The following is a 260859-nucleotide window of genomic DNA, read 5'->3' as shown; positions in this document are numbered from 1 at the left end:
TCCTGATTATTCACTGAGTTGAGGTGTGTGTGTGTGTGTTTAATTTTTTAAGTGTGTGCCTGATATAAGCACATACACACAAGGTACATGCAACACACCCAGGCTTCATGCAATTAACACAAAAGTTGCACAACATACATACACCATCTGTATGTAATTCAAGACAAGTCCACACCTGACACAAAATACACACACACACACACACCACAAAGATATGCACCTAACGTATACATGTAATACAAATTTTATGTGTAACACCTTCAAACATAAAACATGTACATCTAACACACGCACAAAATACACACACACACACGGAACATGCACAAAACACACGTAATGTGTAAAACAAAACACACACACATATGCATAGTGCAAAACATATGCCCAATGTAAATGCATAACACAAATACACAGTGTATAGATGGAACACACACGCACAACATGGCACAGCCTGCTGTAATACAAACACAGTGGAGAACAAAGAGAGAAAATACATTTTCAGCTGAAACTGCAGGGGTATTTTAGGTCAGAAAAATTAAATTTGTTCAGTCAAAAGGTAGCCTGGGATCTTTAAGAGCCATGACTAATGGAGGACCTCCCTTTCACATCTCATGCGAAAGAGGGCACAGAGCCACCCCAAGGATGGTTGTGCACTGACTCACAGGAAAGAGCACCCTCTACTGAATCACTAACACCACTTCCTTCAGCACCAAGATTTTCCTAACAAGTCTCCCAGGCAATCACTGACCCCATTCAGCCCTACTTAGTTTGGGAGAACCTTCCGGAAGATACCCAGGTGCGTACACACCATTTTTGCTCGACTTTTTGGGTTTCTTGCTGTTATGAAAACAAATGAGAACTGGAAGACATTCTCCAGAGTTCAAAGCTTTTCCTAAAGAAATCTGTTTTCAATTAGCAAACAATTTTGGTTGAAATGTGTCTGGTTTTTCAATGAGTTACACAGTCAAAATTTCAAATTTTTCGACAATCAAAACTCTTTTTTTACTGTCTTTTCAACCAACTCTAAATACAAACATAAGAAACAAGTTTCAAAACCAAAAAAGAGAGAAACAAGGATTGTTTCCACCACCTCTCATAAATCAACATTTTATTTAACTCTAATGTGCAGACAAGAAGAGGCTACATGACAAACTTTATCCAGCCTAGGAGCCCCAGTTAGGGACCAGAACCTTGGTGTGCCGGGGGCTGTGAAAACACAAAGCAAAAATATGGTTCCTGCCCCAAAGATCTTACAATCTAAGTATAAAACAGAACACAACAGGTGGCTGCAGACACATCTGGGGGAAAGGGGTGAAGAGATGAATGTCCAGATAGATATGTTAAATTTGAAGGATCTGTGCAGACACAAAAATAAGAGAAAGTCTGGCCAAAATCAATCAATGTGCTAGGGGAACACAATGCCCTTTGGAATTCTATTTAGAATTCTTTGGAATTCTATTAAGATTTTGAATTCACACCCCCCTAGCGTTCAACGACCATCTGATTTGACAATTTCCAGGGCCTAATCCCAGAGGTTTCAGCCACTTGTACATTTTTTTTTTTTTGTTACTTTGGTCCAACCATTTTATTAATTATTATTTTAACATTTGTAATTGTGGGAACGCCTACAAGTTAACCAACTCGGAGCCCCACTGCATGAGCCAATATATAAACAAATTTGAAAATTACAGACTCTGCCTTATATTGTTGTCACTGTTATTCTGGTGGTAGCAAAGTGCAGTATTTGCACAAAAGAAGGCTCTGATTCCGCAATTTGAATTAGCAAGGATGGGCCCAGGGGTCCAGTCACACGCATCCAGTTGAAGCATCTGGGTTTAAAGTATGAAAAGGGAGTGCAAAGAAGGAAAGAACTTCATGTGACTAGCATCTGTCATATCACTTCATGCACTACAGAAGGCAGTCCTGATCTTTGACTGGTGCTCTTAGATGCTACTGCAATACAAATATTAAATAATAATAGGACCTACAAGTACTAATCAGCACCCAGGGCCCTAATGTGCTAGGTACTGTACATTTATGCAATTAAAAAAAACCAATCCATCATGCAAAAAAGCTTACAGTTTACTGGCAGAATTCTGGGCTGTGTTGCTAGTGATCTATAAGGGCACTGGTTAAGAATATATTCTTTTAAATACAAAATTCAGTGTTGTATGGTTGAAACTGACTGTGCCTGTTACCTCCTGATAATAGGAAGTATGCATGAGATCTACCCACTCACATGTTCTTTTGCTTCCAAATCGTAAAGTGTTTTGTATTTGAAGAATAAAGAAAGACCCTTTCCCCAAGCAGAGTTTTGACCCCAAAAAGGGAGAAGTGCTAGGGACATTGCTCGTGAATTGATTTTATATGGAAGGTACTCAGCTGATACACTGATGAGACACAGAATAATACCCTAAAACAGATTTAATTGCAATTTAAAGCTGGTTTTAGATACATTAAAATCTAAGAGAAAAATCCAGATGTATTCAAACACCAACTATAGAATCCCTGATCCTTTTAAAGAGAAAAAAATATATACTTAGAAGGACACTCACTCATTAACGGATAAGCCACTTTGCTCTGGAAGCTGGTTTGTTAGTGTACGTTTTAAAAACAAAAAACCCAACAACTAAGGTTCATTTTAAGAGAGGTGGCTCCTCCAATCAAGATGGTGTCTGCTACTCAGATATCCACTGGATCCTGTAAGGAGCTGTTTGTGGGCAGGCTGACACTAACTGTCATTCCTAGAAGAGAGAGGACCATTCAAAGGAAAGGGAGGATGGCCTGGTGGTTGAGGCACAGGACATCTGGGTTCTATTTCTAGATCTCCCGGGGATTTCATGTTGCCTTGGGCAAGTCATTTAATCTCTTTGTGCCTCATTTCCCCCATCTGTAAAATGGGGGTAATGCCAGCTCCCTGAGGGCAGGCAGGCCTGGATTTACCAGGGTGCCCTCGCTGCGTGTGCACAGGGCCCCTGACTTCCAGGAAAAACAAACAAACAAACAAAACAAAAACCACAGTGGCACAGTGCAACCTCATGTGCCAGGTCATAACAACACTCGTGCCAGTTAGGCCCGGCCACCTCCCTGTCTCAAAGGAGGAGTGATCGGGCAGCGCAGGACTGTGAGTACAAGGCAGGCAATGGGAGAGAGTGGAGGTGCTGGACAGTGGGGGAATCAGGAAGAGCTGCCGTAGCCTGGAACATGAGCAGTGTGCTGGGCCAGGGGGCACCAATGAGTGGCCAGGAAGATCCTGAGGTGGGGGTGAGGGGCTGGGGTGAGTTGTTGGTGGGCTATGGGGTGAAAGGGCAGTGTTGGGGGGGGGTGAGTTTAAATTGAGTGGGATGTACGTCAGGGCTGCTGGGATGAGTTGGGGGGGCTGTCAGGATAAGTGGGAGCTGATGGAGGGTTGTTGCGGTGGATGTGGGGTGGGAGGAGCATTCTGAGCTTTGTGTGGGGTATGGTGCGGATTGCTACCTAGTTTAGGAAAGGCGGGGAGGCCGCTTAATTTCCATAGTGCACAGGGCCCCAAAATTCTTTAGTCTGGGCCTGGCCAGGGAGGATAAAATTAATTCCCATTAAGGTCACCAAAAACTCAGATTGACTCTAATGGAAGCAAGATCAGGCCCTAAATCAGAATCAATTCCATTGTGGCCAATGGAGACGCAATGATGTAAAAACAGCATCAGGGACCTGATCCAGAGCCCAGCGAAGTAATGGAAAGGTTCCCTCTGACCTCAGCAGGCTATAAACTTGGGTCGTTCAGCTGAGGAGAGGGGAAATATTGACTGCAAGGGAGCAGTTGTGTTGTGGGAGGAGCATGGGGTAGAAGAAAACCAAGTATTTGAACACCGTCCTCCTATGAGCTGTAGGTGACCCTGGGCAAGTCCCTTCCTCATTCTTTGCCTCGGTTTCTCTATCTGCAAGTGTGGATAGTGACCCTGCCCTGTCTCAGAAGGAGGATTAGTTTATGAATGGGTGTAAGACACACTCTGAGATCCTCAGACAAGCAGCTTTGGAGAAGGGGAAAGGATTAGTATCAAATTGCTCAATGCTGTGGTTTTTCCTAACAGGTTTAGGCATTAAAAGGCTGGCGTTCGCGCCACTCACAATACAGTAAAACTTCCGTTTGTCTGTCTCCCAGGGGCTGTGCAGAGTTAAAGAGCAGTGGGGAGGTAGTGTGGGGGAGACTGGCCTGGGGAGTAGAGAGATCTCTCACTTTGGAGTAAGGTGACAGCAGGTTTTGAAGCCTCTTGCCTTCCTGATGGAGGTCTGTGAACAGGACGTGTGTTCAATAACAACAACAACTACACACTCATCTTACACACACATCCCCCTGACACACACCCCCAGTGCCTCTCCAGCCAATTCAGATCTCTCATGCTTGACAACCTTCTAGCTGGAGAAAGCAGAAATGGGGGGGGGGGAGGGAATCTCAGAGGAAGGGCCCTGACACCACAGAGTTTTTTTCTCTCTCTCTTTTTTTTTTTCCTATTGGCTTCAAGGCCAGCAGCTCCTGGAACACAAATGCTCTTGTAAACTTCTGAACCACACAACCCTATGGTGGGTGGGTGTTTGCTCCCTGCCTGCCAGTTCCAATCCACCCACAGATTCCAAAGGCCCAGAACGAAAAGCAGACTCCATTTTCCATATTTAAACAGGCAATTCATTCCATCCACCCCTCCACTTTTGGTTCACTTGCAAATCTGTGAGTGGGGAGCATCTTCCCTCATCACCGCCCCAACCCCTTCCATCTCCCCAAGCGGGAAGAGGGATGTGTTTGTGCCTGAAACATTCCACACACACACACACACATAAAAATACGCTCCAGTCCTCTCTGCTGCCAGATGTGAAGCTCATCAGGAAGCCAGAGAGGTTATCAGGGACAGGACTGCATCTTGCAACTATTTCATAAAACATCTGGGGAGGGTTAGCCTCTGGAGTGGGGGTGGAAGACAGGTGACATCTGAAAGCACAAAGGCAAAAGGGACATGTAGAGATGCCACTCAGAGCAGCTAAAGAGCATAATGTATCTTGGTTTAGACTGTACATTCTTGTGGGGCAGGGACTGGCCTGCGCCGTACAAAGCACAGTGAGGCCCCAATCCTGACTGGGGTTTTGCGGCACTACAAGTAACAAACAAATAAAAATAAAGTGAAATGCAAGGAGATGCAGTTTCCTACCCAGCCTGCCCTTTGGGAGCCTCTGCTGGAGCAGATTTGATTATCAATGATTTGTAGCTAGAAGCCCCAACCAAGACTGTACAGTACCCAGCACAATGGAGCCTAACTGCTCTCTCAAAAGAGCTGAGCGATCCCCAGGCACCTAAAAGAAGAGGCCAGATCTTCAGGAGTGATCAGTGCTCCTGGACGCTGAATGGGTTTGAAAAAGCTGGTCAGTTATATGACACTTCATGAGGATTATTTAGTTCTCTAATTTGCATATTTGCAACTCATTAGCATGTGGCCATAATTTGAGCTTAGGGTCAACACGTCCTGCCCCAAGCCGTGGTAGGGCTGGACAGGATGTGGAGCAGCACAAAAGTTGCCAGCTCTGAGGTTGGGGCAGGTGGGGAGGTATCTGGGGACGTTCTGGCAGGGGTCTGGGATTACTGGGCTAGCAGGGGGGCCGTGCTATGGTGTCTGAGGTAGCTGGAGGGCTGGATGCTGTCAGAGTAGGTGGGGGGGTGCAGGTAACTGGGGTTCTAGGCTCCATCTGGGAGGCAGGGGGTTGGGTTCTCTCTGTGGGACAAGGTGTCAGGCAGGGGCTGGAGTCTCTCTGGAGGGCAGGGGGTTTAGGGGAGCGTGGAGCTCGTATTGAGTCCCCCTTCCCTTCTATCCCTGCCTGCCTGCCTGTCAGCCACTCACTGCTGCCTCCTTCGGATTCAGCAGGGGCAGCAACCAGAAGGGAAGATATACAGGCAGGGGGCTGCCTGCTTCTGAGGGACTCAACAGCAACTTCTATATGTGGCAGGAGGAATGACGGCTTCTGCCAGCAGCTCAGCCATGTGTGCAACATGGAGTCTGAGCTGCGAGCTCAGGGCTGCCCAACACAGGAGCATCTCGCAAAATGCCCAGCCTGTGGCAGCCCTGTCCATAAGTGCTGATGGGTGCCAAGCACTTTGGAAAGTCCAGCCCGATCCAAAACCCACTGAACTCAACGGAAAGACTCTGACTGACTTCCCTAGGCTTTGGATCAGGCTCATAGCAAGGGACTGTCTTTGCCCCAAAGAGTTTATACCTCGATGGGCAAAAAGCAGCAGCCCCAGTCCAGTGCTTTATCTCAGGACCATCCCACCTCTCCGTTTTGCTCCCTTCCTTCCTGTTGCTTGTGGACTCTGCCTGATGGATCTAGCAGGCGAAGGCCCTGATTTAGCAAAGAACTGAGATCAAAAGTGACTTGAGCAGATTCCATAGATGCATCGATTCCAAGGCCAGAAGGGACCATTGTGATCCTCTTTTCTGACCTCCTGTATAACAGACCATAGAGCTTTCCTTAAATAATTCCTAAAGCTGATCTTTAGAAAAGCACCCAATCTTGATTTTAAAATGGCCAGTGACACCACAACCCTGGATACTTCAGTGCCTTGCCTAATTGGGGCTTTAGTTTTCACTGGGTACAATCAAAATGGGAAACCAACCACCACCTGAAAGGAGAGTCATTCAGCCATGTGCATTAACTCCAATATTAAAACTGGACCCTAAAAAATGCTTCATTGAGACACTTTGGCCCAGCTCTCCGAGGTATTTAGACTAGGCTTTTGTTTTTTAATACACTGATTGTTACCAGGCTAAAAATGTAACTTTAGCAAAAATACACTAATCCTATTTTTTTTCTTTAACTGCAGCCACCTGCTGTTCTCATTTTGTCAGGAAGAACACGAGACAGTTTTTACAATCACCAGCCAATTACTCAAAGAGCGCACCTGATCCCAGACATGGACTCTCAGCCCGCGGCATACTCTGGTGACCTGTTCTGATCGCTGGCAGTTTCATTCCTGCTGCACAGTGAGAGGAGTTCGTGGGAAGTGCAGCAGGAACTGCATCTAGGTTCCCCTTCTGCCATTCCTGGGGCATCTTCTAACACACACGCTGCAACAGGCCGGCTGTAGGGGAAGTCAGCTGGTATTGCAGTAGGGATCAATAACCTACTGAGCTCAGAGATTAATGAAGATTTTTGTGTATACAGCCCTCCAGCATTTAGGAAGTTAGAAAAGCAACCACACCCATATCCAAAGCTAAGAGTCCCCTACATTTTAGTTAGTTTCATGTCACTTCACTCAAACAGCTGCAGAGGCAAACCAGCATCTTTAATTTTAGTGCAATCCAGCAAACAAGTAGTTTGTACAATGCAAAAACTCCCTGAGGACACAGAGTCCCCCCCCTTCCCCAAATACAGATTTAGTCCCCACTTACTTTGTGCAATTAGAACATTGAGGGGGAAGAAGATAAATCACTTTTCCCCAATAAGGCTTACTTTTTTTGCACCTTCACTGGGCTCCACTGGTGAAACTAAGTTAATCAATTACACTAAGTGCCTCCTTCTAGTGCTGGTATACAGGGACAATCCAGTCGTGCTGTGCTTCAGAAAAATGCAAAGGAAAGTTTAATTTTATTTATTTAAAGGCAGCTTTAATTGAAATTTAAAACAAAAATACATGCAAGTATTTCTAGCCATATACAGTTTTTTAATTATAATGTATTTATTTAAAGAACATAACCTAAATCTAAGGCCTTACCGCAAAAGCGTCGACCCTGAGTTCTAAAGTTACGCCCCTAAATTTATAATCAGACACTTGAAAAACGGGCTTGACTTTCAGATAGGGCAAGGGACCACAATTCCTGCTGATTTTAAAAGAAGTGACTCCGGATTTATATCGGAGATCAGATGCTGGCCCAGAAACATAACAGTAAATAGAGGAATACAGCGAAGCTCTAAGAACTCAGTGTTTCTCTCATCTTTGAGCCAACCCTGAGCAGCAGTGGTTGAAAGGGATTCACGATGAGATAATAAAGCATATCATCTCCCAGCTGAGCCAGTGGCTTGCATGCCTGGCAGGGCTCAAACTGAGGGAAGATGCAGTTCCACTTGCTAAAATACAAAATAAAGACAGTGACTGAATAAATGCGGAGAGAGGCCCGGAAGGCAGGGGAGTTCCCTCTGGTAGGCTAGTCCCACTGGAGCCCCGCTGTGTGGTTTCAGTGAAGAAACCCAAGTTGGACGGGGACCTCTGAGGCTGTGTACTCTGAACCGCAGAGGCTGGGGAGCTGCAGAGCTGAGCTGGTGAGTCCCGGGAAGGCAGAGCCACAGACGCAGCTCTGTAGAGTGGGAGGAAAGGTCAAGGCCAGGGAACCAGACAGAGAGGATTGCCAAGCCAGAATGAGGGCGTAGCAAAAACACCATGCCCTGGGGCACCAGCACAAGGCAGACATGTGGTAAGCAGGGGAGACCACACGCAGTTCTAGGATCACCCTCTCCTTGCCTGATTATTATTATGCAGACCCAGGCTGGAGATGACAAAGTAGTTTTCCTCCAGCAGACTGCTCCTTCATGTGGCCTTGTCTTTCACTTCTCCTTTCTAGTTTAGTCTCTGCTCAGCACTGTGACAGCAGCATGCTGGGTTGCATCTTTTGGACTCAGCTCTGCTAGCTGTTTTGTATTACAGGGCTGGACTCGGCTTCTGCTGCTCCCAAGCCATGTTCCATGGCATCAGAGATGGGGGAGTTGGCCCCTTATGAGCATCTCATCTCCACAGTTGCCCCATCCCTCTACAGCCAATCCTGCTTCCCACCCTATCTATCTATCTCCATGCCTGTTACCCTGTTGTGGATGCACACAAGCTAATGTAGCACAATGGTCAGTGTGCATCATACCTCCTTCTCTGTGCTAAATACACAGAGGATACAAGTATATTACAGCCCCCACTGCAGAGTCCCACGCTTTAGTTCAGAAGCTCATGCTTTTAGCTCTGGAGATCCCCAGTTCAATTGCCAGTGCGTCAACCAAGATGTGGCAACACTTAAGCGAAGGCTTGCAGTGATTTCTACTACTGTTGGACCTGGATGCTGGGGATGAGCTTCCTCCATCCAGGGGGAGTAGGTAACCCACTCGCCAGTGTGTGTTATATATCCCTGCTCTGCACATGGTCCACAGGACCTAGCTCTTAAGCTCAGGCTGTAGACATTCATGCTTTCTGCTCTAGAGGGCCCCAATGCTATTCAGCAGCCTGTTCAAAAGCCAAAGCTGAGATTTGTAAACTGCCTGTGGGAACTGGATGCCCAAACCCCATTAACTGTAATGGAAACTGGGCGTCCAAATCCCTTAGGCATCTTTTAAAGCCTCAGTCTAAATCTTTACAGACCCTGCCACAGTTGGCCCTTTTGCGAACAGGCATGTGTGGGTAGCTAGCAGGGCTATGCTGTCCCTTCACTCTCACTCCTGATTTTAGCATTTACAGGGCAAGAGCCCATCAGAGGTTGTGGGGGGAGCCTCCCTGTAGTGGGTGGTGCTTTATTGCTCCCTACCCTTGCAGGAGTCTTTTCCAGGTGGCTGGTATGCTGCCCAGGGGCCTCCCCCACCCCACCGTACATGCCCCAGCAGATGCCGCCACACACCTCATTAAAAAGCCAGGCGTGCCTGCCATTGCCAATTAAAAAAAAAAAGTTAATTTACTGGGAGAATTCCAAGGAAGGCGTACGAGCTGGAACCCCCAGGATTCCCCAGGGAACTAGCAGAACAGCCCTGCTAGGTTGTCAGGACAGCAAAGACCTTAGGACTTTTTACTTTTATTCAGCAACTTTCCTCCCCAAGCATGTATGTAAACCGCCCCCGGGAGCGGCTAGTGGCCACGGCACAGCATTGTGGAGGAGGCTAAGGACTGCCAGCCAAAGCCCTGCTCTTACAAAAGGGTTCATGGGACTGTTCCTCCTAGCCACGTATAGCACAGCAGAGCAGCTCCCAGGCTGGAAGAGCCCCCAGGCAGGACACTGTCTGCCACTCGCTGTCAACACCGCAGCCGGCGGATGCTGAATCAAATGATGCACCAGAGACTCAAACCGAGGCTTCCATGCAAGTTGGGCATTTGAAACCTGAAGATTCAGGCTACTAGGGTCTCCCCTTTGGGTTAGAGTCTGCAGCCAGCGGTTCCACACTGAAGTGACTGCTAAAGAGGAGTGTCTCAATCCTGCACCCAGAGGAGTTAGTGGAGTTCTCTCATTGGCTTCAATGGGAACAGGATTGGGCCCTTTGCCTCCCCAGCTCACTCAGTTTTGGGCTTCATCAGAACATGGGCTTCCCATTGTTCAAAGTCCCCACACCATAGGGACCAAGCAAGCAGTCCTTCCACATGCTGCTGGCTTCAGCGGCACCACCCCAGAAAAAAGGATCTTCAGGGCTGGGCCCCAAAGCTGGCATGTTTTGACCTGCAGAAACTTATCCTTAGTGGAAATATTTCCTCCCATTCATTTCATATACAGGCCATGCACGAACTGGGGACCAAACCCTGCGTTCCACATGAACACATTAGAGATCCCTCCCTCCCTTCTCCTCCTCGTAGACCTGTAGATCTATTCTAATTTCTTACTTACCTGCGTCTGCCTCTCTGACACATGGGCCAGAAAAAAAGAAAAGAAATTAAGGCCTGGAGCCACCAGGTGATCGCTGTGAGGGTAACACAAGTGCTTATGTCAGCCCTCGAGTCATTCAGAACATGCTGTCCTCAAACCTTCTCCCCTTCTCCCCAGGAGCTCCAGGGGTCCAATCTCATTTTATGTATAGGCTTTTTTGTGGTTCCCATCACCATCGCATCTGGGCACCTTGCTAGCATTAATGACTTTATTGTCGCAACCACCTCATGAGGTAGGGAAGAATAAGCATCCCCATCTTATAGATGGGAAACTGAGGCACAGAGAGGGGAAGCAATGTGCTTGAGGTCAGTAGGGGGAGTCTGTGGCGGAGCCCCACTCTTCTGCCAAGTCCCAATCCAAGGCCACCCTTCCTGTTCCCTACTGAAATTCCAGTAAAAATCCCTGGAATTCCTCCCAACTTACACCAAAGCAAGAGAAGAATCTGGTGCTAAATGGCCGGTGGTTCAAGTGTTCCACTGCCCTGTTCCCTGGCCCTGCCGATCAAGCCAAGCCACCCCTGGAATCAGCCCCACCATTTGTTATTGTAGCACCAGACTGTGAAAACATTTTGCAAGACTGCAGCGTTCACCAGAACATCTGCAGCCCTTCCCCTTCCACAACCTCCTCCTCTTCCTCAGGAAAAGAAGCCATAGTTTGGCATCGAGACAGAAAGCTGCCTGCTTTGAAGAAGTTATCACACTAAGTTTTTATGTGAAACTTTTTTTTTTAAAATAGCCACAGGGGGACAGAATGGCTCTGGGGCTGTGAATGGGCAGAGGGCTGAAATCTACCCCGAGCAGAACAGCCGCCTCTGAATGTTTCTGTGGCGGTCAGTCACAGCAGGCACCTGTCTCTGGAGCCAAGGCGTACTCACTCTGTAATGGCCTGAGGCTCCAGCAGACCCAGCCAGGTCCCTCCTGCACCACAGCACCAGGCTGCTCAGAGCTGTCCACGACTTTTCTTCTCTAGATCGGGGTGTGAGCTCCGAGTTGATGAAAGGTGCCAGATCCTCACCAGCTCTGGGAATAGCTCCCAGCAGGAGGCAGAGATGAGAAAGTAGCAGCCGGGTGCCTTGTGAGTCTGAAGTTACAGGCAAAGCTCCCCAGCTCTAAAATGCCTTTCTCCTCCCATCACCCCCGGCCCGTACTGCTTCAGGTCACCTTAGCGACTCAACAGCCATCAGATGGCAGCAGCTTTCGGTCACAGTTTCCCTAAGCTGAATTGGAACCTGAAAGCTAGAGGCCAAATGTTACTAATCCCCTGAGTCAGCCAGTCCCTGCAACGATTGCACCATTAAAGAGATATTACCTACAAAATATCTGCATGCTCCTATTCAGGGCAGAGTTTGCTCTGCCACATGGTCACCCCATGTACCCTTATTTCTGTGCAGCTGTTCCATACAGGATCATCCACTGGTCTTGATGGGATGTTGCAAGTGATCATGAGTAATCATCACGCCACATCGTTCATATCTGGGTTTCTCAGGCTTATCGGAAGGTGCCAGATTTTGTAAGATCTAGAATGAGCTGTCCTCGTGCCGTTTTTGTTTCTGTTTCACAAGATGGAAGCAAAAAGCAGAGATTTATTTTAGTTGTTCCAGCAACGTCAGTATTTTTGGATTGGGTTAGGAGAGATTTCATTTTCACTGCACACTATCTGCACACCAGGTCTGGACTATATAGCCATGATTTTGAAGGGGATGCGGACAGAGACCCCTTGTCCCCCATCATGCCATATTTCAGAGGGTTTTTTTTTTTTAAATAAACATTCAAACAGGCGAGGTGCACAGTTGCATCAGCCATATGCACATAACTGAAAGACTAATTTACATGGACATTTACCGTGACAGCACATGTAAATCAGGAAACTGCAGACATATGTATGTGCAGCTGACTGGTGTATGGAAAGACACAGAAATGACACAAACAACTGTGCCCTTAACTGGTTTGAAAATCTGGCCTACTAATCTTGATAAGTCCGATGACCAAATGTCCAAACCTCTGAACAGCTCATCATGGTTACTGTCGTTGTTTATTATTTGTATTCCAGTAGTGCTTCAGGGACCCAACTGAGATCAGGGCCGCACTGTGCTGGGGAGCGTATAGTCACATACACTACCACTAATATCTTACAGTCTAAACAGACAAGAGGTGGGAGGGGAAAAAGAAGCACAGAGAAGTAAAGTGACTTGCCCAAGGTCCTACAGTATGTCAGTGGCAGAGCAGAACTGGAATACAGGTCCCCAGAGACCCAATAAACCTGTTTGTTAAATCATTTCCCTCCCCTAACCAGTATTAAAAGGTTTCCCCTCCTGCACTCTTCAAATAAGGCTGTGGTTTCCCAATACTCTACTGATTTGCTTCTCATCCAGGCCACCTGTTCAAATATAGCCCAGGTCAGTAATGACTGACAGTTTCTGGTTTACTGGCTGTTCTTAGCCCATGTAGCATGAGTTCAGTGGGTTTCAGTTCAGTATCCAATGGACAATTCTCCACATTATCCCAAAACACTACCCTGGTGGTCATTAGCTGTGCCCCATATGGGTAGTCGCTGTGGAGGCCAAGGCTAACCGTCCGTGCGGGCTGACACACCTCCACACACACTTCTGTCTTCACATCGCCCTCCTGGACTGAGGACGCGGTATGCACTGCTCTCTGAACGGTCACTCCCTCCCCATCCACGAGCCCAGCACTCACATCCAAGAAGGCACAGAGGTGTATGGAGCGTTATCAACACATCACAATTGTCCAGCCCTCAGAGCTGGCTGAGCCTCGTCTCGCTTTGCCTCTTCTTTTTCACAAGTTTCTGCTTGATTTCTTTGGTGCACGTAGCAGGCCTGGGAATGGGACTCCCTCCCTCCTGCCCCATTTCCCACGTGTAATCCAAAACCCATCCTGATGCAATGACCACAATCTGTACTGTGCATACTCCAGTCATTGCCGCTAAGACCCGAGATGCATTGGGTGCTAAGCCAGCTGGCACCTTTCTCTCCCCCCTGCCTTCTCTCCGCAACCATTCTAGGGCTCCTGCTGGACTCACTGCTTTCTGGGGCTCACACTGGACTCAAGCTGTTCCTGGTAATTAATGCAACCTGTTCTAACCAACGTGAGGCATATTTGTGAGTTCGGAGCAACAATCAACTGCCTGATATTTCACATTTCTCACTATAAATCTGGGTAACACTTTATTTTAATTACTGGGACATTTTCTAACTTTTATTGTTTCTGGCAAAGGCATGTGAAATGAGCTCATTCATTATATAAGGCATGTGAGCTATTTCTTCAGGGGAAATGGTGTTCTATATAATTCCTACTGTCCGACGGGATGCCATTCACCCCACTGCTTAGTGTCATGAAGCATCATGCAGGCTGGGAGCAGTGATCTAACCTGCTTCTGAATGACAGTGGCCTTGGCAATAATTTATCTATCTATCCACCTCGCTACATTTCTAATGCACCCAACACCATGGGGTCTAGGAAGCAATACATCACATGTTTCTTTCATGTCTCTTCCTGCAGTTCTGGGAATGTTGCCTTGAGACATTACTCGGATAGCACAGATGGGTCCAAGCTGCAAAGTCTGGATCTGAATTTTCCCAGAGTTCAGGGGTATTTGGGACTTGCAGTTTTGATAAAGGCCCATCCTGGTAAGTCAGCTTGCAGGAAGGGGTGAGTAGTGAAGCAATCCAAAGGATGAATGCCACATCCAGACCAGGATTTAGGAATACAGTGGGTAGAGACAGTAGGCAGGGCAGGCTGCAGTCAGTCGGTCTGGGAGCTAGAGAAAACCACAAGGTTTGTTCTTGTCCTGTAGCCTTAATGAAGAATCCCCTTTATATCATTACAGCCAAGTCCTGTCGCTTCTCTACTGTGAAGGATGGATAGACTGGGACTGACTCTCCAGTTCCAACCCAGGGAGTTACACGGCAGCAATCAGGCTCAGCATCCCTCGGCACACTGCTGCTCCCACAGCGGTCACTGGCCATGGACTTCAGAGAGAGATTAAGTCGGCCCTCTGTGTTCAAAAGGAGGAAGAAAAAGCGCATTGAGGGCCCAGATCCAGCAGGTGCTGAGCACTCAGCGGGAGTTAAGAGCACTCATTATCTTGTAGGATCAGGCCCTAGCTTCTCAGCCAATGATTTGAGGATAGACAGAAGGGGTCATAACTCATGCTACCTCTTTTGACAATTTGGGCTTTAGGAATTGACTCCTGCCCTTTATGCTGTGGAGCAATGCATCTCTCCTTGTCTGTGCATTCCAGCTCCTCCTCGCTCAGATGATACCTTTCTTGTTCATATTGCTGAGTTTAAGATGATGGAATTGGCCACTTGCCCAAGCTGGGGAGGGAAGAAAAAGCAGTTAGAGTAATGGAATGGCTTTCTGACTTTCTGAATAAAGTAAGTGAAAATCCCATGCAGATAGCACATGGTGTGTATAATGACTCACGCTCCACATTTGCACCAGGGGAAAATTTAAGGCCCGCGTTCAAAGTTAAAAGATGGAAATTTTTATAAAGACTTCTATGGTGATATGTTACCATCTGTTCTGACATAAAACAACCTAATGGAGTAAACTGGCTGATTTTTTTTCTCTTTCTGTCATAAGAGCTTTCTGTTTTATAGATGAGGTGTGAATTTCTGGACTGGAGAGATACTAGCATATACAGTCCAGCCCAAAGAGACTGGAGGTTTGGTCTAACTGCCTACTAGCTAGCATATGAATTTAAGCTCTGAAAAAATATGAGAAAAGAGCCTTAACTTATAGAATGCAAAATTAAACTGTGATCAACATTGGGGCTCTTCTGTGTGCACCTCGGTCCGAAAAAGAACTTTCACTTGAACAGCCTCCATATCTTCTGATGGGAGGATTTTACTAAAGAAGTATTTTCCGTCCCTTGTGAACCAAGCCACTGAGCAGTCAGATAAAACGTATGTAATAATAATAAAAATGTCCATGTTTTGGTTGGAGAAACCAGAAATCCTTTTCAACAGCCTTCCTGTTCCTCCCCCACCTCCTTCATTCTTTCAAACAGATTCATAACAACACATAACTTTTTCCTTCTGCTTTTAAGCAAGAACATACATTTCTTTATTTTCAGAGAGTTGAATTCTTGGAACTCATACTATATGCATTTTGCTATTTTTACCCACCCTGCTCCTTCCTGTATCCATGGAGTTTCAGCAAAACATTGGATTCCAGTCTCTAATGACATAACCTTCCCCTTTCCTTCCTGCTCTCCAGTCGCCTCTCATTTTCTCACTAGGTCCACTGGCTTCTCTGATTTTTGGAGGGTTTTTTTTTTCCCTTTCAAATTTCTTGTTTTCTTTTCTTTCTCTGCAGTCTGATGGGGCACCACCACTTTCCATCTTCTTTACAGAGGGAAAAGGAATGTTATGTACACATCATCAATTAGTTTTTTAGAACTAAACTTGAGGGACAGATTCTCTTCTTACACGAGGGTGAGTAATTCCTCTGACTTTAAAGAAGCAATGGACCAGATTCTGCTCTTGCATCATCGTAAAATTGGAGTAATTCCACAGCAGTCCGTGGGCCCCATTCTTATCTTCCATTGCTCTGGTGTAAACAGAGAACACAAGCAGGAAGTCAGTGGAGCTGCTGTGGTGTAAAACTGGCATACGAGAGCTCAGAATCAGGCCTAACCACTTCACTGGTTCCATTTGAGTTTGCATATTAACAGTGGGATATAGGCCAGATATTATTTGTAAATCTGTAGTGACTTCATGGGCTTTACTGGAATTACTCCAGATTTACAGGGATGTAATAGATCAGAAATCTGGCCTTCCATATGCAAAATATACTTTGTTAGGGCCGTACCTCCCTGCAGGAAATGGAGGCATTTATGATGCTAGAAAGTTACAAGGGGTCTAGGGCAGGTTTCAGCAGGTTTTACTTGTACATGGGGTTTCTAATTAATTAAAAATAAAACATCGCTGATTTAGCTGTTATCACAACGTACGGGATTCAAGGCACTTCTGACAATCTGCATGCGCTTCGTCCACTTCGCAGCTCCAGCGCAACCCACACGTTATTAACAGGATGTTAATTCAAGTGAGTGGGAACACAGACAAACCTATGCCATGGGGAGCGTCTTTCCCAGGCGCACCTAGCATTGTATGCACCCCAGCATGTCACTGCAAGCTCTGCTCCCATCCTCAGCTGGCAATCTCGCGGAGGGTGCTTGATGCTGCGAGTCAAGGCTGTCCCCTGTGACTTTGTCCTCAAGCTGGAAGCTGTCAGGGGTTGTCATTCCTGATGGCATCACTCAGAGGCTCCTTGTCAGATTTGCTTTCAGTGACACATTCTCAAGGAGACAGCATCTCCGGTTTCAGGGGCACTAAGGTTTGGCCATCTGAGCTCTGCAGTGACAACCTGCCAGGAGCCCCAAGCCCACAGCCCACACATGGAACCTGATCCCAGCAGGGGCTAAGTGCTCTCGATTCCAATGAAGTCTATGGCTCAGCACCTCACACGATCAGACTCCTTCATCTGCACAGCTGTACGTGCAGCACAAACATGCTGTCCACGGAGGTTACACATCCTAGCCAGCAATGCTCTGCCTAGGCTACACGGCTCCAAGGCAGAGCACCTCCTCGTTAAGGGTGAGGGTGGCTGTGTAGGCTGTACCGTAGAACTCCCTCGGCTGCTTCTGACTCTTGGGTCATGCTTTGAGCAGCCCTGTGAACACGTAATGCTGTTCACAAGAGCTCATTCACCAGGAAGTTCATATCTGGGTCTGGAGTTTCCCCAGAGTTTGGGATTGTTCAGATCTGGGGGCTGGATTTGGGCTCATCCATACCTTCCACAAATTAATGTTTTCATGCTGTTATCCTTCCCTTTCCTCTTGTAGCCACGTTATTGAATTTCTAAATCCCCACAAGCAGACAATTCATATATCACGTGGCTTAGTGGAAAAGGCCACTGGACTAGAACTCAGGGGACCCGAGTTCCATTCCTAACTCTGCCACTGGTTTGCTGAGTGATCTGAGGTGAGTCATCTTTCCTACCTGTGCCTCACTTTCCCAATCTATACCATGGAGATTCTGAAACTGACCTCCTTGGTAAAGCACCTTGAGATGCATGGATGAAGAGTGGTATGGAAGAACAAGGTATTGTTATGAGGGGAAGCATGGTCTGGAACCAGGAGACCTGGATTCTATTCCCACCTCTACCACACACCTGCTGCGTGACATTGGGCAGGTCTCTTCCTTTGACTGTGCCTCCTATTCCACCCCCCTTAATTTCCCTTGTCAATTTACACTGTGAGCTCTTTGGGGCAGAGACTTTGCTCAGGCCTGGTCTACGCTTAAAACATAGGGTGATGTAGTTACGGCATTCAGCAGTATAAAAAACAATATCCACATCCCCCGCCCCCTCCCCCCGCCATCGACCTAACCCTGTTGTAGATGCAGCTAGGTTGAAAGAAAAATTGCTCAGGGAGGTGGAGTTCCTATAGCAATGGGAAAACACCTTCCATAGCTGTAGGCTGCGTCCCCACTACAGTGTAGCTATGCCGCTATTGTCCCCATAGTGTAGGTACGGGACTCAGTGCGCCTGTAGAATGGCCCTGATTTTGGTCAAGGTGTCTAGGCACTGCTGTAACGCACCCACCACAAGCAGCTGTAGGGACCTCACCGTGCTGCTGGCCAGAATGTCCTGGAACTCTCATTCCAGTGCCCACGTTCCCGAGAGTCTGAACTCGCCTGACTCTGCCTGAGCACACACGCACATGCCAGGACAAGATGGACCTTTTGTGCGGAGTCTGACACAGGTACCGTACACAAGCGAGCCGCAGAAGGAATGTAACCTGAGAAACCGGGCCTCAGGAGGGGACTTTTTATGAATCAGTTCTTGGTATGCAGCACCTCATCATGTTTTGGGGTGGGGATTGTACAGAGTTCAGAAGCTGTATAAACTATTTCTCTAGCAGTGATATGTATTATTTCTTTACTGGCCCCCTACCCCACTCCCAAGTGCTTTGCTGCTCAGCCAGATGAGTGCATGAGGCAGGGGCCTGGTGGTGGATGTTGCTTTTGCAGAATCTTCTGAGTGTTGCTAATCCAGCTTTACAGGCTAGATTCTGTGCTCAGTGTAAATTGGGATGACTCACATCTGAGTAGCTCAGTGGGGTCATTCTGATTTATAGCGGCATACTGAGCACAGGATCTGGCGCACTGTAGAGCAAGTGTGGAAATGCTATAAAAAATGATGTGCACGTCACATTGAAAGCCTGGTTTGGATCTCACTCCTGATTTACACTGATGTAAGTAATTTCACTATAGCCAAGAGGTTCATTAATATAAATCCAGCTTAAGTGCAATCAGTGTACATTGGTTAAAAATGGGTGTAAGTGGCAAAGTAGTGTAACTTGTATCAATTTGGTTGCAATATCCATTTTGTATTCAGTGGGGATTATATTTAACCCCGGTATCAAGAGACAACTCTGTTAACATCAATCCAAGTTGCGTTTGCCTATACCAGAGGCTAAATTTGGCCCTGGTATCATAAGGTGTGATGTAAGTGAAGTAGCTGGGACTGATTCTACTCTCATAGAAGTGTAAATCAGGAGTAACTCACTAACATCCCTGGAGCAACACTGGTGTAGCAGAGATCAGACTGAGGACCACTTTCTTACCTTCAATGCTGTCCCTACTGCCCCTTTCAGCTACCTTGACATGTAATTCACGTTAACTGTCCTTGCCCACTGGTGCAAGTTACACCACTTTGCTGTTAACAACTGTTTACCAAGGTCACTGCTGAATGTGGCCCATAGAGCACCTTGCAGGGCTGAACTTGGCCCTGATACATCAAGTCACAGACACAGATTTTGTTTTCATTCAAGGAAGAGCGAACCCCGGAGAAGAGATATTGATTCGGGGCCACAAAGCTACAATTCCGGACACTTTGTTCCCAGCAACCTCCACCAATAACTGAGTAACCAAGAGGTTCCACCTGACTCATTTCCAGAGGCAGATGGTGAACTGAGATTGTTTGCATTGTTCTCCATCACCTGAGTGAACAGCCATCTAGATTTTTTTTTTTTTTTTTAAAAAGGGATTTGGCTGCTATAGGGTTTAATCAAATAGAAACATCCACTGTTTGTGCAACTTCAAAGTGTTATCTGAAAGCACTTCATGTACATCACAAACGTTTCCTCATACTTCCACATCCGTCTTGTTTGCCAATACTATTGCAGCACTGGCTTCCAAAGGAATCTATCTAAACAAATACACAGGCCGAATGGAGCATTCCTGTCTGCTGGATCTCTCCAGAGCTGACATTTGGTTGTGACCATCACCTCCTAATGTGCAAATTTCACCTCCAACAGAAGACGGTGCCAAGCATGTTCTAATATCCATGTGTAATATTTAACTTGGAAAGGCTCAGTGACAACTGCAGAGTAGAAGTTAACAACCAGTTTGAATTGCTGTTAGTATGCCAGAAGGAGGAGGCGCAGGGGGCGGAGGGAGAATACAAGACCCCGTGAGCTGTGGACTGTGAGTGAGAGAGGTCATCTCTGGAAAAAGAACACGATCCCAGTGAGATAAGTGGTACAAGAATAACCAGGAGACAGGCTAGTTGTGAAGGACAGAAGTTACAAATATTCCACGTCAGCACCTAACTGGGAAAGACTAAACCCGCTATAGGAATTCCAATTAAAGAAAGAACTCTGGCGGCTGGTGCTACGTCACATACTCAAAGAGAGAGAATCATTTATAGTAGCACAACATAGTTGCAGCATTCTGGTGGTAAACTGGCTCTGAGGTATTATTAGCTGGAGCACTGGTCAGCCAATGGGAGCTAGTTCTGATGAAATGCTCATGATTTGTGTTTTCATTGGCTGAGTGCATTGGCCCTCAGTCACCTCTTGAATGGGGAGCTGTGTAGATGGAGCTCGGGAATGAGTCAGAACTTCCCGAGGGAAGGGGGAGGGATAGCTCAGTGGTTTGAGCATTGGCCTGCTAAACCCAGGGTTGTGAGTTCAATCCTTGAGGGGGCCATTTAGGGATCTGGGGCAAAAATTGGGGATTGGTCCTGCTTTGAGCAGGGGGTTGGACTAGATGACCTCCTGAGGTCCCTTCCAACCCTGATATTCTGTGATTCTGTGGACTTCCTTGCGCCATCTTACTCCTGAGGGTGACTTTAGCACTCAAGGGGGAAAAACAACTGCTTTTTTATTCGCCTCTGGACTTTAAAATATTGTGTCTCTTGGCTGGTGAGTTAGGAGTGACAGTTCTATTAGCAAGATACAAGGACCTGCTCTGGACACTATCAGAAGTGGATCACCTCACTCAGCACCTCCATGCTCTGCTAGGAAGGCAACTAGAGGACAGATGGGGCCATGCCAATGAACATTCACAATGTGCTCCCCAGAAGAGAGAGAACCTTGGTGGAAAACAAACAGACAAATACTTAAAGGATTTATTTTGGCATTATTGTAGACTGTGTTAAAGGTGCAACGGTCTTTCAGCAAAGTGAACGGGCTGAGGAAGAAGGAAAACTTGGTCGTGCTTCTACCTTTAAAGACAAAATTGCTCTCTGGTTTACATTCCGGCAGCTCCACTGAAGTCAATCGGGGTGCAGATGAGGGGAGAATTTAGTCCTAGGATCTTGGAAGGAACTCTATACATTAAGAAGGTGGTGACCCAGTTTAGTGCAAATAAAATTCTGGGCAAGATGATCTAGAAATTTGTAGAACAGCAAGGCCGTTAATTAGGGGATTGATGTCAATGGAACTACACTAAATATCTGGTCCCTATATTCCCACCATGGCAACTTCCTTCTGCTCTGCCTGTGGAGGGAGTCGTGGGCTGGGTGTGGGGGTGTGGATAGGTTGGAGCCAATGATGCAAATATACAGATTCATTGGCCACTTCCCAACCATATGCCAGAGGTCGGGAGAAGGGGAAAACATCTGTAGACACTACTGTAACCTGCAGGCTACCATGACACAGCCTGGGAAGAGTGTTCTCTCTCTAACTGCTTCCCCAGGAAACTTCCCAATGCCACTGTCAATTTGGTGGGGCACAGATCAAAGGGAAGAATTGGACCTAAAGTGTCTGAGACATTTTAGGACTTTCCAGAAGCTCTGGAAAGGAATGTAGAAAAGAGGAAGAGACTTCAGTTTGCTTGAAGAACAATGAAGCAGATTCTGAGACTGAAGGGAATGGGAGAACATTCCCCTTTCCAACTAACGGAGGTTGCCAGCCCAGCAAAGAAGCCTCTGGTGGAAAATAAATTGGAAGTGTCCTCCATCTAAGGGCTGCAAAGCACTTTTCAGAATTTAGCTAGGCAAAGCGAAGCAGAGAGAGGCATAAAGCAACCAACCCTACCCAAGGACACAGAGCAAATCTGGAAGAGAGCACAGATTTCCAGTCGCCAGTGCACCTCCGTCAAGCCCACACATGAAATGGAAACTCACCACTAAATGAGAATCAAGGATCATAATGCAAGAAAGAGGATATAGGAAAGACAAGTTAGATTCATCCAGCAACTCACTTAAGCCACAACTTAGAACAGGAAATTTCAGTCATAAACTTTCTATTCCCACACCAGGTTAAACCAATCTAAATCAAATACATATAAAAGCAAGAGCCTTGAATGGAAAAAACAGTCTCTCTGTGCCACCCACTACCAGAGAGATCATTGTTTGTTCTTGAAGACTATTTCCCTTTGAAATGTGATTTGTATTTACTGTCCTAGGCGCTGGCTTCTGCAAATCCCAGCATACCCCTGCAAACCTAGCAGTTTGTGCAGCTAGCAGAGGCCAAAGGATGGGGAGCCAAACATGTTTTGCTCTAAATAAATTTATGGGGGCATCTCAAGATTGCTGTTGACCCCAGGGGATTAGGTAGGGTTCTAAGTCATTCCCAAAATGAATCACATACTCCAAATTTTTTACTACTTCTTAGAAATTCACTTCTCCAGTTTCCAACAAGCAATAACATCGGGGCCACAAACATTGCCGTTGATTTTTCAGATTCTAGCTGTATCTTTAAAGGGACACTGTCAACATCAGAATTACTAGACCGGTCCAGTGGTCCATCTAGTCCAGTATCTCATTTCTGATAGTGGCTGGTGTCAGCTGGTTCAGAGGAAGGTGTAAAAAGTACGGTAGGAGGCAGTTACGGAATAACCTGCCCACTGGGAAAGTCTCTTCCCAGCCTCCAGAAAATAGAGATTGGTTTATTCCTTGAAGCACAAAGGTTTATTGCCCTTCCAAAACTCTTGCTTTAATAATTGTTACTCTAACTCTGGATATTCTTATTACCATATGAAAGTCCAATTCTTTTCTGAATCCTGCTAAACTCCTGGCCTCGATAATACCTTGTGGCAGAGTTCCACAGGCTAACTGTGACTTCTGCTATCTAGTTATAGGCCCAATTTTTGACTTTGCTCCCAAAAAGGGGGGTGGGGATGAGACGGATACAAGTTTTAATTTCTTTCCATTTTTCCTGTGACTTTATTGCCAGTGAAGGGAGTCAGATTGAAAGCCCTAGAGATCGGAGTCTTTTGTTTATCTACAGAACAGGTTCAACAGAGGTTGTGGCAGGGTAAACTTCACCCAGGGCCTGTTCCATCTATGTGCTTCAATCCACGATGACTTAGGGTACGTCTACACGTATAGCCTTGGCTGGCCTGAATCAGCTGATTCAGGCTACGGGGCTAACAATTGCTGTGTAGACATTCGGGCTCAGGCTGGGCCCCTTGCAGGATCGCAGAGCTTGGGCTCCAGGCCAAGGCTGAATGTCTACACAGTGATTTTTCAGCCCCACAGCCTGAGTCCTGCAAACCTGAGTCAGCTGATCCAGGTCATCCGCATTTTTTTTTAAATCCTTGCGTAGACATATGCTTAGACTGAGAGACCAGCTCTAAAGGCAAAAGCGTCATTGCGTCCAAGACCATACAATCCACAGCCCTGGGCTGAGATAGCTATCAAAGGTGCCAATTAGGGACCAACTGTGTTTGTGGTTTCATTGAGGTGGATGCTTGAGAAGTGAACTGAGACCATCAAATTCATTTCACATGGGTCACTAAAGAGCAAGCAGAGTGTAGCACCTTTTGATTGCTACCTAACACAGACTGGATTTGAAACTGCAACCTACCAATTAAAGTCTCTCATTCAATTATCAATGCACTGAGCAGTTTTACAAGATCCCAGTAAGAACAGAAATGCTTACATACATTTTAAAAATGTCAATGAAAAGGTGTTTTAATCCCTGTTCCCCTGGGAGTTTTGTATTATTCCCCTGCCCACCACATAAGCAACATCCAAAAAGTGCATAAGAACCAGAAAAAAAAGAAAAGAAAAGCAGAATAGGAGACACAAGACGGTCATTTTTACATCATCCACATAGAGCAAAATGCTAAAGAGGAACAAGCAATACGCATTGGGAAAACTAATATTTTTTAACATGTAAGTTTTATGCAGCCACTGTTCCTTTAAAGCTGGATTGACCCTTCCTTTCTTGCCTCAAGGAAAAGTGCAGTTTCCCAGCTTCTTACAGTAAAGTTTTCTTGGGAAAATCCTCATTTCGAAAGTGTTGTTTTTATGCTTTTGATTCACTGGTCATGTGATTCTGCTGATGTTTTATAATATTTTTATTCCAGGCATGTTTATAATAATCCAGCCATCCTATTTCCTACAGTATCTTCTTCTAAGAATAATTATATCAATATGCCTTTGACATTTTATAATCTGAGTGGTTCCTTTTTGCTTGGCTTTGTTCTCACTTGGGAGATTCAAAACAAGATTTAATTGTACATTCATGGCCCTTGCAAATTTGTGCAAAGGCTGCTGCATAACACAATAAATAACCTAATAAATGTTGGTAGCCTGGGATTATTTTGCAGAGCACTATTTTTAAAGCTTCCAGCTTTTGTCTTTAAAAAAGCTAGAATAAAAAAGTAGACATCGGTCACATTTTGCAAGGGAAAAAAGATCATGTATGTATTTTGTCTAGTGTCACTTTCGCACCAAGAAGTGATGCAAAAGAAGCTGTAATTGGATGTTGTATCAAGAGCTGCTGATACATATCCAGGAATAGTTGATATATTGCATTTAATAAAGACCCTGACAAGTGCCTGAAATATTTAGGTGCAAAGAGAAAATTTTTTCCAAACTTTGCCCAAACGTGGCTTCTTATTAAATTGTTTATGGACACTATTGAAATCTTATTTTATTGGTAAGACTGACCAGGCAAATTACAGGGTCTTGCTACTACAACCAAGAAATATTATATAAAACAAGGCCTCATTCTCTCTCCTAGCTGATGTTCTATTTATAATATAATCTGACTACCTACCTGGCTGTTTCTAATGTGCCTGTCATCACTTGGTCCATATTTAGCTCATTGAGGCTGTAAATTCTATCCTTTCTGTTCCTTTTCTATTATTACAGTAGCACCTAGAGGCCCCTGATGAGATCAGGGACTCATTGTGGTAGGCATGATACTACCAATGGATAATTCCTGCCCTAATGATTTACAAATCAACAGTGGGAGGGGAAACTGAGGCAACGAGTGGTACCACGACTTGCCCAAGGTCACCCGGCAGGTGATCGGCGGAGCCTGGAATAGAACCCGGACCTTCTGAAGTTCAGCCCAGTGATCTAACCATTAGACAGCCTGCATCTCGCCCTCATTTTTCAATCTTAAAAGAGATGTAGTGGCTCAGAATAATAGAACACCTTGCATTTAATGCAGGGCAAATTTCTGCTGATGTTTAAGTAATCTGCATGCTCCATGCCTCACTGTCCCCCCACACAGAGGCTATCCGTTGGAGCGTCGGCTAGTCTCCTCAGAATGGCTTGTTGCTTCAAAATCAAGTTAGGGGAAGTGTAGAGCTGTTTATAAAGGAAACCAGAAGAGTCTTTGTTGAGATACAGTCTCCCTCCCTTCCTTTCTCACAGTGCTCACTCTAGTCTGCAGCAAAGGATTTTTGGTCCGATCCCCCGGTGCTATATGCTGGTCACAGGCTTTCTAAGGGGCTCCACCCAGGGCATGATATGCAACTAGCAACAAATTCCCTTCTCCCTCCCCCATCATAGATACATTTAGCAGGCATACAAGGTACACATGGCTTGAGTGCTTGCGAAAGTGCTCGTCTGTCTGTAAATAATTAATAGATAACACACCAGTAGGTGGTGCTCAAGAGTACTTACGACAGTGCCTGGGTTTTCCAGGGCGATAAAGCTGCTGCTTGCACATGGTGAATGGCTTTTGTGCAGCTCATCACAAGGAGCTCTTCGCTGAGGGACAAGCCCCTTCTACAATGACACCGTGAGAGCACACAAAGGCTGGTGATAATCAGAGGGACTCTATTACCAGCAGGAGAGTGAGTTTGTGTGTGTGTGGGGGGGGGGGGCGGAGGGTGAGAAAACCTGGATTTGTGCTGGAAATGGCCCAACTTGATTATCATACACATTGTAAGGAGAGTGATCACTTTAGATAAGCCATTACCAGCAGGAGAGTGGGGTGGGAGGAGGTATTGTTTCATGGTCTCTGTGTATATAATGTCTTCTGCAGTTTCCACAGTATGCATCCGATGAAGTGAGCTGTAGCTCACGAAAGCTTATGTTCAAATAAATTGGTTAGTCTCTAAGGTGCCACAAGTACTCCGTTTCTTTCTGAGTTACCAGCCATCCTGCCCAGCTCACTTATAAAACTGAGCGGAGCTGGAGCTGGCTTCCCCATCCACTTCAATCAACTGCAGAGGTCAATAATCCTCAGGGAAGCCAGTCTCCGCTAAGGGGTCAATAATCCTCAGGGAAGCCAGTCTCCGCTAACCAGTTCTCCCCTAAGTGCAACGGCAAAAACAACTCACTGAGCAACTGCAGGACTCCTGTGGAAGTGGCGTGTCCGCAGGCTCCTGCCTTATTCAAGAAGGAAACAGCAATTTGTTGGTCTCTAAGGTGCCACAAGTACTCCTGTTCTTTTTGTGGATACAGACTAACACGGCTGCTACCCCGAAACCAGGCAGTGTAATGGTGTCTCTCTTCAAGACCACCCTACTGTTGAATCCTGAGACACCGAGCATCACTGACCAGTCTGGTGCAATACAAAACAGGCTGCCGGAGTTCTGCTAGTATTAAACCTACAGCTTTGTGTAAGACTGGATTTACCTCCCACCAGACAACAGAAGGATCTGTTAAGAGGTGGATAACAATATTTAGAAGCCTGATGTCAGGCTTCATTGGCCCACAATCAAATACCTAAGATGGATTAGATGAGCTGCCCTTTCATTCCATTATGACTCCAGGAGAAACAGACAATCTGAGGTGTGAGCATGTGGCAGGGATGTCTACTGCTGTCTCATCCTTGTACCAAATGGGTTTATTGTTTCTGTGGGGATGGCTGGTAGGCTGAAGCCAGAAGTTCTGATAACCTATTAATAGACAATCTAACCACACTTTGATACTATATTCTGCAGAAATTAATATACTGAGTTGAAAAATAATACACACCCACACTGTCTAAAAATAAGCACCAAAATTTCCCCTCCTAGTTTCCTTTCTTAGTCTCGTTTCCTCTGAGCTGATGGCAAGATTCTTCTTTTTCCTTCAGCTTCTTTTTTTCTCTTAAGCTTCTCTCCTATAAGAATTCATCTGCTCTGGGTCATTGACTGCACTGGGGAGCCTGGCTTAAGCAGGACTCTAGCTTTGGGAAGTTATGATGCCTTCTGCTAGACCAGCTTGAAAGTTGAGATGACATTGGCCGAAGTAAGGAACTGACTCTTGTGAGCAAACAAGATATACAGAGTGCTACAGTTACAGTGGATGTAGAATTCATTGTGTTGCCCCAGACAAAAATGAGTGAATCCTGGAGTATTTTCTGCACTGCACATGCTGTGTTTAGCTTAGATCATTTTAAATCCCCTCAATCCAGTCCATTTAAAATTCCTACAAAAAACAAGAAGCCAATTTAAATATTAGAAGCTCATTGACTATGGATTGCTTTAGACACTCAGATTTAATGTAGTCCGGTTTTCTGCGAACACGTTAAGAGCACATAGTACTTACAAGCTATAAAGATGGGGCCATAATTTAGCAAGAGCACTGAAAAAACTATTTGCAGCCTTTGCCAAGCAGATCAGCCTTTAAAATTTTTTTTTTAAAAAGGATGAATGGGGAGGAATCCAGAAGGAACAGTCTGGCACAGCAAGGTAGCAACCCCATAAGACTTTGGGGCGAGTTCTGTACATTCCTCTATTGTACTGAAACAGTCAGACCTAACACACAGCATCTTCAAAACATTTTATGAACATTCACTTGTCTCTCTGAACCAGGTGTTACAGGTCCCCATTTTACAGATGGGGTAAGTGAGGCAGGCAGGTAAGCATCTTGATTGTGGTGACCAGCGGACTCAGTTCCAGAGCCTGGATTAGCACTCTGGAGTTCCAGGCTCCTATGCTCCAGCAGCACCAATTCAGATATTTCTCAGGGGGCGGGGAGGGATGAACAAATTCTGGTTTCTCTCCTCCCCCCAGCAGGGACCCCATTCCCCTGTGTGGGGAGTCAACCTTCTCTCTACCACACAGTGCATGAGCCGGTACTGCCAGGAGTCAAGTTCTTCGTGCGCTCCCCTGCGCCCCACCCCACCGTACAGGAACAAACAATTTGACCCAGCCACCCTCAGATGGAGGGGCAGCCAGGCCAAATTTGAATGACATTCAAATGGCATTATGACCCCGTGCATCAGACCCCTGTACAGAGGGGCGTTGGGGTCAAATTTCAATGGTGTTGTGACCATGCAGCTGGAGCAATGCTCCAGGCCACTCCAGCAGCATCCACACTAATTTAGTACCACTGCTTAAAAACGGTCAGGCCATGGCCCCACTCACAAGATTGCTACGCTCACACTGCTACGGGATATGTAATTTAGAGACGTTTGTCAGGGCAGGGACCATCTTTTCACTGTGTGTGTGTTAACGGCACCTAGCACAATGGGGCCCCAATGCTGATTTAGGCGCTGCCGCAAAACAAGCAAGAAAATGCCTCATGTTAGGAGGTCTTAGGCAGGACTCCTCTGGTGCATGGGCCTCGTGCTGACCCTTGGCAGAAGGGGTGAATTTCACACTCAGGGAGGAAAGTCACACTGCCCAGATGTACCTCTTAACCACCAAAAGCATAACAACCACTATAGAAACACACTTTAGCAGGACTATTATATATACTGTATTTAAAGTGAGTCAGGAGACCAGCAACATGCTAGCTGCTAGCATGGCCAAGAGGGTGAAAAAAGCAGGAGGAGGAGAAATATGAAACAAGGTGGTCGTGGTCTCCCAATCTGAATCTGAGGATAGGACAGCCCAGGCTGATTTATGAGTACAGTATTTATCACTATCACACATGAAATACATTACAGTCAGAAATAACTCTCCCAACACGCAGAGGCTCCGTTAAGATAAAAGGATGCCTATGGTAAACGAGGTGGATGCTTGCAGTTAGAAGAATCATACCAAAGCCAGAATGTGTCTTTTGGACTACAGAGACCGTTTATTCACACAACTGTTCGGCACCCAGCAATACCCTGGAAGCAATGAGATCCAGGATAGCACGCTCCTGGAGGAGGTTCCTCCCATTCCTTTTAAGTGAATTTAGTGCTGCTGAAAGGTTCTGGACTGAGAGCCCTTGGGAGTGAGACACTAACTGAGAGGAAGGCGGCCCTTGTCGTTAAGCCAGAGACCCGGGTTCAGGTCACAGGCCTGCCACAGGTTCCCTGAATGATCTCTGGTGATTTACTTAATCTCTCTGTGTTACCTGTTTAATAGGCTAATACAGTGGTTCTCAACCTTTCCAGTCTACTGTATCCCTTTCAGGAATCTGATTTGTCTTGCGTACCGCAAGTTTCAACTCACTTAAAAACTACTTGCTTACAAAATCAGACAAAAATACAAAAGTGTCATGGCACACTATCATTGAAAAATTGCTTACTTTCTCATTTTGTCTGTATGAAATTTTAGTTTGTACTGACTTTGTTAGTGCTTTTTATGTAGCCTTTTGTAAAACTAGGCAAATATCTAGATGAGTTGATGTACCTCCTGGAAGACCTCTATATACCCCTGGTTAAGAACCACTGCACTTCCTCTACCTAGTTCCTAGATTATAAAGCCAGAAGGGACCATTGTGATCAGCCAGTCTGACTTCCTGGTCAAAACACAGGCCAGAGAACTTCCCTGAATTAATTCCTAAATATGAACATTATTTAGAATGCAAAATCTTAAGAGCAGGTACTGTCCCTTTTGCAGTTTCTGTGCAATGACTAGCACAATGTGGCTCTGATTTTGGGTGTAGATTCTAATTAATACTGCAGTATAAGTGAATAACAGTCATCCATAGGTCTTGTACGCCATGAGCAAGCCTCTCCACTGCTCCACTAATACCCTTCAAGCCTCACCTGGTTTGAGAGGGTATCTCAGCTTCCACTGTTGATTCCATCCTTGGCTTAAACGTGCCAATTTTTATAATTCTCAATGATGTGGATTCTTGCCCACTAGAATCCAGACTGAGACTCATCAGCTTATTTTATACAAGTCATAAGTGAGCCATCCTCTAAGCCATCCAGTCCTACAGGGCATATTACTAAATAGGCAAATGTATCAATGATTGGTTTTGAACCCTGGAAAGTTATTTTCTGCCTAAGTTTTCCATTTGAGTTGGACAGTCCTCTTTACTTCCTGTCCTAAACTGCTGTATGACATCATGGCACACTGTTCTTGCAGCTACATTCCACCTCACAGGTGGCTGTGATTCAGTGATGCATTGATGACTGTTCCATTGACTGCAATGGAACTATACCACTTTCCATCAGCTGAGGATCTAGCTAGGGGAATTGAAGGGGCAGGCAATGGGTTCAGGGAGAGAATCTCTCAGAGGCCAGTTGGAGCAAATCTGTGAAAGGCTTTAGAAAGAAGAAGGGCAATTTTTAAATAGATAGGGAGTCAGAGGAGATATTTCAGTGGTCGCACTGCTTCATGTGTGACACGGTGGCATACAAGCTGGAATATGAAAAGTTTAGATTCAGGAAAGTTCCAGAGATGGGAGTTGCAAGGTGGGAGGAGATGAAGGTAACATGTTCTATAAGACCTCCAGCCAGGTGCCACTACTTATAGATGCTGGTATTAAGGGTGCTGTTACACCCCCTGATTTGAAGTCATTTCCATTATATACAGGGTTTACAGTTTGGTTCAATGGTTCTCAGCACCCCCCACTATACACATTGTTCCAGCAACACTGCCATTACTGCAGTAGTGAGCTGTATCCTAAGTACAGGAACCGCTTGATCTCAGTTCAGTGGACTTAAGCCAATGTAAATAAGGCAGACTCAGGGCAATATGTGTCTAATACAGTGAAGTATCCATTCATTTTTTCCAGATCACATCTGGTTAATCACATGTAAATATCAGTTCTCCTGAGTCAGTCACAGTTTTGGCTTTCTCTTCCCAAGGGCAAAGCCAATGATGGGAGATGGGGAGGTTGAATGTAGAAGGAAGAGTATTTAGAAAGAGAGACATATGTTTTGCATATATGTTATTGAGATTTGCATTAGTGCAATATAAACATTACAATATTCGGGTCCACTCAAATCCCACTGAATTCAGTGAAGAGACTCCCATGTACTTCAATAGGCTTTGGATCAAACCCTGATAATGGAGCTTGCTGTAATTTAGCACTCCAGCAGGTACTCCATCCAAAGCACAAAACCCTAACTGAGGCTCTTAACCACACTCAGCAATGCACTAAACAGACATTCTTCTATTTTCAGCTAATTTTATTACATACTGCCCCAGATAACTCATTATTTGTGTTATGGATGGGATAATAGCACATGAATAGGGAGGTGGGTGTTTGTCTGTCCGCATTTTTGTCCATCAGTTTAGAGTTTTTACACCTGTGGAACAAGTCAAGTGGGTTTTAGCAATGACTCAAGCCATTACTTAACATTGTACTAAGGCAGTTGTAAACTGAAGAGCAGCACAAAGCAAAGGAGGAAGAGCCCAAGCTGCTGTGGCCCATAATACTCCACAACACAGTATTAAAAAAACCAAAACAATACTGCAACAAACCAAAACTCACAGGCAAGCTCAGAAAGCCTAGGGAGAGTAATAAGTGCATATCCCCCACAGAAGAATCATGGGTTGGTCCACAGAACCCAGGGTTTCACGGCCTGCCAGCCCCTGAACCTAGTCTTTGTTTAGGATCCAGACTGATCTCGCCAGGAGAGTTTGGATCCTAGCCCTCAGCAGCACCCCAAGATTATAGTGGAAGTTGACAGTTCAATTTTCCCTGCCTCACTCACACATACTCATCCTACACATGTATCAGGATGTGACATAACTAAACATGTACTTGCGGTGAGGGTACTGGACTGGGACTCAGGAGACCTGTGTTCAATTCATAGCTCTGGGTGTCCTTGAGCATCTGGCACACAAAATAAGTAGCCAGCCAAAAGGTACCCCCTTCCCCCCGACTGCCCACCCTTCACTGGCCAAAGTCTCCCATTCCCCCAAAGACAGCAGTCACTCAGATCCTCTCCTCAGCCAAAATGTCACTTCACGAGGCAGAGCCCTCAAAGTCAGCCTTTTCCTCACAAAGGCAACTCCATCAGATCGCATGGCCCCCCACCAAGGAAAGACACCCCTGCTGGGCAGCACAGCCCTCTGGGACCCCTCCCTACAGGCAGCAGCTCCCTGCAGATTCCTCCCCTTGCTCCATCAGACTCCTGACCAGGCTGCAGAGCCCCACAGCTTCCCCCTGCCCTGAGCTCCAGCCCCCTTTCCTACCAGGCCAACTCCAACTTGCTGCCTCTGTTCTTCATAGTCAAAGGCTGGAGCTGGGTAGTTTGGCTCTCTCCAAAGCAGGCCCCTGCTGCAGGACCAGAGCCAGTGGTGGGTACTGCACTAAGGCTGCCAACACTTTTTTTTAAAAAAAGACTCCCACAAGGCCTGAGAAAGTGGCTTGTGAGCATGCCCAGTCTCAGCCCTGCCCCTTTTGTTCCAGTGGAGGCAGGAGTTCTCATAGAGTCTGGAAATCACTAGTTGATGAGTTTTTCTCCTCCCAGGCACTGCTGGAGGGGTGAAAGTTGTCTGCTTCTCCCTCCCTGGACTTCACTGGCGGAGAAAGGGGTTTTTGTTTGTTTGTTTTTAGAGAAACGGAGAAGGGGATCTGAGGATTTAATTGGTGTGGTTTAGCCCCAATTAGCTTCTAGTGACCAGCTGCCACTACTTGGGCCAGATTTTCACAAGAATTTAGTACTGTTCTGAGCTCTTTTGTAAATATGGTCCTGGATCTCTGTGTGTCTTGGTTGCCCAGCTGTAAAATGCTCCCGTTCTCCCACCCTTTGTCTTTCTTGTCTACTTTGATTGAAATTTCTTTGTGGGAGGGATTGTCCCTTACTATGTGTAGCTATTCCCCTGGCACAATGGAGCCACCATCTCAGGCAGGGATGAAATAGAATATTAATGTACTGAGAGAACCAATATATCCAACAACCCCACTGTGGAGATTATCTCTAAGGGGAAACACATAGGTTTGTTGTCAATTTAGATTGGACCTGTCTGATGTAAACTGTGACGCCAGGGTACTCTTCAGAGCCACCTCCAGCCATCGGAAGTTGATGTTGACTGAATGCACCAGGCTCTTGCCACTCCATCCGCCACAGGTAAAGTGATCTCTTCTGTGCACGTCCTGCCAGCGTGGCGTAGGCAGGGGGTGCTCATAAACTAACAGCATGTGCAGAATCTTTTCACGTAATAGTAACAGTCCCCTTGTGCCATCATCTGCCATGGCATTTCATTCAGACAGAACACGTGTGGGCACATCGCATATGCTGCGCCACTCGATGTATTTTTAAATGTTTCCCAGGCACCTGTTTCAATACAATATGTCTCCTTGGCAACCTTGGCGTGCCCGCAAATGCCATGCCAGTCTCCCTGATCCTCTCTTTAGGTTTTTCCATCTTGGCATACAAATGTCAGCAAGTGTGATTGTGTGTAAAGAGCCACACGGCTCTGAACTTTCATTATGCTCTGAAAGGGTGGACTTCCTGAACGGGAGATGATACACGTATCATAGACTAACCATCTATGACCATCTACTCTGAAACTGGCATCCCACCTTCAAAGTGGATGGAATACCATAGTAACACATGGTCATGGGAGTAAGTAGGCAAGCACTCAAGCCTGAGCAACAGCTGGTTTTATGTTGGGGTCATACGGCTTTCTCTGATTCAGAATTTAGCCTTCTATCTCTCAGCATTAGACAGCAACCCCTATCTACCATATTGGTATGATAAAATTCCCTCCAGATGCTCAATGGACACCACTCCCTCGATGGCACCATTACTGGTGGATGGATGTGTCATATAGCGCGAGCAGAACAAGCACAGAAGGGGAGTGTGGAGCAGAATAGCCAAATATGGCATCCCTGAGGCATCTGGATACCTCAGACACAGACAATCAATCAGAAGAGCGTAGAAGAAAGGGACTAGGCAGTCTTTAGCGCCAACAAAGTGCTGGCTGCTCAGTGCTGGATTTCACCTACCAGTTGCATGTCCGGTGTGCCACAATTCGGAGGCAAGCGCTGTTGGTGCTTCAGCAGTGAGGCCTTGTAGGCACTCGTCCCCGTTGGTCCCCTTAACCACTCAGAGACGTGGTTAAGTGAAAGGGTATTTTACTAGGGCAGGCAGGAAAGGGAAAACACAGCCGATACCGTAGATACAGAGGTTTAAACAGTTGTATTTCAAAGTGAGCATCAGTGATCCTTGTTTGAGACCTTAGGGTCAGGCCACTTGAGAGACAGGGTTCTTGAGGCCTACTGCCTGGGGCGCCTTCTCCAGTCCAGTTTCTATTCAAGCAAACAGGAGCTTTTCAGGCCAGGATCACTTGGTGGTGTCTCTCTCACTGGGGCCCTGCTGCTGCTTCCTCATAGTACCACCCAGACCTGCACTCAGCTGTAACCTCCAACATTCATAGAACGTCCCTCACACAGTTCTGTCCACAGTTCCTAGGGGTTCCTCTCTGCAGCTCCTGGCTCACCAGGTGGCTGCTGCTTCCCCTGGTCTTGTTCAGGATCCTTCTCCTTAACTGGCCAGGGAAAAGGGAAGGGCAGCAGGAAGGGGGATGAGGGGAGTTTTAATTTCCTGCTTCATAGCTCCATCACGAAAGAAAAGACTGGGCTGAAAAAATGAGCCTCACGCTGGGCTCAGAAGACCAACTTTGGTTCTGGTCAGTCACCAGCGCAAGCAGGGTCCAAACTAACTGATGCGTCACCGAAGACATACGACTCTACCCCTAACACTAGGGCAGGTCAGCAAAAATGCCTCCACTGATCTTATAATAATTTTTAATCAGGAAATGGCAATGGGCTTGCGTTTCTCAAAAATGAGATTCCACATCAAATTCTTTCACCTGACTTTGCTAAAGACAGATTTGACCAGCTTTGATAATTTAATGGCTCTGAATTGTGCTGCACCCTTCCTGGTGCAAAATGACATTCTCTCCCATTCTACTGGAGCTGGGAAACTAGCCCCCTGGACCACTGTGACTCTCCAGCACTAGATCTAGTCCCTCCAGATCATGCTTCAGGCACTTTGGCCAGGGAAGCTTACCCTGATGCTGCCTGTTCTGTAAATGTTCTGGCAACAAAGTCAGAACTTCAGTCTCGAGGGGTGTTTTTGTAGCCCTTGTAAGTACAACACCTAGCACAATGGGACCCTTATCCTTGATTGGAGTTGAATAACTTTTCATACACACTAAAACTCACCATTTTATTTTTTCTAAACAAACTGCAAATCAGTGTCTTGATAAACCATAGCTCAGTTTCAAAAACTTTAGTTCTCTATCTTATATAACAACCATCATTATAGAATTTACAGTTTCTAAGCTTCTAGCATCAACTATTAGCATATGTCCTCACCTAAAAAGGTTTTGCAATAAACCTACATTTCCTGTCACCCTCACAGTATCAACAGTGGGCTATGCAAAAGCATACCATGTACATGTGATTATATCAGCATCAGTGGGAATCCTAGCACAAATGACAGTGTCTTTTCTTCATTGATAATTCTAGAACAGCTGAAACATGACAATTTTTCCAGGCTGTAAAATGCCTAATGCTCCAGGTTCTACACTGGAAGCACAACCCCCCTCCTGTCTGTGAGTCGTTGTGTCTCCAACAGAGACCCCCTCCGTTACTTCAAGCTTTCTAATTCTTCCCAAATGCAGGAGCTCTCATTTAATGCTGCAGCTGTTGGGGAGGAAATCAGAAATAGCAGAAGGCGGATTAGTTGATAATGTACCAGTTCTTCCCCAGCAAATGCTGGCACCTGCGTTTCACATCCTCCTCTCTCCCCCACCCCATGAAAAGATCACTTGGTGTGTTTGGCTGGCGATTTATAGGCTTTAATATTTGTGGAAATTTGTTGGAGCATTAGAATTTGTTATAGTAGACCCTTCCTCTGCCCACACCCCCATTTCATGGGAGCAAAAGTTAAAACAGAGGCCTAATTTATGTCAGGAATCAGGAACTATGGAAATCACGATTAAGCATGTGCAGCCTGGGAGTAGATAAATGGCACTCCATTGACAAGCATTGACAAGCATTCCCGCAGCTATACGGAAAGATACTCTAGCTTCCAAACTCTCAGCCACTGGCTCAAATCCAACTGAAGATGGTGGCTAATGATAATTCTTTGCATTTCTAGAGCACCTTTCATGTGAAGATCTCCAAACATCACCATTATCACAGTTAAGTATGCCTCACCACCCAGGCAAGTTCCATGAGGATTATTATCCCTCTTGTACAGCTGGAAGAACTAAGGCACAGAAGTAACCTTGTCCAAGGTCGCAGCACCAAGGCTAGAAGCTGTCCTGTTGGTCAGTTCTTTGCGCTAACCAGTAGACAACACTTCCTCTTCACAGACCAAAAATCACGACGACAGTTCATCCAGGGGCTGTGTGAAATAATGTGAGATTTCTCTGTGCAGGTCCTGGTGGATAGATGCCTGTATCACAAAAACAATTTGGAGTAGAGCCCTTGAATCTGGCTCCTGCAAGTGGGAGAAGTTAAGTTTAGATTGAACTAATTCCAGAAAAAGGCAGATTCAAACATGTTGAATATGTGTAGGAGATAAATGGGGATGAAGTTCCCAAAAGGGTAGAATCAACTCTGTGAGTACTCATGGAAACAGACAGGCCAAGAGTGTAAAGCTTCACTACAGGTATAAGGGGCAGGGGGGGTTGAAGTGTTACCCTAGGAACAGTACATTTGATACACATTAAATGCAAGAAAATTGTAGCACCGAGTTTATACAGTTTAATTCCCCAAAAAGTCAGAAAATGCTAGGGCTAGGATTGCAACAGCAATTAATGCTTTTTACTTTGATTTTACAGTTAGCACTGAAACAATTTCTCCTGATTCTTTGGGTTTTCTTTAATGAGTGCTTCATTTTTGAACCCCTGCCGTGCTGTAAGTTTGATTTTCCCCTTCACGTATCCTCAGCTACATTACACCTACTGCAAATGTTATGGTATACAATATGACAAAAATAGTATCATATTAAGATACACATTTAACAAGAAAATTAAGAATAGCTGCTGATTTATTGTTTCTGACAATTCATATCTAGCACTGGGGGCATTTTACAATATTGCAAAAATACCACCTTTTTGAGATGAGGATTGTCGTCCAGGGCAACACAAAGAGAAACGCAGAGACATTAACACAAGCAGACATGGTCACACAGAGGCACTACCATACAAGCGCAGACATTAACACAAATATGCCCATGCATGCATGCACATGCCCAGACATTTAGCACAGTTGCACATAAAGCTACCAGGGCTGGGCTGCCACTCACTCATATTGAAAAGGAGAGCTTTTGGTTTTCCTAAAGCATGAGATGTTTGTCTGCTGCCACCACGTGGAGAATACTGGTAGTACTAATTCGAATGCTCACTCAGCACAGTTGCCAGGGCTAAAAAATAAATGGATAAAAGAAACACTTTTTACTTTGATTTTACAAACATTTTCCGATTCTTTTTATGCTCCCTTCTTTAATGAGCCATTGCATTGCAGTATGTTTTCCCCCTCCTTGCTCCTCTTCTCCTTTTCCTTGCTGTCCCAGGTCTACTTCACCTCATCTGTCTCTTCTATCCCCATCGCCATCGTCCACCCTACATCGATTATAAAATGATTTGCCTTTGTCATCAGCCCACCTGGTTCTGGCTCTGCAGAGTCAGAATGGACCTAAGGCCAGAAGGAATCACTGTGATCATCCAGCCTGACCTGTTGTATAACAAGCCACAGAATCCCTCCAAAATAACTCCTAGAGCAGATCCTTTACAAAAACATAAAATCTTGATTTCAAAATAGTCAGTGACAGAGAATCAGTCACAATCCTTGGTAAATTGTTCAGATGGTTACTCGCACTGTTAAAAATGTACACCTTATTTCCAACCTGAATCAGCCTAGCTTCAATTTCCAGCCATTGGATTGTGTTAGACCTTTCTCCATGAGAGTGAAGAGCTCATTATTAAATATTTTGTTTCCCATGTAAGTATTTACAGACCATAATCAAGTCAACCCTGAACCTTCTCTTTGTTAAACTAAATTGAGCTCCTTGACTCTGTCACTATAAGACACGTTTTCTAATCCTTTATCATTGACAGGACAGGTGGCTTGCAGGAATGCCATATCAGCTGACTGGGGAGCAGCTTTCAAATGCCAGCAGCACAGACTACAGGTGAATTCTAAGACAACAGGCTTTTTTAGTATTTTATGAGTGTGCTGGTGCCAGGAACCAAACACAAGGGTCCAGGGAAACTGTCAGTCTAGTAGGTGCCCATTAGTATTTCTAGAACAAACTCAGGCTGTTTCTTTCTAGAGGCAAAGTTCATTTTCATTTAGCCTGACCACTAAGCACAAGAAATGCCAGAATTCAGGCTTGGTGAGTCCTAGTATTTTCCCGTGTATGGCCTATTTAACGGCCCCCCCATTGCTGTAATATCGGAGCACCTCAAAATCTTTAATGTATATTTATCCTCACAACACCACTGTGAGGTAGGGAACCACTTCTTATCACCAGTTTACAGATGGGTGATCACCCTAAGTAAAGTGATCGCCCCAAGATCATATAATGAAGCTGTGGAATCAAACCCCAATCTTTCAAGTCTCAGGTTAGCACCCTCACCAGTCAACCATTCTTCCTCTGTTTTTAATTATAGCTCAGTAGGACTGGGTGGCTGGCAATATGATATGGTGCTATCACCTGTCGGTTATAGCTATCTAGGTGTTTCTGATGTCCACCAATCACCGTGGGATCTGAACGCCATTTTGCTGGTTCAAATCTGGCCCAGGGATGCAGTGACTGAAGGTGGCTGTTCTGTAATTGCTATTTGGTGGCCTATGTGAAAAGTTGTAGAGGGGGGCGGGGAGGGAGAGCTCAGCCCAGTAACTTGGGGACATACCTAAAAAACCAACAACACTGCAGTTAGCACTAATTGACACCTACTTGGCAACCTCAGCACAGACACTAAGGAGTAAATAGAAAAGGAGTACTTATGGCATAGAATCATAGAATATCAGGGTTGGAAGGGACCCCAGAAGGTCATCTAGTCCAACCCCCTGCTCAAAGCAGGACCAATTCCCAGTTAAATCACAACACCACTAAGCATCTTAGAGACTAACCAATTTAAATAATGTAAATGGGTCACAGAAACAAATATCCCCTCAGCCCTATAGGTCAGTGCGGAAGTAAAGTGTGGAGATGAAATGAGAGAGTGGGCACCAATGCTGTTCATAGTGCAGGAAGAAACAGGTTTCCAGTCCCCAGGGCAGTCAGGCACCATTGACAAATAGTAAATTCACCCTATAAACATACCTGATTCCCTTCTGCAGTTCACAGGCACCTAGTGTCAGGTGGGTATGGGGATGGTGGACTTTTATTTTCTAGTACAATTCTTCTTGTGGTGACTGGGAGGCATTTGGTCACCCCCCCCCCCCCCCCCGTCTCTCTGTATGATCCTCTTCTGTTATGGCATTTCTAATAGCATATCTATTTTTGAAAGGGCTGCAGCCTAGCCAGTGTATTTGTACATGTCAATCTGCCAGCTATGCCCTGGCTCTAGGAACCACTTCATTTTACGTCATACACACAGGTTCTTCCCAGAAAAGACAAATGGCCTCGCTTCACTGCTGTTCTTTCTTAAAAGAGGAGCTAAGCCAGAGATGCACTCATGATACCTTTGTTATTTGAATGAGCAACTGAGTTGCTGGCTGCCAAGGTAAACAGATCCCCGGCATGGGCACAAAATCAATAAACTAAGGATGAATGCAGCTGAGGTTCTAGTCCTCTTGGCCATTTGCAGAAAACTCTGGTTACATGTTCCATCCTCCTGTAGTCTGGATGCCCCAGTGTCATGAAGCAATGTGTTAGACTAACTCAGTGTCGGAGTCTGACCAAATAGAGCCTAACAAAACCCCCAAGGGGCCACCTACCTGGCAAATATTGCCTTTTCACAAATCAGTTGCACAGCAGTGCACCCAGGATTACATTCAGGCATGTTAAAAAGTATCAGACACATGCTGTTTAAGCAATGAAATTATGAAACTTCTGTAGTCCACTGCAGAGGAGCCAATTCTCAGAAGCAGAGCAGGCTCCCTTGGCCTGGCTGACCCTGGGGAGAGAACCGACAAACTGCACCTCATCCATAGCCTGATACTCGCCCAACTGGGCCTCTTCCCTGTGCCCCTTACCAGAGGGGGTGGGGGAAATCTGTGAGACAATAAGATGGGCAACAAGGAGGGGTACTGGTGGGCTCAGAACAGCCACGTTACCTACAACTGTGTACTTGGCCTAAGCTCCCCATCCCAACCTCAGTGAGGGGCCTCTCTGGGCACCCACCACGGTCCCCTCCTAGCCACACCGCGTCTGGGCTACTGCAACCTCCCCATCCCCGTCATGGAGCCCCAGCCCCACTGCACCCAGAGGAGCACAGAGCCTGCCCCCATTACAAAGCCAACGCCAGGCGGAACTGAGCTCTTCCCCCTTCACAGCGCCCCCGCCCCACAGCAGCCCCGAGCTCTGCCCCGCCCCCGCACACCGGGCACATCCGCGCTCTCCCGCCGGGCAGGCCCGAGCTCTCCCCGCCCGCCCCGGGCCCCGTAGCGCTGCGGCCGCCCCGCCCCGCGCAGGCGGAGCCGGGCGGGCCCCACAGGGGAGGCCGGGGCGGCGCGGCGCAGGCCCCTCGGCCCGGCCATGTCCGAGGAGGGAGGCGGCAAACTGCGCCTCAAGCCCAGGAAGGCGCCACCGGGCCGCAGCCGGGAGCCCAGCCCGGGTCGGGAGCCCCCCGCGCGGCGCCAGTGAGTCCCGGCCGAGCAGGGACGGAGCCAAGGCCCCGGGCTGGAGGGGGCGGGCTCTGGTACTGCTCCCGGCGGGAAGGACGGTCTCGGTCCGCCCCACACCGGGCCGGCGGTGCGCTGGCAGCGGGCCCGGGCCCAGCCCCTGCCCTGCTGGGTGGGCAGCGGGGGGCCTGGGCCGGCCGGGGCCGCACGCGGGGAACCCCTTCCCCCTCCCGCCGGATTCGGGCCCGGGGCTTCTCCGTTCGCGGCTCAGCTCGGGACTGGGGCCCGGCTGCTGCCCCAGAAGCGGCGGGCGCGTTTTCGACTCGCCGCCGGTGCCGGGGAGCGGCTGAACCCCGCGAGCCCTTTGCAGCCTCCCCGTCGGGGCGTCGCCAGCCCCTGTTCTGGCGGTTCCTCTCTCGCGGCCGGTTCGAGGGGTTGGGTGAAACGGCCCTCCCGCCCTCACAGACCCGGCTTCTTCCCCCAGGCGAGGGCTTGTGAAAGCTGCGTCTCTGCCCCGCGGGACGGGTGCCCTGGAAGGTGCTTCAGAAAGGAGGAGGAAGTCGGGGCCTAATATGATGTTGTTTTTGGAGGCTGGCTTCATACACCACCGTGTTTTTTCGTGGTGCTTCTTTATTTCCTGTGCAATCAACCTTTTTAAACAGCTTCCTAGCAGAAATATTTAAATACTGTCCTCTGAAAGGATACCAGTAGTTTCAAATACCATTTCTAAATCGAGAGCAGTAGTTTCAAATGAGGTAGTATTTTTTTATTTGACCAACTTGTGTTAGTGAAAGAGACAAGCTTGCCAGCTACACAGCCCTTCCTCAGTTTCATCTATCAGTGTGGAGAGGGCCTCCCACAATGTTATGGAAACTGATGCAACTGTTGGTATTTTCCATGCAATCATGTGTCACTTCCCCAACTCACACTTTTTACCAGTTGTATTGTTTGTGGTGAAATCCCATATTGATTGATTGATGATCTGTTATTTAGAACTGAATTTCTTCTCCCTATAGGTCATTAAGTCCTACCTCAGAGAACTTGTGTGAACTTGCAATTTACAAGTTCACCCATGGTAGAGGTTTTTGGTGGATACTGAAATGATTCAAGTTCGGTTCCTGAAAAGTGTTTTAGTTACATGCAGTTTTTCTAGCTTGTAGCGTGGGCTGGGCCAGCAAATATTATAGGAGATGAGATTCCTACTCCTGGTTGTTAATAGTGAGAGGGGCAGACCTTTAAACACATTTTCATGCAGTCCAATATACAAGCCCTTTGTTAAGAAAACCAAATATTTTTCCAGACACAGCAGAAAATGCTCACCTATTGAGCATTACATTTACAGTAAATGCTAAAGAATTAAAGATATTCTCATCATATGTGGCCTTTATCAGATTGTCATGAGGATAGCCTGTATGTAGGGTTGTAGGTGTGTTGGTCCCAGGATATTAGAGACACAAAGTAAATGAGGTACTATTTTTTTTTTTTTTTTTTGGACCAACTTTTGTTGGAGAGAGAGAGAAGCTTTCAAGCTTACACGGAGCTTTTCTTCAGGTCTGGGAAACTAACTCAGTATTTCTTGGTTAACATAAGTAGTTAACACACATTTCAAGGGATCATTCAAATTGAAGTGACCTGTTAACAGCCTCCAAGCGTGGGGAGGAAAGTAGCTGTGTGTGTGTGTGAGAGTGGGTTACAGATTGTTGTAATAAACCATAAATCCAGTCTCTCTTCAGTTTCCAAAAACCAGACCTGTTAAATGCAAGAGTTCAGAGTGACTGTCATGGTAATGCTCCATTGCTGGGGGTTTTAGAAAGAGCTTGCTCTAGTGATATGGAGGTCATCTTGATAACTGAGTATGTAAGCATGCAGTACAGTAAAATCCCTTTTTCCTCCATCCCCATGCAGTTGGCACTCTCCCAGTTATAGGAGGCAAAATCTGCATTTGCAGACTTGCCTCCTATGACAAGACATGCCTCCTATGTAACATGTGTGTTTTAAGATGGTTTGCCAGATGCTTTATGGAAGACATTTGTAAATTAGAAGTTGAAAAAGTGGTAGTGTAAAGGATGGAGTTTTTGTTTGTTTTCTTTAAGAACCAAACCAGTTGTCTTCTTGCTTCAGTGGTAGCCGGGTTAGTTTGTATCAGCAAAAACAACGAGGAGTACTTATGGCACCTTAGAGATTAACATTTATTTAGGCGTAAGCTTTGGGGGACTAGAACCCACTTCATCAGATGTATGAAGTAAAAGATACAGGAGCAGGTATATATACATGAAAGGATGTGGGTTGTTTCACCAAGACTGACCTAACACTTGGTAAAGCAACCCACATCCTTTCATGTATTTATACCTGCTCCTGTATCTTTTACTTCATACATCTGATGAAGTGGGTTCTAGCCCCCAAAAGCTTATGCCCAAATAAATTGGTTGGTCTCTAAGGTGCCACAAGGACTCCTCATTTTTTAGTTGTCTTCTTGGTTTCCTATCTCCCACCACCATAAAAATGAGATTTAGTAAAGCAATTTGAGACATTTTAGGAAGTATGAACTGTGTGTAATCTTGAACACCTCTCTTGGGAGTCTATTTGCTGTAAAAAATCCAACTCAGCTGGAGGGAAGGGGGGTTTGGTACAGTATGCTTGCAGGGCCATCGTTACCCATGTGCAAAGTACGCAGCTGTATGGGGCACCAAATTTCCTGGTGCCTTGTGCAGCTGTGTGCTGCTCCAGCCCTTCCCCTGCCCCACCCTGCCTCTTCCCTAACCCCACCCCCCTGAGCTCTGCAGCAGGGCCAGGGCTGCACTCAGTACAGCAACCCAGCCCCAGCCATGCCACCAGTGAGTGCTGGGGGATGGTTTCCCCCTACCCCCAAGCCAGCCCCGCTCCCCCCTGCAGAGGCCTACTTAGAGCCCCAGAATAGCTAGGGACAGCCCTGTTTGCTTGGTTTAATTTTGGGGTCTCATCTCATTATTGTTGAGAGGTAGTCTCAAAACTATACTGTAACATAGGGTTACAATGGAAAAGATTAACAACTATTGCTCAGGGGTGCATTGTCCAATACTTGGTTACAGCAGATAATTTATGCACCAGAGGTTTTTAATAGTATTGTAGAGTGCATTTTTTTCTACACTTATTTTTTGCACATATTTATTTTATTTTTTTTACAGAACATTGGCCAACAGAGACTCCTGGTTTGAACGACAAGGATTAAGTGAGTCTGAAAATATGTGGATGCTGATACTGAAGACTGTCAATCCAGATCTAAAACGCACAAGCTGGGAAACAGTGCCCAGTTTACCAGAATTTTTTGGACAGGTAATGTGTGAATTTTAGTAGGTGAAACTATTATTTTTTTTTTAACCCATTGTTTACATTCCTAGTAGGAACATCTTCAGCTGGTTAATCCTTTAACAGGAAACTAGGGCACTGCAGCCCCCAACCCACGCCCAGGGTCCTGGCTGCCCCTCTACCTGCCCCATGCCCAGGGCGCTGTGGGACCTCCGGCTGCGTGTGGGGCTGGCAGCAGAGTTTAATTGTTAACTGGAACTATAAGCATCAACCTTATTGGTTAACCAGTTAAACTTTTACGTCCCTAGTTTCTACATTGTCTGTTAGAAGTTCTCTCTCAGGACAAATAGAGCGTTGTTCTTCACAAACTTTGGCAGAATCTGAATTAGATGTCAACTGTTACCACAGACAATCTAAAAGTTGAGGCATGATAAATTCCACTTTAAAACCCACCATGTATCTATATCTTTTGCCTAATTAGACCTTTCACAGAAAGCCCTTTGTTTAAAATTCTGGATTACTAACCAGTTCCAAAGAAAAGCTTACTCATGTTCAGTCATCTTAACATTTAAGTGAGCTGTAGCTCACGAAAACTTGTGCTCAAATAAACTAGTTGGTCTCTAAGGTGCCACAAGTACTCCTTTTCTTTTTGCAAATACAGACTAACACGGCTGCTATTCTGAAACCTGATAGTAAGTAGGGATTCCCTTCCCATTTATAAATGGAAGTAGACACTTCTCAGAGATTAGCCATGGAAGAGACCTGACCATTCCCCTAGTGCAGTATTGGCTTCTATAATATACTTGTAAGTGCTGTGTCTAGACTTTTTGATGGAAGAAATTGCAATTGTTTTGAAGGAGAGAAATTTTTGCTGTTTTATAGAATTCTGAAAATGAGAAGAACCCACCAAAACCAGAAGTCTTTAAGGTTGGAATGAAAGATTTTCCATGGATACCTCTCCCATCTTTCTACAAAGAAAAAGCTCTTAATAGAAGGGATCCAAGCTGCTTTCACATATCAAAAAGTCTCACTGAGCATCTAATGGAAAGGGAGGACCAGGCAGACCAAAACCAGCTAAATATTGCTCCTGTAGTTGAGAAAATATCCCTTGCAGTCAATGACGATCCAGATGAGAACCTAAGAATGAAACACAGCAAAAAAAGTTCAAAACTGAAAGAAAAAGAAAGGACTGAAAGGTATGAATGTAATCTACGTACAGATTCAACACTGCATTTTGTACCAGCATCTACCCAAAGTCTTGCAAAAGATTTTTGCCTTCAACAGCTCTGTAAAGGGACTGTGCTGAGTGAAGAGAAAAACAGAAAAGAAAATAAAAGCAAAGGACAACAGTCACTTTCACAAATGCACCAACATAATGTTTTATTAGGTGAGACCAGATCTACATCTGCAGAAATAAAGTCTCCTGTTGACATCTGCAAAATGGAAGGTCTTGAGGAAAAGGCTGAGGATCAGAGAGCAGAAACTTTAACTCTTGACAGTTGTCCGATGTGTCTAATCCAGTTTACTGGAACGTAAGTTTCATTTTACTACTCTGGAATATGTTTGTTTTTTTACAGTATACAAACACAAAACATGTCACTTTGGTTGGGACTTCCCTATAAACAAAGCTGTGCAAATTGGGACAAAGGTTCTACTGTTAAAGTGCTTGGACAATCTATTTTAAATCCAAAACAAAGGTGGAATAAGGTTCACATGTTTTCTATATTATACTGCTCTAAAAAGAAAGTTAAATTTGAGCCCTGCTTTGACTTTGTATATTCCAAATTGGCACATTGTTTTTTGGTGAAGTAGATGTATTTTTAGATCAGTATATTTCAATCATCCAAAATTGGTACCCTTGCTAGCTAAAGCCTAGTCTCCATACCCATTCAGATTTCTCTGATACCTATCAGTGTTCCCTCTGAGGTAGGTACACACTTGTGGCAGTGAGAGAAACTTGCACTGGTGCTTTCCATCATGTCCCTCTTCTGCTGATTGACGCAGGAGTTGAGTGCCCAGCACCTCTAAGGCCAAGTCTGCACTTAAAACTTCGGTCAATATAACTACAGCACTCTCAGGGTGTGAAAAATCTATGCAAACCTAGTCTCTGTTGTAGATGCAGTTAGGTTAATGGAAGAATGCTTCCATTTACCTTTCCACTGTTGCTCAGGGAAGTGGTGTTGCTACGGTGATAGAAAAACATTTTCCACTCCTACAGGCTGCATCTACACAAGGAGTTATGCCAGCCTTCCTACACCACTCTATGGTGCAGAATAGCTCTAGGTGACAACCTTGTTTTAACAGATCTTTCACAGCTAATACACACTCACTCAGTTTGAGTAAAGGATCATGCAGTGATAATAGTCAGTCTATACTGGGAAATTTACCAGTATAATTATACCACTGACTCCTTAGATGGACACTCATTTAAAATAAGAGGCCTTTTTTCAGTTTCCATGGTTGTGCATAAGAACGTTAACGCATAGGGGAAGTTATACTGGTATAAACATATTGGTATAGTAATGCTAATAAATATCCTTGAGTGGACAAAACCACAGAAGAATCATTACGCTTTCAGGATGAGAAACCTGCCATTTATCTGAATGCTGGCTGTTGGTAGAAGTGGAAGAAATTTTTCTTCTCAGATCAATTGAAGCTGCTGTTTTGGCGAGTGGGTTGGGGCTTAAATTTGTGGAAATCCTCCTTTTGGCATATTTTTATAGAAAATGCAAAATGTCAAAGTTACTGGTATGTTTAGAAATAATTTTGCTGATCTCAGTTAAAAAATATAATTGTGGCTCCTGGACATTTACTTTTTGCCTTTTGCTCTTAAGGCTCAATATGCTGGCTGCTATTTAGCGGCACAGAGTAACGCTAACACATGGAGTTGGGATAGGGAATTACAGTAATCTCATCCTGATGCATTCTGAGTTCCACTCAGCTCTCCATGATGGTTAAATGATTGAGTATGGAAATCCCTGTATATCAAAGATAAGAAAAATCTCTCTTAATACTTGATCCTGCACTCTTATTGCAGCCTGTGAGGAGGTTTTACCCTGAATAAAAACTCCCAGGGGTAACCTTTGTGACCCAAACAAAAATAGTGTAGGACATAATTAGCAGTCAGTTTGGCCTGAGCACTGAGCTACAGCATAGTATATGTTACATACTTTGAGACTGTGCCTGTCTGTTACAGATTGTGGGCCTCATGTTTTAATTTTATTTTTCTGGTAGGCTGACTAGTTTTTAATCTGTAAAAGAGGAGTCTCCACTTCTAAGGTCACTGATCTAAATTGAGTGAGTTAATGACAAATTGTCAGCTATTTGGTGGGTCATATTTGTGAGCAGGTGGGGTTCAAATCACAAAAAACAGGCCCAAAGACTGAATATGCATAGATGACAAACTACCCTTTCATGAAAAAGAGTACTTGTGGCACCTTAGAGACTAACCAATTTATTTGAGCATGAGCTTTCGTGAGCTACAGCTCACTTCATCAGATGGATACATCTGATGAAGTGAGCTGTAGCTCACGAAAGCTCATGCTCAAATAAATTGGTTAGTCTCTAAGGTGCCACAAGTACTCCTTTTCTTTTTGCGAATACAGATTAACACGGCTGTTACTCTGAAACCTACCCTTTCATGTTTAGAAGTGGCCTTTCCAGGTCAGAGCTCGGGGGTTGGGGGGGGGGGGGGAGAGAGACGGAAGAGGGGAAGCTGCCACTGTCTTTGCTGTTCCCATGTTTGGTGGTTAAACATGATTTCAGTCTCCCTTATTGTTGAGGTGGCTTTTCACAGGAACTAAATTCATAATAAAAATATTTTCCTAAACCAGACACCTGCTATAAGAAATGAACTAAATGGCGTATTCATACCATACCACTTACCAGCATTCATGCGGTCTCCTCGCCAGCTGCTGAAAAGTAACGTTAGTAATATGCTTGTAGGTGTTCTGCAAAGCATCTTATGGCCTTAGGCCATACAGCATAATAATCCTGCAGCTTCGTTCTCCCTCCTGGAGACTGTACAAGGGGACAAACGAAAGGATCGCTTCAATGCAACTAATAAAAATGTCTGTTTTGCCAGTGATGTGACAGAAGACTACTCTTCTGTGGCATCACACCTACCTTTCCACTAGTGATTTGGATTGTATTGCTTTGGAGAAGATTTTTTTTTTTAACCAAGGGCTATGAAGGGTGCTGTACAGAGAATTCATTTTACCTTTTTCTCTCCAAGTGGAAGAATGAGCATACCCAAAAGCCTTTTTGAAAGGCTTCAGAATATTCCCCACACTACTCATTGTTATTGATCTAGGTCAGGGGTTCTCAAACTTCATGGCACCGTGAACTCTTCTGACAACAAAAATTACCACAACCCCAGGAGGGGGGACCGAAGCCTGGGCCTGCCCAAGCCCCGCCACTCCAGGCAGGGGGGCCAAAACCTGAGCCCCACCGCCTTGGGCAGGGGAGACCAAATCTGAAGCTTAAGGGCTTCAGCCCCAGGCAAGGAGTCTGTAACCTGAGCCCTGCCATCCAGGGCTGAAGCCCGTGGGCTTCGAAGCCCTGGGCAGTGGGGCTTGGTTATCTGCTTTGGCCTCAGGCCCCAGCAAGTCTAAGCCAGCCCTGGTGACCTCATTAAAACAGGGTCGTGACCCACAGTTTGAGAACTGCTGATATAGTTAACTGGAAATTCTGCAAGTCTCCATGCAGTTCCCATATTAAATGGGCTTGTAAATTTAAGTTACTATTTTGGAAACAGGTTCAGAGTGTGGGGGAGTGCGAGTAAATGAAGGAAACAGATTTGATTAGTAGTTCTGATAAAATGAAAGAATTCTCTCTTAATTTGCAGATTGTCACAGTTGGATATTGATAGCCATCTTGCTAAATGTTTGTCTGAAAGTGCAGATGATGTGATCTGGTAAAACAACAAGAATGAAGATCCAAGAAGTCAGATGCTAAAATATGAATCTCTCTACAAGAAAAAAGGAAAGTATATCAAGCAAACGTGTCCTGATGTGTATTAAACTTGTGTAATTAAAAAACAAAGGAAGTTCAGAAATATCATCAGCCTACTCAGTTCCTCTGAACCTCTCTGTGTTTACACTGTATCCCCGATTCTGCAAAGAGAACTGTGCTGGCATACTTTGGATGCTGTGGAGCCCCACCGAATGCATATCAAGAAAGTACTATTGTGACTCCTTGAAGTACAGTATCTGTTCTCTTTTACCATATATTTAAATTGTTATGCTTTTGAAAGGTATAGCAAGAAGAGGTTGATGCAAGAAATTTTCTTGTAGACTTAATTTGCCTAATCCAAATGTCATTGAATCCAGTGACTTCAATAGGCTTTGTACAGGTTCTAAATGGTTAACTCTTTGGAAAATAAATTGCCTGATACTTTAAAAAAGTGCTATAGTACCAAATGTCTCTTTGGGCTTTTAAATTTCAGTTCATGCTTTATTTGAAAACAGTTTAAATAAAAATCTAGTTGGAATTTTGCACTGTTCTGTATTGTCTGTGTGTGTGTGTGTGTGTGTATATATATATATATAATGGTATATCCCAGACTAGGGAAGGAAAACTGCACCCTTCATACAAATGACATTCCTGGATTCATATCACTGCTCCCTGATTCTCCCCCATAAGTCAAGGTCTGCTTCATTATAACCTTTCATTTAAAATAACTAAGATAGCAAGCCTCATAAATTATGCCCGATAAATGCATAGCTAGATGTTCTCATAGCAGCCAAATGCAGAACAGTTTAATGTAATTATGCTAGTAGAACAAGGCTCAAATATCCACGTTGCTGCCCCCAGACATGTGAAAATGTAAAGCAGCACAGCTTCTTTGTTCAGTAAATCACACTTTTTTTTATGCTCTTTCATTTTCAAGATCAGATTTTGTGCTTTAAAATTATACACAACATCAATTTCCAGCTGGTTACCAAGACAGTTGCAGTTAAATATGTTGTAAATTTTTAAATTTCATTACTGATTGCAGATCATTACATTCGGTAATCGCTTATAAACAATTTGTGGGGAAGGAGGGAAGATACTGATATACAATAGGTGCTTCATTTCCTCAAGGGACAGACACCTGTTTTCACCAAACAGGGTAATTCATTCATGCATTACATGATATTTGGATTCACAATCCCTGAGTGTGAACTCATTTCTACACATATGAAGATTATGAATAAAAAAGACTGGTCTGCATTTTCTTTTCATTATTTTGGCCTTGGCTACACATGTGCTGTGAAAGAATGCACCTTAGATTAACACTGACGTAAAAGTTCAATATTTGAACAAAAATGTTTTGCCACAGAGAAACTGTTGGACCAGTCTCAATGACTTAGGCATTGGTTATGGTCCAAAAATACAGAATAAAAATAATACAGTATCAAAATATAAACCTTGTTGAATATTTTAATTTACAATAACCATCAGGCTCTCAGTTAAAAAAAAATTAACTATTTTGGTCATTTCTCAACATGGTGATAAATAATAAATCTGTTGGCTTTTTCATTAAAGTCTTTAATAGCTGTGCAAGAATATAAATGATCTTAGCTGTTATGGATTAGAATACCATCTTCTGCACAATTAAAACTGGCCAGCAAAGATCTCAACTAATTAATTATACAAAACTACAAGAACATATTTACTGTTTTACAATCATTAAATTAACTAGAGTTTTCATTTACTATTTCAAATAAGACAACTATATATCATAACCAGATCCATTTGTAATATATTAGGATTTTTTTTTCAAACCACACATTTAATTACATCCTTCATTTTCTTTAATTTATAAAACAAGTACTTTATATAAAAAATTTCCCCCTTCATCATGAACAGAAGAACATTGTTCATACACTTGCACGTGAGCAACCAAACTTATAACCAGCAAACTATTTGGCAACACAGAAACATTGTAAATGCCTTGAATTGTAAATAAATCAAGGATTTTTTTTTTTTTAATGTTTGTTGAGCAAATGTGTCTGTCTGTCCCTTTCTCTTCCCCTCCCCCCCACTCCCCCCAAATAAAATGTTCCAATGTCTCAGAAATTTGAGGTAAAAAACCTTCATGTTTCCACTTCTAAGCCCCTTGCCCAGATCCATCTAAGGGCAGCTTTGTCATATCTCCATGCAAGAACTGCCAGAGTCCCTGTTTTAAGTAATGATCAGTTGTAAAAGGAAGGGCATTGATTAAATACTGAAACAGAAAATGTTCAGGGTACACTAAATTGCCAAGGAGGGAAAAAAAGGGGGAATTAAAACAAAACAGTTCATATCACATTTAAAAAGTAAACTCCTCCTTTACTAGATACCAAATTATCTAAACTCCAGGCATTTGAGGCAAGTACTTTTTTCTGATTAAATAATTTAGTGCTGGTTAGAACACATCTTGCTTAATATAAAAAGCTACAATCCAACACAAAGAAATCCAAAACTCAAATCTGGATGGGATTAATAAAACTGAATTACCACAGGTTTGCATAATTGTGGCCAATAAAGGGATACAAAATGTAGTTTGTTAACCAATGGTTAATTGAAAAATTTAAACACAATGTTTTGGCAGTCTCATCCTAGCACCTCATGACTTGGATGTGAATCCGAAAGATGTCATGTTCAGCACCTAATGCAATGCTGTACCCTGAGAAACCTATATGTTAATGTAAAGAAAGTGAAAAAATGTTGCAATTTATCCTGCATTTTACACCAAATTAGATGAGATGTCATGGCACAGGGTTTCTTGGTTTTTTCTAAATTCCCACATCAATTTTCCCCCAAAACCACAAGCCACACAATGTAGTTAAAAACCTAGCACAAAGTACTGCCTCTGTTGTTGTCATCTGCAATGAGACAGGTAAATCTTTACAAGCATCTGAAAGGTTTTAGATTGCAGTGCACATTTAGTCATCAAATATAGTGACAGGAGTTTTTCCACAGCTGACAACGAATTCTTAACCTTTGTGATACAACATCCCCTTTTTCCCAGTTTTCAAGAGAAGGGACTGAACATCTATCACCTCACCCAAATTTATCGTGTATTCATTTTCCCCCTCCATTGAAAAAGTTACTGCTTTGAAGCAAGCCATTTTTATCAAAGCATCCCGTTCTCCTATGTAGAGCAATGAATTAGTAATATACACTGAGTATTTCTAAGCAGACAGTTAATTAGTAGGAGGTGTGCTTTATCAGGAAAATGTAGCATGTGTATGGATAATCTAGATTTGCTATTTAAACTTTAAGGCTACGATCCATTACACTTTTGTTGTTCTATTTCTGAATATTGTATTATTGATAAAAATATTTTTCAAAAATCTAATACACAAGACATCATTGTAGGCACTGCTTACGTATTTTCAGAAATCCACTCTGTGCAAATTTAGGTTGGTTTTTTTTAAACTAAAATTGAGGTTTAAACAATCCAGATTTTTGATTTGACACGGGATGTTCTAATTTGGAATTGGTATTGCTGAATCACTCTGCTCCTCTATAAAGATGTACCTCAGTATTAGGTTGCAGCTTTTATTTGTATTTTCCTTATTTAATGTTAACAAGCATAACTTACCAGGGTTAAGAATGTTGAAAATATGTAGTAAGTCTTCAATGCAGTTTATCCATTTAGGCACTTAAAACCTGTACCCAAATTTATGTTTTGATTGCTAATAAAACACAACTCCTTTTACATACCGTATCTGAGACATTTAGACAGGTACCACTTGTGAAAAAGGCATAAAAATAAGCTTCACCACCACTAACGTTTTATTCTTCAGGATGTTACACTCTAATATTCTTCAATTAGTAGCTCACTGCATCAAGTGTTTCTGGAAAGTACGTAGCTTTCAAAGTTGTTGATGGAATCTCTCTTTTTCTAGAGGATGCAATGAACACTTTGATCCTTCATGAGACAGGCACAAATGCAAATTCCTTCATTAACGAAGCCAGTTGTGTCAGTGCCCAAAACTTTTTAAATCCAGTATTTAGAGGAAGACACCCACCAAAATCATATTCTCATCTTTGATTTTCAGCAGCAATAATTTTTATCATTGGTCTCCTTCCAAACCCTTACAGTTCCCCAGCCTTGCATGCATATACTGTAGTTAAGGATAAATTTAAAGTTCATTCACATTATTTGTCCACAATGGAGAAGTCATTCCTTCATACTGTTTCCTCTGTTGACAGCAACAATGGATTAATGTATTCAAATCCTTCAAATTCCGACTGATCTATTCTTTTTATTACATCTCTGAAAAATGAGAAATATTTTTTTAGGTTACTACTTGGAACTCTCAATTGTGTTGCTAAACATTTTGTTCAAGAGATTTCTCTTTGTATAGCATATGTATAGAACTTGTATGTTATAATACTAAGTATTAGTGATATAGAACCAATAAGATTAGAATGAACAACTAACCAACCAGCTTTGAATACACAAATACTTTTAATAAATCTTTCATTCCAAAATCTCAAGCAGTATTGCTAGAGATCATGAGATGAGAACAACAGAGGGTTTGTTTCTGCCCCTCTATAGAGTAATATACTCATTTATGTGCATCACAGAGGAATAGTAATGAGAGGTTGGTAGTTTGGAAAACTGGGATGGAACAGCAATTTACACAGAGAAAGAAATGCACAAGGCATAGAGGCTGATATCACTGGCAGTGGTGATGGCCAGGGGAAAGTAACGTAAGTTCTGAGATGTAGGAGAGGATGCTATGGAGTTGTTGAGACAGAAAGCTGAGGAAAACAAATTTAAACTGAACCTTGTGCACAAGGGAGAGCCAATGGAAGGTTTTAGAAACTGATGCACAGAGAAAACCAACTTGCCAAGGACAGTGTGTTAGGTCTTCAACTGTGATTTTATAGCCAGTCGGCAACAGAGTCATCTTAATTGTTACATGTAACATGGTTCACAAGTAACATGGTTCAGTTTTCATTTGCACAGCAGCTTTATTGCCATATGATTGTTTGACTCTGCATGTACCATGATGCCTAACTTGTTTTTATCTATGCCTTCTGAGAAAATCATAGCAACTGTCCCATAGTGCTTCTGCAGAAGCACTGTGTGACTGAAGGTCATACGCACAGAGCACCCATCAGCAAAGGCAAAGAACTCAAATCTCCTCCTGCACTGACAGCTAGAAGAACTGGCCGGGAGTACTTTCTTCACCGAACAAACCCCAGTGCATTTAATCTGTTACAAAAGACAACAGCCAGGTGCCAGCCTAGGCTGCTGTTAGCCGTCACAACTACTAACTTCTATCCGTGACCTGCGCAGACACAAACTATCATTTACAGTCATCCCCACCACTAACATACACACACACACACAGTTAAAAGTTGTTGTGTGGACAAGGCCTTCATAGCAGAGTCAGGAACAGAACCCAGCAATCCTAATTTTATTTAAAACACGAACCATTACTGCCTTTCTCTCCATCTTTAATCTGCTAAAACCCATTTCAAAAAAAGGGTCTGGTTCCTGTAGCACGCTGCACAAATTTACACATGAGCAGCATTATCTTTATTGGGAATTTCCTGTGTAAATCCTCACAAACTGACAGAAGGGTGGATTGTGTCCTACAGCTTGTCAAATGTCAACCGGAATTCTTTTTCTCCAGAGCCTAACAGAATTTTTTGAAATTGCCATTTTCTTTAATTCTGTAAAACCCCTTCTCACTAAAAAATCTAGGAGACACACAATTCATTTTTCATGTTTCTTTCCTCCCCCCACAAAAAAAATTTTTGCAAGCTGATTTGTAATCCTCTAATGCAGAGAGCCTGTATTTCCCATTAAAGTAACCTAATAACAAACTGTTGTCATGCCTTATGCATCTGGAGCCAAAGAATTAGTATAGGAGTAGACAGACTAGGAAGAAAAACAGATTGGAAAGGAAAAAGAGCTGAACTGTTGTTTAGAAGCAGTTTGCAAATTTCAGCACAAAGGTGTCTAGCTGTCAGTTTAGAGCAGTAGTTCTCAACCCGTGGGCCACGTGTGGCTCAATCAGCACGCAACTGTGGCCCAGCTGTGTGCTAAAGGGCCGCCAGCTTGGCAAGGTCTGGGGCCAAGGGTCCTGGCTCCCCTGCCCCCACGCATAGGGGTCTGGAAGGGCATTTGGGGGGCATGCGGCACTGTGGTTCTCAACCTGCAGCCCAGGTAACACATTATGGGCCGCACAGGCAGCCCACAATGATAAATAGCTTGAGAACCATTGGTTTAGAGTTTAAATTAATTTAAAGAAATACCAACTTTAAAAGTGTTTAGAAACAGGCATGTTTTTCGGTTCATGAAACAGAGCAGAAGCCTCAGTCCATTATTTATTATGATATCGTTTGAAATTAAGAGATGGATAAAAACAGAAAAATCAAAAATATTTTAATCCAACATCCATTTGTAATTTGCTGTATTGTTTGTGATCAAGCTGGTCCCGAACACAGTCTACACATTCCTCCTCTGAATGTAGTTATAGTAGTCTTTACCCCTCGAAAAACAAGCTAATCTTCCTATGGATGTCACTTGGAGACTGGATAATAGGTTGTTCCCTAGGTTACTAGTGAGCATTCTGCTACAGAGGAAGTGCAATGAGTCCTGACTGTCTCCTGCTTTCCATGCCGGCAACTCAGGTTAGGCTAGGAAGCAGCAAGAGAGGGAGGCAGCCCACTTAAGTTTAGGTTACTACTGAGTCCAGCGTGGCTCTAGGCTGAGAGGCCATTTGATGGTGAGTATGAAGTGTGATAGTCTTTGCTTGCTTGGGGCGAAGGCATCTTGCCTCGCTGTTTGTTTGACAAAAGAGTAAGGAGTACTTCAGCACTGAATAATAGGGATGGTCAGAGTTTATGGACTGTGGCCCTAACTCTGGAAGATACTTCATCACTGGCTTAACTTTATGCACATGAGTAGTCCCAACATCTTCAGTAGCTTTTGCTTAAGTACTTTCCTGAATTAGAACCTGTAAAAGTTCAGATGAAATTGCAAGTTAAGACTTCAAAACTGTGCACTTCTACCTAAACTAGACTTCCTTAAGGGAACAGGCCCAGTCAGGAAGATCACAGGCAGGAACCATTCAGAAGAAATCACTTCACAGCATAGTGAAGAAATTCACAGTACTTCCACTTTAATAAGGGAAAGGGAAAGAAACCCAGCTACCAAAAAGGTGCATGTGTAAGCAAGCTCATCTGAAATCAAACTTTGGGGATGGAAAGCCACAGCTTACTTGCCTGCTCTCTCGGAGTAGAACTGGCCTAGCAATTCCTAGTCTGAGTCTAATTTCATCAACTCCAAGGTAACAGCCTTGTTTAATTTCAAATAAACCCAAAGTCTCCATTGACATGGACACTTGGTTTATTTTCCATTTTAAAATTCTGGATTTGAATAATGAAAGTCTTGCTTCTTTTGACTCTCTCTCACCCCAACGGTATGAGAATGCCAAATGTATAAAAAAATGTCAGTGTATAAACAGTCCTGCTGAGTATGTAACATAGGTTCTATTGTGCCATTTCCTCAAGTAGCAGAGCCAGTAAATTGAGTCCTTAAAAAGGTAAAACTCTAACAAACATTTAACAGTAGTGCCATATGTAATAGTCTTGAAAGAGAAACTGTGCACCTGGAAAAAGGGATGAATCAATTCACTTTGCATTGCTTCCCAATTGGACAACATGCAGAAAAATACAAGGAGGTGACCTATGCTTATCAAAAACACACTGTAGTGGGCTGGCCAGCAAAATCAATCCAGCAACAAAACAAAACAAAACAAAAATAAAAGAGGCTGGGGAGGCCATCCAACCTTGTCACAAGCAACATGGTAGGGACATCCTCCCCTCCCGTATTATTCATTCAGCATGAGACATATGTCTGTCAAGTGCCTAACAAGATGACAAGATTCATGTGTCTCACTGAAATTTTCCTCCCGTTGCATACTTAGCTTCCCCTTGTTTTTCTAAAAGGGGTTCAAGCTTCTGAGGCTGACCTTCAACGCCTACCATACCCTGAACCTGTTCATATGATCTTGGCTCTCATTCTGTAACTGCTTCCAAGTTTTCCTCCTAAGCACCACATCTGCATCTTGCCTTCATCTTTGCCTTATACGCGGAACAGTGTCCTTCTCCTCTTGCACCAAGCAACGGGCCTCTTGACCTTCAAATCCCTTCTCATTCCACGCTTTCTTTTCCAGCCAAGACTTTCAATAATGCCCTCTGCAAGAGTCCTCTATCATGTCAAACTCATACTGGTTCTTGATGCAGTGTCTCTAAATTGTTTGTCTCCATACAAAACTAAGTCTCGTGGGGCAGACATCATATGTTCTTAGCTGTTTGTACAGCACCAAGCACGTTGCTGACAGTCAACAACAGCAATACACATAGTTTTGATTATTCATTAGTCTGTTAGATGTATTCTGAAATATACAGTATGTATTATGTGGATGTCTAAATGTCACCATGAGAATGTTAACTTATACATTTCTTGAATTTACATTAGTATCTTTAACTTCAAAATGTTGGTTCCATTTTTAGATATTAACTCTCTCAGTAACGTTACAACAACTTCATATTCATTATACATTTCTGGATGCATATTTGTTTAATTATATTAAAAAACATACTCATCATCTGGGGTGAGCTGCACGGGTTCGCTGGTGAACTGTGTATCAAAGTTATCCAAACCATAATCGTCTGTGATCTGAGGCTGAAATGGAGGGATCGCTTGCTTCTTTTCCAGCTGAGAATAATAAGGTGGGGAAAGGGGGGGGGGGGAATCAAAGATTGAATATTTACTAAATCTTCTCAGAAAGCTTACACCTGCTCTATGTATATATACACTATGAAACACTACAGCCATACTTTACACGTCCAATATTGATGAAAGAGACAAACACTAAATATTATGCATTTAAAGGATTTTCACATTAAATGATGTTCATTCTGTTTATTCATCTTTTGTGGTTTCAAAAACAAATATTTGAGAAAAATCAGCAAAACATACTGAACTTTAAGTTTAAAAGGAGAGAGAAAGCAATTTCCAAATATTTCTCAGCATACCTCTTCTAAGAGCAAACATTGTCTCTAAATAAAGCCAGAGTGCAACACAAACTAATGTAACATTTAATTACGTATTCTTGGTATCAAAACTGTTTATAAACTGGACATATGTCTCAAGAGGCCTTCAATCTATTTTAAGTTCAAGCCAAGACGCTTCCCTAAACACTCACTTTTTCCTCTTAAATGCTTCTGTAAAGTGCCTTTGTCATGTTTCAAATATGAGCATTTAGAAGATGTGAGCTGCATCTAGATCACACACACCAACAGTCAAGTCAATTTAACCAGATCTGTTTGTCTCCCAACCTAATTCCAGAGCAAAATCATAAGCTGTTTCTGCTAATGCTCGCATCAATAGCCAGCTGTGATGGAGGAGACGCTGCTACTGTAATAGTTCGCATTCACTGAAAGCAAGGAGACGCTGCTACTGTAATAGTTCGCATTCACTGAAAGCAATTGCATCTAAGCACTAAAATGTCAAAAGCAGCCAACGTCTTTACTATGTAAAGAAATATCACTCTACGTTAATTAAGCAACCCACACGTATCTTCTGCACCAGCGTTCACTAAACCATAGACAAACAAGCAGTTTTACTTCACAAGGGTGGTTCACACTAATGTTCACTTTTGGTCATTGTGGGATCAAGGCCCCATCACACAAGTTTCACTTTGGCTTTCAAGTACAAACTAAAAAGTTCAAAATGAAATTCTGCTGAAATTGCCAAGGTTCACCTATGTTTCAAGCAGATAACATTAGAATCTGGGCCCACGCTTATGACCTGTAGCAACCTTTTAACTAACACTGCCAGAGTTTTGAGTCTTATGAAATCCAGGGCCAAGCAAACTTTTGCATGGTTTTGAGTAGCATTCTGCATGACTTAAGTGCTCATCTTGTCTAAACACTCTGCATAGGTGCACAAGGATAGAAACAGAAAGGTATATTTTTTTTCCAGGACATATTAAAAATAGTTAAAAAGTCTTCCTTTAAAAAAAACTGATATCTCCTCTGATGTTTCCAAGCCTACGTTTTTCTTTTATTATTTAGGGGTGAAATTTATTATTGTGTAAATCAAGATAACATTTACAACAGTCAGAAGCTATGTTAGCTGACAATGCTTAGTTCTGTCAAGCCTGTCTCTCTCAATCAAAGATTAATTACCTCACCCACCTTCTCTCTCCAATTCTGCCAAGACATTTCGGTCCTTACTTGTAAATAATGCCTTTCTAAGTGATTAAGACCCTCTTCTGACTTGGAACTACTAGTTGTGTTAAAACCACAAAATTATGACAGAGTTTAAGACACATCTTTGCTAGGCCCCAGAGTTACCAGATTCTCTAGTTTATCACATACTCGGGTGAGAAAGGAGCTACCGACAGGTATAATGAGGCAATCCATTTAAATCCCTACCGGTGACAGTTCAAAAAGATTTATAACAGGGCCAGATTTTCAGTTTGGGAGCAATCAATGGGAAACCACAGGGATGAGTTCAAAGCTCTGGAAGCTAATGAAAGGATTCAACTGATCCAAGCACTCATTGGTTGCTGGAGTAATATATTTAGTCAACCAATGCCCACTTATTTTGGGCTCTGTTCTTGCCAGTTAAGTCACATTTTAACATTGGTCACAAGTAGTATTATTGTAATTGCCTTTATGCCTCCACCATGTTACAGAGCTCCATGGTTAACAAGATCATGAAGTATATTATGCTATAGTAAAGTGACAGAACTCTGTTAGGGCTGACAAGAAATCACTAGCATTTGATTGGTTAGTATTCTATTGGACTTGGACTTTCATGGCTTTTCAAGATAATTATACACTGCTTACATTTTTTATCTGAACTCTCCTGATCATGACTTGGAATTTCACATTGCATCCTAATGCAAAAAGTGTTCTGACAGTACCAGGAAAGCTTTCCTCTGCTTCATGAGAGAAAAGACAAACAAAGAAACCCGAGTGCAATGTTATTTTGGTGGATGCTTACATGCACTAGACTAGAGGCAAAGCGGCACTGGCTGCCTCTTTCCAACCTTTGTTTATCTTACTGTGGATATTTAATCTAATTCTTGTACCAATCATATTGTGCAACAACCGAATCATAATCTCTCTCCTCTACCCCTTGTTTCCTCCCACAAACTACCAGAAAACACTATTATGAAAGAATGAGCAGGAGAGAACAACATTGCTTATCAATCTCACAGGCAGGAATTTAAATACAGAAAAACTCTGTGTGTAGTAGAATTGTACCAAACACAAGTGGAACAGCTAACGTATAAAACATCTTCAGGAAAGTACAAAAATTCAGAGCACTTTCTTCCAACAAGGTTATAACACTTAAGTACTGAGCATGCTGTTTGTTAGGTCTCTTCTGTGCGCTTGTTCATGCTCTATAGAAAGATGCTTGACCTTGTACTAATGAGCACAGTTCTCAACATGCTATGGGTCTTAATGTGTAATAAAACCCCACAATCAAGGCACAACATGAAATAGCAAAGGAAGACATGAAATTATGTAAGACTCCCTTTTCTTGAATGTGGATAAAATTGACTTTATAGTATTTATGATGCTAGGAGTCTGATGCTACAGTAAGTATCCTACGGAAACAGAAGGATAACAGGTTTGCATGTGATAGGAAGTAAATTGGGAGCCTAAGACAAGTGATGTAGCTAACAATAAGGCACATTTTTTCCCAATGTCTGACTTGTGACTACAGTATCTGGGTGCAAATGAGAAGTATGCTCATAACCACAACAAAGGAAATTAGAAAAGTAACCGTGTTTACGGGCAGGCTGGGAGACAACGTAGGGAACAAAAGGCATTTTAAACATATTTAAAGGCAAGAAATCTTATTGGTTCACTGAATAGGGAGTATCTGAATCTCTCTGTACTCACTAAGATAACAAGAAAGTGCTATACATTCAAATATAGAAGGAATTAGCTTGAGAATGTGACTGATATGATAAAAAGTTGCAAGCTACTGAGAATTAGATTTTGTGATCAGATTTAGATTTAGAAGAACAGCACAGACGTGCCAGACACTACCATCTCAATGCATAAACTCTCATTTAGCTTAATATAAGATTTTTAAAAATACCTATAGAAAATGGCTAATGTGAAATTCCCAACAGGAAAGATAATTTGACTTCTCTGTACTGTTTTTTCCCCAGTGGGTTATTTTCTAATGTTTACAGCTAGTATTCATTAGATAACAAGTAGGACTGAGCAGACAAAAATCTAATTTAAACCAGGATATCATTTTCCCTCTGTCTTGAACTCACAAGATAGCTTTTTCATACTGGTAAATAAATCAGCTGAGAAACATCTTGATGAACTCCACTGGAAATACATCCATCATCATAGGGGGAAAGGATTGTAACATAGAAATGGTAATTTTGTTTGTAGTGTTCATGAAAAGTGTCAGATTTGCAGCACTGGTAACTAAAGTCCTCTCCCCACTCAACAAGTACAGCACAGGAAGCGTTAGCACAATCTTCTTCCCGCACCACATTGCCCATATATGCCCCAGTCCCAATGTGGAGAGACAATTCAAAGCAAAGGAAGAGTTAAGTTTCTTCTCTGCAGAGCCTATGAATCAAGTTGCCAGGTGTCAAAGATGCTCTGGACTCCTGTCCATTAGGGATTGGTCTGAGTCTACCCATTCTATTACAGATCCCAAATATGGTAATTTTGATACTGGGGCTGGATTCAAAGATGTGAGCAACTCTGAATTCCAATAACAAGGCCTGTGCTATTGACTTCAATTCTAGATGTATTTTTTAAATGATTTTTACAAAAAAAATCTGTAGGCTGCTCTGATAAAAGATTCAAAATAAAAGCACGCCTTCAAATGCAGTCTTCACCGGATTCAACAGAATCACAACTAGCTCCAGCCAATATTAAAGAATTTATTTGGTTGCCTTCCCAACTTCAAATAAGTCTTTGTTTTATATCCCAATAGACAAAACTCAGAAAATACAACAGCAAAAATTAATTTAAGTACAACTTGGCAGGCACAGTCCCAAAACAAATATCCACAAACCAAACACTAGGTATATTTATTATAAAGGTGCTTTTTCAGAAAAATAAGCCCAATACACCCTGGGTGAACGATGAGTCAATGTTCAGTTTAGTAATTAATAGCTCTGGATATCAGCTCTTTAAATTAGTAAGGCTTCAAATTATACAGGAGTTTACATTAATTTTAACTCATTTTTCAAGAAAAATACTATTCGACTTACTAGTAACAAACTTGTTCATACTTGCAAACTCAATTATATACATCACAAGACACCATAAAAGAATAGGAGTACTTGTGGCACCTTAGAGACTAACCAATTTATTTGAGCATAAGCTTTCTAAAACCCATAAAAGAATACCAGCTTGTTACATTCCTTCATATAACCTTGACATTTTTTTCTGAAGCATAGTTCTAGAGTTCACAGGACTATCAGTACAAGTGAGAGAATCACAAAAAAGATAAATGGAAACAGCTTTGCAAGAACAATACAAACCAATACAGTAAAAGACACCAAGTAGGTTTGACCCAGTTTAAATAGCAGGTCTTTTCTAACCATGAACAAAAGTAATTCAAACATTTCCCCACTGTCCATGGTTCAGTTAAAAGAATTATAAAAAGGCCCAATCCTACAAACTAACTACTGGGAGTAGTCCCATTTATATCAGTGGGACTAACTCCCAATTGCAAGCACCCTACGCAATGGGGTTTGAAGGACTGGGTTCAAATGCTACAGTGATGCACATTACAGTTGTTGGGGGAGGGGGATTCCTGTAGAAAATTTTAGCTTGTTGGTGGAAAACTGAAAATATTTTACCAAGCCTTCAATATTTTCTATTCCAGAGGTTTTCAAACTGTGGTCCGCAGACCACCAGTGGCCTGCGAGCTCCATTCAGGTGGTCCACGGATAGTTTCCTCTAAGGTCAGCGCCTGGGTGGCCGCACACAAGAGAATGAAGGGCCACCTACATGCAAGGTGAGGTGGTGGCCTTGGGGAGAACAGGGGATAGGTATGAGGGGACAGTGGTGTAAGAAGAAGGGGTGGGGAGGAATTTGGGACATGCAAGGCAGCGGCAGCCAGAGAAAGAGGCGACTTTCTCCAACTTCAGGGCTGCGCCTGCCAGGGAGAGACAGCCCTCAGCTCTGTGGTGGAGGAGAGAGGGAGTGACTCCCCTCCTTCCCAGCCCCAGCTCGGAAGCTGCCATGGCGGGAAAGAGAGAGGGCACATCCATCGCATTAGAAAGGTAAGACTACTGATGTTAAAATATGAGTTGTGTCCTTTTATTTGCAGAACAAATTTTGTTATCAAGGTTTTTTATATATCACTTTTATCCAGAGCGCTTTACAATAGTTAGTTAACAGTACAAACATTTGGAAAAATCATTAAGTGGTCCACCGAGACCCTCAGCAATTTTCAAGTGGTCTGAGAAAAAAAAGTTTGAGATCCACTGTTCTATTCAGATATCCTGTTGTGGTGCCTCAAGGGAATTGTAAGCTCAGGTCCCTCAAGCCCCTATTCTACTCTACAGGCAGGGCTCCTTAGACTAATTCCCATGATCTCCCCGCTTGCCGAGTTGCCATGATGCAGGAGTCTGACTGGAGTCCATTTTGGAGATGTAGTTCAGCTGGAAAAACCCAACCCAGAGAGGAGAATGATAGAGAGAGACAGACCCCCAAGGAGGCAACACTTTAAATCAAAATTTTTCAAATAAAATTTTTTTCCGGTTTTGCGCCGTTGTATTTTTGACAAAAAGTTACAATTTTCTGTGGAATGTAGATACTTTTCAAAAACAAAACAAAACTAAAAAGAATCATTGTCAAAAACCGCATTTTTCATCAAAAACAGTGTTGACAGTAAAGCAGCCTTAATGAACATCTTAGAAAGGTATATAACAAATACGTTTTTGCTACTGGAACCCTTGTGCCTATATGACATAATAAATAAAGTCTACAAGTCTAGAGGCCTTGTGAAGGTTGGTAGTATATACAGAAAGGTCTTGCTAATTTACAGTAGGGGCACAGACACTGCAAATGACTCAATTAGCAAGTTAAGTGCACTATCACAATGGAAATGCTGGTCTATACTGCTTCACCAAAAGTATTTTCATTTATTTTATCAATTGTACCTCGATGTTTATTTTAGAAAGTAATTCTTTACAACATGTTAGTAAGTTTACTGTAGTATATTATGTAAAACAACAAAATCCTAGAAACCCAAGGCTCATTACAGCATCTGCTATTCAATCTTTGCTGAGGGTCAGGGGAGACATGGACTTCCAATTTTTGTGCAGATTATAAACTGCAGATCTGACGTGTTGGTTGCATGTTTTTAGTGCTCTTCTACTTATGACAAATTACAAGCTAACATCTCACCTCCATAATATGTTTGCACAGGTGGTCCCTGGCATCCGCATGAAGCTCCACTGATCTACCAGGACTCTGCCTGTGTAGACTTAACAGAAGAACTGGGGTCTAAACATGCATCCAAATTCATTACCTGGCCAATTGTGGAAAAGGGCAGGAAAGCCACTGAAATATGGTAAGGCAACACACACAAATACATGAGAACTCTACTTATGGGAACTGGTCCCCCAGTACACTCCCCAACATCCTTTTTTCAGTAAAGTTTGTAACAGTTTTGTCAGCATCTCTACTTTCAGCATGTTGCTTAGAAGCGGCTCTCTCTGCTTCAATGCTTGTTTGAAATGGTCTTTCATCTCAAAAACAAATCCATAGTATTTTGCATGCCAAGGTTTAAAAAAAAAGTTTTCCTTATTTAACATGTCAATTAAAATCCTGCCCTCTTCTTGGAAGCACAAAAGAAAAGAGGGTGGATGAAGCAAGGGTTCTGATGCTCAGATAACATGATGAGGAGATAAGAATATTTACAAAAATATCATTCAAAAAATTTATTTATACATACTAGGGTAACACCCATCACCTTAAACAAGATCAGCCCCACTGTGCCAGGCTCTGTAAAGATATACAGGAAGAGAGGGTGAGATTCTCTCAGCGCCTGTATGCTGGGTCAAGGGGTTGGGAAGACAAAGCCCTGGATCTGGCCTAAGGAGAATCCCTATGGTATGCCCGCTCCATCAATACTGCGTGCAGGTCTGGGTCGCCCAATCTCAAAACAAGACACATTAGAATTGGAAAAGGTACAGAAAGGGGTAACATATGATTAGGGATATGGAACAGCTTCCATATGAGGAGCCATTTTAAAAAAAATGGGACTGTTCAGCTTAGAAAAGAGACGGCTGAAGGGGGAGATCAGAGGTCTGTAAAATCAAGAATGGTGTGGAGATTTCTGTACCTCTTCACAACATAACACATGAACCAGGGGCCACCTAATGAAATTAAATAGGCAGCATGTTTAAAACAAACGTAAGGAAGTACTTCTTCACACAACACACAGTCAACTTGTGGAACTCGTTGCCAAGGGATTTTGGCCAAAAGTATAACTGGATTCAAAAAATAATTAGATAAGCTCATGGAGGTTAGGTCCCTCAATGGCTATTAGCCAAGATGGTCATGGATGCAAATGCATACTCTGACTGCCAGGAGCTGGGACTGGACAACAGGGGATGGATCACTCGATAACTACCCTGTTCTATTCATTCCCTCTGACGTATCCAGCACCTGCTTCTGTCAGAAGATAGGATACTGGCTATATGGACCATTAGTCTGACCCAGTATGACCATTCTTATGTTCTTAACTGAGGAACACAGCTGCTGTCTGTTTTCCAAGAACTCCCTTGCAAATTTCAGTACAGGGGACATACTAGGGGCAGGGCTGGGGCTGGAAGGGTGTTAGTTGGAGAGAGTCTAGTTGCAGTTTCTGGGCAGCACTGTTGGCCCATTGGCAGCAGTGGAAAAGTTGCCTAACTTATGCCAGGGACTGCTCCAGCCCTGGAGGAGCCAAGAATTGAGAAGGCGCAAAGGTGGTTAAAGCCACCATTGTCCCCCTACTTGTCCCTTGAACTCTGTGCCGTGTTCTTGCCTTGAAGAGCTTACAATCTTAATATTGCTGATGTTCAGAACTTCTATGTAAGCCATTTACCATTTCACAAAATAGATCCCTTGTGTGTGTCAGGAGTCCAGCTTCACTGGATAGTCCATGAGAAATTAGGATTACTATAATAATTAATTAAATTTTAATTAAAATAAATTTATTAAATTTATAATCAATTGCCTATAAGAAATTCTTTGCCAATTCCATCGGAAAGTGACAATTCTTTTAATGTAAAATCAACTCTTTGAGTGGACAAGAAAGCCTAGCTACAAACATTTTGGGGAACAGGAGCTCCTTTATTCAAAATGCTTGAGAAGCCACTTGAGAATAATAATTTACAAAAGATTCATGCTTCAGGGCATAAAGCTGATCACCACAGGGGTCTGGAAGGAATTCCTCTATCCCTACGAGCAACACTGCATAGCATTTGGAACTACTTTTACCAGCGGCTCAAGCTTCTGAAAGTGGCTTTGCCGGAAACAGACTACCAGGTATGATCATTGTTCTGTGCTGTTATTGCCTATGTGGGATACACACTTTGGAGTAGCCTGGCTGGCCACCAGAGGTCACCGTTTCTCTAGAGAAATATCAGCCAGAAAATCAAGACTCAAAACTCCTTTTGGAAGAGACCTGATGACAGTACCTGGAAAACTCTGGAAAAATCACATCATTTTGTTTTCATGAAAAACATCCACAGAGGAGATAAATAATATTAATTAAATGACAGATTGGCAGAATTGTTTCTAAACTTGTAGTTTTCCAAGGAAGATTCAGAGCAACTCTCTAAGAAGTTGCATTTTTATACTGATGACATATCACTTGATACAAACTGATAAGTTATATAGCTGTCTATGCTTCAGGTGATTAGTCAGCAAGCACCTGCTGAACTTAGGAAGACACTAGCAGGCTCTCTCATATAGTCCATTTCACACTAATCTAAACTGGGCACTATTGAATACAGGCTACTAGAGTGGATGGATCACTGGTCTGATCCAGCACGATTCCTGTGTTTCTAAAAGGGGCTTGAGATCAGAAATGGTAGTTTCAATGGTCTGCTTAAACAAAGGCAAAGCCTTCTCTTCCTTTGTCACTTACCTGGCATATGAAACTTCCAGCAACCTCTATTAACTTGCAAGCAGTTCAGTTCAGTTCTAGAAGAGTTGCAGTTTTCTGCAGAGTATATCTGTTTGTTGTTGCCTTCCCGCTTTTCTTTTGTGGCTCAACTGTCCTGCATGTTTATTTGCCTGTCGTTCATTAATGGCTCAGTTCTACAGAATTAGCTAATTATCATGTGATAGCCTGTAGTATATTAATGGGTTGGTTCCGAGATCTGTAGAGGCAGGTACACATAGGCGTACTTCTAACTCTGACCTCTACACTGTCGTAATTACTATCCCTTACATTATCACACAATTACTGCTCAAAAGAAAAAACGCACCATATACAGTGATTAATCTGTCTTGGCCCCTTTTACGTGTTTGGCATGCATTTCATTATTCAATATCCTTAGGAAAATAATCTAATCTTTGATGGATACAACCAGTTTTTAGCATGCAAAGAGAGAAGGTAGAGAGTTTGCAGGATAAACTTCAGAAAAAGGCTAAATAATTTCTGTGTAATTGGTTTTTGAAGGTTATACTTTGGATTGGCAGAATGTGATTTTTATTTTTTCTAATTAATCATTTATCAATATTTGTATTTTTACAGCTGTGGTGAGTAGGGTTGGGATCAGGGCAACCTGAGAGCAGGGTGCAGCCGAGTAGCCCAATGGACTATGGTGCAAAGGAGGCTGTGGTTGATGTGCCCCCGGGGACGGGGAAGCCACCCTGCTGCTGAACAGTTTCTGCCTCAGGACGGCTCTCACACTCCTGGCACATCAGTAGCATGAGTGGGTCTGTGACACTGGAGCTCCAGAGGACTCCTTGCACAGCCATGGGGCTGGTGACAGCTGATCCCTGAAGGCACAAGGAAGGCTGAGGGACAGGTGTGGCACAGCAGAATCCCCCTGGCAGGGCTGCAAGGAGGACAACAAGTCCCTGCTGGGGGGGAGGCCACTCTGCTGCTGAAGGGCTCCTGCTTGGGAACAGAGCTATTCAGCAGCAGGGACCACTCCCTCCTCACAGTCCTGGCCAAGGATCTCTGCTTTCCAGAACCAGGACTACAGTCTTCCCAGCACCTTGTGCCTGCAGAGCTGTCACTAGCCCCATTTACTCCCCAGCCAGTAATGTGGGAGCCAGCCTGGGCAGGAACTCCCATCACAACGGATTTGCAGGGGGTTCCCTGCATGGCTGTAGGGCCAGTGGCATCCAACCCCTGCATGCGCAAGGGGTGGGAAAGGCTGTGGTTCTGGTGAGGCAGAGCACAGATCACCAGTACTCCCAGCTGGGGAAAGAGACAATGGTTCTGTGACAGTGAGGCTGCAGAGTGCTCCCTGCACTGCTGTCCTCTTCTTCCTTGCAGTCCTGGCCAAGGGTCTCTGCTCTGCCCCACTAGGACCTGCAGGGATCAGGTGTCACCACAATCATGGGCCTGCTCTCTCACTCCTGTGACAGCAGGGCTCTTGAGGGCTCCCTACACAGCTGCAGAACTAGTGAAATGCAATCCCTGCAGGCATGCCCACTGTTGTGATGGGGAAAAAACACCAATCTAGTTCAGCCATCAGCTGAAATTGATATTTACTGATAGTTATTGATGAAATTGAATCCTGCCAAGCCAAGTTACACTTGCTACAGCTCCAAGCCCACAAAAGCCTGCCTGCCTCCTCTCAGTGGTGTCAGTCTTCAATGTGGCTAAAGGCATTTTGCACCTTGGGTCAACAAGTAGTTTAAGACTGATAACCATGAAATGAGGTGGGGCAGATATAAGGGAGTGGGGGAGGAAATGATGGAGTGTGTCTATACCCCTTGAGAGATCATGTTTTCCAAATACTTTGGGAATCTATGTAAGAGCCCATTAATTAAAAATATTACTGTAGGTGTCTCGTTTACTTGACTCCCATGTTTTATAAGTCACCAGAAAATAAATTCAGTAAAAACGGATAGTACAAATAAGGACATGAATTGCATACCCTTTAACAATAATTAAATGAAAAATAATTCCAGTACCTTTTGACAAACCCCCTCAATTAGGGACCTACCTTTCTGTTATACTTCACACCTAGTGTAAAATTCCTTCTTTACAGTGTTCACATCTGGATCCAATACATCACCTACTACTTGCAATTACAAAATTTTTTATACATAAATTTTTTCAAGGATTGATGTTAGTTAAAATTTAGCCATCTGCTTTGCTGCAATTTAACATTTTATTGTCTATTAAACCAAGACATATGAGGATTAAAATGATGGATGTTACTTAACGTCGGTAAGATGACGAGCTGATGTGTGACTCAATTCGCTAACACAATATTATACGGCAACAATTCTAGCCCTCAAAAGTTACATCTAAATCTAAAGATTCTGAATCTTGTTTAATGTTCTGACACAAGGTTACATGTGCTCAAAAATGGGATGTAGGATTTTAAGATGAGAAGTCTGGCTCAGACATCCTAAGGATCCCCCTGAACTTTTACCCAGTTTTAGAAGCTGATCTGAACCTACATCTTTTGTGGTTCTGAAATGCTCAGAAGAGGGTTTTCTCCCACTTCGGGTTTCTGACACTAGACACAGAAGTCTTAAGCTACAAGACCCTAGTCAAACCATTCTCCACCAATCTTCCATCCCCCAAGACACCTGTTATATATGCACAACAAATAAAATGTTGGTTTAACTACTTAAATCAGAATTTTGTTCAAACTGAAAGGCTCAAGACTTCATTTTAAGATTCTTTTAAAATCACTTTTAGGACAACAATTGTGGGGATTTGTGTGTGTTTATTTTATGATGAAAAATAGAGCAATTCAGTTTTCTAACCTTTCACAGCTAAATTTACTTCTGTTATAAAACAAAAGTCAGCTACTGACTTGTAATGGACAGTGTAAAATAACTCTATAAATTCAAGTTGAAAACATTCTTTTGAGATTAATGTCAAAATACCCAGATAAAACATCTTGTTTAGCCAGGCAATGGAAACCATTACAATGAATATGCAGCATTTAACGATAGAGATCAACAAGGAATACACACATTTTATGTTGTATTTTTCCTAATTTAGTTCAGTGTTCTTTCAAGGCTGACAGATTCTCTCACAGCACTTGAATGCTCCCCCCTTCACCCTCCAAAAAGTTAATGGGGAATCCTTTCTTCTCTTACTGATTTTAATAGCACTTCTCTGCTCTTTGAGGAGGCTATATCCTAACATATCAATGTACTTAATTGTATTATACCCCATAAACTCTGCTGCAGTAATAACTACGATTTTCATACCCAATTAAATTTTTCAGGGCTTTGCCTATATATTGTAGTCCTTTGAAAGAGCTGCAAAAGTCTTGATGCAGTTACTACAGTAAGGACTAAACCTGCAATAAAAAGACATGATTCTGAAATCAATATACAGACTAAGACTGCTCACAAGACAATACTTGGGAATTGTGGGAGGGTATTATTATTTAGCAGTAAGGGACGTGTTACATGAAAGTCTGTAATTATGCCAACTGGAATGCAACATTTGTACAGTACTTGAGATTTTGGGTGCACCGATCTGTAGCTTAAAAGAATTGCTGTCACGCAGTTTGGCCCAAAATTTGACCTATTTAAAACAGTTATAAACCAGTTCCTGACTTTTAGATTCTAAATAAATAGCTTTTATTTTCTTTTAAATTTACCAAAGAAGGACCCATACTCTGTGTGTGCATGCACACGTCCATCCGCCCATCACTGGTTTGATAGTAACAATTGAATATACTGCTAGAGCTAAGCAGATCATCACTGAGCATGATTATTTATTATTTGTATTACCATAACCTCAGAGCCCTGGGCTTGGACCAGGACACCGCTGTGCTAGGCGCTGTACAAACGAGAAGAAAAAGATGGTCCCTACCTCAGAGTTTACAATTTAAGTATAAAACAAGAGACAACAGACGGAGTGCAAGGAAACAGAGACAATATCAGTCGGTATGATAGGGCGTGATCTCAGCACACCAGCAGCCTAACTGTTAAGCTTTTTGTAGACATCACAGAAAAAGAAAGTTTTAAGGAGGGTTTGGAAGGAGGAAAGCCTGTTAGTTTTGTGGATGTTTATGGGGCGCTCCACCCAAGAGTGAGAGGCAGGCCCAGGAGACAACACAAAGATGCTTGTTTGGAAATTTAACATGTGGATGACAGAGATGGGCATCAACAGGCCACAAACGTGAGGGCAGTTAGTTTAGGCTTATACAGCGGAGGGATGCAAAGAGAGGAGAGACATGGTAAAAGTGATGGGCTAGGAAAATAATTTTTGCAGCAGCATTCTGAATGGATATAAGATGGTGTTCAAAGAGTAGAAAGAGTAAAAACTGGACTCTATCTTTAGGATGATATTACATCCATTGGAATATGAAAGTAAAAGTCTATTTTGACAAGTAGGTGGCAGTGTTGTAGCCTTTAATTTGAGGAACTGAGGAATCAGTTGCCACAAAATGCATTCGAATCAGTTTTATCAGCCCCCTTAAGAATCTCAGGGAGGGGTATATCTAATTCACTGAGCTAATTTAAGGCTGAAATCAGCTTGCTTTCTGAAAATTACAATCTTTTCTGACATTCTGAGTCCCATGTGTGTCTTTTCCGATCTATCTTTTTATGCCTCTCTATTTATGGCCACAGAGGCAAAGATTTAATTTATTAAAGACAACATTTCTGTAGGTTTGCTGCTTTACACCTCCATGAAATCCCTCTAGGTATTTCCTGACTCCATCCTTAACCAGCTTTGTCGCACTTCCTGCTTTCATATATGTATTCTCCAGACTGCTAAGGTAATTTTTCTTTTTAGTTTTATTTCTTTGTAACTTCTGGGAAGTAAGCTCATAACACATAGCAAGAGAAAGCCTTGAAGTACAATCTTCCCAGCAATGACTTTCACAAATAGTTATGCTCTGTGTTAGGCAGATCACAGCTCTATGCTCCCTCTCTGCTGTCTTAGTCTTCTTTTTAAAGATACAAATATTCGATATATTGTTTTGTCAACATCTTCCAAAAAGGTTTTGCTTATTCTTTTAAGTGAAAGGTTAGTTACTTCTTCATCCACTCAACACTATTCAAACTGCTCTATTTAAAAATGTTTAACCACCTTTGTATGTACTTCACACATAAATATGAGGTTTCTTCTCACTGCTTATCAGTGTCATTTTCACCTTACTACCAAAGAACTTTCTGTAATTTTTTTCTCCTTCTTATCCAATTACATTGTTTACTTTGGGCCAGATTTTCAAAGGTATTTAGTTTCAGACAGGTGCCTGGTGAGTGGGATGCTAAAAGGCACTTAAGCAGGTTAAGGGCCTAACTCCTATTGAAATCAGTGGCCTTTTGTTCAAAATGCAAGTGCTCTTTTCCTTTGAGGTGGACATTCCTAAGAATTCTTAACCTGTCTGGAAGCAATCTTTCCACGTTACCTGGAACTGCTCTTGATGTACTCTATTTTCCAAGACTATATTTTTCGCTTCCTTCCAGTTTCATTCCCACAATAACTTTGCTTCTCACTGAATCACTGATCATTGTTTAGGTTGAACTTATTGACAGTCTCCGTATCTTAGATTATGTAGGGTTAGTATGTTTACTTCTCAAACCACGTATCAAACTATCAGCCAACTTGGTCTGATCATCTGGAAGTCATCACAACCATAAATGGGCCAAGTTCAGATCTAGCTGTGAATGGACAAAACTCCACCGAGTGTATTAATAAAATATTCTTATACAGGTCTCCATTACAATTCCCCCCAAAATGCATTTTGTAGGCAATTAATTTTGTCAGACATATCACTCTTTATCTGCATCTTTATTCTAGGTCCACCTCCATTGTATCTCTGCACACCTAAGCAGTGACATCAACCACAATTTTGTAGTATTGCTTTTATTATGTAAGGCATAGTCAAGAAACACAGAGATTTGGAATATAAATGGATTTTGTCTTATATAGTAGAAAACATTTGGTAAGTGTTCTAAAAGAATTAGGAAAGCTGTCTTACTAGGTTCCAGAATGTTACTGCCTCATTTCATGCAGAGCAACGTCCCAATACTCAAGTTATAATAGACCCCTATTGTATAACATATCCCTCATGCAAAAAATCATCAAAATTAAGAGGTACTGAGCACCTTGCTTCCAATTACGTGGTTGGAGGAATCTCAGTACCTTTCAAAATCAGGCCATTAAGTTTAAAATTCACTGAAAAATGTCTTTACCTTTACTACTTACACCTTAGATTGCTAACACTGAAAAGATATTTAGAATCTGTCTCCTTTCACTATCTATACATTTTGTTTATTTTTTGCACTTCACTCAGGCTGGACCCTGGCAATAGTTTGTCAATTTTACCCTCTGGTTTTGTTGTGTAAGGCACTGTATTTCAAGGTAAATGATACTGAGAAATGTTTAATGAAAATCTCCCCCTCACCACTTGTAATCCAGAAGAAGATTCACTAACTTAAAAAGTAATAAAAATATTTATATGAGGCTTCTATTTATTCACTTTACAAAACTGAAATATTTTGGCCTACACTGAAAGGATAGTGACACCTAAAACAACTACACGCAGCATCATCTTCTAAATAGAACACAGAATACGACAGGGACCCAAAGTAAACATGATTTTCCTGTAATCGTATCAAAATGTTAAACGATGCATAATTTACATCTCAAGATAGTAATTTACATGACACAGCTCTGTTGAAAAGAAGCCAGGATTACATAATCACTCTGTTTCAGTTTGGGGTGGTCTTCCCAAGTGATCACCATGAAATATAAAGTAAGCGAAGCAGGGTAAAAGTCTCTTTTACAAATATAAAATGAATCCAACAAAATCTTCTCTCATAAAGCTACAGTATGTGAAGTTTGATGTTGATGTTCCTATTAATTAGCATCATAGTGCCTGAAGGTGCATGCCGTAAAACAACAACATCACACACCAGATTAAGGGAGCTATTTAAAACCTATATCTTCACAAATTATTAATAGCTTAATCAGATCCTCTGTGTTATATGAACAGCTATAGAAATGCCAGACATTCTGCCTCTGTAGAAAGCTTCTTCTATGAAGAACTTCAATAAGGATGGTCTGAACGACGAGCCTCAAAGTAAAAATTTAATCATTCTGTTTTCTCCCTTTCTCTGAAAACTTCTCTCATGATGCTCGAGTCATTACCTCCTGTTTCTACGGTATTTCCTATAGAGTTCACAGTACTGCAAAAAATAATAATGCATACTTGCATCTCCATCATTAAACTAGCTATTAAAAATTTACATAGCTAACTAAAATAATGTTCCTGATATAGTTGGCACCTTAGCCATAAAGTAGTTAGTGTAGCAGATAAGAGTTTTTAATGATGATTTCGTGATGATAGCAGTGGACATAATCAAGAAGTGACTGGTATTCTTCTAGATCAACTGACGCTTAAACTGATCATAACTTTTAAACACTGCATGCACCTTCTTGCAAATCCCACTGAAACAGAAGTACATCTTATCCCACATTATAGACCAAAAACATCCCTAAGAGCAAGGAGTAACAAAACAAAATGTAAAGCTTGAAAGTAACCAGCAAGCAAGCAAAACACAACTACTCAATCATACTGCATTCAAGTCGCATCTCTTCCTTAGGTCATTTTGTCTTTTAAGGGCCCGATTCTACAAATATTAACAGCCCAATTTAAATCAATGGGACTATTCAGGTAAGGAAGGATCACATATGTAAGGTTTTGTATGACTGGGGCCTTATATTGTAAACTGTAAGGAAACTGCCTTCTTATGTGTCTGTCTGATGCCATGTATATAAATGGATCACTTGATGATTACTTGTTCTGTTCATTCCCTCTAAAACACCTGGCATTGGCTACTGTTGGACAGGATACTGAGCTAGATGGACATTTGGTCCGACCCAGTATGGCCATTCTTATTCTACATACAGCATACACTAATAACAGCTTCACTCTAGTATTTTCCCCCCCCGGAACAGAATACCAGGCTGCTACTTCTTCCAAAGTCCCCGTTACATTTACCACTACTCAAGACTTGCTTAGGATATTTTGCCTCCCTGGAATCAGACCTGCCTAAAACAATTAAATATAAGATTTAGACAAATGTTAGAGAGGGCTTGCTTCAGACCATCAAGAACAATAGGTTGCAATCTATACATGTTGCCACTTCCTCTATTGGAAACTGTCAGGTAGCAGCAGCTTTAAATTAAAAGCAGGGCTCCACAAGAACTCCACCAACGGAAGATCTCTGCTGAATCAGCATATGTTTTCTTCCCCGCCCTCCCTTCCCCCCCACCCTCAATCTTGTCATACCTTACCCATTTTGTGGCTCTCCCAGACAAATTCTAACCCCAGCTCTTCTGGGAGAGAGAGGGTTGGTGTGAAAAGTCCACCTGGTGCATTACAAGGACCAACGCTAGGGGCTGCAGCACAAGTTCTGCAGCACCTACCAATAGAATTCAGGGAATTAATTGGCCCCCAAGACTTTATTATGGTTTAAATAATGTGTTTTTGTTATTTTCTACCTAATATCACAATTGTCTTTTTACTAAAAATTTAACCTCACATTTTTAAAGTAAAGACCATGAGTGAAACTACACTTAATATTTGGTAACAAGTCACATTTTTGACCATGAAATAAATCTAGTTTCCAACATTTTTACATTAATGAAAAGCCTAAACTGAAGTTAATTTTATATGAATACTTTGAGGTTTGATGTATTCTTTCAGTTATGAGCAACTGTATTTTTGAAGAGAGTATTCATTAACAGAGTGTTTACCATGATAGGTTCATGCACACAGTAATTAAAACATTGAAGGAACATGTCTCTATTTAACATACTTAAGTAGAATAAATTTTTACCAGATCCCAGTCTATGCTGCGGAAAAATGTGTGAGACTTGATATCAGAAAACCCTGTCTGTGGCTGGCAGCCAAGCCTTTCTTTGGGATCCTGTGGAAGACAAGAGAAAACACAATCAATATCGTGTTTGTCTTTACACTTCTTTTTCTTTGTTCTATCATGACAGAGTCTCCAGTTTTTCACTGGCGCAGGTAGATCATACAGGGACAGGCAGTAGTACATACACTGTTGGTAAAATAAATCAAGGCAATCTAGTTTTCAAAACTTCATGGGTTTGAAAATTCATTTTAGACTTTTTATTTTACAGCATTTCTCGTGATATCAACACTCTGAATTTACTTAATAAATGTGCTGTTTTCCCTATTGATGCAGATAATAGTTCCACTGATTTCACTTGGTCTGCTTGTATTAGTAAGGACTACTCATTTAATAATTGTTTGCAAACACAGACCAATAATTATCTTAGGTTTTGTACTCAGTTTCATTATAAAAGACCATTTTACTAACTTGCCAACTTGCTAGTACATTTTCAAATGAAGTTCCATGCTATAAAATTTTCACATGAAAAATCAGCAATTTAAAAGATTCTTTTTGGAAGCTATATGTCCTGATTTTATAAAATTTCTTTACAGAAAGTAGATACACCTCTAAGTTTTTAATTAATTTATGTTTTATAACATGAAGCTCTGAGCTATTGAACTTATATAAACAACAGTGTTGTAAAACTTACCTTGTTTAAAAATCCTTTTAAGACATGAGAGGCCTTGACAGAGAGAAATCTTGGAATCCGGATTGGCTTTTCAAGGATAACTGTTACAAGTTTAAAAAAAAACAAAACCCCAATATGTTTTGCACTCTGTTATATGACATCCACTATGATTTTAATAAAAACTTTATTTGTATTACTGCGGGGACAATGTACTAATATAGCAACTATTTAAGTTATTTCTGCTAAATTTGCCAGGCTATACAATTTTATTTTATTTTTTCTTAATATAAAAAGTCACTCCACACTCTCTCTGGTTAATATCTTTTCTAAATGTACTATAAAATGGACTTTTAAGGACATAACTCAGAAGAGAAAGCCAGCATACTCATTTTTGTTTTCAAAAAGCTGGGGGCAATGAATCCAGTGGTTAGAGCAGGGGATTAGGAGTCAAGGCTCCTGAGTGCAATTCCTTTTTTTGTGTGACTGACACATTAACGACTATGGGGGCAAGTCACTTCAACATTTAGTTCCTGCTTCCACAACCATCAAATGAGCATTTACTTTTCTCTAACTTTGCAAGGCTTACCCAGTTAATGTTTGTATCTTGGGATCTTCACATGAAAAGTGCTATGGTAGCAGTGACATTTAAAGACTTTCTGAAAATTCTTAATCTCATGCATCATTTCTTTCATCCTGTCATACTGATAAACACATTGTATAAAGGCTTTTCATCTCCTTAAAGTCCTGATCAAGGGGTTATATAAATGTGATCTCACATTTTTTAACAATTGAGGAAATATTACACTGGACCAGAGGTTGTGGGGATTCCCCATTGTGTCATTACAAGCAACTTTCTTCCTTCATTATACAGTATTCCCACTCAAGGAGTATTTTGGAGACTAGTTATGCACTTTAAAAAGAGTACACAGTGGTGCTTGAGACTGCTCACACCGGCAGTCAGATTGGTCACTAGGAAGTATTTCAGAATGAGTCAGAGTTTAAGGCCACAAGCACTAACTAGCATCTGCACACTAAATCCAACACCCAAAGTATTACAGCCCACAGGAGACTAAACTATTATATGCCTCAGGCATAGAATGGGAGGGATCTTGGTGCACCAATGCCTGAGGTCTCCGCAATGGCAGGGAATTTTATTAAGTGAGATATACCCATAGAATTCTGGAGAGTGACCCAGGCCCCATGTTGCAGAGGAATACAAAAACCCTAAGGTCACCACCAGTCTGACCTGGGGAAAAATTCCTTCCAATCCTCTCTTCCTTCTCTGAGACTATGCACATACACCTTTGCAATTCACTCTTTACCAATCAAGCACTTTCAGCATTGCTCCTGTACTTGACATGGTTGTGCACGCTACCACCTTTGATTAGAATAATGGGCACACTGCTACCCATGCAAACCAGTTGCTATTAAAGTAACTTATGACACTGCTACCAAGAAATCACCATAGGGAAACAGAAAAAGTTAGCTGGAGCAAAACTACAGGTAGATATGGTTGGTGCCCAGAAAGTTCCCTCAATGCCTTCTTATAATACAGTTTTCAAGAACCTTTCCATACTCTGGACACAACCTAGCAGACACACTGTCTAATGCATGGTCTCCCATTCCTTTCATTGGCACGTTCTGTCCCTACTGATGATAACTTAACATCCTTGTGGCAATTACAGCAGTTGGTTTAATGGAAAAGAAATATCACTGAAGTATTAATAGCCTTTGGTTCAATGAGTGTTTTGCCCTTTCTGAAGAAAGTCAGTCAGGCGGTCTACTGTGTCTTCATTTCATTTCATCTCTCCCTCCCACCTGTTCTGTTTCTCTTGACTGGCATCAAGGCAAGCCAGCTGCATGTGACCAGTCAGGTGTCTGGAGACCACCATCAAGTCTAATACTATTAACAACGCTTACATTGTATTTATCAGATTAACTGTTTTAAGTTGGGGATAAATGTATAGGTCAGTATTCTCGGGGTGTAACACGTTGTGGGAAGCAACTAGCAAGTTCTAGAAGCACATCATCTGCCATTGTGCTCAATTCATTTTGTTACATTCAAAGTAAGTTATAAAATATAAGACATACAAGGAATATAAACATATGTACCAAAGAACTAGGGTGAAAGAGAAAAATATCCCAGAGTATAAGAGTAATATGAATGATAATGTCTTTGTTGAACATAACAATGGATTTATGGTCTTGAACTGCAATTCAAAGAGGGCACACACAGATTCAACCCAAGATTTCTGAACCTTGTTTTCAATGGCTACTTCTGAACTCACTGGGTAAGTCTACACGGTAGCTGGAAGCATGTCTCCCAGCCCAGGAAGACCAACACATAGTAAGCAGCTCCTCTCAAATTAGCCTGCTAATAATAGCGGTGTGGATGCTGTGGCAGGGGTGATGCCGCAGGCTAGGCACCTGAACCTGGACTCACCTGCCTACCTGGGTCTGAGCTCAGGTGGCTCATCTGAGCTGCCGTCCATGCCGCAACATGCACACTGCTATTTTTAGCAGAGCGAGCCTGTGTCTGTCTTCCCAGGCTTGAAGCATGCGGCCAGCTGAAATACCACAGCCCTGTTTACCTATGCTAGTATCACTGGTAGTCATGAGATGATGGGAACTACTGAGACCTCTCTTACATCTTTGCTGTGTAGGAAATTAAAAGGAAGAGAGAAGGCACCCACAGTATGTAAAAGGTGGTTGCTAATTTTCATTATTTAGTGTTTTGTTCTTCCTTCAAAGGGATTCAAGAAAAAAAAAAACACAAACTCAAAACAAAAACAAAACAAATCTTAAATATACCTTGGAAGAGGTAATCTTCAGTGTTCATGTCTGGATTGTCAGTTATTATATCAAATGGAGATCTTCCTGCCATCATTTCAAACATCAGGACACCAAGAGCCCACCAGTCCACACTGAACCCTATAAGCATTAAAGAACACATTTTCAGGTAATAATTCCTGGTTCTAGGATAATGGTACAATGACATTTATTGCATCACCGATGGAGATTAAGGACCTGATTCTGCAGAGAGCTGAGAATCCTCAACTCCCACTGAAACTGCTAGCAGCAGGGCTCAGTGCCTCACAGGAATAGCCTTTAATAGAGCACTTTGGAGAAAAATTAGTAACGGTAATTTGTTCAGGAACTTGTAGCTGGGCCATAACAGTCCACAAGAGAGTGAGACTTCAATTAACAGTGCCAAGATAAAGGTCAATATACTTCTTAAAGCTGGAAGATACTGGAGGATTTTTGAAAGTTGTGAATGCTATGTTACCATATAGGAAAATGACAGTACTCAGGTATTTTACCAACTAGATAGGCCACTTTTTAAATTCACAACAGTAGTTAGTGTGCTCCTATAAACTACTACTGTTTCGAATTCTATGTTTTCTGTTGTCCGACACCCTGATCCAAACAGCTGAAAGCTCAAACCAGCATAAAAGGATTGGGTTGTGGTATCTGCTCTGTAGCACAAAGCAGGAGTTCTCTTTCAGGAAAAAGCTCACCCTTTCTAGAAATATCTTTTAATAGAAGCTGTACATCCATGACTATGAGGGTCAAAAAACACAAACTGTCTGAAGTACATCTGAGAAAATTAAACTAAAAATTCAGAAAACAGAGTAAAAACATGTAAGCTTAATTAAAACTGTACTCTTAGTGTCCTGCAAATTGGAACTTAAATTAGTGATTCACTGTAATTAAACTTACAAGTTTATGCACCAACTCACCATATTCTTCCCCTCTTAGGATCTCTGGTGCAATGTAATTTGGCGTTCCACAGAAAGTGCTTGTCGTGTCACCAGGACCCAATCCTTCCTATTGGAATAGACCAATTCATCTTTTGAAAGTTAAATTCTACCTGCAGCAATTTACCTTCAACCAAGCTTTTATAAGTATTTAAAACCAGGAGTCTAAGATGCCTCCATTCACCAACGAGATTCCAGGGGTCAAGGTAGTGATAAGACTCCTCCCAAAAACTCCTACCAGTCAAAACAAACTTTTAAATTTTTTTTTACAGCCCTTCATCATGGTAAGTGTGTGTGACATTACCAGGGTGGAACTGATTTAAATAAAATTGATTTAAATCATGATTTAAATCACTGGTCAGGAAGATTATTTAATCATGGACTTCTACATAAAAGTACATTCTTGTTGGTTATTATAAACCTTAATACATATTCTTTACAACTCAGAGACAGATGTAGGTTTCATTTTTAGAAGGTACACACAATACATTTAAGTGATTTATTTTGAAAACTTTTCAGATTAATTTTACAGCTATATCAGAAAATTAATGATTGTTTGGTTATTTCATTTACCAAAGGTAACTGAAGCAGATATTTATGAAGTCACTGGGAGGTGAACTATCACCAATTCAACAGGTTAATCATTAATATTTGGAGGATTTTCTTGCCTTGCTGTATTAGGAGGAGACCACCACCAGACAGACATTTAAATTGTTTTATTTAACTGAAACAACAACATTATGTATTCTGGATTTTTTTTCTTCAGTAGCAGATGCATAATATTTTAACAAAACAAGCATATGAATTTTTGAATTTAGTTAAACATTCAAGTTTTTTAAAACCAGGTTTGTTTTTGTTAAAATTGTTTTTAACTAAAATAATTAAATGAAATATAAAAAAACCCAAAATATTAAATAGACTGTCAGCCAGGTCAATAAGAGAAACTTAAAATATTGGCTTCTGCAGCTAACTCAGTCGTCTTCACCTTCATTTTCCCGTTTGTTCATAATCTGGAAAAGAAAAACAAGCTTTCCTGCTTTTTCAGGTCCTAAACGATTTCTCAATTTGGAATGAATTAGTCCAAAGGAAGAAAATATTCTTTCTACCCCGGCAGAAGAAGCTACTGCTGTTAAAAGTGAGATCATTACTTCAACAGTCGCTGAATCCAAGTGCTTAAGTGACTTCCACCAGTTCACTGGTGTGACTTTCTTTAAAGTATCAGCAGCAAACATATTTCCTGAATGGTTCTTATTCCCAAACTGGGTCTCTTTTACAGCCTGCTGCCATTATAGGTTTTCCCTTCTAGTGAGAGAATGGTATGGTAGATCTGAAATCAATGAAGGCTACACTCAGAAAGACCTCAAGATTTCTGGAATATGATGCTCCGTTTCACTTTTGTTTCTTTCTACTGCCTGTCCCTCCCTTTTCACATTTATCTCCAGACTTCTTCTCCTTGTCCAGATCTATTCCGCCCTCAGCAATCTTCTATTTATTGAACTTTTTGAAATTTTGCACTTTTAGAGAGATGTAAGGGTTTGACTCTGTGTACACAAATTTACAGGGGACAATAGGGTTGAGGTCTGTTATTTCTCACCTCTATACATTAAATTTATTTATTTAAAACATTTTTGCTGTTAACAAGCATGTTATCTCCACAGACAATTCCACAGTTTGAGAACTGCAAAATTAAGCATCTCTGATGGTATCTTCTAGACTGAGCACTGAGTCCCACTGGGTAGATAGAAAGATTAACCTAAATAATCTATACAGAAGCCCCCGGAACCCCGTAAGATTGGGTCCCTAATCCATGAACTATTGGAAATCATTTACAAAACTTTTCTTAAACATTACATGAATATATTGTCTCATACTGTGGAATTAGAATTTATAATCCCTATTCCATGATGAGCTCTCTTTGAGCTATAATGTAACTTAATTAAAACTATCTTTAGATTGCATTTTGAGGAAAAAACCTTTTTAAATAAAAAAATCTGATTTAAATTTAAAAAATATCAGATTTTTTTGATTAAAAGAAAAATAATTGATTTTTATCCACCCTGGATGTTACTAATCTTGACATTTATAACGTTTAATTTGTTTAGTTTAGACAAAGAAAAAAGTCTCATTTCTGGGGAATTGTTTATTTGTTATTTTTAAAGATGAAACCAATTCATCATTTTTTGCAATTGCTGCCGTTTAACTCCAGGTTATGAATATTAGTGCTGATGCAACACGTCAGATAAGAGTCCTTGAAAACTGGAGTCCTATTTATTCCTTGAAGAGGTATATCACAAGCAGTGACAATGCAAGCTCCCCCACAGTGCCCCACTGCTAATGTGCATAATGAACTGTGAAGAACCCCTAATAAGACGGAGAAGGTAGCTCAGTTAACTTGGTCCGTTCAATCCCTGGACCCTCTGAAATTGACAAAAAGGGTGCTACTTGTGGTGCTGGTTTTGGGGACGTGGCGGTCCATCACAAACTAGACTGAGACCCCTCATCTCATTTCACATGGGCCAACAAATAACTTGGAGACAACAACTGCCAGCAAGTATTTGTGCGTGTCAAAGCAGCAACCCAAAGAGGTAATATCCCATTACAAGCCCCCTGAGCAGTCTGACCTCATAGTTCATTAATTTACTTGAGCTTCTTAATATCTGCTTTGACTTTTATTTCAAATACCAGTTCATTTAAATAAGGCTACAAATAACCTTCTGTAGGGCTGTATTTGCCTGCCTCAGTCTCTCTTTAGGTACAGGTTGCATTTGATCAAAATTTATGAAGTGCTATTCAGTGCTAAAAAGTTCCAGTGTCAACAGTAATTTATTAGAGATGGTCTCTCTTGGAGGATTGGCAGTCATTGAAAAGGGCTAACACAATTCAAATATACAGAATCATAAAAATTAGAGATGGAAAAGACCTATTGTATTAATTCATCAAGGCCATCCCCCTAGAAGTGCAGGGTTAGTCTCCTAATAGAGGTCATATCAGATATGAAACAAATTAAAACTTTTATTAGAGAATATTTAAAGTTACAGAACACAAATTGTTGAATACACATTATAAATACCCATGCCATATCAGTTCATGCTTGTCAAAAACATTATAACCATGGATTGCAAATGGAGAGAGAAAAGTGATATGAGCTGACAATTGCCTGTAGCAGAAAAGACAGATGAGGATTAGTGGTTAAGCATAGAACATAGAAAAAGAAAGTACACTAGTTAGTTAAATCAGTTCAAAGAATCGTTCAGTCTTGTCGCTTCTCAGTTAGTGGTCTGAATCTTATCCTCAGATTGGCAGTGTCCAGTAATGTGTTCAATATAGCGGTATCTGAAACTATCAACTACTCCATCAGCCTGGAGTAGTGTCTGGGCACCTCACAGTCCTGAAACAGTCTCATTCTTGCAGTCCCAGGCACCCAATGCTCTGATGATCAGTGTGTGAACGGCAGTGGAGTATCCCCATTCTTTCAAGGTACCAGCCAGGATGTGTGTGTATTTCTCCATTTTCCATTCCTGTGTCTCAATGAAGGCAGCGACCCGATTCTTGAAGGGGATTGTGACACCCTGGCACCCCAATATTCACCACTGTCATGTAATTAGGATATGTTTTGTACAAAGTATGCCTTGTGAGATATTCTAAAAATCTTGATCTGCTAGACATTAATATCTCATTGAATGGTATGTGCTATCATATGTGAAGTTATGAAGTTTGACTGGGTATATGTTACTGAAACATGTCGTAAGGTTGAAATCACCCACAAGCAGCCTTTCAGGTACAACAGTAAAAAGGAATTTGAATGGCTTATGGAGGAAATGCACACAAGCACAAGGATTACCCAGAAAATGTGTACACTAGAAACCTCTCAGATAGCACTACACAATGGGAACTGTTTGACCCAGGTCACAGCAAAAGAGCTTTCCAGCAAGTGGGAAGAATATATAAAAGGGGGACAATGACATCATGATGATACCTCACTCTCCCTACAACAATACACCTGGAAACACTTGAGGGGCAAGGACTGAACTGTGGGAAGTGATGGTCTCAGGCTAGAGGAATTTTTAGCCTGTGTGTGAAAACGTGAGAAAGCCAAGGCAACTTGTGCGTTAAGAATCTGCCAGCCTGTTTTCACTCAGGCTTAGAATTTGCTAATTCATACCCTACCTATCTACTTAAACTCAGGTTTCAGAGTAGCAGCCGTGTTAGTCTGTATTCGCAAAAAGAAAAGGAGTACTTGTGGCACCTTAGGGCTAACAAATTTATTTGAGCATAAGCTTTCGTGAGCTGTACGAAAGCTTATGCTCAAATAAATTTGTTAGTCTCTAAGGTGCCACAAGTACTCCTTTTCTTTTTGCTTAAACTCAGTTTGTGGTTTTGTTTATTTACTAAGGTAATCTGTTTTCATCTGTTTGCTATCACTTAAAATCTATCTTTTGAGATTAATAAACTTGTTTTGTTTTGTCTAAAAGCAGTGTTTGTGGAAATTATAACTTGGGGCAGAAAGCTGTCACATCCATCTCTCCACACTGAGGGAGGGGACGAATTTTATGCGTTTATGCTGTACAGTTCCCTGCGCAGCGCAAGACAGTATAATTTTGGGTTTATGCTCCAGAGGGGATTGCATGTCTTAGCAACTGGGAGGTGCCTTAGCTGAGCCTTCCCATGCAGAGCTGATCTCAGCATGTGTGTGTGAAGCTGCAGCTGGGTGTGTCCTTATCTGTGTGTATGCTGGTGAAGGAGCAAGTGTGGAGAGCTTGGCAACTTATCGCAGCAGCACAGTGTGAAAGGGAGCCCAGGCTGGTGGGCTCACTGGTACCCCAGTTCCAAGTGGCATCCTGGGAGGGTACCCATCACAGGGATAATTCACTTCTGGTTCCTCATCAGTGATCACAACATCCAGTTTTAGCTGAGAGTTGAAGTCCAGAATTGAAGAGTTAACGAAAACAGCTCACAGATGCTGAAATTGCCTTAACAAACCTATTCTGCACATTGCTGTGGTGAAGTGGCCATGCTCTGGAATGGGGTTTACAGCTGCACAGGACGTGAGGCAGGGTTTCATTCTCAAAGTTGCATCGCTGGTTTAACCAGTCCCTACACTTCATCTTAGTCAAAAGGTCAAGAATCAATTACTATAACTATGGAACCCCTTGTGGCTTTGGCTTCTAAAGTATTAGAATTGATTATTCTAAAATAAAGGCAAATTACAATTCATTTTCTTCAATGAAATTATGTGGGTGTAAAAGCAGTTTGGCCATATCTGGTCCTCGGATTGAATTTAGTTAACAGTTCTGTTGGTAACAAATGTGAAGGAACAGAATTCAGCATTCACAGCTGTATTGAATCTGCAGGTCTAACAGCACAAACATAGTAAGAACTTTATTTTTGTCCACAAATTCACCAGTATGACTTGGAATACACCCAAGAAATAGATTTGTTGAGCAAGGTGGTGCCATTTTTCAGAAGTAATTTTTCAGAGCAGAACTGCAGTTTAAGACTAAATTCTAGGCTCAGTTACACTTACATTAATCTAGGCAAACTTCGTATCTCAGATTTACCCTGGTATTGCTGGCTGTAGAATTTCATTCAACAAGACTATTTGACACAACTAGATTAAAATATACAGATTCACAGTAGAATTATAAGGAAAGACAGAAAATCAGAGGAGAAACTTACCTTGCACATGCCATAATCTGTTAACTTGATATGACCCTCTGCATCTAGCAGAACATTGTCTAGTTTTAAATCTCTATAGATTATTCCTCTCTCGTGTAGGAAGTTCAGAGCAATACAAATTTCAGCAGCATAAAATCTTAAATCAGAAAAAAGAGTCATTCACTAGTAGAAGAATTACACAAAAACTGGCATAAATTGAAAAAATCCAATGACAGTTTTTGAAACCAAAGGAACAAAGTAAGAAGGAAAAGCTAACAGAATCTGGCTTCTCACCATGGATAGGATAAAAACAACAAAAACCCCTAAATTCACTCAAAAGTAGTTGTTACAATCAAAATACAAATAATTAAAAAATATAGCCACTGTCTACAAGGCTAAAGACTTATAGCAAGTAATTTTTTTTCAATTTGATATTGAAGAAATTTTTTTCATCATACTATTGAATATTTCTCTGAAGCTGTAAAACTCAAATACTGGGCATCAGAACTGGATTTCTGAGCCAGTAAAATCTACATCAGCTATTCTAATGCAGTGCCAAGACATGTGTCTGTAATGCCAACACTTGCAAGACAGTACTTTTTATTCGTTTCTGTATAAAAACTCCCTTAACTAGGTTCACCAAAACACTTAAACCCTATATCAGCAATGCACTTCAGAGAACTGTTAATCAAATATAAAAGCAATGACAGTTAGTTGTTCCTATTATCAAATGCTTTTTTTTTAAAAACTCGTTTCCTTGTAGAATACAAAGATTATTTATCTTTCAACTGAACTGCTTTCCAAATTTAAGGTTGAGCTTTCTAATTTTTTTAAGCTTTCCAAACCACCTACAGCAATTTCCCTTGAAATTTTTATATTCTCTTGTTGTCATTTAAGATAATTCTTTTGTAGGCTCATTACATAGCACAACATTAAAAAGTTTATTACATTTATCAACGCATTAGTAAAATACCTTGCATGTTCTTCAGGAAGTTTTCTTTGCCGTTGCATATGAAACATGAGATCTCCCCCATTTACATACTCTATGACAAGGAACAATCTGAAAATATACAATACAATAAATGGATTCCAACGCAAGGAAAACTCTTTTTAATTCCATAAGACTGACATTTTTACTAAGGTCACGGCTAATATTTCACTCCAACAACAACAAAATCTAAAGTTAAAAATGTTCCTCTGAGTTGCCCTCTCAAGTAAGGCAATTAAAATTGTAATTACAATAAAAATTAACCATTTAGAAACAAAACAAGAGCATCTATTCAATTTATAATACACCCATGTCTGTGGTATGTAGATGACATATCCATAATTTAAAAGCATGTATAAGAATACTTCAATAGAAAAACACAAATGAAGAAATTGATTTGAGCTTAATGAAGGTATACCTGCTTAATGCTAGGTCTGAGTTTGGCATGAAGCCAACATAACTATCCAAACACATGAAAAGGATAACAGAGGTTGCTGAAAGTAACCAAGTACCATTGTGGGTTGTCAGTGTAAAACATCATTTCTTGAATACAGTATCAAATGTATATTTTAAAAGTTTAACTTTGAGATTGCAACAAAGGAATAAGATATTGTCACAGGAGTATGGCAAGTAGATGATAAATTGCAAAGCCAAAGGCTTTATCAAAAACAAATGCAGGAGCAAAATAGACAATTTTCAAATAACAGGACATTTATACTATAAAAGCATCTCATTTTAATGGCTATGTCTATCATATCAAATGACTGATGCATATTGCAATGGCTGTCTTGTGATAGGGAATAGTATCAAATTTTCTCCGTGTACTGCTACTGAATAGCTGTATTCTGAATGGCTTAGAAAACAGACTGTTAGATAAGTACATTTTAAACAAAATAGTGTAAGTTTAAAAAACACAAAGTTTCTCATTAGATGAAATTTTATTATTTGCCACTAAATAAGGATCAGTCATCTAGGAGTTTGGCACAGATCTACTTTGACAAATATTAGACAAAATACTGAATACTGTTTTAGGCTGAAGGTGGGGGTTTTTTTTAAATCAGGCAAAGACATGAAATCTGAATAGTTTCATATTTGAAAAACAAAGTTCACACACCCAGACTCGTTACATTTTTGATACATGTAAGACATTTTTTAAACCAACCAAAACACAAGTCAAAAGTAAACATATTTTAAGAAGACTAAGATGACTAGTTTTACTATTAATTTACCAGTATTAAAAAGGTCAGTAAGCACTGTAGAGTTTTGATCATCAATGAACATACAACTATTATGCTGTTATTTGCACTAGCTTCTGAAAAGCCAAAACTGACACACTGAAGAAAGATGTCTGGAGATCTACATTTCTCTGAAGTGTAGAAAAACAAATTTATGTTTGAGCAAAGTAAAAGGGTTCTAATGATTTCAATCACATGATTCACAACAATCCTCTTCCAAATAAAGTTTTAAATTGTATCAGGATCCTTATACGCACCCATAAAAATTAAAATAATTCTGTTTATATGCTGAATACAACAATCTGAGCTCCTAATGCCATGCTGGGAGAAACCTTCTAAATTCGAAGGACACAGAAATGCCTGGCTCCATAAGGCCACCCATAATAAAAATAGGAGTCTGATGAGTTCAGATGTGGCCATTTTTCACTAGAAATGGAAATTAAATTTGGTGCAGCCAACAGGACCATCTGGAATTATTACAGCTCTGTTCTTTGACTAGGACCTTTGCCACTAAAAGAATCTGAATATGAATAATCCCCCAACCCCCCCAAACCCAGTAGCGGAAGCTAACAAATACACTTATTTTTTCAACCCCTTGTCTAGTATAGGATAAAGGTCCACCTTAATATGAAAAGAGTATGATCTCGTAACCTTGGGAAAACCCAATTTACCACCTCATAATTCAACAACTCATCCAAGTTTCATCCATTGGCATCTTAACCTGCATGCAATGATTCTCTACTTCATAGCACAACACAGTGTAATGAGAGAGGACATTGACTCATTTAATATGTAAATTTCTCTCCAAAGCAAGACAACTGGCTGCAGCCTTCTTTGATTTTTGTTGATAAATCTGCATTGCTTATTACTTCGCATTACAGAAAGGCAGTATGTCAAGCAAGGACAGTGTTACAAAGATTTTGCAGGAAACTCCAGAAATGTATGGACATTTTGGAGATGGATGAATAAGCAGCCTGGGGTTTTTTAGTCTGATACATATCTTCAAAGACATTGCAATAACCATTATGGGTCCAATTCTGTAATATTCTACATAGTATACCCCCTGAAGTTAATGGCTGCATTATCAGGGCCTATTAGTAGCTTTTCAAAACTAGTTTTGCAATGCACTCCTCAAAACACAAGAGAAAATGCAGTAGGGGTAGGGAAAACACAAGTGGAATGACAGGTTTCAGAGTAACAGCCGTGTTAGTCTGTATTCGCAAAAAGAAAAGGAGTACTTGTGGCACCTTAGAGACTAACCAATTTATTTGAGCATGAGCTTTCGTGAGCTACAGCTCACTTCACTGCTATGGGTACCCGCATGGCCCCACAGTATGCCAACATTTTTATGGCTGATTTAGAACAACGCTTCCTCAGCTCTCGTCCCCTAAAGCCCCTACTCTGCTTGCGCTATATTGATGACATCTTCATCATCTGGACCCATGGAAAAGAAGCCCTTGAGGAATTCCACCATGATTTCAACAATTTCCATCCCACCACCAACCTCAGCCTGGTCCAGTCCACACAAGAGATCCACTTCCTGGACACTACAGTGCTAATAAACAATGGTCACATAAACACCACCCTATACCGGAAACCTACTGACCGCTATTGCTACCTGCATGCCTCCAGCTTTCACCCTGATCACACCACACGATCCATCGTCTACAGCCAAGCTCTGCGATACAACCGCATTTGCTCCAACCCCTCAGACAGAGACAAACACCTACAAGATCTCTGTCAAGCTTTCTTACAACTACAATACCCACCTGCAGAAGTAAAGAAACAGATTGATAGAGCCAGAAGAGTTCCCAGAAGTTACCTACTACAGGACAGGCCTAACAAAGAAAATAACAGAACGCCACTAGCCGTCACCTTCAGCCCCAAACTAAAACCCCTCCAACGCATTATTAAGGATCTACAGCCCATCCTAAAGGATGACCCAACACTCTCACAAATCTTGGGAGACAGGCCAGTCCTTGCCTACAGACAGCCCCGCAACCTGAAGCAAATACTCACCAACAACCACATACCACACAACAGAACTTATCTTTGCAACAAAGCCCGTTGCCAATTGTGCCCACATATCTATTCAGGGGACACCATCACAGGGCCTAAACATCAGCCACACTATCAGAGGCTCGTTCACCTGCACATCCACCAATGTGATATATGCCATCATGTGCCAGCAATGCCCCTCTGCCATGTACATTGGTCAAACTGGACAGTCTCTACGTAAAAGAATAAATGGACACAAATCAGATGTCAAGAATTATAACATTCATAAACCAGTCGGAGAACACTTCAATCTCTCTGGTCACGCAATCACAGACATGAAGGTCGCTATCTTAAAACAAAAAAACTTCAAATCCAGACTCCAGCGAGAAACTGCTGAATTGGAATTCATTTGCAAATTGGATACTATTAATTTAGGCTTAAATAGAGACTGGGAGTGGCTAAGTCATTATGCAAGGTAGCCTTTTCCCCTTGTTTTTTCCTACTACCCGCCCCCCCCCCCCCGATGTTCTGGTTTAACTTGGATTTAAACTTGGAGAGTGGTCAGTTTGGATGAGCTATTACCAGCAGGAGAGTGAGTTTGTGTGTGTATGGGGGTGGGGGGTGTGAGAGAAAACCTGGATTTGTGCTGGAAATGGCCCACCTTGATTATCATGCACATTGTAGGGAGAATGGTCACTTTGGATGAGCTATTACCAGCAGGATAGTGAGTTTGTGTGTGTGGTTTTTGGGGAGGAGGGTGAGGGGGTGAGAGAACCTGGATTTGTGCAGGAAATGGCCCAACCTGATGATCACTTTAGATAAGCTATTACCAGCAGGACAGTGGGGTGGGAGGAGGTATTGTTTCATATTCTCTGTGTATATATAAAATCTGCTGCAGTTTCCACGGTATGCATCCGATGAAGTGAGCTATAGCTCACGAAAGCTCATGCTCAAATAAATTGGTTAGTCTCTAAGGTGCCACAAGTACTCCTTTTCTTTTTACAAGTGGAATGATCAGCCATATGAAGAGACTTATTACACACTGGAGAGAAGATACCACTTGTGGGAAAATATGATCCATGCAAGCTGACAAGGTTAAAGAGTCCTACAGAATAGAAATATGCTGAGTGAGTGCTTCTTGTGAAAACTGAAGCTGCCTCAGAAGCAGCTTTTCTTTATGCACCCAATTATTCCAGAATTAAAAATTCTTCTCTCTACACCTTCTTTTCCCCACACACACTTGGCAAATTCTCCTCACTGCTCATCTAATTCTAAAATACATACTTTGTAAAGATTAACCATTATAGAAGAACCTATGAATTCTATCCAGAGAAAGCCCTCTGAAAACAACTCCAAATTAAGTCAAAATCTAAACTAAGTTAAAATCCAAAGCAAAGGACTGACCCCCTTCTTTTTGGAGACACTTAAAAAAAGACACTCAGTTAATTTACTTAAGAGGCAAACCAGCTTGTCATGGCCCAATTTCAGGATTCTTTTTCTTGCAACTGCTATTGAAAAACTACAAAAAACTAAATGAAACCAAGACCCACATGCCCCTAACAAACTATCTGAATACATATCAAGAAGCAGAGCTTGTGATCTTTCACTGTTGCAACTGCTGACCTCTTATGCCCCCCGCCCCTTCCCAATATCTTGGTTATTGTGATCACAATGTTATCTAATTTAGACTGTGATTGTGCAAAGACTTACACATGTTTAACTATATGTATGTGATTACATATAATCTGGTAATTACAGCAGGACAGTGGGGTGGGAGGAGGTATTGTTTCATATTCTCTGTGTATATATGAAGTCTGCTGCAGTTTCCACGGTATGCATCCGATGAAGTGAGCTGTAGCTCACGAAAGCTTATGCTCAAATAAATTGGTTAGTCTCTAAGGTGCCACAAGTACTCCTTTTCTTTTTATAAATCACTTCAGTTTTTGCAGATGAGAAAAAACAATTCACTGATACTTGCAAGTAGATAAGAATTTATTAAGTATTTTCTCAAATGAATCAAAGTACTTTCTCAATCTGTGCTATGTATTTAAATGCCACAGTGATGAAAGCATAAAATAATGAACAGCTATATATAAAAATATTACTTCTCGATATATATGTAGGAACGGCATTTAAGTTGTCCAAATTAATTGCCCCAATAAATACTGTGAGAAGAGACAGTTCTTAGTGTGTGCTTTTTAAGACTGCTTGATTTTGTGTGTCCAGAAAGGTATAAGAGAGACACAGCTAACTTACTACCCTAAAAGTTTGTCCATTTACATGTCTATATCTGAATGTTACTATACTATTAAATAGGCCACGCCGTTATCTTGTGTTATTTCTACAAAGGGCTGTTATAGTAATACTTCGATCCAAAGGTCTCAAAACACTAAGATTATACTCTCTAACCGCCATGGTTGCTTTATGAAAAAAGCAGTTAGTACAAAGATCAAGATTTTCAAAATAAAGTAACTTCAAAACTTTCTTACCGACTTGTTGTTTGAAAGCACGAATGTAAACCAACTAGGAATGGATTACTGGATGCCTGTTCAAACACATGTTTCTCTGTCTGTACCCAATCAATATCCTGAAATAGAGTATTTGGAGAATCAGAACTACTGCTGGATACCCTGCTGTGGGTAAAGCCAGAAAATAAACCGTCAACATTTATAGTCCCATATATATTTTTTTTTTAATATATATAGTGTGTCACTGTTACAAACATTCCCTAAAAAAAAGATAGCCCAGAGAAAGTAATATTTTTTTGCTTCAACTGCTTGTCAGAGGTTTTCTGAACAAAATTTACTCATCATGAAATTTAAAAAAGACCACCACCTATGTGAAGTATTAATGATGTATTGGTTCAAAGTGTACTGAAGCAAGTGGATATCACATTGTAACCATTTGTGTCAGCTGGAGCTGCCACAATTTCCTTTGGTTTGGGTACAAGTCACGGAGTTTCACATGGTTTCTGTGATCAGCTAAACTATGCACGTGAAATACTGAGAAAGGAGACCACAAGCTACTGGTATTTCCCAAATTTAATAGATGCTAGGACAGCACTGCAAAACCAAGACCTATGGTAAAAAATATCCCAAATCTGTTCATAAATGCAAAAACTAAAGTCTGTGTACTATAATTGTTCTCAGCATAGGTAAGCATTCCCCATGCCTGTTATAGCATATATTCCACAATACTTCACCCCCTCCATGAATACCTATCAAGGAGTGACTGGCAGGAAACCTTGGGCATTGGTAGGCTTGAATTCCCCAGTTTCTAGCTGACCAACACTATGTCAACTCTCCAGTCAATCTGAAGACAACTAGGGGATATATACTCAGGTGCCCTGACGTGAGGTCCAGCAGGTAAAAGCTAGATTGCAACCTCTAGAGAGCAATCTTTAGTGCTATCCTGTCAGGCCAAGCCCAACAACTGAGATCTCCATGGGAGCTGGGAATCCCCATCAAGTGTTAACATGTATTTGGTTCTGTACATAAAGATGTAGCCTTTGAAGAGGCAGAGACAGGTCAATTACAGGCAAAAAATTATGTATATACAAAAATTAGTATAAACAAGCAATAGAAGTGTTTCCATGTCTTTTTTTAAGCACCAAGTAAACTTTTCTTACAATGACTGTAAACCAAGCTTTGTGCATTGTGCTATTTCCATTGGAACAGGAGAGTGACACTGGCTAGTAACGATCAAAAAAGGGGGGCATTATTCTCACTTCCTAGGCTAAGAAAAAAATCAAAAGGAACAGCATGAACAGCGTAAAGCAAATTAGATTTTAAAAATTCTTTCAGCTTTAACAACTGGTGCTTTGTGATAGGTATTTCTAAGTTGTCTTTCACATGGGTATAATAAGGTAACTTGGTAAAAAGACAGTTAATAAATTTTTTTTTTGAAACTTATTACTTTTAGTCTGACAACATACTCTGAATAAGCATTCAACAGGATATTTCCTTTCGGTTCCTTTAACTTCAGTTCTCATTAAATCAGGGCCGGGGGAGGGGGGAGAGAAATCTGCCTCAACTCCGTTTTGGTGAAGATAGCCTTTGAATATTACTGTTACTACAACACTAACAAAGCACCAGCAGGTTCGATGCATTCTAAATTCACTGATATTTGAAAGACGAAAACATTACTAAGTAATGCATTTTCTCTACCATTGAAACACAATCAAATGGAATTTCCATCACTTTAGCTGTGTATTCATAAAATTCCATTTCTCATAGATGCTAGCTTGTAGCAAACAGCAGCAATTAGATCAAGTTTCTATGTTATGATGTGTGAGGACACAATCCAAAATAACTGAGAATTTTCTCAACTGTTTCTAGTTCTCAAAGACAACCACAAAGCTGACTAAATATTTCTCCTCACCTTTCACTGTCACCGAAAGAAACAATTGAAGAAACAAGAAATGTAATTACGGAGCAACTTTTTCTTATCCCCTTTTCTTGGTCATGAAAAAAAGATTGCAACACTTAGGCAAGCAAGTCTAAAGATAAAGAATCTAAGCAGCCATATTCTTTGAATATCAGCCTCTGGAACGTAACAAGTACAGCAACTAGTGAAATTGGTTACTACCACCACAGATTTTTTTTTTTTTTTTAGTTCTTTGCAACAAAATATTGCCTTCCACTGCATGCATCTGATGAAGTGAGCTGTAGCTCACGAAAGCTTATGCTCAAATAAATGTGTTAGTCTCTAAGGTGCCACAAGTCCTCCTTTTCTTTTTGTAAACTAGTTTTCCAGTGGCCATGGAATTAACAGAGACTGCCAACTTAAAAAAAAAAAAATCACAATTGTGTCTGAAAAATGTGCATCTGTTATAGCCAAAAGTTCGACTGCTAATATGGAAAGAAGCTACTGAAAAATATTTTCTTTATTTTTCCAGTTCATTTACTCAATGCATTTATCATTCAAATTCATGGTTCCCTCTCAATCTGTCACTCCCTACCTTACCGAAGAAACTATTATAGCACATTTTTAAAGCAATTAAAAACAAAAACAAAAACCAGGACATGCCGTTCATCCAGACCGAATTTTTTTTAAATTGACTCATGAAAAAAAAAAATCATGTTGATGTAGCCCCTTTTAAAAGCCAGTGATTTACTAAATGTGAAAAACAATCTGTAGTTTTACATTACATGTACTGTGTATGCGCACATGTATTTTATATACACACCCAAAATGCACTCAGATGATATATTTCTATAAAAATAAAAAAACATTATAAAAATGTAAGTTCAGCTCCCGTTACGAAGTTCAGAATTTGTTCATTAGTTTCTTCTGACACCCTACAAGCTGAAATTGGGAGGGAGGTAACATTTTGCTATCCTTTTAGTCGCAGATGAACAGACTATTTAATACCCAATGCTCTATTTAACCAGTAAACAAAAGGCTAGACTTTGAATAACATCCAGGTTTATTATAAATAATTCATTTGTGTTTTTCTAAAACTGCTAACCAATTAGTCTGTATTAGTTACTTCGGAGGTAGTGGACATTTCTCCCAGAACCAATCTGTGCCATACTTCATGTAGGCAGTTGATGCCACCAACCAACTTACCAGTCAGTGAAGCTTCCACTACATGACAAAATATTTGTTCAAAATTTCAGTCACATTTTTAACACTTTTTCCTTCATTCACCAGTTAGAACCAATGGCAATACTGAACTATGATTCAATTCAGCATTTTAAAATTTTAAACAGACTTACCTCATCATCATGGACCAATTCTTTTTTCACTACTTTCATGGCATAAATTTGATCATTCTTTTTTAACCGTACTAAAAGAACTTTGGCATAACTTCCACGTCCAATAACTCTGATTAAGTCAAAGTCCTGTAGTCCAAGCCCCTGAGAAATCTTAATTCCATCCATTCCATCAATAACTGGCTTGATATCCTGTATAAAGACAAACAGATACATATTCAGAAACAGCTGAAGTCTTCTTAACTAAGAACTGTTAGAGCAAACAAGTTTAACCTCTTAACAGAGTCAGGATTTGCTCAATGTGCACACTAGTCAAACACCGATTTGTCAAATAATACAAGAATGACAGCCCTAAAACAAGTAGGTTTTTTTTTCAAAAACCTTCCTTGGTATAATTTTTCTACTTGCTATTATGGGTGCCAATTATTTTTCCTCTAAGGGAATAGCTTGCTGAACATTTCATCTTAAGTAACATGTTTTTAATAAGAATAAATTCTGAATGTTCCCATATTCTGCAGGTGAACTGCTGTAGGACCATACATATCTATGCAATTATCCTCAGCAGCTCACCACACCATGTAAAGCACCATTATACTAAAGTTCTATTTTGGCCAATGGTGGCTGGTTTGCCAGTGTCTGACATGCTGGTTGTTCAGAACAACCAGCCAGGAAGTCTAGCATGTGACTGAGTCAACAGTTCGTGGCAGACCTATCACCTAAGGTTATTAGATGCTATTTTTTTTACTGGTGTAACTTGCTTTTTAACATGCAAACCAGTTTCTACTTTTGTACAGTGTGCCTGTAGAACCCACTGCCTTGGAATCAGCTTTTATTTTATACAGATCAGAGCAGAAATTTACATTAATGGCCTAGAGGTGACAGGGTCTGTATTACATTACCAAATATTGATCCAGTCAGGTTCCCCACCTGGGAGTTTTTGTCTTGAAAAAGTGGTCAAGTTCAGGTCATGCTTACTTTATATGTTAAACTAAACGCAACCACTTTTCCTAGTCAAGACAGACCCTCAGAGACTTAAATCCCAAGGTGATAAGAGTCCAAAGTCAGACAAACATATTTAAAATAAAAGTCCTACAGCCAGGTTCCTTTTCTGGTAGTAAATCAGGACAAGGGAAATAGTATGCAACTCTATTATTCACACAGTGGAAAAAAGTTGTGGGTCACTTATCACTCATTTCTAAGCATCAAGCATTTCCACTTCAGGTTTTCTGTCTAACTAAGCCCTAGAAATCCCAAGTATATATATTTTTAAATACTCATTCACAGGATTTTGGTTACAGCTATGTAGTATTCATCCATCATGGAAACTCTTGGATTCCCTACTCTGGAAAATGAAAGACTCTGACCAAGCAAAGAGGGTCTGAATTCAATTCTTGGATTGTTAGCCCTTCCGAGCTAGAGCTCTGTGTGAGAGTGAACAGTGTCTTGCACATTCTGAAAGATATGGAGCTACATATTAATAAAGAAGATCTACGGAGAAAAAAAGATACAGAAACCATACTCTGCTAATTGAGTACATCTGCCTTGGCATGAGGTTAAGCAGTTTCAGGGTATGTCAAACGCACTACAGCTGTAGTGAAATTCAAGTTGCTGGTCAGGACCATGCTGATTTCCCAAGAGTGAATATTTGTGGAAGAGATTTCAAAATGGAAAATATATTATTTTGATTGAAGCTTTATTAAAGAAGATAGAAATAACTATTTTGTCCCTTGGGGAGGTGTCTTGATATTAAATAAAACCAAACTATTTTGGTGACTGTAAATGACAGATTTAGAGACATTCAAAATCAAGCAGTCGGAAAGAGTTAAGCAAAGTACAGCATCTGTCTCACTTATACCCCATTACCAATGTTTACAATGCTTCAACACATTTTTATTTCTATTTTTATTTGACCTCATACTACTGTACTTGTAGCCAGATCAAGGTTCTGCCGATCTATGGGAAGTGTTTATATAAGGAGTCTTGATCTAGGATTGACTGTTATTAAAAGAGATTGCACTGAGCTTAAAGATTCTAGCCAGCAAGGTTCCAGCATGCCACATCCTCTCTGTGCAGGATATGCGATTTCAGTTTAATAGCACTCATCTACAAGGTGGAAAAAATGGGAACAGCTGATTAGGGTAGGGGCCAGGTGTCTTCCTATACATTAGTACAGCACCTAGCACAAGAGGACCTAAATTTTGATTGGACCTTTTGGTACTACTGCAATACAAATAACTATCCATTTCAGGTGCCACAAGTACTCCTTTTCTCATTTCAGAAAATGAGACTAAATTTTCTGTAGTCATCCTAATGTACACATTTTAGTCTCTTTGTGTTTACTTAAGATGATTCTTAAAAACATATATGATTGAAAGCATGGCAATCTATGCAATAACCAGAACCACTCATGTGTGAATTACTGGCAGTGGCAGTGAGTGTAGTGGAGAATAGATGGTGCAGTTTTGTTGAAAGGGAGAAACCAACCTGGTAATGCTTTGTAAAGTGCTTCTTATTTATTTTAAATATGCCGAAGCATTTTTGAAGCTATTGTTTTGAAGCCCGTTAGGCTTATTTAAAGTGCACTGGGATTTGTCAAAGTGCTCCAAGGGAATAACATTCGTAGTCTGCAGAGATGCTGCTAGACCCTCTACAAAAGAGCTAAAATATAAAACGTACGCATACATTTTTCTACTTTTATTTCTTCAGGGCCCTTTATAATTGGGTGTGTATTATTTATCTGCAAAATTTCAGAGCAAACCGGATAGTTAATGACTTACATTGTCAGTGACACTGGACCAAGATTCATAATTTTAGTCTGTGGAGGGGTGGCCTGAGGGTGATAAGCAGTGTACATGCATTAGAGAGGATAACAGCAAAGAACTGAAATAATGTTAAACCACTGTAAGCTGCTAATTCAGAGGCAAGGACCAATAAATTGCAACCCTCAGATAAATCATAGTTGTTCCCCAATATGAATGGGGAAATAAAGTCTTTCACACTTTGTGATCGAGACAATATAAACAGAAAACAAAAAGAAAGTCTGAGAAATCCATTAAATCACTAAATACTTGATTTTGGGAGACCCAGATTTCCTGTACTGGAAAAAAAGGATATACACAGTAAGAAGAAAACACTGCCTATAAACTATAGCTACATTATGCAGAAAACGTAAATATTAATTTAAAAATAATTTTTAAAATACCTCAGAGTCATCTTTAATGTTGTCATGTTTCCGGGTTGAAGGAATATAAGGTACTGCAAGACAAAGTGGATAAACAGAACAAGTAGATTGCCAAAACTATCCTGCACATAGTGGACAAATCATAAAATCAGTTTACTTTGCCCCATGGGACATGTAGGTAGGATTTTTTCCCTTAGTTGTCATAATCTTGATAGCACATACTAAAGGTGCTGAAGAGGGGTCAACATTGGAATAGGGGAAGAGGAGCCTTTTGGCACTTAACAGTGAACCCTTTAACTTGCTGAACCATGTGTGACAGGCCCAGACTGTCCTATCCAGTCCTCTTCAGTAGAGGAGCCTTGAGGTAGGCGTGGTTACAGACATCTTAATATATAAATAAATAGTCAGACACCCTAACCTGAAGGCTAAAGATCTCACTTTCTGTAACATACTCAGCTGCCTCTATACTCCTTGCAAATGTTACCAAGTTCACTAGCAATGTATATTTATAACAAATTTACAAGTTGTAGGCTCTAAAATTTGTGAAAAAAACCTACCCCAACCCACCCCCAAACCTTAAACACCTTTATACAGCACCCTCAACTGTGATCCTTAAAATGCTCTACAAACAGTAACTGATTCAGCCTTACAACCCACATTTTACATATAGGTCAACTGAGGCAGAGTGCATGGCAAGATTTTTGGGACAAGGACTCTATTACATGTGTATATAATATACCTAGCATGATGGAGTCCTGATCCATGAGGCACTACTGTATTACAAATTATTAGAGACACAAGGTAGGTGAGGTTATATCTTTTATTGGACCAATTTACACTCCATCAGAGAAGTAGATTGCATCATGGAAAGGGCCCCCAAATACCCGAGGAGAATCTGCTTCAGTACAGAAAAAACCCACTAACTACACACATCTAGTTGTCACCTATCAAACCACACTGGAACCCATACAGGGTATCAAATAACTACAACTCATATTTGATGGGGATCACTTACTGAAAGAAAACTTTCCTAAACCCCCTCTTCTGGCCTTCAAACAACTCCCTAATCATGCCAATCTCACCATCAGACGCAAGCTCCCCACAGACCAGGACACACCAACTCAAAGTGGCATCAGACCCTGCCATAAAAAACAGATGCAAAACCTGCAGATATACTTCACTGCTACAATCATCAATGCCCCTCACAACACACCTTGCAAGAATCATATATCCTATACTTGCCTATCACAACATGGTGTATTTCATCAGTACATCAAATGCCTCAGCAACTAAGTGGGTGAAACCAAACAATCAGAATGCTCTCAAATGAACTCTCAGAAAAATGATGAAAACACTCACCTGTTGGCAAGCACTTTTCACAAAGCTATCACTCCATAATTGATCTTCCAATACACTTCCTCAAAGGAAGCTTGCACAGAAACTTCAAAAAGCAAGGCTAGAAACCAGGGTCTCCAGAATAGAGGGGAACCAGGGGCCATGGTCCCATCAATTTTTACCAGTCATAAGGGCAAGGGGGAGGGAGGGAGGGAGGAGCAAGCAGAGGATGGGGCCTTGAGGCAAGAGGCAGCGTGGCCATGGTTGGGGCACTGGTGACCCGCCCACTCACTTTTAGGGAGCTTCCATTCTCCTGCTAGAAACTTAAATTCAGAACACTGCTAGATACTGGTTTCATGGCTCATTACAACAATTTATAATACACATCTGCTTGCTAACCTCTAATGGGCCACTTCAAATCCCTTTTGTATAACATTGTCTAACCTTTATCGCCCACTCCATTTCCAGTGTCCTCCTACAATATGAGTCTTAATGTATCCCAAACTTGTATTTAGTTCAGACACTCCAGTTTCCTTCCCCAGTCCTGAAGAAGAGCTTTGTGTACTCTGAAAGCTTGTACCTTTCACAAACAGAATTTGATCCAATAAAAGATATTACGTCATGTACCTTGTGTCTCTCATATTCTGGAACCAACATGGCAAACGTACTAAAAATTACTATTACTAATAACGGTAGCACTGAGAGTTGGCATCATGGTTCCTATTATGACTATAGTTACAGCCGAAAGTGCAAGTATATCAACTGCACATTAGTGGGGAAAATACCTACTTCCATCAGTTTCTTCAGAGGGGAGGTCAACTTCATCATTTTTATCATCTAATTGAGGTTCCTGGGAAGGCATGACCGAATCCTGGCAAAATACACAATTTAGAGAAAAAATATCCATCAATTAATGTAATCTGTTTATGCCATCTGAATATGGCTTCCTAAAGGTTTTAAACAAGTTTGCCTTGTTATATAAATAATTTATAGCTAGAAATTTACACTTGAAGCTTCCAGGACAGGTAGTGGGTTAATACAGATACTTATCAGAACATGAATGGTTTGTAATGAATTCTAAAAAGCCTCTACAGAAAGTCCATCTTCTCCCTGCACAGTGCAGTGTAAACAAATCTCATATTTAAATAATTCTTTTAAAACGAAATCCAGCATATTTTACTGTAAAATACACAAACAGAATTAAAGATTTGAGACTATCATTTGAAACTGCAGCCATTCCTTATAAAAAGTATCCATGTTTAGTGTGAATTTATATAGGCAGTCTAAAGCATCAGCATATTCCCTGCCCTGGCTAAAAATAAGAAATACTGTCACTGTTCCAAAAGGTCTTGCATTCATTAATAAAAGGACATAAAAGTTTTAGTTTTCTTTTTGTAATGAGTTCTCAACCATTAACATAAGACATGCAGAACTGTTAGAGCAGATATAGCAACAAGTATGTTAGACTCAAATACCGTCTCCACATACGCAGCAATTAATAGGATGGCAAAGAATCAAGTAATCAAGGCAAGATATGCAAAAAGCGTTTCAGCAGCTGGACTGGTGAGGAAAAGATGGATCTGGTTGATATTAAAGAGGAAGAAACCAAAGTAACTAGTAATACTGATTACAGGACAGATTTGGAGGCGGCTGGGAATTGGACGAAGGGGACACCAAAGTTTTGAGTCTACGATTGAAAGAATACTGGAGTTGTCAATACAAATAGATAAGGGAGATGGGTAGACAGATCAGGAGAAGGTGAGTATTTAATAGATTGAGTTTAAAATGGCAGCAGGACCCAGGGGAGATGTTGAGTGACAAATGGAGACGTAAAAACAAAAAAGTGAGCTTCTTAGTACTGCAGAACTTCCCATGAGACAGAGGATGCAAATGAAAACGTTTTTTCAAACTATGTTCTTCATATATCTGAAATAAATACTTTTTTGTGAACTAAGAAGAACTTCAAATCCAAGTCTGTATTTTTTCACAGCACAAAGGTCTCCGTTCCTCACTTTGTTTTCATTGATCACAAAACACTCCCTCCCCTTCTCCATTTACTAAACTGATAGCTCACGAACCGTGTTCACGATACCAGCATGCGTTACAAACCTGGTGACCTGCCTACATGAACAACATTTTGTCAGTTAGGAAATACTCTTTGGAAATAACGCACATGGAGGTGGTGTAAAACACATTAGCTTTATACAGAATACAAACTTACCATATGCCTTTTGCAGGTCAGTGGAACAAGTATGTGACAGCGTTTATGGACCAGCAATTTGCAGTTGATACACTTGTAGCCTTGCCTTCCGAGACCCCATATCCTTTCACTGCACTGGCCACAATATGCTCTCTAAAAAGCAAGTAGTATAATTATCTTCAAGTTTTAGACCTCTAACAATTCTTCTTTATATATTCATAGCTACCGGCCAAAAAAAACTATTTCACAATGCTTCAAGAATTTACGTTCATCAGAAACATGTCTTTTATTGACATGACTCACCTGAGGGTACATCTTCAAAACTTTTCAAACACTGCTTCTGATTTTAGGCACTGTACCCAATACTTCAAAAACAAAGTTGACTGTGTCCATAAAAGTAGTACACCTATTGTGCATTGCTACACCAGCAATTTGCATGCAAAACTTGGGCTGTTAGTAGTATTCTTTTATCGCCGTTAGTGTGCACGACATTTTAAAGGCATGTATTAAGACTAGGTTTCTGGGAAGAAGAGCTTAATACCTAAATTAGAAAACTTAATGTATTTTCTGTTTGTCAATTACATTGTGAAATAACAAAACATGAGCTAAATTAAGTGATTACGAGGTGAGGCATAAGAGCAAAGGCAGATGGCATTTGGTGGAAGATACTGAAAAATGTATTTCTAGGAGAGTTTGAGGTTGTAGAGCAAGATTGCTTGTCACACTTCAGGAAAAGAGTATCTTAAGTGTATGGAGCATCATAACAGAAGGCACAATAGTCCATAGGCACATTTAGTTTGAGGAGAGAATACTGCAAGTCTGTAGAACAAAATAAGTAAGGTTTAATTGACATTGACCAAGTCTCTTGGGGCATGGATTGTATTTCATATTTGTCCCTAAGACATTATGCTTAGCTACGGCCCTGTATGAATAAGACGGTTTGTGGACAGCAGGTGCACAAGGCTGAGACAGCATTACCTTTCCAATAGCCAAATAAATTTTCACTTCCCCACAAATTGTTAAAAATTCACTCCTTGGACTGATGTGTGAAAAATTTCAGCCTATAGACAATTTCATGGTTAAGAAATAAGCCTGTGAAAACAGAGGTTAATGAATTCCTGGGATAGCACTGTATTAATATTCTCCCATATTTAATTCAGAGTTTTTGTTTTATCCAGATGCTGGAGTACAACTGTTCAACAAGCAGCACTGAGGCTCAACAAGTTACAATTAACATTTTGATTCTTATTGCACTTCAGATAAGAAAGAAAAATTCCCAGAGCTGCTTCATCAAAAATCAAAGGGGATGATCAGAGAATTTCTATACATCAACTTGTTAGGCAAGAGTCCTCAAAGGAGTTTCTTAAGACCAAGGCAGGGGGGCTTTTTTGCACTGCTGAGCTGACATTTGATAAATTTCTACAGCATGTATATAGAGAAATTATAAAGAAGTGAACAAGATTCTAACTGGAGTACTGGACACAGGCTGTTCCTCTTATAAGTTTAATACGTCTCCACCGTCCACATAAACCAACACTAGAGATTTGTCAGTATTTTTCCTAATGCTTGGAAACAAACACAGTAGTTTAGCTGATACTGGAACACATCAGCATGGCTAAATTTTGCCATTTTACCCAGTAGAGAAAAAGGCATGTTTGCAATCGATATATTTACTTTAAATAGCATTCCATTACAAAATAAGCTGTTATATATATTTTCAAAGGGGCAAAGTGCCTAATGGAGGCAGGCTTTAAAATGTATGGTTTACGAGCACTGGGATTACACTCTCTCAGACTTCTTATGCTCCAAGCCAGGCCATTCAATGGAAACGCTTCCGATACAAGAACTGGGGAGGGTATATGGGCTATGACCATACGCACAGAACGGGAGTCAGGACTCCTAGGGTCTGATTGCAGCCTTTGCCATTGCATGACCTTAGAACAGGGGTTCTCAAACTGGGGGTCGTGACCCCTGAAGTTATTACATGGGTGGTCGCGAGCGGTCAGCCTCCACCCCAAACCCCACTTCATCTCCAGCATGTAGAATAGCGTTAAATATTTTTTAAAGTATTTTTAATTTTTTTGGGGGGGGGGAATGTGTGTGTGTGGGGGGGTCACACTCAGAGGCTTGCTACGTGAAAGGGGGCACCAGTACAGAAGTTTGAGAACCACTGCCTTAGAACCTGTGTGTCAGTGGAGCAATGGTGAGAGAGATATAGTGAGAAATAATGACAGGTTTCAGAGTTACAGCCGTGTTAATCTGTATTCGCAAAAAGAAAAGGAGTACTTGTGGCACCTTAGAGACTAACCAATTTATTTGAGCATAAGCTTTTGTGAGCTACAGCTCACTTCATTGGATGCATACTGTGGAAACTGCAGAAGACATTATATACACAGAGACCATGAAACAATATCTCCTCCCACCCCACTCTCCTGCTGGTAATAGCTTATCTAAAGTGATCACTCTCCTTACAATGTGTATGATAATCAAGGTGGGCCATTTCCAGCACAAATCCAGGTTCTCTCACCCTCTGCCCCCCCCCACCCCAAACTCTCTCCTGCTGGTAATAGCCCATCCAAAGTGACCACTCTCTTTACAATGTGTATGATAATTAAGGTGGGCCATTTCCAGCATAAATCCAAGTTTAACCAGAACAATGGGGGGGGTGGGGGGGTTGGAAAAAACAAGCGGAAATAGGCTACCTTGCATAATGACTTAGCCACTCCCAGTCTCTATTTAAGCCTAAATTAATAGTATCCAATTTGCAAATGAATTCCAATTCAGCAGTTTCTCGCTGGAGTCTGGATTTGAAGTATTTTTGTTGTAAGATAGCGACCTTCATGTCTGTGATTGCGTGACCAGAGAGATTGAAGTGTTCTCCGACTGGTTTATGAATGTTATAATTCTTGACATCTAATTTGTGTTTTTACGTAGAGACTCTCCAGTTTGACCAATGTACATGGCAGAGGGGCATTGCTGGCACATGATGGCATATATCACATTGGTAATCAAAAAGGCTGACAAAGGAGGTGCTGTTGTCATCATGAATAAGTCGGAACATGAACAAGAGGCTGCTTGGCAGCTCTCCAACACCACTTTCTACAAGCTATTACCCTCTGATCCCACTGAGAGTTACCAAAAGCAACTTCAGCATTCCTGAAAAAGCACAAGATCAAATCCGCACAGACACACCCCTGGAACCCCGACCTGGGATATTCTGTCTACTACCCAAGATCCATAAACCTGGAAATCCTGGGCGCCCCATCATCTCAGGCATTGGCACCCTGACAGCAGGATTGTCTGGCTATGTAGACTCCCTCCTCAGGCCCTACACTACCAGCACTCCCAGCTACCTTTGAGACACCACTGACTTCCTGAGGAAACTACAATCCATCGGTGATCTTCCTGAAAACACCATCCTGGCCACTATGGATGTAGAAGCCCTCTACACCAACATTCCACACAAAAATGGACTACAAGCCGTCAAGAACACTATCCCCGATAATGTCACGGCTAACCTGGTGGCTGAACTTTGTGACTTTGTCCTTACCCATAACTATTTTACATTGGGGGACAAGGTATACTTTCAGATCAGCGGCACTGCTATGGGTACCTGCATGGCCCCACAGTATGCCAACATTTTTATGGCTGATTTAGAACGCTTCCTCAGCTCTCGTCCCTTAACGCCCCTACTCTACTTATGCTATATTGATGACATCTTCATCATCTGGACCCATGGAAAAGAAGGACCTTTGATAGCGGAGCGTGTGTTGAAATATAGGCTTCCAACAAGTATCTTGCGATGAAATATTTTCTAACGCAAGCAGTTTAAACAATAGACACCTTGTAGTATAACTAACATGTTTTCTAGACCTTTTATCATTTTTGTTGCTCTTCTCTGGACTTTCTCCAGTATGTCCACATCCTTTCTGAAATGTGGCACTCAGAACTGGACACAATACTCTAGTTGAGGCCTAATCAGTGTGGACTAGAGCAGAAGAACTACTATTTGTCAGGCATGGTCTAGAGAATACTCTGTCCTGCCTTGACTGCAGGGGGCTGGACTAGAAGACTTCTTCAGGTTCCCCTTCCAGTCCTATGATTCTGTGGTGTTTTTCCTGTAAGCCACTGAGAAGGGACTTAGGATATAGTTTAATTAAATGCAAAAAAACCAAACCCTGAAACAAAACAAAAATTCTCCTCAAAACCCTTGAATGTTGAGCATTCCCAATTTGCAGCAATGTATCACATCTCTGGGACATAATATATGTACCATTAATGAGAAGGAGTTCATTAATGGCAATGTAGGTTTCATTTAGAGATCATCCTAACCTGGTTTCAAGTCTACAGATTTTATGCCAAGGGGACTATCTGCACCAAGGGTTAGCAGGACTGGGTCACTACCCTACAAGAGAAACATCTCTGAATTGTCTATTTATTGAAAAATAGGAGTTTATGCCTGTTTTCCTGCAATGATTAGAATGCCTCTCAGAAAAGGATACTCTAAATGTACCACCCGTATATTCACAGATAGAAGCTAAACCAAGAAGGTTTCAATTTTCATTTTGTTCTGTTGCTTTTTATTTTGCCTCTTGGCCCAATACCAATTGCCATTTGCTTCTGCAGTTTTTAACAAGAGTCACTATTTCCTGTCACAACTTGATGTATGTGTCAAATCAAGTTATTTTATATCCATATTGTTCCACTGTTTAATATGACTCATTAACATAAGATAAGATACCTGTATTGTGTTCCAATACCTGGCTCTCCAGATACTTAGAAACAGTCTCTTTCAATAGCAACCTATATTCATATTATTATGAGATATAGTGGTGTGATATGTTTTATTGCCAGAATTACAACCTTGGTCTCCATACAAATTAACTCTGGTACAGATCATTCTTTCCAATTTTGATCTCTCACCACCTTTACTTTCCTCCTTCAAAATTCATTTTTTTAAAAAATTTTCATGTGTTAGAGTCTCCCACCACTGATTTTTTTCTTGAAATGTTTCAGATTTAGAGGCCAAGATGTTGGAGAGATGTGAAATAGTAGAAGATTTTCAGTTCTGAAAAAAGGTCCTGTAATATTTTTCAGACATGTCCCAAAAACTGCCCACAGCCACAATAAATGTACAATAACTTGAAATAGCCATTCCATTTAAAAAAAATCCAGTTTCCACATTTCCTTTTGGCCTAAAATTTTTTATGGTTAGTCTCTGTCCAAAGGATTTTGAATAAAATCATTTAAACTGTCTGAGCTATGCAAGCATGACAAGTAATTAAACTACTTTTTTAAAAAAAAAACATGATTTAAACAGGTTTTTTCCCCCATCTTTACAATTTTTTTCAACATTACAATTAGCTCTATTTGAGGCCAGATAGCTTTGCCACATTTGAAAATACCCGATTAAGAAGCTGTAATTGACGCATGCATTTCATTTTCATAATTTCTAATTGATCATTTAATTATATATCAAATTAAGTTGTGCATAAATGTGCTATTATAAAACTGGAGGTGTACATTTAGTCTGTGCATACATTAGGAGATAGACAGCAGATAGAGACAGAGATAGAAATACATACAAGGTTTTCTGGGCCAAAATTTTGTACCATTCTTAGCCTCTATGGAAGCGCTAGTGTGCACAGGTTTCAAGGTTACCACTGGGTGTGTTTTAAGTCCTGGGCCATATGTGGCCTAGATCCTGTAAATACTTACACGCAGCTTATTATGCACGTGATCAGTCCCATCAGCTGCAATTGCAATACACATGCATGTAAAGTTCAGCAGATGCCTAAGTGTTACAGGATCTGAGTCTAATCCAGGTCAGAATACGTAAAGGACAGTAGCAGCTCATATTCGGACTATACTGGTAGCCATGATAAGAATTTTTAGGAAAAACAAAGGCCTAACACTTTCACACTGAGAACACATTTATTTTATATGTAGTAATTCATTTTATTGTAATATTTGTAGCTTGTTTTCCTTTCTTAAATTTCCCTCGCCAATTTTGCGCTCTCACACACACACACGTTTAAACAAACATCTTCATAGCTCATTCTCTCAGTGATCTAAACTCACAATACTGAATTTGTGACAACTAACTATTCCTCTTGCAAAAAACCCCAAAAACCCATACAACAAATACAGGACTATGACAACTTCAGATTCAAACAGAAGGAGAAACTGGTTTGTGAGACAGAGCTTTTATTAAAAAACAATCAATAATAAAGAATAGAATTCAAGAGACTACTTTTTTCAGTTTCCTCTCTCAGGTCTGAGTGTGTTAAGATCTTGTTCAAAATGTAGATAAAGTTGACTGCCCATATTAACCAAATGTAGCATGGGCAAAGGATTAGAGCTGGCTAGATTGTAATAGATTCACTAACATTTGCACATTTTCCCTATCTGCTATATTTATTTTGAACTTCAAGTGTTGCTAGGTGGCACACAGACAAAAAACTGACAGGAATTTGAACCACATTGTTATTTGAAAAAGAAAAAACTCCGAGAACATCACAGTAATTGATCACAAGTATTTCTAATAAAGGGGAATTATAACGTCCTTACAGTCCACCTTACCATACCTACACACTAACATTGGTAGCAGTGCATGTCAGCAGGATTGTTTGGGTAATCAAAATACATAATCAAAAAGCTCATATTAAAAATGTCATCCACTGGTTGGGGGGAAACCCATTAAACGATGAATTAAAAAGGTGTCACTTAACACATGCACCGAAATATGATGAAATTACCTTTTTTAACCCCCAAGTGTACATCCATTACCACTTTAGCTAGGTTCCTTGTTATTTCTTATACACAAAAGTAACTGTCACATTAAGAAGCTGAATACTTCCCACTTGTGATTAATTGTAAGTTTTCTTTAATCAGCGCCATGTATGCAAACAGCATGCATTTTAGCCATTTTGCCCAACAAGCTGACTCTGAAACCAACCTAACTTAGATTCTCAAATGCCGATCATTTAATCATTCCAGTCTCAATTTTCTCCCTTATCCACAGCACCTTTTGACAGCTCAAGAATGTTCTCTACTCCCAACCTACAGGCTGGCGCCGGCAGCCACTGTAACAGTCCCAGACCCTTCCCATTACTCTTGGTCTTCCCATGATTCACTGTATTCTTGAAAGCTGCACATGCAGTCTTGCACTCCTCCCCCACTTCAGGCTTATACCAAACTCTGAAGGCTGTGATGTAACTGTTCCGAGCCCGAAGACAGTGAAAGTCTATCTTGTCTAGCAAACCTGTAAGCTGCAGTTTGGCTTTCAGATCCTCTTCTGTGGAATCAATCGCTTACAGGAACACAGTGCCCATCACAAAATGGTTAAGTCACTTTGAATCCTTACTAGTAGTAGTCGCAGAGTGAATGATCTTTCTTAAGCCCGTCTGCACTATCTAGAAGGATTTGTAGTTCTGCACCAGTGAAGAATGGGGCCTAAGATCACAAGCAACAAATATAGAGTATGGGAAAGGAATAGTTAACTTTTTCCCTTTTTAAAAATATTGACTATACCCGCTGCACCTTTCTATCTTTAACTGGCTAGTTTCTTGCAGACATAATGGAGAAGAGATCCAAGGTTTCCCAGCCATAAATCTAGGAAGGAAAGCCTCATAGTTCTCTCATCCAAAGCCCTGGGTTTCATAAGGGGCCAGAGGAGTCCACTTGCTTAGACTCCAAGTACCAATGGCAAAAAGAGAGCAGATCTACTGGACATTTTATGTAAATGTTGAAGAACAATTTGAATTCAGACCTTCTGGGCTTCTTCTGACAACACAAATAATTTGACATGAATTTCTATTTATTTTGTCACAAACTAAAAATAATGGAGAGTCATACTGGGGTCAGGCTAAATAGCTTACAAAAGGCCTCCAATAATAAGACGTTTAAAGAAAATGTCAGACTGCAAAAATGACAACTTAGTGACTGACATCCTTGAGCGAGGCACTGCAGATCAAGAAACAGGAACTGAGGGTTAGTTGTTAATTACATATACTTATAATCTTAGGAGCGGTCACTGTTGTGTGTGGGCACAAAGGCTTGTGAACATCTAAATTAATCTAATAACTCTTTTACTCCGTTCCTGTTCAAGTGCACTTGAGGTTCACAGTGAAAGAGAAAAGGTTATATAATTGAGGGCACTTTAAGACTGCAACTGAGCTGTATACAGTGTTATAAGTCCACTTAAATAAATATATATATATATAGTACAGAATATATATTTTTTTAACATTATGCTAATAATCAAGGAGGTTAAAATTCAGGATTTACAAGTGCCCATTTCAAATTGCTATTTTTGAGAAGTATGTGTCAGAGTTATGAGTGTTCATAAGTAAATTAACAAGTACAATCTACAGTGCTGTTGAACATAACATTAACAGAGTTGTACACGCAAGCCCTTCCACCTCCTTTCACATGATATACCCTTCATTCGTGCAGTATTTTTAAAAGAAAAGAATTAAAATACAAAGACAAGAAATTAAGTGGACTACAGTGTTCGCCTTATTATAGGTGTATTATAAAGTGATTTTTTTAATGAATTCAGAAGTTTACAGAATTGACTATAAAAACTCATTCAGGGCTGAAGGTAGATATTTAATTTGCATATATATATATATATACATACACACACACACAAATTTTTGTCGTCTATGGTATACTGTTTGCTGCCTTTATTACTAGCTTCAGTTGTATTCTTATGGTGCTGTAGCTCTGAAATGCATTGATTCTCTACACTGAAGTTCAGTGTAAACCAGGCCCATTAGGGATTGTCAACAAAAATAAAATGACCGTGTTAATGTATATCTGTGCTTTTGAAACCTCACTAACTACAGGCCTAATTTTCATAAACATTTTACTAATTACTATAGATTTCTAATTAAAATGTATGTTGTCCAATGGCATATTTTTTGACCATGTAAGTATAATACACAAAAAAAAGGCAAAACACATTCCATAATGTGCATCAAAAACAATACTTTAGTCACTATACTTGTTTAGTATGCGGTGAAAAGGTGCATTATGTATATCTCATTTAAATTTTAATGGTCCACAGATGGAATACTTAACCTTAATGAGTCTTAGATCTCTGTAACACATGTCAAATGGCATTTTTTTTCTAGAGCATTAGAAACAAAAAACTCTATCCAAACAATAGCAAAGATTTGATTCCTTTTACTGCCGTACAATATCATTGTTGGATCTAAAAATTAACCCACCTCTTTGCACTTAGGCTTTTATGAAATTCCAAGATGTGTACCTTATATGTGCTGCAAAATTCTGGCACAATGGGCTAGGTTAAGGAAGGAGGAGTCTCAGCCTTAAAGCTACGTTCTCTTGCTTTTATGGACTAAGTCAGATCCTTTACGTTGTTGTATCTTGGCATATATACTGACTTGCAGCTTAAATACATATACCAGAATTCCCCTCTCCTCCCCCACCAATTACATTATATACTAGTTCAGGTTCCAAGCATGTTTAGTCAGGATATTAAGAGATTAAATAAAAATCATTTATATAGACAATGAAAGGCAAGGAATATTGAGGACAATAACTGTGCTTATAGAAAATCAGAACCATAAGAGAGAGGGAAAGAATCTGATCTAAAATATCTTAAAAAAAAGCTTGTAAGAGCATTTAAAAGAAAACATTTCCATTAATTATGTACTACTGACCTCATCCCAGACTCTAAATAATTCAAAAACTTCTGACTTTTTCTGGTCGTTGTGCAGGGAATAATATTGCATACTGAATTCACATAAACAAGCATCTCACTTTTCCTTTTCTTTCCCCCACGTTCCAAATACAGGAAAAGCAAACACTGAAAAAACAATGACTGCAGAGCATTACCCAAAAAATGGCATTTTTAGCAACAGTACTCACTCTGTTAAAGCGTTTGGCTTGAAACAGATGCCCATTCACTCGGTAGAGCTTCCTCCATCTTCTTGCTCCACGTCGGTAGATTGATTCTAAGAAGGAAATTAAAAAGGTATAAAGCAGCAACATAGTAACATAGCAATACCAGATACACCACGTCACGCAAGTTGTGACTTAAAACATTCTTGCTTTTCTAAACACTAACGCACAGCTAAAATCCCTACTGACAAAAATCAGGATTTTTATTTATTTATTTAAGAAGCCTTAAATGACAGCTTCTGGAGGACGTGCTTTCGCCACTGCCTCTCCCTTTTATCTATCCCTCTCTCTTTTTCTCACATGATTATAATCTTGTTACAGTTCCTTGGCTGCTTGCTGTTTCAAGCTCAGGTGAGATGGATAGATACAGTTAAAGAAACAGTGTTTCTCTATAAACCTCATGCTACTTATTTAACAGTCACCTTAATGGGTAAACATGTAAAGAATGTGTTAGCTGATGATAATGGCATATATTACACAGTATTAAAACATTAATAAAGCTTGTGTGTCCTGTTTTTCAATCTGATTTCCTCTCTCCTGCTTCACAGCATCCTCATGCAAAAGGGCTAACACTTTCCACTAGGAGTCTAATATGCTGGTTGTAAGAGCAATCTCCTAACCAAACCAGCCTGACAATTGGTAACAACTAGGGTTCAGCAAATAATTGATTTTTTCCCCAATTTGGTGATGATGAAACAAAAAATAAATACATCCAGAAACAGTTTAGATTCATTTCAAACCAAAACTAACCCTCACGGAAACAAAAAATTAAAAAAAAAATGTTTGAGTTTATTTGAAACGAAAAGTCAATTTGAAAGAAATGTTGAAATGGTTTGTTTAGAAAAATCTGAAACAAACCATTTTGACTTTTTCAAGAAAAATCAACTAATTTTTTATTTGGCTGAAACTATTTGCTGAGTTCCTCCTGAATTCATGAACAGTTTTGGTCACCGCCAAACTGTATTCTGTTAAGTGAAACAATTTTGCTTAGCCCTAGCGGTGAACAGCACCAGATTCTGATTCCCTAACCTGCTATCCAGCTATCCTCAGAAGATTTCTGTGTGGCTAGATCCCTAACTCAAGTATCTTTAAACCCTGTAAACTTGAGTTACTTACCAACTGATCTACTATAATGTTCTTTGGCACATTATCCAGGGATATTATTTTTAAAAAAGTAATGAATAAAGGTAGTTTAGAAGATTTTTAAAAATAAAAGTGATAAGACCGTGAAACTCAAGCAAATTATTTTAATTAACAAAGGAAAACATTTTATTGCTTCTAAAAGTAAAGTCAGAACAAAAATCCAGATTATATTTAAAGAAATGGATTTATAAAATTTGTTTTCTTATGATATAGTACTGAACTCTGAAGTGGGAAGACAGTCAATGTTTAATTCTTGGCAAATTAATTCAAAATGATGTTCAGGTCATCATCTTTAAACTTTTTGGCTTTCGAGAAGTCAGAAATAAATCCTAAATGTAAACACATTTATGAAGCTTATATTATTAGAAGCTTGACTCACTTTAACAATAGTCAGTTGTATATTTGCCATTGTTATGACTAAAAATAGATGAAATAAAATGATCTTCCAACAAAAGAAAAATGTATTTAAGTCTGCATTAGCGAAAACTACTTCTGATCTTTTCTCCTGTGTGTAATGAGTGCACATTGGTACTACGTCCAGTTTTTAGATTTCTCATAGTTTGTCCTACAAAACTGAGGCAAGTTTTTCTAAAAAGGGGACAATGGATTATTGAGAAGGTTTCTGACCACGCTGGAAATTTCAGCTCCAAATCTGAAAATACGTGCACACACGTATAAATTTACCATGCAAGTAGTCCCATTATAAATTTAAGGATCAGGACCTTAAAAGAGCACGGTACCTTTAAAATTTATTTAAAAAAAAAATTAATTGCTCGAAAGAAAAAAAACTCTCTAAGAAGCTACAAGTCTCTGTATATAAGAGAGGCATCAAATCCAGAGCTGCTAGTCTAGATAGAGCCTAGATGATGGGATTATGTACCCATATGGCTATTCATGATCTACAAAAATCTAAAGCTTTCATTAAAAAGTAGTTTCTATTTTCATTATTGCAAGGGAAATATTCCATATACGAATTTAATGTAACCAGTGCAAGGCTATGTGCCTGAAACTATGGCTCAGAGGTATGAACTTCACGGCCTACTATTAATTCCAATGGTAGCTTTAAAGGCCTAATTGCACTTTAAAAGATAATCTTTAACTATTTCACTGCGCACTTAACTTTCAAATAGGGGAAAGGATTGGACATGAAGTGCACTAGTGGAAATGGGAGTTGGTTCAGAGAAGGGGGAAGAAAAAAAAATACCGAGGAAGAGGAGATGAAGAAGGAAAAAAAGAAATAAAGGCAAAAATAGCATTGGTCCTTAAGATGAGCATGTTTTCCTGTTGTGCGATGCTGAAAGCAACAAATAAAATACTGAACAAAAAAAATACGTAACTGGAAATTTAAAGGTTATATTCTACTCTTGATCTTTGGGCAAACTTTCCTGTGACAGTGGGAGATCAATTGTGGATTGCTGGGTGGGATGGTCTGCTTCCTAAAGAGTTTCAATCTTTTAGCTAACAGAAAGCGCTCTCGGAAACTGCCCTATCCCAGACATCCAGAAGCAACTGTGGATTAACAGGCTGTGAATTTGGGTAATAAATAGCAATATTCACTTTCACCAGTTCCTCAGCTTGATTCCTCTATCTCATCATAATAACCATAGTTTTATCTTGGTTGAGTCTGAGCCAGATCATTCTAATCCAAGCAGACACTGGACAAGACAGTTGACTGCACTGGGTACATGTGACAAAGATGAAAAACGGAGCACCATGTGTATATGGAAAACTCTACAACCCAAGCAACCTTATGATCTCTGACATTGGCCTCACATACAAATTCATCAGCACAGAATCCTGCAGTAACCTGCAGTGAGACTGTCCTCAGGATAGCAGGTCAATTTCACTACGCTATCCCTGTGAGACCTCTCAACAAGCAAAGAACAGTGACTTAAAAAATGACTCCATCCTCAACACAGACAGCAGCCATGTCACCATTGACCACAAAATATTGCTATCAACGGCAGCTGGCAGAGCTAATAAAACTAGTACGGACATAGGATTCTTGGTCATCACCAGAAGCTGGAGATAGTTAAGCAATGAAAACAGTGCAGTCTCCATACCACATGCAGGACAAAAACTGGATTGACCCGGGCAACAAAATCCGAAGAATTTAGCATTGCGAGAGTGGCTTCACCTATTTATTTCCAATCTTTGCCAAAAGGGGGAGATTACACTCTAAAAATAACTAGCTAAACTATCAATGTCAAAAACATTTCTTAGAGCAAGTGCCTAAGTAATTCTTCCTTATATGCATGGATTGCACCATGGGATGCACTGACCATCAGCTAGAACGTTTCTTTTGTAATCCGTCACTAAGAATATGGTCTGTATGGAGTCAGAAAATGGGGAATAGTATAACACAGAATTGACACACACTGCAGATTCTGCCTATCAAAAACAATGGCTGCAACATCTTCGAGAATACTTGGTAAACATTAACTCAAAATGAAAATGGCTGGCTCACATTTTTAGTATTCTTTTATCCACTTTTTTCAATGGTCACATTTCAGAACTACCTGTCATAGCTTTCAAGGACTGTAGAGTGGGAAGATAAGAACTGGAATGGGTGCTCTTGCTTCATTTCCTTCCTGACACCATGTAGCTGAAGACAGAGATGGGAAGCCAAAGCCTCCGACAGCACAATGGGGTGGCAGAAATTTGTAGAGGAGCAGCACTCACAGACTTTACAGTGGTAAAGAATGTTCTGTAATTTTTACCTCTAGAGAAACAACTGTAATGCAAAGTTCCAATTATCTAAATCCTCCTTTTGGTTTACGATTTTAAAAAAGGGAGAGACAGCGTAGCATCCTAGCACAGCCACATTACATTCTCTTTATTGTTTGACTACTGCTCCAGATGGATCAAAAAATGTAACAAAACCATGGAATGAAGAGATAGGAGTGAGCTAAGTAGTATGAAGAGTAGGAGGAAACTGCTGACTTTGAAAATAATGCAATGAGCCCTCAGCTACACTAGCCTTAACAGGTTTTTTTCCTTAGTCCATCAATGAGTTCAATGGTTGGCAAATCCTTTAATAAACTTTTTTCATTTTATCATATTTCACAAAAAATCCTATGTTTAAAGAAACCAGTACCTATTTTGCTACTCAATACAAAATGAAGTTTACCTGACTAAATACTCCCTACCTTCCCGTCTCCTTCCCAATACAAACTAATTTTCACTTGAAAAAGAAACTTATTGCTGTTGGTATTTCTGGTCACTTTTTGTGTACCAATACCACTGCATGCCTCAGTACCAACTGGATAGAGACACTTGTGCTTAGGACTCAAGATAGAGTTACCAACTAGTCCTGGCACATAAAGTTGCCAATAAGCAGCCACAAGGTCTGAAAGCCTCCAACAAAGGAGAATTAGGAAATGTACTTGCTGCATTCTAGGATAATGATGTAAGAATAAGGAATGCCAGTAAGTGACTGGTCTTTATTTTCTGGTTCCATTCAAATGACATTGGTCAGGGTCACAAAAGCTTATATTCCCATCATAAGGTAGAGGTTAGCAACTACTGACTCTGATGGCTGTTGGACGTAATAAAAAAACTCCATAGTACATATCAAAATAACCCTCACAAAACTAATCCAGCTAATTAATCTCTCACTCACACACACATGATGTATCGCATGGAAGTCAGTAGACCTGAATCCCTTAGAGGGACGAGAGGATTATTCTGCCTCTTAAAGGATATCTTTCAAAAATGACTATTCTTGAACTTCAAAGGTCTCTCCTGAAAACAATTTCTTCTCTGGCTCCTCCCATTTAGCTGCTAAGATAAATCAGCCTCCCTCTCCCCCAAAAGACCTAATTAACAAAAGGAGTCTGAGATCTGAGTCAGTCTCAATGTCATTTAGCCCTGATACTTGTTCCTGTTCATTGTCAGGCTCTTTAGCACATTATAATACAGTATGCATTCTCATGTTGCCGTTCCATTTTTGCCCCAGATCAGCAATTACTTTCCCCACATTCAGATCCTCAAAGATTCAGGATATGTTGTTGGATGCTTGACTCAGGTAGAATCCTGAATGAAAATCAAACACATATCTACCAGGAGTAGACTTTTGAATTTTCGTCCCATGTAAGACTTGCCAAAATCATTGGTTTTCATCCAAAACTGAAAATTATTTTGCATTTTGAAATCTATACTTGATCTCAACTGTTCTCAGAGTAGCATTTAATAGCTTTATCCAAATCTTTTGGATGTACACAAATCCTTTACTTGTTTGTTTGTATTATAATGGCCATCCTGTAAACTCAGGCAGTTGGTGTCTGAATTTCTTCTGTAACTTCTAAATAAACCATCAGGTCAAATTCAACTTGAATTTCATTGACAGTGGGACTTTACTTCGTGCATGCATTGTGGCAACACACCGGAACGTATCAATGTAACATATTATAGCCTAATGAACCCGAGACCATAAAAAGCCTGATCAAATTCTTTAAGGTGGTCTTTTGTATTCTGTTTAGTAGGCGAGTTGACCATTTATGTTTGCAAACTGTTTATCAACCCAAGGCTACATAGGACTTTCTGTTGTACTATTTTAAACTGAGCGCTCTCTCAGTCAAACATGCCACTGTGGCTTTCCTACAGGGCTCATTTTGTGCCCACTACATGAAACAAAAGCTTTTTTAACATTGGACAGTTAATCATTTTGTTTATGCTTCCCCGTGATCACACTACATTCAGCGCCATATCTGTTTGTTAAACCTTGCTTCACAAATTTATTAAAGGAGATCCAACAAACAAATCTGCTTCTGCAACATAAGAGCTTTGCCCTCTGGCTGCACGTCCATCAAAGTCTTTCCTATTTTATTTATTATTTAAATTTTATATATAAAAATCACTCTGGGCTTAGAGCAACACGTTCGCAAAATGGTTGCTTTTACTGAACGCATGACACCAGAACCCTTGTATTGGGTACCTTTGTATCATGTTATAATTAATTCCACATTTACGATAAACAAATCAAAAATGGTCTCTTGGTTTATCTTTGCATTCTGTTCTTTATACTCGGATATGATTTTTTTATTGGATGCACTTCAGTTCTTTCACTGTTTCCTCACACTTACATTTTGGAAACAATTTTGCACTAGTCCTGCAAAGATCCACGGTTCTTTGCAAAGTCAAGTACATGGTTGTTTTAACCTGAATACCAGATACATCACAAATAAGTGTGCGTCAGTGTATAGGTTAACTTTTCAAATTCACATGCTTTGTTACATATGTCTATAATCTAATAGTCAGAAGCTCTCCATGGCAGCTCATATCTTTTACATAAAATGTACTTTTCCCCCAGTGACATTATCAATGGGATAAAAATAAATCTTTGACGTTTTAATTATCTACCAGTTCTCCTTCTTTATGCTCCTCTTGGAAGATATTACACAACTCCAGTGCTGTTGGGTCTTCTGCATGTACCAGTATGGAGAATTTTACCATCTCCAATTCCTCTTTGGAAAGAAACAATCTTGTGTGAGCTATGTATAGAGAGGGCAGCCACTAGGTATATGCTTGGGCACAGACTCTTGCAACAGTAAACCAGACTTATTTATATAGTACCCAAAAGTGTGTAAGACAACAGGTCCCTGCCAGAAAGACTTTACAATCTCAGACAAAATCTGGATCAAGGATGGGGTGAGGAGGGAATCGAACATCATGGCAAAATAACCAAGCTGATGTGTGCTATGTGACATTTTGGGTCTGTATTTTATGGCACCACGTTTTCTAGGCACCAACAGCAAAAAAAATAAAATACTAACCATGAGCTTTTAGGTAAAATGCCAAGGTAATACCACCTAAACCATTTCTGACAGTCAATTGTTTATTTTTGAGTATTGAATGTAGACTGACCTATGTAGTCAGTATTAGAAGTGGCCAGGACACCTGTCCAATTCCCTACAAGAAAAGAGTTAGTAAATAATTTACATTAAACAAATCAAGTCATTCTGAATGTTGAAAAACATGTGAAGTATGTCTTCTCAAAACATGGAAAGCAAGGAAAAATGCTTGGGCCTATGAATATACTAGTATATTAAAAGAGCAGGAAATTTAAGTGGAATGTGACTAATGACATGTTCTGAAAAAGCCGAACTGTATATAACCACCCTACTGATTATCCAGATAATCTTTGGTGGAAACCTTGCATCCTTGTTGTACCACCCTAATAGAAACCAACCCTTAAAGCCATTAATATGATTAGAGTCTGCTAATACAATAGCTTAATCTGTAGCTCTTAAAAAGACTGTCCTTGGGCACCGATCTTTTTTTGGTGGGGGGGCGTGTATCTGATGCTGCTTTTGTTTTTGAAAGATGTACAGTTTGATTGCAGGCAATTAAATTTTTTTTAGACAAGTATTCTCATTCTCAGTTTCAGGTTGAAACTACAGCATCTGTGAATGTATTAATTCTGATAGCATTCATCTTTATTTTCAAAGAGAAAATCTATTGAATAAACATGTAATAAATAAAAGCTACACATTTAAACGCTCATTAGAGTTCCCACTCAGTTCAGAGCTTGGTATCAGTTCCAATGATTCAGAACCTCAACAAAAATGATGAAAAACCACGGGGCAAGTTGAATTTTAAACACTGCAATATATTTTAACCAGCTGACTGGAGTGTTCATCTGTGTGTTTGAGCCATAGATTAGCATCAGTACAGTATTGTTGTATGTTGTACATATCTTGAATAGGTGATATTAATGAATGAAAAGAACATGTCCTGGGTGTCAGATTTTATTATTGCAAGTAATATTCTTTCATTATAAATGTTTACACTTCTATACAATTTTTCAGTCTAGAAAAGATAAATCACTTGCAGCAGTACTGGTAAGTAAGTATCAAACAGAAAACCAGAGAGAGGGTTAGCAGCTCAAGCAAACATATTTAGGATCAAGTTGGGCTCAATAGTGGAGATAATAGATGCCTTTGAACTAGATGGGGATCATTAAGTATTTAAAACTTGTGGCCAGATGCTTAGCTTCAGTAACTTGGTATGGTTCCATTACTTTTAATTGATTTAGACAAGTTTTCTTGATTTTAAGGGAAAGGGTTGTTGACAGAAAAAAAAATCAGGTAGGTTTCCTTTTGTTTTCTTAATAACCAAATCCATACGATGGTGAAGATTCTGAGTGAGATCCCAGGCATATAACCTTAACAAGAAATTTAGCATATTTGGGTGTGGGGGACAGACACGCAGAAAGTAAACCAGTGTCTTGTAGAAGAGTAGCCAATGTAACAGCTGTTTTCTGGGTTTCTGAAAATGATGCTGCTCTGTGAATTATATTAATAAATTCAGATAAGCTGCACTTTGTCTCTGTCAAATTAGCCTTAAGATTCTCCATGTCTGTCTATAAATTAGACTAAGAACATAGTATCCAATGTCTATGCCAGACATAGATCTTTGAAGTTTTAAATTATTTTATCTAACAGTTCTTGTTCCTCTTTATGCTCGTCCTGGAACATATTACCCATCTCCAGTGCTATTAGGTCTTATGCTTGTACCAGAATGGAGGATTTTACTCTCTTCAACTCCTTTTTGGAAAGAAGAAATCCTGTCTGAGCAACCTACAGACAGGGCCTCCTTTCTCTCTTCAAACAAAGAAATAATGCAATTCTGTAGCCCAGGGTTTTTTGACCATTCAAAAATTGACATACTATATTTAACGTTGAGGGCCTTGAAATAAGAAGCGAGCTTTCATATGAATGTCTATTAGGATACTCTCAAGGAATTTTAACTAACAGTTTCTATGGTAACCTAGAGTCCTAAAAGCATACAGTGTCTGAGAAAACGCATTTAAAAACTATGTTTAAATAAACAAAGTTGTGACACAAACTATCAATATCTGCAATATTCAAGTTAACACTGACACTCCATCTTTAATACAACCTTCAGGCAACTAATAAAAGTGGGTTGCATTAAGCAGGGAACGAAACCCCAAGCCTCTTTCTGGGGTTCTACGTTTATGCATTTAACAGTTTTTTATTCTGTATCTGTATAGCAACTGGCACAATGGACTCCCCATATTCACGAAGGCCTCTGTGTGCTACTGTAAATACAAACAGTAAAAAACTCAGTGCTGTTCATTTTTCTAACATGCAGGAAATATGAACAGGTTTTCTTCATACTGTCTGAAGCTAAAAACCCTGAATGACACAGTAAGTTTAGAACAGCTCAGATTTTACTATATCTGTGTTGGCAAAAAATAAACCCTACATGTTCCTAGAATCTATAGTAATCAGAATCTAAAAGAATACGTTTATAGAGTTTGCAAAGCCTATTAACTTTTTAGTGCTTAGTTTAGGAAGTCTACAATGAATAAAAAAATGTTTTGACAAAACTAAATTTAAAACCTCTGGCATTAACCTTTGAAAACAAAAGAAATATACAAGCAATTTTGTTCTAAATGATATTGTCACAGCTGAGTTATCTGAAGGTATAAACTGAAAGACCGCAACATGAATGAGGACTACTGAATAACTCCTTTGTGAGCTCCTGATTTTTTTAAACACCAATAGCACGTACATGAAATGTGAAAGAAATCTGAGGAGTCGTGTTTGATTGAGTCTTAGTTTGACTAACATACCAAAAGATTAATTATATTTTTCTAGCAATTTAGGAAAGAAAATTAAAACCACTGTTTGAATTAAGAGAAAGAAGTATAAGAAGCCTTATTGCAGTAATTGTTATGAGATTTTTTTTATCTTGTTATAGCACTAATTAATATTCCAGTTCTTCACCGTGGTGCACCATGACAGATCACATGTGATCCAAAATCACTCGTGTGATGGCATACAAGAAATAATGACATGTGAGAATTAGCAAATGCTACAACTGTGCTAACCTGAGAAAACAGTGACAGAAAACATCAGAATACAAAAAAGATTTCAACAGGGACTAGATAGGATGTGCTTTACCTATAACCTATGCTTCTGTGCAATGACACAATATCTTCTACAAATATCAAAATGAAATAGTTTACCTACCAACTTGGACAAAAATGTTAAAGAAAATTAGCTTCTAATTTCTAGGAGAGCTAGGATTAGAGTAAACTGTCAGTATAATGGGATGTTCCACAGGGATAATGGTAAGGAACACTCCTCCAGGTTTGTAGAATGCCAGCTAAGCAGCTTATCTACTACTACTAGAGCCTCAGGGCTGCAGCAGGCTCAACTGCAGATGCACTGCCTTATATAATGAGGGATATAGATGCAGGGGTGTTAAGCCTTCAGATCCTCATATTTTAACTCATGCCCTCCATGTAAAGATGGATTGAGCCCCACATAGAATATAGCTCTCTTGACCACAAGAATCAGGGGCGGCTCTAGCAATTTTGCCACCCCAAGCAGTCGCTGCTGAATTGCCGCCGTGCCTGGAAGAGTGGCGGAGCTGCTGCCCCAAAGCCATCGCAGGACACAGACTGCTGCCCCAAGCACCTGCTTGGAAAGCTGGTGCCTGGAGCCAGCCCTGACAAGAATATAGAAACTCTTGTTCCCAGCACTCTGCTCTTTACAGCAAGACTGCATTGTTGCCAATGCCTAAGTAGTTTTACATACTAGCAGAGGGTTGGTTTGGCCAGGATTTGTCACCCAAGTAATTTAAAATGATCGTTCTGTAAGAACAAATCCAAAAAGAGCACTGCTTCTGAGAGCCTGAGCTAATAAAAAAGAGGAACACTAATCTAATCATCTGTAACTTTAAGGTTTCTGATAGCCAGTTCGAAAGTCCTATGAGAAGTCACCTTCTGTTCTATTGGGTATAAGAAAATGTACAGATTACAGTGAAGAAACTATTAGCTGGTCCTGTGGGAAGACATAGTAGTGAACTATGCAATAAGCAATTTGCTGTAACAGGTTTAGCCAGTTTGCCAATCTCTCTCACTTTAAAAATGTTGTCGAAAACCCTCACTTTTACAAACAATGGTGTAAAGATGTCTAAAAGTTTTAGACGAGAAGAGCTCATGTCCTACTATTCTAACCTCTTTCAGAAACTGCTGATGCCCACTATTCTCTAGGGATCCTGTGTTCACAATATGTATGTATTTACTGTAACTCTTAGAAGGATGCATATCCTTTTCTTTTATAAATATGCTACCCATGGCATTAATCTCTTTACCATTTACCTCAGATTTCATAGTATAATGGTATACTCCTGGGGGAACCCTGCATCAAAAAATTAAAAATTCTGCAAAATTCAGTACATTTTGTCATAAAACATAATATCATCACACTAGGGCCAGGGCCGTCCCAGCAACTGGCTGCAGAGCCGCTACGGCAGCAGCCGGTGTGGCTATCCCTGGGACCACCTGAGCAGCTGACCCCAGAGCCAGCTGCTTGGGTGGCCCTGGGGTCAGCAACACTGGGCACTGCAGGAATCACGGAGGTTGGGGAAAATTGCACATCCGTTACTTCCATGACCTTCACGACAGACACAGAACCCTAGCAATAATTCATTTAAACTACAATATGGAAACGTATTTCCCGCACCTCTCAGAAGCGGTGCAAAGGCTTTGGGGAGTCAGGGGCAATGGAGGAGCTGAGGGAAAGGGAAGCAATTGCTGGAAGGAACCCGGATGTGAACTTGGAGGGTTGTTGGGTGTGGGTGGAAGAAGTATGGAACAGTTTTCTCTTTCGGGTGGAGGGGGATTGTTAGAGAGCCTCGTCCACGCAGATCATGGCTGAGCCCTAGCCTCTCATTCATTTGGGCACATCTGCCTGTCCCCATATATCCCTGCACCCCCCTCAGTCACCCCTCCTTCCCCATGTGTCCCTGCACCCCCACTCAGCCAGCTCCTCCCTGCACATGAATTGTGTGTGCGTGTGCAATAGCCCAGAATTCCCCCAGGAGTGAATGGTAAGTTTTTATTGACCAAGCCTTTTTGTATTTTAATACACCTTTAGGTATTTATAGCCTTTTCTTGTGACAAAAAAAATTAACAGATTTTAAAAATAGTATTAAAAGGGGAAGACTATTTACAAAAATGGCAAAAAATACTGTAAAATACAAATGAAGGAGGCATTCAAAAAAACACCACTACGGATTTTAACAAGGAAAAACACACTCACTGAAATACATCTTTTTCTTCCTGGGCAAAACATCATACCATCAGTTGAATACAGAGCCCCAGAGAAAAGTAGCAATTAAATATTGTCCTGTTAGCATAATCTGTTAGAAATCCACTGATCAATGTATGATCAGCATTTTTAAAGGGAAACAGTAGGACTTTGCTCTTTCAAAGTCATATTGGCACAGATAACTATGGTATAGTATCAAATTCTTCAGAAACAGGAAAATAAATTAGTTTTCTGAGTGAATAGTACTGTACTATAAGTACTTGGATGTCAATATCAAACGATGCAATAGTGCAAGCCACTAGATCAGTGAAGACAATGTACTAGTACATGGAAAAGTTTAGCAGATTCTAAAGATAAATGACTGTCTTAAATCATCCCTTTTCACTCAGTTCCTTGATGAGAAATAGTTTGACTCAGCAGCAAAAAAAAAAAACAAAACACAAAATGTCACTGTAGTTAGTATTACTGAACCCAAAACAATGTTCACTGAATTTATTCAAACCTATTCTATAAAAAAAAATATGTAGCTATACTTACACTAATTATGAAATACTTTCACAATACATATATCCTTAACTACTGCTTTTCTGATCTAATTGGAATATATACCATAACTAAGTATCAGTGAAAGACTGCTCCCCCACTTGTAGCATGGCTCACCACCAAGAGAAAGAATTAATCACAAGGATTTTTCCCATGTCAGCTAATTGACTCATTAGGCAGTACCATATGGAGGCAACTTACATCATTTGTGTTCTGAACATAAGCTTATCACAGACAGGAGGAATATTAAATAGTTGATAAATTTATAAGCAGCTTGTGTTGCCATGCCTCTTATGTTGAAGAAATTCATAAACAGAGGAGCAACCACTTCCCAGATTAAAAATATTAAACCAAGTCAGAGCTTCATATGATATTATACTGAAGTAGTGTGGTCTAGTGAACAGAGAACAGGCCTGGAAAGCCCAGATTTTCAATGGCTCTGCCACTGACTCGTTGCGTGGCCTTAGGCAAGTCAACCTCTGATTCTATTTCCCTACCTGAAAAATGGGGACACCAGTATGTTTCTCACAGAGGTGTGAGGATGTATGCAAGATGCCAAAAGCTGGGACTGAACAACACAGGATGAATCATTCAATAATTTCCCTGCTTTGTTCATTCCCTCTGAAGCATTTAGCACAGGCAACTATTAAAAGATTGGATTCTGGACTAGATTGACCATTAGTCTGACCCAGATGGCCATTTTTATATTACGTTCTTATGCAAAGTCAAGGAGTACTTGTGGCACCTTAGAGACTAACCAATTTGAGCATGAGCTTTCGTGAGCTACAGCTCATTTCATCGGATGCATACCGTGGAAACTGCAGCAGACTTTATATACACACAGAGATCATAAAACAATACCTCCTCCCACCCCACTGTCCTGCTGGTAATAGCTTATCTAAAGTGATCATCAAGTTGGGCCATTTCCAGCACAAATCCAGGTTTTCTCACCCTCCACCCCCCCCCCCCCCAAACTCACTCTCCTGCTGGTAATAGTCCATTCAAAGTGACAACTCTCCCTACAATGTGCATGATAATCAAGGTGGGCCATTTCCTGCACAAATCCAGGCTCTCATCCCACCCCCCTCCCTTTTTTTTCTTCTTCTTCTTCTTCCTGGGGACACACACACAAACTCACTCTCCTGCTGGCAATAGCTCATCCAAACTGACCACTCTCCAAGTTTAAATCCAAGTTTAACCAGAAAGTCTGGGGGCGGGGGGGTAAGGAAAAAACAAGGGGAAATAGGCTACCTTGCATAATGACTTAGCCACTTCCAGTCTCTATTTAAGCCTAAATTAATAGTGTCCAATTTGCAAATGAATTCCAATTCAGCAGTTTCTCGCTGGAGTCTGGATTTGAAGTTTTTTTGTTTTAAGATAGCAACCTTCATGTCTGTGATTGCGTGACCAGAGAGATTGAAGTCTTCTCCAACTGGTTTATGAATGTTATAATTCTTGACATCTGATTTGTGTCCATTTATTCTTTTACGTAGAGACTGTCCAGTTTGACCAATGTACATGGCAGAGGGGCATTGCTGGCACATGATGGCATATATCACATTGGTGGATGTGCAGGTGAACGAGCCTCTGATAGCGTGGCTGATGTTATTAGGCCCTGTGATGGTGTCCCCTGAATAGATATGTGGGCACAGTTGGCAACGGGCTTTGTTGCAAGGATAAGTTTCTGGTTTAGTGGTTCTGTTGTGTGGTATGTGGTTGTTGGTGAGTATTTGCTTCAGGTTGCAGGGCTGTCTGTAGGCAAGGACTGGCCTGTCTCCCAAGATTTGTGAGAGTGTTGGGTCATCCTTTAGGATAGGTTGTAGATCCTTAATAATGTGTTGGAGGGGAGACAGGCCAGTCCTTGCCTACAGACAGCTGTAGCTCACGAAAGCTCATGCTCAAATAAATTGGTTAGTCTCTAAGGTGCCACAAGTACTCCTTTTCTTTTTGCGAATACAGACTAACACGGCTGTTACTCTGAAACCTGTCATTATGCAAAGTCCTGTCCTGTATGTGCTAAGTACTATTATTTTGTTCTGACACTTTAAAATAAAATTATTTTGTTCTAATGACGCTTTAAAATTTAAGTGTAATTTTCTTATTACAAAAGAAATATGGAACTATGCACTCTGAGTCACCCCATCTGGATTACTAAATGTTTGCAGTCTATGTTAAATGAGGCATGGATCAAATTGGACTTTTGGGCTTCCAAAACAGGATAATTCCTTTGCATTTACTTGGACTATTAAATATAGAAAATCAGATCCAAGAAAGAAAAATACAGCACTCAACCATGTTAACAAAGAGTACATTCTACATGTTAATGAATGACGCTACACTATGTAGTAAAGCCTCAGGAGGCTTTTCCACCAATTTCAAAAATCAGAAGTCTGACCCAATGTCTCTGATTTTCAAAGAGGCAATCTCATGATTTCTTAGAGTAGGCAACATTGAAAACATCCCAAGTAGAGGCAAAGTGACAAGAAGGAAAGGAGGAGGTTCAAGACAGCTGAACATTTTAAATGCCAAAAATGTTTTTGGCATTAAGTCAAAATAAGGGTTGAGAACATCTTTTCATCTTATGAGAAAGGGAAAATTAATTAACAGAGGTTACAATTCACTGACCTTCATACAGGAAGTTAATCATTGTCATTAGAGAACATCTTGAAGGCTAGCTAGTTTTAAAAAACATGGCAGACAGCAAGTTTTCTGGAACAGAGAGCAAGTAGTCTAGTCTCTCGCAGCAGCCTTTTAGATTTCATGGAATGAAAATATGGAAAAATACTTGACTAAAGGCATAAATTAAGTTGCACTGGAACTCTGGCAGTCAACTGAGAGTTTCCATTAGTTCGTAATTGGATAACCTGCACAAACAAAGACCCTCTGGCCAAGCTGCTACCTAAAGTGAAGTAGGATCTAGGCGACTGATTCTTACTTCCCTTTGGGGAAAAAAGATTAAACAATGCAAAGGAATATCTTGGGGTCTACTTTCTGATGGGCAGCATGAGAGATTAGCTGAAGATGACCACATAGATGAAAGAACGCCCATTTACTGAACATCACAATTGCTAGCCCTCTTGCTGCAGGTCCAGCTTCACTGACAAATGTTTTGTCGACAATTTTCATTGCTATCTTCCAATCCACCTGCATTATGGTTATTATTTAAATTACAGTAGTTTCCAGAAACCCCTAATCAGGATTAGGGCCATGCTGTGTTCACTGCTATACAGACACATTAAGAAAAGGCACTGCCTACTCTAAGGCAACCCTAGGGCATACACCCAAGACAAACCTAATGACGGAGAACAAATCTTCCGTCTAATATGGCCATGGAGCCCTCGTGTCTTATAATCCTTACTCAAAATTTGGACTCCAGAGATAATGTATGTCTATTCTCTGATATACTATCTATGCTGCCCACTCTATGATCAATTTTCCCAAGCAAGTCTGAGATGACATTAATTGCTTCAAAAAAAAAATGAGTGGCCCTTTGTGTATCAAGTGAAATGAAGCATCAATATATAGACAGAATGCCTGTAATGCACAAGAGCTGGAAATCATGCACTAATGGCAAAATACAGTCAAATGTATATTGCTGACCCAAATGACCTCCTCGGGGATTATAAATGTGAGTAAAATCACTGGGATTTCACATCCTCATCCATGTTACAGTCCACTCGTCCTAAGGAAAAATCCTTGAGTATAATTCTAAGCACTTCTCCCTGCGTTCATGAACAAATATGCTTTCCAGGGGTGCCATAACGTAAGAATTGTCATACTGGGTCAGACCAAAGGTCCATCTGGCCCAGTATCCTGTCTTCCAATGCCAATGCCAGGTGACTCAGAGGGAATGAACAGGTAATCAGTCATCAAGTGATCCATCCCCTGTCGCCCATCCCCAGACTCTGGCAGACAGAGGCTAGGAACACCATCCCTGCCCATCCTGGCTAAAAGCCATTGATGGACCAATAATCCATGAATTTACCTACATCTTTTTTGAACCATGTTATAGTCTTGGCCTTCACAACATCCTCTGGCAAGGTGTTTCATAGGTTGACTGTGTGTTGGGTGAAGAAATACTTCCTTTTGTTTTAAACCTGCTACCTATTAATTTCATTTGGTGACCCCTAGTTCTTGTGTCACAAGGAGTGAACAACACTTCCTTATTTACTTTCTCCACACCAGTCATTTTATAGACCTCTATCATAACCCCCCTATTCATCTCTTTTCAAAGGAGAAAAGTCCCAGTCATATTAATCTCCCCTCATATGGAGGCCATTCCATACCCCTAATAATTTTATTAGAGAAGCAATATTAAATAGCATAGTGTTACATGAGGAAGAAGAGAGGAGTTATCACAAAGATTTTCCAACATTTTTTATATTTTTCCCCTCATATCTATTTACATAACATCTGCAATATTCATATACTCCTTGAAACATCATTGTCTTCGAAGTAAGTACTCTAATGCTCTTATTAGAGCAGCAAACACACTATGTTATCAGTCTAATACTTATACTTTAAACAGCCCTGGAACAAGACAGTTTGAATGAACAAAGGAGAAGGACAATGCTGATAATGAAACAGATTTTAGTTATCTTTCAAAAAGCTTTTCTGTGGATATCAACCATTTATTAACAATACCTCATCCGTGTTCTATTTATTGTTGGGATCAGTTAAAAATCAAAAATGAAAACTCTCCACCAAACTTTTAGACATCCACCTTGCCACCATTGGAGGCGGGTATGGTGGGGGAGTGGAATCAGCAGGGGAAAGAATCAGTGCCACAAAATGATGACACTAAAGCAGGGGTGGGCAAACTTTTTGGGCCGAGGGCCACATCTGGGTGGGGAAATTGTATGCGGGGCAGGAGGTGCAGTGTGCAGGAACAGGCTCAGGGCAACGGATTGGGGCAGAGGAGGGGTGTGGGATGTATGGGGGCTCAGGGAAGGGGGTTGGGGTGCAGGAGGGATGCAGAGTGTAGGAGGGGTGTGGATTGCGGGATGGAGCTCAGGGCAGGGAACTGGGGTGCAGGGTGCAGCAGGGGGCTCAGGGCAGGGAGTTAGAGGGGCGGGGTGCAGGAGGGATTCGGGCTCCGACCCGGCACCACTTACCTAAAGCAGCTCTGGGGTGGCAGCGGCATACACCGGGGCCAGGGCGGGCTCCCCTGCCTTCCTGCCCTGGCCCCATGTCCCTGCACAGCCCCCTGGGGGGGTGGAGGCACAGGGCTCCACTCACTGCCTTTGCCATGCCTCCAGGTACCTCCCCCAAAGCTCCCATTGGCCATGGTTCCCCGTTCCCGGCCAATGGGAGCTGCGGGGTGGTGCCTGGAGACAACAGCAATACACAGAGCCCTCTTCCCCCCTGGGGCCGCAGGGATGTGGTGATGGCCGCTTCCGAGAGCGGTGCGGGGCCTGCGGCACCATGGTGGGCAGTACTGGGGGCCGGATCCAAAGCCCTGAGGGGCTGGATCCGGCCCATAGTTTACCCACCCCTGCACTAAAGCCTTGACATCCATGACTTCAGATGAACGAATCCATTTTGAAAGGAACTGAATAACAGTCAGAAATCACAAATTAGTTTTGAAGCAACTACTATAAAGGCCTTTATTAGGGAACCAACAGATGGACTCTGTAGAAACTGATGTGGGGCTTCTGGAAATCAAACAAGCTTTACAATTTGTTTAAAAAAAAAATCAAGGCATTAACCCATACCCACCAACTCAATTATTCATAAAATTAAGAGGTTTATTAAAATTGCATGGAACACTGCAATTTCCTTTCCTCCAGACCACCACTAAACCCAACTACCCTATTCAGATGTAGGCACCAAATGGTATAAAAAAATCAGGGGCCAAATTAAACTGTGGCGTAAGTACAATGTCATGTATGTCAATGGACTGTCACATCAAGACTAAATTTAGTCCTCAAATTATAAAGAGGTAACACTTCCTCATAAGAAAAGTAGTAATCATCAGTGCATTAGGTCACGATTTGCCACCTTTTGTTCAATATTGTCCATTTGCCAGTCCCTACGTTTTATTGAACTTCTGTTTCTATAGCTCCAAATCAATTATTTATTTGGCCAAATATAAGAATCATCCTAAAGAGCTGAACTACTATATAGCTTGTTAAGAATTCACAAATATTTCCTTGCTGCTAAAAATTGAACACCGATACTTTTGATTGCTGCACACAAATCACTATCCAAAGAAAAGTTATGCACGTTCTTTCTAGGAAATGTCATTACATCAAGATCAATGTAGATGAAGATCAATCAGATGACATGTAACAATTAGAATCAGACTCTAAGGTCAGAAGGAACCACGACCATTATCTAGTCCAGGAATGGGCAAACTATGGCCCAGGGGCCGCATGTTTTAATCCAGCCCTCGAGCTCCCGCTGGGGAGCAGGTTCCAGGGCTTTACTTGCTCCAGCCAGGGAGCAGGGTTGAGGGCTTGCCTCGCTCCATGCAGCTCCCAAAAGCAGCACCAAATCCCGCTTCTGGCTCCTATGCATAGGGGCAGCCAGGGGGCTCCGCACGCTGCCCCCACCCCAAGTGCTTGCCCCCACAGCTCCCATTGGCTGGGAACCATGGCCAAAGGGAGCTGCAAGGGGGGCACCTGCGGACAGGGCAGCACACAGAGCCATGTGGCTGCGCCTCTGTGTAGGAGCCGGTGAGGGGACATGCCACTGCTTCTGGGAGCTGCTTGAGGTAAGCACACTCCAGAGCCTGCACCTGACCCCCTCCCGTGCCCCAACCCCCTGGCCCACCCCCCGATACCCCTCCCGCCCTCCGAATCCCTCGGTCCCAGCCCAGAGCACACACCTGCACCCCAACCCCAGCCTGAAATCCGCTCCCACACCCTGAACACCTCATTTCTGGCCACACCCTAGAGCCCTCACCCCCTCCTGCATCCCAACCCCCAATTTCGTGAGCATTCATAGCCCACCATACAATTTCCATACCCAAATGTGGCCCTCGGGCCAAAAAGTTTCCCCACCCCGCTCTAGTCTGACTTCTGAACATTTCAGGCCACAGAACGTCACCCACCCACTACTGTAATAGACCAGCCACTTAGCCAGAGGTTAGGGAAGTCCTCAAAGACTTCATGTTACAGAGAATCCACCATTTACACTATTTAAACCTGCAAGTGATCTGTGCCCCATGTTGCAGAGGAAGGCGAAAACAGCCAAGTTCTCTGTCAATCTGACCCAGGGAAAATTCCTTCCCAGACCCAAATACAGTGATCAGTTAGACCCTGAGCATGTGGGCAAGGCCCACCAGACAGACATTCTCCATATTAACTCAGAGCCTCCCCATCTAGTGTCCCATCACCAGCCATTGGGAGTTATTTGCTACTAGCCGCTGCAGATCGGCAACACGTCATTGTAGACAATATCATACAATCCCCTCCATAAACGTACCAAGCTCAGTCTTGCCAGTTAGGGTTTTTCGCCCCCCTCTGCTTCCCTTTGAAGGCTGTTCCAGAACTTCACTCCTCTGATGGTTAGAAACTTTCATCTAATTTAAAACCTAAACTTGTTGATGGCCAATTTGTATCATGTTCTTGTGACCACATGGGTGGTCAACTTAAATAACTCCTCTCCCTCTCTGATATTTATCCCTCTGAACGCTTTCGGAATATTCACCATGAAGAGCTATTTCTTGCTACTCAGAGATCTCACATTTGTACTTCCTACTGTACCTTTAAGACCATCCAGACTGGTCATTCATTCAACAACCTAGGTGATTGCTTTCTAAAGGATTTCTAATCACCACCACATTGATTAGCTAGCAATTTTCAGGTGTGTTACCACAGAATGTCAAATCAGAACTCAGTTGTCCCCAAAACGTAATTTTTTCCCCCCAAACTAGTAGCACTGAGGACAAAGTTTTCCAACATGGTGCCTAAATTTGACACTTCAAATAAGTGAATTGATTTTCAAAGGTCCTGAACACATGTAGCTTCCAAGGACATGAATCAATACTGTCTTTACTAGAGGTGTTTTGTTTTTGACCTTAAATTGTTTAACACATTTGGCCTTGTGTTCACTACCAAAAAGGGCATGTTTTTATAGTAAGCTAACTAATACATTAGTTATCTAGATGTAAAACCCTAGTGGAGATAAGACTCTTTAGGTTTCATTGCTGTAATTGGTGAGGTCGGCTGCAGGTGGGGTAGGGTGAGGCATACCATTGACCTCACCTTGCTATATCACTAACCACAGGAAACCTGATTATATTCAGGTTGATTTCCCACCTCCAATTAAAGGGGGGAAAATTGTAAAGTGTAATTCCAAGATCTCAATCAAGAATGGAATTGCATTTCACCTATTCTTTGTTATACACGAGGCCTTCAATCTTTCTTTATATTTCTGGATTGATAGTAGAAGGTCTCATTTCTCCCTAACACTACTGCAGCAAAACTAAAATACATCTTGTATTAATATAGAAGTGTATTTCAGAAATTCTAAAGAAGATTGTAGAGTTATCAATCATGCAGAGAACACACCTTCTCTAGCACAGTTTTCTACATCATTATCTAGCTGCTTTAAATCTTACATCAAAAATTACTAACAAATTTGTGCTCTGCTGGGGAAGGAAGACAATCTCAAAACTTAACAAAACAAAAAGTGAGACAAATACCCATTTTTTCCCCTACTCCCAGTTTGCTTCTGTCACGTACACATTGTACAAGGTAGCTTGTAGGGCTGCTCCTAGCTGATCAGGCTCTTGTACCAGATATGGAAAGGTTTCAGAGCTCCCTTCCAAGAGATCTGTTCAATTTAAGACTCTCTGATGCACTGCCAGAAATGGCTGTTTTAAGCTTAAGATAAGGTATTAGAGAGACAAGGTAAATAAGGTAATGTTTTATTGGACCAACTTCTGTTGGCAAGAGAGAAGCTTTCAAACCACCCAGCGCTCTTCTTCAGGTCTGGGAAAGGTATTCCGAGCATCACAGCTAAATGCAAGATGGAACAGATTGTTTAGCATAAGTAGTTAGCACATATTCTAAAGGGTCAGTCAAGGTAGATTTCAGAGTAACAGCCGTGTTAGTCTGTATTCGCAAAAAGAAAAGGAGTACCTGTGGCACCTTAGAGACTAACCAATTTATTTGAGCATAAGCTTTCGTGAGCTGCAGCTCACTTCATCCGATGCATACTGTGGAAACTGCAGAAGACATTATATACACAGAGACCAGAGACCATGGTCTCTGTGTATATAATGTCTTCTGCAGTTTCCACAGTATGCATCCGATGAAGTGAGCTGCAGCTCACGAAAGCTTATGCTCAAATAAATTGGTTAGTCAAGGTAGAGTGGCCCATTAAGGTGTGTTACACACACCTACTGAACAGTATACAGTTTAGCATTTCATTACTGTTTCTAGAAGAAAGGGACCTTTGAGGAATGATAAAATGGGGATTTTTTTAAAAAAGTAAACTTTAAAAAGCTCTATTTATCCACAAAACAGAAAAATAGATACTCTATCAGCAGCAGTGCACTGCAAGCACAGGCCTCTATCCTAGCATATACTCACCCCCACATCTCAGTGGTGAAGAGGTAGATTCAAACTCTATGCCAGTTCAACTCCTACAATACAAATCCATTTGGTTTAGCTTCTTTCATTCAAAGCGTGTTCCCAAAATGCTTTACAGAGTTAAAAATAATGAAAGCATTATCCTTGGTTCCTCTGAGACAGACAATTAAAACAAGCTGTAATGACATCTTTATGACGTGGATACCAGCCCACTAAGAACTGAATTGTTCTAATGTTTTTTTAATGGTTCCATTACTGCATTAGTTGAAATCATTAGTTGCACGAAGAGGACTAAGTAATTCCTTCCTTCATCTGTCCCACAACATAGGCACAATTCAATTTTTTGAGGAATTCTGGATTTTGTTGCTTCTAGGCTCAGGCACACTAATTCCAGGTCAAAATCCTACTTTGCTTAATTAGGGGGACAGTTAAGTGAAGTCTTCACTTCCAGGCTCTTCTACAGCAGAAGCATAAGAGAATTTCAAAACATTCCCATTCATAGGTGTCTACAGGTTTGGAGTAGAGTTGAAAAGCAGCTAACAGAGAGAATGGGAAATTTTCTTCCACAAACTCATAAGAGTTCAACCTCCTAGAAAATTCTGCTGAGATTGAAAATTTTGCATATCATTCTTTTAGAGACTCAATAGATTATCCTCCTGCTTTAAGAGCCTGTAGCTTCTTTGAGCCTTCTATATTTCATGCCAAATGCTGGTATCCCTCAGAGGAGGGCAACAAAATAGCATCACTGATCATACAATGGCACTTGTGAGTTCTGTAAAGCTAAGCGAAAGGAGGCTCAATGGGTATTTGACTACCTAATCTCAACCCACAGGAGACAGGTGAATGTTAGAGCTAAATGTAGTAAAGGTACAAAATAAAGTAACAATACATAATTTCCAAGAAGCAGTATCACATATGATGTTACTACATGAAATATTACCCAATATGATATTAGGATGACAGTCTAGGGGAAATATAGCTTTCTCACCCACCAAATATAGTCTATGCATACCTCAGTCACCTGTTTCAGGCAAAAACAGAGAACAAATGGGCCTTACTCTATAGCCTGAAGTTTAAACAGGCAGGCTCTGTTGGACTAGTAAAAGTGGTTATTCCAAAGCCAGAGATCCTCTAATTTAATAGGTAATTTATTAATTTATTTTTGTAATCAGTAAAATGTGTTTAAAAATAAACTTCATGTCCTACTGTATTATAGTTAAATATCACAGTAAATATACTGTCACAAGTCATTCTGGCATGACACAAAATAAGATGGCCAAAACTCCAAATCTATATAACATGTTAAAACAAAAATCCATTAACACTTCCAGTTAAATTACTTCATTATATATCTTTTGTTTCAGAGTGCTTGAAATTCCACTGCAGTTTTGGGTTTTTAAAATGTGGCTTGCAAAAATTCAGAGGACTACCCTCATGGGGGAACTAAACGTATTAGCTAGTAGACACAGAAAGAGCACTGTGTTGCATTCTCCTGCTGCTGGGAAGGGGAACCAGTTTTACAGAATGCTGACCTGGACACTGTTTGGAGGCCTGGCTAGTACAGGTCCGATAAACGTGAATCTCCAACCCCGGCATGGTAGAAAGGAAAATTAGATTTTTGTCTCTTCCCTCTATCTAGAGCCTTTTGGTCACTGCCAGGGCACGGGAGAAAAAAAATACAAGTGGTCTGCTATTTTACCCTTCCCCGGCATCCTTTTTTATGGGTCACCCTCTAGGATTACCTCTGCTCCTGCCACTATTTGGTGCTACCTACAGCTTTCCTAAGCAGCAACAGCAGCATTAAATGGGAAGTATTTCTAACAGTTTCACTGCTACCAACAAGATTCTGATATTCATTTCACCATTCTGTATTTTAATAAAGCTATGAGCAACAAGAAAGTGACTGAAGTAGTCTGTAGAAGCTGAGAGACAACACTGCATTGCTTTACATTCAGGCCACTTTTAGAAGGTTTATCTTTGCAACTATATGAGAAGAATTATTTCTTCCTTTAATCAAAACTTAAATTCTGCAGAAATTGATGTCTTAAGCCCAATACACTTGCCAGAGAAAGCTTCCCAACTCTGAATTAGATGTGCAGGGAATTTTTTCCCATTTTGCGCTAGAAGTTCAACTTGCTTTTGAGAATACAGGGGGGAAAAAAACCCTAGTTAGAATACATTTACTGTAATGTAACTACTTCCATTATTTTCTTAAGAGGTTATGTCCTTCCAGTTTGATTTCCACAGAAATAAAAATACTGAAACTGCATGTAAAGCAGAGATGCTAAATCTAAAGCAGATAGCTGCCTCTACACAATCCATGGAGTGGAACAGTTCTCTGTCTCTGTTGTACAATTCCCCCCTCTGTTGCTAAGTTCTGCAACTGCATCATTAATGGCAATATACAATGCACCTTGAAGTTTAACTAATAATTATGTTTCAAAGGCATTCTAATTGATTCATATTTTACTTTCGCCTTTTAAAATTACTTACAGAAAAAACAAAGTGGTAAGGGGAAAAAATACATGTAGAACAAAAAGTGTGACTAAGGCATACACTATTTTCATAGTGTTTTGAGAAACTGACAGCTCACTGTTCACCCCAAACTATCACATTTACAGAATGGGGTCATGTGTCATTTTGAGGGGTCATACGTTGTACAATATTATGCCTTACTTCTCTATTAAGATACTAGTAAAGAGTATAAAGGACATTAGATAGATACCTTCACTTTAAGTAGAGTCAAAAGTAATCCAGGGTTTTAATTTTTGTCTGAGAGTTACAGGAAATCTCTTCCATATACTCTTTCAAATGAAGTGAGGAAAGGGGAGAATTTCACTATATTTCTGGAGCAGCTATTTCTATAGCATTTCAGCAACAAAAGAATGGAGGGAATCCAAAAGTTTGTTGGAGAGACTCCCCTATCCAGCTACTTGTCCACAGTACCTTACTGATATGGAGTTGAAGTCTTATTTTAAGTAAACAGGGAGATTAAAATCCCAGAAGAAAACAGACTTGCTATTTAAATAAATACTAACATAACTCGTTGGCAATGTAAGTGTGAGGAATATGAAGAAACAGATTAAGTTTACTTTTGACAAAGTTTAGTAAAGCAAAAGCTTTGCGGAAGACAGTACAAGAATTCAGAAGCAGTCTAAAAAAATCTGGTTTACACCAAGTAGCACATAAGTTGTAACAATTTGTCAATAAAAGGTTTTTCCTCCATTTTAATGCTATAAATGCTTTTAGCAATTCAAAAGTATTTTTAAATGAAAAAATTTATGCAAACTCATAATACTAAGCAGAGAAACGCTGTTACAATTGATCACTTCTCAGAGATTAACGCAATGATGTAAGAGCACATTATATTGCCTGCCAACTGCACAATTAGAGTGCTCAGTTGTTTTTTTTTAAAAAAGCGTTTTGCTGAAGAACAAACAAGTGAGCTTTATTTAAAAACCAACACTCACAAACTGTACATGAAAAGAAAATGAATCTTTACATTTCCAGTCAACTCTAATATTATAATTCTAAATGTGTTGAACAGCCCTGCAGAAGGACTTCAGAAAAACGGAGGAAACCATCTCCAGCACTTAACATATTCCAAACAGACCACCTCAAATAAGAAATCATCACATGCTCCCATACACTACAGGGGGAACATGCAGAAAACCTGTTTACCTTCTTGGTTCCAGGAACCACCCCAAACACTCCAAGAAATCTGTTATCTGCAGCCATATTCTGTGTTCCAAGGAGAAAGTTCAGGATAGATACACGTTAAAACACTTAAAACCACCTTCAAACAAGGACACTCCATCAGAGAAGTACATTGCATCACGGAACGGGTCACTCAGATGCTTTGAGGAAAAAATAACCCTCCATCCACACACCCTTAGTTGTCACCCAACACCCCAAACTGGAATCCAAATGGGATTACAACCTACACTTGATTGGGACCACATCCTGAAAGGAATCTCTCTCAAACTCCCTCTTCTGGACTTCAAACAATCTCCCAAACTCAAAATAAGCAGCAAGCTCCCCACAAACCAGGGCATACCAAGTCAAAGCAGCACCAGACCCAGACAGAGCAGATGAAAAACCCACAGACATATCTCCGCTGCTATAAATAATCAACCCCTCAACACCTTTCAAGATTAATTGTCCTACACATGCTTATCACATATGGTGTACCTCATCCAACACACTAAATGCCCCAACAACTATGTGGGTAAAACCAATCACTGTACTGTCAAATGAAACAACTGAAAAGTGAACAACTCAAACTGAAAAGTGAGTATTTTTGTCTTTTATCACCCATGGGAGAACACTTTTCACAAAACAATCATTCCACAGCTAACCTCCCAGTCCTCATCCTCAAAGGAAACTTGAGTATCACCTTCAAAAGACGAACCTCGAAGCCTAAATTCATAACTTTGCTAGACACTAAAAATCATGATTACATTACAACAATCTATTAACCCCCCATTTTTGTTTTATGACTGTAGAGGTGTTAATGGGCAACTTCACCTTGAATGGTCTCTTGGAATATGTGTTAGCTACTTATGCTAAACAATCTGTTCCGCTTTGTACTTAGCTGTGACTCTAAGGGCATGTCTACACTACAGCCCAAAATCAACTTCTGTTAGGTCAACTTACAATCAGTGCAGGAATTACTGTGGAGGCTGATGTCCATATTACTCTCCTTCTGTCAGTAGTGAGCGTCCTCACCAGAAGCGCTTCCACTGACTGAAGGGGGGAGCAGTGTGGGGAGGCTGAGAGCCCTCCATGCAGCTCCCAGCCGGGAGCAGCCACACCGAAGTCTCACCTCCCTGAACAGGGAGCCTCCAGGCAACAGACTTTCTTGTCTAATAGAGCCGTGAAATTGACAAGACAGCAAACAGCTGAAGTAAGTAATGCAGCATCTACACAGACACTGTGTTGCTCTAACTACACCGACGTAAGCCCTGTGCTTCCCATGGAAGTGGAGTTATGATGTTGGTGCAGCAGGGCACTTACATTGGCAGGACAATGTAGTACGTACACTGACATAATTAGGTTGATGTAAGGCCGCTTATGTAGACCAGACCTGAGTATACATCTTTCCCAGACCTGAAAAAGAGTTCTCTAACTTGAACGCTTGTCTTTCATCAACAGAAGTTAGTCCAAAAAAAGACCCTGTCTCTCTAATACTACAAATAAAGATAGGCTGAGTGATTGTTATGTACACATGCCCTGCAGTCTGGAGGAGTTCTCTAAATTATGCTGTATCTCTAAACATTTGTCAATTTCCTGAATAACTACATTCAAATGACATAAAACCTATTCTGCTCACTGCAGTTTGCTACTGGAATCATAATGCTATGATGTGACCTCAACCCTTGTCTTTTATTATGTGTAAGCAAGGATATACAACTGAACCATCATGTTTATGCACTGGAGCCAGCCAGAATGCCTCAGCAGAGATGGAAATACATGTATGACTATTCATAAGTTTTCATCAGTCACAATAACAAACAAGGTCATAAAGGTGGCACATTCATTTGTGAGAGGTTAAACGCTTCAGTTAATTTCTATTCCATTGTAAAGACAGTATCAAGAGACAGCAGAGTATTTGAACTCATCTTTGTATCACTAAATTGTTTGGTCACTGCAAGCATTCCATACAAGTAATCAGCACTCTCTCATCTCCATATCAGAAGACAATGAGTTTATGTCCTAAATATGGAAATTACAGTGCTGCTTTGCGGAATAATAGAATGTGGAGCTAAGAATCCCAAAGCATTGGTCAAAAACAGCTAGAAAGAATTGCAGTATCAGTACAACAGTAGCTCTCTTTTACTCAATGAAACCAGTTCCAAATTCCAAAGCCATCTCTCAATTTGATTACCACAAATCTCTCTTCAGTGGGTAGCCCTTTCCAGGACGTAGCTCTCTAGATTCCAGTCCATAAGCAATGCTGCTGCCTGCTTTCTCAAAATGTACCGACCAGCACAGGTATATCATCTCCCTCCTAAAATACTTATGAACAATCCCAGTGACCCTCCTATTTATCTCATGACGGTTCAAAATGGTCTTCCTGCCAACCTCACAGACCTCCTCTCTGCTCCCTCTCCTTGTCTGACACAAGTACTCTGTTTTGTTTTTTGTTTTTTAAAGTAAACAAACCTAGCTTCTACAGATAAAAAGGCCTTCTGAACTACGGCTCCTGCCAACTGAAACACTTCCAACTCTCAGTTCTTCACTGAAAAACATCTCTTACCTTCTCTTTTCTTATTATATGCCATCTCCCTCTGTAAGTGGTCTCATGAACATACTTTAAACGTAACTATACAATGTGTTTTTGATCATGTATTAGATTTGTTGTCTTGTATTACTGAAATGTTGCAAGGCATTTGACATAATATTTTTAAAAAGATATACACATTTACATTTAATTCTAATTTAGACTACAGTCTTTATGACAGGATGGTTTCTTGCGGATAAATAAAGTGTTTCAGCACATCTATGTAATTCTATAAATACTGACACTTAGAAAGGCTTAGTCTTTCAGTATGTTGTCCTCAATTTGTTTTTTCATTTCCAGCAGACCCTAAAAATCACAGTGAATACACACCATGATAAAAACAATTATATTTATCTTTGTCAGAAATACAGTAAACAATCAAAAACAGTGATGACAAGAAATGTAAAAAATGCAAGGCTACGCAGACTGGCAGAAGTTAACAATGAAAGAGCAATAAAACTGTACCTCACCAGAAAAAGCTAATTCTGACTCAGTGCCAAAAATTAATAGATACAGATTTTTTTTTTAAAATATATCTAATCCAACTCCGGTATAGTAGTGTTTGGATATCCTGTTCCCCACTGGCCTAACTGCTATGAACGGACTACCACTTCAGACCTGCTGGGAGTGAATCCTGTCCTTCACACACATTCTCATGCATGGTCTCTTGGCTACTCATCCTCATGCCCTTCTGTTTAAATGGCTCCATGCCACTACAAGGTGATATGCCAAAGTTATTACAGCACTGCACCAAGCAAAAACAGGAATACCATCTCATCTACAGAAACCCCTCCTACACTGGTGCCATATGTCCCTTTACTCCTGTTGCCATGTTCGGTTGCAACCCCCAGTCTCCAAATAAACATGCTCACTTGAATAGTATCAGAAATGGACGACAATGGGATTTTCAGGAATGTATTGCTGCTAAATATATTAGTCACACTGCAGTTGGTGCATGGGAAACCTAGTAAGACAAAGGATTTCAGAAAACATGTTAAGTAGTATATGTTCCTAGCTTTCAGGCTGTAATTAAGAGTACAGAAAATAAATCAGGTATCTGACAACCACAGTCGGGTCACGGAAGGAATGAAACAAATATCCTAGGTTACAATCAAAGTCTGGAGTCTTTCTAGTCTTCATTCCGTATTAGAGTTATGTGCAGCCAAGACACACACAGGTATCTATCCTTAAAAAAAGGAAAGTCAGTTGCAGCTGAATTGTCAGTATGGCTCAAGAGCACTCCCAATGTATTTCACTTCATTCAGTACGACTGATCTCTAAGCAAAACCTCAACTTAGCCATAATAAATGTGAACCATCTTTCACGCACCAAGATGAAAGGAGGCAAAATGTTCATGAGCTGTGAATATTCAGCCTACACAAGGTTTGATTCCTAAACATATTTAGGATCCACAGCTCCTAAGGAAAATCTAGCCAAAAGCACGGAACTCCAGGTTCCAATTGACTAGAGCCCTAAATAAAGGTTTTGACAAGAAATACTGAAGTAAACAGTCAGGTTTTGTTTCACTGGTGCTACTAAAAATTAGGAAGAGAGTTATAAGACAGTTATTAGTAAATGTGCAGTTGTTGCAACGGTCACAGACAGCACGTTATGCAGAAAGCATAGCCTACTGTAATAAGTGAACACTACATAGTTATGAACACTTGTGGAATTTAAACAGTCAGGTGTATGTGTCTACATTTAAGATAAGTCACTCAGAAGTATGTTACATTAACCAATCCTGACAAGTGGTCAACTATGAAGATTTTTAAATAGAAAAGTGCTCCAACTGTTTTTAATCTCTGTTCATAAAGGAATGGATTACAGTTAATTAATATCAGTACCTTGAGAACTCTAATTTTAGAATCATAGAATATCAGGGTTGGAAGGGACCTCCTGAGGTCATCTAGTCCAACCCCCTGCTCAAAAGCAGGACCCATACCCAATTAAATCATCCCAACCAGGGCTTTGTCAAGCCTGACCTTCAAAACTTCTACGGAAGGAGATTCCACCACCTCCTTAGGCAACGCATTCCAGTGTTTCACCACCCTCCTAGTGAAAAAGTTTTTCCTAATATCCAATCTAAACCTCCCCCACTGCAACTTGAGACCATTACTCCTTGTCTTGTCCTCTTCCACCACTGAGAATAGTCTAGAACCATCCTCTCTGGAACTACCTCTCAGGTAGTTGAAAGCAGCTATCAAATCCCCCCTCATTCTTCTCTTCTGCAGACTAAACAATCCCAGTTCCCTCAGCCTCTCCTCATAACTCATGTGTTCCAGACCCCTAATCATTTTTGTTGCCCTTCGCTGGACTCTCTCCAATTTATCCACATCCTTCTTGTAGTGTGGGGCCCAAAACTGGACACAGTACTCCAGATGAGGCCTCACCAATGTCGAATAGAGGGGGACGATCACGTCCCTCGATCTGCTCGCTATGCCCCTACTTATACATCCCAAAATGCCATTGGCCTTCTTGGCAACAAGGGCACACTGGTGGCTCATATCCAGCTTCTCGTCCACTGTCACCCCTAGGTCCTTTTCCGCAGAACTGCTGCCTAGCCCTTCGGTCCCTAGTCTGTAGCTATGCATTGGGTTCTTCCGTCCTAAGTGCAGGACCCTGCACTTATCCTTATTGAACCTCATCAGATTTCTTTTGGCCCAATCCTCCAATTTGTCTAGGTCCCTCTGTATCCTATCCCTCCCCTCCAGCGTATCTACCACTCCTCCCAGTTTAGTATCACCCGCAAATGTGCTGAGAGTGCAATCCACACCATCCTCCAGATCATTTATGAAGATATTGAACAAAACCGGCCCTAGGACCGACCCCAGGGGCACTCCACTTGACACCGGCTGCCAACTAGACATGGAGCCATTGATCACTACCCGTTGAGCCCGACAATCTAGCCAACTTTCTACCCACCTTATGGTGCATTCATCCAGCCCATACTTCCTTAACTTGCTGACAAGAATACTGTGGGAGACTGTGTCAAAAGCTTTGCTAAAGTCAAGATACAATACATCCACTGCTTTCCCTTCATCCACAGAACCAGTAATCTCATCATAGAAGGCGATTAGATTAGTCAGGCATGACCTTCCCTTGGTGAATCCATGCTGACTGTTCCTGATCACTTTCCTCTCATCTAAGTGCTTCAGGATTGATTCCTTGAGGACCTGCTCCATGATTTTTCCGGGGACTGAAGTGAGGCTGACTGGTCTGTAGTTCCCAGGATCCTCCTCCTTCCCTTTTTTAAAGATTGGCACTACATTAGCCTTTTTCCAGTCATCCGGGACTTCCCCCGTTCGCCACGAGTTTTCAAAGATAATGGCCAGTGGCTCTGCAATCACAACCGCCAACTCCTTTAGCACTCTCGGATGCAACGCATCCGGCCCCATGGACTTGTGCACGTCCAGCTTTTCTAAATAGTCCCAAACCACTTTTCTCCACAGAGGGCTGGTCATCTCCTCCCCATGCTGTGCTGCCCAGTGCAATAGTCTGGGAGCTGACCTCGTTCATGAAGACAGAGGCAAGAGTACATTAGCTTTTTCCACATCCTCTGTCACTAGGTTGCTTCCCTCATTCAGTAAGGGGCCCACACTTCCCTTGACTTTCTTCTTGTTGCCAACATACCTGAAGAAACCCTTCTTGTTACTCTTAACATCTCTGGCTAGCTGCAACTCCAGATGTGATTTGGCCTTCCGGATTTCACTCCTGCATGCCCGAGCAATATTTTTATACTAATCCCTGGTCATTTGTCCAATCTTCCACTTCTTGTAAGCTTCTTTGTGTTTAAGACCAGCAAGGATTTCACTGTTAAGCCAAGCTGGTCGCCTGCCATATTTACTGTTCTTTCGACACATCGGGATGGTTTGTCCCTGTAACCTCAACAGGGATTCCTTGAAATACAGCCAGCTCTCCTGGACTCCTTTCCCCTTCATGTTAGTCCCCCCAGGGGATCCTACCCATCCGTTCCCTGAGGGAGTCGAAGTCTGCTTTCCTGAAGTCCAGGGTCCGTATCCTGCTGCTTACCTTTCTTCCCTGTGTCAGGATCCTGACCTCAACCAACTCATGGTCACTGCCTCCCAGATTCCCATCCACTTTTGCTTCCCCTACTAATTCTTCCTGGTTTGTGAGCAGCAGGTCAAGAAAAGCTCCCCCCCTAGTTGGCTCCTCTAGCACTTGCACCAGGAAATTGTCCCCTACGCTTTCCAAAAACTTCCTGGATTGTCTATGCACCGCTGTATTGCTCTCCCAGCAGATATCAGGAAAATTAAAGTCACCCATGAGAACCAGGGCATGCGATCTAGTAGCTTCCGCGAGCTGCCAGAAGAAAGCCTCATCCACCTCATCCCCCTGGTCCGGTGGTCTATAGCAGACTCCCACCACTACATCACTCCTGTTGCTCAGGCTTCTAAACTTAATCCAGAGACACTCAGGTTTTTCTGCAGTATCGTACCGGAGCTCTGAGCAGTCATACTGCTCCCTTACATACAGTGCTACTCCCCCACCTTTTCTGCCCTGCCTGTCCTTCCTGAACAGTTTATAACCATCCATGACAGTACTCCAGTCATGTGAGTTATCCCACCAAGTCTCTGTTATTCCAATCACGTCAATTCCTAGACATCACCAGGACCTCCAGTTCTCCCTGCTTGTTTCCAAGGCTTTGTGCATTTGTACATAAGCACTTGAGATAACCTGCTGATCGCCCCTCATTCTCAGTATGAGGCAGGAGCCCTCCCCTCACAGACATTCCTGCCTGTGCTTCCTCCCGGTATCCTGCTTTCCCACTTACCTCAAGGCTTTGGTCTCCTTCCCCCGGTGAACCTAGTTTAAAGCCCTCCTCACTAGGTTAGCTAGCCTGCTCGCAAAGATGCTCTTCCCTCTCTTCGTAAGGTGGAGCCCGTCTCTGCCCAGCACTCCTCCTTCATGGAACACCATCCCATGGTCAAAGAATCCAAAGCCTTCTCTCCGACACCACCCACGTAGCCATTCGTTGACTTCCACTATTCGGCGGTCCCTACCCAGGCCTTTTCCTTCCACGGGGAGGATGGATGAGAATGTTATGTAAACATCAATTACTATTAAATCTAGTCACTTCAAATTTAAGTTTAAAGTAATTTCAGACATTACATCTGGCACAAGTCTCCCATTTAATTTTAGTAGTTTTACAATTACATTTGCTTATTTTTAAAAGTTAATTCTTCTCTTGTTGCTATATTAGAGAGCCATACTATTACACAAACAGGAGAGACTAATTTCAGAGTAGCAGCCGTGTTAGTCTGTACCCGCAAAAAGAAAAGAGTACTTGTGGCACCTTCGAGACTAACAAATTTATTTGAGCATAAGCTTTCGTGAGCTACAGCTCACTTCAACGGATGCATTCAGTAGAAACTAAGTGACTATACAGTGGGAACAGCAAATAGGACTACATACAAAGTGCAGTGCAGTGCAAACGCAAAAGGTAAGCATACTGACAAAATAAAAAAGTTTTCCCTCCATCAGTTATAGCAATCATTTAAAAATAAAGTAGAATCTCAAACTTATGAATACCTCAAGAATGGAGGTTCTTCATAACTCTGAGCAAAATGTTATGGTTGTTCTTTCAAAAGTTTACAACTGAACATTTACTTAATACAGCTTTGTAACTTTACTATGCAGAAGAAAAATGCTGCTTTCCCCCCACATTTTTTTTTTAGTAGTTTATGTTTAACAGTACTGTATTTGCTTTTTTTCCCCCGTCTCTGCTGCTGTCTGATTGCATACTTCCAGTTCCAAATGAGGTGTATGGTTGACGGGTCAGTTGGTAACTCTGGTATTTGTAACTGAGGTTCTACTGTAGCTAGTGTACATATATGGCAGATCCTGTGAATCCTAATCCTTGTGCACGCAAGTACTGTAGTCAGTGTGTTTGCAGAGCTGATCCCCTGGTATGTGCGCTTTCTTTTTGAATTTTTTTTTAAAGGACTCCAAGTAGACTTATTTAACTCCTGCTCACATTGTTAAACTCACTGTTACAGAGGTTATGGAGCCCCCTCTGTGGTGACGGGCAGACAACCAGTCATGAAATAAGTAGTGCTACACAGAAAGAGAGTATTTTGACTAACTTCCACTAAAACCTGTCACTATTTCTTGATCCGTAGCTTCTGAATTTATAACTAATGTTCTCTGTCTGCCTATAAAAATGCCATGCTTTTTATGGTACGTTCATGTAACTATTTTCCATGTAAGATGTATTTGTTTAACCAAATTATAATAGCTAGATACTAAATATATGGTAAAAGTTTTTGCATGATAAAGGGTAATGTTCTTTTTGAAAGATCATGTTTATATGTTTCAGACACTCTGAACTGAATTAGTAATTAAATATTATACAACTTGTAATACTAGCTATAGAAAGAGAATAATCGCATCTCTATAGATGTCAGCTCTGAAAAGCATTTGGAAAATGTAGTGTTAGGAATACCACTAACTTCAAAACCACATTATCTGAAAATGTTTTTACCTACTACAGTAGAACCTCTGAGTTACGAACATCAGAGTTATGAACTGACCAGTTAACCACACACCTCATTTGGAACTGGAAGTACACAATCAGGCGGCAGCAGAGACAAAATAAAAAAAGGAAACAGTATAGTGCTGGTTTAAACCAACTACTAAAAAAAAGAAAAGCCGTATTTGTCTTCTGCATAGTAAAGTTTCAAAGCTGTATAAAATCAATATTCAATTGTTAACTTTCGAAAGAACAACATTTTGTTTAGAGTTACAAACATTTCAGAGTTAAGAACAACCTCCATTCCCCAGGTGCGTTTAACTCTGAGGTTCTACAGAACTGCTGAATATATCATACATACAGGACGACATCTCCTCTATAAAGGTTTGATCTTCCCCTTTGAATTATGGAAATTTTGAAATTAAACACTGTGTGCACTTGTGCAGGGATCCATATCTATGCTGATAACTGCAGTGACAATGCACAATTACAGTGTCTAATTTCGGGAAACCAGAGTTCAAGTCCAACTTAGGTCACAAATATCAGTTCTTTGGTCTCCAGTGCAGATTTCTGGACAAAACCACAGAAGTTTGGCATGACTGGCAATCCCAGTTTAGGGGAGGCTTGAGATATGAATAGCAGGGGGAAGCCAGGATGGAGGTGGACTGGCAGAGCTGGGTGCACCTGTGCAACACCTGCTCACATTTTATTTGAATCAAGTCAGTGCTTTTCACACGAGCCTACATGTGCATTAAAACTCACTGAAACTGTTAATTTGACCACCCACCTCACCCCACCCACCATTGTAGCAAAAATGTCCATATTCTCTCAGTCTAAATTCTCATGCAGCATCCTATGGGGTTTGTTTTTAATTGTATTTTGTCTACAAAACAGTGTGTCAAATTTAATGCTTATCGTAAAATATTCAATTTTGCTGTGAATAAGAGCAAAAAACCTCAAAAAGTCTCAGTCTTTAGCTCCTTTAGTGGCTTTGAGTTACAAGGGTTAGGTCTAGGAGCACTAAGCTGGTATTATAACTAACCAACCTGTTTTTGGGCAGACTGATCCCTACTGTCAGTCATTCCAGAGTAATGCCTAAGTAAAGGTCCAACAGACTGCTCTCACACAGATCTCAAACCTTTTGTTTATCTATGAATGAATTTAATGCTCATGAAAGTGAGGACTAGTAGCACTGACCATTTAATTAAATGCATTCTGACACAAAATTTAGTATTTCATAAATGGTTAATCATGTGCAAATGAAGTTGGGTCTCCACAGCCATTTTAGCAGGAAAATTAAAGGTTAGCTTTTTTATATGTAGCACTTTCCAAACAATTTGGAAAATACTTCTATCCCCATTTCACATTTGAGCTCTTTCGTAGGGCACCATGTTTCAAACTGTGCTTTCTAAGCAGTTATAACAATATGGAAGTTCAGGCAGCAAACCACGATTCACAATAAGCACATTCTTCTGGCCAACGTTTTCTCTCAGTAAGTTATAATGCCTAAAGCTATAAGGCAGCAGTTCCCAACCTGGGAGTTCTCATGAGATGGGGAGGGGAACTACAAGTCATTAACAGAGAGGAGTAGAGGGGGACATGGAGGCTGCAATACTTCTTGATAGAAGAAACACTCCCTAGTTGGGGCTAATGCCTTGTGACAGAAAACTTGGTGAGCAGATCCTGTTATACTGGCCGCCTTCTCTTCATAGTCCTGTGGTAGCCCCAAATGTAGCACACTTAGGGAGGCTTCCAGACCTCGTCTTCACGAGTAAACATAGCAAGGAGTTACCAAAAGGCATCACCCACCTCCTACTTCTAAAAGGAACACAGATCCCTGTGGTTGAAGGAACTGGGAGAAAGAGGGAAGAAGCCACCAACAGAGTATTGTGCATATATAATTAAATAGAAGAAAACAACCCAAAGAGGAAGACGGACGAAGAGGGAAAGAATGAGTTGCTAATTAATGTATCTGTGCAGTTACTGAAGTACTCCACTAACGTACCACCATGTTATTGCAAACAGTTCTAAAGAATAGCTTGTCTGGAAGACAACAAGTATGGTATGAAAACCAAACTCTGGAGGACTGGAGCAAGACAATCCAGATCTATAGAAAAACAGTATGTGCACTTTAAGACCTCTCAGTTCAATGAGCTATATGCAATCCGCGTTAGATTCTGATTGCTATTCAGTGGTTTAAGTGAACTAAATGGGTGATATCTGTCCACTGCTGACGGAACAGACAACTACACCACAAAATTATGACCACTACTGACACCTCTGTTCTATTCTGTACAGGTGATTCCTCTAGAACAAAACTGAAGTTCCATATGGGGTAATTTAGGGATGCTTACACTGACCCTGCTGCACTTAACCTGTTCAGTGAATAATTAGAGAACAGTAGTCAATCAGGAACTTTTCACCAGCACTAAAGTCAATAAATAAAATCAAGACAATAGAAATTTTACTCGACTATATTCTGTCATACTACTTCTCCCTCAATTTTCAAATTGAAGTATCAAAAAGTGACAAACTACAAAAGGGATTAATTATACTGATAATTTGAGAGACCATTTAAATTCTTCGTAAATTCATGGTTACCTAATATGCAGAAAGCAATGTCATTATTAAATACAACAATGAATAAGAAAAAGATAAAGCCATCCTTGTGAAACAATTCCCACAGATTACAAGAGTCAATAGGAATTGAGTACAAACATTAATCTTCTCAATTTACTGTCTTAATAATCTCCTTAGAGCAAACGCCAACATTTTCAAACTTGAGTGCCTGTGAAAACAAGACTACCTCAACAACTTTAAAAAACAAAAAAAAACCAAAACAACAAAACAGGCCAGTTAGTTAGCCCCCTTAATAGGAATATAGCAACACATCTTTAGGAACGGATATATGAAAATACTGACCATGGTCATTATAAAAATGAATACAAATGGTTTACAAAACAGAAGAATAGATGTGTACAGTGGAGTTGCATCATATGCGCATTTAACTAACATAGCGAATTCCACTATACGCGCTCAGCCAAAAAAAACCACAACTAACTCACAGTGGTGGAGTACTGTATAGGAGTTGACGGGAGAGTGCTCGGGGGAGGGGGGTGTCATGTCAATTTATCATGTCTAGACTAGACGCAATAAATTAACCCCCGCTGGATCGATTGCTGCCCACTGATCCGGTGAGCATCTCGCCGCACTGTGATTCTAGTGTTTAAAGATACGTATTTTTCATACAACATGGCCCCTAAATGCAAGCCAACTACTTCATCTGGTGCTCAACCGAAGAAACAGCAATCTGTTCCAACGCTGGAGAAAAAAACTGATTGTGTTGGACTTATTGAGAGACGGTATGTTGGTCTCCAATGTGGCGCGTAAATATGGCCACAACAAAACTAGTATCTGTGCCATCAAGATTCGAGAGAGAGAAATTCATCAAGCCATGGCATTAAGTGCTCCAATAACTACTAAGGTGATGAACCAGGTGTGTGAGAAGACAAGACTGAAAAGGCATTAAACTTTTAGCTGAAAGACATGAACCGTAAACATGTGCCTATAGATGGCAACACGTTGCGAGAAAAGACTCTTAGCCTCTACGCACTGTTCAAACCTCCCACTGAAGGCAGACAGCCTTCTGATGAGAAGGAATTCAAAGCCAGCCAAGGTTGGCTTAACAGTTTTAGGAACCGCTTCAACCTCAAAAACGTGCAGACTACTGGTGAATTTGTATCTGCCAATGAAGAGGCAGCAAAAGCCTACCCCAAACAATTAAAGAAAATCACAGAAGAAAATCTGCAACAAGTTTTTAATGCTGACAAGATTGGACTCTTCTGGAAAACAATGCCCAACCACACTTATACTTCGAAATCAGAAAGACAAGCCCCTGGCTTCAAAGCAGCTAAAAACCGGGTGACTGTGTTGTTTTGTGGCAATGCGGCTGGGCATTTAATAAAGCCGGGCTTGCTCTACAGGGCTGCAAACCCCTGTGCCCTAAAAGGCAAGAATAAAAAATTTCCTACCTGCATTCTGGCAATCAAATAAAAAGGCTTGGGTGACGGCAGCATTATTTCTGGATTTGTTCCAGTGTTTCATTGCAGAGGTCAAGTGGTACCTCGAAGAGAAAGGACTTGACTATAAAGTGTTGCTGATAGTAGACAATGCTCCTGGCCATCCTGAGGCACTCCGGTTTGCGCATAACGATGCTGAAGTTGTCTTTCTCCCTTTTTTATTCTTTCATTCTTCCGTCTCTCTTTTTGACTAGATGCGATTTTCGTCTTATGCGCTGACTTTAGAACCTAACCCCGGCGTAAGATGCAACTCCACTGTAATTACATATTTAGTAAAGAATATATAATAGAGGAACAGTAGACTTTTATACCCACTGCAGCAACTAAATCCAAGAGGTTTTATTTTAAAAAATGTGAAGTATTGCTACTGAACTCAATCTATGCGGAAAACGATGGTGTGTTAAATTACTTCAGTTAAGACATGCCTCTTCAAGTCAGACAGTGAGTTGTAAAGGTGGTTGTTTATACTAAAACAAGCTGAACAATACAGCACAAGAAAACTGACTTGAATATTATGAAGGTAACTGACACGAAAATGCCTGATAATTTAAACGTGGACCTCACGGATAGAGATTAGCCAGTGGGAAAATTTTGACAAACCTAGCATAGAAAGGGTTTAAATGTCCCTGTACTAAAAATTTAATGTTAACGGGTGTAATTCCAGTATGCTGCAACACCACAAATTATCAGCAAGTCTTAATTCATTTACACTGCTGAATACACAGCAATCCTGCCCATTCAACTTTTACAGTTAAAAAGCATAAAATCATTATGCAGAGCACCTAAGAAAGCTACCAAGTTATACATTAATATTCTGCATATTTGCATATCTATAAATCAGTTAAAATTTCCTGGGCTCTGATCTATGGAAATCTGCATAAACTAGAAAATTTTGTGAGTGCCTTAATTATGGGTCTTGTCATGGCGCACATGTTTAGACCCTCTGAATTGGCTACTACACAATTAAAGACTTAATATATTTTAGTAATTTGGTAAATGTAAGTGTCTTGTTTAATTTTAAAGTGTTCTTAGTTTAACTTTTTAAAAAATGAGAATGATGCAATGTATCCACAATAAATTATGATTTTATGATGTTCCTTACACCATAAGTCATCCTCTGTATCTGTTATTTTATAGAGAAGACAAAGTAACCTACTGGAGCCCAAAATAAGTGGAATGATGTGCATCCTACAAGTTGTACTATTTGAATCTCTATGGACTTTCTACAAAAGAAAGTTGTACCAACATAAAGTAACTAAATCTCCAAGCTGTCTGGAATGACTTGGTCAGTAACTCACAATGCAAGCAGAAGACAGAAGCACCAATCAAACTGCACCACATAATTTGGTGACAGTTACTCTATATCCAGATTTACTTCAATTTTGCCCAAGTCGATTCCTTAATGACTTAACGCAAATCAATGTGAAGCACTCCTCAATTGAAGTTAGTGTGCCCACTCAAAGGGACTGCACTTATTTAACTAAATCAGCTTTTAAACAGATTTAGTTAAAACGGTACATAAACTGATCACGTAAGCACAGCCAAAGTTGCTCTTTTACTCTGAGAATTACAAGATGGGAACAGGAAGTGAGGACCTGGAGTAACTCTAATCAAACTATTACAATTTCAGTGGTACTTCAGTCAGCCATTTTCACTGTGTGTCTGGCTGACTCAGCAGTTCCAGATTCATGCATCAGGGACTGCAGAACTTTACATTGCCCTTCCAGTGGATTCTTTGGGATACGAAATCACTAATATATTCTCTATTACTTCACACACTTGGCTATAGAAAGATGCCAACTATTATTCCAAAAGAGTTGAGTAAACAAATTAAGACAGAGTAACATTTGTTGTATTACTGTTCAGCAAACTGCCTTGGCAGAGGTTTACTAAATAAAAAGTTATAGTAGCTTAACTGTAACAGTAAAATTCACAAGCACACATTTCAAATGAATCACGGAAAAACACTGTGTGCCAGGCAAAAATATACTTAAGGTGTAGACTTATCTGTCCAGACAAGTGGAAAACTGCCTCGAGATATATCCATCACACAACTGGAGTAGAATACAGAAATGATGCGTCTTTGGTTTGAGAGATTATTTTGCTCACTGAAATGTTGTTACTTGCATTAACATTTATAAATTCATTATAGCCCTGATTCAACACCAAATGTACTCAATGGCAGACTAACGATTTAAGTGGGTACTGGATTGGACTCTTTATGCCTGTTTATACTTTAAAGATAATGCCATGTTAATGGGAACCTTTTTTGTTGGTAATGTGATGTTACCAAAAAAAAAAAAAGAGTAGTGAAATTATGAATTAAATGCAACTCTTTTTTGGGGAATAGGATACAACTAAATATCAGCAAGACAACCCTTCAGTGTTTATCTAGATTTATAATATATACATAAACACAATATTTAATGTAGTGCCATTCAAGTGACATAATTCTGTAAACAGACAGAACAACAACTTCAGATGGTAAAAGTGCATTACTATTTATTGCATTGCTTCATTTTAGTCCAAACATGAAAGTTGGATTTATAAGGTTGTTTCTTTTTATCCCCATTTCTCCTCTCTTACAAAGCCAGGATGTTATGTTTTATTCAAAACTGTAAGGATCAAACTGTCTCTTTTTACCCCTCCATAAACAGCTGGCTCAAATTAATAGTGCAAAGACATTTTATGTCCCCATTCTAGACAGTCTTGCAAGGCAGACACCAATCAGTCATGCCACCAGAACAAGTTAACTGAATGGAGAAGAATGCACATTCTAAGACACACTTTGTCACCTGACGCTAGCACATGGAGTCCAGGCAGTGTGAACACCTTCAACTTTGTGATAGCATCCTTCGATTCAATTTACTAATGCCTTTTGAGCATACACATTGGAAAAAGCCAGAGAGTCTGGTCCTTACATGTTCATTTACAGATGCTGCGGACACCACTTCACAAAGTACCATAGAGGGCAAAATCCTGATTCCCTCTTACTTCAATAGGGCCAAGATATGGTCCACATAGAATAGCTATGCATAGCAGAATGTGTACATGGTTCTCAAGTTAGAATATTCCTAAAATCAGTACTGTCAAGTGACAGAGGTTATACTTATCTAGGATTTTGTTGTTGTTTTAAACCTACATAGCTTTTAGGTTTTCCAAGTGGAAAAAAGTTCTACCAGATATTTGTCCACATATTACAGATCCCACAAAGTAAGGATTTGAATATGAAGTACATATTTCCTCTAGCCCTGCAAACACTTTGCTTCTGGCAGAAAGTGGTTTTTAATCACCATAATCAAAAGAAAAGCTTGCTCGCCTTCTATCATTCAGCGTAAACAAATATTTAAGTACTTGCTATAATACGAACAAAAATTTAGAAGTGATAATTAAAAGTCTTATTAATTTCATTATTTTTTTTCCTCTATTACATACCTTACTGCTTTCTTTTTATGATGTCATTCTCAAATTTGGCAGTGCTTCTCAACAAGTCTCCACAATTTTAACTGTTCCATTTTCATTTGTGCTCACTCTTTCTCGGAGTACTGTGTTTGCTACGGTTATTTCCAGCTATTTTATCCTTGTAATTAACATCCAGCAACAGCTTCTTTCACAAAGAAGATACTCTACAAATGCTACTTAAAGGCTGTTTATTTTTGCCTTTCTTGCTAATCTCAGTAGCTCAAGGTTGGCCTCTTCATTATTTTTGCTGCCCATAAATGTCCACCACTCAGCTTTCTTCACCTTCTTTGTTATTCCTGCAATGCTGAAATTTAATGGTCAATAAAAACTAAAGCAGTGCATCGTGAACTTAATCAAGAGACCTCCAGAATCCATTCTTTGTTGCAACTGCAGATTTACTAGGCTTGTTTTGTGTTTTATTGCTACTATTCAGAGAACTTGAGGGACCTCTCTTTTTTCACTGATAAAAAGGAATGTTTCATTAAAATGTACAAATCAAATTTTAAAATATGCCAGTATTCAAAATAAAGACGACGACTTGTCAAATCACTGTCCAGCCAATATATCACAATCACGTCAGGAAGACACATTTTCTGTGACTGTCTAAACTATTCCTTGCACCTTGCCTCACCCAATTAATCCAGGATTCATTTATCACAGAAAACAAGACAAGTCTGTAGTGAATCAAAACGCAGTTGAAATGCATTTTACAAATCCAATCTAGCAGAAACAATATACTTCAATGCAAGGAATAAGCCTCTCATGACAGAACAATGAGAATGGTTTCCAGTGTTTTATGGGATCATGTTTCAGAACGGTCATCCCCCTCCTGTTTATAAATTGTTCAAAATTAAAAAAAAACAAAAAAAACAGCACTGGAAACATACCTTTTGTATGTGAGGTCATTACATTTATATAGATATAAAAAGAAAAGCATTAACAGAGTAGGATGTGGTCAGGAACATTAAGGGCACAGATAGGAAACAAAATTAGACTGCATTTACTTAATATTAGGAATTAAGAAAAAATCACTTTATAAAGGAATGAAAAACAGTATTTGAAGATATAAAACATTTAGTTATTGAACTGAGTCAACTTGCCATGTGAACTAAGCTTCGAAGAGCTCTTAAAGTGAGAACTCTGCAAACTCCAAGGATGCAGAGTGCAAAGTCAGATGACAAAATTACCTGTAGCCTATATTTGTTAAGTTACTACTTTCAGCAACACCAAAAAAAGAGATAGAATAAAGCAAAGAAACAAGACATTTCACAATCTACTGTATACTTATAAATTGATGTAGAACAAAAAGGTTTTCAGATGAAATTTGCAACTTATTTCCACTTGCTGAACAAAAATGAAGCAATATTATAAGATGTGACCTTGACTTTCCCTTCCCTCCCCATGTTGTATTGAATTTTCTTTACAAAGCAAGCCCAAAGCTGTTCTTGTTATACTCATATACAGGGCAGATTCCTATACCCAGAGAGAGCTTAATTTATATTCACATCAGAGATTAATCTCACGTAAAATGAAAGTAGAGTGAGTTGGAATAATGTGGACATTTTATATGCTATATTTTAAAATATATTTCCAAAGATCCAGGATATTTTTTTCAATGAAATTCATAGACCAAATCCAGTGGAGAAAAAGGCATCTGCAAATTGTTAAAGAAAAGCAAAAGGAATTAGATGAAACAATTTTATATGACTAAACTAATCTAATTACAATGTATGCTTTAAATATTACAGAATCGCAAAGTGAAACATTATATACACTGCACAATTCAGTAAATCCCTGATTGTATGCAAGAAAAACGTGAGTCCTTTTCCATCACATGGAGCCCATCCACTCCTGTATCCCAAGGGTATGCATTCTAGGCAATAAGAGGATAAAGTACCTGCTCCAGCCACTAGACTACTTATAGCAGCCAACTCTATACACAATAGCATCTGCTGTTTTAATCCTAACTAACAGGAGAAAGACCCTTGCAGCTCAAGATATCTGCTCTTTCTGGTATATCTGAACTCCACTTTTCCATCAGTCCTCCGAATACCTTGTTGAAACAAGTCTAGATGTCTTCTGCATTTATTTATACTCTGTGGTTTGGGTCACATCATTAACTCAACTCATAGGTGCGTCACCATTGCCCTGAAGCAATTCTGACAAAGTTCTATATTTACTCCTAAATTCTTAGGCTTTTTTATTTTTGAAATGTTCCTTAGACTTTTTCCAAAACAAATTAAGTCATCTCTTTTCCTACAAAAAATCCAACTTCATGAATCTTTTCCTCTTAATGTAATCTTCCAATAGTCATTTAGCTACTTCTCCAAGACCATGGTATACCCTTCCTACAGTCATGACCAACAGTAACTACAGAATTCCAGATGTAGAAGCAGTTCACAGGCTAATTCTTTGGTGTCTTATAGCACAACCTGTTTTTGAACTACGTCTCTTAACATTGACTCTTATCTAGGCATTTCTCTGGGGTACTTACGAGGACAAGCTTACTTCCCACTTCGCCCATTTTGTTTGTAATTTTGATGAGCATTTTGTATCCATAGACTTGAAAATTCAATAAAGATACCTAAGAAAAAAAATCTAGATTTGGACCAACTGAAATAAAATTAAGAAAAATCAATTCACTCCCCCACTTAGACTTTCTATTGCTGCTTTTTAACTCCGCTATAAATCCTCCTAAAAATATAATGGGAACTGACAAAAACTGAACTATGATGGAACTAGCAGGTGCTGCTGTAATGTAAATTACAATAATGTTGGATCCACACATTTAATTACCCATTGGGAAAACAGATTAACGATTGACTGTAAACACATTGTTTGAAAGATTAGTAGTATCCCACAATGTGTGTACTATCCAGACAGGCATTCTTAAAAGCTATAGCATTATTTTTAAACCTCTGCCAAAGTTGTATAGGTTTGGGGGTTTTCTGGACTCAGACATGTGGGGCAGGAAAGATGAGTATTAGTAAAACTCTGCTTCTGTCAGTATTATCAGTCTGATAGACAAAACAACCCTTTCCTTGATCAATATGAAGCATTTTGAGAATCATTTATATCAGCTATGTACTTTTTTCACATTATACTTGCTTGGTGGTGAAATTCATTTAACAGTTGGCAAAGTCTCTTAACTGGAAAAAAATCACTTTTCTGGAGTGTTTACTGTCAAATCCTAATAATAGTGACTGTCAGACCTAAAATGCTTTTGGGATGATGCTCCAAACACCCTCACCCCTCCCTACACACACTTGAAAATTAGGTCTACACAAGAGGCTTGAAAAAGCAGAATTGTTCATATGTATAATCTTGATTTGTGGAAGCTATCAGCATTCTCAGATGCTGGCTCAGTGGCAAGTGGTCTTATCCTGGAGAAAAGTCTGCCTTTCAAAAGCAAAAAACTCCAAAAGATTGTGGAGTAGATCATCATAAGAATCCCTGCCTCCTGTGCTCCATAACTCCCTATTCTTGGATGTTGCACATTGCTACCCCTTCTCTATGGTGTGATCACTAAGCCCTGATCTACACTAGGAGTTGAGGTTGAATTTAGCAGCGTTAAATCGATTTAACCCTGCACCCGTCCACACGACGAAGCCCTTTTTTCGACTTAAAGGGCTCTTAAAATCTATTTCCTTACTCCACCCCCGATGGGGATTAGCATTGAAATTGGCCTTGCTAGGTCAAATTTGGGGTATTGTGGACACAATTAGACGGTATTAGCCTCCGGGAGCTATCCCAGAGTGCTCCATTGTGACTGCTCTGGACAGCACTCAACTCAGATGCACTGGCCAGGTAGACAGGAAAAGGCCCGTGAACTTTTGAATTTCAATTTCCTCTTTGGCCAGCGTGAAAAGCTGCAGGTGACCATACAGAGCTCATCAGCAGAGGTGACCATGATGGAGTCCCAGAATCGCAAAAGAGCTCCAGCATGGACCGAACGGGAGGTACGGGATCTGATCGCTGTATGGGGAGAGGAATCCGTGCTATCAGAACTCCGTTCCAGTTTTCGAAATGCCAAAACATTTGTCAAAATCTCCCAGGGCATGCAGGACGGAGGCCATAACAGGGACCCGAAACAGTGCTGCGTGAAACTTAAGGAGCTGAGGCAAGCCTACCAGAAAACCAGAGAGGCGAATGGCCGCTCCGGTCAGAGCCCAAAACATGCTGCTTCTATGAGCAGCTGCATGCCATTTTAGGAGGTTCAGCCACCACTAACCCAGCCATGTTGTTTGACTCCTTCAATGGAGATGGAGGCAACATGGATGCAGGTTTTGGAGACGAGGAAGATGAGGATGCTGAGGTTGTAGATAGCTCACAGCAAGCAAGCTGAGAAACCAGTTTTCCCCGACAGCCAGAAACTGTTTCTCACCCTGGACCTGGAGCCAGTACCCCCCGAACCCACCCAAGGCTGCCTCCCAGACCCGCCAGGTGAAGAAGGGACCTCTGGTGAGTGTACCTTTTAAAATACTATACGTGGTTTAAAAGCAAGCATGTTTAATGATTAATTTGCACTGGCATTCGCAGCTCTCCTGGATGAACTCCCAAAGCCTTTGCAACAGGTTTCTGGGGAGGGCAGCCTTATTCCGTCCACCATGGTAGGACACTTTACCACTCCAGGACAGTAGCACATACTCGGGAATCATTGTAGAACAAAACATTGCAGTGTATGTTTGCTGGCGTTCAAACATCCATTCTTTATCTCTCTATGTTATCATTCATGGTCACCTGGTTGAAATAGGGTGCTTTTCTTAAGGGGACATTCAGAGGTGCCCATTCGTAGAATCATAGAATATCAGGGTTGGAAGGGACCTCAAGAGGTCAACTAGTCCAACCCCCTGCTCAAAGCAGGACCGATCCCCAATTAAATCATCCCAGCCAGGGCTTTGTCAAGCTTGACCTTCAAAACTTCTACGGAAGGAGATTCCACCACCTCCCTAGGTAACGCATTCCAGTGTTTCACCACCCTCCTAAGGGGAAAGATTTTCCTAATATCCAACCTAAATCTCCCCCACTGCAACTTGAGACCATTACTTCTTGTCCTGTCATCCACTACCACTGAGAATACTCGAGATCCATCCTCTTTGGAACCACCTTTCAGGTATTTGAAAGCAGCTATCAAATCCCCCCTCATTCTTCTCTTCTGTAGACTATACAATCCCAGTTCCCTCAGCCTCTCCTCATAACTCATGTGTTCCAGTCCCCTAATCATTTTTGTTGCCCTCCGCTGGACTCTCTCCAATTTTTCCACATCCTTCTTGTTGTGTGGGGCCCAAAACTGGACACAGTACTCCAGATGAGGCCTCAGTGTCGAATAAAGGGGAACGATCACGTCCCTCGATCTGCTGGCAATGCCCCTACTTATACATCCCAAAATGCCTTCTTGGCAACAAGGGCACACTGCTGACTCATATCCAGCTTCTCGTCCACTGTCACCCCTAGGTCCTTTTCTGCAGAACTGCTGCCTAGCTGCTTGGTCCCTAGTCTGTAGCGGTGCATGGGATTCTTCCATCTTAAGTGCAGGACTCTGCAAGTGTCCTTGTTGAACTTCATCAGATTTCTTTTGGCCCAATCCTCCAATTTGTCTAGGTCCCTCTGTATCCTATACCTACGCTCCAGCATATCTACCACTCCTCCCAGTTTAGTGTCGTCTGCAAACTTGCTGAGGATGCAATCCACACCATCCTCCAGATCATTTATGAAGATATTGAACAAAACCGGCCCCAAGACCGACCCTTGGGGCACTCGGTTTGATACTGGCTGCCAACTAGACATGGACCCATTGATCACTACCCTTTGAGCCCGACAATCTAGCCAACTTTCTACCCACCTTACAGTGCATTCATCCAGCCCATACTACTTTAACTTGCTGACAAGAATACTGTGGGAGACAGGTTTCAGAGTAACAGCCGTGTTAGTCTGCAGTTTCCACAGTATGCATCTGATGAAGTGAGCTGTAGCTCACGAAAGCTTATGCTCAAATAAATTGGTTAGTCTCTAAGGTGCCACAAGTACTCTTTTTCTTTTTGTAGGAGACAGTGTCAAAAGTTTTGCTAAAGTTAAGGAACACCACGTCCACTGCTTTCCCTTCATCCACAGAACCAGTTATCTCGTCATAGAAGGCAATTAGATTAGTCAGGCATGACTTGCCCTTGGTGAATCCATGCTGACTATTCCTGATCACTTTCCTCTCATTTAAGTGCTTCAGAATTGAATCCTTGAGGACCTGCTCCATGATTTTTCCGGGGACTGAAGTGAGGCTGACTGGTCTGTAGTTCCCAGGATCCTCCTTCTTCCCTTTTTTAAAGATGGGCACTACATTAGCCTTTTTCCAGTCATCTGTGACTTCCCTGGATCGCCACGAGTTTTCAAAGATCATGGACTATGGCTCCGCAATCACATCCGCCAACTCCTTTAGCACTCTCGGATGCAACGCATCCGGCCCCATGGACTTGTGCACGTCCAGCTTTTCTAAATAGTCCCAAACCACTTTTCTCCACAGAGGGCTGGTCATCTCCTCCCCATGTTGTGCTGCCCAGTGCAATAGTCTGGGAGCTGACCTCGTTCGTGAAGACAGAGGCAAGAGTACATTAGCTTTTTCCACATCCTCTGTCACTAGGTTGCTTCCCTCATTCAGTAAGGGGCCCACACTTCCCTTGACTTTCTTCTTGTTGCCAACATACCTGAAGAAACCCTTCTTGTTACTCTTAACATCTCTGGCTAGCTGCAACTCCAGATGTGATTTGGCCTTCCGGATTTCACTCCTGCATGCCCGAGCAATATTTTTATACTAATCCCTGGTCATTTGTCCAATCTTCCACTTCTTGTAAGCTTCTTTTTTGTGTTTAAGATCAGCAAGGATTTCACTGTTAAGCCAAGCTGGTCGCCTGCCATATTTACTGTTCTTTCGACACATCGGGATGGTTTGTTCCTGTAACTTCAATAAGAATTATTTAAAATAAAGCCAGCTCTCCTTGACTCCTTTTCCCTTCATGTTATTCTCCCAGGGGATCTTGCCCATCAGTTCCTTGAGGGAGTCAAAGTCTGCTTTTCTGAAGTCATAGAATCATAGAATATCAGGTTTGGAAGGGACCCCAGAAGGTCACCTAGTCCAACCCCCTGCTCAAAGCAGGACCAATTCCCAGTTAAATCATCCCAGCCAGGGCTTTGTCAAGCCTGACCTTAAAAACCTCTAAGGAAGGAGATTCTACCACCTCCCTAGGTAACGCATTCCAGTGTTTCACCACCCTCTTAGTGAAAAAGTTTTTCCTAATATCCAATCTAAACCTCCCCCACTGCAACTTGAGACCATTACTCCTCGTTCTGTCATCTGCTACCATTGAGAACAGTCTAGAGCCATCCTCTTTGGAACCCCCTTTCAGGTAGTTGAAAGCAGCTATCAAATCCCCCCTCATTCTTCTCTTCTGCAGGCTAAACAATCCCAGCTCCCTCAGCCTCTCCTCATAACTCATGTGTTCCAGTCCCCTAATCATTTTTGTTGCCCTTCGCTGGACTCTCTCCAATTTATCCACAACTCTCTCCAATTTATCCACAGGGTCCAGGGTCTGTATTCTGCTGCTTTCCTTTCCTCCTTGTGTCAAGATCCTAACCTCGACCATCTCATGGTCACTGCCTCCCAGGTTCCCATCCACTTTTGCTTCCCCTACTAATTCTTCCCGGTTTGCGAGCAGCAGGTCAAGAAGAGCTCTGACCCGAGTTGGTTCCTCCAGCACTTGCACCAGGAAATTGTCCCCTACATTTTCCAAAAACTTCCTGGATTGTCTATGCACCGCTGTATTGCTCTCCCAGCAGATATCAGGGTGATTGAAGTCTCCCACAAGAACCAGGGCGTGCGATCTAGTAGCTTCTGCGAGTTGCCAGAAGAAAGCCTCGTCAGCCTCATCCCCCTGGTCCGGTGGTCTATAGCGAACTCCCACCACGACATCACCCTTGGTGCTCACACTTCTAAACTTAATCCAGAGATTCTCAGGTTTTTCTGCAGTTTCATACCGGAGTTCTAAGCAGTCATACTGCTCTCTTATATACAGTGCAACTCCCCCACCTTTTCTGCCCTGGGCTGTTTGCCTGTGGCTGAACAGAAATGTTCCCTGCTGTTAGCCATGGGGGGGGGGGGGAGGCAAAATGCGACCTTGGAACGAAAACACATGTGCTATTTAATGTTAACAGCAAGGTTTACCGTAAAAGAGAGAGTGTACCCATTGTTCTATAAAATGTGTCTTTTTAAATACCACTGTCCCTTTTTTTTCTTCCACCAGCTGCATGTGTTTCAAGGATCACAGGATCTTCTCCTTCCCAGAGGCTAGCAAAGATCAGAAGGAGAAAACATGCACTCACGATGAAATGTTCTGAGCTCATGCTGTCCTCCCACACTGAGAGAGCACAGACGAATGCGTGAAGGCAGACAATGTTGGAGTGCAGGAAAGCACAAAATGACCGGGAGGAGAGGTGGTGGGCTGAAGAGAGTAAGTGACGGGCTGAAGAGAAGGCTGAAGCTGAAAAATGGCAGCAGCGTGACGAGAGGAGGCAGGACTCAATGCTGAGGCTGCTGGAGGATCAAACTAATACGCTCCAGGATATGGTTGAGCTGCAGGAAAGGCAGCAGGAGCAGACTGCTGCTACAGCCCTTGTGTAACCAACCACCCTCCTCCCCAAGTTGCACAGCCTCCTCACCCAGATGCCCAAGAATGCAGTGGGGGGGGCCCCCCTCCGGCCACTCCACCCCAGAGGATTGCCCAAGCAACAGAAGGCTGGCATTCAAAAAGTTTTTAAAAGTTTTAAACTTTTAAAGTGCTGTGTGGCCTTGTCCTTCCCTCCTCCACCACCCTTCCTGGTGCTTCTCTCCTCCACCACCCTTCCTGGGCTACCTTGGTAGTTATCCCCCTATTTGTGTGATGAATGAATAAAGAATGCATCAATGTGAAGCAACAATGACTTTATTGCCTCTGCAAGCGGTGATCGAAGGGAGGAGGGAGGGTGGTTAGCTTACAGGGAAGTAGAGTGAACCAAGGGGCGGGGGGTTTCATCAAGGAGAAACCAACAGAACTTTCACACTGTAGCCTGGCCAGTCATGAAACTGGTTTTCAAAGCTTCTCTGATGTGCACCACGCCCTCCTGTGCTCTTCTAACCAGCCTGGTGTCTGGCTGTGTGTAACCAGCGGCCAGGCGATTTGCCTCAACCTCCCACCCCACCATAAACGTCTCCCCCTTACTCACAGATATTGTGGAGCACACAGCAAGCAGTAATAACAGTGGGAATATTGGTTTTGCTGAGGTCTAAGCGAGTCAGTAAACTGCGCCAGCACGCTTTCAAACATCCAAATGCACATTCTACCACCATTCTGCGCTTGCTCAGCCTGTAGTTGAACAGCTCCTGACTACTGTCCAGGCTGCCTGTGTATGGCTTCATGAGCCATGGCATTAAGGGGTAGGCTAGGTCCCCAAGGATAACTATAGGCATTTCAGCATCCCCAACGGTTATTTTCTGGTCTGGGAATAAAGTCCCTTCCTGAAGCTTTTGAAACAGACCAGAGTTCCTGAAGATGCGAGCGTCATGTACCTTTCCCGGCCATCCCACGTTGATGTTGGTGAAACATCCCTTGTGATCCACCAGTGCTTGCAACACTATTGAAAAGTACCCCTTGCGGTGTATGTACTCGCCGGCTTGGTGCTCCGGTGCCAAGATAGGGATATGGGTTTCATCTATGGCCCACAGTTAGGGAATCCCATTGGAGCAAATCCATCCACTACGACCTGCACATTTCCCAGGGTCACTACCCTTGATATCAGCAGATCTTTGATTGTGTTGGCTACGTGCATCACAGCAGCTCCCACAGTAGATTTGCCCACTCCAAATTGATTCCCGACTGACCGATAGCTGTCTGGCGTTGCAAGCTTCCACAGGCCTGTTGCCACTCGCTTCTCAACTGTGAGGGCTGCTCTCATCTTGGTATTATTGCGCCTCAGAGTAGGGGAAAGCAAGTCAAAGTTCCATGAAAGTGCCCTTACGCATGCGAAAGTTTTGCAGCCACTGGGAATCATCCCAGACCTGCAACACTATGCGGTCTCACCAGTCTGTGCTTGTTTCCCGAGCCCAGAATCGGTGTTCCAGCGCATGAACCTGCCCCATTAGCACCATGATGCCCACATTGCCAGGGCCCGTGCTTTGAGAGAAGTCTGTGTCCATGTCCTCATCACTCTTGTCACCGCGCTGACGTTGCCTACTCACCCGGTTTCACTTTGCCAGGTTCTGGTGCTGCATATACTGCTGGATAATGCATGTGGTGTTTAATGTGCTCCTAATTGCCAAAGTGATCTGAGAAGGCTCCATGCTTGCCATGGTATGGTGTCTGCACAGAAAAAAGGAGTGGAACGATGGTCTGCCATTGCCCTGATGGAGGGAGGAATGACTGACGACATGGCTTACAGGGAATTAAAATCAACAAAGGGGGTGGCTTTGTGAGAAACTGAATGGCCCCCTCAAGGATAGAACTCAAAACTGGGTTTAGCAGGCCGTCGATTTCACAGAGGGAGGGAGGAGAAAATGAATACAAAACAAATCTGGTCCATTTCTTGTTTTGAGCCACTTCATCTATCTTCATACATCTTGCTGGCAGCAGACTGTGCAGTACAACCGCTAGCCATCGTCATCTCCTGGGTGCTCAGCAGAAGACTGTGCAGTATGGACTACTGGCCATCGTCTTCTGTTGGCTGCTGATTAAAAGACTGCGATTGAGTCCTACTGGCAGTGTACTATGAGATGAAACTTAAAAGGGAAATGACCTGGCTGAGTCACTCCCATGTTTGCACAGGCACCCCTGACCTGATCGAGGTCGGTTAAAAGAGTACCCAGGACTACGTTGACGACGGCTACCAGTCATACTGCACTGTCTGCCGCCAAAAGGCAATAAACTGCTGCCGTGTAGCAATGCAGTACCGTGTCTGCCAGCACCCAGGAGACATACGGTGACGGTTAGCTGAGTGGGCTCCATGCTTGCCATGGTATGGCGTCTGCACAGGTAACTCAAGAAAAAAGGCGCAAAACGATTGTCTGCCCTTGCCTTCATGGAAGGAGGGAGGGAAGGGGGGCCTGAATCTGTACCCAGAACCACCCACGACAATGTTTCAGCCCCATCAGGAGCTGGGATTTCTACCCAGAATTCAAATGGGTGGCGGAGACTGCGGGATAGCTACCCACAGTGCAATGCTCTGGAAGACGACGGTTGCCTTGGTACTGTGGACACACTCCGCCGACTACACGCACTTAGAGCATTTGTGTGGGGACACACACAATCGACTGTATAAAAACACTTTCTACAAAACCGACTTCTATAAATTGGACCTAATTTCGTAGTGTAGACATACCCTCAGATATCACTGGGTTTTGTCCCCTCTTAAAAATATTTCCTTTCCTACGTTCAACTAGAAAACAATCAGCCCCACAGTAATATGCAAAGGAAATTAGTGAACATGCTTAGTGTTCTCAAAGAATTGGAAATGTAGGACTGGAAGACATCTCAGTAGGTCATCTAGCCCATTCCCCTGAGGTTCATTATATGATTAGGTCTCAAAAGAAATCACTTTCTTCAGTGGTCTTACATGTTTAAATTAGAATACGCAGAATAACTTTTATACCCTTATAAGTGTGAATTTTAAAAAGTTATGGGCCATATCATGCTATCCATTTTTAAGCAGAACTCCAAGTGAAATCAGTGAGAATACTGCTGAAAAACTGATGGCATAACAACATTCTGAAATACAGTTCTATGACCCTGATCACCTCAGAAGTTTCTACAGAATAAAAATAATAATTTTCCTGCTCTCTGGGGCTGGAAACATATCCAGTTGCAAAACCTAAAAACTGATCAAGGATCCATACTGTAGACCATTAGTCTATATACGGTTTCTAATATGAGCCAATACTTTGTCTAGACAATCAAGTTTGTATTTTTAATTTTTATAGCACCTAGAGCAATGTAAAGAAACACTGAATAATGACTTATTGTGGACTGTTTATGCTTCATTTTCCAGGGTAGGAAGAAAAGTGTAATTTTGTGTTTACTTTGATATTTTAATGATTGTTTGGTAGACTTTTATTTAAAATTGTGTTTTGGTTACTAAACTTCAGCAACCAGCAATGGAGGTTTCTCAAGTTGCATACAGAATTGTATGTTCTCATTACAATTTTGTAAAAAACACTGATATATAATTTAAAAGACTGACTTATATTGTGCATTGCTATTTCCTGCAGGGTTAAAGAGTTTGCTATGGAGCTCAAATATTCTTCTGGAGATGCATCTAATATGATAAAATAAAGAACCAGACAGACAACTGTGCCAAGAAATGGCTTTAGATTACTTGGATGTTGACTTACCAAAAGTAAGTTGCTTATGGGTCTACTGTTGTGTCTAAATGCGCTAGGATTCAGAGATTTTAAATAGACCACTTAAGTATACGAATTACTTATCATACCTTACTCATGCTAAAAACTACGTAAGCAATAGCCAGAGAAAATGTAACTTGTTTTCTGTGCATTATGCTAGTAAGCAAAAATTATTACATTGTGAAGGATTTAAATATAGAAGTCCTCTCTTTCCCACTGCAATAAGCAGAGACACAATTGGTAATGCATCAGCAAAAGGAGAAGCATATCCTTATCATCCAGCCAATTGTTTTAATGATTCTCCTCACACTAGCCCAGCGGTTCTCAAACTGTGGGTCGGGAAGTGGGCCCTGACCGCATTTTAGCAGGGTTGCCAGGGCTGTCAAACTTGCCGGGGCCCAAGGCTGAAGCCAAAGTTCAAGCCCCACTGCCCAGGGCTGAAGCCCTCAAGCTTTGGCACCCTTCCCAGGGCAGGGGGGCTCAGGCTTCAGTCCCTCTTCCTGAGGTCTTTTAGTAATTTTTATTGTCAGAAGGGGGACATGGTGCAATGAAGTTTGGGAAACACTGCTCTAGCCAAAAAAAGGCTAAAATTCTGGAGTCTATTAGCAGGAGTCAAGTATCTCACAAAAGCTTATGCCCAAATAAATGTTAGTCTTTAAGGTGCCACCAGACTCCTTGTTATTACCAGGAATCTTGTATGCTATAGCCTGCATTGGTGAGGCTTCAGCTCGAGTACTGGGTCTAGTTCTGGGCACCATATATTAAGAAAAAAGTGGACAAATTGGAAAGAGTCCAGAGAAGAGCAACTCAAATGATAAAAGGTTTAGAAAACCTGGTCTATACGGAAAGGTTAAAAAATTGACAGGTTTAGTCTTGGAAAAAAAGACTGACAGCATATTTGAAGACTAAGGGCTGCTATAAAGAAGAGAGTGATCACCTGTTCTTCATATCCACAGAAGGCAGGACAAAAAAAGTTATTAGCAAGGAAGATCTAGGTTGCATATTAGGAAAATCTTTCTAATTATAAAGATAGTTATGCATTGGAATAGGCTTCCAAAAGAGGCTGTGGAATTCCCATCATTGGAGGTTTTTAAGAACAGGTTATGGCAGGGGTGGCCAAACTTACTGACCCTCCAAGCTGCATACAATAATCTTCAGAAGCTTGAGAGCCGGGATGCGCCTTCCGGGGCTTGGGACTTCAGCCCTGCGGGACGCACCTTCAGCCCTGAGAGGCCCCAGCAGGCACAGAGACCCCCATCCCTGCTGGGCAAAAGCCAGACATGCTGCATTGAGGGGGGGGGGGCAAGCATGGCCATGTGCAGTCCTGTGCTGCCCTTCCCCCCCCCCCCCCCATTTTTGGCAAGATTTGCTGGCCCCTTTCAGTCAGGCAGAAGGCAGGACTGGGCTCAGCTGCTAGTCCCAGCTGGGCAGGACAGGACTTCCTCTTCCCCTGCACAGCATCCAGGGCTAAGTCAGACCCACCCCCAGCTTTCTCCCCTGGCCCCCCACTTACTGCACCCATTGCTCCTCAGCAGCAGGGGCAGGGATCCCTGTGCAGGGAGCTGCTCTCCCATCCTCCCCCCCCTTGAAGTCAGATGCCCTCATTCCCAGATGCTCCTGCCGAGCCTTACCTCCCCATACATCGAACTCTTCCACCCCCCGATTAGCCCCACTTCACTGTACCTGGCCCACCCCAACAAGCCACCTGCACCCAGACACTCACTCCACCAAGCCCCAACCAGCTGCATATGGACCCCCCACTGATACCCCCATACCCATACTCCCCTGCTGAGCTCTATACCCCCCACACTCAGTTCCCTCTGCTGAACCCCAACCACCTTCACCTGGACTCCCCTGCAGAATCCCATTACCACTGCACCCAGAACACCCTGCCCCCCAAACCGCTATGCATATAGATCCGCCCCACACCCAGATTGCCCCACACAGAACACCTCTCAACCCACACCTGGATCCCCTCCACGCTTGGATTCTATGTTGCTGAGCTTGCCTGCCCACACCTGGTGTACCTGGCACAGAGGGGCAGGCCCAGTCCTTGCACTGTGTCAGGGTTGGATGCAGCCTCACCACTGAGCTTGTGTCCTGGGGGGACCTGCACAGTGATCTCCCACCTCTGTGCTGTCAGGGGCCTGGGCCATGTTGGAGCCCCAGTGCCATGCTGGAGCCTTCTCATTTATTTGGGAAATAAAAGTAGCAGAATTTTAAAATATTGTGCAGAATTTTTAATTTTTTGGTGCAGAATGCCCTCCGGAGTACTCCCTGCAACTCCAAGCTGTTTGCTGCTACCTCTCCCTGCAGAACTAATACCTGGGAGCTGAAGGGAGGGGCAGCTGAGGGTAAGGGGTGGAAATGCCTGTGAAGTGTGTGATTCAAGCTGTTGGGGGGGGGAGGGGGACCTTTAAATTGTGCCCCTCCCCCACTCTCAGTAGGCACCAGTTGTCTCTGAAGCCCCTAGCCCCACCACAGGGCAGAAAATAGGGACTTATGGGGGGGTCCAGGAGCTACACCAACTGTAAGAGAGACTCATGCAGCTCAAAAGCCATGGCTTGGCCACCCCTAGGTTATGCAAATACACATCAGGGATGGTTTGAGGTATACTTGGTCCTGCCTCAGCACTGGGGGGTGGGGAGAAAAGACTACAACTGGACTAGATGACCTCGAGGTCCCTTCCAGCCCTACGTTTCTATGATTATTTTGCTGCTCAAATGGGTGTTATTTTGCCCAGGTACATAAAACTTGCATTGATCTTCTTTGCAGCTATATCACACTGCAAGTTCTTGTCAGGTAACTCATGTAATCTGAATACAGGATGCCTTGCACAACGGAAGAGATTCTATAACAACTCACCTTACTGTTAGTACACCAATAGGCAGGAAAAGCTACTTTTAAAAGGACTTAGTTGAAATTAAAACCAACTTTGTACAGGCATTCATTCAGCTATTATATTTTTATCAGGATTTCTGTTCTCATTTCAGACACTGGACTAGAAACATTCAATCTTTGACCTGCACTCTAACTTAAACTAAACTGCTCACAAGATACCTCAGCATGTAACTGGATTCTGATTTTTTAAAAACAAGGAAAACTTTTAAAAAATATTAAACTGAAATTATGAATTTGTATTGGGCAGAGTTCTAGAAACTGTACATGACTTTCTGAAGTAATATTTGTGTGGAGTCAAGAACTTGAGAGCACTAAAATTTAGCTCTAACAGTCTCCCTCTGTGTCCTCAAACTGTCTCAGTTTCCTCACCTCTGAAAAGGGGACAATATTTATCTACTTCAAAAGTATATCATGAGAATTAGCTAATATTTGTAAAGTGATGTGAAGAGGAAAAACTCTATTAAAGCCCTACATATCCAAATGGCAGTTAAATCTCTTCTGTAACAGCTAAGATATTTTACAAGCTTATTCACATATCCATAGAGTGTTTTGGACGAAGTGGCTGATGTGATGATACATAGGTTCTAATAGCAAATTTAATACCACCACCCGCTTAAGTTTTTATGATATTGGAGGAGTATCAAACCCTAACCTAAGAGAGTGATCTGTCAAGTTGTCTTTCTGATGGTTTCTCAGACTTGCTTACAGTCTAGCTTATGGAATCTTGTGTAACTTTTTTATCCACTTTGTGGAACAGAAGGTGTAGAAATTAGCATGTTTTTCCCCCTCATATTAAAATTTTGAATCACAATCTGAAGATCTAAAATAGTTGTAAATTATGTTTAAGACAGTGTTTCCCATACTTTTGAGAGATGATCCCCCTTCCACCCAAGTTCACAAAAAATGAAACCAGTTGCACCATCCCGGCAACCTCACCATATGCTACTAGAGACCTAGATCTCTTAATCTGCATATATTCTGTGCTCCCTATCCACCTCCCACATACACTTTGGAAACACTCCATAGAGATTCATAATGTGACCCTTCCTCTCCATTAAAGCATTTAAGAAAGAACAGTGAAGTAGTTAACAGTATTTCATTTAAAGTCTCATCACTTGTCCGGGAGCTTGAAATAAATGGGGAAGTTCACACCTCTCAGAGATATTGTTTCAGGCTCCCTGAAAAAATCAACTGGACATCTCTGCAGCACTTGCTTCACATTTTGAAGATTTTCTTCACAACCACAAACAGCTAGTGACTTTTTAAAATGGAAGCTGAAAATCTGGAGAACAAAGATTTGTCTGTACCTGCCCCAATCCCCATTAGTGAAAGGGCATAAATCAATTGTCTCAAAGTGTGGGTCAAGAACACTGCACCATTTATTACATTCTTGTTTATGATTTGCTTAGTGGTGACTATGAGCTCAGCATTTTACAAACACAGATAAAGAGGGCTGTACTAAACTCTTTAGTATTATCATTACACTTCTCTTTATCCCCAGCTAACAATTCAAAAAAACATTTATGGATGTGAAGTATTAGTGCTGGAATCTAAGAGACCTGAATCAGGTACTTCTCTGGTCAAACCCAGGCTTCTCAACTCCCTTCCCTCCCAATAACTAACCAAGAAAAAGGAGTTAAGTCCTAGACTAAAATAAACATTTCTAATCTGTTAAGTCAGGCAAATATACATGTTTAACTACTTTAGAGCAACACCTCCATACTTCAGAATTGCTCACTGATTTAACAAGCCTACAATTAGTTTCCTTCTGAAGGATTAAATGCTATACAAGTCTCAGTCAGCAGCAAATTCTTTAATGGTCAGTCATTTGCAGAAACTCATTTCAGCTTCACTTCTGCAATCGTCTCTATTTCCAATTAGCCAGGCCTAGAATCCCAGTTTTTTTTATACACAGATGCATATATGCACAGAGAGCAATGTAACATTGGCCTTCGTGCTTGGAAGACCCTATTCATCTTATCCAGAGGCCTTTGGATGTTCCTGTGGCTTAATATAAAAAGTTATCAAGATCTAAAACATGTAATGGAGCAGCTGGTTTTAAAAGAAGACCTTCAGACCAACAAGATATCCTTTAACAACTAACCTTGAAATTGTCATTTGGAGGGCTGATTATACAAATCTCGTTATAGACACTAACAAAACAAAAAAAATGCTTTAACAGGTCTAACAGATTAGTAATCATCTGTTGGGGCCAGTGAGTCACCCAACCAATACTCACTACTGTGATCAACTTTGTCAATAACTCCTTCCAGCCAAAATGAACGTCTAGATTTAAGAGACTGCTGCTATCTACCTTTATGGATAGAGTGGTTTTGAAAGATGGGGAAATTGAATTGAGAGAAACTTAGGAGGGAAAAGGTTTTTAAAGCCAAGTGACACTTTGCTATGTAGCTATTGTTTATATCTTAAGTTATTAGAAAGAAACAGAGAAAATGAGAAAGAAGCCAAGTCACCCAGTTGAGCCCTTAAACTAGTTTCACTGAAGCTTCCCTTATTCAAAATACTTTTCTGTTTATAACTTATGGACTGAAATGAACACATCTGGTAAGTATCTAGCATTATAAACTAAAGAAAAGAGCAAAAATCAAAATAAAATATGAGCTTTGAAATCTCACACCTACATAGTCATTAAAAACCCTGAAGCCATTGGGGGTCTTTCAGTTTTAATAAAAATCAAAGCAAATTTTGGAATTAAATAATTCTAACCAAATAAATAATTGACTTAAACCACAATTCTTGTTCTTAAAGTTTACCACCCCTTCGGCAATCTATATTTTAATTTCTCATAATCTACATGAACTGTATGCAATAAAAAGCACGTGGTACACATTAGCAGGATGGAGGCAGAGATTTCAGACATTCTTGAGAAACTATCACACAGCTCTTTTAAAATCTTGAGCAAATTTTCTTTTCGAACAAGAAAAACAGTTTAGTTTTCCCCTTCTGCCATTTCAACCAATAAAGAGCTTTTTTTATTAAATTAGTTTCAAAACAGATGAATTACCCAGTGCAATCCAAGCTATGTCTTCAGAGTTGTCTCTATGGTCGCAATAGTTCCTTTCTTCATTGGGGGATGGGATTGGTTCACGTGCTCTGAATAACCTAATCATTGCTGCTAATACAGTAACAAATGAAGGGAAAAACCTGTCCTTGTGAGCTAGCACAATATTTACAGGCCACACAACTGTCGCAACCAACCTTTTACTGCTATTTTGTTGTGCTAGGCAGAACATACAGCAAAATTATATGTTCAGATCTAAAATAAATTTACAAGCCAAGATACTAATTAGATTAATAAAATACCTCATTTAACCTTAAGACACAATGGGGGGGAGGAGTAACTAAATCAAAAGCCAACACCAAAAAAAATTGAACCCCCCTCCCCCCCAAAAAAACCCACCAAAAACCAAAAACATCCATGACAATCTAGTCGTTTTTAAAAAAAGGGAGGGGGGGGGGGGGAAGTTCAGCAAAGATCACCATCGATATTCAATAACAAACATTATCAATGTGCTATCATGGTAATGCCATAAGCACCAACATACTACTGTATAAAAATGCTATATCATATGAAAAGCTTTAATCAAAGTGAATTGTCCCTTTCATTGCTCTATTGAGAGAAAAAACAATGGCAAGTGAAATCATTAAAATCCATTAGTATTAATTATCCAACATCAAGATACATTTTTTATCATTAAACAGAATATTGATTTATTCAGATGTAGCAATGCAGAACAAAAAAAAAAGTGTACCAGCACATTTCTTCCCGTAACATTAAGCAAAACACTAATTCAAAACAAATATTTCATTATTCAACAATTTAAAGCAATTCACTTCACTGCAAAATGAAAAAAGGCCTTTGCTAATTTAAAGATTTACATCTTCAGAGCATTGTTTTCAGTCTTATAATAAATAGGCCCTAAACACATACCGTCAGGTTTTTTTGGATACATTTCCTTCATTAATCTCCCTTATTTTCAGCGGCATCACTCATTCTACATACTCCTATCGTCTGTTCTCCTAAAATTGATCACCAAAAAAATCCAAGTCTTTTCACTCCAATTTTGTCAACATTTCTCAGAGCTCTTTCAGCCACATCCCTACACACGCAGAGGCACCAGTAATATCTGTATTTGTAACAATCTATGGTTGCAAAGGAGGACTGTAGGAAAAGCAACTACATGATAACCAAAATGCTGACTTCTATTATCTACTGCAACACATGCACACACATACTGCACCAATGGCTTCAATTCATAACAGCAATAGCAATGAAGGTACATAAAATCTATAAAAGACGTGCATTACTCACTGGGTTTTATTCTTTTGCTTCCTCAGCATGTAATTCTTTATGCTTTACAATGCAGTAGGTTTGAAATGAAACAAATTTCCCTTTCCCTTTTTTCCACTGATGCTGCTGTTAGAATACCACTAGACACCAGGACAATAGGCAGGATCAGCCTGAACATTAAGAGCAAATATTTAATGGAAGACTGGTTATCCTGTTCTCTCCCTTTCACATCTCTGCCTCATGTATCCAGGCACGGGTGGTACTGGCTCCCTTGGGAGGCTGTAGCTAGCAGCTGAGGCACAAACTAAAACATGGCATGGACATTAAGGAGCTGATGTCACCAAAAAAAAAAAACAACCCAAAACAAAACCACCACACAAACCACCACCCACACCACACAAAAAAAAACAACAGCCCCATATATTTCTGCAGTACAACTCAACTCTGACAAAGAGCTCTCTGGAAGATACAAATGAATAAGAAAACAGTGGCAGTATAACACAACTGTGTTTTGCAACACAAAGGAATACCAAAAATGAAAACAGTACCAAAAAAAGCCTGACTCAGTGCAGACAAAAAAATGGGACCACAGAGTGATAAGAATGCCACTCAAATCTCATTTTGCATCAAGACAGCAGCACGTCCGTAGCTTGTGGGCAAAAACACCCACAAATTTTATAACAATGTTTAACATCAAATCTGAAAGAAGAGGTGACTTACCAAAAAAATTAAAATACATGTAAAATTTTGAAGACTGGTCTAATATATACAGCTCTGGAATGTTATTAAATATGGGAGGTTTTTTTGAACTAAGGAAATCAGTATCCGAGGCTCCAGGCCAATAGGTGCTAGTAATACCTAGGGAAGGACAGGTTACATTCAGTATCTGGAAAGAGATACAAGCTGTTTTAGACATTCTGCCACCTCACCCATGTAGCAGCACTGCCATTCTGATTCATGTGAAATTGAGTAACTGTCCTGCTGAGGGTAAAAGGTATCATGGTAACAGCAGCAGTACATAGGGAGTAAAGAAGTCAGGTCTGCAGGAAAAATCCCAAAAGACAGTGTAGATGGGTCATTACAAGTTCAGGAGCTAGAGAACTGTGTATCCTATTTTACATTAGGATGCTGCTGCCTGGAAAAAGATGGCTTCTTCAAACACACCCAGAAGAGAAACCTTTGATTAATACTACTCCCCCCCCCCCCCCAAACAAAAAACTGTCTGTTCTTCAAATGCAGGGTAAAATAGAATTCAATAACTTTTCCTGAACACTACTTGAATTGCAGTTTGAAGAAGGGGATGCAAACAGCACTGAGTTTAAGTCACATTCTTTAAAGTTTTGCTCACTGAGACAACCTTTAGTACATCCCATCTTTTCAGGAGTTCCAGGTAGACTGCAATCATACTATTCTATTTCAACATACCGTACACCACCGCAACATGAATACAGAACACTCTAAATAAAAAATATTTTCTGCCATCTTTAGAGGTAGTTGTAGAGGGCAAAAAAAATTTAAACAAAACAAAAGTCACATCATATAAAAAGCCACTTCAGAATATTACAGAACACTATAAATAGGTACTTCATAACCTAATATCAATGACACAGAGCAAAGCACTAAAAGTTAGATTGATTTGGAGATTCAACTGATTGTTCTTCATATGCTCCATTCCAAAGTGTCCATAGTTTTGTACAAATTGTAAAACACACAGTTTGTACTGACAGATTGATAATATAAGTGGGTAGCCTATTTTAATTTAGTGGAGAATTTTTTCACTTGTCCATGCAAATAATTTGAGACAAACCTAAAAAAATCTTTATTTATATAGTTCAATTTAAATAGGATATGCTGTAAATACCAAAAATGTTTTTTAAAATGATTTAATATAAGAGAATACCATAAAGATATATTGTAAGATAAGAATAAAAGATAAAAAATTGAAACAAATCAAATACTTAAAAAACTTGTAACTTTCTACTCCAACATTGCTCATAGCACATTTTGCATGCAGTAAAACTAGTAGGCAAATGTAAACTCATTTTACTATGGATTTTGAGAAGTATATTTTAAGTTTAACTTAAAATACTCTTCAGAGTAACCCACTTTCACCTCATATCCTTTAAATAATCAAAATCACCAATACCATAGCACTTTGAGTATAATTATATAATGACGATTCTAGCTGTATTCATGCAGCTAACAAGCAATACTGAACACATCAATTTATGCTAAATTAATTAGTGTTGATACAATCTAATATCTCAACACCATAACAATATGGAAACAGTCAAAACTAGTTCACAGTACCAGGTGTCCACTCAGGTCCCATAACTGCAAGAGACAATGTGTACAAAATTCATTCATTACATCTTTAGAAACCTGATTGCAAATCCCTTACCAAGCACATCCTACTCAACAGGCTTTTCAAACAAAGTATGATTCAACAAGATTACTAAAACAGCACAAGAATGAGCATTCTACATACCAACAGGGAAACGGGTCAACTGAATTATGTATCTCTACAGATTAATATAGTTTATAATATGGAGCAGTACAATCAGGACAGCTATGAGTTAATGTCCTAAAATATCCAAGTTACTTTAACTGAGATCATGTTAAATTGGAACACATCTCTAACATGCCATTTAATATTTGCACATACTTTGTTCACTTCCACTTTCTCCCTAAAGGTGTTCCAACATTATCAGATTAAACCAATGCTCTTTTTACAGTTTATATTAAATTAACAACCCAGTACTACTGTGATTTAGAAGAACCCCTAGAAACTCAAAGCCTCAAATTACATTTGGGAGGGATTAGGTGAATCAAGGGATGTCACTGGTCTGAGACAAGAGGTGACCAAAAGTTACCATCTATTGGCTGTTCAATGGCCCAACACAATGAGTTGATGGTGTCAAGTCAAATTTAGTAGAAAAAGGTGTCCACATCACAAAAAACATGAACCCAACTGACACTCTCAAAAGTCTACAGTGGAGGCCAAGGACTGAATAGACATGAAAAGTGAACAGTCTTCTCACCTCTAGAGGTCACGCCTCCAAGACAGAGTTAGCTTGCAGGAGGGAAGCTTCAACAACCACACCCACACTCTCACCTGTTCTGTGGACAGAAGATTTTAGTCACCTTTCAGTCACACTCAAGGGCAAAGTGCAGCCCTCCTCTTCCATGATCCAATGAACTCTTTGCCAGCATAAGTGATGTGCCGTTACATACGGCAGAAGAAACAAGGCATGAGCAGCCAAAAGGTATTAGGTAGAAGACAGTCGAGACTGCTCCAGCCCATGGACTCAAGCAGCCTCTGAAGGTCCAGCCGCCTTTGGAGATTGGAAGAATTCTTCTCTCTAGCATTAGCTCAGTGCCCCACCTGGCTTACTCAGGCCAGGGATTGAGCAGCACTGGATTTGAACCTAAATTCATTTACAACAGTAATCTCTTCAGCCTATTCTTCTGAGTCACAACAATGAAGGAATTAAGCTTATGTCATGTTGAAAATAATTTTAAAAAAACAAAGGAAAAAATGGTAGTAGGCAATTCCTCTCTGAAAAGTTAACTGTAGAAATGGAATTGTGATTGCTCATATTTATTGTGTTTCAGTGACTAGGTTAAATTTGCTCAGCTTACAAGTGTATTTTTTTTCCAGCATTGCAAACTTATGTCTATACAGCAGCTGGGAAGAGCAATTCTCAGCTCAAGTAGACATACACTCTAGATGGCGTGCTAAAAACAGTGTGGCCACAACAGCACTTCAGGCAAGACACCCGAGTACAATCCCACCTGACCTCCTGCATACATATCTGGGCAGCTAGCCAGAGACCCATGCTGCTGTAGCCACACTGACTTTCAGAGTGCTAGCTTGCATGAATCTAGCACGTCTGTCTATTAGAGCTAGGAATCCCATCTCACAGCTTCTGTGCAAACATTCTGCCTGGGGTGGGAGGGATAGCTCAGTGGTTTGAGCATTGGCCTGCTAAACCCAGGGTTGTGAGCTCAATCCTTGAAGGGGCCATTTACGGACCTGGGGCCAAAATTGGGGACTGGTCCTGCTTTGAGCAGGGGGTTGGACTAGACGACCTCCTGAGGTCCCTTCCAACCCTGATATTCTATGATACCATTAGTCTAGGATCTGAAAATCAAGCTAGGTTCTTTCAGGTTGACAAAGATTATGTAATCAAAAATTTAGTTAAATTGATGATATGCCAGCAAGAACAGAATCCAGCTCACACACACTCATATTTTAACTGGATCTGCAGTGCTAACAGCAGATAGAAAGTAAAGTGACTGAATAGACACAAGGAACATATCTATTGAGAAAGAAAGTGCGATTTTTAACTTAGTTGTATGTAGTGTAGTTGTAACCATGTCAGTCCCAGGATATTAGAAGAACTCTGAAGAAGAGCTCTGTATGGCTCAATAGCTTGTCTCACCAACAGAAATTGGTCCAATCAAAGGTATTACCTCACCCATCTTCTCTAATTTTTAGATAGTGACTTTTCAGATCAGAATCAGACTTTACATTTGTTTAAAATTCTCCCCTGATGTTTCTCTCTTTAGGTAACTGTCTCTTCTTCAGGTTAGTTAAGGTAACAGCTTACTTTGTGTTATCATACTTTAGGGGCAAACAATCTTATTTGGGATTAGTACTTATCTGGATTGGTACAATTTGGAATTTCTTCTTACCTGTGCTCAACAATTATTTCACAAATAACCTTCATGCTGAATTTGAAAAAACGTAGTGATCTTCTGGAACTATCAAAAAGTCAAAGCAGCTCAGTATGTTCCAGTTGATGGGCTGTACTAATAGAACCATGACTTGTCAGTACTTTAATTTTCAGGACACCTGATGGTACACAAATCAGTGGTCTATGAAAAAGGAAAGCACTTTAGAAATATCTAACTTTGAATTAATCCAGACTGAGTATTGGTTTTCGAGGGCTGATGAGGGGGAACTGAAGCAGAAAAAGGGAAGTGACTTGCTCAAGGTCACAGAGCAGTCCAGTAGCAGAGCTGGGAATCAGCCCCAACATTCCTAAATCCCAGCTCTTAGTCCACGCTGCCCTTGGCTTTTCTGTACTGAGGCTCCGAATGCATATTTTGCAAAAGATTATTAAACAACGATTGCATGAAAAAATTCTTATATCACTTGAAGAGCCCTTCATGTATGTCAGCTGAGGGATTTACTTATTTTGGGGTCTGTTCCAAAACCTAGAGAAGCCAATGGAAGTCTTTCCACGGATTTCAGCTCTGGCCATAATTGGCTTCATAAGTCAATTATATTCCTGTTCCTTGGTTTCTTTACAATAAGATCTATCAAACTACTGGAATTAGTAGTCTTTAATTTCAGTGTCCTCTGTTTGCAGTGAACTGGATTGTTTTTCGGGTAACGTGCAGTACAAATCTCTGCATGGTTCTGTAATTTCAGCCGGCTCTTTATTGGAATTCTTCTATCGCAATGTGTAAATACAAGGGATGTCCATTAGTTCACTATCACATTGTTAATGTCTTCCAATTTTTAATCCTACCCAAGACTAAAAAACATTCTTAGGTGGTGATGAAAGAGCCCTGACTGAATGGTCCAGACAGGTCTGACTTTGCTTGTTTTACCAATAATTGTATAGTAACAAACCAAATAATAAAAATCAACTATTGGCTGCTTGTTCAGAGATGACTGCTTCAACTGGGGATTGATAATGGAAAACAGCAATACTTACCTAAATCTCTGGTGCCAAATTCTGCCCTGGTTGGTAATGGTAGAGTGCCAGAGCCATTCAACAGCTGTCTAATCAGCAAAACAATCCATCCTGGCCCATCGGAACGCAGTCTCCGAGGTCAAGGATTGCATGGACATGGATACTAATCTGCAGACCTTAAATGGTCACTACTAAAATAAGTTGGAGGCAAAGCAGCAAGGAAATGCACACAAGCTTTAACTACCATTACATATGCTGCACTATAGATAACAGATTCAGTTTCCAGCGGTGTATGTAAATGACACCTTTCATGAGCACCAGGTTCAATTTAGGAAAGAACTGCTAAACTCAGATGTCAGAATAAATAGTATTTAAATTATACAACTTGCAGCAAGAATATATCTTGGGCTACAAGCACATTATCTGGAGTGGTCAGATGATGTTTTCACCTAATGAAAATGGGTAACATGACCAGAACTTTTTACAACTGGCAAATCTAAAAGAGACATGACATTAAGTTAAAATGCCCATGGAATTTCAACATACTGTTCAACATGAACACAAATCTAGCACTTCAAGATTAACCTTCAAGGGAAAATGCAGGCCTCATTTTCTTGCACCGCCAGCAGAGTGCATTACATGATACAGTGAAAGACGACTATTGACTATTTCATCAGTGAAACTGGAGAGAAACCAAACAAGAATTAAACCTCCATAGATACACAGGAGAAAAAAATCTTGCACAACTAAGAAAAATAGATCAGGTATGATGTCTTCACTATCTGGGAATGAGTGCCTTATAACTATTGAGATAGAATTCTCCTCACGTAGACCATTCCACTGCATCCCAAAAAGGGACACAAGACCATCTAGCAATCCGGATGTTTTACACATTTAAAGTGATTTAGGTTTTCTGAAACCTAAAGAAAGTGTCTAAAAGAAAACTATTTTTTTGGTACTACCAGAAATTTACAATACGGAAGAAGCTTCAAGTTTTATATATAGGACACGTTTTGTACCTTACCCAAAGTTTCTTATTCTGATTGTTAGAACCTTGTTGTAATTCAGATAGAGCCAATAAAGACAACTCCCAGCCAAATATCTGACTTTTACAAGGCCATCTTTGATGCACTGCAGCTCAACAATTAAGGAATCTACTCTACCTTGCTCCATTTTCTACAGCCCAATAGAAAGTAAGACTAGATCAAGATGGTTCTCAAAAAACAGACCCATATTTTAAATCCTGTATTTATATATGGGAGAACAGAATTGTCCACATTATCTTAATTATATGCAACTGGCAAAAAGTATCACATTTATGTGCACTGCCATGCTTTTTTGCATGAATCAGAATATTGCTTTATATTCCGAGACTGTGAAGCAAGTGAGTCAAAATAGCATAATTTTACCTTCCCAAAAGTTTTTGTTACTTGACTTATTCTGTCAATTTGCCTTTACAAAACAAATGTTTAGGAATATTCTTCTCTAATGTATTAGTTATCTATAATGGTAGTCATTAGTGGTGGTCATTCAACAATAGTTGATTCACAGTGGTACCTGAGAAACAGCATTATGCCTGTATACTTAAAGATTTGAAAGATGACAAATATCCTGTGAATATTTAATTGAAGATAGCTCTGCTTGCTACCCTCCACTCAGTCTTGCACATTTGGTATTTATTAGCAGCACACACACACAAAATATTTCTGAAAAATAATCTATTCAGAATCAATCCCTGCTATCAAAGCTACAAACCTTGCACTTGTAGATAAGACTAAAACTTTGACCTATAATTACCAGTCATTTGTAATTGCCTTTAGATCTTATGAAGATGCACAGTTTGATTGCAAACAGGAGTGCCAACTGTATAGGGTGACCAGACAGCAAGCGTGAAAAATTGGGATGGGGGGGTGGGGGGTAGGGAATAAGAGCCTATATAAGAAAAAGCCCCAAATATCAGGACTGTCCCTATAAAATCGGGACATCTGGTCACCCTAAACTGTACCAGTATGTCAGTCTATTTGATTGTTAAACCACTTGGTTGTATTTATTGTAGTTTTAAACTATGTCAGTTACTGGAAACCAGTATTAACTCTTATTAGCATTAAAAATGCCACCAGATGCTTGCTCCTTATTTTTTATATTCTAAACAATCCTTGCACAGTTATACATTTACCCTTTTCCTAATTATATATCATAAGCTACTTCAAGTAAGCAAACATCTCTTACACATATGAATCAAAAATTAAGACAATAAGATAAAGAGCAAAGCCAAAAGACATAGTACTCACTGTCTTCTCCTGGACATGGCATGCCTGGTTTCTCTGGAATGCTGGGGAAAACTAAAACAAAAACAGACACTTATTATTGAAGTAATAAATTACTTTATCTAAAACAATTTTTGGAAGATTAGATTTTTTTCAGTTCTGCTCTGAGAAACAACTGGTTAAACCAGCTTCTTATGCCACGATCATAGAATCAATTATTCTAGCAACACCACAGTATGCTGTACATAGGGCCTGACTTAAAGCCCACTGAATCACTGGAAAGTCTCCCATTGACTTCAATGGACTCTGCATCAAATCCCTACACAGCATCTTTCATTTACGGATAGCAAAGAAGTATATAAACATGAATTAACCCATTCAACACCTTTATGAGATGAAGACGTATTATCCCTGTTTTATAGTTTGAACATAAACACAGCAAACTAATGATATGCCCCAGGTTGAACAGGAAGCCTGTAGGAGAGCTAGAAACAGAACCCAGATTTCCCAGCTTCCAGCACTGTGCTTTCACCATTGCTCCAAGGTCCTCTTCACTACAATGAAGACCATGAAGCACATACTTAAAGCCCAAAAGAGAGGAGGAAGATAATGTAGCTGACATGAGACTCCTGAAAAAACGGAACATATAAACTGATTTTTTATTGGTACGTTCCTAATGTAAACCATGTATTTTTCTAATAATTTGTTGCATTATTCATTTCCATAACATGTGCATTACCCATTCACATAAGGTGTAGATCTAATTGAAAAACTGAAGTTGTCAAAAGCTTCCATAATTGGTTCTTAAAAATGGAAGCACAAGTATTTTATTAAAAATAAAAGTTGAAATAGAGACCTAATGTCAAAATTATCATTTGCCTAGATAGTCTATTTTAGCATTTATATTATATATGACTATATATATTATAGCTTTGTTATCTTTAATGTGACTGAACTGAGCCCTTTGTACTGGTATCTTCCTCTCCAGCAAGCTTGTAAACAAATATTTCAGGTGGGGTTATGAAGACACAAAAATCAGCAATGCAAACTCGCTAATCCAGAAACAAACTAACTTGCCCAAATACTTTTTTAAAGTGTATCATGAAGCATACTACCCAAGCAGACTCCCTAAACCTGCAATAAGGTCCACACAGGCAGACTCCTGCACCTGTACAGAGTCCCTCCTGCTTCCATGGGGTTCCACAGAGGATAGGAAAACATCTGTGCAGATCTGATTGCAGGTCTGCAGGGATACGAAGCAAATTCAGAAATAAAACCACCAGTTAAATCCCTCTAAATTCCCGCAGCTTCCACTGGCTGGGAACAGTGAACCGCTGCCACAGGGAGCTGATGGGCTCCATGCCTGCAGACTCTCCAGGTAAACAAAACGTCCTGACCCCACCAGCAGCTTACCCTGACGAGCCAGGAGCCAAAGTTTGCCAACCCCAGAAACATAGGGTCGGCTTATGAAAGGGTCATACAGTTTCTACTATTTTTACCTAGCCATCTTGGGGGAGTCTGCTTATAAACGAACGAGTATATACAGTAGATTACAAACTTACAAAGGATACCAGCCAACATGACTCAGTACATAAAACGACTGCAAGAGTGACCAGAAGTCAGCCCAAATATTTAATTTAACACGTCCTTGCAGCGTTGAAGCTCAGCGAGTATTTATATTGCACAGGGCTCCTGAACTGCTTTATTCCTCCTCACAAGAAATTTAGATAAGGTTCTAAAATTGCAGAGTACTTGCCATGAATAATGAGTCCTTCATCTCCATGATGACAATACAAACGGAAGGCTTCTTCCAGTTCCATCTGAGATGAGATGGTACATGGATCACCTAGCAAGGGGAACAAAAATATGCAACCAAATTTATGACTATGGTATATTAAGTTTAGGATTTAAACTGGTTAGCTGAGAAAATTCAAGCAAAGTTATCATATTATCCTAATAATTTTATTAAGGCCAAACATAATACAGTAACATGAAACTTGTCTTTTTTACTTTACATTTTTAACCAAACTGAAAAGATTAAAGACAAAAACATATAAGAGTTAGGAGATGGTTCTCTTAGGTTGGTACACGTGACAGAAAATTAATTTAAGCAAGCTGACTAACTTCCACGGGGCTGGAGATGGGATCCAAGGACCAGGTTCATTATATCTGAAGGTTTGTTATTACAAAGGCTCGTTATAGCGAGGGTGTACTGTAGTAAACATTATGGTAGTATCCAAAAGCCAAAATCAGGACAGGGTATCACTTGTGCTAGACACTGAACGAGTATAGAGAGGTAATCCCTACCCAAAGTGCTTACAATCTAAAGGAAGACAGACAAAGGGTAGAGGAGGGGAATACATATGTGAATACAGTTAAGAATCGGCACAATTAATTACTGTATTGCGGGGGGGGTGAATTTTTTGTAATTAGGATTAGAGATTAGGAATAGAAAAGTGGGGGGGGGGGAAGGGAAGAGTCACACCCGCTTGGCCATGGTCAGCAGACTGGATGTTGCAGGCAACACAACAGAAGAGTGTCTTAGGGAGCAATTTAAGGGAGGTTAAGGTAGTGACTGTTCAGCTTCTATGAGGGAGTTTTTTCCTGTGCATAAAGTTTAAGGGAGAAGCTGTGTGATGGATAGTGAAGGCTGGGAATGCTGACAAAGCAAAAGCAAGAGTCCACTTTAAGAAACGTTACTAGATCAGTCAGGCAGGACAGGAATAAGTTATGAAGAGCTTTAAAAGGGAAAGTCAAGAAGCCATTTGAAGTTCTCTGACCTGCTCTACCAAACTGATTAGAAAAGAATGAAATATTAATGTCAGAGGGGTGGGAAAGAATGGGACAAAATTACAGGGATTACAGTGTATGGAAGAATGGGTCCAAATACTAGACCCAGCCCCTACTTGCATCGTCAGTACTCATGAAGTAGATACTTAGTTCTAAACTGAGACAACCTGCAAGTGGTCAAGGATTCGTTACACTATATATCAGTACCCCAAAAATATTTTGAGGCATGACTGTCCTTGCATTGAGATTAACAAATGGAGAAGTAAGAAAAAGGTCAGGGAGGAAATGTACCTCAATCAGGATAAGTTAGTGGACAATTGGATGAAAATTACCCCCCTCCCCCCCCCCCTTTTTTTTTTTTTTTTGCAACAGCATCACATTGCTGACTCTCATTCAATTTGTGATTCACTACTACCCCAGACCCTTTTCAGCAGTACTACCAACTAGCCAATTATTCCCCATTTTCTAGTGGGCATTTGTTTTTCCTTCCTAAGTGAAGTATTTTGCACTTGTCTTTACTGAATTTCATCCAATTTATTTCAGACCAATTCTCCAAGTTCAATTTGAATTCTAATCCTGTCCTCCAAAATTCTTGCAATCCCTCCCAGATTGATGTCATCTGGAAATTTTTTAGTGTACACACCCACTCTATTATCCATGTCATTAATGAAAATATTGACTAATACCAGTTACAGAAATGACCCCTGTGGTGCACCACTAGATATATTCCTCAGTTTGACAGTGAGCCCTTTGAATAGTTTTGCTAGAGGCAAAGCTCATTATCCACTAAATCACCAAGCAACTGTTTACCTTACTTTAGAAGAGCATCAGTCAGAGGCATTTAAATTACATGTAACAAAAATGTAAATGCACACAGTGTGCAAAAGTTCAATAGCTAATATAATCTGTGAAGACTGAGGCAGCCAAAACAGCAGGCTGGCTGAATCTAAGAAGAAAGTTTACAACTTGAAGCAGACATTTGAAATGAGATTTGTAATCCAATTGAGATACAAATTCAATTCAAGATTACAAGAGGAATATGCTCATTAGTACAGCACCTGAAATAGTAGAAATCCATGCTCTTTTAAATTAAAGTAAACCTCAAAAAACAAAAAAGCCACCAAACATACGAGACAGAAAACCAACACCGTCACTATCTCTCTCTCCCCTCCCCCCCTTCTTAGGGTCCACCAAAACATGCACGAGTTACTTCCTCTAATTAAAAGGATCCTGCTTTTTATTAGTAATTAAAATGTCCAACTTGTAGAGTACATTATTCTCCATACACCTCTCCTGATTGAACTGTTTCATATTAGAGATTATTTACTGAAGTGCAATTGGGAGCAGGGGAAACAAATATCAGTGTAGCTTGCTCCAGCTTCCTCAGGATTAGGAATGAAAAGAAAAACTGAGATTAATTCAAAATATTTTCACTACATCTGCTCAATCTTAAAAAAAGAAGACAAAAACAAGACCAACACACATGCAACTTTGACTTTAGGATGCCCTTCTCCGTAGTAGCAGAATTTGAAAATTCCACTCCGCTACTGGGCCACAGTGAACTTTTCCTGGCAAATGGAAAGACAGAACCACTCATTACTGCAGAAATTGAGGTCTTTTTAAAAAAAAGGTTTCTAGCTCTTAGGATTACAAGGATAACCTTTAAAACATGAACAAATATAATGAAGTTTGCATGCAGTTCTAATGTCCCCGCCACAATTAAAAGTTTGGTGAGCAGCAAAGGTCAACGAGACCACACAGTTACATGGCAGCTATTCAGAAACCAGCGGGCAGCAAAGAAGCTGTCAAGAATTATAGCAATGTTATGTTGCTGGTGCTGTGAAAGGCTGTGAGCTGCAGTGAAGGGAGACACTGAAGTTACTCACAAGGGAACAGAACAAAAATGGAGAGCGGGGGGAAGCACAGGGGAGCGGGAATCTATATAGTCACCCCCTACTCAGGGTGGATTTGATTTAAAATCACTAGTCAGGAAGACTCAATTTAATCATGGCTTTCTACCTAAGTGCATTCTTGTTGGTTGTTATAACCTTAATACATATTCTTCACAACTCAAAGATAGATGTAGGTTTCATTTTTAGAAGCTACACACAATACATTTTTAAAGTGATTTATTTTGAAAACTTTTCAGATTAGTTTTACAGCTATATCAGAAAATTAATGATTGTTTGGTTATTTCATTTACCAAAGGTAATTGAAGCAGATATTTATGAAGTCATTGGGAGGTGAACTATCTCCAATTCAACAGGTTAATCATTAATATTTGGAGGATTTTCTTGCCTTGCTGTATTAGGAGAAGATCCCCAGACAGACATTTAAATGGTTTTATTTAACTAAAAAACAACATTGTGTATTCTGGATTTTTTTCTTCAACAGCAAATGCATAATATTTTAACAAAACAAGCATATGAATTTTTGAATTTAGTTAAACATTCAAGTTTTTTAGAATCAGGTTGGTTTCTGTTAGAATTGTTTTTCACTAAAATAGTTAAATGAAATATTAAAAAAATTAAAATAGACTGTCAGCCAGGTCAACAAGAGAAACTTAAAATATTGGCTTCTGCAGCTAACTGTCATCTTCACCTTCGTTTTGCTGGTTGTTCATATTCTGGAAAAGAAAAACAAGCTTTCCTGCTTTTTCAGGTCCCAAACAATTTCTCAATTTGGAATGAATTAGTCAAAAGGAAGAAAATATTCTTTATATACCAGCAGGAGATACTACTGCTGTTAAAAGTGAGATCAAGTTGCAGTGGGGGAGGTTTAGATTGGATATTAGGAAAAACTCTCTCACTAAGAGGGTGGTGAAACACTGGAATGCGTTACCTAGGGAGGTGGTAGAATCTCCTTCCTTAGAGGTTTTTAAGGTCAGGCTTGACAAAGCCCCGGGTGGGATGATTTAACTGGGAATTGGTCCTGCTTCGAGCAGGGGGTTGGACTAGATGACCTTCTGGGGTCCCTTCCAACCCTGATATTCTATGATCATCACTTCAACTATCTCTGAATCCAAGTGCTTAAGTGACTTCTACCAGTTCACTGGTGTGATTTTCTTTAACACATCATTAGCAAACCTATTTCTTGAATGGTTCTTATTCCCAGACTGGGTCTCTTTCACGGCCTGCTGCCATTATAGGTTCTCTTCTAGTGAGAGAATGGTATGGTAGATCTCAAATCAATCAAGGCTACACTCAGAAAGACCTCAAGATTTCTGGAATATGCTGCTCAGTTTCACTTTTGTTTCTACTGCCTGTCCCTCCCTTTTCACATTTATCTCCAGACTTCTCCTCCTTGTTCAGATCTATTCCGCCCCCAACAATCTTCTGTTCATTGAACTTTTCGAAACTTTGCACTTTTAGAGAGGTATAAGGGATTGACTCTGTGTACGTACATTTGCAGAGGGACAATATGGTTGAAGCCTTATTTCTCACCTCTATATATTTATTTAAAAACATGTGTTAACAAGCATGTTCTCTCTGGAGACACAAATCCACAGTTTGAGAACTGCAAAACTAACCATCTCTGATAGTATCTTCTGGACTGAGCACTGAGTCCCATTGGGTAGATAGAAAGATTAACCTAAATAATCTATACAGAAGCCCCTGGAACCCCATAAAATGGGTCCCTAATCCATGAACTATTGGAACTCATTTACAAAAAATGTTTAACCATTACATGAATATATTGTCCCATACTGTAGAATTAGAGTTTATAATCCCAATTACATAGGGAGATATCTTTGAGCTATAATGTAATTTAATTAAAACTAATCTTTAGATAAAATACTTGGAGGAAAAAAAACTGATTTTTATTTAAAGAAAATTATTTTTATCCACCCTGCCCCTACTCACAGCAACCAGGAGATTGTAGGTGAGTTAGAGTTGTAGAGCACTTTCAGAGGAGGGAGGAGAGGGAACAGACCACACTACACAAACCTCCCTCTCCACAGTTGCTGAGATGAAGAAGAAGAAGAAGAAACTTCCTTCACTTCCAGCAACTTGAGGAGGAAGAAGAGCGTCAGAAGAGCTTTACATTTGTCAGACAACTATTAGCCCATGACAGATATGAAAAATGTAGTTCCAAGATCAGGTAAACCACCCTCATGTTCTGAAAAGGAGTACTTGCGGCACCTTAGAGACTAACCAATTTATTTGAGCATGAGCTTTCGTGAGCTACAGCTCACTTCATCGGATGCATACCGTGGAAACTGTAGCAGACTTTATATATACACAGAGAATATGAAACAATACCTCCTCCCACCCCACTGTCCTGCTGGTAATAGCTTATCTAAAGTGATCATCAGGTTGGGCCATTTCCAGCACAAATCCAGGTTCTCACCCTCCACCCCCCCACACAAATTCACTCTCCTGCTGGTGATAGCCCATCCAAAGTGACAACTCTCTACACAATGTGCATGATAATCAAGGTGGGCCATTTCCTGCACAAATCCAGGTTCTCACATGCCCCCCACCCCCATACACACACAAACTCGAAAACCTGGATTTGTGCAGGAAATGGCCCACCTTGATTATCATGCACATTGTACTGTCTTTTAGTAAAGGGTTCTTTTAAAGGAAGCCAACATCAATGCATCCACTAGCCCCTGAATGGGATACATTAGGCCAATACTACAGTCAAGGTTGCATCCAATGACCTACTGAAGTAGTAAGGTGGCCGCCAGGTAGAATAATCAACAGAAAAAGGAAAATATGCATCACTGCTACAATTCTTGTCATATGTTCTGTGCAAAACATCAAAAATTGTAAGTGACAAAAACATTTAGTTTTTCCATAACACAGCTGTATCCCCACCTTGAAAGCAAGCAGACACTCATTCCAAAGATGAATCAGGACTAGAAGTAAAATTTTCAGCAGCATCTATGTGACTCATGTGCTTAAATTGTATTGAAAGTCAAATAGGACTTACGCACTTTTTCAAAAAAGTTACTTTGCATGCATGCCAAAGAATATGGGAAAGAAGTCTGAACAGCCTTTCATCAACCTGTGTCATTTTGCCATTAAAACGTTCACCTTAAAGTTGTTTTTTTTTTTAACTTGCTATTGAATAATAAAAGCTTTACAGTTCTGAAGTGCCTTTCGCTTCTCTCTCAAACAAACATGTTTGGAAATACATTTAGACCCATTTTATACGAAGGTAAAGCGAGACAAGAGTCCAATCTTGGCACACATGCAGTTTATGCACAAGATTGGGTTATTTTTGAATAGCAGTATGTGTTGTGGCCATGCCTGCAACCCTCATGACCACCACTGACCAGGGCTGCTGGAACAAATTTGTACAGTGGGGGTACTGAGAGCCATTGAACCAAAACTGTGAGCCCTGTATATGATGGAAACCACTTGAAGACAGGGAGTGCAGCAGCACCTAAAGCACCCCTAGTTCCAGCAGCCATGCCACAGGCAAGGGCATAAGAGATGAGGCAGCCTTGACCACCACTCAGTTCCTTTGCCAATAAGAATCCCAGGTGTTGGGATGCTGTTAAATGAGGATGGAGGGCAGAACATGGAATCTGTGTGAACACCACATCTCAAAGAGCCAGTTACTTTGGGATAAGTAACCATTCTTTCTTCAAGTGATTGTTCACATAAATTATACTCTTGGGGATGTCTACACTGCAGTTAGACACCAGTGGCTGGCCCGCATCAGCTGACTCACACTCAGACTAAGAGGCTGTTTAATTGTGGTATACACATGCAGGCATGAGCTCTGTAGTATTTCAGGCGACTTCCCTAAAGGTCAGTTTTTTCCTCTCACCCTTAAACTAAGGGCCCAATCTGATTCCATTTCACTACTGATTTCAAAGGGACTTTGTACAGGTTCAGGAACCTGCTTGCAAGGCTCTCAATGCAGGATAGAGACTTAAGGAACCTTGTTGCATGGGCCTAATCCCTGGAGAACTGATTTTATTTGCTTCTTACACACAATAACCAAATTAAAGTTTTCTGCTGCAAGGCTTTAGTCAGGGAATGAACATATACGTTTGCTCCAGCAGAGCCATGCTTCTGATCCCCTGCCATAATTCTTGAGCAAGCAGCACTCAGGATGACTGACCAGCGAGCTGCTACTATCCACAAGCTTACAATTTATCGCAGCCCACTGCAAGATACAGGTGGGCCCTAGAATACTACAGGCTCAGCTGACAATATCTACTATATTAACCTTTCCAAAACGTGTGGGCAAGGGCCACTACTTTTTACCCCTGCAATATGGTCCTCAGAAGAAAACACTCCGATCAGGATGGCCCAAAGCAATAAAAAAAGAAAAGTTGAGCATTTTGACTAATATTTTTAGATTTAAAAAAAAAAAAAGAAAAATCAGAAAAACAGACTCTTGAGACTTGTAGTCCTGGAGCTCTGTCGGCAAGGAACTCTACCCCTTCTCTTCATGCACTCTACAAATTATTACCTAATTAAGCCATAGCCATTAGTAACTTCATGACTTCCTCATGGAAAATGGGGGCTCTCACCCTGTCAAGGCAGTTCATGGACCTCAACAATCAGAACAGATCCACAATTCTAGTTCTTATGTTTGCATTTTCTCCACTTACAATAAAAAAAAAAAAGAAAAAAGAAAATAAGAGCATCTAGGTAAGGAAAGCAACCACCCTGCCACATTCCTTCCCACCATACATTTCCCTGATCACTCTAGTTAAACTGTGCTTCAGATAATTACACTTTGAAAAAGTTCATTTAAAAGGATTAAAAAGTGAATTCAAGTACAGCACAACCTTGGTTATCTGAGCCTCATTTATCCAAACCTTCCTGTTATGTGAAACAGGGTTATGTCCCATGATATCTATAAATTACAATAAAAAAAATGCCTTGATTATCTGAAACCTAAATTAAGCAAATTTCATCAAGCCCCTTGTCTAATATTTTGAGTCATACTTTGCAATATAGAAAACAAGTAAAGATTTAGAAAAGAATCTCATGTGTTTGTAATACCTTCATCATCAATCCACTTGAGGGTAATTGGCTGTTCCTGTTGTAAACTGCACATCTCCCTCACTTCATCACAAAGTTCACCATAGTTCATTGATGCTTCCAAATTTGTTATTAGGATGTCCCTGCAAGAGATGAATTCACAGATTTAAACCACAAAATATAGTCCCTCATTCAGAAATATGGTATCTGACATAAACTGCTTGCTTCAGTAACTGCATCTGTGGAATTTATCCTGCTGAGCTGTGCTCACACAAGCAGCGCTTACACAAGCGGCACTTACTCACTAAAGTAATCCCATTGAAATCAATGGGACTACTTGGACAAGCAAGTATTATTCTTGTGAAAAAGGGCTAGACTGTTATCCGAGGGGGGGATAGATTGCCTTTACATCTCAACATTAGTTTATTATAATAATATTTTACATTAACAACCCTGGCTTTTCAATATCTGCTTTATTGGATGTCAGTTCCTTTGACATAAATCTTAGTGTTTAAATGGGCATTTTAAAATGCCTAGCTTTTGCCACTCCTAAACTAACCAAAGTGATTTTTTCTTTAGCTATATGGAATCAAAGACTGAAACATGTTGGAGTTTATATAGGACTTCGCAGCAGCTCAGAAGTCCCTGCATTATTAAAGAGATCATTTTGATTATGATTATATTCTGAAAAATAGGTTTTAATTCCACATTTTCCTGTACTGTATTTCATAAATTAATTATCCTGAAAATGTGAACTTTTTAAAAAAAATTCACCACACAAAAGATGTCTCTGACCTCCTGAAACTTTACTTAAGATTAAAGAAACAAATGGTGGAAGGTGAGCGAGACCGGAATAAATTGACAAACCACTGTATATAACAGTTGACCAATAGGATGGTGAAAAGGCTACAACAGATTATTAAATTTTAAATCTGACTTATCACATTTATATGGTTTTAACCAGAAGAATGGCAAAGTTATTTCTGGTGTTAGGTGTGTGTGAAAACTTATATTCAATGCTGTAACTTTGAAATCAAACATTTGTATCACACTTCAGCTAAGAACTGTACTTCTTTTAGAAGAACAGTTGATAATTACAAAGTCTCAAGTCTGACGTCAACATGGAACTGTTGAAAGATGATAAAGACGGACAACTAGAATGGGATGCTAACTTTTAGCTTTTAGCAAGCTGAGTATGCTTTTTTCGGGCGTATTATTTTCCTTGAAGCTGAAGTTTTTAATTCCTTTCTATGAGGTTCAGTGTTTCTAGAATGATGAAACTCACACAGTGTAAACCACTTAGTACCCTAGAGAATGTGTGTGAAACTACATCTTGTCACACTAAGCTGTTGCATGTAAAAACTAAAAAAACATACAAACTAGATCAGGTAAGCAACTGAACATGTGAGGTAGATTTTTCATGTTTTACATTAAAGTTAAAGTACCTCAAGGAAAAGCTACACAAAATAAACATGGGGAGAAAAGCAGGTGTTTGAAGGATGTTCAGAGATACTTTTTTTTTTGGTATAAAGACCCTCTAGTGGATAACTATACAACTGCACTTCTCAGTTAAGAATATGTACTTAGAACCACATGTAAATTATTCACATAATGTACTGAAGTCAACAAGGAGACCAGAAATAAGGAGAATAAACTAAACATGATTTAGTTTTGTTACTGTCACCCTGTATGATAAATTGTTTTAGAAAACAAGCTATCTTACCTACTTCATACATTTGTGTATGTCAGCTGAAAATTGAAACTTTACAAAAGGAAAAGGAGTACTTGTGGCACCTTGGAGACTAACAGATTTATTAGAGCATAAGCTTTCGTGAGCCACAGCATCCGATGAAGTGAGCTGTAGCTCACAAAAGCTTATGCTCTAATAAATTGGTTAGTCTCTAAGGTGCCACAAGTACTCCTTTTCTTTTTACGGATACAGACCAACACAGCTGCTACTCTGAAACTTTACAGTATTCCAGCTTGATTTTCACGGAAACTGTTTAGTCAAAGTGTCAAAAATGTGGAGACTACCTCAAGAAAAATATGCATGCATTATTAGGTCATATTGCTGTAAGTTGTTTGTTTTATGAAGGCAAAAGGAATATTTTTGCAAAACCAATTTTTTAAAATGACTGGAAGTAAAGCTGTGAGCACAATATTTTTTTTAAATAGTTTCAGTTTCAAATGTAGATTAAAAATGGGCTATATAATCTTTCAACATGGAATTTTTTTTCTTTAGCATTTGAAGAGATCTTAAATGACAGTTTATATCTTAACTAATTATTCCTTATGGAAATGAAAACACAAGCAGGTTTTTAAATATCAATCTGGAAAAGCATACTTAATGTGATAAGCTACCACAATTTACTAAGTGAGACTGAGATGCTAATGTTGCTTGCAAAATAAACAAGTGGTCTGGAGTCCACAAGTACTTCTTAGAGCTCTCAATAATTAAAAGCATTTTAACTGCACTAGTTCTCAACACCAAAGCAGAATCTAGAAGCTTCATGGAGACAAAACACCCTATAAAGACACAAAGACAGGGAAACAAAGTGGGTGAGGTAATACCTTTTATTGGACCAACTTCTGTTAGAGAGAGAGACAAGCTTTTGAGCCACACAGCTGAAGAAGAGCTCTGCTTAGCTGGAAAGCTTGTCTCTCCCACCAAAAGAAGCTGGTCCAATAAAAGATTACTACCTCACCCACCTTGCGTCTTTAATGTCCTGGGACCAATGCGGCTACAACACTGCACACAAAGTCACAGTTACTGACCCAGAAAGGTTATCATCTAAGGACCCAGTGCTTCAAGTATAAGCTCAAGTGTTTGTAGGATAGGGAGTATAAACTTTTTAGGCCATTCACCATATCTTCATATATCTTTATATAGTGCTTAACCCAGGTATGTCCTTAATGGAACCATATGCATGTCTGTTTACAGGATTGGGCCCTAGAACTTGGGACATACAAATGGGGATAGGATTCAACATTAACATTTAGAGATTTGAATTTTTTTTTTTTTTTTTTTTTTTTTTTTAATTCTTGCAACATATGAATTGTCTAGTTGGATCAGATCCAAGGTCCATCTAGTCCTGTATGCTGTCTATGGTAGTGGCCAGTACCAGATAATTCACAGGAGGCCTAAGAATCCTAAAAGCAGGCAGATATAGAATAGTGTGCATCCCCCAAATTTTGTCTCAGTCTGATCTCTGAGAGTCAGAGATTGGCTTAAGACCCGAAGAATGATTTTTAATATCCCCCAAAAATATTTACCATAATTGTAACAACTCTAGTTATCCATTTAAATGCCCAATCCCTTTTTCAATTTTGCTAAATTCTTAACCTCAACAACTTCATGTGGCAATCTGTTCCATAATCTAATTACGAACAAATATAATAGATAAAACTGTGTACAGATAACAGTAGTGCATCTATATCTGGTATGAAGCTACAGACAGGTGGATTTGCTGAGCTGTAACCAAATCGTCAAACTGTACACCTGAGCACATGGTGTGTCATTCAGAAACAGTTCTCAGGGAAAATTAGCCCTCTGCAGACTGTGGAAAGTTACTACTGAAATTAGAAAAAATGGAGAGCAATAAATCAATGAAGGGGACCATCCTCTGGATAAAATAAGTAATTCTGAACCGTTTTGAGATTTGATTTACAGAAGTGGTAATGGAGACACTGCGGACACGTTTCATGTCCTCTCCTCAGATATTAATGTTTCTTACTGGTAGAGTTTGTTTTTAAAGAAATATGAGCACAGTGATGAAGAGGAACCAATGGAAAAATACCAAGGCAAACAAATATTGTAACTAAAAACAAAATTTCCAACTGTTATTTCGAGCACCAAGGTATGCTCTTGGAAGAATATGACTGAACACCACATACTATGATGAGACAGACTGACCGATTTCTTTTAACATAAATATTATTTATTGTCCCTAGGGCAATATCTTAGAAAGAACATAAATCTTGATGTGTTCCAAAAAAAAAACAAAAACAAAAAAAAGATGAAGTATTTTCTTTAGATAACTTTGAAATCACTACTATAGCAGGCCTTGCACCAGGAGACAACAGTGTAGAGGCATGTCCCCCAGATGATGGATGGGAGTAGCCTGTCTTGGGGAAATGCAAAGAGTCTTCATCCTATAAGTATGGATGACATTCCTTGTTCCTAGAGGTAAACATTTAGCCATATTAAAAATGCATAGTTTGCCTCAATTTACCAAGCAATCCGGTTCGTTCTGAATCAGTGACCCGTCCTCTTCATTATTTACCACTCCCACAATTTGTGTCAAGTGCAAATTTTATCATTATGATTTTATGTTTTCTTCCAGGTCACTGATAAAAATATTAAATGGCATAGAGCCAAGAACTGATCCCTGTGGGACCTCAATGGAAACACACCCATTCTACGATTCCTCATTTACAGTTACATTTTGAGATCCATCAGTTGGCCAGTTTTTAATCCATTTAATGTATGCCATGGTAATTTTATATCATTCTATCTTTTTAATCAAAATGCTGTGTCTCAAATACCTTACAGAAGTCTAAGTACGTAAGCAAACTTGTTATTTGATAAAAAAAGATATCCAGTTTGTCTAACAAGATCTATTTTCCATAATCCCACGTTGATTTGCATTAACTACATCACCCTCCTTTAATTTATTAACTGAGTCCCCTATCAGCCACTCCATTATCTTCCCTGGGATTGATACTAGAAAAGGGATAACAGATGAAGTGTTGAAATGCAGCAGTGAAATCACAGAACAAGTACAATCTTCAGTACACCTAGGAAGCTTGATTAGTGACTATGGTTCCATCAAGGTTGAGGTTTAAAGGAAATGTGCTTCAGCTACAAGTGCTGCACAGAGCCTGATGAAATTATGGATAAAAACCATTATCTTCAGTACCACTGTGAAAATTTATCATACCGCTGTACTAACAGCATTACTCTATGGTCTGGAAGCAGTTGCATTAAATGAAACAGACATCAGAAATCTGGAGGCAGTAAAGAGGAGAGCTCTTCGCAAGATGGCAATTGAAAAGTAGAATGATATATTCAGATAAATGAAGAAGTTAAAAGGAAAATAAAACGTGATGCCAAGGTAGGGGATTCGCTGCAACTGAAAGATGACACACATGCGGACGCTGTAGAACAAACGAATGACAGTATGCCAAAGAAAATAATAAAGACGCAACAAGGTCAGTCAGACCTAGAGGCTGACCGCTGAATAGATGGCAGGACATTGTACACAGGGACATGACCAGGCTGAGTTTACTGGAGGAACTACCTATGGACAGGAATGAATGGCAACACTCTATGTTTCCCATGTCTCTAAAGGTGCTTTGGGATGAGATTATAGGAGGAGATTAAGAATGTAATTATTTCCTTTTGAAACTCACATTTTAAAGGAGATAAGAAGTTACAGATCCAGAAAAAAAAAGTCAATCTAATTTAACCCTGTCCCATACTTCAGTATTAAGGAAACAAACCTTGCAGAATATCCACATAACTTTTTAGCCAGGATCTCATGTATATAACAAGAGCAGTTATTTACATGTAACAAACACCTCCTGTCCAAAAGTTACAACTAATTTTTAGTATGTCTTGTATGGAGGGCCCTTCATACCTGTATCTCGAGGTACCTTACTACGAATTAGGTGAGCTGTAGCTCACAAAAGCCTATGCTCAAATAAATTTGTTAGTCTCTAAGGTGCCACAAGTACTCCTTTTCTTTTTATGAAATCAATAAGACTATGAAAAATACAGCTCAAGTTACAGGTTGTTTCTACTCAGCATGTAACTAGCTCAGTGAAGACAACACAGGAGAGATTGATAGACTCACATAACTATCAAGTCATGCTGTTTTGTAGGTGAAAACTGATTCAGTTCTTACCATGTGTGTGTACCTGCACTGTGACATCATCCACCTTTGGGTATTCCATCTATGTGCTTTCAGTTAGGTTAGCAGATCAACTTCTGATGTTGCAATTCCACTGAATATGGAATTTACTCCGTGCCAAACATCCATTTCAGGATCTGGCCCAGAATGCATGTTACTACAATAGGATACATACCCTGAACTTCTTCTGAAGTCAATGTGAGTATTAGATGCAAATCCTATGGCAGGATCAAGCCTTAAATTATTGGTTTCAGTGTAGCAGCCGTGTTAGTCTGTATCTGCAAAAAGAACAAGAGTACTTGTGGCACCTTAGAGACTAACAAATTTATTAGAGCATAAGCTTTCATGAGCTACAGCTCACTTCACTGGATGCATAGAATGGAAAATATAGTAAGTATGTGTATACACACACACATTGGAAGTTACCATACAAATTGGTAGAGGCTAATTAGTTAAGATGAGCTATTATCAACAGGAGAAAAAAAAAACTTTTGTAGTGATAATCAAGATCTGTGACAGACCAGTCCTCGCTTAGACAGCCCGAACCTGAAGCAAATGCTCACCAGCAACCACACAACAAAAAACACTAACCCAGGAACCTCTCCTTGCAACAAAGCCCGATGCCAACTCCGTCCACATATTTATTTAATGTGATTAGGACCTATGACGGTGTCACTTGGCCACGCCATCAGGGGCTTGTTCACCTGCACATCTACCAATGTGATATATGCCATCATGTGCCAGCAATGCCCCTCTGCCATGTACATTGGGCAAATTGGACCGTCTCTATGCAAAAGAGTAAATGGACAAATCTGACATCAGAAATCATAATATTCAAAAACCGGTAGGAGACCACTTAAATCTTTTACTGAGTGGCCACAGAGGTTGAAGGGTGGCAATTTTGCAACAGAAAAGCTTCAAAAACAGACTCCAACAAGAAACTGCTAAGCTTGAATTAATATGCAAACTAGATACCATTAACTTGGCTTTGAATAGAGACTGAGTGGCTAGGTCATTACACATTGAATCTATTTCCTTAAGTATCCTCACACCTTCTTGTCAACTGTTTAAATGGGCCATCTTTTGTAGATATTATCCAGTTTTTTTTCCTCCTGCTGCTAATAGCTCACCTTAACTAATTAGCCTCTCACAGTTTGTATGGTAACTTCTAACTGCAAGCAATGCTCCTCTGCCATATACATTGGTCAAACTGGACAGTCTCTACGTAAAAGAATAAACGGACACAAATCATATATCAAGAATTATAACATTCATAACCCAGTCGGAAAACACTTCAATCTCTCTGGTCACGCGATTACAGAGATGAAAGTTGCAATATTACAACAGAAAAACTACAAAAACAGACTCCAGCGAGAGACTGGCTAAGTGGCTAAGTCATTATGCAAGGTAACCTATTTCCCCTTGTTTTTTCCTAACACTCCCCCCGTTCTTCAGACGTTCTTGTTAAATCCTGGATTTGTGCTGGAAATGACCCACCTTGATTATCATACACATTGTAAGGAGAGTGATCACTTTAGATAAGCTATTTCCAGCAGGAGAGTGGGGTGGGGGGAGAGAAAACCTTTGAAGTGATAAACACCCATTTTTTCCATGATCTGTGTATATAAAAACAACCTCACTGCATTTTCCACTTTTATGCATCTGATGAAGTGAGCTGTAGCTCACGAAAGCTTATGCTCAAATAAATTGGATAGTCTCTAAGGTGCCACAAGTACTCCTTTTCTTTTTTCTAATATGTGTGTGTGTTCCATTCTGTATATCTGATGAAGTGAGCTGTAGCTCACAAAAGCTTACGTTCTAATAAATGTTAGTCTCTAAGGTACCACAAGTACTCCTTTTTCCTTAAATTATTAAAGCTTTTAAGTGGGAGGTGAACTGCCATTCTTTGTACTAATTAGAGAAGTACAGATCAGAAAACTTCTACTGTATTTTGCTCAAGCAGCATCTATTTCTGATGCAATTGCATATAGGATTTATCCAAATAATTACTGTCAATTATACATATACTTTTGAGAGCTACTACATTAAATCTGAATGCCAACAACTACATCAGCTGGTCAGAGCACAGCTGAACGAAGACTATTTGTTGCTAAACTTTACTTAAGAATCCCACTAGATATGCACATTTCCCCAGTCAGAGTTAAGAAGTCAGACTCCATCAAACAGCATAAGGGGCCAATGTTGGGCACATACTTGTATTAAGAGCATTTCTCGCATTCCTGGGATGAGGCATTGCAAAGGTTAGAATCATGCTGGCTAGGGCACAGCTAACCAGAGTCAGATAGTTCCTTTGTAGTCAACAGGATTTAATGCAGACGATTTCAGAGGATTATACATAATCTAGACAACAAAATGTTTTTAAAAATGAAATGAGAAATTACACAAATTTGCTCTATACTTCCGTTTCCATATGCTGGTCATTTCTGTTACATAAGGAACTCTGGTATACCAAAGAAATACAAATGCCATAGCTCCTGAGACTCCATGGAGACACAATCACAACATTCATGATTTTTGCAGCTTCCTTGTCCTTACTTAAACAGGTTATTTGTTTAATCACAATTTCAGAAAGGTATATTGTTCTATCAGCTGGAACTGTAAATTATTTAGCAGTTAACTGAATAACTCTAGATACTAATTCTGAAAGAGTATGTTTTACTACATCTGCATATATGGAAGCAGGAATCCAGAACAGATACTGAAACACTTCAAGTTATGCTTTAGCCCATAAACTGTTTTATATAAACCTGTTATTTAACATAGAACTTTGTGTCAACAAAGCAAAGACAAAATTCAGTAATTCTGGGACCCCTACTTTAAGTGGGACAGATGCTTTGCTCTTCTCCAACTGAGAAGAGCATTAAACAAACGATGGCTAGAATGCTGCAGAGGTTCTGAATGAATTATTGGAGAAAAAACCATTTTTATCTACAAATACAATCTGCATGACTCATGAAAATTACAGAATACTTGTTGCAGGAAGTACAAAGAATGTTCAATACTTTTACTAATTCCTTTTATGATATTCACATTCCTTCCAGTGAATTCTAGTAATGAATCAAATGTTATCACAAATTTCCAATATTCAAAGGTCTGCTTCATTCCTGAACAAAGCCTATACATATACCTGCACACCCCTAGACCTTCCTTCCTGTGCCAGCAAGCAGTCTCAAATTGGTTATGCTAATTCCTCTTTCCATCCACTGTTCTTTTCCCCTCATAGAGCCAAGTAGCTCTCCTACCTTTCTTTATTCCTATATCCCCTTGCAAACATTTGGAGAATTACACATTTTTATATTCTGGAAACACTTATTAGGTTTGAATGTTGTGCATATATACACTGGATATAACATTTGTGGACTACAGTTTCAGAGCAGCTTGCACATCTCGAACATGTAGTACCACTCTAGTGCTACTATAATTAAGTTGAGAACATCCTTTCATCATAAACCCAGACTGACATTGTCTTATAAATTTAGGATAAAGATCTCTATTGAACTGAAACTAGGCACACTTAACAGCACTTGTATTGTGCAAGCCTTTCATCCAAAGATCTCAAAGCTGTTTACAAGTACTCATTAAATCTCCCAAACAGCCCTGTCAGGTAGTAAAACCTTGCTAATTAGCACTAATCACTGCTGATGATCAAAATTTCACAAATTACTGAGCAAGAGTAACACGATAACAGCAGTAATAATGCACCACAAAATATGCTGTGCTCATTTATTTTCACATGTATTCACTTACACATCTAATATAGTAAAAACAAATCTATTAAACATATAATAGCTATATAAATGTAATGCAATGTCCTGCAATATATTTTGAAAGGTAGTCTTAACAAGAATCCTCACTATAAATAAGGCCTCAATAAATATTTGAGGACATATTTTTGTGCGCAAATTATCACATCTATAATGAAGTGTGAATTAGAAAGGTTCTGGTGGATTTCCATTTTACAGATGGGTAAATTGACACACAGAGATTAAGTGACTGGCTCCTGGTTAGAATGAAAGTTAATGGTATGGCTAGTTTTACAATCAAGGAGCTATCTTCCAGTCCCCCCGCCCTAACCACAAGATTATGCCACATTTCACTGCAGGAGCAAAAATTTTCCCTATATATCCATGGACCCAGTCATTTTGTTTAAGGCATTATTTGCCAATCCTACTCACACATCAGAACAGAGCATGAGGCTATTGATACACTATAGCTTAATTTGACACAAATTATGTTGCTCAGGGGTGTGAATTAGCCAATTAGACACTGATTTAAGTGCCAGTGTGGACAGCACTGTGTCAGTGGGAGACCTTCTCCTGCCTACACAGCTACTGCTGCTCTCAGGGGCTGGAGTAATGAAGCTGACAGGAGACCTCTCCCCCCCCAGCTTAGAGCAGCTACATTAGAGGGCTTACAGCCATGCAGGGTACCCATAGCCTTAGCAAAGTAATATACGATTAGAATCATAGAATATCAGGGTTGGAAGGGACCTCAGGAGGTCATCTAGTCCAAACCCCTGCTCAAAGCAGGACCGATCCCCAATTAAATCATCCCAGCCAGGGCTTTGTCAAGCCTGACCTTCAAAACTTCTAAGGAAGGAGATTCCACCACCTCCCTAGGTAACGCATTCCAGTGTTTCACCACCCTCCTAGGGGGAAAGATTTTCCTAATATCCAACCTAAATCTCCCCCACTGCAACTTGAGACCATTACTCCTTGTTCTGTCACCTGCTACCACTGAGAACAGTCTAGAGCCATCCTCTTTGAAACCACCTTTCAGGTAGTTGAAAGCAGCTATCAAATCCCCTCTCACTCTTCTCTTCTGTAGACTAAACATCCCCAGTTCCCTCAGCCTCTCCTCATAACTCACATGTTCCAGTCCCCTAATCATTTTTGTTGCCCTCGGCTGGACTCTCTCCAATTTTTCCACATCCTTCTTGTAGTGTGGGGCTCAAAACTGGACACAGTACTCCAGATGAGGCCTCACCAATGTCGAATAGAGGGGGACAATCACGTCCCTCGATCTGCTCGCTATGCCCTTACTTATACATCCCAAAATGCCATTGGCCTTCTTGGCAACAAGGACACACTGCTGACTCATATCCAGCTTCTCGTCCACCGTAACCCCTAGGTCCTTTTCTGCAGAACTGCTGCCTATCTGCTCGGTCCCTAGTCTGTAGCGGTGCATGAGATTCTTCCGTCCTAAGTGCAGGACTCTGCAAGTGTCCTTGTTGAACCTCATCAGATTTCTTTTGGCCCAATCCTCCAATTTGTCTAGGTCCCTCTGTATCCTATCCCTACCCTCCAGCACGTTTACCACTCCTCCCAGTTTAGTGTCATCTCCAAACTTGCTGAGGGTGCAATCCATACCATCCTCCAGATCATTTATGAAGATATTGAACAAAACCGGCCCAGGACCGACCCGTGGGGCACTCCACTTGATACCGGCTGCCAACTAGACATGGAGCCATTGATCACTACCCTTTGAGCCCGACAATCTAGCCAACTTTCTATCCACCTTATAGTCCATTCATCCAGCCCATACTTCTTTAACTTGCTGGCAAGAATACTGTGGGAGACCGTATCAAAAGCTTTGCTAAAGTCAAGGAACAACACGTCCACTGCATTCCCTTCATCCACAGAGCCAGTTATCTTGTCATAGAAGGCAATTAGATTAGTCAGGCATGACTTGCCCTTGGTGAATCCATGCGGACTGTTCCTCATTACTCCCTTTCACAGTCTGTAAAGACTAAGTTCTTCATCCTGGTTTTGTCCTCTTCTTTCCAACTGTTACTAAACAAAGTTTCTTATTGAAAAAAATATATATATCCACACTACACACCAAATTACTGACAATGAATACACTGGGGATCAATATATTTTTAGCTTACAAGGAAAAAGGCCAAAACTCAAGTCTAAGTTTAAAAAGTCACTGTCAATTGCTTTTAAGCTAAGTTATATTTAGTAAAAAGGGAGGGAGCAGGATTCAAAACTAGATAGAAATGCTCTCATGATTGTTTTAAATTAAAAAAAAAAATTTCCCTACAATGTTAGAGGCCAAACAACAAAAGCAACCTGCTGGTGAAGTTGCTAGAAAATGAAAGTGAGTATAAACCAAAGTGAACCTAATAGGTATAACTGCAACTCTGATGTTTGCATTTCACTCAACATGGGCCAACATCATCAATAGTGAAAGGTAAATTGGATTTTTAAGTTCATTTTAAATAACCAAATTTTAAACAGGTAAATATTCTTACTGGATTTACTAATAATTTGTGTAATAAATAAAATAAATAATAAAACACAAACACTTATTTCCCACACCTTCCTAAATATTTCTCTGACAGACAATCCTTTTGAGCTTTCATTAAGATGGTGGTGGTGGAAATCAATAAGCCAAACAATGGCAGTTGCCAACACAGTCTACAATTTTAACCACAGAACTGATTCCACTAATTATGAAAGTATAACACCAGCTATAAATTATCTGCATTACAGTAGCACCCAAAGGTGTTAACTAGTAACAGGACCCTTTTGTGATAGGTTTTGTAGAAGCCCAGACAATTTCTGCCCCAAAGAGCTTACAGTGTACATCCCCAAACTTTCAATGAGAACTATGCAGGTGGACACAAGCACTCAAGCACAGCCCCACTAACTTAAATGGAAATCTGCCAATGCAGAACTCATTGAAGGACTGGGGCCTAAGGAAAACCAATTAAAATATATTAGCTGTGCCTGGGTTTAACAGACTACATTGTTTTATTAATCTTCAGACTGGATCAGCAAATACATCAATACTTCTGTTTCAAAAACAGATTTGATTAGAAACCAAAAACAAGCCAACCAAAAATAAGGCAGACGCATCTCTCACTAGCTTATAAAGATTCAGGGATTTTAAAAAATGAACATTTTAACATCCAAGTAAATTTACAAACATTGTACACAGAATGATTTGTTAGTATCCATTGGAACCATCAACTCTTTGGTTACTGCATTACTAAATGAGTTCATGGACTATTGTTCGCTGTGAACTGAAGTGACAAACCACACATAAAGCAGCACTGAAAGGACTGTATGACTTACCCATTGTAATGAGCTTTTACTCTGATGAAGTCTCTGTTCAGATTCATTTTCGATCCCATTCTGCTAGGCATGGTACTAATACAGAAGTGTAAATGACAAATACGTTCTGGGCATAAAGATTTGACCAGTTTGGAGGATACAAGCAATCACTAATGTTATGCCAAATTCCAGTGAAGTAGTAAGTGAAATTTACATGTTCTTTTTTCCAATGATATCCGGTCCACCTGCACACACAAGAAAAAATAGAGAGTTTAACAAACACCCAGAAAAACTGGAACACATTAAAATACAGATGTGGTGCTAGATCTTACAATGACTAAAACACATTACTAACTTTACCCACAATATACCATCGAAATCAATGAGACTACTCACTGCCATAAGGCCCTGGTCCTGCAAAAATATGTCAGCTTTTAATTACTTTTGTCATGCTCTCATTTTAATTTTATAAAAGCTTTTAAAAGCACTTAACAAGCAGAGGGATAAGCATTAAAGAAAACAGTAATGTCAAAAAATAATAAGGCCTGTTAACCTGAATAATTTTGTAAAATTAAGTTTAAGACAAGATAAATTTCCAACTGTCAGAATATTAATCTGTCCCCTCAGATGACAAAACTAGGATCTGAATGCCTCAAGAACAATTTCTTTTTCAAAGTTTCCAAATAAAACTTCGCATATTTCCACTTCTGGCCAAAAGTATTGCAAGAAAAGCTCTTTTTAAGAGACTGGGGAAAGGAAGGAACACTTTATTTACAGAAAAGTTGTTTACTCCTCCTTCTTCTAGTCCCACAGTTTTCATGCCACACAGAAGTTTTTCCACTTTCCCATAGGGAAGAAACACTGCTGTATCCCAGACCAACGTTAACTAGGTCTCTAAGGAGAAGGTTCCAGCTGCAGGCTGGCCTCCCTTTACAGGGTGGGAAGGCCTAGTTATGAACCTGTTTAATAATCTGAAGCCCCCCCAGTATATACTGAAGCAGGGTTGTAACAGCTGGGGGGGGGGGGGGGAGAAACCACACAACCGACAGGGTTTGTCAGTCTTTTGAGTATTGGGGTCATTCCTCCCCAGGTGGCTCTGGTTCAGAGAAAGCACGGCCACCCCTCTACAGGCTGGGTCCCACTAGCCGCTTGGCAGGTGTTGCTGGTCCTAGGCTCCGAGTCCCAACCCGGGGCGTTGTGGTCTCTGCACTGAGGAGCCGGGCAGTCTCCCTGCCCCACGGCGGAGCGGAGGCGCTCCCCCGCTGGGGGGCCTGCCCCCCGGAGAGCGTTCCGCGCTGGGTCACGGCCGGCGTGTGTGGGTGGGGGGGCTGGCTTAGTGCCCGCAGGCTCCTTGCCCACGCGGGGGTGCCCCAGCTCGGCTCTAGGTCTGGGGTCCCAGCCGAGCGGAACGAGCTACGCCCCCCAGCACAGGGGCGGTGAGGGGGGGGGCGCTATCTCCTACCTGCTGCGGCGCCAGCTGAAGTGGGTCCCCCCCAGGCGTGCGGCCCGCGCCCCCCCCCCCCGCCGCCAGCCCCTCAGCCTAGCCCCGCCCCGGCTTCTCCCGCCCCCGGGCTAGAAGTTGCCCGAAGTCCCGGCAGGAAGTTGGGGTCGGACGCGGTTCCCCCCTCCCCGCGCCTTCGGCCCCCCTCCTGAGGCGGCGACCCAGGGCCCGGCTCCCCCCCGACTTCCCTTCCCACCCCGCGCCCGGCTCAGCGGCGACCCCCGCCCGGCGGCTGCAGCGGCCCCGGCGCCGCCGCGACTCCTCCGAACATGGCGGCCCAAGCCAGCAGGTTAGCGGCCGCAGCAGCCAATGGAGCGCCTCCCACCCTACCTGCCGACCAATCGCAAGCGCCGCCCACCTGAAACCAATCCCCAGAGGGATACCGCCCGGGCCTGGCCAATCAGAGATCGGCACCCGTTACCTGGCGAGCTGAGGCGAGGCAGCCAGTCATAACATAGGAGGGGGCAAGGAGAGCACCTGCAGCCAGCGGGGAGAGGGAGGGACACTAAGCTGCCGAGGTGGGGTGGCAGGGTTCCCACCGGGGGGCTGAGGAGATGGGGGTACGGGGCTTGGTGTCTGGATTCCTGAGTCCTGGTTGTAGGTGGGTCAATGGGAAGTGAGTCCTGGCTCCAAGGGCTCCTGGGTTCTATTCCCCTTGCTACCACCAATTGACCTTAGGCATATCCCTTAACCTCTGTGCCTCGATTTACCCCTCTCTAAAGTACGCTACAGTTGGAAGTGGAAGCTTAACCCATTTGTGTTTCCAAAGGGCTTTGACATTCTCAGCTGGAACACACTGTGGGAGTAGTGTGGTCATAATCGCGTGGGGCATAGGATCCAACTCCACCGAATCAGGGTAGCATAAAAACAATCCTGTTTCTGTAGCATCCTCAGTAAAAGATGGTAAGTCAGTGATGTCAATGGTAGATCATGCCCAGTGTATTCCACTCTTCAGTATAAGTGTTTTCATTCTTAATTTTAGGCCTTTAACAAATACTTTAAATATATATTTTTAAAAGCAAAAATATTACTTAATATTGTTATGTAATCATTTTCAAGGCTCTCTTAGAACAGTAGAGGTCTCCACATCCCTCGGTAAAAGGCATCTGTTGCAAGCCAATTAATAAACTCATTTACAAAGAGAAATCTCAAAGTGGGATCAGAATCTAGGTTCCCAAGTGAGAGATTTTCCAGTTTCAGCTAAAAGAACATCTCTACTATCTCAGGAGGTTTGCAACCTTTTAAAGGGTAAGATACATGATGACAGGATCAAATGTATCTGAGCATAACTGACAAACCAATAGATTAGATACTGATAATATGTTACAACAATTGTTTTTGTTTCAGCTAGGTATTTCACTAACAAAACAGACACAATCCAAAGATTATCTAAATAAACCCATACAAGAGGAAAAAAGCAATCAAAACAAACAAAATGAAGATACAAAGGAAATAACTAAACAAACAATATTAAGAATAACTCCAAAGAGCTAACCCTGATAAAAACCTGAAACAAGTAAATAAAATACTTTTGCCTGAACAGCTTCAAAAACAAGCTGCAGGGAGTCCCTGTCCTACAGAGCCTCCAAAGTGTATCAAAAGAGACATCGATGGCCGACCTGCCCATTGGCTCAACTCAGTGATTTTTCATTATAGGTTATGCATAGATTCTTTTGATCTCTCCATCCTTCTGTTTCTAGGCAGTGAGGCAATGTGGTTAATACCCAGAGCATGAGATTAGGTATTAGAACTACTGGGTTCTGTTCCTTACTCTTCCACTGGAGGCGTCATAATTTGCACTTTGAAGATGAAAAGTATTGCATACATGTTAAGCACTAGTATATGTGACCTGTGTGACTGCTGCTTGTCATGCTGGTTTTAATCTTATTGTTACTTTGTGCTCTCCCTTCAGTCAGTTTCATCCACCCGTTGATTCTCATCCTATATGTAAATTATGCACCCTTCTGGAGAATAGATAGTTTTTTTGATATGTTTGTATAGCACCTAGCACAATGGGCCCTGATCTCTTACTGGAGTTTCTAGGTGCTACAGCAGTACAAATAAAATACTAAGGATATCACTGGAAGGGAGATCTGGGGTTTTTTCTACTGTTTTTGTAGTCTAGTCATTAGAGTAGGAAACTATGAGTCAAGACTCCAAAGTTTTGTTTCTGATGTTGCCACTTATTCACTTTGCAATCCTCAAAGAGCTTGAGTTAGCAACCATTATTCCTGTTGAGTAGTACTTACTTGCACAAGTAGTCCCACTTAAGTAAGAGTCATGGTTTCAAAACTGGCCCTTAAATCTCTCTGTCTCAGTTTCCCTATCTGTAAAATTGAGATAATGATACTTACTTCACATGGCATGGAAATAAATAATTAAACCTGAAAAGCAACAGAAGCTCCTTAAACAACAGGTGCTGTGAATTAATTAGGGATGAGCTTTTGTTCTTTTTTTCAAACACAGTTTAGACAAAAAAAATTCTATGTACATTTACAGCACTTATAACAACACGTTCATAAAATGAACATATTCCATTATGTTTTTTTCCACTGGTCATTCAATACCCTTTAATCATTTTAACAAAAATGTCCTAAGTTTTAATGTCTCTTAATATCACAGTATTTTTTTTTAAAATGTATTCATTTCTAAATTTGATGCTCTCCATTTCAGGGGAGAAAGGTCAGTAGATGGCACTTTTTAGAGATGATGTCAGTTTTCCCTTTATGGATTAGCTCACAAGGTTGTAACTGCATTACAAGCATAACATATTGTAAGATCATTGTCTCTGGCGTATTTTTTTGAAACACAACCAACTTCTGTTGGCATAGAGCTGTAAATCCTGAATATGTTCCTGAGCTCAATTTTTTTTTCAGCTAGCAGAATATTGCATTTTTATCTGACATTAACTTACCCTCAACCTAATAAACTGACAGTTATCAAACCATTACTCACTAGAGCTAAAGTAAAGGACCCGAGAATGTCCCTCCCTATTATAAACCCCATTTTTGAGAGGGTTCTAACTCAGCCATTTTAATTTGTGCCAGATTGAAAGGAAGTATTCAAGCTGAGGCATTATTTAAAAAAACATTGGGGAGAAAAATACCTTTGTGTTATCTTTTTTTCATACTTGAGAGCAGACTCTAAAGTGGACTGTTCAGTTTGTCGTAAGGGAAAAAATTACTCCTTGAAAATATTTGAGTTGGTTGAAGTGTGGCTACTATCAGATCCAGTACAAATAGAGGAGAGCAAGTTTGGTTCTATTCTGCCTCAAGCATCAACAGCAAAACTGGGGACTTTCAATTCTGCATTCCCTTCCTTGGGGGGTGAACTGTGATTGAATACAAATGCAGTAACATCAGCAACCAAAACCCCTTGAACTAAAGGAGCTCTCCTTTCGTATGAGATGGTAGCAGGCTTTTTTGGGGACTGGGGCTAGCCACTAAAGCAAAGTTTGGAGACTAAACACCTTTGTGGCTGTGAGTGTGAACTCCTTATATAAGTAGGGTGAGGACTATCCACACCCACCCAATGAAAGGAACTGTCCTAGAAAACTTAGAATAACAAACACCCAAGAAGTTCAGACATTTTTCAGATTATTCTAATCAGGAATCTGATCCAGCTTCCATTGAAGTTCATTGTAAAGTCTCACTGAGCTGGATTGGGACCCTGTTACCTAAAAGGATGACATGCATTTTGACTGAGAAATCTCTGCAAATGGGGGGTCAAGTTATGTGCCAAATTACATACACCCCAACCAATCCCATTGACTCAGTGGATTTACTTTGGCTTTACACAGGTTTCATCAGAATCTAGCCCTCAATTACACATATTTTATATCCAGATGTGCATTCAAATTCAGGGGGTATCCTGCCCCCTACACATACTGACAGGAGAGCTTTGAGTAGGTAGAGAATGCAGCAATGGGCATTTATTTGCCCTGTGGTACCTAATAAAATATCATGTTAAAGAATCATTTTTTAGCTGTATGCTACCAACATCCAGAGTACTGGTTTCAGGATGTAGTGGCTTCTGAGTTATTTCATGGTGCCTGTAGAAGTTAAAAAGCATGACTTTCTATAGGAATGTATCTTTACATAGTTCCAGTAGGTGGCAAGATGGTCTCAGGGAACTGCTTTGGGGAAAAGTTCAGCTGAATACCTGATGTTCATAGATCATAGCTTCCTTCATTTTAATGTTGTTCACAGGGTACTGAGCACTGTTCTTTCTAAAAAGTAGTTTATTGGGGGAAGAAAATGAGCTTCTTTGGGGTAAATAGTGGCTTTAACCCATAGTCTTGTACTGGGAAGTAGGGAGCGGTCCAAGCATATATGATCATATCTTACTCTGGTGCAGGGCTGTTCCACCCACATTTCCGCAGAAGGCACTGGGTGTCAGATGCACAGCACCTCCGAACGCCTGGGCAGGGAGTTAAGTGCGACTGCTGTGCTACCTCTTTAAGAGGATGCAAGGTGCTTCCCTCTGCCCCCTGGTCCCAGGTCCTCCTTGCCCTTCCTTACCCCCCTCTCTTTAGCAGTGAAAGAAGAGACTGCAATTATACTGGGAAAGGGAGAAGCTGCATGTATTTTCTCTTTTCCATGAGCACCTGGGATGGTATCAGTCCCATCTGGTCTAAAGTGAACTGAAGATTCCCACAGGGATGTTGTTTTCTTCCTGCCCTGAGTCCATAGGTGCTGGAAGTAGAGGTGCTGGGTGTACTGCCACACCCCCTGGCTTGAAGTGGTTTTCATTATACACAAGGTTTTCAGTTTGGTTCAATGGCTCTCAGCACCCCCATTATAAAAATTGTTCCAGCTCCCCTGCCTGAGTCAGAAAGGTACTTTAGCACATCTAACTGCAAGCATGTGAGCAACCCCCTTGACTTTAATAGGACTGTTTATATGCAAGAACTTAATCGCATGTTTAAGCATGTGACTCAATCAGGGTCATAAATTTATCCCTGAATGTTCATTAATATTCCAACTCCCCAAACCACTCTGAAATGGTACATATCTGTCACCATAGGAGGCACAGCTCTCTTTCATAAAAATCTCTTTATTAAAAAATTGTAAAACTCATTTGCTTTTGAGAAGTACTTAAGGGAAATCCAGAAGAAGAAACTAAAAATAGTTTATTTTAGACTCTGTACGGAACAGATGGAATCTGCTGTCCTCCGTGGCAGGAATAATACTCTGAAACCTCTGAGAACGCCCCCGCCACCCTCTAGGATGAGCCATTCAGAGAATCCAGTTGACGACTGGCTAAAATGTGAATTTTACACTAATACCGGGACAAAATGGGAAGGATCCTGTGTTTAAAAAATAATCTACATTAGTGAATAAAGAAAAATGTCACTTGGCATCTTACCTGTAATATTTGCTGCAAGTATCTTTGCACACTTAGCTAAGAAATTAGGGAGTGAACAATGAAAAGATTAATATATTTTAAGGCCAAAAGGAATCATTATGATATCTGGTCTGACGTCCTGCATAACAGATGGGACAGGAATAGATAGACCCAGGTGCCTCCTTAACTTATCCCAGGAAGTTATTCTGGTGGGTGCTTAGGAATCTGTACATAATGTTTATTCTTGGGACAGAACAATTGCTTCTGAAATTACTGAGTGTGTATATAATTATTTCCTCTTTTATTGCATTATAGCACATTATTTCTTCTTTATACGTACACTGTTGTCTCGTTGTGACCTAGCAATAGCCACATTTGCTAACTATCACAACGAAAGCCAGGTAAATACAGAGCTGATAGAACTTCAACTTTTCCAAATGAGTCCAGCCCACCTCTGCAGATCACCCACATCAATTTCTTCTTCATATTTTTGTGCACAAAATATCTATAAAGTGCAAGCAGCTCATGCATTTACCCATTGCTGTTGTGCCAGCTAGACTTGCTGTAAAAAAAAAAAAAGGGAGAGAGAAGATGATCCTAATACTTATTCCTTCACAGCATGTGCTACAGCTTCAGTAGACTGGCTGACGTTTTAAAGATAAGAACAGTCCCAAAAAAGAGGTTTGGGTGTATCCATGATACACAGTACAGCGGGACTGAAAGAGATTTGAAGCCAACAGGAATTTTGCCTATGTAAGGACTGATTTGACCAATTTAAAATCATTATTAAGAAGTACTTTTCACATGGCAGAAAACAACAAACCAAGGTTTCTCTTTGAATATATGAAAACATATGGTGACTTATGGTAGTGAATCATACCATCAGTGAAAACAAGCTGTGAAGGAAGTGGGGCTGCTCTGTGATAATTTATAAATACTGTATGTGACTTGTTTACTGGGATATTTACTGTCTGACTATATTGGTTTAGTTGAATCAGAAATGGGGTATAAAAACAAGCAAGAGGTGAAACAATGGCTCAAGAGAACAGAAAATACTTGAGGATTGTTACAGGACAATGGACGAGCCATTGGCTCTGAGGTCACTAGCTCTCTATTCTGCTGAGCCCATTGGACGGGTTTTTGGCTAGCAGAGCCAGAAGCTACAGGATCTGAGAAGATAAAGGAACTAACTGGATTAAAAAGTGATTCTTTCCCTAGCTCAGGAGAACAGACTGAACTGAGGGCTTGTCTACGCTGGCAATGTTAAAGCACAGCCGCGGCAGCGTTTTAACGTGGCTTGTATAGTCACGGTACAGTGCTGGGAGAGAGCTCTCCCAGCGCTCTACAAAACCCACCTCCACGAGGAACACAGTTCCCAGCACTGTCTACACTGGCGCTTTACAGTGCTGAAACTTGCAGTGCTGAGGGGGGTGTTTTTTCACACCCCTGAGCAAGAAAGCTGCAGCGGTGTAAAGTGCTAGTGTAGACACTCCCTATGGCGACCAGATACTCCATACAATTAAAATACTGGAGGCTTTTAAAATAGGTTGGACAAACATCTGTCAGGGATGGTCTAGGTTTACTTGGCCCTGCCACAGCGCAGGGGGCTGGACCTGATGACTTTTCAGCATCCCTTCCAGCCCAACGTTTCCTTTATTCTATGACACACACACACACACAGGCACCCATTGCGGCATTTGAAGAAGCGAGGCCTGCCTCAGCTACCCTCAGGGGTTGCTAAGCCTTTGGGTAAGACGGACATGCATAAAGACTTTTTAAAATATCAGGGGGTAGCCGTGTTAGTCTGTATCCACAAAAACAACAAGGAGTCCGGTGTCACCTTAAAGACTAACAGATTTATTGAGTATAAGATTTTGTGGATAAAAACCCCACTTCGGTTTTTACCCATGAAAGCTTATGCTCAAATAAATCTGTTAGTCTTTAAGGTGCCACCGGACTCCTTGTTGTTTTAAAATAGTTTCTCTCTAAATGCTTTGTTTCTACTATTAATATTTAACAGTAAAGATGGTTGTCTGCTCACTGTATTCAACAATGCTCACAGATGCCTGAAGGGAAGAGGGATCAGTAAGTGGTTAAAAGACAGAATACAAAGTTTACGAGGAAATGGTCAGTTTTCACAGTGGAAAAAGGTAAATAGTGGGGTCCCCAAGGATCTGTACTGGGACTAGTACTGTTTAACATATTCGTAAGTGATGTGGAAAAAGGGGTAAACAGTGAAGTGGCAAAGTTGGTAGACAATACAAAATTACTCCAGATAGGTAAGCCCAAAGCTGACTGCAAAGAGTTACAAAGGGATCTCACAAAACTAGGTGATGGGTAAGAAAATGGCAGATTAAATTCCATGTTAACCAGTGCAAAGTAATGCACATAGGAAACATAATCCCAGGTATACATATAAAATGATGGGATCTAAATTAGCTGTTACAACTGAAGAAAGATCTCAGAGTCATGGATAGTTCTCTGAAAACATCTGCTCAATGTGCAACAGCAGCAGTCAAAAAAGCTAACAGAATGCAGGAACCATTTGGAAAAGGAGAGGTAATAAGACAGGAAATATCATAATGTCACTATATAAACCCATGGTACGCTCACACATTGAATACTGCATACAGTTCTGGTTGGCCCATCTCAAAAAAGATATATTAGAATCGGACACAGTACAGAGAATAGCAATAAAAATGATTAGGGGTATGAAACAGCTTCCATATGAGGAGAGGTTAAAAAGACAGGGACTGTTCAGATTAGAAAAAAGAGGAACAACAGGGGATATGATAGAGGTCTATAAAATCATGAATGGTGTGAATAGGGAAGTGTTATTTACCCCTTCACATAACACAAGAACCAGGGATCTCCCAAGGAAATTAAAAGGCAGCAGATTTTAAACAAACATAAGGAAGTACTTCTTCACACAACTCACAGTCAACCTGTGGACCTGCTGCCAGGGGATGTTGTGAAGGCCAAAAGTCTAACTGGGTTCAAAAAATGAGAAGTTCATGGAGGATAGGTCCATCAATGGCTATTAGTCAAGATTGTCAGGGACACAACCCCTTGCTCCTGGTGTCCGTAAACTTCTGACTGCCAGAAGCTGGGACTGGACGACAGGGGATGGATCACTTGATAATTGCCCTCTTCTCTTCATTCCCTCTGAAGTATCTGGCACTGGCCACTGTGGAAAGACAGCACACTGGGCTAGATGGACCGTTGGTCTGACCCACTATGGCTGTTGTTGTCCTTAAGAAGTGCAGGTACTGGGACTTAGACCTGCTGGGTAAGTCAGAGGCACCGACTCCATGGGTGCTCCGGGGCTGGAGCACCCATGGGGAAAAAATGGTGGTTGCCAAGCACCCACTGACAGCCCTCTCATCAGCACCTCCCTCTTCCCCCAGTGCCTCCTACCCCCTGGTGGGCTCCACCGATCAGTGCTTCCCCCTCCCTTCCCACACCTCCAGCCCACCGCAATCTGCTGTTTGGCAGCATGCAGGAGGGTGGGCGGGGGAGGAGTGAGGACATGGCACGCTTGGGGGAGGGCGTGGAACGGAGCAGGAAGAGGCAGGGTGGGGTTGGAGTGGGGGTGGGAAGAGGCAGGGTGGGGGTGGAGCCTTGAGGGAAGGGGTGGAGTGGGGGTGGGGCCTTAGGCAGAGCCAGAGTCAAGCACCCCCGGCACAGTGGAAAGTCGGTGCCTGTGTTATAAGTACTGTTGATACACAGGATACCGGGACCTGGGCCTGATCTAAGAGTGGAAGAATTGTGGAGTTTCACCCCAGGATCGGTAAAAAGCATGAGACCTGACCCCTGAGGGGAACACTCAGAGACCAGAAAGCGGACAGAGGTGCACTTAGCTAGCACAGTAACCATGACCCAACCCTTTTTTCTCTACACCTAAGGAGTTTCACCCCCTTTTCCTCTCTCCCCACCACTGACGTTTTCCCCTCCCTCATCCCCAGCTTTGACTGTGATCATTTTTATTTCCCCCCAAGGACTTGCTCCTTGTTTATAAAGAGGCTTTTCCTTTGAAAGAAAAACATCACTTTATGAACACAGACCCCCATTGCCCAGCTTTAAAGAGAAGGGGATGAATCAGCGGATATAAGGTATGTGTCCACTCTTGTAATTTTGAAGTACAAATTTTGTTGCTATATTCAAGGTTTTCATCTCCCCTTTGCAATGGGTATGAGAAGAAGAAAAATAAACATGAAAATCATGAACTGGCATTTTATACAATTTTTAATTATTAAGCTATGCAGTTTGATGTATTCATTAGCAAGCAACTCAGCTAGGATATTCAGATGCATTTGCTTATTCACTTAAATCAGCTAAAGTACTCTACTAATTTTGGTAGCTTAAGAGTCAGTTTAACATTCATTTAGGTCTGGCTTTCTCCATATAAGAGACTGTTACATATCAAGTGGAAAGTTCAGAAAAAAAGGAAAACGAAAGAATGTGTTCAAATGGTTAGCTCTGGGGACTGGGTGGCAGGACTTCTGTGTTCTAGTCCCAGCTGAGTGAAGACTTGCCATATGACCTTGGCAAGTCACATAGGGCCAGGTTTCTAAAGGTATTTAGGTGCCTACCTCCTCTCAATATCAATGGGAGTTAGGTGCCTAAATGCCTTTAAAAAGCTGGCCCTCAGAGCCTCATTCTCCTCTGCATCACCTGGCAGAGTGGTAAGTAACCCACTGCAGTCAGAGTTGCACTGCTATGAGAACAGAGTTAGGCATTTAGCCCCAGATGCTCAAAGGTATTTAGATGCCTAATTCCCATTGATCTGAGATACGTTTGAGGATTTATCTGGGCCTGACTCAGCTCCATTCAACTCAATGAGAGATTTCCATTGGCTTGAGTGGTGATGGAGCAGGCCCTCTGTGCCTTGGTTCACTAACCTGTACCAGGGGTCGGCTAATTTACCTGTTTGTGAAGTGCTTTGAGAAAGTCAGAAGACAGGCACCATAGAAATGTAGAGCATCATTCCTTTGTGATCATGGTAGTGGTGAAGACATGAGAATCAGGAAGGTTTCTAAATAAATGTATACCACCAGGAAACTCATCTCTTCTAATCCTCCCAGCTCTTGTGCACTTCTCCTTTGGTTCCCCTCATGTTTCTCTTTAACTTTCACTGTGCCACTAATGGGTGTTTAATGGGACTGATAAGATTTCCTTGTGGGTGAAAAAAGACTACTACTTGATTTAAGGCATCCTTCTGAATCTTAACTCATAAGGTAAATACAGTTGCTTAGGAAAAGGTCCTTGTAGTAATCATAGTGATTACATAACAGTCTCCATCTATGGAGCAGGAGTACACGTCCTGCTATACTCATGTCACGTGATTTAGAATCTTCAGATGGATTAGGACTAGTCATTTCTCCAAGGATTTGAAGATTTAGTTGGGATTAGAACAAAGTGGGTTCAGAGTGAGATCTAAATAAGGGACAAATGGAGCAAGTTGGCCATTTGTTCTACTACAAAGTTCTACCTCCTGGTCTTCAAATGTCTGAAATGAAGTGTCAGCTAAGAATGAAAATTGATTGACCATATCTTCCTCCTTTAGCAACAAGGCCCCATCACTAGAACAAGCAGCAGGAGCCGCATTTTGATCTGTGCTCCTTACTAACGGTCAAATCCATCCCACTCACCGTACTAAAGCAAGTAATTCCATTACCGAAAAGCATTCAGGGACTACCTGGCTGAGTAAGATGAATGGAATTTGCAGCTCGACCCTGCAAACATTTACTCATGTGAGTATCCCCACTGCATTGCGAATATTTGCATAAAGTTTTGTCACAAGAAAGGGTTCTCCCAGGAAGCGTTGCATGAATAGGGAGTGATCTATACATGCCTGGACTCATTGTCTGAGCCTTCCACCCATGATATGATAGCAAGGGGACATATCCTGCTCCCACTGAAGTCAATAGCAAATTTTCCATTGACTTAACTGGGAACAGAATTGGGCCCAATGCCAATAAGCTAAGATAGATACTGCAAAGAGTTGGTATTTGACTATTGTAGCATAAAATAGAGCCAGGCATATATCATCTATGAGTTAGCAAGATGATATATAAAACCACAAATCACCATGGTAATTCTTTGCAAATCAGTTTGCTGGATTGAATACTAATGTTATTAACCCACATTAAAACAGACCAAATAATGTTTAACAGTTACATTAAGATGACACTTATTTGTTCCTGTCAAAAAACAGGTTAATGTATCAGTAAGTTCCAAGAGCTATGAATACCAATGATATCTTTGGGGACCAAGCTTCATTTCACAGATTACTGTTGAGGAAAGTTAACCTGTTTACATACTAGAGAAACCTATTCTGGTTAATAATGATTTAGGGGGAGATTTTCAAAGGCACAAATGGACACATTAGCCACATTCAAAGTCATGCAGGTGGGCTCTTGTGCCCAACATGATCCCCACTGAAATCAATTGGGCTCCACATGGCACAAGGGTCTGATTGCAGGATTGAGTACATCATGTAGATACCCTGCATGAACACCACAGATGTCTTGTTGCAGTGCAGGACAGAGCAAAGTAACTCATTTCAATCAACATTCTTTCCTAGGAGTTTCACCAAAACAGTATGTAGGGGGGAATCTTTATTAGTTGCAGAGTGAAAAGAATTTACCTGTTTCTATATATACACACCTTTTACTTCACTCCATAAGTTGTGAAGTGTTATTTATTCAGCATAGTTCACCTGGTTTTAGAGTGCATCTGCATTGTACATATGCAGAGTATAAACAATTCACTTTCTTAGAAGGCATAGAATCAGAAATTAAGCACTGCAATAAGCTTCCAAGGGAGGTTGTAGAATCCCTGTCATTGGAGACTTTTAAGAATAGGTTAGACAAACCCCTATCCGGGATGTCTAGGTATACTTGGTCTTGCCTCAGCACAGGTGGCTTCACTAGATGTTTAGTCTTGAGAAAAGAAGACTAAGGGGGGGGACCGGATAACAGTCTTAAAATATACATTAAGAACGGTTATAAAGAGGATAGTGGTCACTTGTTCTCCATATTGTCCACTCAAGGTAGGATAAAAAATAAATGGCTTAATCTGCAGCAAGGGAAATTGGTTACATATTATGAAAAAGCGTTCTAACTATAACATAAATAACTATGGCAGTAGCTCAACAGCAGAAGTCTTGCCAATATTGGCAAGAAATACCTCTGTAAAACCATTTTTGAAGACCTCAGCTTAGGAACAGAGAGAGGAAGAAAACTAAGTAGAGCCAGCAATATTTTTAAATTGGTTGGGAGAGTCAACATTTAGAAAGAGATTACACAAGAAATATGCCCTTCCACCTGCATCTCTGTGTAGAAAGTCCTACCACTCTTGTTTTTCACACCACCACATACATGTTGTTTTCATTATATTCAAAATGGGCCACCTTTTACATGGGGATCTCAAAGCACCTTATAAGCACTGATTAAATCTCACAACCTCCCATTATCTCCATTTTATAGATGAGGAAACACAGGCACACAAAAAGTTAACTCACTTGGCTAAAGTCAATCTGACAGGTCCAGTGGCTGAAAGGAAACATCACAGGAGACCCAGGATAAGCAAAGAAAGCATTTCTGTGCTTTCAGGTTCATTTTTACAGCATCTGTGTACACCAAGAACACCACAACCCCTACCCCATATCCATCATAATCTCTGAGCCCATTCCTTCCATACAGCTTTCATTGTGGACACCAAATAACGTAAGCAAGGGAGTACCTTTCTTTAGCAGTCCCTGACCTGACTCCAAGAAACCAACAATCCTGCTTCTGAACAGATAGATTAGCCCAGTCCCCTTAGAAAAGCTCTGATTCTAACTATGTTCAACTGTGCTCTGCTCAGGGACGCCCTCTCAGCTGGGACTGGAAACTCCTGTGGGTTTTAACTCCAGACCTCTCACACCAGTGTCCAGCTTGGTTGAGCATCCTTCTTCTGGAAGTGAAATGCAGCCTAGCCTAGTGAGGTTGCAATCTCAGTTAGGGTTTCTAGGAGCTCCTGTAAAACAAATACTACTAATAAATGAATCTGTGGTTTAGGGCCTGATCCTGCAAGCCCTTCATGTGCTGAGATCTCCCTGATGTCAAGGTGGAACCTGTGGACTTGCAGGCCTGAGTTTGTAAATTTCAGACATTGAAAAATTACTTTTGAGCAGCTTGATTTTTTTTTTAAATCAAGTCATTTAAAAAAGTTACATGCATCCCATTTACATTAAGATACATAAGGTTTTCAAGCATGGAAATATAATTGTAGAGTTAACTAACTTTCCATGTGCTGGCTTTGAAATCTTGCATCTTAACATAGGGAAGGAGCATATGGTGATATTTTATTTTCTGTTTATAAAAGCTCCCATGGCACCTAGATTTCATGAGGGGTAAAGGAATAAAGGCTTCTCATCATAACTAACAGGTGATTTGTTTTGCATTGGTTAGTGCTTAATGGTCACTGCAAGATTATAAAAACTGTCTGAAAGCAATCAGAATTTTAAAAAATGTACAGTCGTTTTTCACATTATAGCCCTTTGGTTTTTTTATGTCTCATGTCTCTTAAAGAGGAATTGACAATACAAAACTTTTTGTCCTTAACAGGCTGATTCTGGGAGCAGGCAAATACCATACTGAGCACTGGCAGGGTTATTATACAATTGCTAGTGATGCAGTTTTGAAACATACAGACTGCTCATTATAAATCTGAAATGCTCTTTGCACATCCTAGCATCTTCCTCCTACGTATCTCAAAGTGCTTTACTAACATTTAACTAATTTAACATCAAAATATTTTTAATGAGGTATGTAAACCTGTCTCTTTGACAGATAGGGGCTCTAAAACTTAGCCTTTGTCTACACAAGAAAGTTGTACCAATTGTTTGGACACTCTTATTTCAGTTTCAGTATGACTTATACTGAATTAGCATAAGACTGTGAGGAATTGACTTCAGCAAAATTGATATATGGCATTCTTACACTAAAATAAGAGTGCCCACGAAAGCAGATAGTGAACCTGATTTTGTTAAATCAGCCCGACTGTCTTGTTTAGATGAGTCCTTACAGATGTTAAAAAGTTTTCACTAGTTTTGAGAGACTCGCTTTTTACGTGTCCGGTTTGAGGACAACATAGGGCGTGATGTTTCTGAGATGCTAAGTATCCATAACTCTCTTTGCCTTCAGTGGGAACAGTGGTTTCTTGGCCTCTCTGCAAATCAAGACCTAGATGTCTCAAATTGGGCACCCACAACCTGAGGCGTACCAAAATAGTGGATGGACAGTGGGCTTAAATGCTTTGCCCAGACCAGTCTAGATAAGGAACGAATATGGCCCCCATCACTGTAGTATCTGAGCCTCACACTCTTTAATGTATTTATCCTCACAGCACCTCTGTGAGGCAGGGCAGTGCCATATCCCCATTTTATAGATGGGAAACTGAGGCACGGAGAGACAAAATGACTTGCCCATGGTCACACAAGGTATTTGTGGCACAGCAGAAACTGGACCTGGGTGTTCCACAGCCCAGGCTAGCCTGCCAACCATTGGGACATCCTTCCTGTCAGATCACACAACAAGGCGGCATCAGAATTGGGATCAGGTCCAAGAGTTCCCAGTGCCAGCCCACTAGACCACCCTCCGTCCTCTACTGTTCTGCTGCTCAGTGTGCCAGGTTGACACGGATGCGTTGTTCATTTACTAGACCAGGATGTGATGGAATCTTTGTGATAAATCAGTGTGATTTTGCTTCTCAAGCAGAGATGGGCCTGAGACACATAGTTTAGACCCTGATTTCAAACATCTCAGATTTCTGGGGTATTTGGTTTGGTCCCATTATAAAAATAGGAACCAGATGTGGAATTAAGATACAGGTTCAAGTTCCGATTTCAGAATAACTCCTCTGCAGTTAATGGAGTGACGGTGGTCTAAAACTAGTGTAAGGGAGAGAATCATGCCTATAATATGCCATGTAGCACTCAGGCTTAGACTATCACTTAAAACTTCAATTGTAAAGAGAGCAAAGGACAGTGCTTTGCAACTAAGCCACTGAACCCCTCTAGCTGAGCATATTCATTAAGTCTTCATTAGAAAGCTCTGTAATTTCTATGGTGTCAAGTATCAGGGGGTAGCCATGTTAGTCTGTATCCACAAAAACAACAAGGAGTCCGGTGGCACCTTAAAGACTAACAGATTTACTTGAGCATAAGCTCTCGTGGGTTAAAACCCCACTTCTTCAGATGCATGGAGTGAAAGTTACAGATGCAGACATAAATATACTATATAAGGGAGTTACCTCCCTTCTCTTCATGTGTCAGTATATTTATGTCTGCATCTGTAACTTTCACTCCATGCATCTGAAGAAGTGGGGTTTTAACCCACGAAAGCTTATGCTCAAGTAAATCTGTTAGTCTTTAAGGTGCCACCGGACTCCTTGTTGTTTTTGTAATTTCTGTGTTGGCATTGCACTACCCTTCTTTGACTAACATCAAACAGGCCTTCAATCACTGCTAATGCATCAAATGTCTGTAACATAGGGGAGAAAATGATCTTGGGCTTTGGATTTTTAAATGGAAATATTCTTGGTAGTTTTCAGTGTTTTTCTGTGTTATTTATTCTAGCACCAAGTATTGCCCAAACAAATAATCAGAGGGATGATGTTTTCCTCCTGATGGTAAGAGTTTTAGTTTAGTCTAATGACACTGAACACTGGAAGCCTGAAAAGTCTTAGTTGTGCTGTGTGTGGAAGGCTCATTGAGCTAAAATTGGTTTTCACTCTATTATCTATTGGAGCAGGAAAGACTGTCGTGGGAGCCTTTATTTAAACTTGGATGAATGCTTCCTTTTCTGCACACAATCAAGGCAAATCCAGCCTCACCTTTTAACAAATTGTACAGTTTCTGGTGCTGCAAACATTGCTTGTCAAATACATTGTGCAGTTCTCCCCCCTCCTCCCCCCTTCATCCCATGACTTCCTAATTCTTTTCAGCCTCTTATAAAAAGCAGTAGGTGTTCTCCAACATGAATAGAAATATCGACACAAGTCCCCCTCTGACAGCATGCATGAATACAGAATGGTACTTTCCCTCTTGTGGTCAAGGCCAAATTAGGGTTTTATGGGGCCCGAGGCAATGCAGAGGCAAGTATTCAGGATGGGATGAAATCCCTGAGTTTATTCTGATTTTCTTTATTATCCCTTTTACGTTCCAGTTTCCTCCTTTTAAAAATAATTCTCTTTCACTGGAATGTTTATTTTGTCAGGAGATAGAAGCTACATCTTCCTGTATAATTTATAAAACTTATTAATACTTCAATTTATAGAATAATCACACCTACACACCCTCTACTTCACAAAGGCATTCCAGTTAGAGTTGGCACACAATGGCTTTTTCAGTTCACTGGCACTTTCAGAAAATAAAATCTCTTTTGGGTCAGACTGCAAATGAAAATGTTCTTGCAGAAAGTCAAAACAATTGTTTTGGGTCAAACAAAATGTTTTGTTTCAGTTTTGACCATTTTAAAATGTTGATTTAAAAAAAATAATAAAGGAAACATTGAATGGAAAATTAATTTCAAACCAAAGAATTGAAACTTTTCATTTAAAAAAATGATGAAACAAAACATTTGATTTTTCAAATTTAATTTTTTCCAAATGGACAATTCAGCAAAGCTGAGACAAATTCACAAAATGTTTTGGTGTTACTGAATCTGCATTTGCCACCAAAACATTTTTTGGCTGAAAAATGTCATCCAGCTCTACTTCCAATCTATACAATAGTTCTCTAAAGATACGAACACCCAGGCTTTGGACAGTTTGACCCATGGCAGGGAAGTGATGGCTCCCTGGTCTGTGACATGGTTTTGTTTGTGCTGGGTGTGTGTACTGGCAATGAGCAAAGCTCAGACAGTCTTCAGTTGATGTTGTGCTTTATTCAGGGTTCAGTAAAATGAATGCTGATTGGAATATAAGCTCCTATGACCAGGAGCTTTGGCTCTGAGCTGTTTGTGAAGTGCAGTACGCATTCACAGAGCTACATACACCATAAAATGCAATTTTAAAAGCCACTTAAAAATATGCTCCCCCAGAAGATTCTCATTTGCACAAAACTAAGATCTACATAGGGGATCCATGCTTCCAAGCTCTGTTCCAGAAGTGGCTGCCTGGCAGCTGGCTTCCCTATTCCTTTCTCTGAGAACATGGTGAGGAAATCTTCACCATAGAACCACTCTCCAACATAGAAATGTCTGGTCCTTGAGCTGCTGACCTGTGTGCTTCCATAGCAGTAGTCGAAACCCCTGTTCTCCCTTCTGAGACCCTCCCACCCTATGGCACACCCTGACTGCCCCAGGTGCATCTCCCCCCTAGCGTGTTCCCCCATACCTGAGACAAGGGGGTGGCCTGATCTTTGCACTTTGCCGGAAGATCCAGCACCTTACAGGTTGTAAGACTGATGCCAGCTTGTTACATTGCTTGGCTGTGAATGAGCTACACAACTCAACAATTTACAATCAAATCATAGAGAAATTCACTGACTATATCCATATTTTGAAGAAATCAGCTGGACTCACAGTTTGATTGTGAGTATCCTTTAGGCAGAAGAGGAACTACATTTACCCAATAACTTATTAATTGTGAATTATTCACTTGGCTCTAGTCTAAGCAGCTTGTGCCAGGAGCACAATAAGAAAGTTTCTGTACAAGTTAGATCAGTCATCTCCTTTTTAGAAGCTGCTTCTCTCTAATTACTCTGAATGATCAGCAACAGCACACGAGAGGGGCTGGGCCAGTACTTTGCTCTCTATCCCTTAATAACCTTAATTCAGAAATCAAGGATGACTCTTCACAGGCTTCACTCTCAACTAGAGTTGGCTTCAAGTATTTCCTCCGCTGGATTTAGTCTGTAATCTCACTCCTCTGTGTGAATGAGACAGTACCGGACAAGCCACATATTAAGCTAATAGAGTTAGAGATTCCAACAGAATACACTGGGCCTGATTCTGATCTCACAGCAATTTTACACTGGTGTAACTCTGCCAACTTTAATGAGTTACACCATGTAAAAGAGGAGAAGAGAATCAGGCACAATGACTTTCCTAAAGTGGGCTGTTATTGTGTTACCATCAAAAGCACTAGGCAGAATGTTTTAGACCTACGAGCTTCACAGCTTACCTTTCCCCAGGAGACTGGTTTCTGCCTTCTGTGTCACGACATTGCTTTACCAGCATGTCAGGATGTAGAACAAGGGACTGGATACTCAACTTGCACGCTCATGCTGAGACTGGGGGGAAGCAAGGGTGACCCTAAACCACCTTCACAACAGCCTTGATCCCAGGGATTTCCAAAGGTTGAATCATCCCCAAGCACCCCCAGGTTAGTACAATCATAGCTTTGTGGCTGATGGAGCAGCGCAAAAAGGGATGTAAGAGGAGGCCAAGGAGTTGGCCCAAGATCAGGAGAGAAGCAGCTCTTTACTAAAGGAAAAGCATTTTAATACCACGCTTGAGCTCTGGTTTCATTCCGCTCTGCTCTTCACAGTTACTTATCACAGTAATGCTGAGCCCGTCAGTGGCAAAGGTCACGCATGTGAGAGCAGAGTGGAGTGGAGTCGAGCCCCCTCAGCAACTGGAACTCCCACTATGGAGGAACTGATAGTGACCACAGACTTCAGTGCCTTCAGACAGAATTCAGTGCAATGCTTTAAGCCTGGTCTTCCCACAACAGCAGCAACCACCGCCAAGAAAACGAAGAGAGAAGCCCTCTCCCAACCACACACATTAAAAAGCCCACAAAATTTCAGCAACCTCCTGGGTGAGGTTGAAGAACTCTAGTCTCTTTGTTGAGCTCTTTCTTGCTTTAATTCAATGTCCGAGGTCCTCAGACACTACAGTGATAAGCACCAGGTAGGAAGATAGATAGATAATTCCTGCCTCTTCTGTAGTGCTTTTCACCCATAAATCTCAAAGCACTTTACAACGAAGGTTAGTATCGTTATTCCCATTTCTTACAGATGGGGAAACTGAGGCACAGGGAAGTAAAGTGGCTTATTCAAGGTCACCTAGTAGGCCAGTGAAAGAATTCTGAATAGAACTCAGGTGTCCCAGTCCAGTCCTCTATCCACTAGGCCAAACTTCCCAGATAGATGGATAGATTTGTGGAACACCCGTGGTTTGATGTCAGTTTGCATCTTCCATCACAGAGCTGGCAGAAAGTTTTCCCATTCTGAGACAAACTGGAGATTTAAGTGAACATAAGCTTGATTTATGAAGGGAATATATTTTCAATTATAGCTCAGTTCAGGATCATTTATTTTTCTTCAGAACGTTCTCTTCCTTGGTGATATTGGACGATTTTTATTCTAAGTTATAAATCTGACTTGGCTCAAAATAAAAAGTGGACACTCCATCTTTCAGCCGTGGTCATGTGGAATCAAACCACATGTCAGAGGGAAGTCAGTCAAGAGGAACAAGAGTTTTGCACTTTGATCAAACGTGTCCACCATTCTTACTGCAAGTACAAGTATTAATCACTGCCAAGTTCAAACTCCTCATCTTCGAGGCCCAGCACAGCTCTGCCCTTGCCAAGTACATTTGTGCTCTTGTTTAATCTAAACCTCACCCCCTCCCATCCTCGCTCCCTTGCCTCTTCTTTTGTCTCCCCCGCCTACTCTGTCTTCACATTTTCTTTTGTGTCTCTCTTTGTGCTTGGAACTCCCTCCCACTTTCCAGGCACCAAGAGTGGTCCCTCCCACCGCTAAACCCATTCCACTTGCAAAGCCTCCTACACTGGTCTCCTATGCTAACAATATCTCCTCTGCCTGTACTCTCATCCTGTTCATTCTACTAATCTGAAGGCCAGATTCTGATATCAGTATTTATGGTGAATGCCACCTTACCCCACTGAAATCAATGGAATTACTTAAGGGCAACAGTACTCCTCAGTGTAAGTAAGGGTAACAGAATCTGGCTCTGAGTAAGGGAGAGCGGATGAGTACCCATAGATTCCATTACTGTAAATCCCAGTGAAGTGACCAGGAGCTCTGGGTACTCATCATCTCTCAGGATCAGGCCCCTTCAACTATCAGGACAGAATAGTCAAAAGCATCTAAGCGACTTAGGAGAAAATTATGACTTTTCATAAGTACCTTTGGCACTTAGAAGCCTCTCAGGGAAATTTTCAAAAGCACAAATGGTTGCTAGGTACCTAACTCTCACTGAAAGCCAATGAAACTTAGGTTACCAAGTGCCTAAGTCTTTTTGGAAAATGGGATTGAAGCTCCTAATCCCTTCAGTGCTTTTGAAAATTTTACCCTAAATCCTTTGGGACAAGGACCCTAGGCTCAGCCTGTGTTTTTAAATCACTTTGCCAATGTAATTGCACCATAAATGGACAAGTAGCAATATACAGGAAGCCTAAGCAGTAAAGAAAGACTTTCCTTAGCTTATGTCTGAAATGCAACACAGTGGATATTAACAATTCAGTTAGGTTCTATACAATATATTTTATTTCATGCTGTGACTGAAGAAGAGAATCAAAAGTGTTTTAAATACTTTATCCAAGACAAATAAAGAAAAACCCTCCGCCTTGCTCTGCTCCTCATACTTCAATCCTGCCGTCTTCACATGTAGAGATCACTGCCATTTTCCTATCCCCATTAAACTTGAACTGTCACACAACTGGCATGACACAGAAAAGGTACTCCCATGTAAAAACATGAGGTTAGCTGTGCTGTGAGAAAAGAAATGCCAAGAGTGTGGGGAAAATCAGAGCCTCGTCATCTGCAGACCTTTGAAAAGGGAAAATATCCTACTGTGCTTTAGGATTTGGTGGTGGCACCTTCACTGAAGATATGTACACGTGACAAATTGTTTCAAGATGAGATGGGGAACAAAGGATCCTTGGATTGTTTGGCAGAGTTTAGTAATAACAAATATATCAAACCAAATTGGTAATGGCCAATTCTCCCCTCTCCCAGTTTTAGCTGGAGTTGATTGTAGAATCAAACAGAAATGATACACTCTGCTGCATTCGAGAAATATCTTCAGCGCGTTGGAAAGCACTTCAACAAGAAATGGACCGATACAGGTTGTTCAGTTACTCTGTACTGTCTGAGCATAATTCCGGCCCACAGTTTACCTCTTGGGAGCACATTTTTGTTCTTACATTGTATAAGCAACCCAGTAGATAACATTGACTGCTGCAAAGGCTGCTGGGAACACTGCCCTGGCATAAATATCAATGGTGTCCGCATCAATAGGCTTGAAGAGGGACTTTAAGCCACTCTTTTTCTCCAGTTTAGTTTCTTGCTGCTTCTTCGTCTCTCCAGTTTCGACTTCTACAGAGCCATATGATCCGGGTAGGGTTTTGGGAGCTCGGTGCTGCCGGTTGGAAATGGCCAGTTCCTGGTTCACGCCAGCAATGGAAAGGGAAAACAAAACAATGGCGTTCTTCACATTGATCTGCAAATGAAAGAGAAGAACCTCTTATGACAATCTGCATGGGAAGAGAGTCAGAATACTTAATCAGAGCTAGCCAGGTGGCCTAATGGTCTGCCTTGCCCGAGATCCAAATGTGATGGACAGTACTTTGTTCCAATGCTTGCAGTGGCTGAGGAAGCTGTGAATGGCTCTGTTCTGCCATGCAGGAGTCTCAGGAGTAAATTCTGTTGATAATTTTACATGCCCTAGGCTATTGCAGGGGCTTGAGGCACTGCAGAGGCAGCATGCTCAGCCCTGGGCTGGTTCACAAGTAGTATTGATCCACTCCAAAGAGACTGTCACCCAGCTGAAAGAATAACTGATTGGCCTGAAACATAGGGTGGGTCCTGTAAGGCTGTGGATGTTCTTGGGTAGGTTTTAGTAAAGAGCGCAGATCAATCATATCCGCTAGCAGCTTAGCAAGATTAATTAATAACAATAAAAATAATAAATACTAATAATCATAATAAAAATCAAGTCCAGGGATTCACATGCCTGCAGATTTGTGGGGGGAAATTTGCAAACTGTGGATTGTCAAAAGCATTTTTCCCTAATCAATTCATTCTGTTTCATCAGCCACATAAAGGACATGAAGGGAACAACTGAGCTATCTAGAATTAAGAGGTCCAGGAAGGAATTTCACATAAGCAATTGCTTTGTTCTTGCAAGCTGTTGTATAGGTCTGCTTTGGAACATAAATTGTATTCATGCTGAGCAAAATAGGATCTATCTGGAATCCATTGCACACAATGGAGAATTTAATCTCCATGGGACAACACTGAAGACAATGGGCCTGGTTCTCAGGGTTGCTGAAGCCCTTTTATGGTTCTCTTGCCAGGCAAAGGACCCATAAGTAAACAGCTACCTGAGAATACCCTCGGGGTGTGGGGCCTCCCTGGCTGGTGTAGAACTGGCATAAGGGCTCTACACTGGCCCTGCTCCTGGCCTGTGATGGGGGGCATATTGGGGACTATTTGAACAGAGCACACTGAGGTTGCTCGAATCTACACCAAGGGGTGAACATGTCTCCAAAGGTCCTGTACATCTCCAGAATACGAGGAACACAAATGTGGCTTAAAAGCCCCTTTGTATCCCTTCCCTCCCATTCCCCCATCCTGTCCCAAACACAGGAACAGAATGAGAATCAGTCCCAATCGCTTGTGGCATGGAGATGATTGGTTACCGGCTCTGTATCCTGGTAATTGTTCTGAGCTGGTTTTGACTTGTACTGCCAACAGGCAGCAATCAGCATGGTGGCATTCAGGGGCTAAACACTCACGTGGTGGGGCTATTAACTCAGGGAATGACTATACCAAAGGGCAGCGGAGGGGAGTATTTGCTCTGGCTGAAGACAAGGTTATAATGCAGGGTGGTTGTTTTTCAAAGCCTTCCACGGCACCACCAGCACACAGCTTACCTCTCCACTCTGTCTGCTCGCCTTCATCTTGTCTTTTTGCTTTTTCATGTAGTCTGCATTGAAATGTGCAAATGCATATTCCACCAGAGCGGCAAAGACAAACACATAGCAAATCCAGAAGTAAACATCTAGCGCCTTGATGGCAGAGGCTCGTGGGAGTGAAGAGCGGGCACTGACCATCAAAGTGGTCATAGTAAGAACTGTCGTTATACCTAGGGAATAGCATGAGAAGCTTGGCTTAGAGTTCTGTAACACATTCCAATGGTAACAAACAATAACTTCTACCCAGAGAGGAGCTGGCTGAGATTTTCAAAGCTATCTAGGGGATGTGGGCACCCACTTCTGAACTGGGCACCCAATGCCCAAGGCAACTCTGAAAATCTCAATGTGGCTTCTTTTACCAGACACAGATAGACAGATCCATTAGAACAACCCCTGGAGAGTACTTTCTATTCTTAGCACCTGCATCTGCTCCTCTTACTCATGACTTCAGTGGGAGTAAGGGCTGCAGCACTGACTCTTTATTAGTAGTGTCTGTTGTTCTTAGGGATACAATATAACAGCATCAGACCTTTATTTTCCATCCTTTATTAGCGCATTCTGCCCTGACAGAAGCATCCGCCAGTGACAGACACCAAAGCATGAATAAAACTCGCTGAAGGACTTATTGCTTTGCCAGTGCAGACACAGCATTCATAAATGTACTTCTGTTCCAACAATGGCACACTGGAGATGAACATATGGCCTTCACATGTCCTCCATTTCAAGATCCCAATGCCACAATCTTTTTACCTAGTGACACCCTAGCAGGCACAGCTGACTGGCTGATCCAGAAGGAAACCCATGACATGGCCACCAGTAAGATGGAAGGCATGTAAGACTGAATGATGTAAACACCTCGATTCCGCCTCAGGTGGAAGTGGAGACTGAGCCTGGGAAACTGACCCGCTGGTGGAAAGAGTGGGCAAAGGACAAATATAAAGTTGTGTGTTAGAAGGTTGGCTTTACAATCACGCAGTTAATAAAATAATATACAAGAGTAATGATATGGATTTGCACTTTTACATCATCTTTCATTCAAAGGTCACAAAGGGCTTTGCATTAATTAAGCCTCATAAAACCCCTATAAGGCACCATAGTTAGGGTCAGCATTGTTAGTCCTAAGAATAGGTCAAGTGACTTGCCCGAGTTGTATAGTGAGTCAGTAGCAGATCAAAACATAGATTTCAGGAGTCCTGATTCCAAATCCCTTGCTCTAATGATGACACTGTTTCAAAATGTGATCTGCCTTAAGATTTTTATAATCTGTTGTGGAAAGTCCTCCAGATACTAAATTTAGATTTTTTTAAAAGATCATGTTAATTTAAAACAAACAGGGAAAGAGCTTGATGGATAAGGGGGCAGTATAAATGAGCATTTAACTACAGTACATGTAAGAGGACAAAAATCAGTAGGGAAGAAATGACTTCAAGCTTTTACAAACATTGCAATAGGCATGCTAGTATGTATGTGTACCACTACCCTCTAGTCTAGTGGATGGAATCAGAACTGCTCAACTGGATATCATAAGCACAATATTATTAGGAATAATGGAGATTCTCCTATAGCCAAAATTGCAAATTAGAGCAGGAGGATCTGAGTTCTAACTCTGCTGTTGCTGTGAAGTGCTGACTGGCAGCCATGTGTAGCATTATGGCAAACACAAAGCCCAGGACACGTATGGATTTGTCACAATAGACTGAAATGGCTACCCAAGGAACCAGCAAAAATATTCTCTCTCTTTAGATACGGGCTAAATAAATTGTACTGGAAACCAGATGGACACATTAAACTGGTTACTTAAGAGAGGGGATTGTCTGTTACAGATAGTGGAGGCTGACAGCATGCCTGCAATGAAGACACAGAGTCTGTTACCAGATTTGAAGTTCATCATTTCTCTCGTGAAGCGGTAATTAGTGATTGTGAACTGAGCAAGCTGCAGCTTATCCAGCCCATGGATCTCCTCCTGGTTTTCTGACCATTGGTACACAATATCCTCTGAAGAGTAGCCATCTGCCAAAAGAAGCTGAATAAATGCAAAGGTTTGGGGGGAAATAATGATTGATGGGCTCAAAGTGAAACTCAGACGACTCTGCCATGCTGCTCGTCTTCAATCCCACAACAAACATGTTGCGTTTCAATCTGGATAACTCAATGTCCTGTCAACAGTGAGGTTGCCAGTGACCTAGCCGGAACAGTGTTCCCTCCAGGCTAGCTTATACTGTTCAGAGCTTTAGAAGAACTTTGAAGTGGAGAACACAACTTAAAAATAAGCTTTTAAATAAACCTAAGAGCAACAGAAAATGGTCATAGTGGTTTTTATTTACATTCCAATGGAAACAGTTGGAAAATAAACTAATAAAAGAATATTTCCTTTGCACTGTTTGCAATCCAATCAGTAGCATTATGCTAAAGCATGAGAACCTGACCACATATTAAAGCTGAATGGAGTACTGTAGTATGTTTTCATTATCCAAACTGACAGAACTGCAAAACAGCAATCAAGCAGCAGGATTAGTGAAAAGTAAATTAGACTGTTAATTATTTGAATCATCTAAGGTGTTCACTCATAGCACAGGTAAAAACAGTGTGTTTTTTTACATCTATATGGGTAGATTCGGTGCCGCTTCCAATATTTTTGTGCCAGTCAAGCAAAGTGGATGGAGCAAAGACTTGTCACAACCCCAACACTGGGGATTATCCCAATGTCATGGGCAGGCATACAGTCAGTGAATCTGGCCCCTGGGTCACCCTTTCTGAAGACTTTGGTGCAGGGGACATATTAGAGGTAAAGACAAGCAAGCAGGGAGAGTGACGCACTGCAGCTATCCCCAGCTGTCAGGTGATCCATGGAGGCTACTCTAACTTGTATCTTTGGGGCCAAGGTGAGGCAGGGAATCAGAGAGTTACACTCAGCCACCTGGCATCCCATCACCCCCCTGCTGTGCCCAGCAGAAGTTAGGCACAGCAGAGAATCTGTTCCCTAATGTGTAATCTGCTGTCAGCATCCTCTTACTAGTGAGAAATGGCTGTCTAGATAGAAATAGAGCAAAGTATCTTGTAACTGCACTAAAAATTGACCACACCAATGCTGCAGGAAGATGGGAATACACAGTCACCTTGGTTTGGGTTAGCAGTTGCCTAGAGGAAACCCTGCATGTGGAAACAACAGGGGGAAAGTTTCCTCTGGTTTTGCTTTAATATGTTTGTTTAAAGAGGCTTTATTTCTACTTATGTTTATTGCACTGAAATAAAAATCCTTAAATTAAATTAAAAAAAAAAAACCCTGCCAAACTTGCCAGGAGAGTGAATTGATTGCTAGTTCATTGTCTGCTGCCTCTGCATTTGCTGATTACATAAGTAAAACTGCAGATTGCTATTTTTGACAGGATGAAATGTATTGTGGTTAATTGCCTAGAAAACAGAGTCAATGCTATAAAAGAAAGAGAGTGACTGATGCTCTCCCCAGTGTGGTTGCCCTGGCTTAGGTACTCCGCTAGTCCTAAATCTCTGGAAACATCAGGATTCTACTCTCCCACTGATGTAGCCACAAATGGCCAAATTCGCTGCTGTCATTGAGTGGTGCCTGCTTAAGTCAATAGTGAATTTATCCCCAAAGCATTAATGCTCATGGGAATTACACACTGATTAGGAGGAGAATGGCACCTGGGTAGAATATAGACACAATTTATACAGGTTTCCCACGTAAGCACTAAATAGAATGTCACTAGTCTATGGCCCAGATTGTGACTGACTCCTGTGTAGGGGTGAGGTGTTGCCAAGGAAAGACAGAGACTTTTATGGGGGCTAGTCACAATAGCAGTCCCCACACACACGGAATTCTGCCCCTCTTGATTTCTCTTAGAGAAAATAAAACCCACTCCGAAGTTTGCCCTGGGGCTCAGTCCCTCTGTACTCTCTGCTTTGTCTCTCAGGGCCTGATCCAAAGCCCACTGAAGTTAATGGAAAGACTCCCACAGTTTTCAGTGGGCTTTGGATCAGCCCTAAGCTCCCAATTCTCCATCTCCAATGGGAATGGAGGGTGCTCAGCACCTTGCTGGATTTGGTTCTATAGTTCTGATCTGCAGCTAGGGTTGCCAACTTTCTACTTGCATAAAATGAATACCCTTGCCCCGCCCCTCCCCCTCCTCTCCTCCAAGGCCCCACCCACCTTTCACTCCATCTCCCCTCCCTCTGTCGCTTGCTTTTCCCACCCTCACTCACTCATTTTCACCAGGCTGGCTCAGAGGGTTGGGGTGCGGGACAGAGTATGGACTCCAGCTGGGGGTGTGGGGTCTGGGGTGTGGCCAGAAATGAGGAGTTCAGGGTGCAGGAGGGGGCTCCAGGCTGAAGCAGTGGGTTGGGATGTGGGAAGGGGTGAGGGCTTGGGCTGGGGATGTGGGGTTTGGAGTGCAGGAGGATGCTCCAGGCTGGGACCGAGGAGTTTGGAGGGTGGGAAGGAAATCAGGGCTGGGGCAAGGGATTGGGGCATGGGGGGTGAGGTCTCTGGCTGAGGGTGCAGGTGGGTGCTCCAGGCTGTGATTGAGGGGTTCAGAGGGCGGGAGGGGGATCAGGGCTGGGGCAGAGGGTTGGGGCATGGGAGGGTGTCAGGGGTGCAGCGTCCAGGCAGTGCTTACCTCAAGCAGCTCCTGGAAGCAGCAGCACGTCCCCACTCCAGCTCCTATGCGGAGGTGTGGCCAGGTGGTTCTGCATGCTGCCCCATCCTCAGGCGCCGCCCCCACAGCTCCTATTGGCTTGCGGCGGGGGCAGCATGCCAAGCCCCCTCACTGCCCCTATGCATAGGAGATGGAGGAGATGCATAGAAGATGGCTCCGCTGCTTCCAGGAGCTGTGCGGAGCCACGGCAGGCAGCTGCACCACCAACCGGACTTTTAGCTGACCAGAGCCACCAGGGTCCCTTTTCAACCAGGTGTTCCAGTCAAAAGCCAGACCCTAACTATGGCAGTTTTGAACTAGTGCTGTAAGGCTCTATAACCTGATGTCCAAACTTGGAATCAAGGGAATTGGGGTTGGGTCTTATATTTACTAAATCGAAAACAGCCCTTGTATTTGATTGATTTAAGTTGACCCACAGAAACAAAGCTAAGGATTATCTATGTAGGCTTTCAACAGAACATAAGTTATAGGCACTGCTGTGCTCAGACTTTCGTACTCACAGCTCTCCAAATCTAGCATGCACTCTTGTTCATCCATGGGATACTTAGTAAGGTCCATGTCACAGGCCACGGTTGAGGTAATCCTGCCCCATGCAAGGAAAATCAAAGTACCAGTTAGTTATATTCAGAGCAGGCTGTAGGCTTTCATAGCTTGGCATGTAATTATTCCCATAATCCAAAGACTGGGTAGGAAACCCTTAACCTACCTCTGTTATTAAAATGCCACTCACCCACATCAACAGGTGGGGAAGTTGATGGGGTTGGCAGTGAAAGGGGGAGAGTCCCAGCAGCAAGGGAGGGAGACACTCACCAAGGGACAATAGGTAGCTCCTTCTCCCAGGGGTCTCTGGCACCCATTGGCCAGCTGATTGGCCAGCATTTGCCAGATCCCAGGATTTAACCTGCTGCAGGGGCCGTGTGGAGCCTCTTTTGGCTCCATTCCAGCAGCCCACCCTCCCCACCTGAGTTAGGAATGGGAACCTGGCTTGACAGACACTGCAGATCTAGCCAATTGGCTCCTTAGGAATTTTTTCTCCCATGTGCCAGTTGGTGGAGAACCAGAGAGGGAGTTTCACTGCAAGCCACAGTGGTTTGAGTTGGAATACGCATGGCACCCGAGGTAGTGGGGTGAAGTTGTTTGTCGCAACTTACAGCTGGTTTCCAGTGTGGTTAAGAGAATAAAATGAACGGTTCCCAGAGGCAAATGACCTGGAATTTTGGTGATGGGCCTTGGGCTCATGTGATAGGGTTAGACCATGTGACCTTCACAGGCCAAGGTCCCCACACTGCTGCACCCTCTGTCCTGCTTACAGCAGGATGTAGGGTGCTAAGACTCAGAGAAAGCCGAGTCCTAGAGGGCAGGCTGAGGAGAGCCTACCCCACGTTATGAGTTACATGGTAAGGAACCCTGTTTCCCAACACTGGAACAAATTAAATGCCTGGTACAGGAGAGTGTGGGTGATGGGCAGATAGTGCCTCTTCCCTGTGTTAAAGTTTATTAAAAGTTGTGGCCTGCTGCTTACTTCCATGCATGTTTCTGTCCTTATTTTGCTGCCATACCCACATTAAAAACCAGTAATACTTTCAAAGCCCTTTAAGCTATTATCCTAACCAGTCCTCACAGCACCCCCCTGAGGGAGAAGAAACAGGTATTGAATGGTTAAATGACTTGCTCAAGACCAGATACTGCTAAATAAATAAATAAGCACTAATATAGAGTTTTGTGAGCTAAATCCATTCCGGTGTAATGTCAATGAAGTTACTCCAGGGATGAATTTGACCCTACAGCTCCAAAGCATTGTGCACACATTAACTTTTTCTCAGAATACCCCTCTGAGGAGGGGAAAGGTTACTATTGCCATTGCACAGATGGGGAAGTTTAAAGCGGAGAGATTCTAGATCACTCCACCAAGGTCACACAGGGAATCAGTGGCAGAGTCAACAACAGAACCCAGGGACTCCTTGTTCTGTTCACGCTGCCTCTCGGACTGGTGGCTGTAGAGCAACCCCAATTATAGCAAGATCATGCTCTGTTAATGATGTACTTGTGATTAACAATTACATGATGGGAAACGTGTTACTGTTTCCACAGGTGCCTTTCCCGTGTAGACCCAGCAGAGAGATGAGGGGTCTTCAACAGAAATCCATCATGCTCACGTTTTTAAAAAATGTTTTAAATGAACGGTTGTTTTCCAAAATAATCCAGGGAAAGGGGGTGATTATTTTTTAGAGTCTATTCAAAAAGCTAACACATGAGAGAAATCTCTCTCTCTCTCTCTCTTTACCTGATGCTATATAAAATGACTCCATCAGGCTGTAGCCTGATAAGTTTGTTTTCCACAGTCACATCATGGAACCAGGCAGACTTGGCATTTACTATGAATGTATCTGGTAACCAGAGCTTGTCCACAAACCGACTGTCCAAGCCCAGAGTTTCGTTGGTGTGGTTGTAAGACAGCCGGTCGTCTCTCCAGCTCTGATGCAAAAATACTGTCATGGTGTATTCCTAGCACAAGAAGAACCAACAGTTAACAAACCATGTGAAACAAACACAATGATGATATCTTGGGGCCTGGTCAAATTTCATTGTATTAGTCTGGAACATCTAATAGCTGCTTCCTGTGCGCTGGAATATTTTTGTACTCAGAATAAAACTGCCTGGACATTTTAATGTCTCTTGTCTGTTTCTACCAATGGATAACCACAAGATACCCAAGCATGTGTTTAACTGCTCTGATTCTATGGCCTTGTCAGGTATACTGTGTAGTAAGAGCTGCATGTCCGTCTGAGACTGATGGGAAGAATCAGGTTAATATCCCTCCTAAGCATCTTTCCTAAGTAGGACCAGTGGTTTTTTTGTAGGGTTTTTGTATGTTTTTTTTCAGTCCAGTTAAAAAAATAAAAGCCCCAGGTGAATGCAATAGAGAGAGGGGGTCAATGATAAGTCACAGCTATAGCTTTAAGAATAAATCTTTCAGGATTAATAGGCTACAAAAATGCAGTTGATCTTTGCAGTTCTTAGATATGTAGTAAAGTGACATGTTCTAGAATCTAGCCTGTTGGTTTGTTCAGGGTATGGGCATGGCTGAGATGGTTAAGGGAACATCCCACAGCTCAGTGGCTTTGCAGAGGGGCAAAAAAGAGGCTGAACTCCGCAGGCCTCTTTCCAGAAGTGTACAGGAGCAAGTGGAATTGGAGTAGAAATTGGATTTAATTCTTAAAAATAGTTTCCCTAACAATAAGGGCAACATACTTCAGACCCCAACCCTGCCCTCCCTACTAAGCCAGTTTAAATGGGACATACATAGCCAGATCCCTAGCTGGTACAAATCTGTGTAGCTCCAGTGAAGATATGCAATGCCAATGTACAGCCACTGAGGATCTGGCCTATGGGCTAGCATGCAGCTGTAAGTCTGCTCTTTACAGGATTTTCCTGAATCAATTTTTCACTTGAAAAATGTAGGACTTTTTTTTCTGTCTTTGCCAATTCATTTCAGCTAGTGATAGTTCTATGTAGAATAATCATATATGCCTAATCAGTTTTCTATACTTCCCACCACTACAGTATAAGCATTCCCAGCTTTCCAGTCTTAACAAGTTTCAATGGCAACTTACCATGTTAACTTCTGAGATGTGATCAATGCTAGTAACTTCAATCGCTAGGGCAACATTAACAGGAGGGCCTGAGAAAGAGACACGTTAAATTGGGGAGGATATGGTGTGAATATATATGCACTAGCTTTGTCAATCTTTTCATATGGAGTCAGTTCACAGAAGTGAGTCCCTAAATATCTTTTCCCCTACTCACAGTTTCCAGAAATAAAATCTGTCTTAGAACAATGGGTTTCCAACCTCTTATTGTGATGCCAGGTTTCCATAGAAACCCTCCCATCTAGCCATAAAGAAAGGGAGGCTGGTCATGATCTCTGACAGTTGGTGGCAACCCCTTGAAATCATGACACTTACTTTGAGGATCCAAGTACAGAAGTGATCACCACTTGATATGGACCACAAAATTACTTTCCAAAAGTCAGTTCCGATACCATGGTGACAGGAGTGGTGTAAGAACTCAGGAAAAAATAGGAACTGCTTGTATTGCTTAAAGCCTTCAGCTTTAAGGATCAGGGGAAGTAATTGCTTTGACATTTTCAAAGATAAGAAAACTTCACCCCTTTAGAAAGTAGCTGCTTCAGGTGAAAAATAACATTATGGCTTACGAGAGTGCCAATTAAAACTGATTACAAGCTGACTGACTTGCCAGGGTATCCAGATTCCTAGTAGAATTTCCTCTGTCCTGGCAAGATGGAAGTTTTGCTTCTATTCATGTGCATGCTTTGCTACGTTCATTGTTCTGTGGATTGGGATAGAGTGATCATTTTCAAAGAACACTAGAAAAGGGGATTGCCAAATGCTATCTAAACACTTTGTGTATGTTGTATTGTTGCTTCAACTCTATGAAGATCCAGGTCCACATACATACGCAGGCCACATGGGCATCAGCTGAACTGCACACATGCTAAAAAGGGAAAACAAAATGCCCCTTGAGCTACAGGACAGTCTATAATAGTTGCCAGTAGTTTAAAGTCTTATAGTTTCTTTGCAGGCCAGCCACAACCTTGTCAAATTGGCCAAGATTTTCAGGATTGACTCGTGATCTTGGAGGTCTCCATTTTGAGGGGCCCAACCTGAAACACCTTAAAGGGGCCTGATTTTCACACACTGCTGAGCCCCCACCTCCTGAAAATCAGGCCCCTTTAAGACATCCCAAGTTGTGCATCCAAAATCACTAGTTGCTTTTGAAAATCTGGGCAACTGATTTTACTTCCTTATAAAGCATTTCAGTAACACTGGGCCCGAAAGCACAGAGTTATTTTCCTTTTATGTAGTGGATTGTTGAAGGTCGATGTCTGCAGACTCACTGGATTGTCCTAAATTCAGAGCACTGCTATGTTTTATATTGTAACCAGGGAGCCTGACATCTTGATATCTTTTTTGCCCCAACTCATGGACCCATTTGCTCTTTCACATGAGAAAAAAGGAGCGTTTTTAGGGCCTGATCCAGCACTCATTGAAGACAATGAAAAGACTCCCATTGACGAATGGAGAGGAATTAGGTCCTTTGACTTCAACTTGAAAGGACCTGAATAATATCCACTGAAATTTGCAATGATCTGGGACTAGGTGTGGCTCCAAACTTTGTGGGTTAGGCCTCTCTCATTTTTAATAACATGCGTGAAACTGGACAGAATCACTGTGCAAGGACTCAGGAGAACATTTTTGCGTTTAGCCTTCAATGCATTCACATCCATTGAGTTTTGCTTTAAGCTTCCAGTTCAGACAAATGCAAAATCTCAAAGCAAAACTCAGGGGAAACCATCAAGTTTCCCTTGCTTTTGCTTTGGACCCAAGTGGAACGGCACAGTGTTCATGGTTTTGACACAATCCTGTAGACTGGCCCAGGTGTACCTGAAAGGTTTGGAAATCTCTTGATGAACCTGCTCTGAGTTTTGTTTTTATACCAAAGCCTCAAAACAAGAGGGTTGTTCATAGTGTGGGGGAGGAGCGTGATCACTGAGAAACTCTGGCACAGCAAACTCAAATATGAACTCAAAATTCAAAAGATAACTGGTTTGATGCAGCTTTTAATTGGGCTAGATTGTGGGACTTTTTGCAAAGGCTGACATAAAAAAAATAAATTCTTACTGTTATTATCACTATGTCTAAGAGCAAGACATTCACAAACACTTGATTATATCCACCAAAAGGGAGACATTCACATCCATTTCAGCCATTAGATTATACAAGGAATACATTAGAAATCAGAAGAGACATAAATCAGACTCTTACCTCCAATTCCAGGCCTGAAATTCCGTGCATATCCTTTCATTAAATCATCCAGATTAGGTAACCAGGATATTTCTATGTTGGAGCCTGTGTAATCTCCAATGTCATTCATGGCGCTGGATAAAAAACAAACAAAACCACAAGTGTCCAAGCAAGCTTTTAAAACCTCACCATGTGTAGAGAAAATAAAATGTGGCAGAAAAAGATAGAAGACTTACGTGTCCATTACTAGAGCTCTGATAAAATGTCAGCTACTCAGCATGATTGGTAACTGATTGGAGCAGTTCTGAGAGTTGATAGGACTGTTTCATTTATTTGTGGGGGAGGGACAAATGATGTTTAGACTAGAAAATAGTATAGACAAGGCTACAGCCTACCTAGGGACATGAGGTCAAGAACAAACATCTTTTAGTTTATTTTTTCTCCTAAATACATAAAACCAAAGTTTAAGATGACTTGATTTATTTTCCTTGTTGTGAAAAAAATAATTGAGAAAGTTAGTCACTGGAACCAAACTAGGATCTTGTTTTTAATTCATCTTTCTTTTTTCCTCCAATATGAAAAAGAAATGGGATACAATTCTGTTATTAACAAATTATGTGGAACCTGCTTATGGAGAGATGTGGCGATAGAGAGATTTGGTTTATGAAGAAAGACCATAAATCCTGAATTGCTTCACTGCATCTTGATATACAAGGTGTAATTCCAGTTGTAGTGAAGATGTTGTGTGACAAACATGACTTTGCCATAAGCTGGCTTCACGGTGTATTCAACTGACAGCATAATAAAGCAACATGCTCGTTTAGCAGGAATCTTTAAGTGCTCAAATGAAACCAAATATACTATAATTATCAAATAAATAACAGAGATTATGTAAGAGCACTGGAGTACCAACATACTCAAAGGCCTTAGCTTATTGATGGCCTAGGCACCATCTATCCACCACTGCTGAGCACCATCTAGCTCTTCTTCCTGGGTCAGGAAATCGGGACCTTTGGGTTAACAACACAATGTGTTGCACAATTTTAAAAGTGTTAAACTGTGTCTATCCTAGGTGCTTCAAGTCACGTTTGCTAACTCCAGTTACCTAATCCAATTTTTAAAAGGTCTTTGTTTCCCAAAGCCAACCTGACCCCAGTACTAACAAACCTCAGGCTAGAAAGTATCAATCAAAATTCAAAAATTTTACAATCATTAAAAAAGCAGCTGGCCACAACCACTGATCTATCCATCTCTCATATAATGCCCATCACTTTGGTCTCTGCAGTCCCCCTCTCACAGATTCTGTAGGGCTTTCTGCTTCATACACCAAACCGCTGCTTAAGTGAGCTCAGGAACTACTTCTGCCCCGCTTCTTGTGTCCAAGGTACTATACACCAAAGAACAACTTGCAGAGATCATAGAGAAGCCCTGTGAGTTGAATGAACCTGAGACATATCAGTCATAACATGTGACACCATCAGGGGGCCAATTTTGCCTTCATGAATTTTTACTCATCGGGGGGGGGGGGGGGGGCAAGGAATCTATTCCCTACTGGTGAGATGACAAGAGTTAAACTTCACCTGCAGACACTGGTGACTTAATTTCAGGCCTCTCCCTCACAGATCCAGGTCCACCTGGATGTGAAAGAGAATGGAGTTTCTGAGTGGCTCAGTGCAAGATGTAACAGGCAGGATAAAAGATTAGGAGTCCCAAAAAGAGCAAAGGACGTGGAACATTCCAAAGGCCCTCTTCCCCTTAACTCTGCCCAGAGAGGTGGTGATAATAGGAGAGTCATTCTGTGTCAAGGAAAGAAAATAAGCGAGCATATGGTAAGGGCTCACTTGCTAAGCCTCATGGAAGGGAAGAGGTGGAGGAGGCCCAGAAAACTACAAAGTACTTCATCTAGTGCACATAGGAATTGCTTCATCTGCCACTGAAATGAAACTACCTCGATAGTTGAGCATAGCAACTAACACCTCAAAGCAACACTACACAAAAGTTTAAGTCAGGTGGTGAAGAACTTATCCAGTTGTAACATCAGGGGAGTTTAGGGAAGAAGAATGTAATTCAGCTGGAATAGAGCCAGGAGACTAGTTTTATCATCCCTGCTCTTGTGAAAAGCACAATAGGCCCATGCAAACACAAAAAGAAATGCAAACTCATGTGACCTGAAATGGCCATCGTTTGCAAAGCTCTGATCAAAAGGGTAAACAAATTGAGAAAAGCAAAGAGGCAGCAAAAAGCAAAGTCCTGAAAGGACTATTCCAAAAACACTCTTTGAATGGAAGTTTCAGATTTCTCCAGATAAACAGAATCAGCATTTGATCTCTAGAACTCCATTTTCTGTGCCAGTCGCTGGGAGTTCCCAGGTCATCTTAAAGTTAATAGGAGTTGCCTGTAAAACTACACACGCACTCAGCTGACAGCATAATCCTTCGAGCTTCTCCTACTGCTATCAGAAAATTAGTATGAAAACCTGCCTGTTGAAATGGGAAGTGTTTGTTGGACTATCAACTGGCAAAAAGATCCTATCTACCAGGGTGTGTGGGTAACTCTCAAGTCTCCCAAAAACACAGGTAACCGGATGCAAGCACCACATCAGAGCTGTCGGAGCATTGGTGCAGCTGCTTCCACTCAGCTCTGCAATAAACATGGAGCTTAAAAAAAATATCGCTGATAGCAGAAGAGAAACCTTTTAAAATATTGATGAAAGGCTGCAGATTAATATACCATAAACAGCTCTTGCCTTGGGACTTATATAACTTTCTTAGAATGTTTGTGTGACACGGACCCACATAGGCACAAGGGTTTTTTTCTCCAAGATGTGTCACTTATGGGTGTATTCAGATCAGTATTTACACTTACTGCAAGAAACAGCCACCAGAACAATGTTTCCTCTCACCATGGGATGAATGATGACGTTCTTGCCGCATGTGAATGGAGTTAATAACGTAAGGAAGCTTTGGGATAACAGCGTGTGACTGTAAGCTCTGAGTAACGGAGACATTGCCATCCTGAGTTAATAGCGCTGTCAAGGCGTAAAGTGACCTTGAAGATGCATGGGGACAGTTATTGCCCAACAGTGAAATTTCATTAGCTCATCATTTCATTACCTCATAAGGTTAGGGATGCTTGTTTAAATGCATTTATAATATTCTCTTGACACACAGACTCACCTAGATAGCTAGCTACAGCACCTATCCAAGTATCTCAGAGGACTCGCTGGCCCAGATCCTCAGCTGGGGTAAATTGCCATAGCCTGACTTCAACGGAGGCTATGATGATTTATTCTAACTATATTTTTTCAGCTCCATTTTTCAAAAACAAATTTTGCAGCTCCATTTTCACACCAAAATGTGTTACGTGGCTGCCTAGAGAACTTAGCCCCAGATGACTGACTCATCATCAGTCATTTGCTATTACAGAAATAAAGTCATTGTAAAAGAACTGTCAGGAGCATCATCTCTTTTGACAAATAAAATCACCTCATTTTCCCTTGACATTTATTTTCCATAAAAGCCTCAGCATTTACAGCATGCCACAGAGTGGGAGGGCATTATCCTGTGTCAATGTTCTATGGTAGTGGCGTTAACAAGAATAAGAGAGCTAAAAGGACAATCTCAGGTTAAAAATGATGGGCCACATATGCCATGCATTTTAGGCAGATTGCAATCCATGGGGAATTTTACTTAAAAATCCTCAGCACAATATACTACAAAATTAAAAAGGAATCTTGGTCCTATTATTAATAAAGCCTGAGGTTACGAAAACTGTCTATTCATATTAGATTTTTCTATGAAAAACCTTAATTTTGGTCCTAATCTACATGGTGGTAATTTCTATAATCATACTGTCCAAACGACACTAGATTTTTCATTCGGAGGGTGTGGAAGATAAAGAATCGAGGAAAAGAATATAGGAGTTAGGAATAATGCAGCAGAGTCTTTGTGCTTGAGTGAATAGGGCTGTAGGCCAAGAGCTAAATTCAGCCATGGTGTAAGTAGGCACAATTTCCACTCCTGTCAACAGGGATTATACTCATTCACTCCAGGGCTAAATTTGGCCCCAAATCTTCTAGTCCTCAGAAGTCCCCATAATAGCTATTCCCCACCAACATCCAAGTAGGGTATTGTACATAGACTCATAGAAATGTAGGACTAGGAGGATAAATCATCCAGTCCAGACCGCTGTACTGGACTTATAACTTTTGTTTGTTTTAACCTAATCTAATGAAAAATACTAGGGACTCTTTACTATTTGACTGGATGGAAAACATAGTGAAATTCACATCTGGAGTGACATTCATGCAAGTTCAGAGAACCCACATAAACCCTCCACACCACATTACAGCCTGCCACGAGAGTGGGGAGGGAAAGGGTGTGATAGAGATGGCCTGCCAGCAGTGTGGTGTGTGGGATACCTAAATAGCCCCACCCCTGTGGCCTTCCCTACACCAGGCCCAGTTTCCTGAGGCTGTGTGCAAGAGCAGAAAAGTCCATTCACCCATGATGACCCATGGGGATTATCTGAGGCCTGAGATGTTATTCATGAATTTTACCCGGAAACATGAGGACTGGCATGGAAATGCAAGCTGGAGAGGATTTGCATTTTATAATCCAAGTAATAAAGATGGGAAGAAAGGAAATCACCTTCAGCTGATTCAGCAACTTCACTTCTTGACCTAAGCTTTTGTACAGTGTGCTTTGGGATGAAAAGCACCATATAAAAGTAAGCTATTAATTCCTAAAACTCTAGCGGCTCACACCAGCATGCAATGAAAAAGAATAGCTTATCTTTACCCTGCACCAAGTCAGAGTGGGTGCCATGCTAACAGGAGGGCAACATGCTCCTGGATCATTTCTCTGGCAAGTTTTCTGCAAGCTGCAGTTCAGGAGAGGGTTTTTTAACCCTCGTCTGCACTCTTTCAGGGCAGTGACTTGCATTAATACAAATATGGAGTTTTGCCCTTGCTTGGACACTAAATGAAAGAAATGTGATCTAAATGAAATTACTATCAAATGTGTGCACAAGTGGTTGAAAAAATGTACTCATAATATTATCTTTCAAAACAGGAAAAGGTCTCTAGGAGGGTTTTGTGGGGGTTTGTCCTGGGTCCAGTACTATTCAACACTTTCATGAATGACTTGGATAGTAATGTGGAGACAGCATGCTTATAAAATTTGTGGATGACGCCAAGCTGGAAAGGGTTGCTAGCACTTTGCGGGACAGGACTAGAATTCAACATGACTTTCACAAATTGAGAACTGGTCTGAAATCAATAAGATGAAATTCAATAAAAATAAGTGCAAAGTACTCTCCATCCTTAGAGGTTTCTGAGGCCCGGCTTGACAAAGTCCTGGCTGGGATGATTTATTTGGGGTTGGTCCTGCTTTGAGCAGGGAGTTGGACTAGATGACCTTCTGTTGTCTCTTCCAACCCTAAAGGTCTATGATTCTAAGAAAGTTGAGGACAAACTGGAAAAAGTCCAGAGGAGAGCAACAAAAATGATAAAAGGTTTAGAAAACCTGACCTATGAGGAAGAATTTAAAAAAAACTGGGCATATTTTAGTTCTGAGAAAAGGAGGAGGAGGGGGAACCTGATAGTCTTCAAATATGTTAAGGGCTATCATAAAGAGGATGGTGATCAATTGTTTTCCATGTCCACTGAAGGTAGGACAAGAAATAATGGGCTTAATGTGCAGCAGGGGAGATTTAGGTTAGACATTAGGGAAAATTTTCTAACTGTAAGGGCAGGTAAGGGTTTCCAAAGGAAGTTGTGGAATCCCTATCTTCGGAGAGTTTTAAGAACAGGTTAGCTAAACACTTGTCAGGGAATCTAGGTTTACCTGATCCTGCATTAGTGCAGTGGGCTGGACTAGATGACCTCTTGCGGTCCCTTCTAGCCCTACATTTCTGTGATGCTTTGATCAATGCAATTGGCTCACCATGGAAAAGAGCCTCATTTTTCTTTCTTTCTTGAAAAAAAGAAAAGTCTAGTTTTCCTGTCTGGTAGGGAAAGACAATTTAGCCCCCTTAAAGCAGAGAGGAAGCTGATGTTTATGGTTATTATACAACTTAGGAAAATTATAAAGCCCCTCAAATAAATATTACCAAGAAATGCAGCTCTCCTAAGGATATAAACACAGCCAACAGTGGGGATGTGGGTAACATATACACCTAATTCAGATGATGGGTCTCTCCAACCAGCTACAGAATAAATGCATTTTCACTAATGCAGCATGGTTTATCACCTGGGATTTTGCCCACTTCTTACTATCTCCTGGAACACTTCTTGAACATATTGAGTCAAAATTCCCTCATATCAGTGAGCAAAAGACTTGGTAAATATTTCACTTAAGCCATGTGGGAATGAATGCACTGTTCAGTGGTTGCTGAACAAGAATATAGAGAGATAGGAATCTCAGCTACTGTCTCCAGCACAAAAAAGCCCAAGGACCTTCTGCAAGTTAATGGCCATCAGCAGAGCTGACTTTAGATCAAACTTGTAGATAGGTCATGGTAACCTGCGCTAGCGGCCAGATACTCTCATTTTAAAAGTGCAGCGGGGAAAATGTCTTGCTTCCTGTATCTCTCCTATTTCTCCTTTAAGTTGCCCAACCAGCCTACATTCTACACGGTCTGTGGGCAACTGAGCACCTGCAAATGGATATTTTCATCTGAAAGATGGAAGCATCAGTCTGTTAAATAGCTGACTGTGTGTGGTCCAGAGCACTGGTATGGAGGTAAAGTTGTTTCATTTCAGTATAATTTTCTCTGCCATTTTTTCCTGGAAAAAGGCCTTTAAATATCAGGCAAGGTCAGGGAATGATCTAGCCTGTAGCAAGCTCCAGGATTATCCAGAGCAGTATGTGTATCCTTTCCATCTGCCATCCGTGACTCTACGTGAAGCTAAAATGTTCCATATTTTGAAATGAAACTGAAAAAGCATTAGGCTTAATTCATGGCAACCTTATGAACATCAAAGTCTTTATTTCCATTTCTCCCTGAGTTTTAAGCTGCATGAAGTAGTCTACTCTTTGCACATATTTCACATTTGCAAGCCTCTCTTCTCATCTCTGGGAGGAAAAGGTTGAGAGATGTACAAGCCAGTAGGATAGTTAATTATATACAAATAGAATTATTTTTAAAACAAGATTATGTGTCTATTTTTAATTAGAGAGTTAAAAGCTATTTCGTTGGAGAGTTATAGAGTCAGGGGCCTTTTAAACCTTTGAGCACGACAGCCGCGTGACTCCTATTAATAGTAATAGGAGTAAATACTGCACATGAAACTCTTCCACTGCAAGAGAAGACATCTCACTACATTTTCTTTTAATGCATCTCAACTATTATTTATTTGTATTAAGAGAGCGTCTGCAATGCGCCAAGCTCTGCACATAGAAAGCTGCAAATGAATACTAATACTACTAATAAGCACAGTGGGCTAACCTCAACTCTGGTATAAGTTGATGCAACTCCACTGACTTTGAGGCTGAATTTGGTTCACTGATTTCTGTCAAACAGCACACGTAATGGAGACCTCAAATTATACCAGTCTTGAGCATCTAATTTGAGATGGGCAATGTTCAGAAAGTGCCAAGCATGAGCAGATTGTGGGTGTTTCCTAAAAAAAAAAAATAAGATAGTTCTGGTATTTAACTTTAAAGCTGGTCCTTGGGAAGTCTTAACTAATACTGTGGTGTTTAGAATCTTCCAAATAGCACTTTCTTTTAATAACCTCTTGCTCTGCAATCTATGGAATCTGTGGCCAGAGAAATGTATTCTTTGACAACCCTGCAGTCATTATAATCAAGGCATCACATTTAAAATCAAAATTAGATCAATAAAGAGGAAATGTAGCCACTGACAAAATTTTACATTTTAATCTCAGTGTACAAAACTACTAGTAAAATATATTCTGGCTAAAGCACCATCTACCATACAAACCTGTGCATCTCTGGCACAGAGGGTAGAAGGAGAAAAGTATACTCTTCTTGAGGCCCTTACAAGATGAGCTATTGCAGTGGCCAAGGGACGTGCATCAGTCCAAGAGATTAGAACAGGACCCTGAGGTGACAATTCAGCAACACTGGTTAGCGCACACAGACGTTATGCGCATTTGCACAGGACTTCAGCCTGAGGATTGTGCAGCCTTAGTCACACATTTCTCAATAAAGCTCAGTTAGATAGTGGGGTTTGGATGGGCTTAATGCTAAATATGCATTTTTTAAAATGCTTTGCATTGATTTTTAAACCAGAAAAGAAGTTAGAATGTCATTGCGTTATTAAAATAAGAAAAAGGAATTGCACCACCTGTAAAGAGTCTGATATGTCTAAGTTTGCTGCTTGCAGATGCTATAGCACTAAGAATTGTCTTCAGCACTTAGAACCTGACCCAGAGCCCCTTGAGGTTTATGGAAGGTTATCTATCCATTGATTTTAGTGGACTTTGGATCAGGTCCTACGTGAACTCAATGGAAACCAGTTTCTGCTTGGTTGTAAATAATGATTCAATAACGCAAGGGAGACTTTAGACTACACACATTAAACTTTATTTTGGTTAACAGTCAACAGTGAAATTCTTCTCCTTGTCCAGTGTTAAAAACCAAGTGGAAAACAGTTTGCAATTTCTGACGCTGGGCTCCAAAGTTTCACCAACCATGTTAACTTTCATTGATTTCATGGTTCTCACCCAAAAACTCAGGAATGCAGATTTTCATTAGAAAAAACTTTAGTCCCAATCCTGCCAACATTTACACATCAGTAATTTTACTCATTTGTGTAGCTCCATTTAATTTAACATGAGTAAAATTATTTGTAGGCTGGTTTACAGGATTATTATTTATTATTTGTATTATTGTATGGCTAGGGTGCGATACACCAGGTGTCCATTAACCCTTTTTTCTTTTCAAATACAGCTCACCACTGCATCTGCAATGAGAACACTGTTCTAGGTGAGCTTTCAGATGACTACACTTAACTAAACAGGGTAGCTTCCTTTGAACTCAGAGTCTTTTGCTATTGGCAATTATAGATAAGATAAACCGCTAACATCATTTGAACACAGAACATTAAATCTCAAAAGCTAGCAGTTGTATTTTTCTAGCTGTCCCCTTCCTCTGCCATGAAGTATATGTATTTCTAACAACAATTCATCACTATTGTGTCATTGTAGGAAGAAAGCCAAGTAACTAGGCAATTAATCCAGTAATAAAATAATTTATGTAACAAATTATACATTGTACACATCCAAGCTCTTGCTATGCCTTGAAACAGATCCTGAAGTCACAGGCTAGAGAAGAGTAATTTCTTATTTAAAAGAATAATACTTTGCACTTATACAGCACCTTTCAGCCAAAAATCTCAACGTTATCTTAAGTATATAGGTGGGGAAACTGTGGTACTGAAATTATGGGCCAGATTCTGACACCCTTATTCACCTAGCAAGTAGCATCTTACTCCTTGAGTGACCCTCTTAAGTCACAGGAGCACCTGAGAAGGGAGGTATTCATGTAAATGTATCAGCATCTGGCCTTTGGTAGCTTGCTCAAGGTCATGCTGTCAATCAGTGGCAAAGTCCTACATGAGACTCAGTTGCCTGACTCCTGTTCTAACCACTGAACCATCCTGCTTCTCAATAAAATAATAAAACCTCAGCAAATAATCCCAAACACCACAGTAACCATGTTCCTCTGTGCACAATCACCACTTGGCCTTTATTCCCACCGTCTTGAAGCCCCCAAATACAAATAGGCATAGCCACCGTTTTTGAGGAGCAGGGGAATCCCCTCCATCCCTCCCAGGGCTCCCTGCCTGGAAAAGCTTGGGCATTGCTTTTAGATGCCCTGAACTAGATCTCTCTCTTTTAAAGATTTCCTCCCCTTCTGCGTTCATTGCATAACCATGGCAAGCTTTCTCCACTTTCAGCCTCCAGATTCGTGGAGAGTATATAAAGAACATTGCAAATTGGATCCAAGCTGGTTGCCTAGCTAACACCTTTGGAGTGAACATAACTATCAATTGCACAGATTTAGCCCTACACTTGTTTTTAAAAATGGGTCTGATTTGTTTTTCAAACTTCTCTCTGGTTTTTTTTGTTACGTCTGGGGAGGCTCTTTGTCACCAGCCAACGATCTCCAGTGAGCTGCCGAGTTTTATGGCCAAGCTGCAGGGATTGCTGCTTTTTAAACGGGGACGGGACTATCCCGGGCCTGTGAAATGCCATTAACTTTAGAGATTGCCTCCAATTTAGATCAAAGTGCCCTAGAGATAAGGCTTCCCCAGATATCCTGTTAACGGGCTTCCCACTTGATTAACCCGGGACGCTGCTGCTCAGCGGGTGGAACAGTGATAAAAGTAGGGCACCTTGTGACGAACTCTCCAGTCGAGACCCACTTTCCCTGCCAGGCAAAAATCCGCAGCCCACGAACTCAGGGCGTCCCTGGCAAAGGGGGATAATGACACCCAAGTAAAGACCCTGGAGCCCCCCCCCCCTTACCTGATACACCTGTGCTGCTGGGTGCACAGCAGAACCAAGGACGGCAAAATCCAGGTGAGAAATTCCATTTTAGTCCCAGGCCTTAGACAGTGGCAAGCAAAGCCCTGGCTCTCCTGCTGTCCTGGAAGCGCCGAGGAGGCTGCTGTAGTGTTACCATCCCTGCTGCGTTAAGTTGAGGCTCAGTTTGAAGCCGTGTTGTTGCTCCCCAGCAGCAACCCCCACAATCGCTCCCGCGCCCCAGAGACAAGCAGGCAGGGCGAGATGGGGAGCAGGGTCAGCCCTCCCAGACTCCTGGGCTGCCCCCCGGTCGCTGCCTCATACCACGGACAGGCGAAGCGGCATGCCAGCTTGACAGCTGCCCCTCTGGGCCGTCCCCACTCGCGGCTGCTTTTCAGAGGCTTCTTCCCAGCAGAGCTTCCTCCGTGCAAAGCTGGTTGCCGAAAATAACCCCTGAAATTACAGGTTTGATCATAGCAAGCGCAGGAGGGAGCGAGCTAGGATCGGGTGAGCATTTGTCGAAGTGCCCCTGTGCAAAAACCAAAACTAAACACAACGATCCCGTCCAGACTCGGGCCACAGGGGGACACGTCCCTGGAGCAGCCACCAGTCCAGGGGCTGTTCGGAGGGAGATTCATGCACGGTTTATCTGGGAGAAGCGTAGGTAACCTGCAGGAGTTTGTGTATGCGTGTGTGTGCGCAGCACGTTCCCTCCCCTTCCTTCCCCCGCACCGCTCCCTGCACAACTCCAGGGGCAACAGCAGCCCTCTGCGGCACGGAGATTGGAGGGGGGAGACGAGCGGGGGGATCTAGCCCCGGGAACAAGGGGATTTTGCAGTGGCAGGGGCTTTAAACAAGTCACACCCACAAAGCACTAGCAAGAGCATGGGAAGCAGAGCCAGCGTTAGTCAAACTTCTTCCTCATCTCTGGCAGGGCTAGGGGCTGCTTCCCTGAGATGAAACATGCTGGATTACTACATCCGTAGGCATGCAGCGGCGTTGAGAAGAATCGGGACCGTGACTGCCCCAGGGCTGAGTCCTCAGATAGCAAGAGCTCCTTAGGCTCACTGAATGCACACAGTTCAGACCAGCTCCTGCCACCTCTCGGGGGCCCCTCTTTGCTATTAAAGGGGGTTGGCCCAGTAGAGGTGTCGGCTGGGGGGACATTGTCCAAGATGCAGTTAGGCAGTTTGGTCCTCACGGTCTCTCTTCGCAGGGCAAACTCGGGTGCCAAGTGTGAACGTCCCACGTTTTGTCCGCCGGGCTGTTTGGGTCCGCTCTGTCGGAAGAAGAGAAGAAACACTATGGAGGAAACGTTTTAAAGAACAAACATGTATCGTTGAGCACTAGAAGGCAGGAAGGAACAGAATATCCAGATACTTTATTCCGAGATTTTTCCAAGCCTGAGGAGGTACTGGGGAGAAGGCTTGGGTTATAGTTTCTATATTCCTGCTTGTACCATTCAACACTAATATTTTATATAGAAAGCAAGATAGGGAAGCAAAACAAGGGCTCTGAAGGGACTGAGGAAAATATCCATCCATCCACCCATGCACCCACATATATGTATAAAGTGTGTGTATAGATAGGTATTATATATTAAAATGAGCAGGGGAGGACATATGTAGGACTAATGTAGCTTTCGATTTTCTTACTATTCCTTCCTCCCCTCCTACATTTGTTTTGTCATTCTCTGCAGCTAATGCACACTGGGAAAGAAAACACCTAAATTTACACTCTAATGCTTAACTGCGTTGCTTTGGCTGCTTTTTAACAGATCTTGAAAGCTGTTTATGATGGAGGTGAGGGGGGATCAAAACATTCTTTTATGTAATCTACAGGGTAAAATTTCGTATTAGTTAATACATCTGGGTATGGATTATACACGGATTTACATCTTTCAGACATTCAATTTTTCTATATTTTTCCTTGTCTTACACATGCTTGCCTACCTACCTGCGGTTAGAACTCTTAGATTCTGCTTCTCTCCAAGGCTAGACAGCTACCATCTAATTATTTGACTAGTAAAACAGGCACACAGTTACAATTATATCTCCTAAGAACACACCTGTTACAATATCAAAGAACAGCTAAGGTAAATAAGTTATCTAGTAAAAATGCAGACATGTGGAAGAAGATTATTGGCATCATGTTCTCTAAAAGGATAAAGGCTACTATGAATTGTTCTTTTAACAGACAATTTCCTGTATAAAACCTTAAATTACACAATAGAGTGGAGCCCTCTAAAGGAATCATTGCTGAAAGAATAAGTTGTGTTTCTTTGTGCATCAACTACACCCAGAACAGTTAACCCCTTTTAGGCACCCTGGACCCAGTTAAAATAAGCTTTGTTGGCTGTGGTTGGGCCACTGATGGAAGTACAGTACTTACACACAGGAAATTGTTTTCTTGTGTCTCTTATACCTGCCTCTGGAAATTTCCACTACATGCATCCAACGAAGTGGGTATTCACCCACGAAAGCTTATGCTCCAATACGTCTGTTAATTGGCTACATCATTTCAGCATTCTGGTCTTTTAAACACAAGCCCTAATGCCTCAAACTGATCTCTAGGAGCGGACCCTTGCTTATGTTCAGAGCCCATTAATTGCATTGGAGTCTAGATGAGGGTAAAGATCCACTGGCAGAGATCAGCCTACAAGATGAGGGCTTTAAACTGTAGAATGTATCCTGTGTGTTTGCAAGCAGCTCACTAATATCGCCCAGAAATAATATAATAAAATAAAATATTTGACAGGCGAGTAGGTGCTTTCATCATCAGGATAGGGCAAATAGATTTTGTGCCTGGGGTGAAAAATTCTTATGACAAATTTTGCAAGGCTGATTGAGCAGCCAGTGTACATCTATGCCTTGAAGAAGAAAAGTCCTGATCTAAGTCCCATTCCTGGAAAACTCTACGCATGTGCAAAACTTTATTCATGTGAGTAATTTTCATTGAGTTAATGGGGGCTTGCACTTTGCATAACTATGATTTTGAAGAAGGGCAGATACCAGCTCATACAGCCTGCTGTTAAATCAAAGTTCCACACAAATTCTTACTTAGGCAGATGAGATTTTTGAGTATATTTTTCCCCCACTCAGAATTAATAATGCCTATTAGAAGTAGGGGAAACATGGGAACTAGAATAATAATGATTTATAATGCATTTTATTTCTACAATACCTATCACAATATCCTAGGCCCTTTACTGTTAATGACAGATTAAATGACAAAAGATAGAAGATTAAAACACATAAAATCAGCATTAAAACCACAAGTAAGCCACCAAATCTTTCTCATCTAATCCTCTTGAAAATAATTAAAGTTTTCTCATAGCCACCAGGTTGGAGTTGTCACATATTCTTACATAGATGGCCCATGACAATCTTTTTTAAGCAGTTTTGTCACCCTACTAAATTGCTACCTCTTCTCAAACTCTGTGGCAGCAGGCACCAACTGTTATGAAAATATCCATTGTATGGATCTGACCTTGCATGCAGAATTCAGATGGCTCAGAGGCTGTATCAGATTAAGATGAGGAGTACTTGTGGCACCTTAGAGACTAACAAATGTATTGGAGCATAAGCTTTCGTGAGCTACAGCTCACTTCATCGGATGCATTCAGTGGAAAATACAGTGGGGAGATTTATATACGTAGAGAACATGAAACAATGGGTGTTACCATACACACTGTAACCAGAGTGATCACTTAAGATGAGCTATTACCAGCAGGAGAGCTGGGGGGGGGGGGAGAAACCTTTTGTAGTGATAATCAAGGTGCGCCATTTCCAGCAGTTGACAAGAATGTCTGAGGAACAGTGGGGGGTGGGGAGGGAAAATAAACATGGGGAAATAGTTTTACTTTGTGTAATGACCCATCCACTCCCAGTCTCTATTCAAGCCTAAGTTAATTGTATCCAGTTTGCAAATCAATTCCAATTCAGCAGTCTCTGGTTGGACTCTGTTTCTGAAGTTTTTTTTATTGAAGAATTGCAACTTTTAGATCTGTAATCAAGTGACCAAAGAGATTGAAGTGTTCTCCGACCGGTTCCTGAATGCCAACATTTTTATGGATGACTTAGAACAACGCTTCCTCAGCTCTCGTTCCCTGATGCCCCTGCTCTGCTTGCGCTACATTGGTGACATCTTCGTTGTCTGGGCCCAAGGGGGCCGCCCTTGGGGAATTCCACCATGGTTTCGGCAATTTCCATCCCACCGTCGGCCTCAGCCTGGACCGATCTGCGCGGGAGGTACACTGCCTGGACGCTGTGGTGCTGATGGGTGATGGTCACGGGGACACCACCCTGTGCCAAAGGCCTGCTGACCACTGTTCCTGCCTGCGTGCCTCCGGCTTTCACCCAGACTGCGCCGCACGATCCATTGTCTGCAGCCGGGCTCTGACATGCAGCCGCATTTGCTCTGGCCCCTCGGATGGGGGCGGGCGCCTGCAGGATCTCTGTCAAGCATTCTTGCAGCTACAGTGCCCGCCTGCTGAGGTGGAGAGGCAGGTTGGCGGGGCCAAGGGAGTGCCCAGAGGTCACCTACTACAGGACAGGCCCGGCAGGGGAAATGGCGGAGCACTGCTGGCCATTGCCTTCAGCCCCCAGGTGGGGCCTCTCCGGCGCGTCATCGGGGGTCTGCAGCCTGTCCTGGGGGGCAGCCCATCACTCTGGCGGATCTTGGGGGATGGGCCGGTCCTTGCTTGTGGACGGCCCCCCGGCCTGAGGCGGGTGCTTGCCGGCGACCGCACACCACATGGCGGAACCACTAGCCCGGGGGCCTATCCTTGTGGCAGGGCCCATTGCCAGCTGTGTCCACGCGTCTATTCAGGGGACACCATTGTAGGGCCTGATCGTGTGGGCCGCACTGTCGGGGGCTCATTCACGTGCACATCTGCCAATGTGGTGTATGCCGTCGTGTGCCGGTGATGCCCCTCTGCGTGTGCATTGGTCAGGCTGGACAGTCTCTACGTAGGAGAGTGGATGGACACAAATCAAACATCAAGAATTATGGCATTCAGGAACTGGTCGGAGTCTGTGCTCAAAATAAAGGAGATGATATAGGAGAAATGCATTCAGGAATTGTATAAGAAAATCATTGTAGACCTCTATGATCTGAAGATTTTGAGAGTATGAGAGGTCATGCTGTTTAAATTTTTTAAAGTTGCATCTGTATTATCATATCACAAATTTATTTGAGCATAAGCTTTTGTGAGCTACAGCTCACTGCATCGGACTGTATTTTCCACTGAATGCATCCGATGAAGTGAGCTGTAGCTCACGAAAGCTTATGCTCAAATAAATTTGTTAGTCTCTAAGGTGCCACATGTCCTCCTTTTCTTTTTGTATTATCATATACTCTTAATGGATCATTTTCAAAGAATGACAGGTAGTGCTATCACTCAGGCAGGCACGTCTAATTCCCTGATAAAATTTCTAGAGGCAAAAATGCACCACATAGATAATTAGTTTCATTCTGCCACGACTCCTCATGAACAGCTAGTGAAAGACTCTGTTGTGGCAAGTCTCCAAATGTCTCTAGATATATAAAAATCACACACACTCTTATTTTTATATATGAGGAGATATCAATAACAATCTTACAAGATAGGTTTCAGAGTAGCAGCCATGTTAGTCTGTATTCGCAAAAAGAAAAGGAGGACTTGTGGCACCTTAGAGACTAACAAATTTATTTGAGCATAAGCTTTCTAGAGCTACAGCTCACTTCATTGGATGCATTCAGTGGAATATTTAGATCATTTTGGATGCTACACAGGGCTAATCCCTAGTTCTGTAGTCAGGTCCCACCAACAATAATTCTGTATTCTATCTACCAGTACTTCAGCTGCTATGGATGCTTCCTCCACCCAGAAGACGGGTGAGAAATCTTAAGAAATATGCAATGTGGCAAAAGCCTGAACAATAGATGATTTTTCTCTTTGAAAACAAGTGGTCAGGATATTGAATGATTCCTCACCTAATGAAATCATTTTGGTTCATTCTGCGTGATGGAGCTATGAAGCTTATACCAAAATAATCAAGAATTAGATATAAAGATATCTATCAACTCTAAATTGCTGAACTGTTGCCCCCTGCCTTCATTCTGTCAGCCTTGATTTCCTGCCTGTCCACTTCTCCCATGCCGTTCTCATAGCCTGGGAAAACTCCATGACAAAATTAGTAGTTGTCATGTTATCCTCCTTAAAACTTACCTCTGCTGCGAGGCCTACAAATCACCATGCCTGCCTGGCTTGGTTAGGCAAGTGGGGCACTAAAACTTCCATTGTCAAATCCTGTTCATTTTGTTACCTCCTCCCTCTCCCACCATTTGTCCACCTGTGGCATCATGTCTCACACCTAGACTGTAAGCTCTTGGGCAGGGTCTGTCATCTTTGTTGTTTGTCTGTACAATGCCTTAACACAATGGGGTCCTGATCCTTGACTGGGGTTCTTAGAAATTACAGTAATACAATAATTAATAATAAAGATATCTTTTCCCACTGACATTATACATTGGGCTTGTTTCCCTGAAGAAACACAATTTCTGACAGGGTGGACTAGGTGCAGAGGCCACCTGCTGGAGGCCTCAGGGTCCTGCCACACCTTGTCCCAGAGGGGATCAGAAGAGAATACAACACAATTTCATTTTGTAAAGAATCAAACAAACGTCACCCTAAAACACTGTAGTTATCTCTGAAAAGAGACCTCTGTATTTAAGCTCTAAACTAGTTCCAAAGCCCAAACTCATGGTCATACAGGAAATAGCAAGAGAAAGTTCAATATATAGGAGACTGGCTTATGAGGTTGAGTGACATTTTCCTGCCATGGAGTAATTCTCTATGTCCTTATGGCCTGCAGTAACAAAATAAACTAGTGATGAGGATGACTCCTAGGAAGAAGAATGCAGAAAGCAACTGTCTGTCCCAGAAGAGTGGCCATAGGGTACAGAATTTCTAGGTCACCAGCTGGAACTGAACTCAAGCTGGTGAAGTCATTATCAACTGAAGACTGTTTCGTGACCCATGTGTTGAACCCCACTGTATGCCCCCTTTCTAGCAGCCTCAGCAAAGAGGCCAATGCCAAGGAGTGAATGACTATGGGGGGCACACTAGCAGGTGGCAGCATGTGGGAAGCTAGTACTGCCACTGCCCGCGCCGAACCTGTTGTGTGGATAGTAGACTTCAGTCTTCAGGGCTTCGAATCCTGCACTTTCTTCCAGTCTAAATTAATTAAATTTTTTTCACTGGGGACTGAACAGTACATTGGACAAGGCTGTCAAGGAGGAAGGGGGGGTACTGCCCGTTACTATTCCACCAAGTCCAGGGGGAATTGCCTAAATGTTAATACAGCTGGAGCTATCTTAGCTTTCCTGCAGAGCCCCTCTGTGCTGTGGCTGTTCTCTAACCCCCTCACCTCTGAGATTCCAAAGGGACTGTGCTACCAGGGAAATAGAAGGGATCAGAGAGCACAGGAGCCAGTGTGGAAACCCAGGGAGGATCTCTGCACAAATAGCACCACCTCCAGAGGAACTTGGGGGACTGTAAAGGGGTCAGCACCCACCTCTTGTGAGCATCCCCCTGGTGACTGCATGTGCCTGCAGTTCCTCACTTTGTGGTCACAGGGTAGCACCTGCCTCTTGCGAGTGCCCCCTCCCCCCTTCATCAATGGTTTCTTCAGCAGGTCTTCAGTGACTCAGCCCTCCAGTCAAGTCATACCCACTGTCCGTAGGTAGAACAGAACAAACCACTTCTGGGCTATACAGTCTTTACCTTGTTCCGGCCCTGGTATGGGGCCATACCCTCAGGGCTTCCTCCCTGGAGACACTGTCTTCCTGCAGCCCTTCTTGGGCTTGCTCAGTCCCAGCAACCAGGAGCTCCTTCTTAACTTCCCCAGCCCCTGCCTACACTGAGCTGTCCATGGTCCTGCTGTTTTTTCAGCCAGCCAGGAACTCAGTCCTTTCTCTTCTAGCTAAAGGCAGCAGAACTGCCTGACTTTGGGCTTGTCTACACTTACTGGAGGGTCCATGAGCGGTGTTCGATGCATCAGCGGTTGCGGTCACTCTCCCATCAACTCCTATACTCCACTGGATCAAGAAAAGTAAGGGGAGTCGATGGGAGAGTGTCTCCCGCCGACATCACGTAGTGTGGACCCCACGGTAAGTAGGTCTAAGCTATGTTGATTTGAGTTATGCTATTCACATAACTCAAATCACGTTATTATTACTCAATAACTGGCCCCTGATTGGCTGCTCCTGCAGCCCCTTTGATTGGCTTCTTCCCCTGTAGCCACTCTCGGCTGCTTGGAGGACTTCTCTTCTGATCCCCTTTGGGACAAGGTGTGGCAGGTCGCTGAGGCTTCCAGCAGGTGGCCTCTGCACCTAGACCACCCTGTCAGAGGGACCCATCACTTATGGCAGTCGAACCCCCTCCTTCTTTGATAGGAAAACAATCACTATATAAACGTTTTTATCCACTGTGGAACAGTCACTGGTACAGAGACAGAATGGGAATAATGGTGAAGTCCACTGGTTAGTGCACTTACCTGGGAGGTGGGAGATCATGGGTCCATCCCCACACTCCCACCACTCTCTCACTATTTATCCACAATGGAACAGCTTCAACAGAAGAGACTGAGGGAGCCCCACATCAGAATATTCCATCTCTCAATGTTTAGGGCACTCTCCTGAGAGGTGTGGGAGACCATTGTTCAAATCCTCTGGCAGAGAGGGGGGGATTTGAATGGGGGTATCCCACATCCAAGCTGAATTCTCCAAACCACTAAGATAAAAGTTATTAAGTCACTAACATCTTCTCCTCCAGCCAGATTTTGAATGGGATCAAATCTGGTAGGTGGCCTCTGAACATGCCTATTGGATTGGGCCCCACACATGACTTGGGTAGCTGAATGCCTATCTTCCCTCAGTTTAAGAATCACTCAGGGTATGTACACAGCAAAGAAAAGCCTGCACCTGGCTTGTGCCACCCGAACTCGGGCTCGCAGGGCTTCGGCTGTGGGGCTGTTTCATTGCTGTGTAGACTTCTGTGCTAGAGCCAGGGCTCTAGGACCCTGTGGAGTGGGAGGGTCCAGAGCCTGGACTTCAGCCTGAGCCCAGAAGTCTAC

The 260859-nt window shown here is 41.3% G+C and overlaps 3 protein-coding genes and 1 long non-coding RNA gene across 11 annotated transcripts; 1 reads left to right on the top strand and 3 right to left on the bottom strand.

Moving 5' to 3' along the window:
- Positions 1-34473: 34473 nt before the first annotated feature.
- LOC311532951 lies at positions 34474-43210 on the bottom strand. 2 transcript variants are annotated; one of them, XR_014714476.1, is made up of 3 exons: positions 41452-43210; positions 37500-37616; positions 34474-36689 (listed from the first exon to the last, which is right to left on the bottom strand). It is a non-coding gene; the product is annotated as an uncharacterized lncRNA (long non-coding RNA). The 2 variants fall into 2 exon arrangements; XR_014714477.1 differs by lacking the exon at positions 41452-43210 and adding an exon at positions 40139-40640.
- Positions 40801-49764, top strand: FAAP20 (FA core complex associated protein 20). The gene is made up of 4 exons (XM_084651978.1): positions 40801-41002; positions 44149-44296; positions 45152-45801; positions 49116-49764. Exons 1-4 carry the CDS (start codon positions 40899-40901, stop codon positions 49186-49188), a joined length of 975 nt encoding a protein of 324 aa, XP_084508104.1. The 5' UTR covers positions 40801-40898; the 3' UTR covers positions 49189-49764.
- Positions 49765-50712: 948 nt separating this feature from the next.
- PRKCZ (protein kinase C zeta) lies at positions 50713-207718 on the bottom strand. 7 transcript variants are annotated; one of them, XM_084651866.1, is made up of 19 exons: positions 207661-207718; positions 205985-206208; positions 192991-193112; positions 184983-185072; positions 183251-183301; positions 112965-113050; positions 103086-103217; positions 101654-101735; positions 99551-99603; positions 96352-96540; positions 93121-93218; positions 87384-87470; positions 86432-86567; positions 80738-80825; positions 79809-79928; positions 77019-77098; positions 76289-76378; positions 57871-57986; positions 50714-53519 (listed from the first exon to the last, which is right to left on the bottom strand). In XM_084651866.1, the coding sequence occupies exons 2-19, from the start codon at positions 206053-206055 to the stop codon at positions 53432-53434; spliced, it is 1779 nt and encodes a 592-aa protein (XP_084507992.1). In that variant the 5' UTR covers positions 206056-206208; positions 207661-207718; the 3' UTR covers positions 50714-53431. The 7 variants fall into 7 exon arrangements, with proteins under 7 accessions (XP_084507997.1, XP_084507996.1, XP_084507992.1 ...); XM_084651865.1 differs by lacking the exon at positions 207661-207718 and adding an exon at positions 207426-207472; XM_084651867.1 differs by lacking the exon at positions 207661-207718 and adding an exon at positions 206739-207384.
- A 20594-nt stretch (positions 207719-228312) lies between these two features.
- GABRD (gamma-aminobutyric acid type A receptor subunit delta) lies at positions 228313-252502 on the bottom strand. The gene is made up of 9 exons (XM_084652138.1): positions 251744-252502; positions 241267-241379; positions 239035-239102; positions 237705-237925; positions 235921-236003; positions 232620-232757; positions 231498-231653; positions 230706-230917; positions 228313-229270 (listed from the first exon to the last, which is right to left on the bottom strand). Exons 1-9 carry the CDS (start codon positions 251809-251811, stop codon positions 228971-228973), a joined length of 1359 nt encoding a protein of 452 aa, XP_084508264.1. The 5' UTR covers positions 251812-252502; the 3' UTR covers positions 228313-228970.
- Positions 252503-260859: the final 8357 nt, after the last annotated feature.

Source organism: Lepidochelys olivacea, assembly GCF_965140295.1.
Source record: "Lepidochelys olivacea isolate rLepOli2 genome assembly, chromosome: 18".
In the NCBI taxonomy this organism is placed as follows: domain Eukaryota; kingdom Metazoa; phylum Chordata; order Testudines; family Cheloniidae; genus Lepidochelys; species Lepidochelys olivacea.
Note: the sequence above shows the minus strand (reverse complement) of the source record. Positions and strands in the feature narration are given on the sequence as shown.

Bases quoted from the DNA above. Each gene is read 5' to 3' on its own strand.
- FAAP20 (XM_084651978.1), top strand. From the start codon at position 40,899: ATGTCCGAGGAGGGAGGCGGCAAACTGCGCCTCAAGCCCAGGAAGGCG. The intron at 41,003-44,148 runs GTGAGTCCCGGC...TTTTTTTTACAG, and splicing joins GAGCCCCCCGCGCGGCGCCA to AACATTGGCCAACAGAGACT. The intron at 45,802-49,115 runs GTAAGTTTCATT...CTTAATTTGCAG, and splicing joins CTAATCCAGTTTACTGGAAC to ATTGTCACAGTTGGATATTG.
- GABRD (XM_084652138.1), bottom strand. From the start codon at position 251,811: ATGGAATTTCTCACCTGGATTTTGCCGTCCTTGGTTCTGCTGTGCACC. The intron at 237,926-239,034 runs GTAAGTTGCCAT...TTCTTGTGCTAG, and splicing joins ACATCTCAGAAGTTAACATG to GAATACACCATGACAGTATT. The intron at 232,758-235,920 runs GTGAGTACGAAA...TTCTTTTGGCAG, and splicing joins CATGCTAGATTTGGAGAGCT to ATGGCTACTCTTCAGAGGAT.
- PRKCZ (XM_084651866.1), bottom strand. From the start codon at position 206,055: ATGCCTAGCAGAATGGGATCGAAAATGAATCTGAACAGAGACTTCATC. The intron at 185,073-192,990 runs GTATTACAAACA...TCCCCTTGCTAG, and splicing joins CAAGTGGATTGATGATGAAG to GTGATCCATGTACCATCTCA. The intron at 86,568-87,383 runs GTATTTTACTAA...TTCTGATTTAAG, and splicing joins CTTCCTGAAGAACATGCAAG to ATTTTATGCTGCTGAAATTT.